We start from the raw sequence: 222,016 nt of genomic DNA on the forward strand, positions 1-222,016 counted from the left end.
GTGTTTTCTTCTGGGCTACTCATTTATCCAGAGAAAAAGTCTTCCACTCTCCTTCCCAAAAGACGTGAACTTTATAAACTTGGTTGTGCCATCCTGGGCGAAGAGTGAGAGAATAGAGCTGGTGTATCTCGCCATTCAGCATATAGACTTCTACTTAATCCTCGTGTTTTTACTGTGGTGTTCCGTGATCAAAGTCATTCTGTGCACCTTCTTTACCCCAAGTCTTTTGCCCCACTTGAGGAGAGGCAGTCACTCTGGCTGTGCAGGGCTGGGGAAGGTCATGGTAGGGCAGGATGAGCAGCCTTTCTGTTTTCATCTTAAGTTTCAGCCCCACCTTCAGAGGTACCTAAAATCCTCAATTTCTGGGCCTTTCTGGGGTTCTATAGAGCAGCTCAGCTTGCTCCTGGGCTTCCCCTCTTGCAGCCTTAGTTTTCAGTTTTCTTAGTTGTACTAAGTACATTAACATTCATTCTTCTGCTTTTCAGTTTCCAAAATTTTGTTTCTGATGCTGTCGTCTCTTTTCTTTTTGTTTGCTTATGCAAAAAAAAAAAAAAAAAAAAAAAATCCCTTTACTATTATGTCAGTGAAGTGTAGGAGTGAAAGGAAGTGAAAGTGTTCAACTTACCATCTCTGAACAGAGGTCATTTCTATTCTCTTAAACCCATGCAGTCTGGTTACTGCTGCGACTGTTCTCCCAAGCTCGCCCTTTCTGAGGACACAAATGACTCCCTAACCAATAGAGTCAAAGGCCTCTCATGACTCCTCATCTAGGGGAACTTACTGTAACATTTGACCCCTTTGACTACCCCTTGTCGAAACTCTTCACTCTGCTCTTCTGTGGCACTGCTCTCTCTCATTTTCCTCTGACTCAGATTGCTCTTTCCCAGTACACTTAACTGGCTTTTATTTTTCTACATTATCTTAAATATACTTATCCCAATAACAGAAAATAATTATATAACCTGTATTATGTGCTAGGCACTGTACTTAATAAGCATTTTGTATGTAATAAATTTATCCCCTCAACAACTCTAGAAGCAAAATGCTATTAAACAACTCTTTTTATAGATGCAGAAACTGAGGCACAAAAAGCTTAAGTAACTTGTCCAAAGTCCCATTTCCCCTCTGAGCATATTGCCTCTGCAAAGTGCTACATCTTTGGTCTTCCCTCCTATCTGTTTACGCTTTCTTGGCTTTTCTCATCTGCCTCCAGGGCTTTATCTATCACATATACACAGACAACTCTGAACTGTATATCTCTTGTCCCACCTTTAAGCTCCAAACTCAATTCCCAAGTATTTATTGGAAACATCTATTTGCGTGTCTCACCAGCACTTCAAGTTCAAAATAGCCAAGACCCAACCATGTCACTTTCACCATTCTCTTCTCAGAACAATTCAACCTGCTCTCTGGTATGTGCATCAGTTAATGGCATCAGCGTTCACCACATCAGATAAGCTGGAACATTCAGACTCCATTCTGACGGCTCCCTCTCTCTCACTCCCTATGCGAAATTTGCTGCCAAAACTGTTTTTCTCAGAAGTGGCCTCTGAATTCATTTCCTCATCATCCTCCCACTGTCCTTGTTAGGTCCTTACCCTCTATTTATAACAGCTTCCTACTAAGTGGTCTCAGCTCTGATCGTCCACACTACCATCACAGTTGCTTTTCTAAATGCCTAAGATCTGTTCATTCTGCTCATTTAGGATTGACTGGCAATCTCCATGGGAGGGAAGTGGTTCCTTACATTATAAAAGAATAACAGGATCCCTTAAAGAGACATCTTTTGTATACATTTACAGAACAATAAAGCCATACTAGGAGAAACTAAAGGATGTAATATTCCAAACCATTGATGATTAAGTACCAATCAGACACTAAGACAAAGCAATTCTGAAATTACGGTGATAAAAATTCATTTCATTTATTTTTTCAACAATTATTTATTGAGTACCGACTATGAACCAGCAGGCATTCTTCTAGGAACTGATGTGAAAGCTTTGAAAAACACAAATAAAGTCCCTGACACCGTGGAGTTTATATTCCTGTAAATAAGATAAACAGTAAAGAAATAAACAAGTAAATACTTAAGAAAATAGCAGAAGGCAATGAGCACAATGCTGAGCATTAACACAGGCTGACACGGCCTTGAGTTGTGCCTCTGGGTTGCCAGGGTTGGCCTCTCTGAGCAGGTAGCACTGGATACTAGTGACCGTGGCAGGCGTGTGGCTCCCTGGCCCAACATCGGGAAGGCCTGAGAAGAATGCCACCCTGAGAGGCAATAAGCCTAGTGAGGGGAGACCTGAACAGGCACGCTGGGACCTATCCAGGGAACTCACTCAGTGGCCCAAGGCAAGTCTCCCTCCCTCTCTGGGCCACTGAGGTTTTCTCCACCCCTAGCACACCATTCCTTTGCCTTCCTGGGTCCTGCTTCCCTGAAAAAGTCTGTCATGGCTGCTTCTTTTCCTCCAATTTAGGACTTCAACTGCAAGGCCTGGGGTAGAGGCCTGGCTGGGCCTCTGTTCTGTCTGTCATGGAGGTTTGTTTGGCTAGTGGTGGAGAGAGCATCAGGCAGCCAGAGCATAGCATGGTAGAAGTCTGGAAGCAACTATCCACAAACACATGATTGGTGGGGCCCTGCAGTCTACCAGGCTTGAGGATCAGTGGAGCCCCAGAGGAGCCACTCTACCATTCAATAAGACCACCTCCTCCTGAGGGAAATTTGTAGTAATCTCTGCCCAGTGGTAAGATTACACATCTGTAAAGAAACACGTTAGCAATGGGGCTGGCCTGGTGGATGTGGCACACCAGTTAAGTTCGCACATTCACTTCGGCAGCCCTTGGTTTGCTGGTTCGGATCCCAGGTGAGGACCTACACCTCACTTATCAAGCCGTGCTGTGGCAGGCGTCCCACATATAAAGTAGAGGAAGATGGGCATGGATGTTAGCTCAAGGCCAGTCTTCCTCAGCGAAAAGAGGAGGATTGGCGGCAGATGTTAGCTCAGGGCTAATCTTCCTCAGAAAAAAGAAACATGTTAGCAGAACCTAATATTCAAGATGAATTTTTAAAAAACAGGATGGGGAAAACAACAAAAGTGGCTCTCTTTATTTTTATATACCTATATCTATATTTTTGTTTTATGTCTCATATATACATCAATTCACAGTGAATAAAAATTTCAGAAGGAATTTTGCTTCATATAAAATAAATCAAGGTTGTCAGCTTTGAAAATCCACTCATAGATAACCCTTCTCTTGAGTCATTTCTCCAGCTATTTTGGAAACAGATTGAAGACAGATTCTCCGGCAAGTTTTATGTTATATAGACTCTCTCTTCTTAAAGTTTCTAAACCAACCTTTCAAGTTCAAAATTTTGGGTCTCCTACATTTGTGCTCTCTCGTTATGTCATTTTCACAAATCTCAAAAAGATCCAGTTCTTCACATGAATTGCAGAGGTAATTAGGGGTCCTCTGGGCTGTGGTTTTCTCTCCCAACTGTTCATTACTCAGATGCAGCGTCAAGAGAGCATGTTGCTCCACATCGCCTTACAGACCAGGCCATGAGGAGAAAAGAACAGTGATGGCTGTCTCCTTTATGCTGCCAAGGAGATTGAACTGAATTGTGCCTGCAGAAAAAAGGATTTTAAATTGATAAGAAATACAAGGGCGTCTTAATCTCACAATGCTGGTTGGCAAACAGGAGGTATCCCTATGTTTTTAAAGCAAGTTCACAGCTTTGAATTTATTTGTTCCTCCCAAATAAGTAGTAAGCAGAGATTGTATCCTCGTTTTATAGGCCAGGGGAAACCCCTAAGAAGAAAAGTGAGTTGTCCAGGGTCTTATGGCGAGTCTGTAGCAGAACCGGATGAGAAATTGTAGACCCGCGGCTCCATACCAGTACTTGAAAAGTAGTTCAAACAAAAAAATGTTGAAGAGATGGAAGAAGGAAGGAAGAAATGAAAGGGGGGAAGGGAAGAGGAACAGTCAATGAGTATTTGTTATTCCATGGTGCTTACTTGTTTGTTTGTTTGTTTATTGACTGGCCCTCCTACTAGAATGTAAGTTCCATAAAGACTGACATTTTATCTCTCTCTTTTGCTGCTGTGCATTGTATATTAGTATCTAGCCTAGACCTCACACATAGAGACGCTCAATAAATGTTGATGAATGAGTGAATGCATAAATTAAATGTCACTCATACTCATCTTGAATTATGTCAAATGGAGTGGACCATTTGCAAGCAGCTAGATCATAAATCAGAGTGTTCTTTTGATTTTTTATTTCAGTTTAAATTACGGAGGCGCTGAGCTATCAAGCCATGAAAAGACATGGAGGAAATGTAAGCACATATTATTAAGTGAAAAAAAGCCAATCTGAAAAGGCCACATACTAAATGATTCCAACTATATGGTATTCCGCAAAGGGCAAACTATGGTGACAGTCAAAAGATCACTGGTTGCCAGGGGCTAGGGGGATGAGAGGAATGGATAGGCAGAGCACAGAGGATTTTTAGGGCAGTGAAACTATTTTATATGATATTATAAAGATGGATATGTGTCATTATACATTTGTGCAAACCCATAGCATGTACACCAAAAGTGAATCCCAAGATAAACTGCGGACTTTGGATGATAATGATGTAACAATGTAGGTTCATCAATTGTAAAAAATGTGCCACTTACAGGGGATGTTGATAATAGGGAAGGCTATGCATGGAGGGTAGAGGATGTATGGGAAATCTCAGTACCTTCTACTCAATTTTGCTGAGAATCTAAAACTGCCCTAAAAAATAAAGTTTATTAAAAAGTTTTAAAAATGAAAAGTTTACAAAGGCACCATTTGTTTCCTCTGTGTATGGTTTGTATTGCTGAAGAGAGTAACTTTATTCTCTCTTCATCCCATTGTTTCAGCTGCACTGAAGGATGCTAATCCAGTATTTCTGGGGTCTCCTGGGACACCCTAAATTTTTGCCTACAGATTTTACATCAGATCATCTTAATTATGCTCTACCATTTTGAGAAAAATCTGCCCAGTGGGTTTTGCATCTTGAAGTAAGAGGAAATTTTATTTACATAAATTATAAATATTGTGGTCCCTGCAAATTTGTTAATGTCAACATAGCAAAATCACATTAATCCTTATTACCTGGAAAAGGCCAAATTCGATGAGTGAGGCATCTAAATTAGAAAGTGTTTAAAAGTAAATTCAACCTAATTCCTTTAAAAATTCCTTGGATTACAAGAATGGGGAAACCAAGCATTATTCAGGAGATGGCCTTTACTGAAGGGAAGGAATGGGTCAAGACCAGCTCTCATAAATGCGAAATAAACAAACTTGAGAAGTGCTTAGGGGATCTTAACATGTTTATTCAGAGCCCTTAAGTATTGTTTCGACTCAACCAGCTTAGTAAACTTTGTCTTCACAGGTAATTTTGTGCCCAGTCCCTCCTAATTCTAATATATCCCATTCTTTGTGTTTCTTTTTAATCTCTTTTCTGTGGCAGGAGAGGAGTTGATAATTGAACAGTGAAGCAAAGAGATAAACTGCCAAAGTGACTGGTATATATTCCCTCAGTTCAGCAAAGGATTCCCAACCACTGGAGCACTGTCTCTATCACTAAATTAGAACTGCCGAAAACTGAGGAATTTTGAAAGGTTATATGCTAATTACTTTCCTGGTATCCTGCTTATTCAAAATAAAAGTGTCTACTTTAAGTAACAGAAGAGAATAATTGAAGCTTGTTATTTAAATACACTAAAAAATAATTGTGTGCCCATCCCTCAACTCTAGGACTTTGCACTTGCTATTCTGTCCATCTAGAATGTTCTTTTTGTCCTCAGATAGCTCACACGTTCACTTCATTCAGGTCTTAGATCAAATGTCATCTCCTCGGAGAGGCCAGCTCTGACTCCTATCAAAAATGCACACATCCTTGCTACACTCTCTCTCCTTATACCTACTTAATTTTTCTTTATAGCACTTAAATTATCACTCTACACATGATTTGTTTCTAACTTGTTTGTCTTCTCCCACCAGAGTAGAAACTCTAGAAGTGAATTGTTCCGTTGGTGGCCCAGAAGAGCCCCTCGGACAGTCGTCACTCAAATATCTGTTGAGTGAATGAATTAAAAGCACAAAAAATTAGTGATATTTCTTTCTCCTTATGTACCAATTGACATCTTTATTAGAAAAGGAATCTTCTCTGATTGAAAAAAAGACAAAAACAGTTCTCATGAAAGGCCAAAAAGAAAGCACCAAAATCTTTAAACCTCTAAAGTAAAATCTAGAGCTTTCATAAAAGTGTTTATGGACATCCTCAAACTACACCTAATATTGACATTGCATCACCCTGAGAAGAGGGGATATCTGCTAAATTATCACTGAATTATTAAATTCAATTAATTCAGTGAAAGAAATCAGTCCCCCTTTGTTGTTTGCCCTTTCGTAGAGAAAACAACTGGTTGCTTAGTTATATTTTTCACCATTGACCAGGCTTCAGGTAAGACAGCACTGAATCTCTTAAATGAAAAACCCAGTGACTCAAAGCTGGCTTTCTTCCTGGGCTTTTCCATTTCCCCTCACATCTTATCTTTCCATGCTTCACTATTGTATGACAATAAGGAAGCTTTATTTGTATGTTAATCCAGTACACAAATACCCAGTATTGCATACATGCTAATGTTAAGGGTATAAAATTCCTGGCCTTAACATGCTCACTGTCTAATAGAGATGACTAAGAAATAAACAAATATGTACCATCCAGTGAAGGAAGTCATCGAATCAACATGTGGTTCTGCGTGCCCAGCTGAGAGTGGCTCTGTGCCAGGCTTCCGAGAGTGTTCCCTCTTGCAGAGACTGCTAGACAGAGAACTTTGTACCTGAGCCTGAGCTGTCTGAAACTTGGCCTTGAAATCATCGAAACTTCAGTATGAGTGGAAATAGAGCTGGAAAAACTCATTTCAAAACTGCAAGCGGTTTTTTGTAGAACTTGACACGATATATATTTGAGTCAGATTTTTCTTGTGTTCTTAAAAAATCATCAAAATGAGCCCTTCAGTTATGCAAATAAAAAGCTAAAAATCTGAATCAGGAAAGGTCACTTTTGAGAAACTATGTAGAGAGTGAAACTTCTATTGCCGCAAAGTCAAAATAAACAAACAAGGATAACCTACTTAGTATCTCCAACTGAGTATCCCTGACATCTCAGACTCAATACAGCTACCCAAAAAAACCCCTGTGCTTCACAGCCACTCCCCACTCCCTCCCATCTTCCAGTTCTCAATAAATAGTGTCACTAGTCACCCAGGGGCCTCTTGATTGGCCCTTTCCTTTATCAGCAGATCCGATCCCTCAGCAAGTTCTTCCAATTCTATCACCAAAATACATCTTGAATCTGCCCGCTTCTCTTTTTCCACTGTCTCCCCCGCGTGCAAGCTCTTATCACCTCTCACTGAATCTCTGCAGTGATTCAACTTCTTCAACTTCCACTCCCGCTCATCTTCATTCCGTTCTCCACTCAGGAACCAGAAGGAGACTTTCTTTTCCTCTTTAACTTGGTAATTGCATTTTTTAAAAATTACTAAACAATTTTTTAAAGCAGTTTTAGGTTGACAGCAAAACTGAGTGGGAGGTACAAGGAGTTCCCATATGCCCCCTATACCTGCACATGTGCAACCTCCCCCTCCATCAACATCTCCCACCAGAATGGTACATTTGTTACGGTGATGAACCAACATTGGCACATCATAATTATCCAAAGCCCATAGTTTACATTAAGTTTCACTCTTGGAATAGTACGTTCTATGGTTTTGACAAACGTAATTTGACAAATATAATGGCGGGTATCCACCATTATAGTATCATATAGAATAGTTTCACTGCCCTAAAAATCCTCTGTGCTCCACCTTTGCATCCCTCCCTCCCTGCTAACCGCTAACAACACCAATCTTTTGAGTGTCTCCATAGTTTTGCCTTTTCTAGGTTGTCATATAGTTGGAATCACACAGTATATAACCTTTTCAGATTGGCTTCTTTCACTTAGTAATATGCAATTCAGGTTCCTCCATGTCTTTTAACAGCTTGACAACTCATTTATGTTTAGCACTGAATAATCTTCTGTTGGCTGGATAAACCATAGTTTATTTATCCAGTCACGTACTGAAAGATGTCCTGGTTGCTTCCAAGTTTTGACAAGTATGAATAAAGCTGCTGTAAACATCCATGTGCAGACTTTTGTGTGGACATAACAATTCATTTTGGTAGATACCAATGAGCACAATTGCTGGATCACATGATAAGAGTATGTTTAGTTTTGTAAGAAACTGTCAAACTGTCTTCCAAAGTGTCATTTTGCATTGCCACCAGCAATGAATGACAGTTCCCATTGTTCCACAACCTCACCAGCGTTTGTTGATTCATTGTCAGTGTTTTGGATTTGGGTCACTCTAATAAGTGTACGGTGGTATCTCACTATTGTTTTAATTTATAATTTCATAATGATACATGATGTTGAATATCTTTTCATATGCTTACTTGCCACCTATATGTCCTCTTTGGTGAGGTGTCTGTTCAGGTCTCTGTCCCATTTTTTAATCGAGTTGTTCATTTTCTTATTTTTGAGTTTTAAGAGGTCTTTGTATATTTTGGATAACCGTCTTATATCGGATATGTCTTTTGCAAATATTTTCTCCGAATCTGTGGCTTGTCTTCTCATTCTTGCAGCCATGTCAAGAAGTTTTTAATTTTAATGAACTCTAGCTTATCAATGGTTTCTCTCACAGATTGTGCCTTTGATATTTTATCTAAAAAGTCATTACCATACCCAAGGTCACCTAGATTTTCTCTATGTTATTTTGAAGGAGTTTTATAGTTTTGTGTTTAACATTGGGGACTATGATCCATTTTGAGTTAATTGTTGTGAAGGGTGTAAGGTCTGTGTCTAGATTCACATTTTTGTGCATGGATGTCCAGTTGTTCCAGCACCTTTTGTTGAAAAGACTCTCTTTGCTCCATTGCATTGCCTTTGCTCCTTTGTCAAATATCAGTTGACTATATTTATGTAGGCCTATTTCTGGGCTCTCTATTCTGTTCCATTGATCTATTTTTCTATTCTTTTGCCAATACTACACTGTCTTGATTACTACAGCTTTATAGTAAGTCTTAAAGTCAGGTAGTGTCAATCCTCAAACTGAAAGAGATTTTTAAAAACATAATTTGTGTTTTAAAACCAAATCCTTTAAAGACTTCTTCTCATTCAAAATATTTAACAAGACCTCCAAGGCCCTCTGCCCACCTCTCCATTTCTGTCGTCTTCTCCTCCCTCTCGTCACTTTTCATTCTCCAGTCACTGGGGACTGCCTTTGCCTCTCTGAATGTACCATGCTCCTGCACACCTCGAGGCCTTCACACAAGCTGTGTTTATTGCAAGGAATATTCTTGCCAACCCTGCCTCCACCCCCACCACCTTCCCTGCACCAGACTAACTCCTTTCTTATCCTTTAGGTACCAGCTTAAACAGCACTGTTACAGGAAGCCTTCCCCGACCCTCCTGACTGGGTCAAGCCCCCACATGCTTGCATTTCACTTGTATCATTTCTCTCTTTTTTAAGCACATATTAAGTCACAATTGATTCTTTGTGTAGTTATTTTGCATAATGGGTACCCCCATTAGATTATAAACGCTCTGAGGCCAGGGACTTTGTCATTCTGTTTACGGTGGTCTCCCTGGCAAAATGACTGGCCGATGGCAAGGTGTCAATAAGTACTAATTGAGCAAGTGAGTGAATGAAACCTCTAGTCCATATCTACATAATCACATATACATTGAAACAGTATAAATGTGTTCCAAATGAAATCCGTCAGCTTCAATACAAGAATTCATTCACAAAAATATAAGTCATATATAAAAAGCCGTTTTTATATATTTGGCTTGTAACATAAAAAAACATTTTATAGGGCTGGCCTGGTGGCACAGTGGTTAAGTTCGAGTGCTCCACTTTGGCAGCCTGGGATTCTCAGGTTCAGATCTGGGGCACAGACCTAGCACTGCTCATCAAGCCATGCTGTGGCGGCATCCCACATGAAATAGCAGAAGATTGGCACAGATGTTAGCTCAGCGACAATCTTCCTCACACACACACACAAAAACACATTTTATTCTGGCTTTCTTGCTTGTAAAATGACTATAGCTATAACAAAACACAAGTAATATTTCTTTCTTTCTCTCTGATATAGATACTTTTTGCAGAGAAGAAAATTCTTCCCAATTATAATGCTATCATTAGACTTCTTGGGCCTCCTAGAAAAAAATTCATGAAGAGCCCACCAGCCAACCCTTTGTTAATTATATAGGACACAAGTCTCCTTTGCTACTCAGGTGATATTTTTTCCCATGGAGACACAAAAGGAAACGAGTTGGTGGAGAATGATTTTCCTTGTTCTGGCTCTACTTTACTCTCTAATGCTTTTTGTGTTTTTCTTAGACATGTGAATGTATAATCCTCAGTAAGTTAACTGATCTTTGGAATGTGGGCACCACCAACTCTTGTTTTTAATAAAGATTAAACTTAAGTAGGTATTATATTAAATGCAGTTTTAGAGGAAATCTTTAAAGTTTTATTAAATACTGTAAATAGCTTTTTAACTATGAACTTGAGAAGGTAGAGGCTGAGCTGGCACCCACTCTTGGAATTGTTCTCGGGATAGAGGGTGGGACTAGGTTCCGATGGAGGCTCAAATCTTGTGGGAACGCTACAAATTGCTTAGAATATGGTCTTATGGTACATATTCTTTTCAAAAGTTGTCTTTAGCTGAGCTCGTAGACACAGAGAGTAGGATGGAGGTCACCAGGGGCTGGTGGGTGGTGGAACTGGGGAGATGTTATTTAAGGATATACTTGCAACCTGAAGATGAGTAAGTTCTGGCAATCTCACCCACAGCATAGTTATTATAGTCAACAATACCGTGTTATAAACTTCAAAGTTGCTAAGAGACTAGATCTCAAATGCTCTCACCACAAAAAAGAAATGATAATTATGTGATGTGATAGTGTTAGCTAACAAACACTACAGTAGTAATCATATGGCAATATATATATGCATCAAACCAACACATTGTACACTTTAAACTCACACGATGCTATGTGTCAATTATATCTTAATTTTTTAAGAAAGCTATCTTTAATAAGGAAATATTATACAAACGTTTCAGTTTAGCAACATTCTAAATATGTTTCTATCACTGGGAGGAGTAGAGAGAGATTAACTTTTATTAAAATATTTCATTCATTCATTCATTCATCCTTTCGCCAAAAATTTATTTAAAATCAAAAATGTACCAGAAGCAGTTCAAGGTCCTTGGGATCCACAGCGAATAAAACAGAGACTGATCCCTGCCCCGTGGAGATTAAACTGTAGGAGGGGAGATATCCAATTAACCATCAGTGTAATAATAAGTAAATTATGTAGTATTAGTCAACTCAAAATACTTATTGAGTGTATAGAAACCCAGCAGTAAACAAGAGCAGTCTACTTTCTAGCAAGGGGAGATTGACAATAAACATAATAAATAAGCAAATTATATAGTATAATAGAAATAGTTAAAGCTAATAAATCTAAATCCAAAACAGAGGAAATGGTTCAAATATATTTTCCTTCCTTCCAAAAGTTTCAAAATTCTACATGCTCTGAAAGCAAAAACTGCTCACTTTGTATAGAAATTTTCCACAAAGAGTGTGTCCAGTCATAAGATCTCTTTTATTAATAGTAGGCATATTCATTCAGTCATTTATTGATTTATTCCAAAAATAGACCTCAAGGGCCTATTTGGTGCAGAAGGTGGCAGAAAACAATACAGACACAACCCCTACCCTCATGGACAAATATTTTATATTCATCCAAGAATTTCATGGAGAAGACGTGGATCTGAAAAAGCATGTGCCTGCATAGCACATTTACTCGTAAGTTAATAACTATGCTTTTAAAGAATTTTTTTGACTTCGTTTTGTCAACCAAAAGCCTCCTGACATCCAAACCATTGTTTGTAACTGGAGGGTTGGAGGAAAAGTGACAGCCTTTGCTCCTGCCAAAATTATTTCCTCTTCGCTGCAACAAGAAAACCTTTGCTGCTCCTTATCCAAGACGTCGTAACTGAGTCACTGCGGATGGTGCGAGGGAGAGCTGTTCCTGACTGCACACTGGTCAGGGCAGTCCGGACGAAGAAACTGGAGCTTCTACAAGAATTTTTAAGAACCACCTCTGTGACCTCCTTTCAACTCTGGGTACATGTAATATTCCTAATGTTCCAATGTCCAAATTGTAGAAATTATTTTAAGAAAGAAAATGTACCGCATCCAATACCTTAATATGTAGTAAAATTCTTCAAAGATTTTTGTGGTAGAATCTGTTTTTTTTTTTTTGCTGGCCTAGAGTCTCTTTCCCCTTCTCCCAGTCCTAGCAGCCCACGTTTCCTTTGGTAAACCACCCCTCTCCATTCCACATGCCAGAACTGCCAGTCATGTGACCCAACTCCATTGGCCAAGTAGTGTGCCTGGGACCTGAGCCAGGCCAGGCTGATTCTCCTGGGAGTTGAATCTTGAGCAGGGTGACTCAAGGTCAGAAAACATTTGTAGCCAAGACTTTTTGATGACAGAGCCCTGAAGAAATAGTCCATTAGTTCCTGCCATCTGGATTCCCAAGTTTAACTTAGCTACCCGATATATCTTTCCAGTAAAATCCCTTTTTACTTAAATACGTCTGAATTGGTTTCTGTTGCTTGTGACCAAAGAATCCTAACATACCCACCCATATAAATAGATTGGAAAGTGTAATTTCAAAAATTATTTGACCTTTTTAAATATATTTGTTGAAATGGCAAAAATTTTCATTTTGTTTTTCCTTAAGAGTCACCTAGAAGTTTACTCCTCGGGGCTCAAAAGCACAGTTTAAATATAAATGCAGTAAGCATAACTTTTCTTAATGTATTGAGAAAAAATTGTATTCTTATTAAAAAAACATTTTTAAAAAGGCTTTATAAACAGGCTGATCTTTTTATATAAAACTGCTAATGTTCAAATACATTTTCCAGTGAATATAAACTCCTACCTCCAAAATGACACTTATAACAGAAATACAATGAGTCACTGTAACAGCTGCACGTGGGAGCGACTGCCATTGTCTCCTCACAAAAAAATGCCACATAGGTGTATATGTGTGTATAGATAGATACACACACACACACACACACAGATACGTTTATATCTGTACAAAAACAGTATCTACTTATTCTACATTTAGGCACTCATTCCTTGAGGATGGAGAGTTTAATTAGGATTGGAAATTCATTCTGATAACTGTTCATCTTTCTGGCCATTTCTTAATTTATAAAGAGGAAGCAAACCAGATCCAGGTGCACCTTAATAATCTTGATCGCTGGCTTCTTATTCTTTAATTTCTGGGCTGGTACAATGTTTAAATTTTTTTTCCTTCCTCTACCCAAAGCCCCCCAGTACATAGTTGTGTGTTCTAGTTGTGGGTCCTTCTAGTTGTGGCATGTGGGACACCACCTCAGCATGGCCTGACAAGCGGTGCCATGTCCATGCCCAGGATCTGAACCGGCCAAACCCTGGGCAGCTGATGTGGAGCACGCGAACTTAACTGCTCTGCTACGGGGCTGGCCCCTGGTCTGGTACCATGTTTAGATAAACCAAGAAAGCTTTGCAAACTTCAGAATATAGTATAGATAATGAAAATATGGCCAAATAATAATAAATAATACTAATTTGGTCACCTATATTTTTATAGATAACGCTTTATAGTTTTCAAACCCTTTTGCATACTGCGCTCATCAGTTTCCAAGCAAGAAATAGAATTTACTCAGAAGGTTCAATGGAGAGACTTTAATGAAGCTACTATTTATGGAGGTTGTAGACAGGTTAAAGAGCAAACAAAGGATGCTGAGGGAGCCCGAGACAAGCAAGGGTAGGAAGCCATTACTTCCCCTCGAGCCTATGAACTAAGAAGTAGAAACAGTGTTACCAGAGCCCCATAAAAAGTTAGTGCCAAGGAAGAGGGATCACGCAGATGCTGCCAAAGATGTGGTACGAAAGCGGTGAGAGGAGGGAGAATTATCTTGCTCTTTCTTTCTTCCCACCTTCTGATCTACTGCTAAAGCCAACCAGAAGCCAGATGGCAAGGGAGTCCTGGCAATGCAGTTAGTAGAAGGCAGCAAATCCTTAGGGCACAGAAAAGAGCACAGGAGGGGGGCAAATGCATCTGGGGGCAAACTCGGAGAATAACCAGCCACATACATTAACTCAGAATAGAACAGGCTCAGAGAGATTAGATGCCTGATTAGATTTACACAGCTCATAATCCCCGATCTGAGACTTAAATACAAGTTTGCAGACCCTCCAAAGCCAGTGCTTTTTCCAGTATGCTTTAGTTAATGGTTTCGTTGCTGATGACTGATGAGTTTTGTGTTGCTTGGGTCAAATATATATTTTGTTTCAAACTGAGCTACCTGGATGAGGTCCTTTGTTACATGTCTACCGTGGGAATTGGCCCACAAGGCAGATTGTCAATGAACCTGGTGAACACAGTGTTGATGACTATCCAGTCCTGGTGAGGTCAATAGAGAGACACTAGGAGCCACGGGAGCAATAGAGAGGAACAAGGCAGCAACCAGAAGGACCCTGATGGCTGTCAGAGAGCAGCACTGTAGTGTGGGTAACAGCCTGGCCATAGGAGTCAGCGTGACTGAGTTTGAATCTTCGCTCTCTCTTACTATCTGGGGTATTGGCTAATTAATTTGTCTATATTTACTCACTATTGGGGGTAAAAATACTCTATGAGGCAGCTCATAGAATTGATACGAGGACTAAAATAATGCTTGTAAAGTGCTTAGTATGATGCTTGACATAGTAGTTGTAATTAACAATATCTACCATTTATTGGGCTCTTCACATGCTATTGCTATCCATTAAACAGACATAAGGTAGGTCGTAATATCCCTCACCTTACAGGTATGGAATTGAGGCTTAGAGAATGATTTGCCTAAGACCACATAGCTAATACCAGCATCGAGATCTGAATTTAAAAGCACATGCTTCTACTCCATTATACAGTTCTAGACAAGAGGGGATTCCAGTAGTTTTCCTGGTGGGGACTCAAACCAGAAAATTTTTAAATGTGCCTTAACACATGTCTTGAACTTTCCAGATTGGTGCAAGGTAGGGGACAGGAGCTATGCACTCTTTTCTGGGTATTGCTCTCATCAGTTTGCTGTGTCCATTGTTGACATTTCAGGGGTAGCACCAACAATGTTACTGTTTGAAATAAAGCCCAGTATACCCCTGAGGAACATGCCTTTCGCCAGGGGATAATTGGTTTGGAATCCCGATGTCATTATTTATCATCACGTGGAGCTGATTTGCAAGGAATACGGCTTTGATGCTTGAGGATTGGCTTTGTGCCAAGCAGTCATTGTTGGGGATTCTAGCTGTTTGATGTTCAGATGCAATCTGCTGAGGAGCTGACTAGGCCTATTAATAGGACTTCAAATACAGTGTCACAAGCTTAACTATGAGGGCCTGGAAAGAGAGCCCTGAATAACAATTCTGAGAGAGCCAGGAGGTGTCATTGGACAGGACGGTGTGACCTTGACACTATGATAAGAACTCTTGAAGGCATCGGAAACATGCCGGCAGTTCCTCTCCACACTCACTCTCACCCACATTCACTATTTTGGGCACTGACATTGTATGGCACATCACAATTAGGAGGCTGTCTTTCCCACAGGATAGAGCTCCTTAGAGGCAGGGATTATGTCATTAATTCAAAAAGCATTCATTGAGTGTCTCTTGCCACTGCCAGGCATTGTATGAGGAGCCAGGAGCCTTATTCATCTTTGTACCCAGCACCTCATACGGAGGCTAGCACATGGCAGGCATTCAGTGAGTGTTATGGGTAAAATATTACTCGCTGAGGAGGCTAACCACAAACATTGTGGTCACTTGAATGTGCTATTTTCTCAAAATTCCCTGTAACGCCCAAGACTTTTGAATTAGGAAAATCAACTTGTGGCTAATATGACAGAACTATTTAACACATTTCTATTTATCTTGTGGTTAAAGGCTAAAGCATTCCAATTGATCAAATATTTTGGTTGTTTAAGAGTTAAGTCCATATTTGGTAATATCAACGAAAAAAATAAACTCAATACTTAGATAAAATACGAATCGTTCCTTGATGATTAAAAGGCAATGTGTACCTCACAGCTATCATTAAGGAACCATTTATCATGGGATAGGCTCTAGCAATACCTGGGGTTAAGAGCTTGGACGAATAAAGGCTCTCCTTCTTACTAGTATTTATTTTTTATACTCAATTAATGATACATAATTATGATAAGACCCCTAGGCTACTGTCAATCATTTAAAAAATCATTAAAAAAAAAGAACCCATGAAGGTTGTTTGTGAAAGCAACAGGAATTAACTCTGACTAAATTAAACATAAAAGAAATTCATTTGAAAGATAATGAGCAGCTCTTAAAAGGGAAGGTTGGAAGCCCCGGTTCAGAAACAAATGGCAGGATCTAACAGAGGTTAGGCAGCAGAAAATGCAGCTGAGGACATGCCACAGGACTGGACTCTGGCTGCCACTGCCCTGCTGTGAAGAATGCCTGAATGGTCTCTGCGACACGGAGCTGGAGTCCACGTGGGCTGAGCCGAGGTCACAGGACCACAGCCCCGAGGCCGGAGCATGGGGTGGGGGTGGGGAGGGAGAGAGGCTCTAGCCTCTTCAGCTTCTGTAGCAAAAATTTGGGCTGTGCCTCTTGTAAGCCTTATCCATTAAAGGAGTCAAAAAAGGCAATCTCCATTGCATAGGCTGGGTAATTTTAAAACAAACCCAAACTATATTGTTTAATATAATACTTATGATAAAAAACAAATGTGCAAAAATATAGTGCAATAATAGGTTGAATAATGCCCACCCAAAAGATATCCACATTCTAATCCTTGAAACCTCTGAATGTGATGCTTATATGGCAAAAAGGACTTGGCACATGCAATTAAGTTAAAGATCTTGAGCTGAGGAGATTAACCTGGATTACCTCAGTAGGTCCAATGCAGTCACCAGGGTCCTTATAAGAGAGAGCAGAGGGATCAAGGTCAGTACAAGGATATAAGATGGTGGAAGCAGGAGGTTGGAGAATGTGAGTAAGAGGTCATGAGCCGAGGAATGCAGGCCACCTTTCCGTCAAAGCAGGAAAAGGCAGAAAATATATTCTCCCTTGGAACCCACGGAAGGAGCCAACCATGCTGACACCTTGATGTTAGCCCCATAAGACCCAATTTTGGACTTCTGACTTACGAAAGTGTAAGAGAATAAATTGCATTGTTTCAAGCAAGTAAGTTTGTGGTGACTGATTATAGCAGCCAAAGAAAATCAATCTAAAGAGTCAAGGAGAAATCCTAGCTATTTAAACTTTCTAGTAAAAAACAGAGTTCCAGGTAAATAAGAGATTCCAGACAATGGAAAATAGAATACAAAGACACTTCATATTCATTAATTGCAGCTCTTCAGTGTTGTTAATGCAACTGTGGCTTACTTTATTCTATCAGCCAAGTTCTTTGACAAGGGGATCAACATGGTGGTATTTTGGACATAACTCAAGAGGCCATATGCTCCTATGACCTCGGAATTTGCCTACCAAGCGTAGAAGAAAGAAGTGATATCTATTAGATAATACAATGTGAGGACAAATATTAGAGAAAAATACTATGTACTATGCTTAATTGTCACCTGCTCTGATGAACGTTTTAACATCATTGAACTTTTACAGTAGTTAAGCTTATAGAATGCAGTAGTTTGAGCATGTAGGAGAAACAAAGCAAGAAAAATAAATACTCAAACTGCATATACTTTTAAATAACTTAAGACATAGAAATTAATGCTGAAACTGATCATTAAAAGCATTATAGTCTTTTTTTAAGCAAGTTTTCCAATATTTGAAGTTTAAAACAGGTTCTATTAAATAAGCTATTTTATAGGAAGAAGACGACTTCTCATTCTATAATAAAATTTCTTCCCTTTTCGGGGCTGGCCCCGTGGCCGAGTGGTTAAGTTCGCGCGCTCCGCTGCAGGTGGCCCAGTGTTTCGTCGGTTCGAATCCTGGGCGCGGACATGGCACTGCTCGTCAGACCACGCTGAGGCAGCGTCCCACATGCCACAACTAGAGGAACCCACAACGAAGAATACACAACTATGTACCGGGGGGCTTTGGGGAGAAAAAGGAAAAAATAAAATATCTTTAAAAAAAAAAAAAAATGTCTTCCCTTTTCTCCCTTGCAATCATTAAAAATGGTTTCTGTTCATAAGAATTCCTAGTCATCATATGCTATCCAGCCTCCCAACCTCTCAAATCGAAACCTGTAATTCTGATTTTTATCCAGTGTGATATCAAAGCCCTGTGTCAAAATGAGTTGGTTCAGGGCCAGTCTGGTGGTGTAGTGGTTAAATTTGCATGCTCTGCTTCAGCAGCCCTAAGTTCATGGGTTCGGATCCCAGTTGCAGACCTACACACCACTCATCAAACAATGCTGTGGTGGTATCCCACATACAAAATAGAGGAGGATTGGCTACAGATGTTAGCTCAGGGCCAGTCTGCCCCATCAAAAAAAAAAAAAAAAAATCAGTTGGGTCACGAAAGGTAAAATACATCTCTGGATGTGAGTTTCCTCCCCTCATTTGTCCATGTGCTCTGGTTATGCATAAGGCTGTCCAAACAGCCTTTTACCACCTGTGGCAGCTGAGTTAAGAGTAAACACTTTCATACTTAAAACAATCCTCTCATTGCAGTGAAGTGACTATAAAGGGTTTAGATCTTTAAAAGTAATTTGAAAACTAAATGCAATGAATTACAATATTCTCTTACATAGAGATAAACGGAAGATAGGCATAGCAATGATAGAGATGTAGCACATAAAATGAAAACAATATTTAGCACTTTTTTTTAATGCTGCTGACTCTGGGTCTTATTCATTCTGGCAACGGTTTTTTCTGTTTTACTGAGAAAGATTCACAGAGCTAACATCAGTTGTTAATCTTCCTCTCTCTCTTTTCTTTTTCCCTCCCCAAAGCCCCAGTACCTAGTTGTACATTCTAATTGTAAGTCCTAGTTCTTCTATGTGAGCTACCACCACAGCATGGCTACTGACAGATGAATGGTGTGGTTCTGTGCCCAGGGAACCGAACCCAGGACACTGAAGCAGGGTGCACTGAACTTTAACCCCTAGGCCATCAAGGCCAGCTCAATATTTAGCACTTTTGAGAGAAAGAGAACAAGTTGATAGAAAACATTCTTTATTTTGCATTAAGGAATTTGTTCTGGTGTAAAAACCAATCCTGATTTTGCATTATCCTTTTCACAATGAGTAGGTAAGATGGATCAGCTTTGTGTTGCTGTTCATTGAGTTAGCAATTCCATATCCTCTTCTTTCAGAGACGAATTGGACATCTGAATCAAAGAAAAAAAATGTTGAGTTATATTTGATAGACTAAGTCACATAAAACTCACTGAGTTATACAGTGGCTTTAAAGAGTCAAAGCCTAGTGTTATTCTCTCAAAATCGTAACATTTTAAAAAGCACCTAATCACATCATTGATAAAAGTTACAGCTTATAAAGAATAAAACAATTATTCTCATTTCTCTGAGCAAGACTTCACTCACATAATGTTTTGACTTTTAGGGAACCTTGGAAGCAGTCGTTTAGCTTTCATGGAATTATTATACGTTGGTATATTTAATGCAATGTAAATTATGGAGTGAAATCAACAATTTGCATTTCCATGTGATTCAACAGATCTGAATTTTCTGGAATTAGAAGGAATCTCAGAGTATGTTGATTCTTGCTCCCCAGGTTTGAGGCTAACTTTTGTTACAGAAACAATTAACTAAGGGCAAGTAGTATATATTAGGAGTATCAAACCCATTGTAGAGGTGAGGCCTGGAACTGAGTCTTACTATGAACAGCCTGTGTATCTGGTGCACCCAGAAGTAGGCCTGGGTGCAAAGAGCATCTGCACTTCAGCATTACCTGCCAACATCTTGGACTTCCAGCCTCCAGAACTGTGAGAGAATATGTTTCTGTTGTTTAAGCCACCCAGTCTATGGTGTTTTGTTCTAGTGGCCCTAGCAAACTTATACACTGGGGGACATTTGAGCATGACCAAGGAGTTGCTATCAGTAAATATGTTGAGACATCAAGTTAAATTGGGATTGTTCTGGACAAATCAGGATTAATTGTCAAACTAATGCTAAGCTCTAGGATAGCTTGCCTCAAGAAGAGGATGGGAGAAAAGAAGTGGAAAGCATTCTAGGCTAAAGGAGCTCTTGAGCATCAAACAGCCTGGGTACATTTAAGAAACATCATAAAGAGATTTGTGTTTTCTGAAGCCCACTTGATAGCATATGGCAGAGGGATTGTTGAGTATGGAGGGAGACTGAAGCAGGAGACTATTTCAAAAGTGTTGGCCTCAATTAAAGGACTTACAGGATGGGTGATGGGAGGAGACAAATGCAAGGAATACGAAGAAAATAGAACCAATAGGACCCAGTAACAGACTATATGCAGGGGACAAGGAAGAGGTCAATAAAACAAATTTTGGGCTTGGGTTACTTAGTCAATGGAGATGCCATTTACTGAGATAGGCACTAAGGAAAAAGATCAAGTTTGGAGAGGAACTTATAGTTTCTTTCTGAAATAGTTAATGGTGGCCCTGGGTGTATAATTTTTAGATCCTGATTCTAGACTATGGAATATAACAAAGTTGAGTTGACTAAAATTATTATTTTGAAATATTTTTTAAAAATAGAATAAATTTCCAACTTCTCCTTGAAAAGGTCAGTTAGTTTAAATAATCAGTAAAAAACCTACCAACCATGATTTTATATTATTCAAAATTACTTCTAGACAGCAATGATAACTCTTATATTTACATCTTATATTATCGCTTATTTGAAACCATGAGAACACTTCCCCTTACTGGACACTCAGGCTGTCTATATTCAGGGCAATGTTTGACTGTATCAAGTTTTGGCTGTTTCAGGTGGCAAGAAGATTTGGTCAGTCAACCTTGAAACCAGTTGTTCACTTGCTTCTTGGATGATCGGTCATTGAGATCTTCCTTTTTCATGACTCACCAGCTTTTCAGTAACTTTATCAACAGGAGTCATTCATTGATTCTTTCAGTAAATAGATGTAATAAGCCTGCCTGCTACCCGGAAGGCACTGATAGGTCTGGGGGACAAAGAATTAGAGTTATGACTATTGTCTGCAAGTTGCTCAATTTCTCATGAGGGAACCAACAAAAAAATTGATGATTTCAGATAGTGTGGCGATTGCCTTAATAGAATGATGCACAAGGAGCTCTAGCAAATTCTTAGACAAGAAGTAGTTTCCTTCTCACTACCCCAGGCCTACCACATATTCATATTTTAAAGGACAGGCTTATAAATCCTCCTATTTCTTGATGGGAAGACAATGATAATGTCTGAAGTTGACTAATTAAGAAGTGACAATATAGACATATTATTTAAAGATATGGAGATAACCACTAGAAAAACTGAAAATGGAAAGTTTGAAGTGATTCCCTGGGAAAGGAACTGGCAGTGGGGAGGGGTGGAGCAGGGGACTGTTACTTTTTATTATTCACCTTTCTATTTTATCTTTCTACCAAAGGCATACATTTGATAAAAATAAGAAAAATAAAAAGCCAATTTAGCTCTTTCCCTTCCATCTTTTCTTCCTCCCATGGCTTCCACAACTGTCCTTCAAATGTTGGAATGGAGAACACATGGACTCAGGAGTCCCCTGGTTGATTGTCTACAGTTCTATTCATTTGCACACCTATTTGTTGCCTGCTTACTCTGTGCCAGGCATGGAGAATATGGCGGTGGGCAAGAGAGACATGGCCTTTACTCTCACGGAGCTTACATTGGTGGGAAGAATGAATATAAACAAGTAGTTGTTTAATTTTGGTCTCTTCTCCCTCTCTACTTGGTCAGCTGAGCAGTACAAGCACCGCCACCAAGCAGTCATCCCAAGTGTGTGAGCAGCCAGGGAGGCCTGAGCCCAGGAATGCAGCACCTACCACCTCACTGGAGGAGAAACCAGGAGGATCCAGTCACAAGCACTGAATTACTTAACTGGAATATGCACAGTTAACCATTTCCTGTCTCAGTGAATGGGATCGTGGATGGTAGAGTGGAGTGTTGAAGGGTACAAACTCTAGAGCCAGACTTCCTGGGTCAGAATTCCAGTTCTTTCACTTGTTAGCTGGAACTATGACCCTAGGAAAGTTACTGGACCTTAATGGAGCTATAATTCCTCATAGTTGTTTGAATTCAATTACCTGAAGCATGTGGAAGAGTGGCTGTCTGAGTAAATGCCCAATAAATGTAAAGTTATTATTAGGTATATCTATATATTTAAAATGGTTAAAAAGGGGGCTGGCCCCATGGCCTAGTGGTTTTTGTGTGGTGACCCACATACAAAATAGAGGAAGACTGGCATAGATGTTAGCTCACAGTGAATCTTCCTCAGCCAAAAAAAAAAAAAAAAAGATTAACAAGAATGATACTAATTATGAATATTTCATATACATGTGTAAATTGGTTTTTAAATTTAGAATTCAGCATTCTCATCCCAGAGCATATGTTGATTCGCCATATATGAATGTAACTATTTATTTGTATAAGGACATGAATGCACAGAAACAGATCTGGAAAGATACACTTGACATGGCTGACAGTAATTTCTTCCATGGAGAGCTAGATTGGAGATGGTCAAGAAGGCATTTTACCAAACGTTTCAGTTCTTCTTCATGATGAAAACGTATTCACAAATTAAAAGTAATTTTTAAAAGGTAGAAAAAATGTCCTATTAAAAGAAATGCTGACAGTCAGTTGGAGATGTAAAAAGAAGTATATTTACATTCAGACAACATTTCCACATTTATTGATTGAAAACTCAGTTTGCACTAGTCGCTGCACTAGGTACTTTAGTGTGTATGAAAAGTAAATTCCCAGTTACCAATCCCTCGCAAAGGCCCCTTTCCCTCAGTTGTAGCTGGTATGACATGAATTTGAGCTGGACTTTGTGGGATGGGGGGTTTCAACTGGAGTGTGGAGTGTCTAGTCATGGCAGGCGGTGGAAGCAAAAGCATGCAGGTAGGAGAGTGTGAGAAATGTCCAGGAAACAACAAATAGTTGAGTGTGGACAGAGCACAGGGTGCTGGAAAGAGAGTGGTGAGAGAGAAATTGGAGAGAGAGATTGGATTCAGTGTACTCAAATACTGAGGGAGGGCATTTGGTTTTATTTCTTTAAATGAATGGGAATTACTGAAGGATTTGGAGTAGAAGAGTAACACGTCTTACGAATATTTTGGCAGCAGTATATAGGATGAATTCAAGTGAGTGAGCTTCCTTAGGGAATTTTAAGTGGTCTATGTAAAAGGGGATGAGTGCTTGACCTGGTGCATAATAGGGAAAATAGGAAAAAGAGCTAGATGGGAAATAACATATGAGAGCTAAGACAGAACTTAATTGGCTGAAAAAGTCCAAACATTGGGAAAAAATATAAAGAGGAGGGATTTATAGGCTACTTCAAAGTTTTTAGGAGTACATTTTTAATAAAAAACAAATAGATGTAGAGTTACCCAATGATGCCATTCACAAAAACAGGGAAGCCACCAGAAAGGCAACGTTAGGAAAGATGACAAGTTTTTTTCAGGACACATTGAGACTGAATTGCTAGATGGGCATCTGAGGAGAAACAAACATCAGTCATTTGAAGATCCGTCTTCAAGAGACGTGTGCACAGAGGAGACAGTCAAAGATGCAGGTGTGGGTAAGACAGCCCAGTCCAGGTGTAGAAGAGAAGGGTGGTGACTGAGACTTGAGGAATGGTTTACTTTGAGGATGTTGGAATATTAGAAAAGCTAGTGAGAGACAGAGAAGGTCACCCAGAGAAGCAAAAGGAGAACCAGAGTCACGCCTTGAATGGATCCAAGGAAGAAGAGAATTTGAAGAAAAGGAGAGGTCAACAGTATTCAATGTAGCAAAAGAGCTAAGGAAAATAAGGACTGGTAGTTATTCCTTCTCTGTCACCAGAAATGCCTTAGTAAAAGGCAGTTAGAATATCAGGTGAGCCTGAAGGGCACTTGACACAAGTCCCCACATGTTTTAAAGGTGGGTGGAAAAGTCAAGTAAGGAGAAAATATGAAGATACAGCTGGAATAGAATTCAGAGTAAAGATAGAAAAATGTCCGGAACGAAATGAAAACAGAGTCATGGTTGCATGAAAAGCTGAATACCCAGAGCTGAGACATTTTTCTTTGACCCACTTCCCAGAAGGTCTTCTTAAGGAGTGTATATTGAAACCTCTCTACCTCAAACTGAGAGTCACATAAACCAATGAATGTGGCAGGGGTAGGGAGGGAAGGGTAGCTTTAAAAAACGTAGATTACATCCTCTTTCTGCTCAGCCAGTTTTGATAGTCCTTGCTGCCCACACCATACTTTCTAAACTTCTTATCTCGGCAATGCAGAGCCTCAATAAATTGAGTCCCTCTCAATATGACTTTTCACTGGTTCTCAAAATAAATACAAGCTGGTCTCCTCACTGTCTCCCTAAATTTCTTTTAATTCCTACATCTGCACCTTTGCCGGAACTATTTTCTTTGCCTAGAATCCTCCTCCTCGCTCTGTTTCTTCAGTTTACTAAACTCTTAATGCTTAAGTCAAGCGCCATTGTCTCTGTAAAGTTTTCCTTTACAATCTAATTCCTGTAGCATTTATTTTGGGGTTATTCCCTTGGCACTTAGATGTTATCTGCTATTGTTTGGTATTATACCTTCTTTAGATTATAAGCTTCTTGAGAAGGAAACAAAATTTTATTTGAAAAGAACCTAGCATAACATCGTGTTTCAAATTGAGCTAATTTTAAATTGAAGTATCTAAGTGTAGAGTTTGATGAGCATTGAAAATCATATATACCTCTGTAACTACTCACCATACCACTCAAGCTAGAGAGCATTTCCAGCACAGTATCTTACACAGAGTGAGCGCTCAGTAGACACCCAGCTCGGCCCAGGGAGACAGGCAGGACCAAGGGGGTGAATCCTAAGTTTGCAGACTGTCTAAAGGGTTTGGATCACCTGAGGTCAGATGAAATGAGAAGTCAAATACTGAAGTCGGGGGTGGCGGGGACAAGGGGGCAGTATTTTGTAAGTCCGAGCAGGGCTTGTGCAATCTTCAAGGTCACATTAGACAGGAAAGGTTCAGTGACCAATAGGCAGCTGTGGAGGCTGGGGCGGCGGGTGGCAATGCCAAAATCAGCTTTACTTCTCCAGCTGGGAGAATTTGCCCCCTTAGAGGGTTCAAGGTTGCAGTATGTGGTGCTCCTGCCCGAGGTCTGAGGTGATGAGATTTCTGGAAGTTTCTTATTAAGAGCATTTGCTTACTGACTGACTGACTGACTGACTGACTGACTGCTGATAAAAGTGAGATCTTGGCTGACTTAGGTATTTTGCTGTGTTATGTTAGTAAAACACCCCAGTCAATTCTCCACATGGTAATTGCATTTGACTAAAAAGATGTGAAAAGGCTGATGGACTGATCCCAGCAGAATACTTCTCTAACAGGATGCTATGTTGCTGTTTCTTTATATTTAAAGAGCTGTCATTGGTTAGGTCTCAAATAGCTCAGTGTGCCCATTGGATGTCTCTACCTGGTTGTCTATGTAATGTCTTGAACTTAACGTGTTCTAAGCAGAATTCTTGTTCCCTTCTGCCCTGCCCAGCCTTCTCATGTTACTAAATGTCACACAGTTCTTCACACCAAAATTCTAAGGAGTTCAAGGAGTCTCCTTCGATTCTTGTCCTTTCTTTGGTATTCAACATCAAATCCATCAAGATCTGCCAGCTGTGCCTTCAACATGTCTCCTGATTTTTGTGTAGCACAGAGATTAAGCAGACAAGATCTGGAGCCAGATTGCCTGGGTTTGAATCCTGGCTCTAATACTTACGCAGTGTGATCTTAGACAAGAACTTCAGTCTCCTCACATGCACAATGGAGAGGACAATAGCCCTGACCTCAGAGGGTTCTTTGTAGGAAGAATGTTAATGCATATAGTACTTAGAACTAAGCCTGGATGTAGTTGGTCCTCAACTAAGTTTAGCTAGTACTACCTCTCAATCTACCATCTTAATCCAATCCCATCTTCTTTCACCTGGATTACTGAAACCCTTAACCTCTACTCAGTTTCCCTGCTTTTATTTTTGCTGTCGATGGTCTACACAGCTACCAAAGTGAACTTTTAAAAATATAAATCAGATCAAGTCATTCACCTGCACAAACTCCTCCAATAGCTTCCGAATCAGAAAAGAAATCCAAAGTTCTCACCATGGCCAACAAGGCCCACGCTGGTCGGGCTTCTGCTGATAACGCATCATCCACAGCTCTCTCTTTGCACTGCTTCACTTCACTGTTTCTCAGACTACTGTTTCTCAGACATGCCAGTCACTCCCAGTGCAAACCTTTGCACTTGCTGTCCCCCTTTCCAGAAATGCTGTTCAGCCAGCTCTTTGCATGAAAACGTGCTCATTCCATTCAGCTCTTACAACTTCCTAAAGAAGTCTGCCCAAATCACCCTATCTCACTCTCTTGCTCATTTTATTCTTCTTCACAGTTCTCATCAGTACCTGAAAATACACTGTAACTTAAATTGTTTGCTTGTTTATTATCTGTTTCCTTCACTACAATGTCAGCTTTCATAGTCTATCTGCTTCATCATTATGTCCCTGTGACTAAAACAGTAAATGAACGTCATAGGAACTCAATAAATACTTGTTGAATGAATGAAGGGGTTAATTTTCATATCTTCTCATACTATTCACCCATCTACCCTCTCCTCCAAATTAAACATTACAGAATCATCTAGCCCAACAACTCTCATTTCGTAGGGGAAGAAACCTATCAGCCAGGCTGAAGGTTGTCTTGGGACCACCTCCTACTCCTGGTCCAGCACTCTTCCATCTACTGTGCTGCCAGTCACCTTCTTGCATCCACACTCTGTAGTGACTTGGTGCTACTGACAATGCACGGTAACGTGAGCACAGGTAACTAGAGGTATTATTCAAAGGTTCTTCTCTTCTAACTTCTGTCTCTCTGGGGTCTCTCCATCCCCACTCTCCTTCTCCCTCTGTCTTTTCTTCAGCTAATCCTCAGGGTTCCATTCTTGACCTGCCCTTCCCACTGGCCCCCTGGGTAGTCTCGTCCACTGCCGTGACTTTAACTACCATCTACCTGCTGATGAATCTGTACCTCCAGCCCAGATTCCTCTCCTCGTCTCCAACTCACACTTCTAACTGCTTACTAGATATCTCTGTCTAGATGTACCTGGGCATCACACACTCAGTATTTCCAAAGCAGATTTTATCCTCCATCAAAATAGCTCTTCCTCCAGTAGCTTCCTATACAGTGAATAGTAACATGTTACTCAAACTGGAAACCTCCTCACTCTGTTTGCTTCAAAGAATCTTAAAGACATGTTGATTCTCCTTCCCAAATAATTATTGTATCTATTTTTCTCTTTTCCACTGCTACTACTTTAGTTATACCTATCATCATCTCTCATATGGATGACTTTAACAATCATCTAATTAAGTATTTTTCAAAATGTGGGTTGTGACCTTTAGTGAGGCATCAAATCAATTTAGTGGGCCATAATAAGCTTTTTTAAAAAAAATCTTAAACTTATTTCTTTATACAATCCAGAAATTAACAGGATCAAAAGTAGCAGCAACACAGAGACATTTACTGGCAGCCTTTCCTTTTTTGCAAAGGTCAAAGTACTCAAAACATTTTCAATGACCACAAAAACACATCTAACAAAGAAAGCCAATCCTCTGCCCCCATACACTTAACCTGAGTGGAGAAACGTTTTACATGAACAGCGCTCGGTGGACAGCATTATCAAATACAGTGGCAATTTAGTTTTAATATGATTTTTGTACACATCAGGATTGTGAAAGACATTTAGTTTTTTTCTCTGCAATGCTCCTCTCTGGCATCCATATCTATCATGTTTCCTGCCCCAAAGGGGTTAGCTCCTTGGAATAAATCTTTTGCCCCTTTCTACACATTACCTGTAGCAACCCTCCTGGATCTGAAATAGCAATCAGATACTCTTGCTTCAGGCTGGTCTGTCTAGTGTTATTTCCCAGTTCCATGGTCTGGTCAGGAACTAAGTTTTCTGCTCATTGTGAAATTTCCCCAGTGTCCGTGGGTCCAGTAATCGTCCTCCCTCAAGTTTTTCTTCTTCCTGAAGCAACCTCTGAGTTTGGACAGGAGTCATTCCAAGCCTCTCCACCAGCCGCTCTCCCAGGCTTCATCTTCCAGTCCTGGAAGGCAACGTTCACAGTGGTGGTGCCGTTCGTGGCTGAACAGGTACAGACTGTCTAGTAAAGGATGACAAAGAGTCTCCAAGGTCTTGACTGGGCTTAAGACAAACAGCCAATCACGATCTTCCTTAAGCAGTCTGGCCCTTTGCTATTACTCTCATGGCCTCATTGCCTTATTTAGCTGTTTCCTTGGTTGTTGCAGGCAAGTTCTAGGAGGGCAGGAACTGTGTTTCTTTCACTGTACCTCTAGGGTTTTCCTCTGTCTACTCCTCCGTACTGTTTGCATTTCTCACCGTCTGCTTTTGTTACCGGCTTTGGGGCCTTGGAGGAAGTGCTCTTTCACTTGTCTTAGTTTCTTCCTGTCCCTAATAGGTTCAGGCAAATAAGCGTCCCCGGGAAAGTTCTGATTCCTGAGGCACTGGTTCCTCCTGCAGTCTCCAGATCTGCCGGGCCTTCAAGTTCTAGGTGCACTGGGTGGACCCAGGCCTGTGGCCACATGCAGGACAGTCCTCAGCTCTCCATGGTCTGAGGAGGCCACCAGGGTGAGGATCACAACCAGATGAGGAGACTGAGGCCATGGAGAGAGAGGAGAGTGCCTGCCCCATGCAGGGGGACCTTGCTGCCAGGTGACCCCTGGCACCCAAACAACACCGCCTCAGGCCCTGCTGCCTGGCATGCTAAAACCAGAATTTTTAAAAACATGAAATCAGGTGGCCCGGTGGCACAGCGGTTAAGTGCGCACATTCTGCTTTGACAGCCTGGGGTTTGCCGGTTCCCATCCGGGGTGCGGACATGGCACCGCTTGGCAAGCCATGCTGTGGTAGGCGTCCCCCATATAAAGTAGAGGAGGATGGGTATGGACGTTAGCTCAGGCCCAGTCCTCCTCAACAAAAAGAGGAGGATTGGCAGGAGATGTTAGCTCAGGGCTAATCTTCCTCAAAAAAAAACCCTAAAAACAAAACAAAACATGAAATCGAGTGGAATGGTGTAGAAAATATCTGAGTGTGGCACATGCAGTAAAGTTAAACTGTTTAGTATGGTTGTATATTTTCAGAGTTTACGGTGTAATAGCGTGGGTCAAGGTCAAAAAATTTGAAAGATACTAACCTAATTTGTTACCCTGCCTTCATTTTTGTCCCCCTCATACTCATTTTCTACCTTGGAAATGACCTTTCTAAAAAGTGAGGGCATGGAGGGGATGTCTAAGCACTGTAGACCAAGTCAGACAAAGCTGAGTTTGGAACCTGTCTCTGGCATTTAATGGCACTCTGATTGTAGGAGAGTTACTTCAACACAAACTCTGATCTCCTCATCTCTAAAGTGGAAATAACAACATCATGATTTCGGGTCTGTGAGCCAACTCCACTCCAGCCACTTTAAATCATTCACCTCTAAGAATCCCAAGGTATATATTATTATAGTCATTTTATTAAGGAAACTGAAGCTCAGAGAAGTAAAAAACTTGCTCCAGGTCACGTTGCTAGTACATTCCTAAGCAAGGAGTTCATTTCAAGATCCCCCATGCTCTTTCTATTGATGGTGAATTTCTACCCATATAAAGTCTGAGGTTTGTCATCTCATGGCAAGTTATACTCACTTCTCACACATTCACATAACTCAATCAGTTGAGTATTTATTAAGCATCAGTTAAGTACGTAGCACTGAGTTGGGGACTATATGGGAAAGAGAAGAGTGAAATGTGGTCTGTTCTCATAGAATGTACATTTAACTTGGGGAGAAAACACTGATAGACACACAGCAAGAGTAAGGTTACTGGTGGTGCTGAGTATCTGAAGCACGTTATTTAAAAATTGCAACAGATGTTATTCTATTACAAATTTAAACAACAGTTAATGAAAGAAATCAATTTAAATTTTATATAATACCTAAAGGATCTAGTGTATGGATCTAATTTATAGATTAGGAATCTGCATGGATGCGAATATTTATGTTACCTCATTTTTTTAATTTAGCAGAAGATGTTCCATTTCAGAGACTATGAATATTGGAATAACATAGTCTCTTTTGCATTTTAAAAATAAACCACATCTATTTGTGCTTTACCTAATTATCAGCATTTTGTTCAAACAAATTGGTGTGCTTTCCAGTTAAAAACTGATAGGGAAGAACAGTTTTTAAAAAATCCTTCTTTAAAGGGTTCACAGGAAGCTCCCTACTTAGTCATTCACCAGAACAAGCCTCGCCCTTCCACATGTGTGTACGCTTTCTGCTTTCCCTATTTATTGTTTTAAATTGATTTTCCATTCCTCTGGTGAGCACCATGTTCCAAGCATTTCCAAGGGAAATTCAGTTTATATACGCACTACCGACTTACTGGTTTTTGTATCAGGAGTTATTGAATACAAATAAGGTATGTGGCAGGACAGCAAGGATTCAGTTGGAGAACTGAAGAGCTGAGCCTGTGGACTGCATAACCCTAAAAGAGTACTGTCGCCGTGCTGCAGCCCAGCTCTGTTGTGTGGAAGAGAGAGAAAGAAGCAACAACATACTCTAGGACCTCTGCAGTGGCTGACATGAAAGAGAGTTACACAGGATTTCTCTTTGAAGTATTAAAAAAAAAAAGACTGACATGAGCTATATCATTACCTTGGTTTAACTGATACCTAAAAATTATCCTCTGTTGTTATCCTTTCTTGAAACTAAGCTCTATTGTGTTTCAGTTAAAACCTTTGAGAAAACTCTGAGGGGAAGTCTCAGGAAGAATTAAGTTTTCAATTTTCTTTCTTCTAATTTCTGTGCTTACAAATAAAATTAGTATTAAAGTCTCTAGAACAAAATCAGTACTACGCATATCCTGTTTAAGTAAGCCAAATGACATACATGTTTATCCAGAAACCAAAAGTTCCTTTCACTTTTACTATTTTTATACACTGGAGTTTCAAAAGATCCCAGGATATTTCTCAAATAGATGGGAATTTGCCATGTGGGTGCCTACACTCAGAGGTACACCGTAAATGGGGTTCTCTGGTTAACGAACTGAAGGGTTAGGTTACATTTTTTTTAAATTCTTTGAAAAATTATCAGATCTAAGATAAAGTATACAGAAAGGATCTTTAAAAATATTATCACAAGTATGAAGACTAGACAAAACATTTGACAAGAAAAAGACAACTCGAGCTATAACACATACACAACTCCAAGCTGCTACATTATTCCCAGCCAGCACCAGATAACAGGATTCCATTCTTGTGATGTGTGGGAGTTAAAACATATAAAAGAAAATAACAGCTTATGGTTAGTGAAAGCACAATGTGAAATTTACACATCTTATCATACTTGACAAGAAGATAATATGGATCAGGTTTAATCCACTGTGACCTTATTGTAAGGTATGTGGTACTTGGCTCTGTTGGACTGTGAGGTGAAACCCATCCTCTCCTAGGCTGTTAAAAGTTAAATGTGCAAAATAACGGACCAGAAACTAAGAAATAGAAAATAGTCACCATCCCTGCTCCAAAACAATATAAAAAGCCCTAGGCTATGTGGAATAGAAGAAAAGATTAAAATAGAAATGCACATACATTAAAAAAAAACATATCAAGGAATTTTACAAAAGTTACAATCTGATTAAGCACATGTTATCGTGAAGGAAGTGTCAAAGTGAGGTGACATGATCTCGGAGAAGATGCAATCACAGAGCAGAAAGTTTGTTTCACTCACTTGAAAAGTATACACTGAGTGCCTCCGACGTATATATCATGTTGCTGTACGTGAAACAATTTTTTAAAAAGATAAAAGATGTGAATTTGTGACCTATTCTAGGGTTTGTATTTTACATGCACAATCAAATAGTTTTGAGGTGTGGATATAATGATATTTTTAAAGCTATTTTTAGTTTTAATCCTTCTTTCACGTATAAGGCTATTCAAATGGTAATGTGAAGAAATCGCTCAACTACTCTGGGCTAAAAGCAATTTATGGAAGAAAAAAGTGGAGTGTTGGTTGTAAATGGATGTGTAAATGAGAGTATGTGCATGCACATACATGTGTATATGTCGAGGGGGACAGCCTCCTGTTTAACCGAGCATATTAGAGAAATTCAGCAGATCGCCTCTGGCATTCTTGCTTCAGCACTCCACAACAGTCACTCTTCAGCTTTCAGTTTTCTAGATTATTAGGCCACATACTTTGGTGAGAGGAGAGTCCCTTAGCAAACATCTTGCGTGTGTTCCCTTAAATATAGGCTTGTTAGTAAACTTCAGGGATCACTTGCTTTCTGTTTGTAATTTCAAAGGAAAATGGCATTGGTTACTGGAAAAGTTTCGGTCTGAGGCACAATGAATAATTTATACTTCAAAAGTTCAGCATCACTTTCGCTGCTAATTTTTACAACGCATGTGGTATCATGTAATTAAATACAAGGTTTTTTAATGTGTAAGAAGTTTGATCGCATATAAAATACGATTTAATAGAATGTTTTACATCTAGTTTTCCAAATAATTATGCTGAGTGAAAAAAGCCAGACAGAAAAGAGTACAAGCCATAGATTACATATATACACAATTCTAGACAATGCAAAGTAATCTATAGAGACCCAAAGTGGACCAGTGATAGCCTAGTGGAGAGGGCAGGTGGGGGGAGGGGCAAGGACTACAAAGGACGTAAAGAAACTGTTGGGGTGCTGGAATTATTTGTTGTCTTGATGGTGCTGATGGTTTAACAGATGTATGCATAAGTTAAGACATCAAAATTGTGTACTTTAATACATGCAGTTTATTGTATGTCAATTATACCTCAATAAAGCTTTAAAAAAAATCCAATCTTGACTGTCAAGTTATTCCTGTCCAAATGAGCTCTGGTAATATAACTACTATGTATTACATATATCTGGGGATTAAGGTGAAAAATAAAAATAAGAAAACCAAACCACAGACATATGATTGGCAGGAGGACAGGTCTTTCGTTCGATGCTTCCTCTGGAGGTCATGTCTCTAGTGACTCAGCACTTTAAGTTTTCCCAGCAACACTGAAGAGTCTCCATCACACAGAACACGTGACTTTTCAAGTCCTCACGTTAACACTATTTCCTATGGTCTCTCAAGAAGCTAATGTTAGATAATCTCTCTCAGGTTTGCAGGAGCCTAAACCATGGAGTAGATTTAGTAGCCTTTATTGATAAGGGGAAGAGGAAAGCAGAGCAATGATTCAAGGACAGGAAAGACAGTTTGGTACCTTTATTTACCATTAATATCTAAAAGAAGGAAAAAGGTTTTCGAAAGGTGCGAGTTTGGTGTTCAAAACAGCCCTGCCAGTGATTTTATACTCCAGCTAAAGTGATATTTCAAAACTGAGAACTGATCGTGTCATTCCTGCTTTAAATCCTACGGTGGCTTCCTGCTAGCCACTGCCTTTAGGAAAAGTCTGGAGCATGTTTTACCAGGGGCTTCAGGATTTGACCCTTGTCTACCTTTTCAGCCTCAGCTCATCTTTCTCTGTCCCCCACTCAATCTACAGCCATTCTGAGCACCTTATCTCATCTAAGCTTTTCGTGTTGTAATGCAGGTTGGGTTCTCCAGGAAGCAGACTCAGGCAAAGTTTAGTGTTCAGGATGTTTATTAGGGAGTGCTCTTGAGATCAACATCCATGGAAGGGAGGGGGCGGAAGCAGGATTGGGAAGATGGAGAAATCTAGCTGTGAGGCAAGCCTGCCAGCCTCAGCCATCTGTGCGGGGTGCTGTGAAGCTGAAATGGCCCATCAGAGTTCACCTGCATAGAGCGGGAAGGACGTGACCATGGGCGAGGTGCCTCTTGCAGCTGAAGCAGTGCACGAAGGGGCTGCCAGCACTGCCAGTGCCTAAGGCATAGATTTCTTCCTTAAAGGGCGATCTGGATGGAGCACTTGTCTGTCTGCCTCATCTTGGTACTTACCTTGCGTGAAACTCTCTTCTCATCCCTCAGATCTCAGTGTAATTCTGAAGAGAGGGTTTCCTAAATTCTCAAACACGGTTGGTTCCCCTACCAGGTCAAATTTCCCACATTTTTTTAGTACCATCCTTCTCATAATCCTTGTACTTAATTTGCGATTAGTTGCTTATTTCTGTTTTCTTCCTTACAGTGATAACTCTATGAGGACGGAGAATGCTTCTGTAGTATTCACCTCTGATCCTCAATGCCTACCACAGTGTTGGCACATAGAAGGTCCTCAATAAGTGTTAACTGAATAAATGAATTCATCCGAGATTTAAACAGCACTGTGAGGAGCAAAGGCGCTTGCTTTGGCATATGCAAGACTTGAGGCAGCATGATGTCAAGCCAAAGACTCCATTTCAGTCTCTATAGTCAGACTGCCCAGTCCATCCATCCTAGCTCCATCACATCCTAACTGTGTGACCTTGGATAAGTTAATTAATCTCTCTAAGCCTCAAATTCTTTATCTATAATACTAATAATATAATATAATAATAATATAGCAATAACAGTATCTTCCCCATAAAGCTCCTGGGAGGGGTCAATGAAATAATGTATGTAAAGGGTGTATCATAGCCTGGAAGATAGGAAAGCATCAGTAAAAGTTAGCTATAATTGGTATTATTATTTGGCTGTTAGCCATAAGTTCTTAATGTACCTTAAAAAAAGAGAAAAATATGGGCCAGCCCTGGTGGCTTAGTAGTTAAGTTTGGTGTGCTCCACTTTGGTGGCCTGGAATCAGTTTCTGGACATGCACCTGCACCCATCGTCTGTCAGTGGCCATGCTGTGGCAGTGGCTCACATTAAAAAAAGGGAAGGATTGGCAGTGGATGTTAGCTCAGGGCAAATATTACTCAACAAAGAAAAAAGAGAGAGAGAAAAATATTAGGAAAAGACTTTTTTTATATTTCCCATTAAAAACATATCAAAATAGTAATCTTAGAAAAATTAGAACTTTGTTGGATTTCCGTACATTTTAGAGTTGAAGATTATTTTTTTGTTTGTTTGTATTATACATAGGAGATGGAGAATAGCATTATCTTCTCATTATTTAGGGTTTTTTGAAGTTTTAAATAAGTCCTGTTCTTGCCCTCTCAACTCACAAAACCTAGGAATTTATAACTCAGTGATACTGATCTACTTGTAGCTTACTAGTATTGGGGGGAGGGGTGTGTTTGTGATACATGCTTTTGATTAATTGAAATATAACACTCATATAAAGAAAAGTGCCTAAAATACGTCTGAAATGCGTTTTCTTAACTTAGGAGATTTTTATTTCAGTATGAATTGACTCACGGGCTCAAAACATACCTTCTGAACAAAGCCATCCCTTAGTTCTTCCAAGGTACCGCAGTTTGTACCCTTTTTACCATGAAACCATTTACACACCTGGACTATTGTTCTAATTCCCCCACATGTCATCTCCCCATCACACTGTGAGCTTCTTGAAAGAAGATCTTCATCTTTTGTATCTGGCACATTCAGACGCTCAATAAGTATTTCTTGAATTGATTTGAACTAGAAGAAAAACACCAGATCTCTTTAGAAAGACACAAACGATGAATGGGTTTAGGTAATCCCTGATGTGTTCAAAAAACACAACAGAATTTAATAAACTAGGAGTCAGATATTTTCTTTTTAATTGAAATATAGCACTCACATAAAGAAAAGTGCCTCAAATATCATTGTGCTACACAATGAGTTATCACAAAATGAACACTTGAGCACCAACCAGGTGAAGAAATAGAACATTGCCAACAGCCCCTCTAGTCCCCCCTCCAGTATGCATCTTTCGAGAGTATTTTCTTTTATACCAGAAACCTTACCTGAGCCGTTAGAGTTTAATTTTTCTTCTGAAAAGAGATTATTGTTCCACCCAGCTTTCCTTATGGGCTACCACGGCAACGGCATGTCAGTCACTTACCGCCATCCTTTCATTGACATGTATTTTCAAATTCTCTCATCTTTTTAAATAAATACACACATTTAGCAGCTCACTTCTGTGCCTTTATGACTCATTTCCAGGGGGCTCCACTTCCCCCTTGGTCTCCTTTTACTGTGTGTGCTGTCCCCACGTTCTTTCTAATTGAAACACTTCACCTGGCGCTCTGAATCACCTGACCTCTCTTCTTTTTTTAGCTCCTCCACTGCTCCAGGCTTTAAAAAATCTCCAACGGGAATTGAAACTTCGAGGAGTACTTAAAATAAGATCCAAATGTGAATTCTTTATTTAATTCAGACTGAAAGATTAAGAGAACAGAATATATTCAGATAGGTCAATGACACAGTAGAAAAGATGATAAATTTAGAGAAAATGACTTACTTTTCTGGGTACTAGGCGAAAGAGCACGAAGAAACTGAAACCACTGCCAGCCTCAAAAGGGTTAATAGTAAGAGTTGTACTCAGGATACACGTGTCACAGTGATATAAACAGCAGAAAGTTTTAAAAGGTACAATTAACTGAAAATGCTATTCATTAGTCAGTCTGGAAGTAAGAAAATTAATAATCAAAAGAACAGACTACTTCTCTGGAAATGTCTCATTTCATTACATGTCACCGTAGGCTAGCTTTTTCTTTTTTATTATTCTTAACGGTTCCTTCCATTTCTTGTCAACCTTATGTCATTTAAAGAACTGGTATTTGCTGAGACTTGTGATTACAAGATCTTGCATGCAATGAATTGAAGTGCATCTCTTAAATCTTAATGAGATGCCTCTAAGTATATTCTGAGCTTAAAAAGAAAAACCGCACTGGTATATATGTTTGAACTATTCTACATAAGAGACAAAAGACAGATCTGGGAAATTCAGTGCTGAGAATCCATGGTGACTACAATCAATAAGAATAAATTCTGGGATCTGACAGCACTCACGTAATTTAACAATAGTTCAGTCAAGTGTCCACAACAAAGTATTCTTCCTATTTGGAGAAGATGTGGAAGGTGAAGCTGTTATAAAACCCCACCTAGAATATAGGTAAATCTTTGCATCAATTCATATAAGTAAGTGTCTCCCTGATAGATTTTGAGAAACTTAAAAAAGAAAAAGTGTCTTATTGATCCACAGCACAGAATGGTGCCTAAAGCGTAGGTGTTTCAAGCCTCCTAAACTAAAAATCTCAGTCAGTCTCAGTTTCTCTCTCTCACTGGCTACTTCAAACAGCCACAGAATTTTCACCTCGGAAGGGAAATGTCTTTGAAATCTTCCCAATTATATGCTAAAGTCTATGCCCTCAAGGTTGGCTACATTGGCTGGTGGTCCCTATGCTTCTCTTCTCTATCTATTCCAATCTGTCTTCCTCACTGCCCTCAGAGAGACCTTTCCACATAGCAAGGAGAAAGTGTCAACTATATCCTAAGTACCATGTCAAGTATTTATAATGCATTCTCCTTTAATACTCACGTTACACAGCAGAGTTGAATTACTAAGGGTATTTCTACATGAGTGAATTAAGGGAGATTAAGCAATATATTCAGGAAACATGGCTGTTATATACTGGAGTTTGAATTTAAACGTACCTCTTTCTGACACTAGCTATCTTCACTCTCTTGCTGGTCATGTTATATTCTTGCTTAAAAAATCACTACCAAAATGTTTTTACTACTGGCTCCCACTTACTTACAGAATAAAATATAAACACTTTGACTTCATATACAAAGAAAAAGAAATCCTCCCCAATATAACTCCACTCACTCTTTAAGCCTCCTATACCTCTAACCCTATGATGTACTGTAAGTTCCAGCAGGTCTGGACTTCTCAGGATTCCTCAGACTTCCAGCCTGTTCCACCACTGTGCATGTGATAGTTTCTGTCTGGAATGATCTTTCTCATCTTTGCCTAGCACATTCCTATTCAAGACTCAACTCATGCAAAAGTCAATTGCTCAGAGAAGCTTTCCTTGACTTTTCCAGGCAGCTGGTTGCTCCATCCTATTGATCACGTGAATATAATAACACACTCCACATTACATTACAAACCACTTGAGAGACCTTATTTGTGTCTCTGACTCTCTCACTGTGAGTCTTCAAAGCTAGAGGCTGTGCGTTTATTCAAATTGATATGTGTCTTATTCAGTTCAGTCTGCTATAACAAAAATACCGTAAACAAGTGGCTTAAACAACCAGAAACTGATTTCTCATGCTTCTGAAGGCTGGGACGTCTGAGATCAAGGTGCAGGCCAATTTGGTCTCTGGTGACAGCCCTCTTCCTGGTGTACAGATGGGTGCCTTCTTGCTGTATCCTCACATGGCTGAGAGAAGATCATCTCTCTCCTGTCTCTTCTCATAAAGGCACTAATCCCATTCATGAGGGCCCCACTCTCATGACCTAATTACCTCTGAAAGGCTCCACCTCCAAATATCATCACAACAATGATTAGACTTCAACATACGAATTTGAGGACATAACACTCAGTACATGGCAGTATCTCTATCACGGTTTAAAATTTTTCTGAAGAAGGATGGAAGGATTAAATTGCTGCACTAGAAAAACAAACTTTTCCTGCCTTTTTTTCTTTTAATCTCCAGAAAGGAGCTTAGAAACAAGTTTGTTGATGAAACCTATCTGCCAACTTAGTTTTCAAAATGTGTTGCTTCAATAGGCATTTAGTAAAATTATTAAGAAGATACAATTAGCAAAGAATGAAACTACTAAATCTAAATAAACAGTGCAACAATAACAAAGGCTAACACTTATTGCTCAATTACTATAGAATTGTTCTATTTGCTTTCATGAGCTAACTCATTTAATCCTCACAACAATCATATTAAGTAGTTATTATGAAGCTGGGTACCTGACTGTTACTGTATATTTTCAATAAGAACATGATTACTCTTTGACTTTGTTCCCAACACAGACACAGATGAAAAGAAGTTAATCTTGTTAATTTGCCATTTTCTTGTTTAACTTGAGGGGTGACTCAAGGGTCACAAGGATTTATGAGCTTGTTTCGCAGAAAAAAAGAATGCTTTCAAGGAAGTTGTGGTCACCAGAAAACCAGCCCCCAGTTGTAGTTAGTGCTTAGAAGTCTGACTGCCCAGGAGCTTATCTGGAGTGAAAGAAAAGTGGATTTCCTCTTTGTTTCTCTCAAACTGCTCTTCCCAAGCCCCTTAGCTCCATAGAACTCCCTGTTTTCTTCTTTTGTGAACACAGATTTGAGAGAACCTATCCTCCCGCCTTCTCATTTTGGCCAATTCTAATAAACCTTTCTCCATCTCCAAGCACTGATGTCTCAGTGGCTCATTGCACATTGGACACACAAACTTGAGACTAAAAGGTTTGGTATCAATCACTACTGTGAGTTTCCCTTTGAAATTCAGGAAACTGAAGCACAGAAAGCTTTCCCTGTGAATACACAGAGCTGGTGAGTGGCACAACTAGGATTTGAATCCACGCAGTCTAGTTCCAGAGCCATGTTCTTAACCTCCATACTGTATGAATTCTTTTTCCCAAATGCTTCCAGAATCATCACCCCAACAGAAGTTTTATAAAATAAAATTGTTACTACTATAAAATTCCGTAGAAATTAAGCTTAAGAGACAAAGAACCAAATAGGAAATACACAGTTCTAGATTGAATTTTTATTTAAAAAAGTAAAACAACAGCAAGCTTTGTTTCATGGTGAATAAAATGGAATAGCATTAGGAAAACTGCCTCAGGAAGTCAGAACACAATATAAATCAGTCAAACTTTCCACACCTTTCTGGTTGCAGGAAATCTTAAAATATCAGTCCATTCTGCCTGTGTGTGCAGTAAAGGCAAAGTTCCTGAGGCATTCAAAATATTTTATAAGGTAGAGATTATATGTTTTATCAAATTAAACTAACAACTTATATGTTAACCTTATTTATAAATGTCATTCCTAAGAAGGAGAGTAAATTATAATAGACAGAGAAAGTCTTCCCAAAATTGAATCAAAGAGGAAACTACAAGAAAAGAAAATTAACTAAAGTAAAGGGAATAAAAGGAAACAAGATCTGTCCTCACCACTCAGTACTAAAAAGTTTCAAGCTTGTTGAGTGATAATTAGCTGCAGAATCTGACTGCATAATAGATTTGCCAGTGTGCTGCTGGAAGTGTAGTGGGCAGCAGACTTTAAGGGCCAAAGGACTACGAGACAGACTGGAAAAAAACAGAGGCAGCCTTGAGAATATAAGGTAGAGGACACCTTGGCCAAAAATATTCTGGAACTTAGTTCTTGAACTAAGTGAGAAAGTCAGAGATGTTCTGGATTAATTATCTGATAGCCAGATAGTTTGGAATGACTTGCTTGATTAGACATCTCAAAAGTCAGTGCAGGCATCAGGTCCTCAACCTCCTGAGAAACATTGCTGAAAAAATTCAGAGTCTTTGATTAGACCTCTGGGATTTAATCTTATTTTGTGTCTTAATTACTAAGGTCTTATCTTCACATCTTACTTTATACTTCAATGTTCATTATAATTATTCTTAAATTTTTTTCATAGGGATATATTTATCTCTATATATGTTTGTGTTTATTTATAAATATCCCCCAAGTAAATTGTTGTAGCTTGTTTCCAAGATGGCTACCATCAATGTCTTCCTTCCCTGTATCTACTCCCTTGAATCTTGGCTGGTGTGTGACAACTTTGCCAAATAGAATACAGTGAAAGTGATGCTGCATAACTTCCAGCACCAGCTCCCAGAGTTCGAAGTCTCTGTTTGAGACTCTTGGAATGCTTGCTCCTTAAGTTTTCAGGCTGTGAAACCCAAGCTAGACTTGTAGAGTGGCCACATGGAGAGAAGAAAGAGACAGAAGTGCCCCATCAGCCCCCAGCTGTTCTAGATATCCCAGCCCAGGAGCAGGACATGTGAGTAAAGAAGCTTCCAGATGACTCCAACCTTAGCAGTCACCTGACTGCAACCGTTTGATGGACCCCCCCCCCCACAACTGAGAAGAGTCCAGCTCTGTTAACATCTAGAAAAGTGAAACATAATCATAAATTATCATTTTAAGCTACTAAGTTTTGGGATGGTTTGTTGACACAGTAATAAATTACTAGAACATGCAATTAACATTTAAAGACAGATCTAATAATTCTTTATTCGTTCACAATACTTACTATAAAATTCAGCACCATCCTGTCATTCTGAAATGTAACTAATTCTACCTATCTATCCTATATTTAACTGAAAAGTACCACATTATTATGATGCGGGCCTGCTTATTTCATTAGGTCCCAAGATAAGTTGTTATACTTTGTTGACATTTTTAAGGGCAATAAAATAATGCAATAGAAGTGATATGTACATGAATATAATAAAGAATTTTATATTAATGAAAAATGGTTATACATTCTTTTTAAAAAATAGACTTTATTTTTAGAGCAATTTTAGATTCATAGCAAAACTGAGCAGAAAGTACAGAAGGTTCCCATATACCTCACACCCTCACTCATGCACAGAACTCTCCCACTATCAACATCCCGCACTACAGTGGTACATTTGTTACAATGGGTGAACCTAAATTGACATGTCATTATTATCCAGAATCCATAATTTACATTACAATCACTCCTGGTGTCGTATATTCTATGAGTTTTGACAAATGTATAATGACATGTATCCACCATCATGGTATCACACAGAATAGTTTCCTTGCTCTAAAAATCCCCTGTGCTCCACCTATTTTTTACTGTCTCCATAGTTTTGCCTTTATTAGAATGTCATATAGTTGGAAGCATAGTGTATGTAGTCTTTTCAAGTTGCCTTCTTTCACTTACTTACAATATGCATTTATGGTGCTTCCATGTCTCCTCGTGACTTGATTACATATTCTTTTTGAAAGAATACTCTGTCATATTTCCTTATCCCTTATTCCTTAATCCTTTTAAATTTAGTTTCTGTTCACAATCCTCTATGGAAACCCATGCTTTTAAAGGTCACGGAAGACTTCCTAGTCACAAAATCCAGAGTCTTTTCTGCAGCATTGAATATTACTGCCCACTGTCTCCTTAAAGTTTTGCCCATGGCTTCTCTTTGATCTTTCTTTTCTCATTCCTTTCATATCACTTTCCTACACAGTCCTCAAGGGTAGGTATTCCCCAAAAGCTTGTCTTTGGCCTTCTCTATACTCTCCAGTACCAACTCAGCACCTCTTTCTCTCACACCCATATTATCTCCTATCTAAAATATCTAAGAATAATCTTTGATAATCTCTCTTGCTTCTTGCTTCTTACATTCAGTTACCAAAACCAGGCAACTCTCCTTCCCTGTGACATCTTGCAGTTGTTCCTTCCTTCCATTTCTTCTGTTTCTTCCCTAGTTGAGGATCTCATTAACTCTTGTTAGATGATGGCAACAGAGTCAGAGCCAATATAACTGCCTTAAGCCTATTTCCTTCTAGGCCATTTAGTTCAGTCCTGCTAGATTCATTTTTCTGGACTGCCTTGCTGATTAATACCTACTTCAATGTCATTTGAAATATACTTACGTATTTATTATTTCAATAGTAAAATGCTGAAATAAAAAATGACTGTGAAAACTTGTTTGTATATATAATTACTAATAACTTGTAAATAGATAAAAATAGTTTAATAAATTGACACCTGATGAAAATGTGCGAGATGAAATAAAAGGACATCAAATTCCATAAACTGAATATCAAGAGAGAATGAATTAGATGACACAAAGGAGAATATTGTGTCTCTTTTGAACCAACAAATATTTACAAAATTTTGAATTATAATGCAAGGTAGCATAATAGATGTAATATTCTAACTCTAATCTTTATAACAGTATTTGTGTACTGGCATTCTAACTTTAATAAAATTCTTGTTGTTTTATCAATTTAAGCTATGAGTGTTTTATGAAAAAGTCCTGTTTGGTATTTTTCATATCTTGAGAGGATGTTTTAGAAAATAAAATTTTACTCCCTCAAAATTTCCTCCAAAGACAGAGAAAGCTACAAGCGTATGCACAATAAACATGTTATCTTTGAGCCAAAATCAAAAACATACAAAGAAAAGTTGAAAGAATTAGAGAAGTATCAAGTATTCAGAATACATTTACAAGTTTTTAAAGAAGTCTATTACTAATTTGAGTTTGAGTACATGGAGGCCACAAGTTTAAACAAGAATCCTGCCAACAATTTGTCCTTTCTTTAGCTGATGAAGAACATTAGAGACTTTTCCCAAGGCTAAGTCCTAGGTACAAAGTTCCTTCTAGAAAACGTATCAGTGAAAACTGTTTTCTTAATTGTATATTGTCTTACATAGAAAGGTCAATGTTAGTATTAAATGTGTTCCTTTAGCTTCTTGTGCCTCAGACATTCTGGAATGAAGAACCAACTAGCAATAATTTTTAACGGACGACACGGTGGGTCGAGGATGAATTCAATTATACTCCTGCTTTACTTGCTTGCTGACAGATTTCTTGGCTCAGTCAACTAATAACAGTGAATTTGACTGAAAGAATACTAATAGAATGGAAAATCAATAAAGAAAACTATTAAGCGGTTGTCATCAACACTGAAACAAACGTGATTGTCTGTCGTCAACTTGGCATCACTGCTTTCCTTTTTATGATCTGTGCATCTCAGAGGAGAAACTGAGAGCTATAGTTCCCAGAACCCCATTTCCTAGATGGTTCCAGATTAGACCCTGCCAGCAACAGGCACTTCTGTGACATCAGAAAGGGGAGGAGCAGAAGCTGTTCTCCCAGGGCAGTGACAGATAGATGTGTGAGCCGACAGGAGACATGAGCTTCACAGTGCTTCTGGATGAGTTCCAGCAGGTTACCTTCTTTGGTCCTCTAGACAATTGAGATGGCTAGTGGTGGCTGCTTGAAATTATTTGTTTGGTGCTGCGAGCTTATACAGTCGGTAGGAGCTTCCTAGAGTTTCTTGAGAGAAACAGAGGCTTCCAAGAAAGTTCTCAGAGCCAATCACCTTGGCAATGCAAACTGAGATTATTGGCAACAGCTTCCCTGATCTTTAATCTCCCAAACCTTCTAATGACTGTGGAAGCCTCTAATTCCCATATTAAAATCCTTCATACTTAGTCTACATAAAGTAGTTTCTTTTTTTCTGTGTGAACTTTGTTTAATACAAATATGAAGTTTACTATGCATTGCCCATATTGTTTGGGCAGGGTTTTCAAAAATTACTAGAGTTGTAATATAGTAATAGAATTATTAGCCCAAACTAACAAAGGATATTACATAAGAGAGATGTTCAAGCATGGTAGAATAGGAACTCTAATGATTAAAAAGAATGTTTGAACAAAAGAAAGCCTGAAAAACTTTTCATGTAAAAATATTATCATAGCAGGCCTTACAAAACTGAATACTGGCTGCTTTCAGAGAAAGTAACTCATTTGATAGAATCTTCTGAATAATCAAAGTGATATGCCTCTAGAACACAAATGTTTCATAGGTACTGTGTGCTAAATATTCTCCATCATTCTATTACAGATGTAAACTTTTAACTTTCTTGATCTGTTTTGTGAAGTGCTTTCTAGAAAGATTCTAACAATCCTTACTCTTACTGGCATTGTTTGAGAATGTCCATTTCATTCTATCCTTGCCTACATTATGATAATTTTTTCAAGTTTTTAACTAGTAAGATTTCAAATTACTTTTTTTAAGGAAGATTTTTAAAAAGTTGTTCCTTTGGCTTTGAGTATCTGGCATTAACAATATTGGTCTTATCTGGGTAAGAAAACACAAATCTAAAAACCAGGAAACATGATATTATTCTTGGTTCTGTCACGGATTTTTCAATCTCGCCAAATATTTATGTTTTCAGTTAAAAAAAGGACTGTTAGGGACTGGCCCCATGGCCTAGTGGTTAAGTTCAGTGCACTCTGCTTTGGCAGCTCAGGCTTGCAGGTTCGAATCCTGGGCGTAGACATACACCACTCATTGGTGGCCATGCTGTGGCAGTGACCCACATACAAAAGAGAGGAAGATTGGCACAGATGTTGGCTCAGGGACAATCTTCCTCAGTGAAAAAAAAAACGGACTGTTAGCCCCGGATCTTCTTTCTCAAAGTAGCAACACTTTAACAACAAGAACAGAGAGAAGCTGATAAATTTAAATATGCTCAATTGACAGTGAATATTCCTTTGTTTATTCCTTGGTTCTGCATTTGTTTTGACCCACTAGAGGCTACGTAGGTTTACAGAATTACTGACTAGAGACTTCACCCTCTGGTGGGGCGTGCAGACTAGCAAGCAGGTGACAGCACAGCTCTGCATGTCTTCATCCAAAGCACTTGGGCTACAAATGTTTCAGAACCAACACTATTTGTAGGTTTCTAGAAAGGTAAAACAATACGTGTTACATTTAATATGTAACACCCGTGATAGAACCTGGAGCGGCATCTTATAAACAAATACAGCAACATTTCTGTAGTAAAAGATAACATTATAAATAGCCTCATGTCAGTTCAGATCAGGCTTTGCTGCCAAATAAGTTTTGGCACCAATCGTAAAATAAACTTTTGGTTTTCAGAGGTTTTTGGATTTTGGAATTGCAGATAATGGACGGTGGGCTTGAAAAATAGTGTCACATATTCTAGGATGAAGGTAAGAACAGAGTACTCTGTGAATGTATAGGTATGGGACCCAACCCAGACGGGCAGGGAGCAGAGGGTTGGTAGAGAGAAAATAGAAGTTGGCTCATAGGTACCAATGACATTTTAAAAATGTATTCTGTTATTGTTCCAGGGAGCTGTGAGAGGGGTTGAGGAAGAGATTATTGCCTGATGATGAACTTTGAGAGACTGCTTTTGAGTTTTCTTACTTTATTGCTGTGTTACAAACTGTCAGATACTACTCGTTGTGTTACAAAGTTAACAATGAAAATGTTATTGTCTGGTCTATTCAATTCACCTACTAATAGAATAAAAATTATTGCAGACAACACATTAAACAGCAGTGTCTTCATTAAACACTCAACTATTTCTTGGAAAAATAGTTGGAAAAAACGTTGGAAAAAAACACTTCTCTCTCTCTATGCTATATAGACAAGGAATGAGACAGCAACTTACACATAAACTTGGGCAGGAGTACAAATACAAAGACGCTTTATGAGGATTGCAAACTTGATGGTAAAGGGCAGGAGGGGCATGAAGGACAAACACCAAAACTCAAGAGAGATGGATGGAATAAATGGCCCAGGCCAGTCAAGAGCTTATGCTGAAGATGCCCCGTGGAACGGAAGTGTATGGAAGGGATATTAATGTGGGTCCAGGATATTTCAATGTGCGAAATATTTGTGTGCGAAGAGTTACTTCTAAAGTTTGGTTTGTTTAGTATTTTTAACATTCTTTTTTCCCAATCTTACTTGCACAAACTATTCGCACTATATTTCAAGGTGGGCTTTACCAAAAAAATGCACCTGGTCAAGTTATACATTAATCAGTCAAAAGTACCCATTGAGAATCTATTGAACAAGTGATCAACACATAAGAGAAATCTTGAGAGTAGTCATTAGAAAATACAATCAAGGGAATTTAAACCAATATGGTTTTACTATATTGTCTTATCATCTTATTGGATGTGAAAAATATTTTTAAAAAATCCTAGAAAGCTATAAAACAGTTTAGTAGATACACGTTTAAAATATTTAAAGGCTTTAGGGAATTCACTGGTCTCCACATTGTCATGTATTTACAAATACAAAGTACAAAACATCAGCTATTCATTTTTCCTAGCTGAGACAAAGTTAGGACACTGAATATTAAAACTTCAAAAATGGTTATTTGAATTATATTATTATTATTATTAATTGTTTTCTTTTTTTTTAGTGAGGAAGATTGGCCCTAAGCTAACATTTGTTGCCAATCTTCCTTTTTTTCTTTTTCCTTCCCAAAGCCCCAGTACATAGTTGTAGATCCTAGTTGTAGGTAATTCTAGTTCTTCTAGGTGAGATGCCACCACAGCATGGCTTGATGAGCAGTACTAGGTACATGCCCAGGATTTGAACTGGCAAATCCTGGCTGCTAAAGTGGAGTGTGTGAACTTAACAACTTGGCCACGGGGCAGCCCCTGAATTGTATTATGACTATGCAAACCAGAAGAGCTTGGCTAAACATGAAAAATGCAAAGTCTGTTTCATTTCTTTTTTTTTTTTAAAGATCGGCACCTGAGCTAACATCTGTTGCCAATCTTCTTTCTTTTTTTTTCCTTCTTCTCTCCAAAGCCCCCAGGACATGGTTGTATACTCTAGTTGTAGGTCCCTCTGGCTCCACTATGTGGGACACTGCCTCAGCATGGCCTGATGAGAGGTGTGTAGGTTGGCACCCAGGATCCGAACTGGCAAAGCCCCGGGCTGCTGAAGCGGAGCACATGAGCTTAAGTACTCGGCCATGGGGCCAGCCCCTGTTTCATTTCTTGTTCCTTAACTCAAACACTAACCTGAGGGCAAGGACAGAAAGGCGGCAGCTGATGTCCTTCCCCATTTCCTTTGCATACACCCTAAAAGAAGGTGGACCCTAATTCTATTAGTCTCTTCATTGCTTCCCATCTCTAGATAAAATATTCTCCTAATTGGGAATTTATTTCAATGACAATTTTTTAAAAAATCTATTCCGTATAGAACCTAATTTTCCTGAGGTAAAGTTGACATAAACCCTTGATTGTGAGTACATGGGGGGTAAGGAGCAATTAAATTCCTCCTATGTATAAACATGGGATTGCTCTCCCCCAAATAACCTTATATTTGAAGACTGTTACAGCTCTGCAAGATAGGTTTTAAAGATTAGGAAAATAAGGCTCAGAGGTGGAAAAATTTAGTCCACATAGGAGACCAGTTTGCAGAAGGCCCAGTCAGAGCCAGAATCCAAGATTCTGGACTCCCTGCGCAGTATGCTTTCATACCATATACGGTGAGAAACCCATTTTCTTGAATGCATTCATTCATTCCCTCATGCCTTCATTCAGACAAATATTTATTGAGTAGCAATTTAGCATTTATTTAGTAGTATCTACTAAACATCAGGCACTGGCCCAGGGGATACAGCAGTGAACAAATCAGACAACATGACATTTCTATGTGGTTAAGTATAAAAAAATCTTAGTAACGATAACAATAACTTTTTATTGAACACCTCTTATATTATAGGTCCCATACTATGTACTTTATACATTAAAAACAGAATTATTCTTTCCAACAAACATAGTTTACAAATGATGGTTAAAGAAGTTAAATAACTTTCCTAAGGTCCCAAGTGTGGTGAGGGGCAGAGTCAGAGACCTTCATCCCTAAAAACTTGGCTACATTTAAATATTACATAGCCACATTACATAGCCAATTAAATATTAAGCAGCCACAGAAGAGTGATACTTTCCTGAAGTTAAAAACTAGCTTGGAAGAAAGAGTACAGGAAGGTGAATAAAGGTCCCCTCTCCTTGTACAAAAGTCCCCTTTCCTTGTATGAAGATCCCCTCTCCTGATTGGTCAAGGTGTTCTTGATCTCTGGCAGGCATAATGAGCAGGACTGAACAGGGTCGTTCTTCCTTTCAGCTGTCGGCCAACTTCCAGCAGGTCGTCATCCATGAAGCCCTTTCCACTAAAAAATGGCTTGATGAATCCATTTTAGCAACACTTCTAGATTCAAATAACAACTTCCATTGGAAAGAAATTCAGCCCTACGAGCATTAATGAGAAAGGAGAACTGACGTATGTCTGTAAACCCACTAAACCAAATACAAAGAAAGACAGCAGTCTTTTTTCTTATCATGTCCTCTATTCCATTTCCATGAAAAGCAGTGGTACCTATCGCTCAGCAGAGGAGAGTTTGCGGTAAACTAGGAGGGACAAATCTCATAATGCCTGTAGGCCCACTCCCTTCCCACACTCTCTGTTTAACTTTGACTGGTGTTTTAACTTACTCTGAGACTCAGCTATTGAACACTCTGGCTTGGGCAGAAAGGGATAAGACAAAGGTGACATCAAACAGAATTGTGATGAAACTCCATATGGCTATCAGGGTAAACAGCTGAGTATCATAATTGTCTCTGTTCTGAAAACTTGAGCCTTATTATTCTGTTACTGCTTGGTCTAATACTTAAGGAAGAAAAGTATTAAAGTATCAAATGGACATTCATTAGGAACTACCGAAGAAACTTACATGTCCTGGCTTCATATTTTTTTGTGTGTGGTGTGATGGAAAAAAGCCCACTGCAATTCAATATGATATCATATATAAAGACAACAAAACTAGGACAGCCAAAGTCATAGTTTTGCAGTCTTACTCATTAAATAATGTATGTGAAATCATTTGGGAGTTCTAAAGAGTTTATAAACATGAGCTAGTGCTGTGAGAGAAACAAAATCAAGGGATATCCTAGCTGTAGCATAGAATCCACAAACCAGCCACTTACAGTTTTATGGAAATAAAGACCTGCAACAAAAATATTTGCACTTATACAGCATTTCTCGTTCTTTTTTTTTTTTTTTTTAAACTATACATGTTCAAGGAAAGAAATTCAAATACTATAATAGCATAAACTCTACAAAGTATCTTTGACCCCCAGGCTCTCAATTCTTTTTCTCAAAGGCAACCAGAGTTTCTAGTTTCTTATATAGCCTTCCATGTTTATTTCATGAATATATCTATTCACATTTATTACCTATATCTTTGGAATAAAAATAATTGTTCTCATCTGATAGTTTTCCTTTACTATTTCACATTTTGTAGATTTTGGTATAGCAATCATACCCCATTCTGAAAAATAAATAACATTATTTTTTTCTCTAAAAATATTCAAGCAGAATATGAAGCTTCAATTTGAGGCACAGAAGTACATTGCATTATATTTACCATTTCATTCTTCACCGGGTGCCCTTAATGTGTTTCCCTGACTTACCTGGATGCTCCAGTGTGTACGGATCGGGGCAGGAGTGCTGTCTTTCTTGTTTGCCCGCTGGAGAACCTTTGGACGACTCAGGACCTCCCCTCGGGCTAATGGCCTTTGAAAATGTATTTATTTTTTTAATGATAATCTAGTAGCTTTTGAGGTCTTTGGAAAGGATGAAATGCAACCTTTGGAAAGGAGGAGGAGGAAGAGGAATCTTTGAAAAATAAAGATTTGCCGTATTTGTAAGTTATTGATTTTATAATTTAATGTAAGAAAGGGCAAAATGCAACTGCTATGATTGGTTAAAATAACAGATTACATTTACACTTAGCTGAGGTATTTCAGGGAAATGTGCACAGAGCCCTCTGACACGGGACTTCCTCTTACTCCAATGTCTCCAGTAGCCCCCCTAAAACAAGATGCCCATTGACCTCATTTGTTTCTGAAATAGCTATTTTTTTAGAAAATGAAATTGTTTGTCACTGAAAACTTTTTACTGCATAGCTACATAATGAAAACTTAACCATCAATGTACATAAAACATATACACACAGTGAGTTCAACTTAAGAGTATTTCCCAAATATTCATAGAAGTTGTTTGGGATCAGGCAGACAAAAGAATAACTAATTGAATTTTTCCCTTTTCACCTAATTGTTTTTGGTTGTGGAAAGACATAGGCAAACATGGCTGAATACCAATCATTCATTCTCTACAGCTACACTTAAGAATTCACCCTGCACAGAGCGTGCTACAAGAAAGAAGCTCATATTGACATTAGAAATAATGCTTCTGGTGATAACGTTTTAACTGGAGAAAAGAATTTCTAGGATCCTGTAGAGCTATTTGGAGAAAAAGAGGAACTGAAACATGGAATGAAATGGAGTTGGTCAGATCCATAGGACATAGGATGAAAAAAGATCATGGACTCAAACAAATATAAAACAAAAACATGAAACTACTTACAATAAATGAAAGAGAAAAAAAGACACGGTCATACCTGAATTAAGATCTCTACTTCTTGATGCTCATATAAATCAAATCTCACACGGAAATATGCTAGAGAGCTAAATAGCTGATTGGCTTCTGCTTTGCTCTAAACCAAAGACAGTGGACAGTAGTAGGGAAAAAGTTCATAATTACCGTTTCCTTTCTTTTATATAATACAGCTCATTGCTTTTCACTTCTTAGGAGGAAAAAAAGCATCGGATTTGTGAGGGTTTTTTCCTCTCACCTCATCCCTGGACCCAGCTTAAGCTTTAATCCTCATCCCTTCAGAGAGCACAGTATTTGAATTCATTTCAAAGCACTGGATTGGTGCTGATGCGAATAGGACCAAAATAAAAAAAAAAAGAGATTAGTTATGCTCAGAAATGTCCATTGTAAGTACTGCAAGAACACTGAACCAACCAGCCAGCGTATATTGAAGTTGCCTACAGCTGTTTACAGGAAATTGTACAAAGCAAAGTACTGGAACATAGGGCATACGTCATAGATTTGAGAACGGAGCACAAAATTTCTGTGTGAAATAAATCAAGGATCTTCCAAAGAAATTCAGACATTCAAATATATATGCTTCACACACATACAAACTTAGCAAATAAAGAGAATTCCTTAAAACTTAATTTGAAAATAATATAAAAGTCTACTGTGCCAATTACAGGGCTCTACCCCTCTAAAAGATGATAATATGCTACGTGCTATGCTCATGACAGCAAAGAAAATTGTTCCAAAGATCTGACTGCTAAACACTTAAAAAAAAAAAGTTCTTAAAATAATTACATCAGCATATGGACTCTGGAAAATTTTCTTCTATCGTAATAAGGTCAGATGGACATTTCCTGTTTCACATTTCTAGTACACACTGTCTTTTAGACAATAATAGTGTGAAACAATAGTTTGGCGTGAGTTCAGTGCATACTAAGAAATGCCCTGGCCCTTGAAGGCTGCAATGAGTCAGCCTCAAATGGCAAAGATCTGAATGACGACAAGAAAGGCAGACAGTGTCTGGGGAGCGGTGGCCTTAGAGAATAAGATTCAAGAAGCCGACACATCCCTGACTTCAATCTTTGATGTTTCTTGACAGGTGAAGAGCGCTTATTTTAATGTGTACATTTACACAGACAGCATTTAGACTTGCATCTGAAAAACTTGGCTTCTTTAAAAAACTGTTTACAAGGCAAAACTGCCATGCAGTAAAAGAATGAGTTGGCAGTTCCCCTTAAATTGTTGACCAGGACTGGCCATTGCTTCCACTACCTAACCTCTGGCTCCTGCTCTGAACAGTCAGTCCAGGTGCTTCTCTGTCCCTCACTGAACTTTGCAACCCACTGGGAACCCTTATCCTATCTCTGGGCCTCATCATTACATTGAACACCATGAGACAGAGCCACCCAGTTCTGGGCCCCTCATAAACTTGGTAGGTATTCCGTCCATCTCCTCTGACACCAAACTGGGACCCTCAACAAGTGCTGGCATCAAAACAGCCTGTGCCAACCTGAGAATAATTGGGCTGGTCATTTCCAATGACATCTCTCATCTCTAATTTCCTGCCACTCAGTTAAGGAAAGGAGATGGAAAGAGTATTCTGAAACAAGGCAGAGGAAGCAGAGGGGTTAACAATGGAGCCATCATGCAGTCAGGAGGAGCAGAGTCTGAGATGAGAAGTTACAAAGCAGAATGAACGACAACAGGGGAAAAGGGTAAGCAACTGGGAGGAGGGTTGCCTTTCATCGGGTGCCAGAGAATCACAGGGAAGAGAGAGCTGGAAGTCAGGCTTGTCCAACCCTTCTCTCTCACTCCCCACATACAACTGATCATCAAGTCCCCCCATTTTTTACTCTAAGAGATAAAAACACTTGCTGTTTTTTCCCCCAAAATAATATTTTTATTTACTCAAAAATTTCATAAATAATGCACGTATTTTTAAAATTTTGAAGCAACATAGAAAGATACAGAGAAAAAGTAAAATTCATTTCCAATTCTACCAACCAGAAAAAAGTACTGTTTTAGAGGTTGGCCCCATGGCATAGTGGTTAAGTTCGTGTGCTCTGCTTTGACCACCTGGGGTTCATGGGTTTGGATCCCAGGTGTGGACCTACACACTGCTCATCAAGCCATGCTGTGGCAGTATCCCACATACAGAATAGAGGAAGATTGGCACAGATGTTAGCTCAGGACCAATCTTCCTCAAGCAAAAAGAGGAAGATTGGCAACAGATATTAGTTCAGGGCCAATCTTCCTCACCAAAAAAAAAAAAAAAAAAAAAAAACCCAAAACATTGCTTTTAATATTTTGTTGAAAAGCCTCATAGGTACCTCTCTATATACACATGCACATTCCTACACACACTTACAGCCAGTTTTGCAGAAAGTGAGGCATGTTATGCAAGGCTTTTGGTAACCTTCTATTTTCACTTAATAACCTATTTTCACTATCTCAATAAATATAGATATACACAATCATTTTTAATGGTTGCATAATATTCCATTGAAGAGATATGTCATAATTTAACAAATCTTTGATTGAAGGAAATAAGTATTCTTTTCAATTTTGACTGTAACTGACAAGCACTGATACTAATACTTTGTACATATATATGTGCTATTATGAGATCTTCTTTACTAATTTGATAATGAAAAATAGCTATCATGTTTTTATTTCTATTTTTTTATCGTTGGTGAAGTTTTAACATTTTTTAGGCCATTTATATTCTTTGGTGAATTGCTGCATCCATTTTTATATTCGGATGCTTTTTTCTTATTGATTCATAAGACTTCTTTGTAAATTAGGGATATCAACCCTCCTATCTTTCACATTATTCACATATCACAATTTTTTTCCAGTATGTCCCTTGCTTTTCAAACTTAATTTTATGATGTTTTTGCTGAAGCATTTGATTTTTACATAGTCAAATTTATCAATAATTTCTTTTTTGTTTTAGCCCTACTGATTTAATCTCCTAACATTCTGACCAGCACTACCCTAAACCAGATCCTTTATCATCTTTCACTCAAATAACTGTAACAATCTGAAATAGTCTCTCCTCTAGCCTCCAGTCTCTGCCTCCTGTAACCTACACTCCACACAGCTGCCAGAGGTGTTTTTTTTTTTTTTTTTCCAGAGGAAGACTGGCCCTGAGCTAACATCCATGCCCATCTTCCTCCACTTTATACATGGGATGCCTACCACAGCACAGCTTGCCAAGTGGTGCTGTGTCTGCACCCAGGATCCGAACTGGTGAAGCCCGGGCCGCCAAAGCGGATGGTGTGCACCTAACCACTGCATCACGGGGCCGGTCCGGTGTTCTTTTTAAAATGAAAATCTGGTATGAGTTTTCATACAGCTCTTCCAGGAGTCAATAAAATAACAACGGCAAATATTCCTGGAGCATTATTTATTTGTGAAGATTTACAAAGAAAGCAAGCATATTAGATTCACTTTAAGAAAAACACAAATATAATATGGAGGAGAAAACAAATTTCAAATGAATTTTTAAGATAAACTAGAAAGTTTCAAAGAAATATCAGTATTTAGATGGCAATGTTTAAAAGGCAATGGACATGGAGGATAAAGCTTAAGCTCCTGAACATGTGCGGCAAGGAGTGCCTTCCATTCACCAAAATCCATTGCCTTTTCCTCCTGATCACATAGATTTCCCAGCCTCCCCTGAAGTTAGATGTGACTGTGCGATCGCATTCTGGCTGATGGAATGTAGGAGAAGTTACGGTGATCATATGATTTATTGACTAAATCGGGATACTGGCGGGCCCAGGTCTCTCTCCCTCTTCTCTTCTCTAGTCTGTCAGCAGCTGCAGAAGAAGCTAGAAGAAGACTCAGTACCCTGGGTAGAGTCAGGGGATGAAAGTCTTGGGCTAAACTGTTCTGGGAGTGAGAACATCACTTCTAACATTTCAAACCATTGTTGGTGACAGCCATTCTTATCCTGCCTAGTATAACGCGGAGCAAGGCTTTCCACGGTGTGGCCTCTCCCTAGCTCTCCAGGCTGGGCTTTCATCACTCAAGCTGAATCTAAACTTTAGCAAACTGAACTGCTTGCTCATGCATTTTAAAATACCTGTTTATGCGTCGATCTCTCCCAATAGTCAGGGAGCTCCTTGATGGCAAAAACTTAGTCGTAACTATCTTTGTAGTACTCACTACCCGGCACACAATAAATTTCATGAATATCTGTTGAATGAAGAAATATTTAGTCAAGGAAGAAGTAAATCTTTCAACATTGGCTATTTCATGCCCAGAACTGAAACTATCAGAACCATGCATCACATGGAAGATCTTATATCTGCAGAGACATATAGTGAAATTCAAGATTTTGGAAAAATGAGCTACACATTTTTGTAGCCCTCAAATGTAAACGTAAAAATATTCTTCCTCCTAGCCTTCACTGCTCCTTTATCTTCACCTCCTCCCCGCCCCACATACAAACACACACACATTCGCTCATTTCCTGGGGGAATATTTGACTTAACTAACAATAGTAGAATAAGTTCGAAGGAAAAAAAAGAATTAAGATTTTAAATTCAGATCCCAGTGCTAGCCGATAATCCCTCCATGAGGTGCTTTGGTTTACCAGGGGGATTTACCTCTCCTGTTTCCCAAGATGATTAAGAGTTGATGTATAATTGAAGATGAGGTACACTAGAGCATGTTATCAACTCAGGAAAGGGGCTTTGCCTGCATGATGAAATTAGCATTAATGGTAGTTAAGCTGCACACAGAGCACAACGTCCTCTTTATTCTAGGAAATTGAGGGGCTTTCCCCACCTAGATTATGAAATATTGATTAATTCATGTATGCTCAGACGTCCATCTAAAAATGAAATCATCCAATCTGTCATTCCATTCCTCTCATCAGCATACAGAAACATAATGGCAGTCCTGAGCAGAGCAAAAGGAGTGATGAGGGGGTGGAAATGAAGAAAGAGGGTGAGAGCAGAGAAAGAAAAGCACAGCAAACAAAATGTGTCAAACTATGCCCACAGAGAGACACACAACACCCACACACACACACACACACACAACACCCTCTCTACTAATTAATGCAGCTTTGCTTTCACGCCAAATGTTAGGGAAACATTAATTAGAGAGAAATCTCGTCAATCCATTTCCCAGTTCATTAATTATGCATCAATGCCAAGTTTTTGTTGGCCCGACATAAGACAATCCTGTTGCAATAAAGATCTGACGCTGCACATTACACAACAGTTACGGGACTTTCCTCACTCTTTGGGATGGTATTCGGGAGCTACTCAATTCATATGTTGTATATGTTTCTGTCCTCTAATAAGTATTCTGTGATTACAAAATGTCCTTTAAGCTGACCACAATTGTTTCTTAGCTAATACTTCACCCATCTCTGTCACAGACACATTAGGAATTCTCTTCAGCTAGAAAAAAAGCAATACAACACTGTGAATGTACTCAATGACACTGAATGATACACTTAAAAATAGACAGAATGGTAAATATGATGTGATGTATATTTTGCCACAATAAAAAAGTATTTTAAAAAGCAAAGGAGACTATACATGGATTTTTGAAAAAGTTAAGTTATAGATGGACTATAAATGTAAAAAAAAAAAAAATGGAAGCTTCCAAGTACTGAAGAAGTCTCAAAAGGCTTCAGAATGTATTTTCTTTTGTACAGAGAAAATATTATGTGATGAACTTCAGAGCCCAGACAAGCTCAAATGTGCTGTTTGCAAAGAGATTTGGGGGAAGCAAGGATGTTTGAATGGCCTCATCAACAAATATTAACTGAGCATCCATAAGATTCTTAGCACTATACTAGTTAGTTTGGAGCTATCTATATTTAATTTAGATTGTATTTAATCTAATCCCCTAACATTATTTCCTATATTCCTAGCTCATTTCCTTATCAATGACTGGATGTCACTGCTGCCCCTGACCTACATACAAGTAAAGGTTAGATTTATTAGATTGAGAATAGTGAGCAGATAAAAGTTATGGGCTGCCTCCACTGATGGCTAGGTCCACTTTTTCCACAGTGAATAAGTCTCACTTTTGTGGAGTTCTTCAGATCAATAAAGTGCCTCATGCTTAATAAATACCACAGTGTCACACACTCAGTGAGTATGCAGTAAATGTCAACTGACTCAGTAACCTTTCTCCAACTTTTGAGTCAAGATATCCAGCATTAAATGTCATCACATCCTCTCTTCAAGGTGCACACTGATTGACCCTGGAGTTTGGAAAGGAATTTTCTACTCAGTATCACACAGCTGAATTTACTGCAATAGTTGTTGGGTAGCATCAACCTTAGGCAAGATTCTGGCCAATAAATTAAAACGACTTTTGAAATAAGATAGAAAAAGATAAAATTGAGGCTCTTTTAAGAATTACTTGGTTCTTTGTCTAAGTTTTCACCTTGGAAATATTGCTGATTGATAACTTATTTAAATAAAAATAAACCATTAATACCCAAAGAAAGTTGCACACAAATGATTGTGAAATCCCTTTAGTCACTTTTCCTTAAGCTTCCTTATTTTAAAGTCTTAATTTTATCTAGAGTCTTTACTGAACAGGCTGATTGACTCAAATTCTCTTCTTCATTGTCTCTCTGATTGGGTACATGTTTATCCAATGCACTTTCTCCAGTGAGGGGGTTGTCTGCAATCAGTTCATCCTGCAGAGACCAAGGAAGAAGATAAGAGTGCTCTTGCCCAACACTGTATGATGTGGTTGAGAGGGAAAGCATCAAAGGTTATCTAAAGGAGAGACTGTTGGGAGAAGTATCCCTCAGTAGCCAAATGCTCATCAAAGCAAGGGGGGCCTAAGGTGGCTAATTAGATCCTTTCTGGGAAACCAAGTGGTCAGAGAACAAGATGCAGCAGCAGGTCCAAATGGGTGGGCTGCATTTTTGTATGTTTCTTAGCATCATGCTCTGTAAGCAGACCCGATTTATCCGATGAAGAGACCAAAAGGGTTGGGACAGATGATGTTCAAATACCCTCAACCTGGAGCAACTAATATTTGTGTAGCATTTTTAAGTTTCCCAAGAAGCTTTCCATGTATCATCTCAACTGAGCATTGAATCAATCCTGTGAGGCAGATGTTAATATTATCCACATTTTACAGATGAAAATAGCACAGAAGAATGTGATTCCACTGTAGAAACAGCATCTGGGGCTTGGCCTCCACTCATTGAGTCACCTAGAAGCCACTATGGCTTTGTCTAGGAGCAAGATTGCCTTGCCAGTTGGAGGAGCCAGACGGTGGGTATATTGCCTGCTGACCACCTGCTGACTGGCTAGCTAGAGATGCAGCAGTAATAGGAAATGCACTCAGGCTGAGAGGACGATGGGATCTGGGAGGTCTTGGTGAACATTTTGAGATCTCAGTTTCTCACTTAAGTGGTCCTAGAAGCAAGGCAGTGGAAAGTAGTGGCCGTCTGGAGTCGTGTTAAGTTGTCCACTGATCGATCTCCAAATTACCTTTTGTTGAAAGATTACTGAGTGATTTGGGGCATATGACTCAAAAGCAATCGAAAGAGTTTAAGGAAACGTTCATTAAAGAAACAAAAAAGCCCTCCTTCCAGAGCTATCTACTTAATGTATATGAATAAGGCTTCTTAGGATATGCATTTATAATATAAAAAGTAGAGATTTTATTGACGCTGAATCTGTCTCATTCCAGCAACAAGCAATAACTATTCATCAACAGACACACGAACTAATTGTAAAACAAAAGCCCCCAAACACAAGAAAAAAACAGAAGTAGAATTTAAAAAAAAAATTTAAAGCTTAATTCACCTTACGTTCATCTCACTGAGATTTTCTTTTAATAAAAGTATACTTATTTTAGGTCAAATAGTATAACTTTTATTTTGTTTTATTTTTGCTCAAGTATATGTTATAGCAATTGTAATGGCAACTCATTCCAGAAGAAGGTTGGGTCTCACAATGACAGGATATTTTTTTAATTTTAAATTTTAATTTATATAAATATTTTTGTTGAGGTGAAACATGATAGCATCATCAATAAAAGATGTTCAAGTATAAATATATACTACATTAAAATAAAATTCCTTGGGTGAAGTGGAATAGAAACATGAGTTTAAGGGAAAAAATGACATAAATATCTATAAGGAAAGATTAATGACTTACTTTTTAAATGGATGGTGGGGGTATTAAATTGCTATGGTATTTAGATCGATTAGTTACTATTTAAAAAGTGAAATAGCAGTTTTATTTTTAAGAATATTTACAATATGAAGGAAATTATATCCTCTGCGACTATTTACACTTACAATAAAAATTTTCAACTCTAACAATGTACAAGAGGAATGCATAATTTTTCAAAATTCTATTAGGCTGGATGTGAACAGGAAAATTTAAAGACCACTATGCTGTGAAAACACATCACTTTGTCTAATATTTGCATAAGAAATGCAGATATTTCTAATCTCTGCTGTAGAAGGCAGAAGACCATACCCTGAGCATACAAAACTGTAGCAATTCATTTCTAAAGCAAACATAACCAATGAAATATTCCTGTTTCAGCCAATAGCTCCTATAGCTGTGTGCCTGATTCTTCTGCAACTACATCTTCAAACTTACTGGCCAATTCCTCATGCATATCAGGCAAGAGATAAGAATGGGGGAAGCTGATGTAAAATAATCACACAATTTTGTGTGATTTGTAGTGATAAGCCACTATGTATGATAAATGATAATTTTCTTACATAATAGAGGAACACCCATATACATTGATCACATAATCCTTGATTCCCAACATAACTCACCTGGCTGACATGTGGGATTATCTCAGTTTTCCAGGAGTTGCTCCTAATGACTAATCAGGAAGTTACTTACCCTCATGGAACAGCATATACCTAAATAAAAAAGACTAGCATTGTACACAGGAATAACAACATGTCAAGCAGGAAATGACAATCTCTCTGCGTGTTTTAATTTATCTTTGGGACAAAGTGACAATAAACCATCAAAGTTAAAATGGAACTGAATTTTAGTGAAAATTCAGGGGGAAAAGTATTTAAAACAATTTTGCTAGGGCTAGTAGAACATGGAGTTCTGTTACAAAAGTGTTTGGAAAAATCTTTACAATCTAAACACATTGAAACTCCCTAGTGTAAAACACTCTAAGCTAAATTATGGGAAAAGCCAATGTCGTATCAGCACCGAACAATTGCCCAGCATCAGAATGAAAAGAAGGAAATGTTGTTCTGAATAGCTTGCCAAGGCTAAAGAAAAGTAGAACAGTTGCTGAAGACGGATTGGTTGTGAGTAACAGACTAAAAGGATGCATTCTAATTTGAGTTCGCCACTTAAATTTTGAAATAGCTCATTATCTTCAAACTTGCAGTTAATATAGCTGCATTAGAGAAAAACAGAGAGAAGGAAAGAGAAAGAGAGGGAGGGAGGGAAAAGGTAACTGTGAGAAATGCATTTTTATTTTTAAGTTTCACTCAATCAATACATCTTATAACCCATTATAGGTATATGAGTGCTATGTTTTCCCTTTTTAACTCTTGATGTGAGATAAAGATTAGGTTAAGTGATTAGGTTAACATTAAGTGTAAAAACTGTAAATCTGGATACCCCAATAAGTGATTAGCAATGTATCTCTCATGTAGTCTTTAGTAATCCATTTTAATCTTTGCTTTTAACAACTGAGTATGCAATGGAAGAGCTTCAATATCCAATGGAATAATTTTTAAGCAAAATTACTTGACAATTTAATGTCAAGCAGTGATCCCAACCTTTTTGGGTTTTTTAATAGTTTTTAAGCTTATTATAAGGGAACCTTTTTTAAAAACACAAAGTTAAAGGGAAAACTGTACTAAATCTCCATGTATCTATCATCCAGTTTTAACAATTACCAACTCATAACCAACCTTATTTCATCTATACCCCACCTACTCATTCCACCCCAGATTATTTTGAAGCAAATCCAAGATATGAGAGGATCTGTCTTTGTTTTTAATATGAAACATTTGAAGGCCCTCCCCTATCATATTGTAGTGGTGCATTTTCAATAATACTTGATTGAGAAAATCTACATATACACATGAATTACTGCCCACCCCACCCCCACTTCCTTGCTATGACTCTGTGCCACCCTCCCCACGCCCGGGCTCTGCAACCCACGGCTGGGAAACTCCTGGCATAATGAAAGTAGCTGGTAATATCACTTAGAAATGTGTTTATTTATGAGCACCTTTACGTATACTCACAACACAAATACTGCTTATACTGCTTTATTTCCCAGGAATATACTTGTCACTACAGGTTTACAAGCAGATTGGAAAAGAGTTATTAGAATTCTTAACGGAACTTTTCCCCTCTTTATTCACCAAACTGAGCATTTCTCTGCTAAAATAGAACAAAGAGCTAACACAGGCCATTGCTTTCTAAAAGTTGTTACCCCCTAACAGCTGTTTGGGGGCCTTTATGACGTTGACATTACCTATGGAAAAAAGTCTAGATCCTTGTGGGCTGGAAATCTTTGCACAATACAGCCTGAGAGCTGGTACGCTTATTGGCAGTCTCCCCAAGGAGCTAAGGAACAAATGAGCAATGACTGTGTTCACACACTTGGAAATGACAATTCCACACTGGAAGTCTTGGTACACCCTGTAGGTTTCCTTTATATAAAAGACGAATATTCATTGCTATTAAGCCAGAACTTCTCTTTCATACGAAATTCACTTTTGTAGGTGCAAAGAAAAAGGAAAAAAACTTCTCTTTTCTCCATATGAGAGGGATAATTTCTTCAGTTTCCTTGGTAAGAGGCACTGAAAAAAATCTGCTGATTTCTGCTCAGTGCACGCATGGAGAACTGATTAATGCTAATGGGATTCACATATTTTAAAATGATTATAAATCTTTTTTGTAAATATCATTCAGAAAGTTTGTGATTGGAATTTATGGGTATGTATTTAATTCAGGTCAACTTTAAATGCCTAAACTTTTATGTTTAAATGAACAAAATTATCTCGATTAAATCATATTTGACACTGATTGTAGCTATATAAAGAGAAAAATTACACTAGTGTTACATTTACATTTTATTAGAGAACGGCAATCATTTCCAATTGAATTATTTTCCTAGTTTCATGGAATATCTTGTTTTGTAATTATAAACTTCTGAAAAAATACATCATCACTTAAAGATTTCAATTTTGGCTTTATTTTTCTAAACATGTCCATTGTGGAGCTGAGCAAATAGAACACATAAGATAACAAAGTCTTGCTTACATAGTAAAATGCTTTTCTAAAACATGGTTCAAACACGAAATGAGACAATCTAATTTTCAACCAGGGAAATGACTATCTGCTTAATATGTACCGTGTTAATTAGATTATGCCCAAATCCTAGTAGTTTGCATAATTGTATTTAATTTGCCAGAGGGGTCAAATTATAGCATTGGACCTCTACTAAGAGGTAATGCTGTTTAGTTAGCAAAAGCATATCATATTCTAAAGAAATTGAAATGCATTTGTAATTTTAGAATAAAATGTGGTCTTCTTTTCAGAGGCCCAATATGAATAGAAAAATCCCCAGAAATGCACCTGGTTAAATGTTTATAATCATGGAATATGGTTAAACATTAGTTAGAAGCTCATTTATTTCATCCCCTTCCAGTTTAGTGTCAATTCTTTAAATATATTTTCTGGTCGTTTAGCTAACCTGTCATTAAAATTTCAAACACAACTTTTGTCCACTACGTCTTTCTTATTATACTTCCCTCTCCTGGGATTAATAGGTTTTCTCTATATTAAATAAATTCTTTCACTCATCACCTCCACCTCTCAGAAAGAGAGTACTCTGTTACCAAATTTACTATGTTAAAAAAAGAAAGCAACTGAAGAAGAAATTTTGGAATTTATTTATAATGAAGAAAAGAGGATCACCAAAGTTGTATAACAAACGCTGTACAGGAATCTCAAGACTTTTTGGTAAAATAACATTCTTGCAGATTTCATGGGATGTTACTTTACTCTTGGACAAAAAGTGCCCAAGCCAACTTCGTGGGATTTGGTCTTCAGTAACTTAGCCTGCTCTGAGCCAGCTGGTATTCTACCAGCCACCCTGAAAATCATGTCAGTTATAAAGAGACAGATCTACCCTGAAATTGTGGATTATAATCTGAGTTTGGCCCAGTTCTGGGTTACCTCTTGGCGGATGTAACCCCTGTCCAAGTCAGTGATATATTCAAACATAGATTTTCACCGGAATCACTCAAGGTACATTTGACAAAATACAAATTTCCAGAAAACCAACCCAGATTTACTGAATTTGAATCTGAGAGGTGGGGGTTGAGACAGAGGTGGGATGAGGCACAAGCCAGGAATCAGAATTTATTTTCGTTTCCCAGAGGATTTTTTAAAAAAAGCTTTATTAAGATATAGTTTGCATAGCATACAATCTACCCACTTAAAGAACAGAATGCAATGGTTTTTAGTGTATTCACAGATATGTGAATCACTGTCTATCTTAGATCTCTTTTACCACCTCAAAGGAAACCCCTACTCTTTAGCTACTATGCTCCCATCCCCACCTTCAGCTCTAAGAAACCAGATCAGACTGTACCGATTTCCCTCTTCTGGACTTTCATATGAATGGGATCATACAATAGTGATCCCTTGCGACTGGCTTCTTTCCCTTAACGTAATGTTTTCAAGGTCCATCCAAGTTGTAGCATGTATTACTACTTCATTCCTCTTTGTGGCCAAATGATATTCCACTGTGTGGATATACCACATTTTGTTTATCCATTGGTCTTGTTGATGGACATTTGGGTCCCCAGAATATGTAATCATTAGCCGTATTTGGTAATTGTTGATAGAAGAGGACCAAGTGTTGATCTCAGGGCAGTTCCATGCTCTCCTCGCAAAGCAGCCCATGGTTCTACACTGCAGGGAGAGAAGAGAAGCTTGGCTGGGAAGGCAGCACTTGGGTTGGAAGTCTGGCTCTGCACTTAGTCATTTGGCCTGGGCAGTGTCTTCAGCTCTCTCGGACTCATTTCCTTATTTGAAAAATAGGAACAATGATTTCTGCTTCATAGAATTTTTGTGAGGATACATAAGACAACCTGAGTAAAGTGCCTAAAATTACCTGGCACACAGATATTTTATACATGACAGCTATTTTTCCTATTCTTTTTTTCCTTATTGAATTAAACCAAAACAACCATTTATATACAGATCATATATATATATATATATGTATACACAGATTCTATATATATTTATATACAGATTCTATAATATATATATTATATATACAGAGAGAGAAGCTGGATAGATTATTTCCACCTACAGAATAAATTATTATAAATAAATAAGCCTTTCCAATTTATAAGAAAGTAAAATGACAGACTAGAAAGTACAATTTCTTCACTTTTTTAAACTAAAGTCAAAGTAACAAGTAAAGATCCACTTTTTCACTTGGAAAAAAAGTACTTCCTTCTATTTAAGAGTACAAATCAGATTTTTCTTGTATCATTTCATTTTCAAAGTCTACATATTCCGTACACTCTGTGAATCTTCTGATAGTTCTACCCATGTAAGTGTATGTACGTATATATGTACACACACACACCCGCATGAACACACATATAATTATAGTTAACACTTACTCAACCCTTGATATTTGCCAGGAAATGTACTTTATGTGTATTGATATACTTAAACCTTCTAACGACCTTACATGGTCAGCTAAGGAAATTGAAGCATAGCGTACTCGAGAACCTTGCTCTGGATCATATGGCAAGTGAGTAGCAGAGCCCAAGCTCTTAACCATGACACCTGTAATAGTTTTTTCCTCCATGTGTTTGTATATAAGACAATGGAAAAGATATCGTTCATGAACTATAGAATGATGTTTCTACAGCTCGGAGGAGCCTTTAGCGGTTACTAGTGAAATCCTCTTAACTGATAGATGAAAAGACAGAAAGCAAGGCATGAAGGGATAGTCCAACATGTTTAGTTGCAGTCTCCTGTCTTCCAATCTAGTCTCTTTCCACTCACTACACTGCCTAGGCATCAAAGTTTCACTTCTTTTTTAGAGGACATGCAATATAAGAATGTCAAGCATGTTTAAGCTACTTATGCTGCTGTGTCTGCTGTATCCTTACCTCATTCTCCTGGTGGAAAATTGCTACCCATTCTTAAGGCCCAGCTCAAATGTAGCCTCTTCCATGGCAATTCCTTTACTCTCATAAAGTTCCACCCTGGCTCCTTCCTTCTTGCTCCCAAAGTATGCTGCACACCCTACACTTACACACTTTGAACAGAGTTTAAATGTCAAAGCAGAGAAAAGCAGCACTGTGAAGTGCACTGGTTTTCAGATTGAGCTCTGTGGTGCCCCTTCACCAGACCCAGGACTCAAGAAGGAAGGGGCTCTAGGCTTCACACTCTGATTAATCAGAGCAGTTCTGCTTTTATCTATTTGGTTTATTTTCATTTCAATAATAAGTTTCTTGACAGTAAAGAAAATTCTTGAAAACCACTGGTATAATTGAAAAACCATGAGCTTTGGAGACAGACAGGCCTGAGTCTGAACCCCAGTTGTACTACTGCTATCCCTTCTGTGTTTCCTTGGTTCAAATACTTAACCACTCTGGACTTCAGTTTCCACATGTTTCAAACAAGGAGAAGGCTGTCTACTCGGCAGTGCTGTGTAAGGGGTAAAGTGTGTGTAACAGAATAGTGCCTGACATACAAAGGCTCGATGAATTACTTCCCCCGACTATTTATTATAATTATTTCTTTATTTCCAGACTGATCTGTAAGGTCTTCAAATCCTTTCTGCCTAACATAGGGCCTAGCTCAAAATAGGTACTCAATGCGTGTGTACTGAATGGAAGCAAATGGAATGGGATGCTAAAATGAAATAGGATCAATATTGAGGTTAGAGATAGATTATAAAGAGCTTTGAATGCTATGCCAAAATTTTAACTGAAAATTTTGAATGATAGAGGTGTGATAATGTTTATTTTTTAGCATAACAGATAATTCTAGCGCAGTGATTCTTAACAGAAGGTGCTGGTTAGTTTGACTTAGTTAAAAATGTGGAATCTGAGTTCAAACCATGACTCTGACTTATTAGCTATGTGACTATAGCAGGTCACTTAGCCTCATTTTCCTCACCTGTAAAATTGGCTCAATAATAACACTTGTCTCAAGGATTAAATAAGTTAACATACATGAAGTACTTAGAAAATGTCTGGCACATAGTAAGCAGCATGTGAGTGTTATAACAACAAAAGAAGAAGGTTTGTTATCATTATAATTACATGCCCCGTTAAAGTATGTAAACAGGAGATTGCAGAATCACATGGGGTATGCAATGCAGGGTTCAGAATCATCTGGGATTCTTTTGTAAACTTAACAGAAGTACCATTAGGAGGCATTCTTACTTTTAGAAGTGTACTGGATTCCTCAAGTATGTTAGGACAAATAAAAAGCTGAGAATCTCCACTGTTCTGATAGCATGGAGGATGGATTATAGCGGAGAGAGGCTCCAGGAACGTAAATCAATAGTCCAGACCTAAGTGAAAAACGACCACCAGGTCGTGCTGAGATGCTGAGATAGAAATATCTGGATTAAATCAGATCCTCATTGGAGCCCATCTAAAAGTAACTTTGACCCCTTGAGAGGCCTAGAACTAGGCTGTTCCATTAGTAGGCTACTCCAAGGTTTGGAGTAAATTCTCCAGTGAGGTCATATACTTTTGGAGATTTGCTCCAGTTCAGCTTAAACATCTAGGGCAGTTTGTAGGATCCAGATGTCAGACAATGAAGTCAGGAAGCAAGGAGGCTCTTGATGCTGGCTGGCATAATGCCTCAATTAGGAAAAACCACTCGACCTTCTAACAACAGAAAATATCCTAACAACAGAAAATATTGCCAGGGGGCTTGCTTCACCATGGAGGCTTTCTTCAATTGGCTTTCGTTATCCACCGTGAACTAAGCCTTTTCAAGAGCTATAAACCGCCTACAGGGGAAATGTCTGGGAGGAGATTTTGCTGAAAAAAACCATGTGTAAAGCACAGTTCTCTTCTAGAGTATTATTCTGTGTCCCTCCCTCCTTGTGCTTCCTCATGTGTGGAGGGCAGAATAATGACCCCTCAAAGATGACCACGTGCTAATCTCTGGAGCTTGTAAATACATCATCTTACATGGCAAAAGGGAATTTGCAGATGAGATTAGGGTTATGGACCTTGAGTTTGGGAGATTATCCATCCAGATTACCTTGGATAACCCAGGTACCCAATCTTATCACATGAATCTTTAATAGCAGAGAATTTCTTCCAGCTCAGGTCAGAGAGAGATGCAACAAAGACTCCATCCACCATTGCTGGCTTTTAAGATGGAGGAAGGAGGCCATTAGCCAAGGAAGACAGTGACCTCTAGAAGCCAGTAATGGCCTTCAGTTTATAGCCAGGAAGAAAATGGGGACCTCAGTCCTTCAGCCATATGGAACTGAATTCTGTCAACCCCTGAATGAGCAAGGAAGTGGATTCTTCCATAGAACCAACAGAAAGGAATGCAGCCCTGCGAACGCTGTGATTTTAGCTTGGTGAAACCCATATGGGACTTCTTGCTTACAGAACTATAAGATAAGAAATTTGCATTGTGTTAAGCCACCAAATTTGTGCTAATTATTTATAGCAGCAATAGAAAAACTAACATTTTGCATTACTAAATTTTGGAATAAAAATGATTTCCAATAGACTGTGGAAAACACAAAACAATGCAATTTAAAACTACTTATTTTAAATTAAATATTAATCTCTCATTACTACTGTGTATGACTCTGCTTCATTTTAATTAGCTTATGAGACTATGGGGAGCTTTTAACTGTCATGAAATAGGTTCCTCTTGTTTCATGAAAGACATTCATAGAAGGCAAGCATATGCTTTTTCCCTCTTAGGTTAACTGAAATTAACCAAACAAATATCCAAATGTTAGAGGAATAGGATTAACCAAAAAAATTAATCAGGACAAAGATTATGATATGAAATAGCTACAACATGCATAAGCTTGGGCAATAACACTAATAACTCGATGACCTTGTTCAAAATGGTGACATAACTGGAAAAATCAAAGACATACAAGGGCACTGAAAAAAGTGAGGAAAATGAAAATTTTTAGTACATATGAAGAAATTAATTTTAAAAGCCATGCTTGGGAACTTCATGGGATTGTACTTTTTTTATTTCAAATGTTGCCAGTTCCTATTGATCTTCCTCACTAGTATCTCACATACCTGTGGATTACACCTTGTACAAAGAACTCTGAGATCCTATCCATATTTGGCTGATAAAGAATAATAAATATGATTTTAACTAAATGGACTATCATTCTAAGATTAGACTTAGATTTTCTTCCACAAAGGATTTCCTTGAAATAACATTTATTGCAACAAAATTTGAACTATAATATTCATTCAGTTGCATAACACCCAGCATTTGATTACAATTCCCTTATCTAATACAGTTGACGTTCCATATAGAATTCCGCCTGTTTTTTTAATAAATATTCTATCATGGGCTAGATCTCTGCTTAAGCTTATTATCTGATCATAGTTTTCGTTATAATTTGTCTGTGTAAGTCTCCACAGGACTGCTACCCCAGCTTTTCTTTGCTTGTTTTCAGATGAAAATGAACAGTGCAGAACCTCAGATAAATTGTATATTTGGATAAGGTCATCTTCCCTGCCTCCAGCCTGCTCTGTCCCCTTCCAAGGGCCCAGTGCTTTTTTTGGCCTCTAACTCTCCTCCTCCATCAAAATAGGATGGAGTTTGGTGTCATCATTTATAGCTAAAACTGATTCAGATATTTGTATTTTTAAACTCCTTATCTCTAATTATGGAATGAAAGGATTTACCAACTGTTAAAGTGATTTTTTTTTTCTTTGACGCAAAACAGAGTTAGTGGATGGGGAATACTAGGCTAGGTGCTAAGCTTAAAGGTAAAAAGATTTTAGTAATATTAGGGTGCTGTGTGTGTTGGGGGAGGGGGAAGTTGTGGTGAGAGAGGTTTGTGTGAAGAAAAATGATCAGAAACAATACCAGGTTATGTAAGAATCCTCTCCTGATCCCATGTCTTCTCTTCTCTCCAGGCCTAATGTCTCTCCTTTCATTCTCTGGCTCAAGAGTCTCCAATTTTGGAGCCCTGGAGTCCATTCATCTTGACCCACTCCCCTCACTGCATTTTTCATAAAATTGTTCGAAGTATAGTGACTAAGAGCATGGACTTTAGGATTTGAATTCTGACTCTTCTACTAGTAGGCTGCATGACATTAAGTTATTTAACGTTGCTCCATTTTGGCTTATGCACACGTAAAATAAGGAAAATCATAATACATGTAAATCTCATAGAACAATGACTGGCACTTAGCAAGTAGTCAATAAATATTAACCATTCCTGGTATTATTCAAGGTCCAATTAAATTAATCTTTTCTTCCTCTTCTGGAAGAAACTCTACTAGAGAGCTTACCAGAATATGAGTCATAGTTCTATTCATATTTATTTTAGCTTGAATTCCCCAAAAAACAGCCTGAGGCATGGATTAAGCGATTAAGCTTTGTATGGGAGGTGCAATTCCAGGGCAGTGAGAGTGAGAGAAAAGGAAGGTGAATGTGGGAAGGATGAGATGTAGCACAAGGTTACCATGCTGGCCACTGCTTCATAATAAGCCATGGAGAGACTGAGACCATCTCTTGCAAGGTTCATCTGCTCAGCCACACTGGGAAACTGCCTGAGAATGGATGGGAGGGAGTGAGGAGAGAGAACTGATCTCTTTGGCTCCCTCTGGTCTCCTAGTTTCCATTGGCTCAGATTGACCTGACAGGGAGTTAATTCTCCTGTACTTCTGGATGTAATATCTGACTCATCAGGAAGCCTAGTAGCATACCCTGAGGTGAGGTGTTTCATCCGAGCCCATAAATGTCAGAGGCACCGAGAGACTCTGGGCATATGGCTGGTTACCTGGCTACACAGTCATAACCAAAGTGGAGGGCCAGTATTCTTAGACAAGCAATTAGTTGGCTCTAAGCAGCAGAATCCATGTGAAGCATACAGTAGGTATACCATAGAAGCTTTTGAGGAGTAGCCAATGGCCTGGAATGCAAGGCAGGCAAGGGTTATGGAAGCTGAGGGGATGTATAAGCTTGTCTTATATATTTTTCTGTTTTATAAAGATTATAAGTTCTTTTAGGGCAGCATTATGTATTTTCACCTTTGTATCCTCTAAACTATAATACTACATGCTGTATCTTAAGTGGGTTTGAGCTGAAGGTGTACTCTGATTTCAAAGACAGCTAGCAGGGAAGGGCAAAAGTAAGACTGGGCAAGACAGGGGAACCACTCAGAAGTTCAAATGGGAGTTAACCAAGGAGCATGTTGAACTGGAACCTGATGCAAGACACAGCCAAGGGGCCTAATCTTCCTGTGACATGGCAACAACAGAGATAGTAAAAATCAGGTTTGAGCATCCTGGCTCCATTGGAAGCAAAAGTGATACATAATATCCCAGCCAGCAGTTGATAGGAGACAAGATCCAGTTCCCAGGAACAGAGCACAGAGTGCTAAAGATCCAGCCAATTGGATTGGGGCTCAAAATAGAGTTTCAGTTCCAGGCAGGGAACTGGAATAAAAAAAAAAAAGGGAAACCAAGGCCAAAGTCTTCATAGCTGGGCTGTATGAACATGGCACGGATTTTACAGTTGGATAAAACTATTAATGACTTTTGTATTAATACTAATAATTGGTAGCCAATATTTATTAGGCACACTATTTCTCTAAATTGTGTTACTTCATTTTCCCAACGCTCTTAGATAGATGCTCTTACTATTTCCATTTTACAGATGAGGAAATCAAGAGTCAAGAAAGCTAAATAACTTGCCCATGATCACAAAACTAATGAATAAAGGGACTAGGATCTAACCCCAGAGGAGTCTATTCCAGAGCATACACCTTCAACCACCATTGGAAGCGTTAAATGAAATAAATCTTACAAAGTCCTTAGCAGAGCTCCAGTCGTGTAGAAAACACTCACTGGATATGATGGGTTATCATTGTCATTATTAGTATTGTCATAGATGCAGTACTAGGAACTGTAGCAGTTGTGGTCACAGTAGCAGCAACAGCGGGTACGTGGAACTTAGAGTCAGGTAATAAGCCCTATTGACTGTCTTGTTTCATAAGAAAGGACTGATGAGGTGGGAACTGTTCCAAGGCATATGGGCTGAGAGGTGTGAGGGAGAAGTCCAGACATAGGGACCTATAACAAAGAGCCTTGCCCTTTTAACAGATGTAATTGAGAGGTAACATGGAATAGGAGTTAAAAGCGTGGACTTTAGAATTACAAAGGCCTGTGTTCTGTTATTTATTAGCAGAGAGACCTTGGGGAAGTTACTCAACAGATGTGAGCTTCAAATAACTCGCAAGTGTACCTAGCAGAGTGCCCGGCATATAGTAATCGTTCAATAAATGCTTGCAGAATTAACTCGCTGATTCCACACTTCTGCACTCAAAAAACAAAACAAAACAAAACAAAACCAAAAACAAATAACTGTTCCCAGTACACACCTGCTATTTAAACTTCTAAATGCAAGGCAAATTCATCCACTGAGTGTAGCTACTTTTTCTACTAATGTAATTTGTCATCCATATCCACCTAATGTTTCAGTAGCCTCCTCATTTGTGCTCAAAAGCTACAGTACAACCGAAGAAAAATGTGCGATGTGCTATTCCTGTCATCCCGGTTCTATGTTGCTACAGCAGGTATTCCTATGTTATTTATTTACCTGAAGCTATTTTGATTTGACAAGGAGGAGGAAAATTTGAAGACAGTGCCTATTTTTTCCCTGAAAAGCAGGTCAGTCTTAAAGAAAATAGCTCTCATTTCAACTATGGTGCAATTATGTATGAAAATAAATATGCATTAAAAGGAGCAGGTCGTCTCTTTCTTGGCGATCTTTCACTGTAAATTTGAATTCTATTTCCTGGGGCTCAAAGAAAATAATGCTTTAATTCATGAGAAAGAGAGTTAGAGAGACAGAGACAGAGAGACTCAGAGAGAGGAAAAGAAAGAACATTACTGCCACCTCTTGCTCACTTCTCTAGAACTGAGAAAATGTCAAGGAAACCTGGCATTTGCTTGCCAAAGGTTCACACAGACAGTCTGATTTTTGTTTTTACTTCCACGACCTTTAATGGCTCTTGGTGCAGTCAAGCCAACTTTGCATATATATCGACACTATGGAAACCACACAGACAAGCAGTTTTGGGTTTGTGTGCTGTATTTACTTTGGCACTTAACAATGATACACATATTTTCCTGTTAGAGCTCCCAAAGGCTTTGTTCTGATCTTGACTTGCTTTTCTCTTTTGTTCAGCTTTCTGATTGCTTCATAATTTCTCCAAAAATGCATGTATTTTTAAACCTTTTTTCTAGCCTAACTATGGTTCTATTTTGTTTTGGAGTGCATTGTATGAATGTTTGCTTTAACAGAAGTAGGAGGGGTCCTGTTCCAGCGGGGAAACACACTGTCCTGCTGGGCTGCTGGAGGGATACAGAGGAGAGAGGCAGGGTTCTCTGCAGTCACTGGAGGGACAGACACTGCAGGGCAGTCACCCTCACATCTACAGACGTTTTCTATTTCTTTTCACCCAGGAGTTTCAGAGTGCCCTTTGACATCTCTGATTGTCGCTTAGACTCAGTCCTTCATACCGTTCTGGCAAGAGATCACTCGCTTCAGTTAGTTCACACCCCCTTGTATCACTGAGGACAAAGTATATCTTCCTGGAACTCTAGAGAAAAATGTCTCAAGAATGAAAATTTTGAAAAATCTGATAAATATACTCTACTTTTTTAACTGGTTGCCAGAGACTGAATGTTTGTGTCCCCCCAAATCCACATATTGAAGCCTAAAGACCCAATGTGGTGGTATTTGCAGGTGGAGCCTTTGGGAGGTAATTAGGTCAAGGGGAAGAAGCCCTCCTGAATGGGATTAGTCCCCTAATAAGAAGAGAAAGGAGTGAGATGATCTTTCTTTCAGCCATGTGAGGATACAGCAAGGCAGCTGTCTACAAGCCCGCAAGTGAGCCCTCACCAGACACCAAATCTGCTGACACCTTGATCTTGGATGTCTCAGCCTCTAGAACTGTCAGAAATAAATGCTTATTGTTTAAGTGACCCAGTCTATGATATTTTTATTCTGGCAGCTTTAGTTAAACAAGACAGTGGTAAAATATGTATAATGAAATTTACTATTTTAACCATTTTTAAATGTACAGTTCAGTCACATGAAGTACATTCACATTACTGGGCAACTATCATCACTGTCCATCTCCAGAACTTTTTCATCATCCCATATTGAAACTCTGTACCTGTTAAATAATAATTTCTTATTATCCCCTCCTCCCAGCTGCTGGCAATCACCATTCTACTTTCTGTCTCTGTAAATTGGACACTGTAGATACCTCACATAAGTAGAATCATGCAATATTTGTCCTTTTGTGTCTGGCTTATTTCACTTAGCATGATGTCTTCAAGGTTTACCCATGTTGTACCATGTGTCAGAATTTAATTCTTTTTAAGGCTCAACAATATTCCGTTGTATATATATACACCACATTTTGAATATCCATTCATTTGTCAATGGACATTTAGGTTGTTTCCACTTTTTTGCTATTGTGAATAGTGTTGCTACAAACATGGGTGTACAAATATTTGTTCTAGTTTCTGCTTTCAATTCTTTTGGATATATGCCTAGAAATGGAATTGCTGGGTCACATGGTAATTCTATGTTTAAGTTTTTGAGGAACTGTCATAATATTTTTCAAAGCAGTTGTACCATTTTACATTCCCACCAATAGTGCACATGGGTTATAATTTTTTTTCAGTTTTGCCAACACATGTTTTTCTGTTTTTTTTTTAAATAATAGCCATATTAGTGGATGTGAAGTGGTATTTCATCATTATATTCTATTTTTTGTGTGCACGTATGAGGAAGATTGGCTCTGAGCTGACATCTGTTGCCAATCTTCTTCTTTCTGCTTGAGGAAGACTGAGCTAACATCTGTGCCAATCTTCCTCTCTCTATTTTTTTTTTTCATGTGGGACGCTGCCATCGTGTGGCTTAACAAGTGGTGCTAGGTCTGTGCCCGGGATCCAAACCTGCAAATCCCAGGCCACTGAAGCACAGCACACAAACCCAACCACTATGCTACCAGGCTGGCCCCACTTATTCTAATTTTTAATAAAATAAAGTCTCTGGCCTAAATTTCTAGATGTTTTTACAAAAGATTTGGAACTTACCACTGACAGTTTTATAGCAAAGAATATTTTTATAGGATTATTAATATAGTGTCATCTTACTTGAGTGACTGAATATTTAAAGAACTATTAGTCAAATAGCTAAAGAGTCAGGCAGGATAGATGAATAAGGGAAAGAGGCTCAAAGAGATTCTTTAGTAAAATGCACAGGACTTCGTGCCTAACTGGATTAGGTATATAGAAAAGGGAAGAACATAGAATCTTTTCCAGTGTCTGACATGAGCAATTGATAGATGGTAGTGCTATTTAGCAAGATGTAGCAAACAGGGGTGAGAGGGACTGCTCTGGGGAAAGGAAATTATAATAAAATGTGCTGCACATCCAAGAGGACATGGTCAGTACGCAACTGAGTCTAGTAAACAGGAGAAAGCTGGGAGAGATTTTGGAGTTTTCAGCTTATGGTGATGCCATCAGTCTGGAGACCTCGTCAATGTGTAGGCTGGGAAGGGACTGCAAAGAACAGATCAGTGGCACATACCAGTAGCTGAGGGTGGGCAGAGGAAAAGTAACAAGAAATGATTATAGTATTAGGAGAAATCGTTCCACGGAAACCAAGCAAAGAAAGATTCTGGCCTAAAGTGTCAAAGCTGCAGACAGACTGGACAAGTAAATAACAAAAACTGCCTGCTGGATTTAGCACCTACGTGGCCACAGGTAACATTCATAGAGCAGTTTTAGTAGAGAGGTGGGGACAGGCACTTGGAAGGGTGGGAAGAAAGTGGACAAAATGAATAGAGCACAATCTTTCAAGAAGCTTGAAAGTGAGTAGAAGAAATTCAGAGTGGCAGCTTGAGCAATGCACTTTTTTTGTTTTTAAGCTGCGAAAGAATTGCGCCTGTTTATAGGCAAAAGAAACAGCTAAAGGAGAGGAAGAGGCTAAAGGCACAGGAAAGAAAAATGACAGCTAATGATCCCAGGTCCTGGAGGAGGTGGGAGGGAATGAGATACAGAGCACAGGTGGCTGGATTAGGATAGGGCTTGAAACCTCTCCTTTTGGAACAGGGAAAAGAGGCAAGCATATGCATATCTACAGCATATGCAGATAACGTTTGTGGAAGTGGGGGAGGGGCAGGAAGTTAAGAGCATTCATGCTTGATACGGCCTTTGTGAAATAGGAAGTAAAGTCATTTACTAAAAAAGGTGATATTCTAGAAAATTGACATGGTAGAATAGTGCAATAAACATTGAATGAGATAAGAGGCAAAAGTAGAAAAAGAAAACTCACATAATAGTCAAGGCATGAAGTTATATGGGACTTCAGTGGAGTAATGGCAATGGAGTTGAAAAAGAGAGGTGGACATTATGCTTTTTTCCTCATATTCTTCTGAAAGTTAGAAGCATTACTTTTCTTCTGATGAACAACTCTCAATAGGCAATGCCTCTGCCATGGGAATTGCCACATGACACCAGTATTTAAAAGATATTTAAAAACATAGGCGGCAAGCAACTTGACGTCAGTGTTGGCAAAGATTTTTTGGATCTGACTCCAAAAGCAAAAGCAAAAAATAAACAAGTGGGACTAAATCAAACCAAAAATCTTCTGCACAGCAAAGAAAGCCATCAACAAAATGAAAAGGCAACCTACTGAATGAGAGAAAATATTTGCAAATCGTATATCTGTTAAGGGGTTAATATACAAAATATATAAAGAACTCATGCAATCAATAGCAAAGAAACAAACAATCTGGTTTAAAAAATGGGCAGAAGATCTGAATAGACATTTTTACAAAGAAGACATACAGATGACCAAAAGGTACATGAAAAAGATGTTCAACATCACTAATGATCAGGGAAATGTAAATCAAAACCACACTGAGATATCACCTCATACATATTAGAATGGCTATTATCAAAAAGACAAGAAATAACAAGAGTTGGCGAGGATGTGTAGAAAAGGGAACACTTATGCACTGTTGGTGAGAATGTAAATTGGTGCAGCCCCTATGAAAAACAGTATGGAGGTTCCTCAAAAAACAAAAAATAGAATCCCTATGGGGCCGGCCCGGTGCCGCAGTGGTTAAGTTCGCACCTTGCGCTTCTCAGCGGCCCGGGGTTCGCTGGTTCGGATCCCGGGTGCGGACATGGCACCGCTTGGCGCGCCATGCTGTGGTAGGCATCCCACATATAAAGTAGAGGAAGATGGGCACGGATGTTAGCTCAGGGCCAGGCTTCCTCAGCAAAAAGAGGAGGACTGGCAGTAGTTAGCTGAGGGCTAATCTTCCTCAAAAAAAAAAAAAAAAAAGAATTCCCATATAATCCAACAATTCCACTTCTGGATATTTAGCCAAAGAAAATGAAAATACTAACTGAAAAAGATATATGCACCCCCATGTTCACTGAAGCATTATTTACAATAGCCAAAAACATGAAAATAACCTAGATGTCCATTAATGGATGAATGGATAAAGAAAATGTGTATATATATAATATGTATATATATATATATATATATATATATATATACAATAGAACGTTTTTCAGCCATAAAAAAGCAGAAAATCTTGCCATTTGCAACAACAAGGACGGGCCTTGAGGGCTTTATGCTAAGTGAAATAAATCAGACAAAGAAAAATACCGTACAATCTCACTTATACATGGAATCTAAAAACAAAACAAAACAAAAACTGAGCTCAGAGAGACAGAGAATAGATTGATAGTTGTCAGAGGTGGGGGGTGGGAGGTGAGCAAAATGGGTGAAGGGGTCAAAAAGTACAAACTTCTAGTTATAAAATGAATAAGTCATGGGAATGTAACATACAGCATGGTAACTATAGTTAATACTACTGTATTGCATACTTGAAAAATGCTGAGAGAAGATCTTAAAAGTCCTCATCACAAGATAAAAGTTTGTAACTATGTATGGTGACAGATGTTAACTAGGCTTATTGTGGTGATCATTTCACAATATATACAAATATTGAATCGTGTTGTACTCTGAAACTAATAGAATGTTATGTGTCAATTATACCTCAATAAAAACAAAAATTAAAAAAAGAACAAATGCAACTGGCCAATAAACCTAAGAAAAAATGCTCAATATCATTAAAAATGTAAACAAAAGTAAAAATAAAAACATCTAGAGATAGAACAAAGTATCCTTGGAGCAACAGGACTCTCTAAAGACAAATCGTTAGATTGCAGAGATGAATATCAATATTAACTTGCCCTAGCTATTTCAGTGTTTGAGCTATCCATCTTAGTGCCTTCATACATGCATGTGCACACACAGACACACCAGCATACACACATTCTTATGTGTACATATGCACAGAGAGTAGAACAACTGATTTAGGAGGAACAGGGGTAAAGACACAAAGACGCCTGACCAAAAATCCTATGTAAACCAGAAATGAGGATATACATATATATATATATATATATGTGACGTTTTGAGTATCTATTCATCCATCAAATGACATTTAGCATTTAGGCCGTTTCCATCTTTTGGCTATTGTGAGCAGTGCTGCTATGAACATAGGTGTACAAATATTTGTTCTGCTTTCAATTCTTTTGGATACATAGAATTGGAATTGCTGAATCATATAATTTTATGTTTAATTTTTTGATGAACCACCATACTGTTTTCTATAGCAGTGGCACCATATTATATTCCCACTAGCATTGCACAGGGTTTCGTTTCTTCACCTCTTTGTCAACACTTGTTATTTTGTTTGTTTGTTTTAATAACAGCCATCCTAATGGGTGTGAAGTGGTATCTCATGGTTCTGATTTGCATTTCCCTAATAATTAGTGATGTTGAGCATCTTTTCATGTGTTCATTGACCATTTATACATTTTCTCTGGGGAAATGTCTATTCAAGTCCTTTGGCCATAAATTGACCTGTTTTGTTTTTGTTGGTAGTGAATTGTAAGAGTCCTTTATATGTTCTGGATTTTGATCCCTTATCAGATATATGATTTGCAAATATTTTCTCTTATCCTGTGGTTTGCCTTTTCACTCTCTTGATAGTGTCCCTTGAGGAGCAAAAATTATAAATAGTTCACTTTTAACTCAAATTGATACAAAGTGATGTACTAAAAAGAGAAGTTTTCTCAAGTAATTTGAAATAAAACCTCTAGTCACCATATATTTATTGAATATCTTCATGATACTGAATTAAAGAACATTTGCAATTAAAAGACACTGAACCTTTTTCTAAAAATTTCCATAAGCATAGAACAATAAATTTGTTCATTCATTCATTCATGCGTTCAACAAATATTTATTGGGCCAATATTTTGCCAGGTCTTCTTTCTTGTAAGCCATTAGCAGAAGACAGTGAGGGAATCACCCTAATGATCTCCTTAGTAGGACACAGTTATTCTTCAGTCAACATGATCCAAATCATCTGTCCCAGACTACTGATGCCTCCAGGCTTTGGATTCCTGGATCTTCTTATTCTAACAATAGTGTATGATAGGCTGAAGAGAACAGTGGCCAAGAATCAAAAGAACCCAACTGGTTTCCATCATGGATAACTCTTGTACAGGAACTTTCGATGTTGCCCCTTCTTTCCAGAAATATTGATGCTCAACTAGCACAGAAAACCATAGGGAGAAAGTTAGGCTATATTTTTCCCCCTTGCAAATGTCTGACTTACCTATATGATAATCTGTTTTATCCTGCACAGGGGCATCACACTGAGCATGAACCATGCTCCTTCTTGCCACAATATCAAAAAGTTCACAAAAATCTGGATATCTAGCTTCTCTTGAAAAAGTAGAAGATCTGTTAACCTTGGGCCCATGTTCTCACGTGTCAAGAAATGGCTGGAGCCAAGGAATAGTTGTCCTCTGTAGATGGGGTGTTCACCACAGTCTCTGCTACTTCCTATTGCTATATTCCTATATATATATATATATATATATTTTTTTTTTAACTTGATGTCCATTTGTCTATTCACTCACATTGAGTATCTACTCTGGGGAAGTCATTGTGCTAAGTTTTAGGTATTATCAAATATTCTCACTGGACAATTTGCTCCAGACTTGTTGGGAATGGGACAAAGCACAAAACAGACCCAGCTGACACTGGTTAGGAAAACTAAACTGGCTGGAGGTTCAGTCTTCCTTAACGGAGTGAGAAGTAGTTCAAAGAGAAGCCGAAATATTAGGCTGTCTCTGGCTGAGCACTGATCTCTAAGTTGGGGTAGGAATATCAAGAGGCAGAAAGATACAATGTTATGATTCCTATGAAATTCTCCCATTTGGAAAAGTTTTCCCAGATAGGTGGATATACAGGTCCAGTTTCCAGAGAGAGAGGGCTGGAAAGTAAACATATTAAGACTTTAAACAAATAGAAGTTGTTGTTGGTGGTGGTGGGTAATAGATTCACAGATAGGTCTGAAACCACTGCTGCTTGCTCCGTTGGTAAAGATTTAGCCAAGGAACTGAGCAGAGCTGAGCCTGCAAACTGAAGGCTCTCGGTTCTTACACCTGAGCAAGGTAAAGGACGGGCACAATTGATACAGTAGACTTGTGTATGAACTACTAGATGTCCTACAGGACAGAGTTCCTCTTCACCTGGGGGAGGCAAGAGGTTTTTCAGAGGGGACATTTTAACCATATCTTCAAGGCTTAAGTTAGAGTTTCACAGACGAGGATGAGGAAGGAAGTACAGTCATCCATCAAACATGTATTAAGCACCAACTAAGAGCAAAATGCTGGGCATATAAAGATGAGTAAATTTGGACCTTGCTTTCAAGTAGCACAGTCTAGTGGGGAGAAAAATATTTGGAAATAATTAGAATAAACTGAAATAAGTGCAATAATGCAAGTATTAATATGAAGTAAATCGGCAACATAAAAGCAAGAGCAATGAATTCATCTAGAAGGAATGAGGGGAGGTTCACATAGGAGTGGGGTTTAAGTTGGGTCTTGATGGATGTGGAGGAGTTCATCAGGCAGATGTGAGGCCATTCCATGCTGAAGATAGTGTGTGACAGAGCACTGAACCTTGAAAGTGCCTTTCAGAGAGTTTCAAACAATTCATCATTGCTGAAGTATAAGGTAAGAAGTAGGAAGCAAAGGAGACGAAGCTGCAGAAGGATGGGAGCTGAAGAACCTCAGCAGGTTGTAAGAATGCCAAGTAGTCTGCTGTGGCTGGCATGTAAGGTAAATGGGAAAGAATGGCTGTTGCTGAGGTTGTAAAAATAGTATAGAACAGATTGTTAAGGCCAATATATTTTATGGAGCTGTGGTTTTTAACCTTTTGAGAGGGAACAGTCCTCTTTGAGAATAGACTATTTTTGATGACTCACTCCCAGAAATTCATGGAAGATCACAAGTATCCTGAAGCCCATATATTGCTCTCCCAAAGGTTGTCCTATCTCAGTTAGGAATCCTTCTTTTAAAGCAGTGCTTCCAAATCTAAGCAGAGGCCCAAATAAAAAATGTTAATATTTGAATAGTACTCTGGAGTCACCTGAAGAAGCTGCTTGAGGTTAGAGGCAAAGAAGTAGGATACTGACTACTTCCTTCCACCCAGGTACCCCAAAGGCTGTAGTGATCAATATCTTGTCATACTGGTAACCCATTCTAGTGAGGTATGAACCACTGAAGGTTCTAAGCAGAAGAGTGAGATTCTCAGTGCTGCATTTAAAAAGATAATTCTAGCAGCAACATAGAGATTAGACAGGGCAATCAGGTCAGTTAGAAGTTTTTCTAGAATAGTATAGGGAAATGGCTATAAAGACTTGTCTTGTGACACTGGAGGTAAAGACAGAAGAGAGGACTCAAAGACAGAACCAAAAGACGTGGTGCCAGCGATAGCTTCAGAATTTCCATACAGCAAGAGCCTGAGGGTATCCACTGGGTTAGAACAAGGAGCAGAGGATTTGGAGGACCACCACATATCTTTATGTAGACTGTTCACTGCCCAAGGGAGGTCTTATTGGTGTGTGCAAAATAACTGACAAAATAATTTACCTGAAGCTCATGTTGCTTTAAAAACTCAAACGTAAGCATGATAAAAATCAGTTAAGTCTTGTACTCAGAAGCTTCAGAAGATTTTAGCCCAGTCCAATGAAAGGTAAAAAGCCATAGTATTGTTTAAAATGTTGTTACAAACTTACTAAAAAGTCTGATAAATAGATTTCCATTTTAGATATTGATGTCTTCTGTCTTTATAAACACTGGCTTCTGAATATAAGGGGTTTTTTTTTCTCCCTTCATCATCATTTTTTAGCTTTATCTGATCAAAAGGGTGGGGTTCGTGATCCACAATAACCACTAAACCACCTGAGAAGCAGCAGCACGGTGTGTGAAAGTCATTTAAATATGCAGTAGTGAGTATAAATCAAGTAGGTTATGTTCAGTGTTCTTGTACTTGATGCTGTGAACATTAATAATCTAAAAAGATGTCTATCAAGTTCTTCTCTTGCATTATTATTTTTACTTGTCACCATGGAGGTAGCATAGGTGTGATTTTTTTTTTCTAAACAAAACTGTTGAGGGGATTTCCTACCTCTTTCCTCCTTTCCTCTCTAAAACAGAGGTTTAGAGATTTCTTTTTTCCATAAATGATTACATGGGTACTTTGAACTTTAAACCATTTTTTTTCCTACTGAAATCAAAATACGGTAGATTTCCTTGAACTCTGGCAGTTGAGAACGCAGGGGACCCTCCAAGGAGCAGACTGCAGCTTCAGAAGGGAAGGGCTGATCACACTGCTCTATGACCTTGCACTTTGCTGTTACCTGTTACAGACAGCTGCTAGACATTTCGTGTACAATTCATTTGAAGACTGCGAAAGACCCATTGAAGTCAGATGCATGGGTAGGTGAAGCTTAACAGTCAACAAAAAGAATGAGTTTGATCTATTGCATATCTCACTAGGAGTGAAAAAAACAAGGCAGGAAAATAGAGTGGTTTCAGGGAGATTCCCACCCCACTTTACTGCAGGAAGGAAGCCCAACTTCAGAGACCCAGAAAGGAAAGCAGCACTGGGCGGATTGTCCTGCACAAAGTGCCACCAGGCACAGAGAGTAAGCGAATTTGCATAGCAGCACTTCCTCCTCTTTTAAAAGCTGTCGTGAAGGGGTGCTTCTATGCCAGATTAATTGTGGCTGCCTTACATGTGATGCAAAAATCAGAGAACAGAAGGGTCCCCAAACAGAAAGAAGTATGACATTGTCCCAATGTCCAAAACAGTCGTGATAATATTTCTTAGAAGACGGTGTCCTGTCAAAAAAGGGTTCTGAAAAATCTGTAGCATTTAAAATCTAATATTGATCCAATTATCACCTCTACCCCTGGATTTTCCAAATTTGCCAATATTATGCCATGGTTGAAAACAGATTTTTATTAAAGAATCTGAGCTCTTAGTCCTAAAATAATTTCATCCAGGCCTCGAAATGGAATTAATTTCCATCAGAAACCTTGGTATTGGTGATACAATAGATTTCCCATACAAATTTCCTCAGAAGCAGTGAGATATTAGACCTACATTCATAAACACAGAGTATAGAACTAGTAATGGTACAAACTGCCAATGTATCATAACCAAATCACAATTTCATTGCAATGGAAACTCAAACATGGTTTCCCTCCTATTTTCTGGTCCTACTTACAGCATGACTTGAAAATAGATGAAACATCATAACCAGTAATACAAATAAAGATCTTGTTTAATAAGGAAAAAAAAGAAGCGATAAGTTGTATATCTTTAAATTCTTCATATTAGAATTTATGTACTAAAACATTGAAGACTATATTTGAAATGCAATTTTTTTACTATAAAAATAAATACCTAGAGTTATAGTATGTGATGTATGCAATTTGAATGGTATTTTTTCCTGACTAATCAAGAATTATCTGTTGAACATTTCACTCAGAAAATCAGTATATTTTCCTTTTGTTTTGAAATGACAAGTATGATCCTAGGTTAACCTTGGTTAAAATGATCATGTTAGGTAATTCCACAGCATAAAACCATGAAGAGAGGTAAAAGATGACCAGGAGGGAATCTGAAATATTAGAGTGGGATAACTCTGATATTTAAAATCTGCAAATAAATCCAAAACTTTCATTTCAACTAACTGTGTCAATCTTCTTTCTCAATACAGATAAACTCAGAGTTGAAAACCAATAGAAATGAATATATATATGTTAAGCTTTGGTAGAAACTTTAAAAAACTAGAAACATATGTGTTTTTTACCAGTATATTTGGGAAATAAGTTGCTCTGATTGAATGAATTTTCTAATTTAATGAGAATAAGAAAACTTTTTTCTTTGATCTGTGTAGCAGAAAACCTAGCTAAAATATACGAGTTTAGTATCTTTCCTTAGTAGGAAGAATATGACATCCATAAGTAAATTATTTTGGATCTTAGAATGCTAAGGGCTTTACCTTTCCCCTTATTAATTCATTTGACAAATATTTACTGAACATCTACTGTGTACCAGGTAGTGTTCTGGGCAAAAGCTCTATTTGATGGTCATTATACATGCTACAGAACAAGTAGAGACAGCAGGGTTCAATGTGTTCCAAGTTATATCTTGGAAATTTCACTTAAAAATTCCTATCAACTTGTTTTTGGTAATATGGCTATTTTGCCTAAAAGTTTACAATGTTTTTTCTCTACTTGCTCTTAAAGTAAAATCTGCTTAATTGAAGTTTCTGGTTAATCACACTTTCACTGCAGTGCAAGATAATTCTGTAGAGTAAATACTACAATGTTATGGCAACCAGAGATAGCTTACCTGTGCATGACTGGCAGAAACCCACCAAGTAACCAGCAGACTTTCTTCACTATCTACATGAAAAGACCATCTTCTAATAGAAAGGATAGGCAGTGTGACACAGAAACAGCACAGCCTCAGGAGTCAGACCAACCTGACTATTTGACTATGTGGTAAGTTCCTTGCTTAAGCCTTCATTCCTGTACCTGAAAAATGGAATAATCATGTCCAACCTAATGTTATTCTGAAGATTTGAGAAGATAATTCTTTCAACAAATATTCACCAAGTGCTTTATCCTGAGAGCAATGGAGAATCGCTATAGGGTCTTAAACAGAAGAAGTAACATAATTAGATTTGAACTTTGGAAATATCTCTCCGGCTGCAGTAGGGAGAATGACTGAGGGCGAGGTAAGATTGGAAGGAGTGGACACGTGTAGCCTTCATCGAAGAAGAGGCAGTGAGGATGAAGAGAAGTAAATGGATTTGAGTATTATTCAGAAATTATGAAAGTAGAATCAACAAGAGAGGTGACAGGATGCATGGATGGTAAGTCTCTAACGTATAAAGGCACGACCAGGTCTCCTACTTGGGTATCTCAGTGGACGGCCGCACCATTAACTGGGAGAGAGAACATTGGAAGAGCAGCAGGTTTTGTAAGAGAGATGGCAACTGCTGTTCTAGATAGGTGGAGTCTGAGGTGCCTGTGGGACACCCAAGTAGTGATACACAATATGTGGTGAGAAATACCGATCTGCAGATAATGCAGGGGAAAGTGACACAGAGTAGAAGCTCAATAAGCAGTGGCTGTTACCGTACAGAACTCCTAGTTGGTTGAGCATATCTCTGCTTCCCCTGGTCTGGAAACATCCATAGCTCAGGGACCATGAGCTATTCATTATAGTGCAGGATAAGCAATTCATCATTTGGAACTGTCTCACAACTACTAGCACTACCTGAAGGACTTAGCCAGATTCTGTCCCAGTCTCTTAGTTTCCCCAGTGCTGTTCAAGAAGAGTCACTCTGTTGTTTCATTTTCAATGATCTGTATATTAGTTTTCTACCATGGTTTCTTAGAACTTCAAACTTTTGAATCTGTCTTTCAAGACATGCTCAAAGTATATATGTACTCTCCCTCATTTCAGTTTCCCATATAGCTGTTAAGTGTAACATGGTGGAGTCACATGGACATACTTTATAACTGGAAAGGGGCGTTCAATCTAGAGAAAACACAAGCAGTCCTGAGACAGAACATCCTTGGGGCATTCAGGACCAATGTGGAGTGAGGGGACAGTGGTATGAGATGACGCAGGGGAGACAAGCAGGAGTCAGATCATGCAGGGAATGTGTAAATTTCCAGAAGTAAGAACATTACTTGTTTAGGAAATTGAAATTTCAGTAATTCAGAGAGTAAAGAGGTGAAGCTGCAGATGTGTTTGTTGGGGAAAGAGGTTCAGATCATGAAGGGCCTTATAAGCCACACAAGGAAGTGCGGACTTTATCCTGACAGCCATGGGAAATTATTGAAGAGTTTTACACAAGGGAGATCTGCAGTTTCAAAAGGTCACGTTAGTGTCACATGGAGAATGGCCTGGATGAGGCAAGAGTGGTGGCAGCCAGGAGGCTGTTACGAATTCCAGGTGAGATAGAATGGCGGCCTAATCTATGCGGGGGAAACAGGGGAAAGAAAGACGTGGACACATTCAGGAAATACTGAATAGGAATATTTGCAGACGGGTGAATATCTGAATGTGGGGAGTCAAGAAGAAGAGTGAAGCATGACTGCCAACCAAGTTTCTAGTGTGGTTAAGAAATGGCGGCACCATTCTACTCTACCCCCTTTTCTAGTACACAGCTTTTCTCTACCTGAAGTTGCCATTGCTCTATTTGCCTCTCCAGGGGTGACCATAAATATACTTCTTTGTTACTGGTTGGTTGATAATAAGTTAATCACAAAGAAAATGCAGAACTGCTCTTGTTACTTCTTCCACTAATGGGAGAAGCTTTACTCTAATAAGTCAGTGAAAGGTTGAGGCCTGGAAGCAAGTGAGTGAACAGCAGCTACTCCATGCTACAGAGAAACTGCTCTGGACCTCCTTGATAACGACGGTCCCTTAGTTGTCTCATTTTTAGGAGAATAGCATCAAAGGGGACCAAACCTTATTCAATTTAAGTTCCCTACTCCTCCTGCCAAAGTATAATATTTATGTTTACAATTTCTTTAAAATGATCATAAAGTACACCCTTTTCATCATATAACTGTAAAATTCTGCAAATTAAGTTACCACGTAGAGAGAAATAGCTGTAGTCATCAATTCTAAGATTTGGTTTATTGAAACTCTAAGCTTTTCTAATTCCTCACACACTGACCACTAGCTTGAGCCACAACTTTCTGTTCAACTGGTATTTTAAAAACTATTGTGGTTTACCACACCACCTTGAAGGGTTTTTTTCTATCATTATACTAAAGCTTATCACCTGATATGGTCAGAACCACCTTTTTTTTAATCTAAAATACTTTTAAATTCAGTTACCCTGAAGCTCTTGCTTTTAGTTTGTTAGTAATTCTGCCTCAGACAGGATGTACTTCATCTGAAAAGAAAAAGACAGTAAAGGAACTTCCAAGCGTTTATTTTCCTGAAACCATTTTAAGAAGCAATAAAGATTCATTGTTTTTTTCCTAACAACTCAGAATAGTTTTTAGTAAATGTTACAAAGAAAACGTTCATAATTTTAAGAAAACACAGTATTTTAGGCTATATTTACTAATACTTGGTGGTATTTGAAAATTTTTAGTAAGGAAGGAAAATACTATAGGAGAATTTTATGTGAACTAAGAAATAGGAATAAGTTGATTATACTAAGCTGTAGATTTTCCTTTTTTTCATTTAAAAAATGTTTATGTACAGTGTTAAGCATCTGATGGGTGCTTAATCAACACGTTTTTTCTGACTAAAGGTCCTACACTTTCCAGTGCCTTGCTCTTAGAAGGCAGCACATTTTTGCTTAATTTTTGCATTGCACCTTGAACTTACACATGTTGCTTTTGTTTATAAACACAATCAAGGCCTTCCTTTAGTCAATCAACACCATAATCAAGAGTCTTCCTTGGACAAAAGCATTTTAAGGAACACAAAATAAGTGTTTTTAAGGAGACATCCTAGTTGGATCACAGCCTTTTGTTTGTCTATTCAGTTGTGGGAGAAAAACAATGGAAAACTCATTTCAGTCCAATGTGTTGCATATTTTATTTATTATTCTTTTTAGGAAAGATGATGTTAGTGATGTTGAGACCAGAAAAAGAAAGTTTTTCTTCTGTGAATGTCATGTGTCCCATTTTTTATTAAGCAGTTTTTATGATGAAAATAGTATGTGTTCCATTCTCCCATTTCACTGATAGAGACAGTCAATACATAACAGGTTAGCTTGGTCATTATTACCGTTTTTTGTACTTTAAACATTTTCTCTTTGTGACAGTATTTTGATTTTTTGTTTTTTAAAGATTTTATTTTTTCCTTTTTCTCCCCAAAGCCCCCCGGTACATAGTTGTGTATTCTTTGTTGTGGGTTCTTCTAGTTGTGGTATGTGGGACGCTGCCTCAGCGTGGTCTGATGAGCAGTGCCATGTCCGCGCCCAGGATTCGAACCAACGAAACACTGGGCCGCCTGCAGCAGAGCGCACGAACTTAACCACTCGGCCACGGGGCCAGCCCCAGTATTTTGATTTTTTTTTCATTTTGAATGTAAAGCAAAAACCCTGACACACTTTACATCCACTGACAGCAAATATTTTGCTTTCAGACTCTTTTTACGTTTTATCTCTGCTGAGTTACATTGGAATAGAAAATTTTATGTTTGCTAAGTGTAACACGTAGTTATCCCAAATTTTAAATATCAAAAAATTAAATTTCTTTCTTTGTTTGGAAAAGAAATCCTTCTAAGTGTACAGTAGCTAGGACTAGGTTTAAATATATTGCGATTTATATCTTCCACATCACTTGACATTGTCTCCGAAGGATCTGACATTAGAAAATTCCATGTGCCCTTAGCATATTTGTTATAAAGATATAACTGATAGTCAAGATGATTTTCCCTGCTTTAGCATTTATCATTAGGGTATATGTTAAAATGCATTATATTAATAATTACTCTTTTTAATAGAGTATTTTCTTTATAACCTCTGATTTCACCAGGTGATCTTTCCTAACATTCTGCAAATAACAAGGAGACTCTAAGGGTTTCACATATTATCTTATTTATTCTCTGAAGTAGAGGAGCAAGTACACTTAATCTCATCCTATAGCTGTAGAAAAGAGCTGTAACTTCCCCCAAATCATATAACTAACCCTTACAGATCTGGAACCCAAACCTCAGTCTTCTGACTTTCTCTCCTTGCAGAATAACCAAAGTAGCTTGTACACAACTTGTCTTTCTATTTTCTGAACCTTCTTAGATGACTTCTCACTTCCTAAACTCTTGGGGGTTTTTTCTCAGTAATGCTACTAGTTCAATAATATGCTGATAAAGGTACGCAGTTGAGCTAATCATCTGACTTTTGATGAATCATCAAAGCAAGCCAGTGGAAAAATATAAAAAATAAATTTTAATCCTCAACTAAAATCTGCCTGGTCAACCATGCAAGTAAGTGATTTATCACATTTATTTGGGATCACTGATTTAAATCTTCATGACAGTTAGCATCATAAATCCTTTTGATAAAACAACATTACATTTCAGAGTTCTTTACCACAAATTTGAAATTGAAACATGTAAAAAGAGGTTTCCAGAATCAAATGAGCAGTATGGGCATCAAAACAAATTGCAGGATGTTGGTTGAATTTAGTTTGGGCATAATTTTACAAATATAAACTATTTGAGGGACTCTAAGTTCCTTGTAATCAAGTGAATTATCTTTCAAAACCTAAACATTATAATAAAAAAATAGCACTGTTATTCTCTTATAAGTAGAAGTTTTTTCATTAGGAATTAATTGTTTTATTATCCCAGGAGATATATCTGGAACAGTGTCTAGTACACAGTAAGGGCTCAATAATAATTGTTGAATGAATAAATACATGAGTCTCAAGTTCAGGAGAGAAGTCTGGAATGCAGAAATAGATTTGAAGATCACAACTAAAAAGGAGAGAGCTGAATTCATGCCAGAGGTATGAAAGAAGAGCGTGTGGAGTGAGAAGTTCTCAAGAACTCACGCATAGGTAAGAAGTATTAGGTTGGACAGAAGGAATAAAATGATTATTATATCATTCATCTATAATTGGAGTTCAATAGGGTAATCAGTACAAAAGAAATATATAAAAGTCAATAGCTGTCAGACACAAAAAATAATTCAGAAAATGTAAAGGAAATTGCGTCATAGATAATAGCATACATATATAAATAAATAGAAATATATTTCACAAAAATATACAAGACTTACATGAAAAAATTATAAATCTCCACTGAAAGACATAAAAGAAGATTTGAATAATAGAGAGTTAATCCCCAACTAGATGAGAAACTTTGCAATCAAAATTCTAACAGTTCACTAAACATCTATCAGAATGGCCAAAATCCAAAACACTGACAACACCAAATGTAGTCAGGATGTGAAGCAATAGGAGCTCTCATTCACTGCTGGTGGGAATGTAAGATGACACTTTGGAAGACGGTTGCAGTTTCTTACAAAACTAAACATATTCTTACCGTACAATCCAGCAATCGTACTCCTTGGTATATACCCAAAGGAAGAGAAAACTTAGGTCCACACAAAAGCCTGCACACAGATGGTTATGGCAGCTTTATTCATAATTGTTAAAACTTGGAAGCAGCCAAGATGTCCTTCAGTAAGTGTATGGAGAAACTGTGGTACATCTAGGCAACAGAATATTATTCAGCACTAAAGCTATTAAGCCATGAAAAGACATGGAGGAACCTTAAATGCATATCACCAAGTGAAAGAAGCCAATCTGAAAAGGCTACATACTGTATTATTTCAACAACATGACATTGTGGAAAAGGTAAAAAAATAGAAACAGTAAAAAGATCAGTGGTTGTCAGGGATTAGGGGAAGGGAGTGATGAACAGGCAGAGCACGAAGGATTTTTAGGGCAGTGAAACTATTTCATAAGATACTATAATGATGTGTATGTGTTATTATACATTTGTCAAAAACCATAGAATGTACAAGAGTGAACTCTAATGTAAACTATGGACCTAGGTGATGATGTGTCAGTGGTGGTTTATCCATCGTAACAAATGTACCACTCTGGTGGCAGATGGCGAGAAGGTTGTGTGTGTGGGAGGGTCATGGAGTACATGGCACTTCTCTACTTTTTGCTCAATTTTGCTGTGAAGCTAAAACTGCTCTAAAAAATAAAGTATATTAAAAAATTCTAACACCTTTAACAAAGAACTTGAGTAAAGACTATAATGTTTATCTTATATAATAAACGTACAAGAATTTCCAGGAAAATTCTGTAAAGGGAGAGTTCTAGAAGTGAAGAATCGAGGAGAGAACTGGCCCTACAAAATATCAAAGCATAAAGTAAAGCTACATTACATAAAACAGTATGGTACTGGTATAGGGGAGGCAGATGAAACTCTGGGTCAGAACAGAAAGTCCAGAAAAAGACTCAAATTTACATAAGAATACAGAACATGATGAAAAGAGGCATTCGAAATCAAAATAGATTAATCACTTAGATACTGTGGTGACTGGCTAGCCAGTTGGGAAAAAAACCCTGAAGCTGATTCCTACCTAATTTCTTAAACCAACTCTAAATGGAGCAAAGATCTTTTTTATACATTATGATAAAATCCACGTAAAACAAAATTTACCATTTTAAAGTACACAATTCGTATGTTATATAACCATTGCCACCATCTAGTTCCAGAATGTCTTTATCACCCCAAAAGGAAACTCTGTACCTATTAAGCAGTTACTCCCCTCCCTCTAGCCACTGGCAATCACTAATCTGCTTTCTGTCTCTATGGATTTGCCTATTCTGGACATTTCATATAAACGCAATCATATAATATATGACCTTTTGTGTCCAGTTTCTTTCACTTAGCAAAAAATTTTCAAGTTTCATCCCATATTGTGCTGTGTATTGTGTTACAGCATGTATCAGTACTTCATTCCTTTTTATGGCTGAATAATATTCTATTGTATGAATATACCAAATTTTATGTATTCATCAGTTGATGTACCAAAGATTTTAAAAAATGAACTCTTAAGAGACGAAGAAAACATACTTGAATATTTTTATATTTAATCAAGGGGTAAGGAAGGCCTTTGAAGCATGAAATATAATTCTATGAAATAAACTATGTAAATGAGGGAATTCTATATAAAGAGGGAAGAAAGTTGCATTCTTTAAAAATGTCGGGGCTGGCCCCGAGGCCGAGTGGTTAAGTTTGCGTGCTCCGCTGCAGGCAGCCCAGTGTTTCGTTGGTTCGAATCCTTAGCACAGACATGGTACTGCCCATCAAACCACGCTGAGGCAGCGTCCCACATGCCACAACTAGAAGGACCCACAACGAAGAATATACAACTATGTACTGGGGTACTTTGCGGAGAAAAAGGAAAAAAATAAAAAATCTTAAAAATGTCAATGTCATAAAAGACAAAGAAAAGCTATAGAAAAGTTCCAGATTAAAGGAGGCTAAAGAAACGTGACAATTAAATACAATGTCTGACCCTAGACTGGATTCTGTAGTACAGAGGGAAAGGTGCTATTAAAAAATTATTACTGGACCAGTTGACAAAATTGGAATACAAGTGGTGGATTAAAGTATCAAGGTTAACTTTACTGTAGTGGATAACCGTATTCTGTTCCTGCAAGAGCATATACTTATTCTTCAGAAAATACACATTCAATAATATGAGGGTAAAAGCCATGAGGTAACTTACCAACAAAATTTCTGTTTATAATAGAGAGAGAGAAAATTACAAAGAGCATGGGGTAAAGTGTTAACAACAGATAAGTCTGGGTAAAGAGGATATGAACGTTCTTTGTATTATGTTTTATTCTTGCAACTTTTCTGTAAATTTGAAATTATTTTCAAAATAAAAAGTTTTTTTTACAAGAGGATAGAGTAGAGATATAAACATCAACCTGGTGAAATATCCGGAACATATTTTGGATGGGGAAAGAAGGGCAGGATTCAGAAATAATATAATATGTTATGATCTTACTTGGGTTAAAAATATTTATGTATGCACAGATATAGTTTGAAAAGATATATAAAAAGGAATTCTCCCTGAGGAGTGGGACTACAGATGAACAGGAAAGGGTACTTGGACTTCCTGCTTCACATACCGCTATACTTTACACCGCATAAACTACATTTATAAACTGGCAGATAACTAAAATGACCTTGGGAATGTTGTTATCTACATAATCATGACAATCTTACATGAGATAGATAGGTACTAGATACAGAAACAAATTACAAAGCACTAAAAGGTTGATTACACAGGCGAAGCCACACATAAAAATTCAGATTATAAACCTAGGTTTTTCCATTCTTCACTTCACAATAACAAAAAAGATAAAAGTCTAAGGAACACAGCCCAGTGATGATGATGATGATGATACTGATGATACCAGTGATTGCCACTTAGTGATGACCTCTTAAATGCCAAGTGTTGTGCCAGATGGTTTATATATTTTATCTAATCCTCACAACAATCCTTTAAGCCTTTAAATGAGGGAGCTGGAGTTAAGAGAATATAAGTCCCTTGCCCAAAGTTGCAGTGTTAGTAAGTGGCAGAACCAGAATTAAAGTTGAGGATAGTCAGACTCTAAAGTTCATGTTCTTTTCCCTACAACAGCTAAATTGCCTCTCAATAAAATAGAAATAGAAGGAAACTTCAATAAAATACATATCTTGAAAGAAAATTTAATTTCTAATAGTAAAAAATGTGGTGTATCTGGATGAATAATATTTAATTTTATTTATAATAAGCATGGAAAACTCATCTTTATCACACAATTCTGCCTTAGCTCTCGCTGTTTCTACTTAAGCTTCACAGTAGCTCTTTCTAGTAATCTGTCCTCAAGACCAATGTATCAAGTAAAGATCTAAACGCAACATAAGTCACGTTTGCATCAGTAAAGGCCTCTCAACTGGAAAAAAAGAATTATCCTCCCCTGCAAGCATGTGAGATTAAATATTTACTCTCCTCATTCCTCCGTAACAGCTAATCCAAGCTTCATTACTGTCAAGCTTCTGAGTATTTACATAAATGATAGGTTTGTTATCACTTACAACTGAATTCAGCAGATTACATGCAAAATGTGCAAAGACGTGATTAAAAAATCTTTGATCTTATAATCAAAAGAGTAAGCAATATTAATTCATTTTGGCAAGTGCGATACATACACTTTATTGTAATACTATTTTGCCTTTGAGATTACCACACTACAATAATTATTATTCATTAATGAAGGTTTGTTGCTATGTAATTTCACTGTGGTTCTAGGCAATAACACCGTTTCTAGAGAATTAGTTAAATTTGGTGTGAAGTTATTTTATTAAATAGTCATATACTTTGTAAAACATAAATTTTACCATCACAGTATTTGATTGTATAAACTCATAGACAGAAATATCATGGAGAACTATGTAAATAGGAAGAGTGAATAATCTTTAGATGGAATAGTGAATGAACTTCATATTCAAAAGCCCACTATATTTCTGGTAATATTCATATTGTGAAGCTAAAAAAGAAAAAAACCTCCTAAATCTTATCGCTGCCCCACTCTAATAATGGAATAGATGTAAACATAAATAACTATAACACAAAGAAGGATACACATTAATGTTGCAATGAAAAAATAAGTGGTGTGCTAATTATTCCTGGAAGGATCCTAGAAAGACTTCATGGAAAAGATATCATTTGAATTAATCTTTGACAAATGGGCAGGACCAGATAGTAGTAGAAAAAAGGAGGGATGGAGCAGGATGTAAAAGGCATAGAGTCCTGAATGCCAGTCTAAATGGTGAATCTTGATTCTACAATAAATAGAAAGCTACAGGTTTTTAAGCAAAAAAGTAATACGATCAGAGCTATGAAAAGTACTCTGAGGGTACTATGAAGGGAACATAAGATTAGGAGAAAATTATGGGCCACAAAACCGGTGGTGAATCACTTGCTTGTCTGTCTGTCCCCACAGTAAGTTGTCATGGGCTCCTCCAGGCCAGACCCTATGTTTTCCACAACTTTATAATCCCCAAGCCACACATATTTAACAAGTGCCGCTGAATGGATGGATGAAAGGGAATGAGCTCTTACTATGGTGGTGGGGATGAAAAGAAATGAGAGACACTATAATTGATGAGGTAGCATCGTAAAGAGATGTGAACTGTTTGGATGTCGATGGTGAAGGAGACAAAGGAATAAAATCATTACTTAATTTACCCCGATAAAAATTTATTGAGTACTTACTATGTGCCAGAAGTGTGGTAGATGTTAAATATACAAATGTGAGTTAAAATCTGGGTCTTGCTATTAAAGAACTAGGGGTGACAGTTAAGTAAATAGATAAATAATAATATAGATAAATAAAATAATATGCAATAATATTGCATATATATATGCAATTATGTGCATACAAAGTTCACAAATAGTAAAGAAAGAAAGAATTTATTTTGTCTGGGGAGAGCAAAGGAAGACTCCATTGAAGAAAAGCTGGTTGAGTAGGGCTTAGAAGAATAAATAGACGTTTTCAGGGTTAGGAGGTGCAGGAGGTCATCTCACACAGAGGAATTAACATTTGTTAGTATATAGAGGTCTCAAAAAACTTTTCTAGTCTGTGTGCGTGTGTGTGTAAGTATTTTTGGTATAAGTAGTTTGGCATTACAAAAGCATAAATTGCAAGAGGGAACTGGGAACTAATGGGAAATGAGATTGGAGAGCTGAGTAGGGGATAAAGTCCTTGCATTGCAAGCTAAGGAGCAGGAATTTTATTCTGTGAGTGAATGGTAGGCAGTGAAAGCTTTTAAGCTGCATAGCAGCAGGTAGATCTACCTTTAGAAAAGGGCAGATGAGAAGCATGTTGATGAAAGCTTGGCCAATGGAAGGGTCAGAGCAGACGAGGAGGGGAGTGAGGAGAGGATGGTAATAGTAAAGAGACTATTACAAGTCAGATGAAAGAACAAAATCCTACTTTAAGACAGTGATTATAGACAAAGAAGAGATAGAACAAAACTCAAGAGATGTTTAGGTGATACAATTGAACAAATTCCGTGACATGGGATGTGAAATAGCTGATATCCAGCTTTTCAGCTTGAATCACTAGGTTGAGAGTGGTGCCACCAAATGAACATTCAGTTTGGGAAATGCAGAGCCTGAAGCATCTGAGCTACACTCACAGGAACGTTTCTAACAGGCAGTGAAATTTATGTCTACGACTTAGCGGAAATGTTAGCACTAGTATTCAAGTTACACATGTGAGAGGATGGGGACACTATTAACCACAATATGGAATACAGTTTAGACATATGCAACAATTTAGAACGAAAATTATAACTTTGGGCTTTTGTTTGTTGAGTTAGATCAGCTGATGGGATAACCATGTGGAGATGTCCATAAGGAGTTCAGAAGTATGGAATACTATGCAGCCTTTTAAGGGATTGGATGGCTCCACATGCAATGAGTAGGAAAGAAATTCATGATTTGTTATCAAGAAAAAATACAAGTTATAGAACAATATTTAATATGATCCAACTTTTGTAACAAAATATAAATGTAAATACACATATGCATGAATATATTTTATAAACATATATGTAAATACAAACACAGACACATACACATACATATACAGAAAAAATATATGGGAGGAAGGGAAGACAGCTAATCTTTCACTGGATAGTCCACTGTATTCTTTGTACTGTTACCATGGACATTCATTACTTCTGTTTTTTTTAAGTTCTTTTAGGGTTAAAAAAGAAAGCTGTGGGAAAAAATAAGATTGTCAAGTGAGAATATGGAGAAAGGAAAGAAGAGCAAAAGACAGGAACCTAAGAAATGCTCTAAGCACAAATATAATTTAAGAATCAGGGAGTGAAAAAAGGCGTGAAAGATAGCTGAGGGTTACCAGTCCAGAGAAGAGTGCTTAGCTAGTGTTGACGACTTGAAAAACAGTAACTGCTATTTCATCGAACATATTTAAATTTCTTTTTAAAAGGAATTAATGCTGTATACATTTTCGTATTTGAGTTGAAAATCAAGTATAATTTTGTTTACACTTACATTTGGTTACAAAGAATCACATTTGGGGTCTTTACAACTAATTTTTAATTCCAAAATTTGTCATTTTTCAGACAAAAACAGGAACCGGAAACAAGTGGCTGGGCAGGCTCTCTGTGGTGTGACGCACACTGCTGGCCCAGACAGCTAGAGATGTTGTCTTGGTTCTCATGAAATGCAGTCTTCTAACGTTGGATCAAACACCTTAATTGTTCAAAGTGACAGCAAGTGTTAGAACAAACCACAACAACTAAATCCGTTGGCAGTAATATAACTCCACCCAAAGGTCGATTCTAAAACACTACTTGAGAACGCTGCTATTGCAGGTACCGTAGACCTCTTTGGTATAGGAGTTTGACAATTTCCCTGCAAGTTGTTCACATCTTGACTACACACACATAGGCACACACACATGAGCACAATGAAAACAGCCATTTAAACAACTATTTGGTTATTCATTTGGGAATTATGCAAGACAAATTTTAGTCCCTAGACAATTTCCTTCCTTACAATCCATCAGAAACCTATCAACATTGTCACGTGGTTAGAAAATACATGTTAATTTTAATTTTTAAATGTTGATAACCTAAAAAAGGGCAAACCTATATGGATACGTCCCAGGGGAGATGGTAGATCAGGAAAGCAAAACATTTGTTCTAAATCTAACCATACATGATTTTAAGATTATCTGTGAAGCTAAATTTAGATTATTTACCATTTAGAATTATACAGAGTGCTGGTAGAATGTTAACTATATTTAACACAAAGTCATTCTATCAAATTTCCTTCCCCAAATAAAATGATCCTACTGTACAACCGTGAATTATAAGACTTAATAGAAAGTACAAGCTGTAGCCACAGCTCTTTTGGTGTGCATTTAACTATAAGACAATGTCCCCCTAAAATAAAAACTGTCTAAAATTCCCGGTGCACATCTTCTGTGGTAGTCTCACATATGGTTGGAGTTTGCAGCGTATAATTGTATCAAGAAATAAGGTCGGAAAAGATAGAGTAGGGCAGGTTATGAAAAGACTTGCATAAAACATTTAACGTTTTTGGCTTTTGTCAGGCACTAGATGTCATCTTTAAGCCTGTACCACCCTCTCCTCTGTTACTATTGAACCTGTGCATATTTCTTTCTTTCTTGGACAGGAAGATTGGCCCTGAGCTAACATCTGTGCCAATCTTCCTCTACTTTGTATGTGGGATGCCACTACAGCATGGTGACCAGCAGTACGTAGGTCTGCGCCCAGGGTCTGAACCCGCGAACCCTGGGCTGCTGAAGCAGAGCACGCAAACTCAATTACTACGCCACCAGGCGAACCCCTGAACCTGTGCGTATTTCTACTGACACATTTATTTTATTATTTTATAATTATCATTCATGGAACTATAGCTCCTTCCCAGATTATGAGCAACCTGAAGAGTAGGGAAAATGTCCTTGTTCTAAAATCTTTATATCCCAGAGCCTAGCATAGTGATTGAGTTCAGTAAGTGCCCAAAGGAATAAATGAATGCAAGAATGCATGCATGTGTGCATACATGTGGTATGTGTACACAAGGCTATGAAAAGTGGCTTTAAACACAGAGATATGTGCAGATAAAATTGTCAGGGTTGTATTCTGGACTGTCTCCTATGATTCTATTTTTCATTTTTTTTCTTAAAATTAGGCCAGTATTCATTTTGGTGTTGCTTTGAATAGCCCTCTCTAACTTTAGGCCTGACCCCAAAAGCAATGTGAACCATGAGGGCCAACACTGAGGCAAGGTCCAGGGGTCAAAGGCTAAAGTAGGGAAGTAGTCACTTGGAATAGCAGAGGAAGACAGAATAAACTCTGTAAGGATGAACACTGAGATTCACAAGTGAATGGACCAAAACCATTATTAGGTCTTTGAGGCAAGTCCTAGAGCTGAAGGCAGTTTGGATTCTAGGTATATGCAATAAGGTAAAAAAAATTGTGGCGATCAAGAGAAGAGGGCCTAGAACTTCAGATGTGATGAGGGCTACTTTCCTGAAGTTCCTCCCCTTTGGGTACAGCCACGTGGCTGGGGTAACAGGTGTGACAGGTCAGGATGCATAGGCACTCTCTCAGCTTGGTCTGGAGTTTCCTATGGTCTCATCTTCATCTATGGGTTTCATTCAGTGAAGCACGTTCCATTCGTTTATTAAACAAACATGTTTTGTTACCTACGGTAGACCAGGCAATAAATGAATGCAGTAGGGGAGAAAACACAACTGTGAATGAGCCCCAGTCCCTGCATTCAAGGAGCTCCCAGTCCAAAAGGAAAAACAGACATGAACAAATAAAGAGAGTAGGTAAACAGTGAGGGAAGTATGTACAAGTGCTATGGGAGCTCAAAGGACATGCCTGAGTCTACCTGGGGATGGTGATGGTTGGGATGGGAAGGTCTTGAGGAAAAATTCAATGAAACAGAGTCTGGAAGGCTGGAGTATAAGTTTAGCAGGCAAACTAGGAGGACAAGAGTGATTGAAGCAGGTAGAAAGATTAACCAATTAAAAATCAGCATATTAAAACTTGAGGTACATGAAAAGCAGGATATATTCAGAATTCAGGTAAGATGGGAAGAAGCTGTAGGATATATGACTGGAATTGCGTCAATGACCTAAACTTGATAGCCTACGGGACTTAAACTAAGCAAAACTAGAAGATAAATTAGATGGTGAGAAATACAGATGTCATGAATTTGAACCCAGACACTAGGGAGAATGGAAAGAAAGGCATACGTTTGAAAAGCAATTTGAAGGAAGAATTGACAGAGTTTGGTGATATGACTTCAAGTGTGAAACATAGGATAGTCATATATGAATCTTGGGTCTCTGGACTGGGTGGCTAGATTGGCTAGTGGTGCCTTTATCATGATTGGGAAAGAAGGAAAAGTAGCAGGTCTGGAAGAGATGAGTTTGTTTTTGGACATGTTGAGCTTGAGCTCAAATTCAGTACGTCCAAAATTAAACTCATGGACATGGAAAACAATATGAAGAGGACAACAGGTAGTTGAAAATATGGTTGGATCATGACCTGAATGAAATGTCCTTCTCTATTTCTGCCAAAATTGTGGAGCGTTCTTGGCTTTTGATTCTGACAAACCGGTGTCATTCATGACTTATTTACAAACGTTGATCGTATATTTTGCCCTTCAATGAGAACATGCACTTTCTTTTCTTGTTTAATGCCTAAGTCAAAATAAGAGTGTTTGGCTAAAGGAAGACTAATAATGTTCTGATCTCTATGTTTGCATAAAATCTATGCCTTTAACAAAATTCTAAAATCCAAAAAAAAAGAAAATGTGGAAACATACATTTCTACTTTTCCCTATATGACTGCAAAAGACATTCTTCTTTTTGGCTTCCCAGCATTCACATTGCCATCTTCCTTCTGGGGAATTAACAGTGTGTAGTGAAACATGAGAATTAAGACTTGGGCAGTCTAGCACATGAACTAGGTTAATCAGATGCTTTCTCAGGGGGTTTTGTATTTCATGAGCCATGCAAGGACAGGGGCACAGCGGCAGTATTGCGGTGGCGACCTGCTCAGGCCATACAGTGACAAAGCAGTAACTGTGGGACTGCTTCTGGCTTTCTGACACTAGTGACCTTTGGTTCCTGCCTATTTTTAAGGCTTCCATGCTCCAGGCTCCTTGATGGTTCTGTGAGCCTGACCTCCTCTCAATAAATTCCCTTTGCTTCAATTAGCCAATTAGTTTCTGCCACTTTTGATAAGAAACCTGGCTGAGCATTAAAATAAATTAAGTCATTCAACCAAAAAGAAAATACTAGATATTTATTTCCTAACTAAATCCCTGATTGAAATAAAGTAATGATTACTACTAAAGCCTTTGAATGTAGCCCAGAATCAGAAAAGATCTCAACAGTGAGTTCTTTTGAAAAAAGGACTCTGTTTTAGCTTATCTTTAATTCACAGCTAGACAGATTCCTTCCTGTCTGTCTGGTTATATGATCCTTATAGTAAGCATAGTTGAGCATAGGTAGGAGTTTTTTGTAAAACCTAAGTTGACTGAGGAGTAATTTCAGTAGGTTTTTTTTCATTTAGTTTTAAATTGTAAAAGACATTTTTCTGCAGTTAAGTATCTAAATAGGAAAGGGATATTATTCTTATTAATTTGGTAACATTTCTTGAGTGGTTATTGCGTGCAAAGCAAGGTGTTAGATGTTGAAAGTGTTTTCTCTTCCATCATTTTGCATTTTACAGCATTTAGCATATCGATGCTTGTAATAATAAGTTCCTGTCCTTATGGAGTTTACCTTCTAGTGAGAGATACATGGGGAAAAAAAGATTAAGACAAAACAGTAAGTCATAGTATGCACTATGAAGCACACTATGCAGCTGAGATGGTGACGCATCATGAGACTTACCTTAGATACAGTGGCCACAGAAGGCCTCCCAAGGATGAGGCTAATATGCTAAGACCTAGAGGATGAGAGGAGGCTGCTATACAGTGTGGAGAAGCTCATGCTGGTTTCATTATCACCCGTTGTTGGACTTTGGGCAATTTATTTAACCTTCTGTGTCTTTGTTTCCTCATCTGTAAAATGTAGAACACAATAGTACCTATTCCATACTACTGTTATGAGAATTAAATGTGTGCATATGTGGGGGGCTAGTTAGAACAGTGCCTGGCACACATCAAGAGCGAAATAAGTCCTAGTTATTCCTACTATTTGAAAAAGAGGAACAAGCATTTGCAAAAGCCCAAGGCAGGAAATTAATTAAACTGAAATAAGATTAGTGTGGCTAAAGGAGAGTGAGTAAAGAGGTGAGTGGCACAAGATGAGGCTGGAAACACACAGGGTCAGATCATGAAGAATTTAAGCAGGAGACTGACGTTATTGGACATATGTTGCACGATTATCACTTCACCTGCTAGGTGGAGAATGAATTGGAAGGGAGCAAGAGTAGAAGCCTAGTGACCAGCCAGGAGGGTGTTGTACAGTGGTCAGGGTGGGAGATGATGGTGGCTCAGACAGAGGTGGAAGGAGAGGAGAGCCGGAGAAGAGAGTGCTCTCAAGATATTTTTTGGAGATAGATTTAGTAGTATTTTTGAAATGACTGAGTTTGGGGAGAAGAGAAAACAGGGGGAAGATCAAGGCAGATTCAAATCTAGACCAACTAGTCAAAATATGGTAATCACTTACTGATACAAACTATTGATCAATGGAACAGATAAACAGCGCTAGGCTGCCACATACAGTTGTGAGGGATGTTCACTGCAGAAGAGTGCCTAGCTGACAAGCCACGTGAGAGCTGAAATCTTGCAGACACTTAGCTCACAAAGTCCTGTCCCCAGGTATGGAGCTACCTGCACTCGCAAGGAGTGACTTTTTCTGATTTCCACAAAGGAAGTACAGAGGCTAGAAGCAGTCTCACCCTTTAATTCTGGCTTGGGTAACTAGGTAAGTGGTCTTGCCACTGACAAAAATGGCAGCACTAGGATGGAGGTGAGACAAGTTTTAGAAGGAAAGAAATCAAGAGTTTGGGCCCTATTAAGTTTGAGATGACTCCCAGATACTAAGTTGAGATTTCAGATTGGTAGTTGGTTGCCTAATACTGATCTTCTATTTATCAGCCTTGTTATTTCCAATAATTTATCTGTAGATGCTTTTGAAATTTTGCTCAACACAATCATTATTCACAAATAATGGCAACTTTATTAACTCCTCTCCAATCTGTATACTTTTTTTCTTTCCTTACTGCACTTACTCAGGCTTCCAGAACAAGGCTGAATAAAAAGGGTGATGGTGATCATCCTTGCCGTATTCCAGGTCTTAAAGATAAAGCTTTGAGTGTATCTCCATTAAGTATAATGGCTAATTGTTTCTTTATAGAGACCCTCATCAGATTTGTGAATTTCCTTTCTCTACTAGTTAGCAAAGTTTTTTTTTTTTAAACCATAAAAGGATGTTAAATTTTTTCAAATGCTTTTTCTGCATCTGAGATAATCATGTTTTATTCCATAATTTTCCTTTCTTTCTCATAATTTTCATTTCTCATAATATCCTTGGATTTTGATGACAGGGTTTTGCTGGCCTCATGAAACAAGTTGTTCACTTTCTATTCTTTGGAACAGTTTGTATTAGAATAGGTTCATCTCTTCCTTAAATTTTTGATAGACGTCACTGATGAAGTTATCTGGACCTGGACTTTTCATTGTGGAAAGGATTTTGAATATGGATTCATTTTCTGTAATAGTTATAAGGCTATTTAGATTTTTCTGGGTTTTTTTTCTCTTTCATTACTTTTAGTAAATTATGTTTCCTTAGGAATTTGTCCATTCCATCTAAATTTTTGAATTTGACAAAGTTGTTCACATTAACAATAATGATGATGAAATATTCTTATTATCTCCTTAAAATTTGCATTTGTGGGGCCGGTCCCATGGCGCAGCGGTTAAGTGCGCATGTTCAGCTTGGGCGGCTGGGGTTTGCCAATTCGGATCCCGGGTGCAGACACAGCGCTGCTTGGCAAGCCATGCTGTGGTAGGCGCCCCACATATAAAGTAGAGGAAGATGGGCACGGATGTTAGCTCAGGGCCAGTCTTCCTCAGCAAAAAGAGGAGGATTGGCAGATGTTAGCTCAGGCTAATCTTCCTCAAAAAAAAAAAAAATTGAATTTGTTATTTGTGTCTTCTCTCTTTTCTTCTTGGTCAGTCTAGTGAGAGGTTTATCCCAAAGAACTAACTTTGGGAAGTGACTGCTAATGGTACAAGGTTTCTTTTTGGGGCGATGAAAATGTTCTGAAATTAAATATTGGTGATGGTTGTGCAACTCGGTGAATATACCACTGAATAGTACATGTTAAAAGAATGAATTTTATGTATTTGAATTATATATAATAAAGTTATTTTAAATATATATACTAACAAAATAACACATATATAAACAAAATAACATGACCTGTATAACCAGTATAACTATCAGTGAAGTTTATAATTTTTGCCTACATCAGGGCTTCCAGTAATATTGTTTGTCTTAGTTTTTGTACACTGTAATGTTCTTTACATCACATAGTTGTTGACAAATCAGCCACATTAATGATATTACTAAGAAGGTAAGAATCATCAACATATGACTTCTTTAAAACGTTCATATTTTGAATAACTAATAGTGTCCAGAGAATACTGGTGCATGTTCTACCCATAGAGACCAAACCAGTCTGGAAAGTAGGTCACAGAACACAATCCAATTCAAACTTGGCACTAGATGATGCAATGTTTTTTCTTCACATAATCACGATGTTCTAATCATTCCGTGAGTCTGACCTTTAAGTCAGTGGGTAGTCTATTATTACTTGGTAGCTGCTGAATCCAGAGTCAACATTTTGGAAGCTAAAGAATGCCCATCTTCTTTCAAAATCTTTTGGCTTACTAAAAGCTGAGCCTAGCTAAAAACTCCTGCCAACATTTAGATATTTCATGCATATGAACTAAACAAAAAACAGAGAATTAAAATTAGCAGAGGAGGAAAAAAACAGAGAAAAAATTTCTTTTCTAACATGTTAAACATATTAAAAACACATTAAATATATTAAGACAATTAAAAAGAAATTACCATGAGCCATATTATAGTCTCAAATTATAGACCAGATTTTCCTATTTCTCAAAATATGTTAGTCTTTCTATAGATAGTGGACCAAAAAAATTTAATCAAATTAGAAAACATAAATTTTAAAAATTCAAATGACAGAATATCTGTTCTGTCTACAGGCTAACAATAAAATATGTTCCCTGCTTCTCAAAGACACATAACCCAGACGTTTAAAGGGAAAAGGAAAAAAAATTGTCTATGGTTCTAATTTTAATACCTTTTGCAAAAGTGTGTGTTTGGCCTTTTTTGTATTTTGTAAGAATACAGTCAAGCATAGTTGCTCTAACAGAAGCAATTATTCATTTATACTAGCAATTTATAAAGTGTTCAAGTTAGTTTTTAATAAGTTGTCAGTTTTTCTAGGATCTTTATCACTTTTCTACCATACCCAAAATTTCTTTCTTACCAAAAAAAAAAAAAAAAAAATCTAAAAAATAAAATACCAAGGGACAATTAAAGGTATATATAAGAACATTTTTTAAAAAAATTTTTTTAAAACGATTGGCACCTGAGCTAACATCTGTTGCCAATCTTCTTCTTTTATTTTTCCTTTTCTTCTCCCCAAAGCCCCCCAGTACATAGTCGTATATTCTAGTTGTACGTCCTTCTGGTTCTGCTATGTGGGATGCCGCCTCAGCATGGCTTGATGAGTGGTGCTAGGTCTGCGCCCAGGATCCCAACTGGTGAACCCCTGGGCCGCCAAAGCAGAGCACAGGAACTCAAAACCATTCAGCCACGGGCTGGCCCCTATAAGAACCTTTAAGAAAGGTGATTGAAGTCTTGACTCTTAATGCTAAACTAATATAATTGCCCCTTTACTGAGGAATACATAGCTTCTATATAGCGATTTATTTGGTACAATAATAAGTTGCCTCTGGAAAACTAGGACACAACTCTAAAATGGTCTCCAAGGACTACAGAGATCTTAGCAATTTAACACCTTCTGTCTAAGAGAATGAGAAGAATTAAGTGCAAATGACTTAATATGCAGGTGCATATCGAGGCATGGAAACCAAATGACAAATGCAATTTTAGACTGATCAATCCACGTTCTTTAAATAACCTGTGCTGTGAGAGGTTAAAATACTGTGAGAAAATGGAAGTGTGAAAAATGGTTTACTAAATATTCTTTCTTGAACCTCAAGGCATCCAAGCATTCATGCATTCAATGACGCATAAAAAGCTTCAAAATCATACCCAAGAGAAAACCTGGTGACTCATAACCAAGAAGGGATTTATGTATCTATTTTATAAAAACATTCCTTCAAAATAGTATGAAAACATGAACAAATCAATAGAATAATGGGTTTTGGGTATGAACAGGCAATTCACCGAAGAAGTACAAATACCTAATAAACATGAAAGGATGCTGAACTTCACCAACTAAAAATATAAGTTAAAATAAACATGATATTTTTTCAGATCAGATTAGAAAAATTAAAAAGACTGATATCAACAACCGTGGGATAGGTACAGGGTGTGGGGAAATGAGCTCTCTATTATATTGTTGGTGGCAGTATAAATTTGTACAAACTTTTGAAGGATAATGTAGTTTTTCCTATTAAAAACTGAAAAGTACATATCCTATTACCTAGTAATCTCACTTCGAGGAATCCATCCTGTGGGCACAGTTCCATGAGAATGTAAAAATAAAGTAGAGGACGGTCATTACAGCATTGTTAGTCACAGCAAAAATTTACTAACAACTTAAAAATCTACTGATAAGTGAACAGTTAAATGAATGAAAGTATAGACAGAAAAACCACTGCAGCCATTAAAAAGGGAGCATTGATAGACAGTTCCAATGCACTGGCAACGTTCTTTTTCTTAACCTGAGTAGTGGATGAATGGATGTTCATTATGCATTTATTTATTTATATATAATGTACATGTTTTTACATGCTTTCAGATTTTCACCAAAAAAATGAAAAAAAAAGAATGAGGATAAATCTATATGAATTAATATAGTAAGATGCATGTGATATATTAAGGAAAAACATAACAGACCACAGACCATTATGAATGGTATAATTCCAATTTTATGGGAAAAAAGTACTGTGTGAGCATATATATATATGGACATGTTTGTATGCTTAGATAGTATATAAAAAACCAACGGGGATATGCAGCAAACGTCTGGAAAATGGCATTGTAAGGATGCTTATGGGAGGAATGGAGTGGCATTGGAGAGATTTCATGCCTTTTCTAAACTATATTTTTGATGGTATATATATATTTACCTTTGTGTGTGTTTCAATTGACAAAAAAAAAAAAAAGCTTGCCAAGGATGTTGAACAAGCAAAACAAATTTAAAGAGACTGAATTTGAACACGTTCCAATAAATATTTATCCAGTAACAGAAACTGAATTATACAGTTAATCAACAATAATCATGTATTTGTTGAGCAAATAATAAAGGACTGTCCTGTGTACGCGGTAAGGGATAGTTTATAGAAAAGTTTAAGACACTGTGGTTATACTTACGTTTATGACATTGTAGTTAGAGAAATAAAATTATTTTACCAACTATAGCTGATCCATTTTTTATATAAAATTTGTGGTAATAATCTGTATTCAACTGGAAATCATAATACATTGAAATTTTTTCCCAAATAGTAATAAAAGCAGACACTTATTCAGTGCTAATTAAGTTCTAAGCACAATTCTAAGTGTTTTATATGTATTAATGCATTTAATTATTACAACCAATTATTATAATCATGTCTATTTTACATATGTGGAGAATGAGATACAGAGAGGTTAAGTAACTTGACAAAGGTCACACAGCTTGCAAGTAGTGAGGCCAGGATTCAAACCCAGGCACTTTGATTCTGATATTTCCATCATTGTATACTGTCAAAGAATTTCAAGTAAAACCTAACATTCACTATTAAATGATGTGTTGTAATATTAAAGTATGTTTTGTGTCTACCTCCAAAGGCACATGAAAACATTTTTGAAAAATCCAGAACTTTGTAAAATATAAAATATTATGATTGCAAAACTTTTGTTATTGCCTCCCTCCCCATAACTCAAAGATTTTTTTACAGTGAATTACACCAAACAGTATACTTATCAAGACAAAGTTCTTTTTTCACGGAAATAGCATATAATAGCATATAATTTTGAGAAAATGGTCAGAATTAACTGTTTCTTATTTACTTACACAGACTAACATGAGTTGCCCTGGCAATTATGTTCATACATTCCAATACCAAGGAACTATAGGGCAAGTTAAATTATGATTTATTTATTAAGATTTATTCTGTGTTAACAGATAAAACTTTGAGAGAAAATGAGACTACGTAGTCCTTTTTTTCCAGCAAATTAAAATTCAGTTTAGAAGATGCAACACATTTAAAAAAATTCTAAAGAATAATAACAACATTGCACATAAGGAAAGATTAGAATGAGATATCTAAGAGATATATCACAGTTCAGAGAAGGCAGAAACTATTAGAATATGAAATAATTGCAGGAATTTTTATGCCTAATGTGGAACTGAAATTGAATCTGCAAGGGAGTGAAAGAATCAAGGAATTATAAGAGGGTACTTTACTTTTTGTTTTTAATAAATAAAATAAAAATAATTATGACATTATTTTATCTTTCTTAGGATTGCTGAAAAATCACTATAATTATGGAAATACATTTTGAAAAAGTATCTTATAATAGTCAGTAAAAAGGATACTGGTCTTTTTAAAGTAATCATGTGATAAGGTTTAAAAACACTGTTCTTCCTTTTCTTTAATCCAAGCCAATTAAATGATGAGACTCCCTTACTTTGCAATCTTTCACTCAGTAATTACTAGTAATTAATTATTGCTTCTCTGACTTTAGTTCGACAAGCCCACACAAATTACTAGTTATCAAACATACATGCTACTAATAAGGAATGTAGAGGCCATCGATTGGGCAACAGTTATCTAGTAACACTCAGGACTTCTTACTTTCACTTCACAGCTTCACCCTACTCAGATTATCATGGCAGGGAAATAGGAAAGTGAAAACACTAAGAATTGGACTCTCAAATGAATACTGGGATATAGAAAAACAGCAGGGGTCTACAGTGAATTTCATGTCCCATTTCCTTAAAATGAAATGTTTATACCAAGAAAAGTCATTTAAGTAAAATATTTCATGCTGCAGTACGGGAAAATGAAGTTGCATAAGAATTGACTATTAAGGAAAGTTCAAGTTAGAGACAACTTTAATGATGGAAATGCAAGGAAGTGGTTTCAGAATATTTCCTTTAGAAAAAATAGTCGAGAAACTAATTTTATTATCCTTAATAAGCTCCCAGGGCCTTATCTATGCCTACCCAGAAATCCTCTATAAACACTTAAATTTACAGAGATTCTTAAAAGAACTCCCACCCTTCCCCCTACATGGGAGGAAAAGAGTGGGTGTATGTCATACTGTGGGGAGGAGAGGGTAGCACAGGGCAGTAGGTAAATATAAGTGCCAATAAACTGAGAACTTGCCCCAAAATAAATGCCTGGCAGAAATCCAAACTTTCAGTCATCAACATTCAGTCCCTATTCCACACAAGCAAAAGGGAACAAAATACACAATAAGAAAAGCAGACAAATTAAAAGAGAAACTATCAGAGAGCCCCAAAATGGTTTCTTTTTAAAGTGGGTTAGAGAAGAGGTCAAGGTCAGGATACGTTTACATATAGAGTATCCTTTTGATGATCTAAGGCTACAGCAAAAGCAATACAGAGCAGCAACCTAAACAATTACAGAGGAAGTGGAGGAAAATATTGTTTTCTAAAGTTGTCCATATTTGGGTTCCTCAGGAAACTGAATAATACTGAAATTTGAGTGCAGTGGGACATGAACCCAAATGTAAATTGCACACTAAAAATTTCAGCTTGAACTAGTGAGGACACTCAAATCAGCTCTTGGGTTTTTTCTGCATGTGGCTTTTTCAATTAGGCTTACATTGTTTCAGTCAATGAATGGACTGCCTGAGATTTTGAGGTTTGGAAATGATACATCATTATCCATCTGGTGGGTCAAGAGTATAGGTAACAATTAATACCACTGTTTCCTTGGACCCAGAGAGCACCCTAATTCAGATATATTCTTTCTCTACCCTTTCTTCCAATATCTCCTCCTTCCCAGAGCGAGAGAGAAACATTACTTTACTTAATAAACAATAGAATCTTCTTTGGTTTTCATGTTCTTCTCTCAATCGTGCAAACGTGGGCGTGAAAAGGACATCCTGTAGTCTACAATGGAGATGGAAAAAACTGTCCGACTTGGTTAATAAAATGTAAAATAATATACCCTGTGATGAGGTGTACGACAATTGGTGAGCAATGTGATAAAAAGCATAAAGAACTGGAACCCAGGAAACTAGTCCACTGTCTAGTTTTGCTACCTCGTGCAGATGACACTTTCTGGGTCTCGGTTTTGTCCTTTATTAACCCACTTTAAGAGTGGTTGTGAGAACTAGATGAGATTAATATCTCGAAACAAATACAGAACTGGACAAAAGCAGGCTATTTTTGACTTTGTGTTCCATCTTTTTACTTGTCAGCATGTAAATGCAGTCTCTTATGAAGAGCATTGGACGTAGAATCTGAATTGAAACTTCTCCGGCCTTATTTTCTTTACCTGTAAAAAGGGAGTAACGCCTCATATGGTTTCTTTGGTAAAATGCTATTGGTAGGAGCTAGTTATTTGTGGCAAGTAACCAAGATTACAGAACTTTCTTAGAAATTTCAGATTCAATATCTGTATTAGCTAAGATTAGGTTGGCAGCAAATGACGGAAACAGTTTAATAAAGATGAAAGTTTATTTTTCTCAAAAAAATGTCCAGGAAGTGGTTCATGGCTGCCACAGTGCCCCACATTGCCAGGAACCCAGGAGCTATTCATCTGGTTTTTTTTGGTGAGGAAGATTGTCCCTGAGCTAACATCTGTGCCAATCTTCCTCTATTTTGCATGTGGGATGCCACCACAGCATGGTTTGATGAGTGGTATGTAGGTCTGTGACCCAGACCTGAACCCGTGAACCCTGTGCTGCAGAAGTGGAGTGTGCAAACTTAACCACTATGCCACCAAGTGGACCCCTGCGATCTATTCACGTTAATGTTTTGTCGTGCAAGTCTTCGGTTTCACAGAAAGGGTCAGAGGACAAGAGTGAAGGGGCACACACCTGAGGAATGTTCATGAAACCTGCCACAAGACACTTCCACTTGCATACTATTGGCCATGCCTGGTTGCAAGCTAGAAATCCAGCATCCATTGCCAATCGTCACAACTCTGAGATCTTACCACCATGGAAACATCTACCGTGGGATAACTAGTAGTCTCTACTATTTATCCTTTAATTTAATGTAATTATTTTGGTTTAGAAACTTATTCTTCTTGAATGGGTAGAAAGAGAATGGACTAAGAAATATGTCAGAAAAGTGAAATAAAGCTGCTTTGTGAATGCTTATCATCTCTTTAATTTTGAAAATTAGTAAGCTCCATAACTTAAAAGATTTAAAATACGATTATTTTTCTCACTATGTAGTTATTATCCCTAAACTCTTGAATATCTAAAATGCTTATTTCTCTGTCATCACATTGACCTAAAAATGCTAAACAAAACTGAAAATAATGTATCATAAATAACAAGAATTTGAAAATTCCTATAGCATATAAAAGAACCACAAAGGTAAGGCAGTATGAATATGCGGCAATTGCATAGGCTTTGTAAAGAAAGTCTTGGGATTGAAATCCATCATTCACTCATTCATTCATTCATTTATTCATAGCATCTATTGCTGTTATGTGTATATGTTTCAGGCAGTGTATGTTCGGTGTGGAATTTGCAATCTATTTAGGGAAACAGGAACAAGACCTACAAATTTACAAGTAAAAATTTAAACTATAAATGTGATGAGTAATTCCAAAGTGGAGTATAGGGTACTACGAACACCTAAAAGTAAGACCTAGCAATTAAGAATAAGGAGAATTTATATTTTCTGGTTGAAAGATGTTCTACACTTAGATACACTACTAAGTGAAAAAAAAAAAAGGAAATTGCAAAATAGTATGTGCAGTATGATTCACTTTCACTTAAAAGGCTGCACCCAAAAATTGTAACAAATTATTACATGTAAATAAATCCATAGAAAAACTTGTAGAAATATACTCTGAACTATCAACAGAAGTTATCTCTGGCATTTTTGTTAAATACTTTTATAGTAATTTAATTGTTTGCAATGAGCATGTATTACTTTTGTGGTCAGAAACAAAAATGCACTTAAAAACCAAAATTTACAGGGCTGGCCCCCTGGCATAGTTGTTAAATTCAGCACATTCCACTTCAGCAGCTCAGGTTTGCGGGCTTGGATCCCAGGCATGGACCTATACCACTTGTCAGCCACTTTGGGGCAGCGACTCACATATAAAGTAGAGAAACACTGGCACAGATGTGAGCTCAAGGCTAATCTTCCTCAAGTAAAAAACGAAGAAGATTGGCAACAGATGTTAGCTTAGGGCTAATGTTCCTCAGCAAAAAACCAAAAAACCAAAAAATTTAGGAATGTAAAACTGACTGCAACATCAGTCTGGCACCTGGACATCAACATGCATCCAGTAAATGCTGAGTGAAAGCTTTTATTACACTGGTAGAAAAAAGTATTAACCAAAAAAAAAAAAAAAGATATATATAACAAATATTCTTCAATAAAACAGAGAATGTTTTAAAAATACATTAACTAGTTTATTTCTTTTATAGTACACAAATTCAAGATTTGGTATCCATCATTAAAGACAACTATACTTTTCCATTTACAAAACAGGGAGAATAAATCCTGATTCCCTTTAGTTTTCAGGAATACTGAAGGAATTAAAGTAAAGATGATTTTGGCTCTCTCAAGATAAAAATACACACATTGAGTATTTATTATGAACAACACACTGTGCTTAATGCTTTTGGGAAAATCTCAATAATCGTTTATTAACTTAACAAATATATCCTGGGTCCCTACTCTGCTGGGCTCTGTGCAGTGCTCCAGGAATTCCAAAATGAAAAGGACGTAGACTCTGCTTTCAAAATACTGGTGATTTAGTGATAGAGACAGATACATAAATAACTTCCTAAATGTCCTACTAGATAAATCAAATAACCATAGGTAATTTTCAGATCCAGACATAACTCTAACATGCTAGCACATACACATTCTTCTCTGGAGTGTCAGAGAGTTACCCCCTTTACAATCAGGGAAACTGAGGGCCAAGAGTTTGAATGGCTTCCCCTGTGCAAAAACACGAGATACAGAAAAATAAATTTGAGCTGAGGGGACAAGAAAAAGGGAAAAGACAAATTTTTTCCCAAATATCTACCATTCTTACAAAGTTTGTGGCTCTTCTAAAAAAAGTCATTTTCTAGACTTTATGTAATGATCCTGAATTTTGAAAGGGTTTAGCTGCTGACAATGTAAACTATTATAGAAAAGTCCTCACATCTCAAAAAAGTTCTGTTTTTTGCTTTTTGTCAGTTTTTCTAGTAGTGACTGTGGGAACAGAAGCCTCAGATCCATAGTGATAAGATGGAGTGGTTATTTTTCTTTCTTGTCAGTCAGCATGGGCATTTATATTGAGACCTCACTCATAAGCATTTTCATTATCAGTGTAAGGAAACTCCTTTGTAATGGTGTCTGGTGATAGAACTAGCCCTCACTGAGACATTCACTCATTCATCCAGCCAACACTTTTCTATCACCAAATAATATATATATATAATATGCCAAATAATTGCTGGGCACTGAACAGAAAGAAATGAGGAAGGCATAGTCCAGGCCCTTGAATTCACACAGAAGCTTATTGTATAGGCAACAGATTTCCTATAACCTGGCATTCTGTGGTTAATAGAATTGAACGTATATCATTAACCATAGAGTCTTCATTTCTTCATTCATTTAGTAAATATATACTGAGCTCCTTCTAAGGACCAAGAACTGTGCTACACATTAAACAGTGTGTAAAATCAGACCCGGCCTCCATTCTAAAAGAGTACCTAGTCTAGTGGGGACAGAGTGAGGCAGAAATTGTTAGTTTCCTGAATAATTTCCATTCTCCTTTCTTTCTAAAAGCAGCCTGCTTCTTGTCTTGGGAGCACTATGTCCAGGCCCAGATAATGGATCATGATTAGTCTAAGGCCATGATTCTCAAACTGTGTGCCCTGTATCCAAGGGTGCCAAAGTAAACTCACTGGGGGGCCATGGCATATTTTAATTTTCAAGGGAAACACAGTGGGGCTCAACATCCGTTGGACAGCATGCAAACTACTAGTTTAGGGTACATTCGATGTCTACATTCCTTTAGACCACACTGTATCATTGCAAAGCTGGATTTTCAGTGATTGCTGTGATTAACAAACCAACAAACCAACATGGATGGCATGAAAAGCACACAGAACCAGAAATGGAATTGTCCAATCTGATTTCAAGTAGAGTGCACAACAGGTGTACACATCCTGCTAGTAATACGTGGTTATGTAAAAATGAGACAGGTATTACTTTCTTTCAGTTTATGTGTGTAATTTTTTCAAATGCCTACTAAGTTGTAAATGGATGTCTTATGTATTTCTTTTGGCACCATAAAAACTTAGTGAGACCGCAAGGGAGCTGTGAACCAAGAAAACGATCTGGAAACTTTGGTCAGAGCCAATCATGTCAATCCTGTCTCCTGCTTCCCCAGCTTTCCTGCACCTAGACCATATGACCCAATTCTGGCCTAAGCAGAAATCTGCTGAGGGGTGAAGGGGGAAGTTAGGTATTGAGAGAGCATTTGCTTTCCTGATAAAAGGGGACAAATGGCAAAGACTGTTAGTTATCCTTCAAAAGTCTAATTCCTTTAGTAATAAAATCCTACAAGTTTCAGCTACAGACCACAGATTTCAGCTTCCTTTCTAGCTACCTGTGACCAACTGACTAAGCCCTGGCCAAAAGCACATGAGCAGAAGCGATACCTGCAAATTCTGGATCATACTCTGAAAAGGAATGGGCTTGCCTTCTACATCTTTCCCCTTTCTTGCTGAAGCCCAGAGAATTTAAATGATTAGCCTCAAATATACATAGATAATATCAATAAAACTGAGATAAGAATATTAGCCTCCTTATTTCTAATCTACTGCTCTTTCTATGTGCTACACTCATTGAGGTCTTGGAAATCTCTGCTATAATTCTATGTCCTATATTTGATCTGTTAATATGATAAAGTCTCCTTGATATGATGCCATAATATTTATTCAAAATAACAGGATAAATTCACATTATTACAATGCATAGACCACAGCATTTGGTTAATAAGCAATATTTAGTTAGTGGGTCAACTGAGTTTCTTAACCTACATAGCAAAGGACCAGACCTTAACTGGTGGTAGGTTCCCTCTCCAAGGTGCAGGTTACGTGAGACTTGGACAGTTACTGTGACTACAAATAGCAGAGAGGCAGAGCTTTAGCGATAGCTTTGTGAAAGAGGGTTTTTCTTAATCAGGGGTGAGAATACGAAAAAGGGATTGTCTTTTATGCTGCAGGATGCAGGGAGTTCTAGTTCTACTTTTTGTAAAGTAGCTGAAATAAATATGACATACAAAGACAAAGACAAATGGACACTTAAGGACAGACATGAATCACAAGATTATAAAATAGCAAAAGAACTCATAAAAAGATTAGCAAGGACAGAGACATCACATCTGAGACAGTTGACTTTGTAACTAAGCTGTTGGGAGTTTTATAAGAAAACATATACAGGGATTTCAAAACACAAAATTTTACTTCTTTAAAAACATATAACAACATTTCTTCTACCATCTGCCATGTTCAGATTCACACCACATCACAAAATTATTTAATTCTCTAAAATATAAAAAAGAATGGTTGAATCTCTAAACTGATGATAATGCCTGAAGACGTCTACAAAGCATACCTATATACTCTACTCCAAGCCGTCCACAGGACTTCACATAGGACCGTATAGTGTTTGCAAAGCCATAGGCACTGAGCTACAATTCTGTGGTGATCCAAAGATCCTCACTGTCTTTGGTGTCTTCTCCAAGAGCCATTTACACCCATATCTCTTGGCTGTGCCAGTATGATGAGCACCACATTCTTTCCGTGCATATCCGAAAGCTTCATTGGAGTAACCACCTTCAGGAAGCACCTGGGAGGGCAAAAAAGGAAGATGATGATCACTAACATTTATAAGGGTTACATTTTTAATATTATTTCCCATTAATTTTGAGTGTCTAATGTCATGTGGATGACTTCTTCACGTAAATAAAACTTCCTTTTATCTATGAGGTTGAAAATGAATGTATGGTGAGTTTATCTAACATCTAACTGAAAAAACAGGGACATCCTGCCTTTATCTGTGTAGGGTAAACATACAAAGAAAATACACATCAGACTCAATGAAGTCAATGGAGGAGAAATGCAAAAGCGTGTTAAAAAGAGACACTTTAGGTGAAAAGTATCTCATTTCATTTGTTTAGGTTATAATAGTCCTAGAGACTCATTTCTGAAATTGGCTTGCTTAGTGTATGTGCATTCGTTCTCATAAACTGAAGCAATCCCACTGGGATAAACAGGTGTTCTGAGTGGAGAAATGAAGAAAAGTTCAAGTAGGCTAAACATCAAGGTTACTAAGAAGCTAGAAATCAAATTTACTGAATCCTACCACTACATTTCTGCCCCTTTTTTAGTCCCCATTCTCTTTCCAATCCTGTGAATGGACCGAAACATACTACCACTTCCTACATTTTGAAAGAGAGGGGACTCCAGAAAATAGCCTCATTTATTAATTCACAAACTCTTTTGTAGCACATAGTTTGCTTTTGATTCTGGTGCCTTTCTTTATGCTTACTAAAGTGTCATGCACCCTGTGGCATTCAGTATTTGCCCAATGACATATGAGATGAGTTCAGAAATAAGATGGGGAAAAAATACTTCCATTAAATGATCAAAGAAAGAAATACGTATAGCAGCAAAAATTTTTTACTTGTAAATATTGAACCATATTATTTATAATTATTAATCTATAACAATTTAGTATCAAGAATAAGACAATTATATACATAAATAATGTAAAATACAACAGAATATAGGAAGTGTGAACATATTACCAGGTTTAATGAGGAATGAGATATGGGACTCCCTGATCAAAAGGTTCTCCCCGTCAACTATCACCATCCTTTTTCTTCAAACTCATTAGAGTCTCCAGGCATTGTTTCCTCCACTCTCTTCCTGTTTTTCTCTATCTTCTCTCCTTACTTCAGTTCTAATTTATTTTAGAGCCCATGGATCATCAATCCCTCTTTTGTTAATATCTCATTTTTCCCTGCCCCATTATTCATGTTACATCCCAGCTGGCTGCTCATACTGACCTTCTCTCAGTTCTTTAAATGTGCCATGCTCATTCCCACCTCAGGGCCCTAGCATATGTTGTTCCCTCTGCCTGGAACACTCTCTTTCACGTCCCCAAATTCTTTTAATTCTCTCCTCCTACTTCACCTAGCTAGTTCCTCTTCATTCTCCAGATCTCTGTCTATACCTCACATCAGGGAAGCCGTACCTGTCTCCTAGGCTAAGTTATACCCTTCAAAAAAGGCTGCGCAGACTCGAAAAACCCATATCATGTGAAATTAGTTATTAAGTTTTATTTTGTTTGTTAGATTATAACCTCCATTAGGATAGGTACCAATTCTGTCCTAGTCTTTGCTAAATCCCCAGCACTATATCATTTGATACATGTTAGGCATTTGATAAATATTTGTTCCATGAATGAATAAATGAAAGGAGAGAGAGACCTCACACATCCAGCTGGGATGATCAAGGAAGAATTTATGGAAAAAGGGGCTTGTGAGATTAGCTTTGAAAAATGGACACAATAGTAAGAAGCAGTGGAAATTGTTGGTGCTGAGGCTTGGAGACAAGAGAGCTATCAGGTGCTCAGGGAAGCGTGGACAGTTCACTTTGGCTGTAGAGTATGGACCATATAGAAGAGTAGGGAAAGATTAGGCTGGAAAGGAAGACCAGCATAACGTGATAGGGGAAGGCCTGTGTTGGAAATCAATACTTAATCTTGTAGCTGGCGGAGGGATAATGAAGGAATATGTACACGGGCTAAGTGAATGGGGAAAGAGAATGCATGCAGGAGACCTGTTCATGAACGCAGCCCAGGCAAGAGACAATCAAAAGCTGGACTGCTGACTACGGGAAACAAATGGAAAAGAAAAGGCAGTGACAACAAGAATTGTATGTTTAAAGTGGATTCTGTGGAGAGAGACTAAAATATTTAACTAAAATATTTAAGGGGACACAAGGAAAAGAGATAACCCATGTGCCTCTTGAGGTTTCTGTGAGAATAACTGGAAAAATGGTGAAGCCAGGAAAGATAGGATAACTTGGCTTTAGGAATGGTGAGGGGAGGGAAATGATGGGTTTATTTTGTAAGATTGTTGAGGTAGATTTTTAAAAAATTCATCTAGAATATAGTATTCTTGGGGTGAACACTACAGAGCAGCAGCTGAAGATTAATGCAGAACTTCTGCTGTAATGAGATTTTATATTTACATTTCTGGTAATTTCCTTAGTTTGTTCACACACCTTTGTACCAGGGAGTGCTTCAAGCCATAGAGTAAACATAGTGTGTCTTTTTGGAGAAATAATTGTACAGAAAATTTGAGACAATAACCACCAATCAACTTAATCCCCTCTCCCAACTTAAAAATATTTTTATGTTAAAACAAACAGAAATGTATTCCGGAAGAGAATGCAAGATTCACATGCACTTTTCGATGACACTCTCAAATGCAAAGAAATGTCATGCTTGGCAAACTGCTTTAGGGTCTACTTTCCTTGCCCCAATCTCCTCACTCCTCAGTTTGAGTCTATTTTACTAAGTAAATTGTCTTAATAGCTCGTCCACATCCATGCAGCTAATAAGTGGTATAGCAAGAATTTTAAACCAGATTTCTCTAGAGTCTGTACTCTTAACTACCACATTATATACTATTTAATAATTTAATGGTCTTTGAGTTTTAGTTTATATTATATTTAGTATCACTCACCAAGTAAATGATAACATAAGGATAAACACTGGCAGCTGGTATTTTCCAATAACGAATTAGCAGGGACTCCAACAATGCAATCAGAGCAAGTGATTTTTCACAGTGCTTTGGAGAGAGCGAAGATGGGATGGATCATCAAAAGGGTTAGTGTGGTGTTAAGACTCAATCCATCCTCCAAAATTTTAGAACACAGAGCTGACATCATTTTCCTGTTCAAATACTTGAAAGCACAGTTTAGGAAGTGCTTTACAATCTGCTTCCAAACTATCCTTCAGCAAGTAATCCCCATACAACCAGCCCCAAATACACTAGACTTTCAACTAATTAGCTAGTTAACAGAACTAAAAGTCTTCCTTAAAAAGTAACCTTAAGGTTAAGACTTCAAGAGTAAATAAGTATTGATCAGATGAAAGGGGCAAACAGCGTGGGAAGGGAGAGAGTCCCAGGCAGGAACATGCAGAAACTACGTTACGTGGGAAGAAAGAGCCATGCCAGCTGAAGAAAGTTCAGTGAGGGAAGGATGGTGGGAGATGAGGCTGAAAAGGCAAGTAGGAAGAAGCCAGAAGCCAGAAAGAGGAGTTTGTAAATCATGTGGGATGTGGGCTTCCCCTCTGAGGGCAATGGGAAGTCAACGAAAGGTTCTGAGCAAGAAGTGATATGCTCAGGTCAGACTGCACTTACAGTTCACTCTGGATACCACTTGGAAATGGTACTAACACGCATCATACCACCACTCCTACTTCCAGATGTACACCCTCAACTGACTTCTGCAGGTAAATGTGGAAACTGATGAATGGATTTACCTAACAAAATTGCAGTTTTGAACTCTCATCAGATTTTAAAAAACAGTAATTTAAAACACAAAGGCTTTCCTCTTAAAGCCTCAGGGTGCATGTTAGTGTATTTTTATAAACTTTAGTAACCGTAATAAACAAATTACTTTGGAGCACTCCATTTTTAAAATGTTGCTTAAAGCATGAAGTGTGATATTACAGCATTGCCAAAACACTTTATAATCTTTTTAAAAACTGCTTATTTAAATACACAAATATGATCAATGAATACAGAATTATATAATCACCAAGAGAAGTTACCAAGTTTTCATAATGGTCTCTTGGCTTTTCCTCTGCTGATATTGGCGCCAAAGAAATTAGGTTATAACTATTGTTTCTTTTTGTGGCTGAAGAGACATTTCCAAGTACAGAATGAATGGAGTTCATTCAGAGGCTTTGCAAATGGGCTGTGGCCCCTTTTTATGCATAATGGGCCCCAACAAGGATATTTAGAACAAAACAACTTACTTTTAACCCACTGACATGGTCCTCACTTTTTAAAGGAGCCCCACACATTGGATTTACCTGTTCTTTTATCACAATTTCTATAGAAGAATATTAAGGATGCCAGAATTATTCCACTCAGGGAAGGCAGCTGAAATTTTTTAATAACAGGGTAAATCATATGTTGCTTAAAACCTAAATTACAGAGGACATAGGAATTTCCAATAGACTAAGCTTGACACGATGACATGAAATAATAACATTTGAGAAAAAAATAAAGAGGAAGAGAGTTTGGTGGGGAGAGCAAGTCCCCTGTGAAAGGAAAAAGATGAAAAAGCCATGCATCTTTGAATAAACCTAATTTTTTTGTTATTACTGTTGTTCTTAAATACATTAGGACTTCATGCACTTTTTTTAAACTGATTTTTTAAAGGCAAGACACAACATAACAGTTGGGAGAAAAAGAGGTTGTAACCCACTTCCTCCACGCCCTCTTGATACTTACCATCCCTCCTTTGTGTGGTCTTTGGCTTATGCAGTATCCTGTCTCATTATGACTGGATATGAAGAGTCAAATAACTGTCATCAACGATATGGTATCAAACTGAAGCTCCCATATTTTTATTAAATGTAACCATTTTGTCAACTCATTCTTTTTTTTTTTTTTTCCTGTTTAAACCACAGATCAACCTCCTGAAGGTGCCAAGTTCACAGATGGCAAAGTAACAGAGAAGTAAACTGTAATTTAAGGCTATGGGTTCAGAACAGCACAGTCAAAAGATTTTAATATGAGAGGAAAGGAATTTCAAATGATTTGACCCATGAGTTCAATGTTTAAAGGTTTACTAGTATTTTTTCCCACCTTAGCAAGGAAACTAATTTATTCCTAGATTGGCCCAAGGGCAGATCTCTCCTTCTCAAAGTAATTTGCAGGTTGGACTACAAAGGACACACAGAAACCCAGTGAAAAGAGAGAAAAGAGACAGAAAAAAGACAGGTTCTTGGCATCTGCTTGCACTTCAGCCTGCATTTCTGCCCACATCGGACTCGGGCCAAACTGAGTACAGCATCCAGTGGCTGGCTGAAGAACCTGCGACCTCCGTACTTCACTCACCAAGGGGGATAAGTAAGACTCCTTCACACTGGGTACTTTTGAAGCATTTGACAGAAACTCTTCTTAATGGAGGTATTAAAGGTTAAAGAACAATTCTGAGACTGAGGGGTAAAAGAAAGAAAACTGTCTAAGTCAAGTGAAACCATCTCTGACAGAAGTTCCACTAAAAGAGAAGACAGCTCCTATTTTCCCACAAGCTCTTCAAGGGCTAAAGGCTGCAGAGAGATAATTGCCAATTAATCCCTTCATGTTTTCATTAAGTAAATACTTACTAAACTTGCAACATATCCAGAGTTGTATTTTATTATATAAATATTGTATAATGATTGTGCATTTATGCCGAGCATTTTATTATATAATAATACCATATAATTACAGTAAAAGTAATGGTAGTATCTATCTCACTGGGTTGTGGAGAGGATAAAATGAGATAAGTACAAAGTTCTCATAAGCCATATTCCTGATGCATTGTCATTGCTTAGTAAATGGTCACTATTATTATTGCTGTTATGGATGCTGTGCATGTAAAGCTTTATTTCTTGGTCCAGCTAGAAACATCTTCTAATGGAGATACCAAAGGCTAAACAGTAACTCTGAGATTTTAGTAGGATCTGGAAAATAAAAATAAAAATTTAAATTTTTGATCCAGAGGTATTTATAAGATTTTAAACCACCTCAAGACTTAGATTTCTTGTAGGCTCCTTAATTCCTGAAGTTTGTAAAGAAACTTGCACTTTCAACAACTTAGGCTTTGACTCTGAATTTGGAAATTTGAATCCTGGCTCCATGACTTAATCTCTCTATACCTTAGTTCTCTCGTGTATAAAATGGAACTAATAATTCTACCTACCCCTCAGGGTTGTTGTGAGGATTAAATAAGACAACACGTGTAAATGCTTAAAACAGTGCTTGGTACTTATTAAGTGCCAAACACATCTTTAAATCACTACCATCATCATTATCACCAAATGGCAGAATAGGCAAATAGGACTTAAGTCTCATTGCCTGAGATTACCTTTGATTTTCTGTACTCTTTGGTACCTAAGATAATTTTAATTTCAGTTATTTTGTGGTTGAATATCCCAAAGCATGAGGCAATTACTAATCTTGCTCTTTATGAACTGAAGAATATCTTAGAACATAGTGGTTGCAAAGAAAATAATCACACATTGGTAGGCTGAAGAAGAGAAGGAGGAGAACCCAGTAGGAAACGACGCCACCTTGTTCATTGCTTAGGGACTGCATGGCCAGTCTTGTCTCTCATCTTTCCTTCTCTGTCAGGGCTCTCTCAGTTTCCGTGGCTGCCTCATTGTGGCCCCAGTCTTAGTCTACGTGACTTTTAAACCAATGCATTCATTCATTTGTGTGGGGTTTTTTGGTCTCTAAATTCACATTCTTGAGAGAGAATATTGGTGGCTTAGTCAGTCCTTGGATAGATTCCTGTAGCAATACTTGGATTTGTTTTGTTTGTCCACTGCCTCTCTCCTTGCATCCTCTTAACTCCAATTCCTGGTTAAAAAAAGAAGAAGAACCAGTTTGCTAATCATAGGATTGGACTCTTGAATCAAGTTGGCCTAAACAGATTCTTAAGAATGTGCATCTTGAGTGGAGGTGCCTAGGACAGAGGATTTATGAGCTCTCAATGCTGGAGTCCTCAGAATTGTCTTGGTTTCTAACCTCCCTGAGCTTGCTTGTTCTATGATACCTTCAATCCCATGAGCTACTCCAGTAGTTCTCCTGTTTAAAGACGGCCTCTGTTTCTTAAGCACTTTTCTGTTTCTCTTACAACCAAAAGACCCTCAGTGGCTGAATTCCTTCTGGGGAATTTAATCAGCTATGGCCAACTAGGGGCAAGCCAAATTAAACTGGAGGAGACGCCATATATGGTAGGTAATTTGATATATCTATTAAAGGGAAAAATGGGTTATAAGGAAAGAGTGAGATTTGTGTCTATATCTACTATAGTCCTAGCAGGATACAACAAACCTCATTTAATTAAATTCAATTTAAGTCAATAGACATTACAATTCAGCATTCACTATACATTCATTTGTTGCATAATAACGTTTTAGTCAACGATTGACCACATATATGATGATGGTCCCATAAGATTAGTACCTTATAGCCTAGGTGTATAGTAGGGTATACCATCTAGGTTTGTGTAAGTATTCTCTATGATGTTCGACAATGACAAAATCGCCTAACGACCCATTTCTCAGAACGCATCCTCGTCGCTAAACTGATGCATGACTGTATAAGCATTCAGGGGATATTTAGATAGGTAAAGCTAAATCTTTGCTCTCAAGTAATGCTCAGTCTAGGGGGAAGAACACATGTACACATATAAGTGTTATGTAAGGCAGGGTATACTGACTACTATGATAAGATGAATAAGAACACAGAGAAAAGAACAATTAATTTGGACTATGGGATTAACCAAACAGATCAGCCTGCTGAGAGATTCAAACACCATGGTGCAAGCTACAGATATGAAGGAGAGGAGAATCCGTTTTTAGGAGATATGGCCCTTTGAGATCTCAAGTAACATACAAAAGGAAAAAGACTCCCCAGGCTTGTATGCGCCTGGGAGATTTCACTGCTTTCTCACTCTTAACCTCACGTAAGTACAGGGCTAAGTGAAGCGCTATAGTGGCAGAACTCCTTTCTCACCGACAAAGTTCTTCTCTCCTCCCTAACCCTAGACCTGGGCCGGAAGGGAGCATCCCTATCCAGGGCCTTATTTCTTCTCCAAGGCTGCTCTCCACGCCTGAGTTACCTCAACAAGGAGGAAATCTGGATTGATGGCCCCTGATCTTTGAAGTGGAGAGAAGTCAGTCATTTTTCTCAGATCTTGAATCTGGTAACTCAGCAAAAATTCTAGCCACAAACATATCCCTGAACCAGACTGAGTATTCATTGCATCAAGGATGAGCCCTGGATACCAGTGTAAGCCCTGCCTCCTCACCGTCTACACTGGCCCTGCAGGACTGAGATTCTGCTCTGGATGTAGCCCTTTTCACCTGAGAACTGATTTTCCTAATTCTTAACAGTCTTCTCTCTGGTTATGATTCTGGAGTCTGGACCATGTATTCTAAACCCTAGTCCAGTGAGCAATTCTTTTAAAACCTGAACTGATGTCCTCCTTATTCTGGAGTGGGGGTTGAAAAACTTTTTCTGTAAAGGGCCAGATGGTAAATATTCTAGGCTTTGAGGGCCAGAGGGTCTCTGTCACAAGTACTCAATCTGCTATTGTAGCACTAGAGCAGCCATAGACAGCACTGAAACCAATGGGCGGGGCTGTGTTCTAATAAAACTTTGACAAAGAGAGGCAGTGATTTGGCCCGAGTGTAGTTTGCAGAAATCTCTGCTCTTGAGCATCCTTACCCATGCATTCACGATTCCTCAATACCATGATCCACCTGTTTGAGAGACAGCTTACCTCAATCTTTCTCAATCCCCGCTTTATTTGCAAAGGTCTAGGATAACTGACCCCACAGTTAGAACATTCAAGATGCCCATGCACCTTACCTCAGTTCCTGGCATACTCGGGCCCACAACGAACACTTACGTGTACCCTGTCTTTTCTAGAGTCAAAGTGAAAAGAGAGAAACCAGAAGTAGTGGTTTCTGCATTAGGTGTTAGCAGCTAAAAACAATAACAACGACAACCAAAAATAACTTAGAAAGCCTAAAAAAAGGTAACTGGCTTTTGAGGTATGAGACAATAATGTGTTATATTCTACAGGGAGCAGAGATACATTGTTCAAAAGTAAAGAAAACTGGTTAAGTTAGTCCCTAGAAAGTGACAAGAAAACTGAGGCTCATAAAAGTTAAATGAGAGTTCCACAAAGATATGTTATGGAATTCCTGCTCATTATGCCCACCCTGAAGCAAGGGAAGGGGATGTATTACAATATCCCAAATTGGAAATTCGAATATATTTTCTGAGTAAAGTTATTAGATACGGTGATTTTTTAATATAGTGGGTTTAAAAGGATTTTGTAAGTGGCCTAAAAATGCATATAATAGTAATAACTGACATTTAGTTAAATGCCAATGTAGTGAACATTTTTCTGACTTTGCCATCCAACATCCATTCTCCCTTCTTCTGATAACACTACCTACATTTTATTTGGGGTAACCATGCTTGCTATACCTTGGGTCCTTATGCTTCGGATAGAGCTAAAATCATCCCTGATTCCACAGAGTATGTGATCTAGGTTTGGACCGTCAAAACATCGAACATTCTTTTCTTCTCTTCTCTTTGTTTCTTCCTTCCCTCCCTTCCTCTCTCCCTCCCTTCCTCCTTTCCTACCTTCTTCCTTCCCTCTCTCCTTCCATCCTTTTTCCTTTATGCCTGCAACTGAGAGTGCTAATATAACCTATTTTATGTTAGCCAGTGTACACATTTTCTTTAACCCAAAAAAACAATCCTTTGGGTGGATATAATTATTCTAATTTTCAGTTCAGTGAACTGAGGAATTACATAGTATGCCCACGGTCATGCACCCACTATGCCTCAAAGCTACAATTCAACCTCAGGCTAGTCTGACTCCCAAGCAGATGGTCCTCACTGTACTCCCTGCTCTCAGGGACTAGGGCTCCTAAGGGACCAAGCCTTGAGGTTTCAACAGATCACATCTGCTTATAATTTAGGGGCCATATCTATATTAGAGACACGATGTGATGAAAACACATTTACTCTGGCCTATGATGTGAAAATAAATGATTTACTTTTGAAAATGCAGTTGATTCCTTGACCAAGCTATAGGTGCCTTTTAGAATATTAGTGAAATGATTGTTATACACAAGTCATTTACAAAATGTATCTCTTTTTTTTTTCATATATATGTTTTTTCTTCTTCTCCCCAAAGCCTCCCAGTACATAGTTGCATATTCTGGTTGTAGGTCCTTCTGCTTTGCTATGTGGGACCCTGCCTCAGCATGGCTTGATGAGTGGTGCTAGGTCCGTGCCCAGGATACGAACCTGCGAAACCTTGGGCCACCAAAGCAGAGTGGACAAACTTAACCACTCGGCCATGGGCCAGCCCCAAAATGCATTTCTTTAAAGAAAACAGCATTTTTCACTTATAGCCTATATTTAGGTTGTACAACATGATTTTTTAAGGTGTATAATGTGATGACTTCATATACCATACATTGTGAAATGATTACCACAATCAAGTTAATTAACACATCCATTACCTCACATAGTTACCATTTTTGTGTGTGGTAAGAATATTTATGATCTACTCTCCTAGCAAATTTCAATTATACAATATGGAATCATTGACTATAATCACCATGCTGTACAACTGATCCCCAGAACTTACTCATCTTATAAATGAAAGTTTGTATCCTTTGACCAACATCTCCTTATTTTCCCTAGCCCCAGGCAACCACCATTCTACTCTCTGGTTCTATGAGTTCAGCTTTTTTAGATTCCATATATGTGTGAGATCATACAGTATTTGTCTTTCTGTGTCTGGCTTATTTCACTTGGCATAATGTCTTCTAGATTTATCCATGTTGTCATAAATGGCAGGATTTCCTTCTTTTTTTATGGCTGAATAATACATATAATATGTAACATATGTTATGTACACGTAATATATACGTATTAGATATAATTTTCTTTATCCATTCATTCATCAATGGACACTTAGGTGGTTTCCATATCTCGGCTATTGTGAATAATGCTGCGATGAACATGGAAGTGCAGATATCTCTTCAAGAGACTGAATTCAGTTCCTTTGGATATATGCCCAGAAGTAGAATTGCTGGATCATATTGTAGTTCTATTTTTACTTTTTTGAGGAACCTCAAATACTATTTTTCATAATGGCTGCTTCAATTTACATTCCTACCAACAGTGCATAAGGGTTCTCTTTTCTCCACATCCTCACCAACACTTATCTCTTATCCTTTTGATAATAACTATCCTAACACCTGTGAGGTGATACCTCATTGTGGTTTTGATTTCCTTGATGATTAGTGATGTTGAGTGCCCTTTCATATATCTGTAGGCATTTGTATGTTTTCTCTGGAAAAATGTCTATTCTGGTCATTTGCCCATTTTTAAATCAGGTTATTTTTGTTTTCGCTATTGATTTGTATGAGTTCCTTGAATGTTTTGGATATTAAACCTTTATCATATTTTTGGTTTGCAAATATTTTTCCCCATTTTGTAGGTTGCTTTTTAATTTTGTTGATGGTTTCTTTTGCTGTGCTCTGTAGTTTGATATAGTCCCACTTCTTTATTTTTGCCTTTGCTGCCTGTGCTTTTTGTCTCATCTCCAAAAAATCATTGCCCAAACTAATGCCAAGAAGTTTTTCCCTATGTTTCCCCCTAGGAGTTTTATGGTTTCAGGCCTTACATTTAAGTCTTTAATTCATATGGAGTTGACTTTTGTGTAAGGTGTAAGATCACGGTCCAATTACATTACATACATATATATTATACACATATATAATATATGTATAACCACGCTAGATTTATAAAATAAAAATCTTCATAGAAAAGCCTTCAGTGAGAAAGGAAATACTAAAACAACTATATATCATTGAAGTTTCTTACTAGTAACACATAGAAAACCATAAAACGCAGATTTTAATATACCTTTATGAATTAGGAGTTGCATCACTTAGGCATATACAAAGGGCCAGATAAATGCCAGGGAGATGCTATACTACTAAAGAGTAATACTTTTATCCCTGTTTAACTATTTCAACTACATTGTTCCAATATCTTATCAGTTCAAATGTAATATTAAATGCTATGTTGTATGTTGCTCTATACTTGATTTTAAATGAATCATAATGCTTAGTTATAGGACTTGGGATTATTTGTCACTTTTTAAGTTTTTTATATACTTGACAGTGAGCCAAACATTCAATTTAGCTTCAGTTACACAATTATAAGATCTTTTTCATCACACAGTTATTCTTTTAAAATTGAATGTGCATGTACAAATGTCCAGAGTGTAGACAGCTGTCCAAACAATAAGAACTCTATGTATCAGGACAGGTGCTGTTATTATCCCCCAAATCCAAAACACAAGTGTTGGGTTATAAAGATTTGGAGGAAAAAGACTTAATAAAAATAAAAAATTAATAACTAAGTATTCCACTAGTAAAACAAAGCAATGAATTTCAATTTATTCCATGCACAACAATCAAAGAATATTCAATGAAAAGTTTAAAGAAAATTATAGTGGCTATCCACTGCTTTGGAGGTATCACGATACCACACAATAATACCAGATTTGGGATATTTATTACAGCTACCTAACAAGCGCAAGGCACTGCTTCAAAGTGCTACTAAGAATCACCTGGCACATTTACAAAACCTAAAGAACCAACTTAATTTACAAATTCATAGACTATAAGTTACTACAGGGCAAGGATTATCTTACTCATCGTGGTTTTGCCAGTACTTTGCACAAATTAGGCACTGAATACATGGAGGATGGCTGACCGAAGACCTACACCTACTGAAAAAAAAGCTACACCATGGTCAATCTGCACTGTCCCATAGGTTTAAAATCAATGGCCAGGTGATCAAAAGCAGTAGTTCTCAATTAGAGATGATATTACCCACCAGGGGACATTTGGCAATGTTTGAAATTATTTTTGGCTGTCATAACTGTGGAGGTGCTGTCATCTAGAAGGTAGAGGACAGGGATGCTGTCAAACATCCTATAATGCACAGGACAGCTCCTCACAACAAAGAATCATCTGGCCCAAAATGTCAATAGTGCTAAGGTCAAGAAACTCTGATCTAAAAGTTAATTGAATATTCATGATAGCATCGGACAGTCAGCCACAGCAGAACCCACTAAACTCCACCTTGTTTAAATAAAACGTTTCACTATACAATTCAGTATTCATTTTCTGAAAAAGAAAAGCTGCTGAAATGGAAATGTGAAAGTAGACTGAAAAGCCTTCCATTTTTTCTCAGCTAATAGACAATTTTCATATATCCTGGTGTTTATGACCACATGTGATATTTGGGAACCGTGGATGAACATAAGTTACAATAGTATGCTAACACACAAGGCATTTTATTTCTCCTAGAAAATACATTGACTTTTGTTAGTGAGGCATTTAAAGAGGTCAAATATGTAAGGGCTAGATTTGTACTCGATACTGGCATATGAATACTGAAATAGGAAAGGTAAATGTGATAATGATAATGGAGAGAGTTAACATCTTTTGAAAGCTTTCAATCTGCCAGGTACTAAACTAAGCACTTTACATGTGTTTTCATTTAACTGGCAAGATCTATCAATTTCAGAGAGAACATTATTTGCTCATTTATATAAAAAAAATCATAATTTCTTTTTTACAGGTCTCTCTCCTCCTCTAGACTGAGATCTTCTGAAGGACAGGGTCGCTTGTCTTATTCATCATTGTATCCTCAAGGACCTGGCACTTCATCACAAAATAGGACATTCCTTAGAGGTTTGTTGCATGAATAAGGGTATCACTGCTCAATGAAACAGAAATCTAGGGACACTATCTAAAACCCTCCAAATTCTGAGGAGAAGTGAGGTTGTCACAAGTCCAGTCTATGAGCTCCTCCATGAGCAGGATCTCCCATTTATCTTTGTACTCATAGTTACTAGTGAGGAATATTTTGAATTGAATTTATCTTGAGACTGTAACTATTTTCAAAAGTTTTTCCAAGACAGGGAAATGTGATCTACTCCTGTACATGCATCTTGATGCAGCAAATACGGTTACTTCTTTTTTTCACTTGCTGTTATTTACAGCTCTTGTGTGTTTCCTGCCCTTTACATGTTCAGTTCTGATAATAACAATGGCACTCAGACAAGGTCAAAGGGAGGAAATAGTTCATTTGGGCAATTTCTTCATTCAGCTATATATTTGTCAGTGTGAGATGCAGAGTGGTTATATAAGTAAAAACAAATATTCTTTTCTAAGTCTAACACAGAGATCTACAGCCACCCAACTAAATTGTTGCCTTATCTAGGGAGCCATCCTGTGGCCCTGCAGTGGATACTGTGGAAAAAGGAAGAAAACAAGGAGAACCAACTTAAATATGCTGAGGCAGAAACTATATGTCTATTTTGGGCGTATCATTCAGATACCACCTTCAATCAACCCTCCTGATTCATATTTTATCAACAAAGACAAGAACTACATCTCTTCTGTTTCTTAGCCACTCAAAAATGTTCTCACTAAACCTCAAAAATCAAGCATATTGGCAAACAGCAACTATAAAGTATTTGCTTGCTGTTCTTTTGATTTAGAAAAGATGTTTTCTTCTTTCTCTTCATGAACTAATATTTATGAAATACTCTCATATACGTGCTTGTCTATCATATACCACTCTGAGAAAGTCAAATAGAGAAGTTTCTGCCTTCTGAGTTTCTGTGTATTGTAGGAAATAAAGGAAAGTAGAAAATAAGGTCATATTCCTTCCCTCTAAAATGTCATAATCAAAAATAATATATAAATTATTATGGTAATGAGGCAATATTGACAACAGTATAGATCAGACCAAACTGAATGGAGAATATATGCTCTCAGGGTATGGAGTGGGTGAGTAAACATAAAATACAACCCCTTCCAACTGCTTTCAACACAAATGATTTCTGTATTTATTGATTTTAAGAGAAGTAAAAAGCTCTCTTGGATAATCTGATCCCTTGGAGTGAGTCCCCAACAGCAGAGCCCTGCTCAGTCTACTACCCAGTGAGTGGAAAGACCCCAAAGCAGGCTGCGAGAGAGCGGCGACACATGCAGAGCACTTGCAACCCTTCTTGTTTTCTTATTTTTCCTGTTTTCATTGGCAGAATTTTTTCCCTGCCCAAAGCAGGGCTGTAAATGAAAGCAGCTGCCCAAAGTGGAGGCAGTTCAAAGACCAGAGAAGAAAGAGAAAGGAGGTGGGGGTCAAATGAGGAAAACAACTGAGGACAACAAGAAGACTCTTGGCAACTCTGCCTTGTACCAGTCTTAAACAGATGGACTGGTGGCGGCCATGGCAAAGTGATGCACCCATAGGCTTTCAAGTGACAACAACTGAGTATTATATTTTTACACAGACGTGCAAACTTTTAACACTCCCAGGGCAAGAAATATTTCTAAATATTTTCCTCTGAACTTTGGTGGTCACTTTTTTCGTTCCTGTCCTATGTCCATTCATGTTTCTGAACCATGCTACAGATGAAAATCTATTTGAAATTACTGTATGAATTTCTTCTTTTGGTCTCATTACTTAAAGGTCATTAAGAAAATATAGGTATGGTTATTTTGGAATGTGACTTCAATAGGTACATTTAGAGAAATTAGTGCATATCTAGCACTTATTTTTTAACTATAAGGCTTAGTACTTCGTTAGATATTAAAATTTAATCTTGAAAATATTATAAAAGGATTCTAGTTAAAATATTGCAACTAATTACTTACTTAAAAGAAATAAAATAAATACAATTTATGGGACATTTCAGAATACATTTTAAAGACAGAGTTAAAGAATATATAAATACCCTACTGTATTTTTAGGATTTTTAGAACTCTTTTATGCAAATTATTTAATATACTTATAATTCAATGCTAATAGTATATGAATTCTAGAATGTTGGAATTCCAAAACAGATTGGAAAACTCAATGGAGTGCAAAGATTCTGGGAGGCAACTTGTTTGAATATATTTGCAAGTTCAAGTATCTACATTTTTAGCAGAAAAACTTTTCTATTGCCCCAGCTTCTTTAAAAAATATATTTACAAGCAAGAATGACTGTGAAATAGGACCTGCAAATGTTTTATCTACGTAGAAATTTCAGGAACGTAACTGTAGAACAGTAAACACTTTTTACAGACTGACTGCCAAATCTAGAAGCCTTTTCTTTCAGTCAACACTTTCCCACCATCGTGAGAACCATTTCTCATTAACAACCAAATTGTTTTCAGAAGCTGTGCTATAAGGGTTTCCCCAGAAACCATTTGGTAAAAGACTGTGGCTTTCTTCCATAGAAATCTCAAGCAGTGAAAAGGCAGATCTTCTGGAATAAATCAAACCCAATTTCTAGGGTTCACTAAACCCTTTCTCCTGAAAATAATGTTTTGTGACTTGATCTTAGCAGTTAATAGTACACGTAGGAGAGCTGGTGTGAACCAGTTTTAAATGAATTTTATTCCATTTCTTTTGTCATTCAGTTGAAATTGCTTCCAGAGCTTGTTATACCTTGATGAAGGTTTAACTGCATAGCTAATGGACAAAATAGCGTATTTTACTGTATTGCAAAATCTGTAACTTTTTTCCCACTAAGTTTGCCCAGGTGAATGAATCTTTGTATTGTTAGAATAATATTATCTGTTCTGATTTCAGAACTGTTCTTGCTTATAAATACACCCTTTTAAAAAGAAGTTGGCCAACAAAGGAGTTTTTTTGTACTAAAAATATAGATATTTCAACCAGCTAATGTATACAAATATATACCAGTAATGTTTTAGGAAGTTTCTAGATGCAAACAAATTCATAAGAAATACACTGAAAAGAAGCATATGTATCAATAATTATGTCTCAAGTGTGGACTTTGCAGAGTACTTTAAATTGAAATCTAAAATTATTACTGGGATGGAATTACACTTTTCCACATCTCCATACCTTTTGCATACATTGTTCTCTTTGACAGCAATGTGCATATGCCTCCCAAACAAATCTTATTCCTCCTTAAGACTCTGCTCAACATCTTCTCATTCATTCATTTATTCATTCACTCATTCATTAGTACATTTTTACTGAACACCTACTATTTGCTAAATTCTGTGCTAGATGCTGAGGTGAACAAGACAATGTTCTTTCCTCACGGAGCTGATGGTTGAATGTGAATCGTTCCTCTTTCCCTGACTTCCTCAGACAGAGATAAACACTTCCTTCTTAGTAGTACCATCATTTATCCATTTAACAAGCATCTAACAAACACATACTAATTACTAGCATTTCCCATATCATATTGCAATTATTTATTTGTGAAACTGCTTCACCTATTTGACTGTGAGCTCTTTGAGGAAAGAGACGTTGTATATCTCTGTATTCCCAGTACCTAGCACAATTCCTACAAGACAGAAGGTACAAAGTAATTGATTGTTTAATAAATAATTGACGTAAACTAAAATATTCTAGCTAATAGAACAGGCTTTCTGCTATTTGAAAGCTATCAATAACATACCATAGGTTTACAACAGTATTGGCCTTGCTTTGCTAACTTCAGCCGAACATTTTTGAGATGTGAAAGATGGAAACCTTAGAACTGGTCAAGCTGTTCTAAGAAGTTTGGCAACTAGACTCTCTGCCATATTCCCAGGCAAGTCTTTCCTAGGATTGAATGAATAAGCTCATAGGATGATCCATCTAAGTTCAAAAATAATTCAGAGTAGAAATTAGTCTCCTTAATTTGGTCACACAAGACTTGTGGCAATTTGGTTTGGAGGTATTTGCATTAAAAATGCAACCCTCTGCTTCCAAAGGCATCTCTCTGGGAGTAAATGCCCCAAACCCCTTCTTTAACCTGTGAGGCGCTATGAGATCTGCCACCCTACGCTCATCTCTGACCTCATCTCCTGCAGCTCTCCCACTTCTCCCCCTGCTCCTACTAGACTAATCTCTTTGCTGTTCCTTGAATATCCCAGCAATTCTGCCTCAAGACATTGGCACTTGCTGCTCTCCCTGCCTGTACAGCTCTTCCTTAGATAGCTTCGAGGCTCACTCTCTTCTGCCTTCAGTTCTCTGCTCAGGTGCCACCTTTTCAGTGAGGCCTTCTTTGACACCAAATCTCAAACAAGCCTGTCTCCTCCACTCCCAATCACTCCCTAACCTGCCACCCTGCTTTACCCTCCTTTAAATTCTTCACAGTTCTTATCATCATCTGACATACTACGCGTTTACTTTCTTTTCTCTTGGTCTCCCCTACTAGAATATAAACTCTACAAGGCTAGGTATTTTGACCATATCCTTAGGGATTAGAAGTGTGCCTTACATATAGAAGATACCCTATAAATATTTGCTGAGTGAATGGATTTGATTAATCTATTAAATAACTGCGTCTTCAGGATTAACTGTCTATATTGTACTATGCTAATGACTGTGAACTACGAATATGGTAATGAAAACTCCTTTAATTTGGTGGATTCAGAACTTACTATTTTGATTATCTGATGTGCACCCTGAAACTAACTCAGAAGCCTAAATCTGATTAGTATAACAGTACTGCCACATTTTTTGTCCCCCTAAATCTTCTCACCTCAAAAATCACTACACTAGAAAAGGAAGTTTTGTGAACACCAACAAATTTTGAAGCATTTCTTAACTGTCTACATGAAAATGAGGATGGAGGTAGGGTCCTGATTCCTCCCACGAGGTGGTTTTATCTAGTTGGGGACCTCAACGTGAAAGTACCACTTCCTCTGTACAGAAATTCTTGTGAGAAACTTTCAAGCATAGCTAATTATTTCTAAGTGGAAACAAAAAGCTTTAAATTAGGAAACTCATTTCATTGACTATTAAGGGATCTTTTTATAAAACCATTTATGGAAATAAATCAATGGTTGTAATATATTTAGTCAAAATCATCAAATGCAAGAAAAGATCAATTATCATAAGATTTTCAGGAAAAAGAATAACAAAAACTTCTAAGACATTTAAGATTCATTAAAAAAGTCAATTGCCCACAAGTTCTAAATAAAGCATCTAGTCACTTTCTTGCCTTATTTCTGATAATTATCCAATACATCTCAAAATTCCCTGTAAAATACTGATGTATTAAGGTAGAAATAACCAATTATCTGATTTGTGTTTACAGCAGATATTATCTTATACTAGTCCTCATAAAGATGTAATAAAAAGCACTAAGGGTTACTTAAATTTATGACAAAAAGTAAAATTGAGACTATTCTATTAATTAATTCTTCCAGTTATTAAGCTACTCCTTACCTGTTACATCCAGTTGCTACCTTAGTTCTACTCATTTTTCCAAAAATTTTTCATAGCTTTAACTCCACCATAAAGAAACATACACATCCATGTATGTACACACATGCATGTACACGCAGGTGTGCATGTATACACAGACACACACAGAAAAGAAATCTTGGTCAAAACCTACTTTTCAACTTTATCTATGACATCATGTGACCTTTTACTCAAGCCATTTGGCTGTCTTTCCTGGTTTCTGATTTTTTTAAGTGGCACAGTGTTTTAATTTGCAACTAGTATTACTTTTAACTTGAAATTGGTTTGGCATTCTCATTCAGTACTCACTAATACATCTCATGAGCTCAGCTCTCATATATCTTACATATTTTAACCCTCAAAACTTTGAGAAGACTATTAAACTTGGATTGGGTTAAGCTGAAGACATGTTGAGACTTCAGCAACACGGGTTAGGGGTATAGGGGTGAGGTCTGACAAGGCTGCTGGTAGGATGACCAGTTCATCCTGCTTTGGCTGGGATTTTCCCACTTTAGTACTGAAATTCCCATGTCCGAGTATCTCCTCAGTCCTAGGCAAGGCAAGACAGTTGATGACCGCATGGGTGACAGGCTGAAGGAAACTGAACTGATAGGAGCCTGATTGCTTAGGGTAGTCTAGTGAGCTTCTTCCACAGGAATGGTAAGTGCAGATGTGGCTCTGAGAAGAGTCAGGGCCAATGGAATGGAATTCAGGTGGTGAGGCAGGAGGGGCAATGCCTGTAGACAGACAGGAAGAACTGGAGTCGAGTAATCTGGACTTGGGTTAACGTGGCTTTATGGATATTTATGGAGCGCAGGATACAAAGCCTGTGGTAGGACAGCTATGCTAGGCTCCATTAACTTGGTAATAAGATGCTAGTGAAATGCTCTCTGACCTGCTGGGAATGAGTTTGCTGGTGGAGAGCTTCCAGTTATATCTGTGAAATACAATGGAAGACAGACATGAATGAAATTAAGACTCAAATGGGCTCAGGGTTACATAGCTAGGAAGAGGCACAGATAAATTTTAAACCTAGATCTTTCTGACCCCAGGTCTGTTGCTCAGGCATTTAAATAAAACTTAAAATATAAATTCTATTCATAGAAATCCATGCTATGCATGACTGTATAGAGAACTCCTACAACTCAATAACAACAACAAAATAACTTGATTAAAAAATGGGCAAGGAACTTGAATAGCCATTTCTCCAAAGAAGCTATGCAAATGACCAGCAAGCATCTGAACAGATACTCAACATCACTAATGAAGAGGGACATGCAACCCAAAACCACAATGAGCTATCACCTCACACCCATTAGGATAGCTGCTATCAAAAAAACCCAACAAACCAACCAGAAAATAACAAGTGTTGACAAAGATATGGAGAAATTGGAAGTCTTGTGTACTGTTGATGGAATTGTAAAATGGTACAACTACTATGGAAAACAGTGCGGATATTCCTCAAAAAATTAAAAATGGAATTACTATATGATCCAGCAATCTCATTCTGGGTATATATCCAAAAGAATTGAAAACAGGATCTCAAAGAGATATCTGCACTCCATGTTCATTGAAGCATTATTCACAATAGCCAAAGGTGGAAGCAACCTAAATGTCCATCAATAGATGAGTGGATAAAGAGAATGTGATCTACACATACAATAGGATAATATTCAGCCTTAAAAAAGAAGGAAAGTCTCTCATATGCTACAACATAGATGAACCTGAAGGACATTACGCTAAGTGAAATAAGGCAATCACAAAAAGACAAATACTGCATGATTCCACTTATATTAGGTATCTAAAGTAATCAAAGTCATAGAAGCCGAAAGTAGAATGATGGTTACCAGGGGCTGGGGGAGGGGGAAACAGGGAGTTGTTCAATGGGTACAAAGTTTTAGTCATACAAGATGAAAAAGTTCCTGAGACCTGTTGTACAGCAATAGGCACAGAGTTAATACTGCAATGCACACTTAAAAATAAGAGGGTAAATTCATGTTATGTGTTTCTTACCATAATAAAAAGAAATAAATAAAAAGAAATCCATTCTGTTATCATAGTTGTGTCCATGTCATTTCCCGTTTCCCAGACTGTTAAATTCAGTGAGGGTAAAGACTATTCCTTATTTATCTTTACATCCTTTAATTAGCAAAATACTCAGAAGAGAATGAACTTTTGATAAATGTTGTTGAATTAGATAAAATTCAAAGAGACTTGCACACTCCTACCTTGTTACCTTTACTCTTATTGGTGTTTTCACTTGTCCCATGGAATGCCCTTATTCAAATTCTATTCAGCCTTCAAAGCCCAGCTAAGTCCTAGAATCTTTACTTGAGGTCATAGAGATCTCTCCCTTTTCTGAACTCCACCTCAGCATTTTATCTTTTTATGTATTTAATTCTTATTTCTCAAAGGTAGCACTAGCTCCTCTGCATACTTCACTATTATGCTTACAGTGTCAATCAACACAGGTTACTTGAAATCCAGAAGCAAAAACCTGTCAGATTTATGTTCTTTTAATCAACAGTTCAAAACAGGAATGAACATTCAAAACAGGAAAAGAATTACAAACTTCCTAACAGCAGCCAGACATTACTATAGTCTGGGTGTTGATATTTAGTGTACAAAAGAATTCCTTTTGTCCTATGAGGAACTTAGCTCCACCACATCTGAAATATGGAGACAGTTAGCATATTGATAAGGTTTTTTTAAAAAGAAGAAAGTATTTCCTTATGAAAAGTCATTCTCAGCATTTTCTAAAAGAGAAAAGTATTAATATACACTTGATTTTGATGCTATTAAAAATAGGATACTTGCTATAAAAACTAATAAGAACCCAATGACTTTTGGGGCTATACTGCAGCAAATCTAGTTGTGAAAATCAAGCTTACAGCCTATTATTTCTAAGTGATGGACTGGGGGAAACAGATGAGACAACCAACACAGAAGAACTACACCACTTACTAGACATAAAAGTAAAAAAAATGAATACCTTCAACTTTAGAATCCTGAGTTTTGCTTACTTGTTTTTGTTTTGTAATCATTAAGTTCTGTATTGCAAAAAGGCTAGATTTTTTTTTTTCTCAACCCAAATCTTGAGTAAATCCATCTTTTTCTACAGGACTGGGGAAACTTAGTATGTAACTTATTTTTGTCAGCATCAGATAGCTATGAAGTAAGAGTCACACCAAAAACGTTTACTGATTCCCATTTTCAATGCCTAAAAAAAAACAAAGTTTGTTTTCCAGCTGAAGATTATAGTTCTGAATGCATAATCCCAAAACTTCATAGTCTGTATGTGACATAGAATGATCACGTATTTTAAAAACTGGTGGTAAAATCAGAGACAGAATTACTGTAAAGCTAATGAAGCACAAGCTACAAGGCTCTTTTGCACAGTCCCCTTCTAAGGCACTGAGAAGGACTCTAGCAATGAATTTAATAATCATACGCTTTTTTACAATTTGTAAAAGTGAGATATATTCACTAAAGTTAGTTAAGACCAGTGTCTCTTTTCATTATGACTTCTTCATCACCTTCCCTCACGTTAGGTGTGTCAGAGTGGCTGGCCACAACACAGGCATCTTAGGATCCAGCTAAGAGGAGGTTGAGTTAGGGATATATTTACCTTAGGATTTAGTAGGAACTAGCCAAGCAAGTTCAAGAGTGACTTCTAGCAATTCTCCTACCACCTCGTATACTAACTCATTCATAATCATGATACAAAGATGGAGGTCCAGAGGTCATGGTATGAATGTGTCTTAAGATGCCTAGTACTGGAATTACGTAGCTAAATCAAGAATAAATTTGAGAGAGGTCTTCTCAAATTTGACAACAATTTTAAAAATTGAGAAGATATTATTAATAACAAGTTTAATAATGAGTTGTAAACTAAAACAAAAGCTTTTTTTCTATCAATAAAAAAAATATATAGGACTCTAATTCCACCTATGAAAGATTACCTGTCAAGGTATTGCCCTCCCATTGTAAACTGGAAAACCAGACAAAATATATAAAACATGGTTTTCAGATAGCACACAAAAAGACAGTGCAGAATTGTGATCTCTGAAGAGAGGATCATGAATTAATAGTGGGGCTAAATTAGTTCCAAAATAAAGGCTCCAATAACAGGCTTAAAGGCAAGCCTTGAAAGGATAAAACAACGTACTTAACTGCACAACAGAACACATCAAACAGTCTTTAATGAAATGCAACAAAATCCAGTACCCAACAAGAAAATCCAGTGCCCAACAGTAAAATTCACAAGGTCTAGCATCCAGCCAAAAGTTATCAGGCATGCAAAGAAGTGATAAATTATAACCCATAATCAGTAGAAAAATTAATTAATTAGAAACATATCCAGAAACTCAGCCCCAGACTGGGAGAAAATATTTACAAAAGACATATCAGATGGAGGACTGTTATCCAAAATACACAAAGAACTCTTAAAACTCAACAATAAGAACACAAATAACCCAATTTAAAAATGGACCAAAGACCTTAACAGAAACCTTGCCAAACAAGACATACAGATGGCAAATATGCATGTGAAAAGATGCTCCACAAGATACGTCATCAGGGAAATGCAAATTAAAACAACCTTGAGATATCACTACACATCTACTAGATTCGCTGAAATCCAGAATATTGACGACACCAAATGCTGGCAAGAAAGTGCAGCAACATGAAGTCTCCTTCATTGCTGGTACGAATGCAAAATGATACAGCCACTTTGGAAGACAGTTTGGAGGTTTCTTAGAAAACTAAACATGATCCAGCAATTGTGCCCCTTGATATTTACACAGTAAGATGAAAACTTACAAAAACCTGCACACGGATGTTTATTGAAGCTTTATTCATAATTGCAAAAACTTGGAAGCAATCAAGATGTCCTTCAGTAGGTGAATGGATAAGTAAACTGCGGTACATCGAGACAATGGAATATATCATTCACCACTAAAAGAAATGAGCTATCAAGCCATGAAAAGACATGGAGGACACTTAAACGCTTTCTTTTAAAAGCAATTTGAAAAGGCTATAATACTACATGATTCCAACTATATGACATTTTGGAAAAAGCAAACTATGGAGACAATAAAAATAGCAATGGTTGCCAGGGGTTAATGGTTAGGGAGGAATTAACAGGCAGAGCATGGAGGATTTTTAGGGCAGTGAAACTACTCTAAATGGTGATACATGTCATTATACATTTATCCAAACCTATAGAATGTACACCAAGAGTGAACCCTAATGTAAACTATGGACTCTGAGTGAAAATGATGTGTCGATGCAGGTTCATCGATTGTAACAAATGTACCACTCTGGTGGGAAATGGCAATAATGGGGAGGCTATGCATGCGTGGAGACAGGAGGTATATAAGAAATCTCTCTGTGTTCCACTCAGTTTTGCTGTGAATCTAAATACCAGCAAAAACATCTTTCAAAACACAGACTGTTTAAATGAACAAAAGCTGAGAAAATTCATCACAAGTAGATGTACAAAAATAAATGTAAAAGAAGTTCCTCAGTCAGAGGAAAATGACAGCAGGTAGAAATACGGACCTACACCAAAGAACAATGAGCACCAGAAATGGTAAACATGTGGACAAATACAAAAGTACATTTTTCTCATTTTTAATCTCTTTAAAGGATAATTATTTGTTTGTTTCTATTTATTATAATAATATAATAAGGTTTATAAAATATGTAGAACTAAAATGTGTGACAATAAGAGTACAAAGGATAGGGAGGATTATTTCTATATTATTTGAATGCAGATTGTGATAAGTTAAAGATATGTACTGAAAAACCTAAAGCAACAACTAAAACCAGCCAATTACTGGAGATCAAATAACTTTTTAAAGGACAGGAAAGCAGAGAAAAAGGGGGAAAATCAAGATGGTATAAACACAAAACAAATAATAAGATGGTAGACAAAGTAAAATAGTATCAATAATTACATTAAATATCATAGTCTAAACACTATAATCTAAAACATAAATGTCACATTGAAAAAAAAAAAAAGGAGGATCCAACTATATGCCCTCTATAAGAAATCCACCTTAAATATAGAGATAGGTTAAAAAGTAAAAGGATGGAAATATATATATCCTGTAAATACCACTCAAAACAAATAGCTATGTTAATATCAATTAAAGCAGACTTCAGGACAAGGAAAACACCAGAGATAAAGAGGTACATTTCACAATTATAAAGGAGTCCATTACACAAGAAGATATACAATTTTAATGTATATGAATCTCAGAGCTTAAAAATACATGAGGCTAAAACTGTCAGAACTGAAAGAAAAAATATACAAATCCTCAGTTATAGTTGTATATTCTAAGAATCCTCCCTAATAAGTGAAAACAAAAACACAACATTAAGCATATAAAAAGACTTAACACTATCGACAAACTTGACCTAATTGACGTAAAAACACTCTACCCCCCAACAGAAAAATATCCATTCTTTTCAAGTTTCAATGGAACATTCACCAAGAACAACCACATTCTGGGCCAGAAAACAAGTTTCAATGAATTAAAAAAAAAATGAAATAAAATAGAGTATTTTCTCTAACCACAATCCAATCTATTAATTAAACCAGAAATTAATAACAGAAGATACCTGGGGGGAAAAAATCTCTAAATATTTGAAAAATAAACAAAACACTTCTACATAATCATGGGTAATAGAAGAAATCATGAAAAAAATTAAAAATATTTTGAATTGAATGAAAATAAAATATCAAACCTTTTAGGATATTGCTAAAGCAGTACTTAGAGGGAAATTTATAGTATTAAATGTTATTTCTTCTTAAATAAAAAGAAAGCTCTAAAATTAAAGACCTATATATACACATCTGAAGAAATCAAGAAAAGAAAAACAAATGAAATCCAAAATAAGCTAAGCAGAAAGAAGGACATAATAAAAACAATAGTTTAAATTAAAAAAAAGATAAAACCAATAAAAGCAAATGCTTTGAGAAGATCAATCAAATTAATAAATTTCAAGATGGAATCAACTAGGAAAGAAAAAGACACAAATGACCAATATTAGAAAGAAAAAAGGAGATGGAATTACAGACCTTACAGACATTTCTGGATTTTTCTATCTCATTATTCTAGTCACTATGGTTCAAGGCCATGTAATTCTTTTGATTTTTCTCTCACTCACAGCAATCAGTTAATCACCAAGTCCAATCTTTGCAATGTTTTTCTCATCTGCTTAACTTTTTCCCCTATCAAAATCACTTCATCACTTGGATTTCATGTTGTATTACCTCCCAAGGAGGGACCACTCTCCTCTAATTCATCTCCTTGCTTCCAGACTCTCCTTCCTAAAATCCCTACATGCATTAACTAATTTATTTAGCGAAAAAGTATTATGTGGCACCTTCCAAGTACCAAATAATGAACTTGTTATTCAGGATACATGGTTCCTGCTATCAAAGATCTCACTCTAGTGAAGGAGATTGACATTTACACAGATAAGTACAATGCAGTATTATAACTACACTACGGATATGCATAAAGTTTAATAAGACAAACAGAAGAAGAAGTAATGAACTCTGTCTGGGAGAGGAAGGCATGCAAGGCTTCAGAGAAGTCATGATGTTTAAGCTGCATCTTAAAGAACAAGTAATTCTCAGGCAAAGGGAATAGCACAGATAAAGACAAAAACATATGAAAAGCTTGGCTATGCTAAGTGAAACAAGCCAGACAAAGAAAGACAAACATAGCAAGTATCACTTATATGTGGAATCTAAAAAAAAGTCACCCTCGTAGAAACAGAGGGTAGAAAAGTGGTTGCCAGGGGCTGGGGGATGGGATAAATAGGGAGAGGTTGGTAAAAGAGCACACATTTTTAGCTATGAGACAAATGAGGTCTTGGGATCTAATGTAAAACATGGTGACTATAGTTGATAACATCGCATTGTATAAGTGAAATTTGCTAAGGGAGTAGAATTTAAATGATCTCACCAAAAAAAAAAAAAAGATAAATATGTTAGGTAATGGATATGTTAACTAACTAGATGTGGGGAATCCTTTCACAATATTTATGTATGTCAAATTGCTACAATGTACATTTCAAATATCTTACAATTTTATATGTCTATTATAACTCAATAAGGCTGAAATTTAAAAAAGGATTACTAAATAATTAACATGTAAAATGCATGTTACCTTTTTAGAACAGAGCCTGGCATATAGGATTCACTATATAATAATTAATAATTATTATTGTTGTTGTTGGCTCTGGGTAACACAGTGAACTATTCAAAGCCATCATTTCTTAATCTGAAAAATGGCACAAATAGATGGCCTCTATGGTCCCTTACTAGTCTAAATGTCAATGTTTATGATCCTTAATATTATAAAATATAAACTATTATCTCAAGAAACCTACTCTATTCTGTTAAATTTCTATTTAAGTCTATTATTATTTAATAAAGCCCAAGAACAGGGTATAATAGTGTAAAAATATTCTCTCTAGTTGAGAAATAGTGTCATATTAAATTGTTGTAAGTAAAAATAAGTTGAGCAAATCTGTAAAATAAAAGCTAGAAAGGAAGTTTTTATAAATAAATGTAAAATATATATACATTTAGTCTCCATAGATGTTTGTTTATTCATTGATTTGCATAAAGAAATAAAACTAAATCAGGATCCACAGAAGCAAAGCCATTTCATTATCAGGAAACCTTGCTTATTTAAGCTCTTCTTTTCCTCCTCCCTCTTAAGAAGATTCCCACAAAAGGTGATGTCACACTGAATCTAACTATGCAAAGGAAAAACCTGAAATAGTACTTTAACACTGTCAAAGCTTTGAACTACATGTCATCATAGACATACACACCTTGCTGTTGGCTAGAATCCAACCATGTAAGTACTTAAAAGAATTTAAAATAATCATTTTTTAGTATGCCTACTCCCACTACAGCAGGAAACTATAGGTTCCAAGCCCTAAAAAGATAATCTCTGGATGAAAACTATAAAACACAATTTGAATTCAAGCACGTTGGTTACATTCAATTTTAATTATAGGCGATTCTTTTAGAATTTGCTTTGAAAATAAAGAATCTCTTTGAGAAATATGTCACTGACATCTACAATGTGAACTCAGACAAAACAACAAACAATGTAAAAGAATGGATACCATTTTAAAGAATGTATGATTAATAACAGTCATTTGTTTCTCAAGCTGCTACTGGAACTGCAAAATACAGTCCGTCCTCTTATCTCAGAGGAACAGTTGTCCTGTCTCCTTTCCAACTCGCCTCCCACCACTGGACTTAATAACCTTTCCTTCTGTCACCCACACTTTTGCCTAAAAACTATGCTTAAGTTTTATAGCTATATCTGTATCTGTGTCTATATCCCTATTTTTGAATCTATCTCTATCTCTATATAATGTATCAGCAATCTCTCTTCTCAATGCAGCTGTTGCCTCAAACTACAATCTTATTTTTCTTTTACTAACGTATTTCCAGGAAAAAAAAGTAGTTTCCAGTTTAAGCACTCACTCATTCTTAGTCACCACATCTCTGAAGTAACTAAAGTCCTTTGTATTGGGTTGAATAATGTTCCCTCCCAGATTCATGCCAACCCTGAACCTGTGAATGTGACTTTATTTGGAAATGGGGCCTTTGCAGGTGTAATCAAGTTCAGATGAGATCATACTAGATTAGAGTGGGTCCTAAATCCAATGATTGACGTCCTAATAAGAGGAAGGAAATTTGGACATAGAGACACAGACACTCAGAGGGAAAATGGCCATGTGAAGAAGGAGCCAGCAATTAGAGTGATGCAGCTACAAACCCATGAATGCCAAGGACTGCCAGTAACACCAGAAACTAGAAGGGGCAAGGAAGGATTCTTCCCTAGAGCCTTCGGAGGGAGCGTGGCTCCGCTGACACCTTGATTTCAGGTTTCTGTCCTCCAAAGCTGTGAGAGAATAACTTTCTGTCGTGTTAAGCCACTCAGTTTGTGGTAATTTGTTACTAGGAAACGAATAGATCCTGCTAATCACAAAATCCAACAGTCCCTTATTATTCCTCATTTTCCTTGGTTTAAGAAAAACTTAACCGTACCTTTTATCCTAAAATTCCTTCATTGGATTTGGAGACTGCACTAACATCTTCATGAGCTCTTTTCCCTCCTTTTTGACTTTATGGTGGGCTTCCTGCAAAACTCTTTGCCCTTTTTTTCATTCTTTCTCACATGGGATGACTCTTATTCTTGTGATTTCAATTACTGCTTCTACGTAGATAACTTCCAAACCTAAATCTTCAAATCTGACCTATCTTTTGAGCTTTAAATACTACGCTTTCAACAACAGTAATTTTTAAATTCTGTATTTTAGTTTATTTTTATTTATACAGACAATTTTCTAATAAGAGTTACATAGCCACTTATATGTGCTAAGCACTTTACATACATTATCTTGCACACATTCACAATAACCTTATGAAGCCGTTACTATTATTGTGCCCCAATTTAAAAATGAGAAAGCTGTGTGAGGCACTGAGTGGTTAAATAACTTGTCCAAGGTCCCACAGTCATTAAGTCGTAGAGCTGGGATACAAACATGCACGATTTCACTCAGCACAGTGAGTCTTGAGTATTTGGGCAACTCAGATCTCTTTGAGAATTTGGTGAAAACTGTGGTCATTCTCCACAGAAAAATATGCAAAAGTTTTCCATAAAATTTTAGAGAGTTCATGCATCTCTTAGAATTCCATTTGTGCATCCCAAGTTAAGAAGATGTGTATTGGAAAAAGCTGAATCACTACAAATACATTAGCAATAAGGAAAAAATAACTGGACTCAACCGTCTAATTTGATTCTCTAGTAAAATATATTGTCTGCTCCAGGTAGCAAATTAGTAGACCTTTATCATAAAGAAGATGGTGAACATCACACTCATTCATTCAACACTAATGTAATGAGTGATTCTCAATCTAGAAGGGAATACATAGCATATAAACAAATAATTACAATACAATGAAACAGTTATGAAAAGAACAATAATCTTTATGGATCTGTGGAAAATAATATAAAAGGCCAGTGGTGAACAAGGAGATCAGGTGGAAAAAGTCATTTAATTAGGTTAAAAAAATTCATGCAAGAGATGATTAGAGAGATTCTAACCTAAGGCATTGAAATCAGTGATGAGAAAGGAACAGATTCAGTGGTTACTAAGGAGGAAAACACTGTCCAAGTTTAGGGGCTGATTCAGTGTAAAAGATGAGAGAGAGAGAGGAGACAAGAACAACTCTAAGATTTCTGAATAGGATGCATATGTGTAGAGATGCCATTAATTGAGGCAGAAAATAAGGAGAGAAGGGTGTTGAGGTGGGGAGAAAAAAAATTCCATTTGGACATGTTGGGTTTAAAATTGGATTGGGGCATCAACGTGCAGCTATCTACTCATAGGAAACATGATTAAGAATTCAGATAAAAGACTGGGTTAGTATTCTGGAGTCAAAGATATATTATGGACATAGTTGAAGAAATGAAATGGATGGATTATATAAAGTGTGATGAATAAAATAACAAAGGGATCTGTAATCAGTCAGAGTCCTCCAGAGAAACAGAACCGATAGGAGATGTGTGTGTGTGTGGGTGTGTGTGTGTTTGTGTATTTTAAGGAGATTTATTCCAAGGACTGGCTCACATGATTGTGGGGGCTTGGCATTTTGAAACCTGAAGGGCAGGCAAGTCTGAAATTTTTAGGGTTGTCTGGCCAGCAGGCTGGAAACTCAGGAACTCAGGCAGAGGTTGATGCTGCTGTCTTGAGGTAGAATTTCTTTTTCTCCAGGAAACCTCAGTTTTTGCTCTAAGGCCTTCTATCATTGAATGAGGCCCACACACATTATCTCCTTGAAGGCAACTGATTGTAGATGTTAACCACATCTGCAAAATACTTTCACAGCAGCACTACATTAGTGTCTGATTAAATAACTGGATACTATCACTTAGCCACGCTCACACAAACAACTAACCATCACAGGAGTACAGACAGTACTCAACAGTCAATGGGAAAACAAAAGTCTGCAAATACCAACAAGTAGTGAGAGAGGTAGAGAACTTGAAAAAAGGGACCACAGAAGCCAAAAAAGAAAAGATCATCAAGATGATCAAAAGTTTCAAGCACTAAGCAGGGATCACGTGAGAGAAGAGCAAAAATCTATTCACGGAATTTGACATTAAGTAGTTAATTGTGACCCCAGTAAGATCTGTTTTGGTGGCATTTAGGGAAGGGGGCAAGATTGCAGTGAATTGAAAAGTGAAAGGGAGTTGAGGAAGTAAAGGCCTGATGGCAATATATTAGTAGGAACAATAACTGAAACGTTACAAAAAACATTTTCCCTTTCTTCAGATGGGGCCTCCTCGATTCCAAATTATTTGGGTCTTCCCCAAAATTTTTGGGTTCTACCACTCCCTGAGGGACCACCCCAGCAACAGATGCTGTCACAGCTGTTGAGATGCCAAACATTATGGAAATTAGCTTCATGTCACAGATGACCAATTAGAGACTACAATGGAAATGCTGGCAATACTTTTAGGAGACATAAGAGAATCCTTAGAAAAGTTTTCAATGTATCTGTAGAAAGAAATGCAAAAGTATTCATGAATAAGTATTACTTTAAAAAACCATTGGTAATCTATATACTTTCCTGGAATCAGAAAAGATTCAGACGTCTGTTATACGCCCAGTTTTGTTAAGCAGTCATACTTAAAGTTTGGCTGACTAAAGATGAGCATACTTAATAAAAAGGGCATTTATGAGAAATGGGTGCATAGAATTATTATGATAGTTAAACCGAAATTGATTTTTATTGATACGTCTTAGTTTGTCTCTAATGAAATCAAGGAGAAGCATTATTTGGCATGAAAATGCCATCTAAAATATTTGGATTTCAGGGCTGGCCCCGTGGCCGAGTGGTTAAGTTCACGTGCTCCGCTGCAGGCGGCCCAGAGTTTCGTTGGTTCGAATCCTGGGCGTGGACATGGCACGGCTCATCAAACCATGCTGAGGCAGCGTCCCACATGCCACACCTAGAAGCAGCCACCACGAAGAATATATACAACTATGTACTGGGGGGCTTTGGGGAGAAAAAGGAAAAAATAAAATCTTTAAAATACTTGGATTTCACAACCGGTAGGAATTTGCTTGATATATAATCTTAATACTTGTTTGATACAAGAATAATCTTATCTGCGTTTCTTAAATAAAAACATATACACAAATTATTTGGGCCTCCCCAAGGCTAAAACTTCTTTACAAAGGACTTCTCTCAGCATTCAGGAGAAAGGCCATTGGATCTATGAATTAAAACTAAAATGTTATAAAATATTTCTTTTTTAACACTGGTTCTGGGGTAGAGGACATATGCTTAAATTATAGGCTAATCATGATACATATGGTTTTATTGTTGATGAAGATTTTGCCTAATTCAATAAATATTTCTGCAGACCCAATAGGTGCAAATACTTTGGTAAATGAGCTGCCCCTTCTTATTTCTATTTCCCATTTAAAAGCAAAAGATAAAAGACTAAATAAAATAAAATCACTGAAGGAAGAAAGTGAAATATTTTTTAAAGGCAACAGTGAAAACAAATACTATCCAGAAGCACAACCAAGGGCAAGGCAAGCACCCCCTGTAAAAAACATGACACTTTATCACGTGGAAAGTTGGAGGAATACCGCAGGAAGGGCTTCTTAATCATAGCTGAAAGCGTCTGAAGTTTTCACCATCAGAGAGGCTAAGACTGGGCCTCCAAAAAAGGTATATGCAATGTGTTTTTACTGCCGGCCCGCCCACTGGCAGGCAGCATCGACTGTTCTTCCTCCCATCATCATCATCTTCAGCAGCAGCAGAGCAGCAGCAGCAGGCTCCCCCAGCTCTCAAAGGTCAGTCTCAGCCTCAAACTCTTGGTTATTGTCAGTTCCTCCACACTAAATAGATGTGTTTAGATGAAAGTTTTGAGGATAATTATTTTTACCAAGCAGAACTGATCACTTTTGAATCTTTTCTAGCTGTAGTGAGTCAAAAATTACTGAATGTGTATCATGTGCAAAATAGCATGCTAACTATGGTGGAAAGAGGGGATAGTGGCCAGCAGAGTGGAAAAATAAAATATAATCCTTCCCCTTAAGATTATTAATTTGTTTCGTTCCTTTGGCTCGAATTCAACCAGGCCTAAAATGTGCTTGGCATGGAGATTAAAAAATGACACTAATCAAGTCTTCTGCCTTTCAAGGACTCACATCTAACTCAACATCGGTTTGTTGAGATCAACAAGGATTTAGATGTCAGCATATTAAAGTTGAAGGACCCAGAGATAGGCAGGATAACATAGCAGTTTAAAGTTTTGGAATCAAATGCAGTCAGGGTCCAACCCCAGGCCTAAACACTCTGCATTTTAGTTTCCTCATTAATAAGATATAATAGGCAATATTACATATATTTCATAAGGTTGCTGTGCCAATTAAATGAGAAAACTTATTTCAGAACACTGAGTATGATTCCTAGCATATGGCAGATTATTAAAACATCTAGTCTAACTCTTTCATTTAGTAGATGAAAACACTGAGACTCCAAAAGAATGTCTAAGGTTAGTGATGAGACAAATTAGGGCTAAAACCCAGAGTGATTTAACTGGGAGAACCAGGCTTCACTGTGACAGTTAGGGATTCAAGAAAATGTGCTAAGGCAGTTTTCATGTATTTTACAATAGCCCAAGTATTCAAAAATTTTAAGCAGATGATATTACTTATACTAAAATAACAATAAGCCATTATTTTCTTTAATGCCTTTTCAAGACTGGCACAAATATCAATTTTCTGCTTTAGTGCCAGTAACTGTCATAACTCTTTCCTTTGCTTTTCACTAGAATATAGGTTTTTTTTTAAAAAAGGTAAACTTTTTGGGAAAATAAACCTATTTCATTATGCTGACAACTGCCTTTGAGTTTACTTTCTCTTTTGCCCTTTCTCTGCTTTTCTCCTTTGCTATTCTTTACCACAACATAGAGACACAGTTCTTTTGAAGAATGTATCACACTAACCTACCTTCATCTTCCCCTTGGCTCTTCTCTATTTTCAGTATTGATGATTCACGTTGGTAGAATTGTAACTAAACTACTGAACAGTGGGCCAGCATTTGACTTTCATAGCACCCAAAGGAAACAGATGAGCTACAGAGATCCCTTGGAGGCCTGGGTCAGGCAGTGGAAGGGAAATCTGAAGGGGCAGCCACGAAGTCAAGACGCTTAGGCCTCACTGGCGTGATCAATCCACCAGACTTTATTGTGTTCCAGCCTGTAAATCTTAACTATGCTGCTTTTCCCTCCCTTCCTCACTAATCTCTGAGACAGTGGGTATTGTGGAAAGAACTTAAGTTTTGGAGTCAGCTGAACTAAGTTTAAATCTGGGTTCTACCACTTACCAGCTTCGTGTCTTTGATTAAGTTACTAAACCTTCCTAAACTTTAGTACACTTATCTGTAAAATGGACCTTATACCTATTTACCCGGATTATGGTAAAGGTTAACCGAATAATGAATAAAAACATACAACCTGTAGCAAGCTCTTAGCAAGACTCCTCCTGTGATCCTGATTTTGACTTGATGCTGATCTCCTGTATTCTTTATTTTTTATTACTCATTTAAAGATAGGCATTTAATTTAATGATGAAGGCATATTGGAGGGAACATTATTGAGTTATTGACAGGTTATTTTTAGACAAGTGGCTTTCTGTTTGGAAAAGAAACAATTTTAGATCCTATCATGTAACCCAAAATCAAACGTCATTTTGAAAAATAATGTACTATGTATAATGGTATACAGAAGTATTAGTAACTAAAACGTTAAGCAAGAGATTTGCTTTGCGTTAGTTTTGGGAATGCTTTCATTGTAAGTGATGTGTGTGATTTTTTTGTTGTATTTAGTATATTTACACATAGTGAAATACACAGATTTTAAGTGTAAAATTAGATAGGCTTTGACAAATGTATACATCCAAGTAACCAAAAACCAATTAAGATATCGCCCCAAAAGTTCCCTAGAGCACTTTTCCAGTCAAGTGCCACCCCCAAAAGCAACCACCTATGATAGACCCCAGAGACTAGTTTTGCCTGTTTTTAAATTTCACATAAATGGGATCAAGTAGTATTTTTCCCTCTGTCTGGCTTCTTCTGATCAGCATGTTTCTGATATTCATCCATCTTGCTGTGTGAACCAGTAGTTCATTTTGAATTGCTTATAGTATAGTATTCCATTTAAGACTTTATCACAGCGTTTTTTTTAATCCATTCTCCTTTTGATGGGCATTTGGGTTGTTCCCAATTTCTGGCCATTACGCATAAAACTGCTACAAAAACATGTACAAGTCTTTTTGTGGGCATATGTATTCATTTCTCTTGGATAAATAACAGAAATCAAATGGGTTAGGTCATAGGATAGATGCGTGTTTAACTGCCAAACAGGTCTCCAAAGTGCTTTTATCATTTTACGCTCTATTAGCAATGTATGAGAATTCAGGGGCTCTACATCCTCACCAACATTTGATGGTGTTAATTTTTAAAATTTTAGCCATTCTAACAGGTGTAAAGTGGTGTCTCATGTTAATATTAATTTGCATTTCTCTAATGAGTAATTATGCTGAGTACCTTTTCCTGTGCTTACTAACCATTAATAAATCTTCTCTGATGAAGGATGATTCAACTTACTTTTTAAAATTGGGTTGCCTTCTTATTTTTGAGTGTGAAATATATATATATTTGTCCTGGTTCCTGACACAGAGCTCCTAAAACCCTTGCAAATAGGGGTGCTAGGAGGATCTTTTGTTCTAATATTTAATCTTTGACTCGAGTTCCTGACACAGAGCTCCTAAGAACTTGGTAATTTCCTGAGTGATAGGAGCATCTGACACAGAGCTCCTAAATCCCTTGGAATTTCCCCAGTGACAGGAACATCTTTTGTTCTAATGAGGTGACTTGGTGGGCTCCTGGTTAGGGGCTGGTCACCAAAGATGAAGCCATGATTAGAAGCTTGGAACTTTCAGCCCCACCTCCCATTCTTTGTGAATGTAATCACTAATCATGCCCATGTAATGGAGCCTCCACAAAAACCCAAAAGGAAGGAATTCAGAGAAGGGAGAGAGGCTGGAAATGGAGTTAATACTGAACCATGCCTATGTGATGATGCCTCCATAAAAATCCCAATAGTACGAGCTTCAGGGAGCTTCCCAGTTGGTGAACACATCTACGTCCTGGGAGGGTGGCCCACCCCAATTCCACAGGGATAGATCTTGTGCTTGGGACTCTTCCGGACCTCGCCCTATATATCTTTTCATCTGGCTATCCTTTATCATATCCTTTATTGTACAAAAAACTGGCAAACATATGTGTTTCTCTGAGTTCTGTGAGTTGTTCTAGCAAATGATAGAAACCAAGGAAGAGGTGCGTGGGAACCCTCAATTTGTAGCCAAGTCAGACAGAAGTTGTAGGTAACCTGGTGTGGTATTCTGCTTTATAATAAGAAATGTATATTTGGTCTTTGTCCACTGTTCCTGGCACATAACTCCTAAAACTTTATAGTTTCCTGTATAAGATCCAGAGAGACATCTTTTTTGTTATAATGTCTGGCCTTTTGTCATTGGTTGCTGAAATAGCTGCAGAGCCATAAAGGTGAAAGGAGTGTCTTGTTATTCACAAGCCCCTTTCAAGCACATCAGAGTTTGTTAGTGAGATGACTTTTGGAAATCTCCTAAGGATGGGGGCTGGTTGCTAGGGGAAGCAACCATGATGAAAGGGTTGGAACTTTCAATCCCACCCTAGACCTCTGCAGAGGGGAGAAGGGCTGGAAGGTTGGATCAATGACCAATGCCCAGTGACTTAATCAATCATGCCTATGTAATGGACCCTCCATATAAACCCAAAAGGAGGGGATTCAGAGAGCTTCTGGAGATGGTGGGAGAGTGGTAAGCCCAGAGAGCTTGGAAGCATTGTGGCCCTTTCCACATATCTTGCTATACATTTCTTCCATCTGGCTGTTGCTGAGTTATATCCTTTTATAATAAACCAGTAATCTAGTAAGTTCTATGAGCTGCTCTAGCAAGTTACCCGAACCCAAAGAGGGGGTGGAGGGAACCTCCGACCCAGAGCCAGTTGGTCAAAAGCACAAGTAACAACCTGGACTTGTGACTGGCCTCTGAAGTGGGGGCAGTCTTACGGGACTGAGTCCTTAACTCGTGGGATCTGACACTATCTCCAAGTAGATAGTGTCAGCACTGAGTTAAATTTGTGGGACACCCAGTCAGTGTCTGCTGAGAATTGGAGAACTGCTTGGTTTTGGAAAAAACACACATCATAGCTGGGGACCTACTACTTGTGATTTGTGTGCGAAGTTGGGGGAAGTCTTGTGAGAATGAGCCCTTAACCTGTGGCGTCTGTGCTAACTCAGGTTAGTGTCAGAATTGAAGTGAATTGAGTGAATTGACACTCAGCTGGAGTCAGAGAATTAATTGCTGTAGGAAAAAAACCCCACACACCCAGGTGTTAGAGATAGTATGGTAGTAGTGTAAGAGTAAAAGAGAAATGGAGTTTTCCCTCTAAGAAGGATTTAATTATTTATTCAGATACAAGTCTTTTGTCAGATATATGTATTTTGAATATTTTCTCTAAATCTGTGGCTTGACTTTTCACTTAATAATATCTTTTGATGAGCAGATTATAATTTTGATGAAGTTTCATTTTATCAATCTTTTTTCTTTAGGGTTAGTGCTTTTTTGTACCTTTAATAAGAAATTACTTTCTGATTTGTTCTTTAGTTTTAAAAATTAACAGTTAATGAATAATAATATATTTCAATTTTAAAGATATAAAAGTTCAGTAAAATATTATACATCATAGTTTACACTGTTTCATTAATTTTCAAACACAACTATAAACTCAAAGTGGTCACATAAAATGACAGAATTGAAGTAATTTAAGTTCTATTTCTTTGCCTTTAAATCACTGTACTATCATTTATTTTGAATCTATTATTTTAAAAAAAGGACTCTGTATGTAGTATCACATGGGTTAGAGATATGAGCTGCACCTGAAGAAAATTCAAATGATTTCTAACCGTTATAAATCCCAAACCAAGGGTTGGCAAACTTTTCTGTAAGGGTCCAGATAGTAAATACTTCAGGCTTTGCAAGCTGTGCATGGTCTCTATAGCAACTTAACTTAGCCGCCCCAGTGTGAAAGCCACCACAGACAATATGTAAACAAAAGAACACGACTGTGTGCCAATAAAGCTTTATTTACGGGCACTGAAATTTGAATTTCATATATGATTTTCATGTCACAAAATATTGTTCTTCTTTTGATTTCAATCATTTACAAATCTAAAAACCATTCTTCACTCACAGGCTGCACAAAAACAGGCGGCAGGCAGATTTGGCCTGAGGTCTATAGTTTGCTGCCCCCTGGCCAAGGGAAAGTTCAGTTTTATTAATATTCCTTGTCTCGCTTTGTGGGACAGGTTTACATCTAGTTCACCCTTACACTGAATACAGCCCTTTGAGTTCAGATCGCTTTACAAGAGAGGTGGCTCATTTCACCGCCCAACTTTGGTAGGCTGGAGAGTTTGTCTCCAGCACTCAGGAGCCTGAATTGTGCAAATGGAGCTCAGGGTCCAAACGCTTTTGAACAAATTCCTAGGGCAAAGGAAGCCTAAGTGCTACTTTCTCTAAGTTTCTGTCTTCATTTTGCTTTTGGCCTCTGAATTTTGAAAAATTTCTTGTCAGCTCAGTTATACATTTTATCCATCATCTATTGCCATTTTCAGTAGGAGGGTTATTCAGAGTATTTTGCCATTCTGTAGAAACAGAGATCTTCTAATCAGAAGAAATTTTTATACACACTACCCAAAAGCTATGTGTCATTTTTACCCTCTTTCCTTAACTTATAATTTTTCAAAGTTTTTGAGGTTAAAGTCCTAGGGAGATTTTTAAGTTTCTTCCTAGGAGTTATCCTTCACTCAGGCTATCTCTTAAGAAGAAAAAGTATCAATATTGGTAAAATAGATTTAATACCTCTTGGCTACTTAAGTACCTATAAGTGTAGGCAGAAACCTTAATCAAGACTTAATTACTCTTTACAAACAAAATGTAAATCTATTATAAATGGTAAACAGAATTTTAAATTAAATCAATAAGAAGTACCAAATAGAGGAAACAACATTTTTAAAGAAGAGATCATTTTGTCTATTCAATCTTATTTGTTTGATGTAGGACTCAACAGGATTTCACAGGCCATCAGCTTTATAAGAATGATCATTCAAGTTTTATTCTATTTATATGCTCTTAACTGTCCACACTAGCACAATTTCTGAAACATATTCTCTAAACAAAGCTGTTGTAATCTAATTAAGAAGTATTTCCTAATTCTGATAATTTTCCTTGTATGGACAGCCTTTAACAGACTTTACCAAGTGGAAATTTCTGCAGTTTTTAAGCATCACTCAGACTTTTAATGTGTACATAAATTCCAAATTCCTTGGGCCCCCCCCCCTTTTTTGGTGAAAACATTTATTTTCTTAGCAAATTTTAATTATACAATAGTGTTATCAACTATAGTCACCATGCTATATATTAGATCTTCAGACTTTATTCATTTTATAGCTGAAAGTTTGTATCCTTTTACCAACCTCTCCCTATTTCTCTCACCCTCTAGTCCCTGGCAACAACTTTTCTACTCTGTTCCAATGAGTTTGATGCTTTCTTTCTTTAAGATGTAACATGTAATTTGTAGATGTAATCATGTAACATGTAATCATGTAAGATGTAACATGTAAGTATTTATCTTTGTCTGGTTTATTTCACTTAGCATAATGCCCTCAAGTTTCATCCATGTTGTTGTAAATAGCAGGATTTCCTTATTTTTCATGGCTGAGTAATATTCCATTGTACACATATGTCTCATTTTGTTTATCCATTCATCTGTTGATGGACACTTAGATTGTTTCCAATCCTGGCTACTATGAATGATGCTGCAAGGAACACAGGAGTGCAAATATCTCCTTGATATTGTTTTCATTTCCTTTGGACCATGGCCGTTTCTTGATATGATTAAAACTAACAACATAATTTAGGTTTTGCACATGTTTCAGTTTTGGTGGCCAGGCTTGCTTTTCTTTTAGATGGTCTAAGGCTGTTGTAAAAGAATGTGGCTGTCCGTTGTCCCTGATTCCTGTGAGGTAGCCTCTAAATCCTTGGAATTTCTCCAGTGACAGGAGTGTCTTTGTTATTCATGGTTGGGTCCCAGAGAGTTCACCCTAAAGAGATGACTCATGATGGGGGCTGGACATGCCAGAAAGATCAATCATGTGATTAGAAGGTTGGGATTTTGAGCCACATGATATCAGCCCAACCTCCAGGGAAGGGGAAATGGAGATTAAGTGCAACCTCATGGCCAGTGATTCAGTCAATCATGCCTACATAATGAAACCTCAATATAAACCCTGGACACTGAAGTTCAGATAAGCCTCCCTCGTTAGTGATACTCTGTGAACTGCTACACACCAATGTTCATATCAGTGTGTTCTAACTCCATGGGGAGAGGACATAAATTTCACATTTGGGGCACTCCCAGATTTCACCCTGTGTGTTTCTGCTTTTGGCTGGTTCTGATTTGTGTTTGTGTCTTTTTTGCTATAACAAAACTATAATCTAAGAACAGTGCTTTCCTGCGTTCTGTGAGTTGTTCTAGTAAATAATCAAACTGAGGGGGTCATGAGAAACTTCCAAATTTGTAATCAGCTGGTCCAAAGTGAGAGTAGCCCTGGGAATTCCCAAGCTTGCAGCTGTGTCTGAAATGAGGGCAGTCTTGTGGAAGACTGTGCCCTTAACTTATCATGTTTGTCCTAACTCTGGGTAATTAGTGTCAGAATTGCATTGCAAAGGCTTTACAATATTTACTGCCACATGTACTCCTGAGCTACCTTCTCTTATCACTAAGTTCTTTGGTTCATATATGAATTTTGACCTTTTTTTTTTTTGGATCAAAGCATTTTATTGAGGGGCTTTGGAGGAGGGTCATAGGGCTGCGAGCACAATGAGATCTGACGTCCTCGGCCCAGCTGGGATCTCCCCAGCTTCAGAGTCACTTAAATGAGCTGTGACTATTTTTAAAGAATAAACCTATTTTGCATCATATAAAATTTTTTAGAAAGCAATGTAATTGTAGATAGTAGTGATTATTTCTGAAGTAAATGAGATATCAGACATATTTTTATCCCATAAACTTTTATTAAGTTTATTTCATAGGTACATCCTAGTTGGCAGGATACAAAGACAAACATAATTCCTACTGTCAGGGGGTTTACAGCCTAGGAGAGACTCAGACAAACCCATTACAGTAGAATTAATCAGTGCTATTAAGAAAAATATGAAATAGGAAGTATGACAATGCCAAACGAGTGGACGAGAAAGAAAAGCAGAGGCTTCAAAGAAGTGACATCAGGACTGAAGTATGAGAGTTGAGCAGGGAACAGCCGAAAGGAAGGTGTAAGAAGGGGAAAAGAGTGTAGCACAGAAGGTGGAGAGTGGAGAATTCCCTGGGACCTGATACAAAGTTGGACTGCACATAGGAGAAGTAAGAGTTGCTGTTAGATAGAAACACTGAGGCTAGAATGTAAAATGCCTTATCTACACTACGCCAAGAAGTTTGGATTTTATCTTGAATGTAGTGGAGAAGCACTGAAGGATTTCAAGCAGGGGAATAAAACAATAAGAAATATATTTCAGAAAAAAATTTTTGGAACACTGTTACAAACAGATTAAATATCAGATGAGATTGGAATCAGTTTTAGGAAGTAGGAAGTAATTCTGGAGTAAGGCCTTGGAATTAGGATAAAAAGAATGAATTAAATCAAGAGATACTAAGAAAGTAAAATTGGATTAGATTATACTGAGTTTGAGGGCATAAACACTTGGCGAGGCATGAGGGTGTGGTCTGGATGGTGCTTCTCTTCACTAAAGGGAATTCAGGAAGAAAAGTATCATGGTGGGAAGAGTAGAGTTCAAGTTTTACACATACTGAGATGCTGTGGGAGAACTAAGCATAGCAGACGCATAGTTGAACATATGGGATGGCAGCTCAGGAAAGAAATTACAAGTAAAAATATAGATATGTTTGTATAGAAAATACAGAAAGTCATAACCTTAAAAGTGATTTTGGAGACATGAGAGTGAATAAGATCATTAAGGAGGAGTTTGTCGAGTAAGGAAAGAATAACACCAAGAAAGGAATCCTGAGAACACCAATATTTGAGAAGTAGACAGAATTAGAAGATAGATAAATTCAAGAGAAATGGTATCAGAAAAACCAAGGAAGGATTGATCAACAGAGTCAAAAGCTGCACAGCTCCAGTAGCAGAATGTCCCCTGGTTTGATAACACAGGTCATTAGAGACCATGGCAAGAATAGTTTCATCGTAGTAGGGATGGAAAGTCAGATAAAATGGATTAAGACAAAAGCAGAGATGAAGAATTTGAGACAACCTCTGACTTTTTTCAAAACGTTTGTGTGTGAAAGGAAGGAAAAGTATTGAGAAATAGCTAGTGGGGTCAACAATTAGAGGAAGGTTGCTCTGATTATTTTTAAGATGGGTACACCTTACTGTATGCTGAAGGGAAAAAGCCATCAGGGAGGGAGTAGTTGAAATTATGGAAGAGGATAATAGATGAAGCTAGGTCTCTGTGATTGGGGAGAAGAGATTTGGAGAAGGGGTAGAGGGATACACGTTCAACAAACAAGATGCGGAATACTGTATTCTGAGTGAAAAACAACAACAATGGTAGGGGAGCCACTACAAAGAGAAACTTAAGTTACAATTCAGAGAGAAACTACAGACAGGGAAGTCACTGACAATGGAAAGCCTATTGAGCCTGCTAATCTTTGAAAATGACACAAAACAAGCAACAATTTATGTACATTCTCTACAGAAAAACATCATGCAAAATATTAGGCCCAAAGAATAAGAAGTGTTTCCAAGCCATGTTTCCTTTTCCTGAGGAAGCCAGGAATTAACTATTCCAATGGATACATAAGTAAAGATTCTGTTTCTGCTGAGCATGCGAAGGCATGGCCATACTGCAGAGGTGTATTTGTACTTTAAACAAGTAATCACTATTCATTTTTTCTCTCAAAACAGTTTTATAAAAATAGCCCACAAAAACTGACTGAATTCGTCCTATAACTAAAATTTTACAATAGAACTTTGGCAGTTTTCATGAAAAAAAAAAAACCAAACAAATAAATAAAGCCACTCTGAAATGATGGTGTCACGTGGCTGGCTAGAATCCTCAGAAGGTGAGCAACTCATTTCGGGGCACGCCAACCCCACAGGGTGACCTGAATCAAATTTAGGCCTCTAGAAATTACAAATTACTTCATGTGACGGACCTTCAAAGTTGCTTGCAAATTAGGAAATCAAACTCAGGATACCAAGTATCTATTTATTTCATTCATTTAATAAAGAAACATTATTTCTTTCAACAAAGAAATTTTATATGCCAAGTCTTGTTTCAGTTACAAAAATCAGAATAACTGCCTCTACCTTCACTGGTAGACCTGAAAGCAAAGAATTACTCTAAGAGGGTCTGCACTGCTAGGTGTAGGACTAGGAACATAGAAAAGTCACTGCTTTATGTTCGAGAGCGTAAGAAAGGTTTTTTGGAGCCAAGCCTATAAAGTGACTTGTGGAAATGAATAGAAGTCTACCTGGAGGATGGATCTGGGGGTTCTCCAGGGAGTGAGAACAACATGTGCAAAATGGTGACGGTCAGAAAAGCTTGACTTCTTTTTAGAGAAAACACTACTGCAGTGTAAAGGACGGGTTAGGGTAAGAATCGAGATAAGGAGGCAAATCAGGAGGCTACTCCACAGGCGAGGTGAGAAATGACAAAAGACAGAATTAAAGTTTGAGCAGTGGGGAGTACTGGAAAGATTCAAGAGCTCTTTAGGAGACAAAGCTGAAAAGACATGGAGAGCAATTGGGGGTAAGAGAAAGCACTCAGGGTGACTCCAGAATCTCCGTTTTGGGGTAACTAGATGCATCCCTGTGTGACTAACTAAAGTGGAAATCACAGATGGAGAAGCATGTGTTATTTTAATGTCCCCGTAGTTCCAGCCCACAAACTAACTTGAACAAATTTCTTCCAATGGGGTCCATGTAATAGCTGGAACCTTTTCATATCATGATTAGTAAAACTGCAGTTATTCCGCAGTATCAGAAAAGAATGAGATCTTAATAATAAATATCAAAATATAAAATATAGACTTCAATAAAGAGATGAGCCTCAGAGGCCTGAGAGCTGGTCAAACATATCCACACATAAGGAGATAAGGCTGAACTTTTCCAGGCAGTAAGGAAAAGCAACTGGACTGTAGCTTAATAAGTGCTTTTAATGCACAGAAAGAATATATCACTATGAAAAGGTCAGCCCAGAAAACAGGGTGCAGAAAGGGAACTTACGGATATGGGGCTCACAAGAATTCCATTAACTTGTAAGCTGTGTGGAAGATTGGTATTTCCTTACATCTTCCCAGAATCTAGGTAATTATACCCACTTACCCCTATGGATTTTATGCTCATCATAAACCTTCAAATTGGTATGTGAAAGAAGGAATGTCTTAATTAGGAATATACATTCCCCACTTCTCCCCAAAATTAATAAAGTTGACAAAACGACAGCCAGATTTTTGTATATCAGAAACAGGTAGATGTGGTTAGTATTACCACATTGCTAAGAAACTGGTATTCTGGGTAACCTGGAAAGTCTACTTAACATGTTTGCAAGGCTGAAGTCTATCTGCTATGCTGTCCCCATCTGCAGCAAGTTGGGCTCCCTGGACAACATCCCACCAGACTCTCCCCAGACCACTGCATAAATAAACTCTGGTTATCTGGTGACCGGTCAAGCATCCAGAAAGAGCTTCCATGTGTCACCTGGATATTATAAAAAGAAGAGAATTAGACCAAGCTATTAGAGCAGTATCCAGTTTAATTAACCTCTTTTTCCCTCTGTTCTCCTGATGTACGGCTTGTACCTCTATTACAGCATGCATCACTGTATTATCATGTTATCTCTATGGAACACAGCTATTTATGCTGTTTTCCCACTTGAATATAATCTCTAGAGGGTACAGATAATAACTTATGTCCCTAAGAGTACAGAACACATAGCCTACACGTGACAGGCACTCAATATTTGTTGTATTGAACCAGGCACAATTAAGGACAATTAGGTATTATCAGGCTTCAAATTAGTTGTGAAAAAAATTAAGATAAATTTCTGCATGTGATGAACATTCATAAATGTACAAGAATCTGTCAAAAATGTGATCCTCCAGAAATGAGTAAGTTTAGCTCAGGGGACTTTTTGGGAGAGGGGTGTAAAAGTATTTCAAATGACTTGCAGAAATGAATAATAATCTCAACTTTTCTATGCCTATTTATGCCTGCATCCAGTTGGTTACAAGAGGCAAGAAAAATCCCACAGATCATTCTAGTTTTGTTGAATTTCACCATAAAATGGGGTTTATGTTTATAATAATGAAATGTTATGACAGCCCCAGAAAGACTAAATGAGAGCTTTTCTAGGATCCATTTCTTTGTGGTTTTAAACACTATTTAGCTGTATAGAGAGTACTGTCAACTTAGATCTGAATTTAGCTTTATTTTCTTGACATTTGACACGAACTTCTAAAAGTAAGAAACAGGTTCCAGTTTGGATCAACTCCAGGTTTTAATCAGTCCCTGCTCTCCCCTCCCCCGCTCAATTATGATCATGTTCACCCACATTGATTTATACAGTCAACACATCGCAACTTACTTTGCTATTGAGTAGACTCAAGACTGATTATCACCTCATGCATAAACCACTACAATAGTTTACATCAAATAACTTTCCCATTTCTAGCCTCTCCCTTCTCAGTTCCATTAAGCCTATCTTTACTTGACTGCTCTTGCTAGGCAGCACTTTCACCAAGACATTCTACAAATATTCACTGAACATCTATTATGAGCAAAGCACTGATACAGGTGTCACAGAGAATATAAAGAGAAATAAAACACTGCCCTTGCCATTAAAATCCAACTAACTAGAGAGATAACATACAATAGTAACAAAATATTAAAGGAAATCAAAAGAGGAATAAAGGAAAAAAATTGCAGCTTAGGTGAGGTGGGATGGCACCACAGATGAGGGGCTTCTAAACTAGAACTTAAAGGATAAGACTCCTTTAAGATAAAGTAGAGAATGAGAATTCCAGATGGGAAGCAAGAACCTGAGCCACGGGTGGCTGTAAAATTTGAGACAAATTAATCAGAAGCAAGATACAAAGCAGACGAGATCAAATAAAGACGACCACAAACACTGGCAAGAATCTCAGCACAGGCTATCCAGTGAAGACCACTCTTTAACTGCTATTGCAGCACGCAACGATATGGCATGTATCATTAATTTAAACCAAAAACAGACAAAAAAATCAAGTGACACAAGATCCAGGGTATTTATCCAAGCAGCAACATAGCAGGTGATTAACAATAGTTTAAGAAATAGACAACTGGTCACTGGGCCACCATACACAGTTGGGCAGCTTGTATGTAGTTTATGTAAGTGACACTTCCTGAAGTTGTGCAGTGCACAACCTGTTCAAAAGTACTCAGTGACCCTGACAGTTTCAGAGAGGTGAGTACTTAGCTTTGTGGGGGTCCAGCTTTGCAAAAGGGAGCTCACTCATGGGGAGAAGGGGATGAGGGCAAGAAATTTCAGTCAGAAGACTGAAAGCAGTTGTATGGTTCAATCTCTTGAAATAACAAGGCAGAGATGCAGGCCCTGATGAACCAGGTATAAGCAAGAAACTCTGTTATGGAGTTACTGAACTCTATTACCAAATTCTATTACTCTAAACACAGGGAGGTCAGACAGGAGCCCAGATAACGGAAAAGTGAATAACTAATGTTGAGTGATGCAAGTATCATGATTAGTACAATTCTGGGTGTGACTTCTATGTAGGAATTCTTACAGCTTCTTTAAGAAAAGGATTCATGCCAGGGTCTCACACCACGATGCCACTAACACCACAACTTACTGATGGAGTTTAATTGGCCACAGAACAAAATTATTAGGAACTAAAACATGTCACCATCATTATTTAAGAAAAAAAATGTTTAAATCCTTATTTTTTAAGTTACTAATACCACTTTTGCTTTCTTTCATTACAAATAACATTTCAGCTACATTATAATTTTTAAAAACCTTGAGCTTTCATCTGGAAATCTGTATGTTTTCTGAGTACAAATATTCTAATTGCAAATTCACTTTTTTGGAGGGATGAGAGAGAATGGTCCTACAGTGCAATTTTACTTAGACACACGGAAATTATATAAAACCAACTGTAAAAACAGAAAAAAATCTTTGTTTGGTAGTAATATCAGCTAATGTTAATTGTGTACAATCATGCACTGCTTAAGGATGGGGATACATCCTGAGAAATGTGTCATTAGGCAATTTTGTCATTGTGTGAACATTATCGAGTGTATTTACACAAACAGAGGTGGTGCAGCCAACTATACACCTAGACTATATGGTATAGCTTATTGCTCCTAGGCTACAAACCTGTACAGCATGTTACTGGACTGAATACTGTAGGCAACTGTAACACAATGGTATTGTGTATCTAAAAGGTACAGTAAAAATATGGTATAAAAGACAAAAAAACGGTACACCTGCATAGGGCTCTTATTGATGAATGGAGCCTGTAGGACTGGAAGTTGCTCTGGGTGAGTCAGTGAGCAAGTGGCGAGTACATGTGAAGACACTGAACATTACTGTACACTACCATAGACTTACAAACACTGTACACTTAGGCTACACTAAATATATAAAAAAACTTTTTCTTCAATAAATTAACCTTAGCTTACTGTAACTTTATCACTTTTTAATTTTTTAAACTTTTTGACTCTTTTGTAACAACATAATAACACAGCTTAAAACACAAACACATTGTACAGCTATACAAAAATATTTTTTCTTTATATCCTTACTCTAAAAGCTTTTTTCTATTTTTAAAATTTTTAACTTTTTTTTTACTTTTTAAACTTTCTAGTTAAAAACTAAGACACAAACACACACATTAGCCTAGGCCTACACAGGGTAAGGATCCTCAATATCACTGTCTTCCTCCTTCACATCTTGTCCCACTGGAAGGTCCTCAGGGGCAATAATGCATGGAGCCATTGTCTCCTATGATAACAATGCTTCTTCTGGAATACCTCCTGAAGCACCGGCCTGAGGCTCTTCTTGAGGAGGTCTCACTCTTTTCAGAAATATGTCCATGGTGGTTTGCTCAGTTTGTTTTTTTCCATCACACATTTGCTTGTAGGCAGATAGTGCACCATGAACATTTGTGTCTAATAACGAAAATCTTTTGGCGTTAGGGGTCTATGTTTTCAAACTTTTTAAGGAGCTTGTTGAAGTTTGCAAAAGCTTCTGCTAAATGCTTCACTATGAATTTTCTTGGGGGTTCTTCTTTTTCTTCTCCTGCAGTTTCCTTTTCTCTTGCCACTTCTTTAGCTATGCATTCCTGTTGCAGTTTCAACAACTCCTCCTTAGACAATTCCTCAGGAACCACCTCTAGGAGCTCCTCAATGTCATCTTCATCCACACCCAGGTAAAGTTGTTTGCCATCTCAACCAGTCTTGCTTTTTGCAACCTCCTCATCATTGCAAATCCTTTGAAGTCATGGATGAACCTCTTGAGTGTCTTCTTCCAAACGCCATTCATACCCTCCTTGGTGACATCACCCCAAGCCCAAGCAATGTTCTTGATGCAGTCATAGATGTTGCAGTCCTTCCAGAATTGCACCAGTGTCTTCTCAGTGTCTTCCTTAGTTGCAGCAATAGCCTGGGCAAAGGTCCTCCTCAGGCAGTAGGCCTTAAAAGCTGCTTTCACTCGTTGATCCATTAGTTGGATCAATGAGGTAGTGTTTGGAGGGAAAAAACACCACTTTGATATTGGGATGAAGATCACCAATAAAAAGAGGATGCCCAGTAACGTTATCAACAATAAGCAACATCTTGAAAGGCATATTATTCTCCAAACAGTACTTCTCCATTTTGCTGGCATAGCAATTCAGGAAGGCATCTTGGAAGAGGAGCTGGGTCATCTATGACTTCTTATTGTTCCTGTAGTACACTGGCAGTGTGTGTTTACTGACACGCTTGAAGGTCCTGGGGTTCTCACTGCACCAGATCACAAAGGGTTCCAATTTGTAGCCTACAACGTTGCTCCCAAGCAAGACTGTTACCCTGTCCTTAACAGCCTTGAAATTCGGCATTGACTTGGCCTCCTTATGGATGAAAGTCCTTTCAAGCATCCATTTCCACAATAGGCAGGTTTCACCCATATTGAACATTTGCTCTGGCAACTAACTTTCCTCTACAATCATCTTATCTAGAGTTTCCAAAAATTGTTCAGCTGCCCCCACATCAGCACTCACAGATTCACCGCTTATTTTCACATTATGTAATGAGTAACAACTCGTGAATCGTTTAAGTCCCCCAGACCCAGCAGTAAATCCAACATCATAGTCAGGTCCAGCCTTTTTTTTCCACGTGGCAAAGAAACTTTTTGCTTTGGAGGTGATCATCATGGTGCTGAGAGAGATATGCTTCTGTCTCTGGTCTTCAAACCAGGTCATTAGAAGTTTCTCCATGTCTGATACAGGCCCTTCTCAAATTTTTGTTAGTCGTGTTGCCTTCAATGAAGCAGATCCTTTAACAGCCTCTGTCAGTTTGCTCTTGTTCTTCAAGATTGCAGCTATGGTGGACTGGGACATTACTGACCTGCAACCAATAACCACAACTGCTTTTCTACCTTTGTAGTCCTCAATCACTTTTAATTTTGTTTCCAGGTCAATCACTTGACATGGCCTCTTACTGGCAACATCAGCAGTGGATTTTGTACACTTAGGGGCCATGATGAATAAAACAACATGAGATTAAAGCAAGCACAAGAGAAAACAGTGCAATCAAGAGATGCTACGAACACGAAATGTATAAAGCTGCTGTTGGCATAACACAGCATACTGTTTTACAGTAAAATTTTTTTTAAATAAATAGAAAGCGTACACTCTAAAATAACAATAAAAAGTATAGTATAGGAAATACATAAACCAGTAACATAGCCATTTATTATCATTATCAAATATTATGTAATGTACATAAGTGTATATACTATACTTTTATACGACTGGCAGTGTGGTACGTTTGTTTACATTAGCATCACCACAAATGTGAGTAATGCATTGTGCTGCAACATTATGACGGCTACAACATCACTAGGCAGTAGGAATTTTTCAGCTCCATCATAATCTTATGGGACCAGCACTGCATATGCTCTCTGTCACTGACCAGAATGTTGTTATGCAGCGCATGACTGTACCGCATTGCAGGCCTTCTGATATATATACTCTACTTATATTATCACATTTAATCCTCAAAAACCTCTATAAAGGTAGTAATATTTAAAACGGCGGCTAACATTTATTGAACAATTATTAAGTACAAGACACCATTCAAAGCAATTTATATGTAGTATTATCTCATTTAAGCCACATGACAGTTCTATGAGGTAAGATAACAACCTTTATTATCTGCCTTTTACATGTAACATAACTGAAGATTCAGAAACTCTCCTAAGGTCATGATGCTAGTAAGAGGAGCCAGAATTCAAGTCCTGTAGTCTGACTCCACCGCCCGGGCTCTTAATCACAGCTTTTTACAGCTTCTGCAAGTGCCAGGAGCAAAGATATGATTAAAAAAGATTCTGTTTGAGTTGAGACCCCCATAAGCCATTATTTTCAGAAAATCTGATGAGCTCAGATAGTGAGGTTTTCAAAAATGCTGAAAAGAAGTGATGCTACTCAAAGTTACAACAGAAAATATTACAGTAAAACAAACAAAAAACTAAATAAAATAAAGTAAAAAGGAAGGAAATAAGGTTAGGGTGAATCATATCCTAAGTCTGCCTAGGATATAGAAAATGCAAACCATACCCACTCCAGGAAAATTAAGTTTATGGAAATTCTGCAACTTGAGATAGTCAGGGTTTTAATTTTGGTTGAAAAGTTTCTAGATTTATCATGGTGAAAAAAAATCAGTCTGTAAGTATCATAAGTGACGATATTACTAAATCTGAATAGCTCAAGTTCTACACAGTTTATTAGTGTACATATTTAATAACAACTCAGAGAGTGTTTACAAAATTTATATTCTGGTTACATTAATTTCCAGGCTTAAGGAATTGTTGTACTGCTCACTGTTTCATATCAAAATCTGTTAAAGGAAGGAAGGTAGGGAACAAGGAGGAAGACAAAGATACTTATTACTGAGATTTCGAGCCCCAGAAACAAAGCAAAGGCCCACAGGTGCAAAGTCTAGGTTGATTCCCAGTCTAGTATTCTTTCCATTCTTTTCTACTTCTTCCCCAGAAGAAAGTTTCTGAATGCTACAGCATGTCTTAGAAATCATCTAGCTAAAAGCATCTATTTTACTGATAGCAAACATGGTCCAAATTCACATAGTGACTGGGAACAGAGTCAGAATAATTGGGCATCCTAACCATGGGTATTCTCTCGGGCATAACTATGTTCTTTAGGTACACACAGTCATCGGTGCGTACACCTTAAGGCTCATTTAAAGAAAGCACCCTAATTTGCAAATAGGTTTACTCACTTAAAAGTACAGATTCAGCACTTAAACACTGTGATGGGGGAAATAAATACTTTTGCCTTAAAAATAAATTTACTGTACACCCTAAACTTACACAAAGTTATGTGCCAACTATATCTCAATACAGCTGGAAAAAAATATTGTTTGGACAAGTAGAGGAAAAAGATTAGAAAATTAAAGTTCAAAATGTTAGTGTTTGTTATCTTTAAAAAAATTCAATTTACTTAAAAGTGTTTTTAATTACTACTGACTTTAAAAACATTTTCATCCAATACAAAAAGTGATATTGTTTTATTAATATTAAAGAATAAAGAAGTAAAAAATTAAAGAATAACTCAAGAAAAAAATAAATTACATATGAGGTGATTAACATCATTAATCATCAGGGAACTGCAAATTAAAACCACAATGAGATATCACTACACATCCACTAAAATTCAAAGGACTCACAATACCAAGTATTGGCAAGGATATGGAAGAACTGGAATTCTCATCCATTACTGGCAGGAATGTAAATTGTACAAACTTTGCAAAACTGTTTGGCACTATCTACTAAAGTAAAAACACATATATCCTATATCCTAGCAATTCCAATTCCTGGGCATAGATAACAACAGAAACGAGTTTGCTTGTATCCAACAAAAGACAGATACAATGATGTTCACAGAAGATTCATTCATATTGGCCCCAAACTGAAACAACTTAAATTTCCATCAACAATAGAAAAGATAAATAAAGTGATACAATCATACAACAGAATACTATGCAGCAAGGGAAAACAATGAACTACTGCTACACAAAACAACATGGATGACTCTCACAGAAACAGAGTTGAGCCAAGGAAGCCAACATGAAAGAGTATATATTACATGATTCCATTGGTAAGAACAGGCAAACTAATTTATGGTACTAGAGGTCAAATAATGGTCACCTTGGGGAGGAGAAGGTATTTATTGAGACTGGACAAAAGGGAGACTTCTGGGAAACTGGAAATGTTCCATAACTTGATCTCAGTGATGGGTATATGGTTGTACACTTATGTAAAAATTCATCAAATTGTGCACATAAGATTTCACAAACTTTGCTGTACACAACCTATACCCCATCTCCAAGGCACTCTTTTGTTCAACTTTCTGTGAGATTCATCCATATTGTTTTGCTTAGCAGTAGTTCATTCTTTTTCATTGCTGAATAGTATCGTATGAATGTACCACAATTATTCTTTTTATTGTTGTTGGGCATCTAAAAAAGTTTTTAAAAAATTTAATTTGATTTTTAGATCCCAAATGAACATTTCCTCTGCTCACTTGTAGATTTTGTTCACTAAAGTTCTGAGAAACGAAGTCCATTAATATATTAGCCATCCTCTACTTTAAGCATTAACAAATTGCCAGGCAACATTTACTTGGTGCCAACTGAGTCTACAGTGCTACACTCAATGACGGAATGATAGAAATACAGACAGTTTTTCTCAGAAAGAATACCTCAGAGTATAATAATAACATTTGCTTAAAATGACCCTTTGTGAATCAATAATATTATATCTAGAAGATCAGTCCATAATTAATGAACTATATAATGATTTCATAGAACTTTTGTGAAGGGGGAAAAGAAAGAACCTATTTAGGTGGGATGAATGAGGTTGATTGTCACATTATAATCTGTTGGATGCTGTACATAACTATAAAATGAATTTCAAAGTCTATATCTATAACTGCCAATGTTTATTAAGTCTCACTAAGCCAAGCCCTTTATATGTATTCATTCATTTATCCTCACAATAATCCTATGAGGGATGGTACTATTATCTCTATTATTATTTCACAGAGGAGACAACTCAGGTTTAGAAAGGGAATGCACTACTGAGGGGAAACACGTGAACTTAAACCAAGGTCTGAATGATACCAACATCTGAGCTCTAAACCATTATGAAAAATTCTCTCTGAACAGTTCCTCCTTTATAAACAAAAGATATATAATTTATCTTACGTAGATATGCATTCCTTCATTCAACATATACCTATTGAACACATGTGCCAACCACTGTTCTAGGTGTTTGTTTCACATTAATAAAGCAAACGGACCAAAAAAAATTGCTGTCCTTGTGCTGCTCATATTCTAGGAGGACATGGACACCAAACATAAGTAAGTAAATTATACAGTTATGTTAGAAGGTGAACAGTGCTATGGGGGGAAAGAGCAGGTGAAGTGATTGGAAGTGTGAGTTAGAGTCTTACACAGGTTAGGCCTCACTGAGGAGGTGAATTTTGAGCAAACACTTCAAGGAATTGGGACTAGAGCCATACAGATATCTGTAGGAGGTGGGGGTGGGGAGAAAAGCAGAAACTGAGGTCAGAGAAGTAGAGGAGAGGTGTAGTGATGGGGTGAGGGGGTGGGGACTAATCTAGAGCCTGGCAGACCACTTTAAAGAACCTCGGCTTTTGAGTGAAAAGGAAATCACCTCCCTTCTCCCACCAAATCTTGGCTAATTGAGATATGGCTAAGTGAGATATGTTTCCCTAAATAAAACTTAAAAAGACACTATGCAGTTTTTTAAGCATAGAAAGAATGAAATTATGTATCTTTGATTCTATCTTTTTAGCAAAAGACTTTGTAGGAATTAATTGCCAAGTATAAAAATGGGTTAGAAACAAAGAAAAAAATTATACACACACACACACACACACACGCACGGAAACATCCTGGGGAGCTACTTACTTTACAAAAACATAGGGCTCTAAGTGACTTTCTTACAATCAGTCCACATGGTTACTCTCTCAATCTATTAAGCTAGGGGTACTGACTACAATAAAAATTCCCATATTTTTCACAAAAAATAACACTACTCATGGAGGGTTTTTAAAAAAATTATTATTACGCAATTGCATGGTCACATAGTGTAAAATGTGTAGATTAGTAAATAAGGTCACTGAATAAAGAAAAAGTGACCTTTTTCCCTAAGATAATGTACAGTAAAATAATTTCAAACCTTGTCTTAATCTTAGTAAATATAACTCCTTCTCCTAAAGCAATGCTATCTTTAGTTAGAACTTATTTGTGAATTGTTAGAAAATAATAACTATCAATCAACTTAGGGTCTCTAAGCTCTACGAATATTAATCAAGATTTCCTCTAACAAAGAGACAATGTCTGGAACATGTAGGTTAAAAGGCCAGCTGCAGAGTAAAATAATATTCTCTATTCACAATAAGGTCAGCTGGAGTTTACCCAGTAACCCTGATATCTTTTTTTCAATAGACAAACAACGAGCTCAAATAGGAAAACTGAAGGATAATTTCTTTTAGATGTAAGGTAATTACAATTTGCTCATAATGTAAGGCAGTGCCTCAATTACGTTATCACTTTAAAATAAAACTATTATATGATGCATTTATGACAATGAAATGCAAAAGTCATCGCTATTAACCTCTTACATCTACTGCGTGAAGTTCTCAGATTAGATTTAAGGAAAAATTTCTGACAGTAAAGGTACTAAAAATGAGTTACTAACAAAGGTTATAAAGACATCTGAAAGATCTTTCAGGAAAAGCATTAATGTTCACCCTCATGGATGATCTGGTATTGTCCTACATATTAAAGCAGAACAGAAAGCAGAAAACTCTTCAAGCCTCATCTATCCTTGTTATTCTTTCAACTAAAAAGGCTTTTACTTCTTCCTTTTGTTTTGTGCTAGAATCATGGATCTCTATAACCATTCCCCCTTTCTGCTGCTAAATATGAGATTTCAAATTTGCTATGACAGTGTAAATATGTATTCTATCTGCTTTCATTATCATAAGATAATGCTACAGTGTTGATTAAATACTAATTTGAAACTGTTTTAAAGCAAAATTCTCAAAGCCCCCCCTAAATTTGGTGAAGAAATGATATCACTTAATCAGCTATATGCTTAGGTATGTTTTGCTAATTTGTTACCCATATGAGGGGTATATCTTTCACGAAAATGCAATCATATGCAGACTTATGTCTGCAACTCCCTTGGAAATGCATCAGAAAAATAACATGAGTTGAAGGCTGATGGATGGCTAAATATGTGATACGGTAAACACAGCAAAATGTTAATATTGTAGAATCTAGGAGATGGCTATATGTAAACACTTACTGTAAAACTGTCTCAACTTTTCTCTACATTTGAAATGGTTAATACATTGTTGGGGAAAACGCAATCATATTTGAAAACTCTTTTAAACGGCAAGGGAGAAACATCCAAATCACGAAGAATAATTCTACAAAAAAAAGACTAAGCAAGACTTTGAGCTTATATCTGTTGAGGTGGGGAAGAAAAAAGATTGCCATAATATCTTTACTTTATCAACCTCAAGAAAAGTCCCCAAAATTTACACTCCTATTGAGAAATGAAGGCAGCTAAAAAGGTTTGCTTGTTAAGAATTCTATAGTGAAAATAAGTTCCTTTGACTGAATTTTGAAGAGGAAAAACTGCAACTACTTTTCTCTCTAAAAATATGTTATTTCTTTACCCAGAATAACTTCATTTTCAACAAAGATTTCCTGAAAGGAGATAAAGTACACCTTCCTTTGGATTATTCTTTTTGCCACTGTCCTTTCACTGTGAATCTACCTGAAATTACTAAGAAAATCTGCAAACAAAAAATGACCAGTACAATGGAAAATTTACCTACTTTATAATGTGCATATAAAGTACATGTGATATGTGTCATAAGGCTTTCAGCATAAATGACTTTCCAAAGTATCACGAGCAAGGAATGTTTATGCTTGATATTCCACCAATGACTTTTTGGTAGTCATTGAAAGTATACCACTCCTTGCATTTCATAAAGATAGAAAAATACATCATAACTCAAAGAAATTGCTCAGCTAATAGCGGATACACAATGATCTATTTAACAAACATTTATTGAATACCTACTATGTGCCAGACACCATGCTAAGCCTTAGGGATGAGTAAGATATGAATAAAATACAGTCCTGACTTCATGAAATCTATGGTTTGGTAAAGAAAACATACAAATGGACAATTATAAAATATTTAAATTGACCAATAAGTATATGCATAGAGTATTATTGTAGTAAAAAGGAGGTACCTAACCTAGGCCAAGGATCTCTGGGAAGGCTTCCTGAGTTTAGTCTTAAAGAATGAATAGCCGTGATTTAGGCAGGAGAGAATGAGAGAAAGTATTCCAGGCTGAGGTGGAAGCCCAACTAAAGGCAGAGAGGCACAAAGCAGGATGTTGTGGGCACAGAACAAACAGTATCACCTAAGAAAAACCTCATGGTATGGAGTGGAGAAAGATGAGGCTAGAGAGGTAGGCAGTAGTCACGTCATGGATGATCTTGTGGTATGATCTTGTGGGATATGTTAAGGAGGAGCTGGACTTCCTCTTGGCCTCAAAAGGATTTTAAGAAGGGGAGAGACATTTTCAGATGGTATCTTAGCTAGAACTCCCTGGCCACTGAGAGAAAGATGAATGTGAGGAAGACATGGTGACCAGCTGCAGGAGTGACATGAGGACCTGAACCAAGATCATGATGGTACGTATGGTTTTTATTGAGAAAGACAGGCAGATTGTCAGGTTAAATGTGGGGTGACTTCCATGTGACTGGCTTGCATGAGTCTATAGATGACAATGCCTTCCAAACAAAGAAGATAATACAGAAGGAAAAGCCAAGTTGAAAAGGAAAATGACGGATTCAGCTTTGGACGTATTGAATTTGATATGCCTCTGGGTTATCTAGGTGATTTCCAGCAGAAAGTTAAATATAGGATGCTGAGGGGGAGGTCTGAACGGGAGGTTGAAATTTGAGTCAGCAAAATATTGAGAGAGAACTGAAATTATAAGAGTGAATATTCAAGGTTTTGTATTTGTTTTTAATTTGGGCCATTTTAGGTGTGTAGTAGTATCTCGTTGCAGTTTTTATTTCCCTAATGTCTAATGATGTTTGGCATCTTTTCAAATGCTTATTTGCCATTTATGTATCTCCTTTGGGGATGTGTCTGTTCAAACTTTTTGCCCATGTTTTTTAAATTACTGTGTTTCGAGAGTTCTTCATATATTCTTGTTACAAGTCTTTTATCAGATATATGTTTTGCAAATATTTTCTTTCAGCATGTGACTTCACAGTGCTTCCTGGAGGGCATAAATTTTTATTTTGTTAAAGTCTGTGGGGGACCAGAATTGGCCACCTCAGAATGTCTCTCTCTGCCTTATTATTTTTTAATTTTGTGAGGAAGGTTGGCCCTGAGCTAACATCTGTGCCAATCTTCCTCTATTTTGTATGTAGGATGCCACCACAGCATGGCTTGATGAGCTGGCCATGTCTAGGTCCGCACCTGGGATTCGAAGCTGTGAACTCCAGGCTGCCAAGGCAGAGCATGGGAATCTAACCACTATGCCACCAGGTTGACTCCTCGCCTTATTTTTAAGAACAAAGGCTCTGAAAGAAACTTTGACCTCCCCCACTGTCTAAAAGAAATTTAAAATAAAAGGCCTGTCCCCAGTACAGGCCATCACCATAGATAATTCTGGGTATTGATAGACTGTGAGGGTCCTTGCTAAGCCCATTCTCATCTACCAAACACTCGCTTTTCCATTTCCATGTGAATTGCCTTCCTCCCCTTTGAAGCTCCAAACCACTAGCCCCAACACCTTCCTTCGTCTTTCTGAAGATATTTAAGCTGGCAGCTTGGCCATTCTACAAAGTTACCCAATTTTCCTGGGTTTCTCCCATCTATACACGTTATAAAGCTTTGTTTGATTTTCTCGTGTTATTCTGTCTCATGTCAATTTAACTGGTAGCCCAGCCAGAAGGACCTAGAATGGGTAGAGGAATTCTCTTCCTCCTCTACAAGTCCAATTTATTAATTTTTCTCTTTTCTGCATCATGCTTTTGGTGTTGCACCTAAGAAATCTTTGCCTAAAGAAGGTCACAAATACTTTCTCCTATGTTTTCTTCTGGAAGTTTTATTGTTTTAGGATTTCCATTTGACTCAGGAACCAGCCTAAGGAGACAAGGCCATCTGCAAGTCTCTGGGCCTAACAAGATAAGGCCCTAACAAGATTGGCCCTAACCAAGTGGCAGGCTAGGAGAATCAGCTAGAAGCCACCAAGATCCACATTCCACAGCTTCTGGACTTGCCTGGACTTATGCATGCACCCTAGCACCCAGGAGTCCCCTGAAGTTGACCCAAGCCCCCCATTAGCATAGTAAAAATCACACCCAGGGGTGGAGAGCTAGCATGCTAATGATACAAGCATCACATGTAGTAGCATGTTATATGACAACGCAGGCACGAGCACAACTCCACATCTACATGCCATGACAAAGCACTCCTCCCCAGCCTTTGCCTAATAAGAACGCCACAACCCTGCTCCCTAACGAGCTGGTCACATGCCCCTTTCCTTTCTGCACTGGCTCCCTTGTGTCTCTCCTGCACACAAGCTAATAAACTTTTACTCTTCTACTCTCATTTGTTGTCTCTCTTGATTTCCATCCTAGGGGACAGTAAGAACCCAATGTACTGGTAACACATTTACATCTATGATCCACTTTGAGTTAATTTCTGTTTATGGTGTGAGGAATGGATATGATGAGAGTGGATAGAATCAATCATAAACAGCGTTTAGTATAAGAAGTGCAAAGAGTGACGGAACCTGGGAAGAAAACTTAAGGCCAAGGCTTAAGGAAGCTGAGTTGGGCAAAAAAGACACGAGGCACTGTCGGAAAAGCACCAGGAACATTCTGAATAATCAACACTGTCTAAGATACGCAATGAAAAATGTCTTTTTAACTTGTTTGAGGTCATTAGTGACGTTACAAACAGCATTTTCAGTCAAAACAAACCATTTTGACGTTGGGACTACATCCAACCAACCACTTTACAAGAATTCCCCCTGTGGTAGTAACTGGGGCGAGGTCTGAAATCCCTGAGCATCCTTAAAGGTCACTTCTCTAGGCACAGGAGGGTCTGGCCTTCCCGACACTGAAGATGACGGAGGCAGATTCCAGTTACGTCCCTTGGGGCACTCCAAAATGAGGTTTTGGAGACAAACCCGAGGAATCACTGCCCCGCTGGGAAATCAAAACCACAATCATTGCCGGCTTTGCCAAACTGACACCTCACAGGGGAGGCAGCTGGTTACAACTGAATGAAAAGGCGAGGATGGAAATCTGTGCACTTGGGTAACCCGGGGGCAAAGCAGAGAAGTCCCTCCCAGCCGCCACCCCCTCGTGTGTCTGGAGGAAGAGAGGCGCAGGGCAGAGGGCTCCGCGGCCCAACCTCGTGTCTGGCTCCTCCCGGGTGAAGAGCTCCTGCACTTACCCAGTCCCAGGATGGAGATGTTTAAGCCACTGGCTAAGGGCATCGTGGGCCCGACTCGTCCTTCCCCAAAGGGCACGCGAGGGGCACTAGACGTACTTCCCCGGGCCAAGTGACCTTTCGCCTCCCCACCCTAGCAGCCTGCGGGGTACCACAAGTTGAGCCGGAACCGGGTCTCCCCCGCGCAGGAGCTGGCTTGCCCATCCCCACCAGCTAGTCGTAAAGTGCAGTAAAGGCGCCGGCGTTTTGCGGCACCGTAGGTGAGGTCGGCGGCGTGGATCCTCGCTCGGCTCAACTCTGCCGGTTCGGCAGCTGCTTCTGCGGAGAGGCGGCGGTTAAGAGTTTGGGGAGGAAAGGTGCCCAACTAAGTTTCTCTCAGCGGGTAATTGTCTGCTGTTAGGTAACAAGAGAGGTCGCAGGGTAGGGTTGTTTAAAAATACTTCTTCCAATCTTATTTAATAAGAAACGTGAAGTAGGATTCTCGAATCTTGTGACGTGCCATCCCTCCTCGTGCTGTTTGGGTTTTCATCTTCACTAGATTTTAGGCGTCCTCGGTGTAGCTGACATTTGGTTTTCTTGTTCACTTCGTCCTGCAGCCTCCCTTCCCCTGGATTTTGAAATGCTTTACCTGATCGGCTTGGGCCTGGGAGATGCCAAGGACATCACAGTCAAGGGCCTGGAAATTGTAAGACGCTGCAAACGAGTGTATCTGGAAGCCTATACCTCGATCCTGACTGTAGGGAAGGAAGTCCTGGTAGGTGCTTAAGGTTCTCCAGCCTTCTGGGAAGAAAGCTGTCTAACAGCTGATTTTCATTTCACTAAGCTGAACCGAATTTTCAGGTCTACTTGTTTAAGCCCTTTGTTTAAAACACACCCCCTGCTCATTAAGGATCAGAGGAGTACAAGAATGGAAATCATACATCAGCCAAGTGACTTGGAAAATGAAAGGGTGCTTCGTCTTACTTTACAAGTCTAATTTTGTGGCTTTCTCCGGTCAATAGGAAATTTTACACTCCTGGGGATAGTTATCAAAATCTCTTATTTTGTAAGATAGCCAAGAAATCCTTTCTGAGTTGAATGCTAATGAGGTGGGGACCCACAGCCTTAATGAGTTGGTTATATATTAAGAAACTAAGCTGAAAGCGTCCCCCTTTGAAGTGTTTCCATAGGGAATGCTAATCGCCTTTCTGTCTGTATCATATGCAGAGAGATCTTACCTTTTAAATAGACATCTCCCAGTAAGGCTTATAGCCGTACACTTGTTTATATTGAGTGAATCTGGGACTTAGTAACCATAGGATTTGTTAGTGTATCATACATTTAGCTGACTCATTAAAATTGTGGAGGAGGGGTCAAATTAAGGGCTCAGTAAATTTTAGAGGAGGGATCAAATTCAGGTTCATTGTCACACTCCAAGTAGAATGTACGTTAAGATGAAAAGATTGATGGGCATGTTGTAGGAGGAGGGAAAGGATTTTAGAATTGTCTGGTTTATTAAGTCTCCCACACAAAAAGGTGACCTAGAGAATTTCAGATCTTCTGACCTATCAGATTTGCAACCCAGAGAGTTCTGAAGGTCTCAAAGTTACTTTAAAACCTTAAAGAAGAAGTTAAGGATTGCTGCTTTAGTCGGCCATGCACTGAAATAAAAGTTGTGTCTAATGGCCAGCTTTGATGTGGCTCCAGTTTATTAAGATGGAAACAGAATATCGAAACTCAAGATGGTAGAAAGATTCCTCTCTAATTAGTGGTCAGGGACAACTAGAATGAACTTAAAATCTTCTAAAAAAATATAGACAAATAACCCATCGCTTTTATAGAATTACGTGTCAGAGCATGGCATAGAGGAAAGTTTGGACCTGGTTTTTAAGTCTTTGCTCTTTTGCATATTAACATATGACTTTGGACAAGTCCTTTAAATTTAGTTTCTTACTGTGTAAAATGAGGAGAAAAATGCCTACCTTACAGGTTCTTTTCATAGAGCCTGGCACAGAAGTGTTCAGAGATAGTAGTTGTTAATAGACATGTTTCCAAACTTCTCTAAACCTCAGTTTCTTCATTTGTTATGTGGAGATAATAACCAATTGGAGTGTCATGAAGGGTTTTATTAAGATGATATATTTGAATGTGCTTTGTAAATTTAAGGGCTAGCTAAATGTTAATTTTGGTTGCTGTAATTTTCGGTGTTAATTTTTTCCCAAAAACGTACTTGTAGAGTTTTACTTACAGAGAAGATCTGGGGCTGGGCCCAACGTCACCCACAGGTAAATTGTGTGTACTTTGTTAAGGTGCTAGACTATCTGTTCCTCCACAGTAATGAGCACTAATAGAACTTACTATGCCATGTTTTAAATGCTTTACATGGACTATTAGGACTATTACTCGATAATTACTGTTCACATTTTACGGGCACAGAGGAACTTGCCCAAGGTCATACAGATAGCAAGTGATAGAGCCACAATATGAGCCAAGGCTGTCCTGAGTTGAGATCAGCCACCCTTGACCTTTGTACCATACTGTGTCTCTGTATTCTTACGGATAGATAATTGCGATAATTGCATCACAAAGTATGACTTCAGAGAACAACTACAGAGAAGTTGGGATTCAACCAGAATGGTCAATCCCAGATCCCTCCCTGTCACAAAATTCCATTGGTCTGTTGTCCATGACCACCTCCAGGCCCTCAGTTCATGTTCTTCCCTGAGCACCTTGCCGTACAACATCAGCCACCTTAAATGAATCATTTCTGGAATAAAGGTATAAATAAATAAATTTATGCCTTATATTGTCCGGTAAAATCTCAGAGCCACTTTCTCTTCAACCACTTCCTTTCTTCTTTTCATTTCTACCTTTTTCTTTTTTAAACAAGTTATTATTTTTTTTGTTGTTGAGGAAGGTTAGCCCTGAGCTAACATCTGCTGCCAGTCCTCCTCTTTTTGCTGAGGAAGACTGGCCCTGAGCTAACATCCACACCCATCTTCCTCTGCTTTATATGTGGGACGCCTGCTACAGCATGGCTTGATATGTGGTGTGTAGGTCTGCACATGGGATCTGAACCAGCAAACTCTGGGCTGCCAAAGCTGAGCATGCAAACTTAACCACTATACCACTGGGGCAGGCCTAAACAAATTAATTTTTTAAAATTCTTGATGTGCTTGCACTTAGGTGTACAATCTGGTCTCCATAACGAAATAATTATTACTGTGAAAAAAAAAATTGGAAAATTCTTTTTTCTATAGTGAACATAACACTTTTTTAATCAGTAATCACACAGTATAATATTTTGTAAAAGGCACACATGGATTTTGCTGAAGAAATCTGAAATTTATCTGTTCTTACATGGAAAGCTATTATTTTCAAATTGCCAAACAGGTAGTAGTATTTGTATGTTCTCTATTGTTCAGAGGTTAATTAAACTGGAGACAGTGAATCCAGGAAAGAGTTTTAGTTTTGGTATATACAAGATGAATTTCTTTAGGCACTTTCTTGGATAAATTATTTTATATGCATATTTGATAGAATGCACCTGTGTGCATTGTCCAACGAGTTATACACTATGATCTTTGCTCTCAAGTCGTTTGTGAGTCGTCTACATATACCCAGGAAAACCTAAATAATAATGGAAGATTTAAATAACAATTCATGACAGCAGCGGAAAGGAGAAGCTAAACTTATGTTGCTGGAAAGAACTTAGATGATCTTACTTGAGCCAACAGTCTTGCTTTCACCAACTAAGTGGTATAAGCTGTCTCAAATGTTAAATAATCACTAGTTTTTAATTGTAATGGAATACATGTAAGAGAGAAGATCATTTCAGTCTGTGGTGGTCAGGGAAGACTATGGAATAGATGGAATTTGAGCTGTGTTTTAAAATAACACATCCCAATCATTTTGTTTCTTTTGTTTGAATCATGGTCCAAATAGAAAATGGTAATGTTTGTACAGCTCTGCAGGGTAATTAGAGGAAGCTGCTCATGGCCAAAGGGGACCTGGGGCTCCAGCTACCCTGCAGAAAGCACAGGAGATCACTAATCTCTGCCTGTGTATCCCCATTTGTAGTACATGTCAAGGTTTGGAATCAACCGAGGTTCTGTGACCTTGAGCAGTCACTTTGCTTTTCTATGCTCTTTTTCTTATATGTAAAACAGGGATAAAAATAGTACCTATCTCATAGATTGTGGTAAAGATTAAATGAATTCATATGCATAAATTCTTAGAATGGTGTCTGACCACAGAGTAAGCCTATTTTAAGTGTATTATTACAAGTCTTGTTATTATAGATAAGATTTGATAAGGGAAAGAAAAAGAGTTATTATAGATAAGATTGAGTAAGGGAGAGAGAAAGGGCATTCTTTACTGATGAAAAATAATCGTGAGCAAAAGCATGGAGGAGAAAAAGCACAAGTATTTGCTGCATTTATTCTTGGGCATCACTGAAATAACTTTCATTTTCTCCCAGTGTATCTCTTCCTTCCTTTGTCTTCCTAACCTGCTTTACCTGGATGGCGTCTCGCTCTGTTTCCTTGTCCTCATCGAACTGCTGTGGATTGAGTGGAGGGACAGAAGAGGACAGTAAAGGACTTCACACTGAAAAAAAGGAGGCCGTCCTCTATGACCTTTATTAACTTCCTATTTGTCCTCACCCTGAGTCTGAATCTGCCCTCCCTTCAGTCTTAGAAAATGATTTGTAAGATGAGATTCTCTTCCTGTTCAAGACTAACTCCATCTACGTGGGTTTTTTTCAAACCTCTTTCTCTCCCTTCCTCTCAACCCTTACTCCCATCAGTTATTCTTTTTTCTTTGTGTTCCATCTATTTTAACATCATTCTCCCCTTAGCCTGAAACTATACTCAAATACTATCCATTCTGAAAACTCTTATCTTTTAAACCTCGTCCTCATAGTTATTATTCTCTTTCTATCTCTTCTTTTTCCCAAGCTGTTTGAAAAAGCAGTATACTCTTATTGTTCCCCACTTCCATTCCTGTCTCACACTCCTGTGGGCTGACTTCCTTGTCTCTGAAATATTTCTCTCTTTGTTGAACAATTATTTAGCAGTCGAGAAGCCCAAAGGGCAGTTTTGAGGTTTTTTTTTTTTGAGGAAGATTAGCCCTGAGCTAACATGTGCCGCCGATCCTCCTCTTTTCGCTGAGGAAGACTGGCCCTGAGCTAACATCCCTGCCCATCTTTTTCTATTTTATATGTGGGATGCCTACCACAGCATGGGTTGCCAAGTGGTGCCATGTCCACGCCTGGGATCCGAACCAGTGAACCCCAGGCCATCGAAGCGGAATGTGCGAACTTAACCTCTGTGCCACCAGGCCGGCCCAAGTTTTGAATTCTTAACCTGTTTTATTTCTTTTGACATAGTTTGCCTCCTCCTTGAAATTGGCTTTCAAGGCATGACTGTCTCTTGGTTTTATTCCTACTTTTCCATTTTTCTCAGTCCACTTTGTAAGCACATTTCTCCATTCCTTCTTTGAATGTTAGTAGGTTTGGTTTTTTTTAAAGATTTTGTTCTCTCATTTGTTTCCATATACTTCTTTGAGCCTCTACTCTTACTTTTTGACTAGGTAATACATTAAATTGTTTGAAATTAAAAAGATACTAAGAGGCATACACTTGGAGATTTCTGTCCCAGTTCCGCTTCCTGGAGGCAAATCAAGGCAATCATTACTAATGTCTTGTGTATCCTTCTAGAAATACCCAAAGGTAATTTTAACTTTTAGTTCTTACCCCGTCCCCTATATACAAAATCTGCCAACTTAAAGCCAAGAATGAATTTTGAGTTTTACCTTCATTTTCATGAATGGAGATTAGGGCTGAGATTGTATAAGGCTAATCAATCATTGGATGCTATATAATGTAAATTTAAAATCGTTTGTTAGATCGTACTACTTGTTTTTTTATTTTTCTCTCCTGATCTGGACTAGGTTTGATGCTCCTATAGCACATATAACGCAGTGGTTAACTCCCCACTAGACGTGATGCTCCACAGGGCAGGGGCCATGTATGTCTCATTCACCACTGTTTCCCACCGTCAAGCTTAGAGCTTGGCATGGAGACTGTGCACAAGAAATATTTCTCAAGTGAGTGAGTGAATGAATAATTAAATGAGTGGGTAAATTTAAAATAATATAATGCCAGTCTCTTACTGGTTTTGCTCTCTCTTCCCTTTTTAAACAGCATTTTTCAGGAGGATCAGCTATTTGATTATATTGGGGTGTTTGTGTGTGTTTGTTTCTCTTAAAAGGAGCTTTTTTTATAAACATTCTGTTGTCTCAATTCTATAATAAAATGTTTCTTAAGGTAAGTGATAAATATGGAGTGATACATGATAGAAGTCTTGAGAAGAGAGTGGGGTTTTGTCTTGTCGTTAAATCACTTATCAAATATCATTTAGGATTATTGCTAGCATTAAGCTGGTAGCATGTGTCTTGCTTATCTTTAAGAAATGTGAAAAGTCCGGAAAAAACTATTATTTCCTTCGGTTTTCAGTAATCATATGTGTTTCTCTTATATAAGTGAATATAAATGTTCTGCAACTATTAAGTTTTCTGGATTCATAAAATTAAAGGAAGGTATATAAAAATAATGATTAAGAAAAAATACATGGTAAAAGTGAAAATAAAGAGAACATTTTTCGTCTATAAAAATGCCATTGTCATTTGACTTGTGATATAATCCTTATGACTCAAACAAACTTAGTATGTAAGAAATAGTATTGTCTATCGGTGCATCCACTTGTACTGTATTTGAATTACATATTGCTTTGTCGGAAATCAGTTATGAGATTCATGATTTTGTATAATAGCTTGTAACTACTACCACGTGGCCGCTGGCACACTACTAACTCACTCTTACACGCCGTGCTCCGGTTAAGGTCAGCCTCCTAGGTTTGTTCTCTAGAGTTGAACTTCAGGAGATTAATTCACAAAGCAGTTGTATAGCGACTTCCTATATATTTAGAATCCTTTTCTTTTCCCTGCAACTTTGTCTTTTTTAGCAGGAACTAGGAAATACAGTTTTATATTAGTCTTTCCTGCAATTATATAGGAATGTTGGCTGGTTCTGTAAACAACTAAATCTTAATTTTCTATTATTTCTCATTGACGTTACCTTTTATTTTAGCCAGGGTCCCTTAGATTTTCCTATGGATAATTTAGTGAAACTTAAACTACCATGTATGTTTGTAATTATTGTTTAATGTATTCTGTATTACTATGTTTCTGCAGTAAGGCTCATGCATACTTGTTCTCTCTTCATCCTACAATGTTCTGCCTGGTTTATTAGACCCAAATTTAGAGGTAAATTTAAAATGCAAAAAGCCTCAGATGTTAGAAGGTCTGCCTCCTCTTGGGATATTAAGATAGCCCCAAAGACAGAGTTTAATTGCAACATGATATAGAGTGTTAGCTTATTGATGAATTGTATTCAATGATCTGTGTTTGGATAGTTGCCAAGAGTTGCACCAGCCCCAGACAAAGGTTGTTTTGTGTGTATGTTTTGAAATGATCACCTACTGTTTCATTTTATATTGGACTTAAATCTATAGGAAGAGTTTTATGGAAGAAAATTGATTCTTGCTGATAGAGAAGAAGTGGAACAAGAAGCAGATACTATCTTAAAGGATGCTGATATCAGTGATGTCGCATTCCTTGTGGTTGGGGATCCATTTGGGTAAGTCAAAGCAGACATTTTGAATTTCAATTTATTTACTCTTTTGTTTAATAAGAATTATTCTATTACATTTAAAACCTTTTACCTGCCAGGTCCTGATAAGAGACTCTGTTTCCCTAGATTCTGTCTAAAATTTCGTACTTTAAACTTTCATTATCTTTCCATTAATGAAGAAAATCTGCTTAGTAAGGATGTCATCATATGTATCACTTACATTGGTTATCAAGTGTCAACTCTAAAAGTTTGTATCATTTCTGCTGTTCTTTTAGAAGGTCACTTAGGGCATCAAATGACTTAACTAGTACATCATTATTAAAATAAGTATGTTGGATTATCAAGAGCGGTACCTGCCATTTGGTTTGCAGGTAATTGCAAGCATCTTCTGCTTGCTTTGTCCTAGGCTTTTTTTCTTCTTTTTTAATCATCTAATATTTAGCAATACTGCTGTCACTTTACTTGCCTCAAATTTATCATTTATCAAGCCTCAGATTTCAATTTCTTATATCCATTGGGAGCTCTGTTCTTCCCCATTAATAAAAAGATGGGTTTCTACTTGTCTAGTCAAGCATCATCAATCTCTAATGTCAAGCTAAACAGAAGAATTCTTTGTCTCCAGCTGGTGACCCAAGATTTATGTCACAGATTTAAGGAACATAAGGACAATTAAATCACTATGAGCCCACCACCAAGGATATTTTTCAAAAGAATGGAGTTATATGTGCATGTGTCTGTCAAAAAGAAAGTAATTTGTATCAGTATGAGGTGCCAGAGATTGTGTATCATTATTATACTTGGTTGCAAACGACATTGGATAATCATACATTTTAAAATATTTAAATAGTTTGTTTTAGCCTCTGACATTGTTTTCTGTAAAAGTATGATTTCCTCCAAATTATCAGTACCTGTCTTCCTTTTTTAGCCACAAAATAGTAAAATAAAATGAGGGTAATGAAAAATCCTGTATATAAAATGTCTTGGAACTCCTGTAGTGTCTTCTCATTATCACACTGATTTCTGCCCAAATCCCGTGTTTTATATATGCCTTCTGAACTCACCAAGCTTCTCAACTTGATGGTACCACAATTCTAATGGTCACCTCAACGAATAATCTCAGAGTCACTTTTGACTTTCATGGCATCCAGTCACTGACAAAGTTTGGTAAACCAGTGTACTCAAAGTGAGGTTTGTGAACTGGTGCCAGCCCACAAATCTTCTAGTCGAGGAGGAGATGATTACAGAAATTGAGAGTAAGCGTTTAGAAACTTTTATAGTAATTTTAAAAAGTAATTTTATCTCTGGTGAATCTAGTAATAAAAACTTGGAGCTTATATTTTGTATTATTTTATATTTTATTTTTCTAATAGTTAATTTTTATTGCATTTTGAAAAACTATTTTTCCATGACAATTTAGAACTTAAAAAAATACTGGCCTGTCTCCACAGTTAGTTTGATAAGCACTGCTGTTGACTTATTTTACCCAGTTTTTTATGTCATTTCATTCCTTTCCACTCTGGCTACCTCTATTCTACCTAATCCAAACTCTTATTATCGTACACCCTGGCTTAACATAGTGGCCTTTTGCCTGGTCTGGTTATAGACTCTTAATTCATTACCTAGGCTGTGGTCGAATTCCAATTTGTAAAACCACATTGGAAGTCTTACCTGGGCTCAAAATGAGAACATGATTAGTTCCATCTTTGGCTAGACATGAAAAATACCGTCCAGCCTGCCCTCCTACTGATGTTCTGCCATTCTTGTACTGAAACCCACACTCATGCCAACCAGTTTGCGCTTCCCCAGTCATGCTCTTCTCACCATCACACATTTGTTCAAACTATTTTCTTCATCTGTAATGCCCTTTGCCCTGTTTCTGACTGTCAGAAGCCTACCCATCTTTCAAAGCCCAACTCAAACATCACATTCTCTATGCTGTAGTCCCTAATTACCCCTACCCAAAGTTATATCTCTTCCTAACTGCTGACATATCATATTAGTTTTCATGTATTACCTCACAATGTATTTCTTATATGTATATCTACTCTTTAGATTTGCAGGCTGTCCTTCACATTTTTATCTCCTGCCTTTCCTTCACAATAGTTAGTATATAGTACTAACTAGTATATAGTGGACAACAATTAAATATTAATTGAAAGTGTTGTTAAATAGTTTGCCTGAGGTCACAACAAAGGAAGACCAGGCATATCTCAGACTGACATTTATCCATTCGGTACCTTTTGAACATATCTCATGACAGGCACTCCTACGTGCTGGAGATATATATATATTAGATGATGATAAAACAGGTTTATGGTTTAGTAGGGAAGGCCTACAGCAATTGAAGAAAAAATAATAAATTTTAAATTTTGACAGGCCTTAAAGGAAAAAAAATAGGGACTAACAGGGATAGACTTATTTATACAGAGTCATATGGCAAACCCGTTTTGTGGAGGTGATATTCAAGCAAGTATCTGAAAACTAAAAGGAATAGCAGGAAGGAAGAACATTCTAAACAGAGGGAACCATAAGACTATTCAAGGAATGGAAAGGCCCCAGCAGCAAGAGCGTAGTGAGTGAGACAGAGGGACGTGAGGAGGAGCTAAAGAGGTGGGCAGGAGCCAGGCCTGGTAAGGCCTTGGAGGGAGGAGGGATTTTGTTTAAAGTGCAGTGGTAAACCTTTGGAGGATTTTAAGTTGGAAAGAGTCACAATCTTACTGACATTTTTTTTCAAAAATTTTTTATTTTCCCTTTTTTTCCCCAAAGCCCCCTGGTACATAGTTGTGTATTTTTTTTAGTTGTGGGTCCTTCTAGTTGTGGCATGTGGAACGCCACCTCAGCGTGGCCTGATGAGCGGTGCCATGTCCGAGTCTAGGATCCAAACCAGTGAAACCCCGGGCTGCCGCAGTGGAGCACACAAACTCACCCATTCAGCCACAGGGCCGGCCCCTGATTGACATTCTTAAAAGATCACTCTAAATGCTTGGGTGAATGGACTTTAGGGAGACCAGGGTGGCTCTGGTGGAAGAGAGAAAAAGACAAACTTAAAAATATTTAGAAAGAAGAATGCCAGGATGCATATAGTAGATGAGAAAAAGGAAAGAAGTCTTCCAGGATTCTGTCTTTAGTAACTGAGTAGTTGATGGTGCCTCTCCTTGAAATGATGAAAATCAGTAGGAAAAAGGACTGGAAGAGGGGCTGGCCCCATGGCCGAGTGGTCAAGTTCTGTGTGCTCTGCTTAGGTGGCCCTGGGTTCTCAGGTTTGGATCCCAGGCATGGACCTACTCCACTCCTCAGCCATGCTGTGGAGGCATCCCCCATACAAAGTAGAGGAAGATGGACACAGACGTTAGCTAAGCGACAATTTTCCTCAAGCAAAAAAAAGAGGAAGGTTGGCAACAGATGTTAGCTCAGGGCAAATCTTCCTCACCAAAAAAAAAGGACTGAGGGAAACAAGAATTGGTGTTGATTCTGGAAATGTTATAAGTTTGAGGTGTCATGTAGGCAATTTGATATCTACTAGTGGAGCTCAAGGGAGGGGTTATCCTGAATCTATGGCTTTTGAAGTCATCAATATATAGATGATATTTAAAGCCACAAGAATGGGTGGAGTTACTTCACGAAAGAACAAGAACAAGAGAAGAGGACCTAGAATCAATCCCTAGGAAACTTTGGCATTTCATGGTCTATCAAGAGCCAGAGAAGGAGAAAAACCAAGAAAGTGTGTTGTCACAGAAGCCGAAAAAAGAGAATGTTTCAAAAAGGAAAGAGTGGGGGCTGGCCCCGTGGCCGAGTGGTTAAGTTCACACGCTCTGCTGCAGGCAGCCCAGTGTTTCGTTGGTTCGAATCCTGGGCGCGGACATGACACTGCTCATCAAGCCACGCTGAGGCAGCGTCCCACATGCCACAACTAGAAGGACCCACAACGAAGAAAATACAACTATGTACCAGGGGGGCTTTGGGGAGAAAAAGGAAAAAAATAAAATCTTTAAAAAAAAAAAAGGAAAGAGTGGTCAGCTTTGATAACTGCTGAAAGATTGAGTAGGAAATGAGGATAGAAAAGTGTGTGTAAATTTAAAGGCACGGTGTTTGGAGCTAATCAGTTGTGACTTTATGGAGGAGTTGGTACTTGGGCTGGGACTGTGTGGGGTTCAGTAAGTGGAGATTGTGGGGTGGTCCTGGGGGTGCGATTGGGAGGTAGATGGGAGAATTCACTGTAAATGAAAAAGACTGAGACCCAAAGAAAGAGCCTTTATGCTTCTCAGAATCCTTAAGGGACTTTTCATGGCCTTTAATCTTTTAATAGTCTATCTGCTTTTTCCTTTGGCTACTCATCTTTTTGACTACGCTACAGCCAAGTTGTACACGTAGGCCATTTCATAAGTGGTTTGCAATGTTCGTCCTCTATGTCTTTGCTTATGCTCTTTCCTTAAAACAGACTGTTCCTCCCACTTTCTATTTAATAAAATGGTAGATTCTTGAAGACCCAGTTCAGGTGCCACCTCTTAATGAATTCTCCCTTACTTTATTCAAGAGTAAGTACTTTTTTTTTTTTAACTCCTAGACAATTAAGTTTCCCTATGTCAGTGAGTAATCATGTATAACTTTGTATTCAGATTTATGTAATATTTACTATACTATAGTTATTTTTCATTTTCACACTGAATCACTGTTGGGATATAGTAGTTGAAGACAAGATGGTAGGCAATGTGTAAATTTTCATTGAAGAATTAGAATTTGAGAGAACTAATTGAGATAAACCAGTAAGGCAGTACAGAAGGCAACAAGACACTGAAATTCTTCCTTATATATGACCCCCAAAAATGTCCTTTCTTTAATTTTAATCCTCTTTCTACTCACTTGAATAAAAAATTTAAAAAGAAGGGAAAATTGTTCGGTCAATCTCACATTCTTTTTTCTAGTATTTTTAAAATTGTGGCGAACTATATATAACATAAAATGTACCATTTTAACCATTTTTAAGTGTATGGTGCAGTGGCATTAAGTACTTTCATATTGTCGTGCACCCATCACCACCATCTCCAGCAATCTTAGATGCTTGAAGAAGGCAATTGAAATCAGTTCAGTCAGTTAATGTAGTTCTCATCTTTGCCTTTTTATCCAGGTTATTGAAGGGAATATAGAAGTTAATCACATAAAGAATGTAAATGACTAAAAAAAATACTACATCAGTAGATCTGAGTCAGTCATGTGAGAGATGAGTCTTAAGTTTTTTATCCCCATAAAGAGCAGTTGAACAGGGTCATCATTAAACAAATTCTTTCTAAAGATGGTTCTGTTTTTATTCCAGTCTGTATTTTAATATACTCTGGAACTACAGATATTTTGTAATAAATGAACACATAATTTTTTATCCTTATGTTGTGTGCCCTTTCCTTTATGACAAACACACATACAAAAATGTACCTTTATTCACCTGTCTTCTGTGTGCCCAACTTGGGTCATTTGATTGCTTCTATTCCATGTAATTAATGCATTCCAAGAGTGCTTGTCATCTAGTGACTATTGGATAAACATCAGCATTAGTATCATTAGTCCATTTTTTTCTCCAATATAAATAAAGCTGCCGTGTACAGATTAATGTATATGATCCTTTTCCCTCCTCTCACTTTACTCATCCCCACATTTTGGATTGTTTTCTAATGGTAGATTCTCCGAAACAGGTTTATAATACCAAAAAACTCAAAAGTTTTGGACATGGACATTTTCAAGCATATAATGTCAATTTACTTTTCAAAAGGATTTTACCAATTTATAATGAGAATATCAGTTTAACCATTTCATTGTAAATAGTTAATTTTCAGATCATTAGCCATACCTGTGTCAAATGTGGTGGTACTATATCTGCAAACTAATGTTATTATAAAATAAAATTTTGAATAAACATACCAAGTCTTATACATTCAAATAGGTCACCATTATGTACTTTATTTTTTTGACTCCATTGATCAAAACATTCTTGAATCTCCTCTTTTGAAATTGCCTTCAGAGCAATTCCAAGTAACAGCTATGTTATTAAGAAAAGTTTGTAAGGTTTTATGGGCACGTGGCTCAATCCAAAATCGTGTGTGTGTGTGTATGTATACGTGATTTTGGATAGAACCGCGTGCCTAGAAATAGTAATACATTTGTTTTTACACACACATACTTTCCTAGTCACGATAATGAAGCATTTTCATGAGCTACAAACTGGAAGGAATGTTCAGTATAAGGGCATAAGCCCGTGTTTCAAATTATCTTTTTCTTTTCCATGAAGCAATATAATCTAGGTAATCGTGATAATAAAATACCAATTTTATCACAGTTTTTCCTAGTAGAAACCCGAGGAGCTTATTTAATCACATTTATGGCAGTTTCACAAAATGAAATCACTTTGCCAGGTCATAAAATCTTCATAGTACACCAACCACATCTGGTCATTTTAAATGAACTTGTATCAAAGAGACATATAATTTTAAACCAGGTTTTTTTTCCTGCTCATCTATTTAAATAACTCACCAAGTAACTAATTCAGTTTTCTTTAATCTTAGTGTTAAGTAGTGAGATTCTTTTGAAGGTGATATTAAAAACATTTTTTACAACTGGCATTCATATTATTTTTTAAAAGCTTACTCTAAATCAAATTAATGATTGTTTTTCATATTAGTTTTTATTTTATGTGTGTGATTAAAAGCAGGTTTCCCTGGTGGGCATTTGTTCATCTGTTTCTGACTGCCTCATGGGGTGAAAGCCCTTGATCTTCCTACTTGGTATGCATTGACCAGTTGTCAGCTTCTGCTTGTTTGTATGTAGCTCCTCAAACATGCTAATGTTGCATTCCCCAGTAGGGCCTGGAGTTCTCATGAAGGGGGGAAAAGGCCTTTAATAATGCAGTTCTAAACTGATGTGGGCTTACATTTCACAATATCCATGTTTATATTTACATATATTCTTTCTCTACCCAAATCTGTTTAATTACAATCATTAGATTTATGTCAAAAAAGGAAAGGCAACAGGCAGAATATGCATATATATACACATACTAATTATACACAGTCACCAGACTGAAAACAGTTATAAATGACTGCTAGACTAATGTAAAATCCAACTAGGATTATATCCGATAGAACACTAACATAAAGACAGAGATTGACAGGCTATGAAAATGTTCTGTGTATTCTGCCTTGTTGTATTTCAAAATACAAAAACAAAGCCTTCAAAATAGAGCAGAAATCAAGGAGTGGGTCTAGTGGTGCCATAATTTAGAACTCTGGAGCAGTAATTTTAAGAGGTTTTTTCTTTTTGGTAGGGGAAGATTCACCCTAAGCTAATATCTGTTGCCAATCTTCCTCCTTTTTTCTTCCCTTTCCCCCCTCAAAGCCCCAGATCATAGTTGTTTATAGTTCTAAGTTCTTCAGGGTGGTTCTTTGTGAGCCACTGCCACAGCATGGCTGCTGATAGACAAGTGGTGTGGTTCTGTGCCCAGGTACCAAACCCAGGCCACCAAAGCAGAATGCACAGAACTTTAACCACTAGGCCATCAGGGCTGGCTCAAGAATTTTTTAAAGGGACCCTAAGATCAAAAAGTTTGAGAATTGCTATTCAAGAGCATGGTCTCTGAGCTTATACAGTATTCCACAGGTGGCTTTTGCAGGTATTAATAAGATGAAAAGAGCAAGTAAAACTTCTCTTTGTTTCTGTAGCTGCCAAGGCTGCTTTAAGAATATTACAGGTGCAGTTTAGTGTTGTGAGGGCATGTGTAGACTTACACTTTTCTTGCCGGAAAGCCCACGTGAAAGCCTTATGCAGGCGTGCAGCAGTATTTGAGGAAAAGCCATCCCCTTGACCCTTTGATGGACTTCAGCTCATGAAATCTTATAGCTTTACTGTCTTACAAAGTCATTGTTGTTACTTTAATCCAACCTGATCTTTTCTTACTACAGGGCTACAACACACAGCGATCTTATTCTGAGAGCAACAAAACTGGGAATCCCTTATCGGGTTATTCACAATGCTTCCATAATGAATGCTGTAGGCTGCTGTGGTTTACAGGTAATACTATGCAGGATGTTTTTTTAAATGGTGCTTAGCAAAAATTTTTTGTTTTTCTACAAATTGCAAGTAGATTTTATTATATTTCATGAATTATAAGACATTATTATTTTATACTACATCACTGTGTACTGTTTTATAATACTAAATTTTTTTTATACTAAGTTTTCTTGTAACTTAGATTTTTTCCCACTAGTTGGAATAGGCTATTGATATTTAGCTAGAGAAAGATTTTAATCTTATATCCAACTTGTGCATACAAAAAAGGAAATATAACATAATTAAATTGGTTAAATATTCCTGAAACCTTTTTTCATTCTTCCAAATAGCTTATTCTGCATTGCTGAGGCCCACGTTTTTCCACTCGGTATTGTTTTCTGTGGCATCAAGAGCCTTGTGATGCAGCATTTCTTAAAATAATTTATAATAGGGCCAAAAGTCACTGATACGAGGCTTTTAAGGCAGCTTTGCAGTTTTTGATGTGTCAAGTCAGTTGTTTTAATCCAAGACTCTTGGTTCTGAGGGGTTAAAATAGTGCTTCATAACCGTTTCCAAGATTTTCTTCCAAACTGCTGGCATTCATTTTCCAAGTTTGATATTTGTGTTCTGGTGTTCACACATATATAATCCATGACAACTATGATTGCTTATGGCCAACTGTGGTTTTAAGACCTCATTGATTCTTAAGGCACGTTCATATCAGATATATTGTAACAGGAAAAAAAATGTGTATCTTAGAATCTATGAAATAAGATACTCTCTAATATATTTTCCTAGACTGCATAATTTAAAATAGCTATTTACATTATCATTGTATGCATGGCACGCTTAAATTTTAAAATAAGTGTATAGATATATTTCATAATGCAAAAAGTTTGGCAAAGTCCGCTTCCTTATAATAGCTGGTGTTTTTTTTTTTTTACTATTTGGATTCTCATTTATGGAAAAAATGATAACCTATACCAGTGGTTCTCAAACTTTAGTATTCATCAGAATCACCTGGAGAGCTTGTCAAAGAAATTGCCTGGCATTCCCCTTAGATTTTCTGATACTGTAGATCTAGGGTGGGGATCTGAGAATTTGCATTTCCAACATTCTCAGGTGATGCTGATTCTGGTATAGGTACCACACTTGGAGAACCACCAACCTAGACAGATAAAAAATTTCTTACAAAGTTAACGAACAGTACTATCTTTTTTTTTAGCATAGCAGCATTGGAAAACAAATATGCTTGCTAAATGTAGAATGTTAACAAGTTACCTCGTCATGCTCTCTTGATCAGTTTTTAAAAGGGGGAGTGGGCACCACTTTAGACAGGCATTCTGTCAAAGAGCTTTCCCGTGAGTTCAAAAAGAGCCTTTGAGTTATTGAACAGAAGTGCTGTTTGGGTGCTGTGACAGACTTGAACAGTTTATGCTTTCCAACATCTTTACCTTCGGTTAAAGAGTAGTAGCATGAAATTCCCAACCTAGAAATGGGTGCAAATTTTTTTAAACTGTCTGTTTATCAGCCCCTTTTCAGCTATTTTATTGTTTTTGTTTTATTCTAAAGCAGCATAGGGAATTCAGAATCAGCCATTGAGTTTTTTTCATGAACTTTTTAGTTTATTAACTGAGAGAAGACTCTTGATTATCAATAAAAATGAAAGTAAGTAGTTGCGTAGAGTAACACTTCTGCACACACATACACACACACACAGCCAGTGATAGGCCTTCTCTTAAAGGCTATAAAATACAATTCCTTACCACAAACCCGATATTCTTTTAACGAAAATTTTCCTTGTTAAATGAAAAGTATATTAGAGGCTGCCAAGTTACACACTGTTAAGAGGAATAGTGATCCATTTATTCAACAAATACTGTTTACCTACTTATTGTTGGTGTCCTCAGTGCCTTTGAATACAGTGATAACCTGACCAAAAAGGTCCGTGTTCTCAAAGAGTGTGCATTCTAGTAGGAGGGAGAGGCAATAAGAAGTAAAAAAATAAATTTCAGGTAGTGGTAAGTATAAGAAATTCAAGTAGACTGATAAGTTAGAGAGAGTCACTACTCTAGTTGGGTGGTCAGGAGAGGTCTCTAAGGTGGTAACATTTAAGATTCGATATGAATCAAGAAGGGATTAGCATATTCCAGTCAGAGGGAGCAGTTCATACAAAGACCCTAAAAGTGGAAATGAGCATGGTTTGTTAAAGGAACCAAAGACAGGCTTTTTGGAGAGTAGCAGGCAAGGGGAAGGGTGATCTGAGGTCAGACAGGTGAGTAGGGCTGGCTCACTAGACTCCTAATCCAACGTCAGGAGTTTGGATTTTATTCTAAGTGATATGGACTGCCTTTAGAGGGGTTTAAGCAGTGCAAATACTTGATCTGATAAATGTTTTTAAAAGATATCTCTAGCTAGTGTGTGGAGATTGAATTATTACCAGGCAAGATGGGAAGTCAGGAAATCAATTAGGAGGCTGTTTTAGTCCTTAGAGGAGATATGACAGGAGCTTGGACTGCATGGAGGGGTGGAGTGTAAGAGAAGATCAAAAGAAGTAGACTTATAGGTGTAGTGTCTATTGAGAGAATTGAGATTTAGGGAGATGTAAAGAGCCATTTCTGCCTTGCTGATAGTCCTAGGAGAGGCAGTAGACTGTATATGCTACTAGATTCTTTCCCACCATCTTCACTAGCACAGTTATTGTGGTCCTTACCCCCATGGACTTGTCTATGGGGGCTGGACCCTTCTATCCCCATTGCTCAGTTGGTTTCTTATTTTGGTTGGTTATATTAACTTGTCATTTCTAGAGCACTTGCCTCCTGTCCTAGGAACCCTCTGTCAGTCTTCCTATGCTTTCAGGACCATTATTAATCTAGAATTGATTATGTAGAAAAGTATGATTAGGTTTATCTTTCTCCCAGACCATTGAAGGCATGGATGCTGCCCTGAATTTTCATCTTTTGTCTTGTGAAGAATAGGTAGTCTTCAAATAAATATTTAGCACATGTATATATATATATTTCTTTTAAAGATTGGCGCCTGAGCTAACATCTGTTGCCAATCTCTTTTTTTTCCTCCTTCTTCTCCCCAAAGCCCCCCAGTACATAGTTGTATATTCTAGTTGTAGGTCCTTCTAGTTCTGCTATGTGGGACACTGCCTCAGCATGGCCTGATGAGCAGTGCCATGTCCGCACCCAGGATACGAACCAGTGAAACCCTGGGCCGCCAAAGCAGAGCGTGCAAACTTAACCAATTCGCCACAGGGCTGTCACCAAGCATATGTATATCAAGTGAAAGAAGTGAGTCACAGAAGACACATGTTTTATGATTCCATTTGTATGAAATGTCCAGTAAAAGCAAATCTATAGAGACAGAAAATACTTAGTGGCTGGCTGGGGCTAGGGGTAAGAAGAAGGATTAGCTCTAAATGGACATAAGGGATCTGATTGGAGTGATAAAAATTTTCTAAAACTGGATGTGGTGATGGTTGCACAACTTGGTAAATTTACTAAAAATCATTGAAGGTACACTTGAAATGGGTGAATATTTATATAAATTATACCTCAATTAAGTGTTTTAAAAAATGAATTACACAAAGTTTGCTAGATGAACAAGAAGATGAAAGACAGAGGGAAATGTACAGCTAAAGAAGAGAGTCACGGAAGCACTTTGGGGAATCTGCAATGTATTACAGAAACACACACACAAATGAATGCATATGTACATACCACAGAAACCTTGGCTCTCTAGGGATTAGTTAACATAAGACTTAATGTATATGTGGGGTAAAAATTGACTATAAATTTGGTGGAATTGGTAAAGGAAAAATATAGTGGAAAAGATTTAAAGTTTTACTGCAGATTGAAAGGTCTTGGTTTTACTTTTTGCTCAGGCAGTAACTAAGGAGTCATCTCGCTTCTCTGGATCTTGGGTTTCTTAACTACAAGGGGATGAAGTAGGGACAGGAGGAATGTTAGACAAGAGCAATGGTTTTCAAACTGCCCCGTGTTTTATGAAGATGCTTTAGAGATTCTGCAGATAACGAAGTAATTGACGCCAAACAACAAAGAGTAAATCCCCAAGACAGCCAATCATTATTAACTCTGTTGATGTTTTATTTAAGAATTCATTTGGAAAAGAGATTTGGCAGTGAAAAAATGAAGAATACTAAACTCGATAAGCTCTAATATCCTTTAGATTTGGAATCTAAAAAGCTGGCCTGTTTTCAATTGTAGGGAAAGGTTACCTTGACCAAGATGTATTAGATACACAAATTTTCATTGAGTAAATGTTAAGAGTTTTCAGAATTAAAACAGTAGTTATAAAAATATATACTTAAAAATCATGTTATTTGAAATTCCTAAGTAACAGATATTTGTAACACTTAAATATTACTTGTATTTTGAGGATTTTTCTCAAAGAAGAGTCCATTTTTTTGTTTAGGGCCAAGCAAGTTGGTTGTATTTAGACATTCCTGATAATGAAAAACCAGAGATTTTTCTCAAAACACAAAAAAAATTAGAAACAAAGTCCTTCTTTTCTTGAATTTTTCAAGTTAAGTGTTTAGCACATTAATCATATAGAATCAGAATTGCTTTCATTGACCGTTGCTTCTGCTTTAGAAGACCCATTTTTAAAAATAATTCTTTTCCTTGATAATAAAGGACATACATACTCATAGAAAATTAGGAAAATACAGTAAGTATAAAGACAAAAATAAAAGGATTCATAGTCCCACCACCTGGAGGTAAGCACAGTTACCATTCTGGTCTATTTTCTTTCAGTCTTTTTATTCAACACTTACTGTGTATACATTCTCCTGATTCAGACAGGCCAAATAAAAGAAGAAAGTACAAATCCTAAAACACTTTCTTTATGTGATATTTATCGTTTATTGCTAATCATTTATGTGGTGGAATATATTCATTCTTTGGTAAGAATTTGGTGACTAAAATGGTTTAGAGACATTTTGAAGGACAATAAATGAGACAATTCACTGACACCAAGTAGCAATGATTTTTGCGTTATCAATTGTGGCTGACTTCAGGGAAAAGATTGTATAATTTTCTCATCATTATGAAATACTTCCACTTTCTCTGGCTGTTGCATAAGCAGCCTTGATTATTGCCATATGTTCCTCTGTTTATATAATACATTTCTACTTTGAAAAAAATGCATATTACTTTCAAAAAGTAACAACTCATTTCCTTCCTTTATTTTCATAAAACAACACTCATTGTAATAATCAGCATTGTTGACCTTGTACTAGTTCTCACTGTTAATTTTCAGAAGCATTAAATTGGTTTCAGTGTTGTCTAGGGACTAATGTAGAAATGATAAAGCCCAACATAGTACGAAGAAAACTTAAACTAGGTAGTAAGGATATCAGAGCTCTACACTGCCTTAGAAGAACTCATCTGATAAGTTCTTGATTCTTTTAGTCACTTTGGAATTGTGTTTGACCACATGCTAAATCATGGGCATATTAAATTTTTTTTTTTTCCTTTTGAGGACGATTAGCCCTGAGCTAACTGCTGCCAATTCTCCTCTTACCTGAGGAAGACTGGCCCTCAGCTAACATCCATGCCCATCTTCCTCTACTTTATGTGTGGGATGCCTGCCACAGCATGGCGTGCCAAGCAGTGCCATGTCCACACCCGGGATCCAAACCAGTGAACCCCAGGCTGCTGAAGCAGAACATGCGAACTTAACCACTGTGCCACCAGTCTGGCCCTTATAGTTTTCTTTTTAAATTGTATATCTGATTGTGCCACTCTTCTACTCAATCCTGGTAAATCCCATCCTATGCAGAATGTTCAGTTACTTGTATATGTTTATGTGTTAGCCATATTATAAAGTCCTTGATTTACTCATCTTCACATCTTCTGTGGTACTTTATTTCACTGCCATGCGTATTATCAATGTACAACAAATATTAGCTGACTTAAATTGTTTATTTACTTATTCTCCCCCACCCCAAGATGGATCTTGTCTTTGAAATTATATGCCTTAAATTGTAATTCTTTCATTTAATTCATATGTGGGTTCTCTCATTTGTGTGTTAGAATATAAATCTTGTAGCTCTTCTGTCTACATTGTCATTCAACTTTATATACCTAATGTGTGGTCATATCCATAATCTTTCTCAGTGTCAGCAAAAATCAGTGTTACATCAGTATTAAGGAAAATGCATGTGAGGATTAAAAACACAACAACAACTCCAAGACTGGCGTTATGTATAGAAGAGAAAACTAGTATCTTGATTATGTGGTTTTGTGGTGCGGTTTTTGGCTCAGCTATCTTTTACCTCACAGATTTAACTGTTCCCATTTAGGCTATGCGTGTGTCAGAGAGACATGTGGGGCTTAATAGAGTTCTTAGCAAGTTAGATTTTCTAATTTTTCCATATGCAGAGAAGATATTTTTTAACTTAAAAATCATAAAATATTTTTCTTTGACTATAAAATAACAGAAGCATTAAAGCCTAATTATAAAGTGTAATTTACAAAGCATCTATGCTTTTGAAAGGAAAGAAATATTGGTAGCAATGAAATGAGCTAGAAGACTAATAAGGTCATTCAGGCAGGTGATGTTGAGGGCTAAAACTAAGGTAGTGGGAAAAACAATGAATAGTCAGTTTCTGGGTAAATTATAGAGCTGAAATTGATAGGAATTGGCACATGGTAAGATGTCAAGAATTAGAGATACTTGTTAGAAGCAAGTCAGGCGGTATCTATTTCTAGATAATTGCTTAATGCCATCCTAAATATTGCCCAAGATTTCCTACTTCTCTTACTTTGTTCATGCCGTCTCATTCTTCCGCCATGTTCAACTTCCCCAGTCTAAATCTTCTCCATCCTTCAAGGTCCAGCTTATGTCTTCTCTCTTCAGAAGTTACCTTCAGGTGCTCTCTATGTGGGAGAAGTGCTGAACTCTTATAATATAGTCTATATCTCATTTTTCATTTACTACCTAATATTTGTCTTTCTTGTGCATCTTCTCACTCCAACTAGACAATGCCCTATATATAATTAAATGGGTAGTTTTAAGTTGAGATTTTGTTTGTCTTCCATAGATCAAAACTTGATCCAATATCAAGTTAAACTGTTTTCTGTATAACTTATTTTAGATCAAAACAAAAATAGGCCTGTATTTGCCTACTATTTTTAGAAAACAGCCCTTTTTGTAGTTGTTAAATTTAGATTTGCATCAATAATGTTTTGGGGAAAAATGATCACAGCACAAAGGCTTGTATTTGTAAGACGGTAAGTGCTTAGGCTGCTGCAACCTCAGTTCTCGTCACTGTATGATTTTGCTGCAGTGTATTTTTATAGTTTACTGTAAGTCCTTCAATTGTGAAACACAAAGTACTGGTCCTTCTGTTCTTTGAGGTACTGACATCTAAATGGTGAAACCATTTGCATAATGTTCCAGAAGTCATTGAAGAAGTTTACACCGCAACCATGTGAATGGTGACAGTCTGTAAATCAGGGTCCTGGAAAGCAGTGCTTATGTGAGGTTTTCTTTAATCCCCCAAATTAAATTCACAGATGCTTTTACACAGTGTTTATATGTGACTAGCATCTCAATTCTCTTTTAAATGATCTTTCCCTTTCTTTTTAAATGAAGAATTTACCTCCATGACTATATTTCTATGATTCTTAAAATATTGAAGACCCATTTAAAGTATTTATATATGATTGCATATATGATTTTCTTTAATAGTTTTCCCTTAAAGTTTTTTATAGAGTAATACTAATATTTCAGAATCTGATCAGAGATGCCAAAAATGCTTTTTAGAATATAAACAGTTGAACTTGTTAGAATTAAATCATAAGCATAGTTTAGAATATTTGGTAGTATTTTCGAGCTCACTCCAGTAAAGAAAGCAGTTGGGTTGTGACAGGACACAGCATTTTAGAACATCTTCATATCATCATTATAAACATCATTGTTATTATATCATCAAATCCTTAACATTTATTGAGGCTTTACTATGTGCAAGGCACTAGGCACTCTACACACTTTGTCATTTAATCCTTGAAGAACCACATTATTAGGTTTATGGTCATTATACCCAGTTTGCAGGGGAGTTCCTCCTCAAAGTCAGGAAAGTCACTTGATGTGTTTATTATCACCCAGTGACTAAGAACCAGGGCTGTGACCCCGGGCTTTCGCCTGTTCTGTGAGGTGTCAGTGAGACTGCATACTCCAGGAGGGCCCGAGCTCTGTTTTGCTTCTCACTTTATACCTGTGTGTAGCATAATGCCTGGCACATACTGGGTGATTTATAATAAATATTTGGTAGATAAATTTGCCTCTCATAGAACAATAACAGTAACAAGGCTAGGTCAATTTCTTGTAACTTGGGTGAGTGTATTCCAGGAATCCCACCTTGGACCTCTAAATGTATTTTTCACAGAGAAACCTTGTTACATGTGGCTGGAAGATTTATGACTCTGGATTCTTGGAGTTATATGGGTCTTTATACACTCATCTGTGAATTCGACTGCCGCTGGGTCGCATGGATTCTATGGGGGAAATGCCGTTTTTTTTTAGGAATATTAGCCCTGAGCTAACATCTACTGCCAATCCTCCTCTTTTTGCTGAGGAAGACTGGCCCTGAGCTAACATCCGTGGCCATCTTCCTCTACTTTATATGTGGGACGCCTGCCCACAGCATGGCTTGCCAAGCGGTGCCGTGTTCGCACCCAGGATCCGAACCAGCGAACCCCGGGCCACCAGAGCGGAACGTGTGAACTTAACTGCTGTGCCACCAGGCTGGCCCTGGAAATACCTTTATAGACAGTTTTCAAATGACTTGGGGAATAGAGCCCATTGGTAGGTAAGTTGGAGGTCATGGCCATATAAGGAGCGTGATGAACCTCCCTTTGGAAATTCAAAGTCACCATTAGGAGTATTGGTTATAGTTTTTAGGACCTCAATCTATAAAAATCAAGAAAAGTTGGGCTTCTCTAGGGATGTAGGGATGGAGGACGCTGAATGCCCAGCTTCTGTTTCCTTCCTATCTGCCTCCCCTTTTACTTGTTGCAGCAGCTTCTGAAAACTGATCTGGGAAGCCTTAGGATGATAATCCCTTCGCCAGACCAGTTTCTTCATTTTTCAAATGAAGAACTTTAGGCTTAGGAAAGTTAGATGATTTCCTGAAGTCACAAAGCTATTTCAATCACACAGTTAATTTGTGGCAGAGGACTAGATGTGATTTCCAGCATCTGTTGCTTTCCAGCTCTATTAAAAATTCTTTCAAGCAGTGTTTAACTTGAATAATTATGTCTTTACATAGCAACTTCAGTGTTATGTTTTACTGTATATTATGTCTTTGAAAATAAATGTCCTTTGTATACTGCCTAGATAAGAACTAATGCTAGCCTATCGCTTCACAGTTTGAATAACTTTTTACATGTTATTTGATCCTTACAGCCCTCTAGGTAGGAAGGACAGTATGTTATCACTATTGCCATTTTAGAGAGAGAGACTTAGAAAGAGTAATGTCACACGACTAACATGTTGCAGAACCGGAATTCAAAAGTAGATTTTCTCCGCATAAAGTTTGGAATTGGACTCACAGAAGTGAACTTTGCAGCCAGCCTGGAAGCAAGCTGGAAGCAAGCAAGCTTCTTGGTTGTATGATGGTCAAATGGGATGGGTGGGCCAACTGGGGGGAAAGGAGGAGGTTTGGGAAGAGGCCGCCCTCATAACTGAACTCTACAGTGAGGGAACAAATAGTGGGTAAAGTAAGGGAGTAGGTTTTGAGAAATGGCTGGAGTGAGTATAGCATGTGTATTTACTGAGATGGTGTGGTGGAAAGGAGCACTTCCTCAGAGCACTTTGAGTTTCTTTTTCATTAGTAACTAGCTTTGTGACCTTAGGCAAGTCAGTTGATCTTCTGAGCTTTGGTGGTCTCATCTGTAAAGTGAGAAGAATAATTAACCTTGTGAACCCTGCTCTGACTACTCAGAAGTCTTTTGGCTTCCTTCTGGGTTCTTTGTATTTCAGTATTTTTAGCAGCTACATAGCTGAATCATGAACTGGTTGTATATGTTCCTGTACTGACTGCAGAAATACTAGAAGCTTCCTATTGAAGGCATCAGAAAGACACCAGCTGCTGTGGACCAAAGAGAAAGTTTTATGACCTTTTTTGTGACAAATTTGATCCCCAACCCATCTCAAGTCTGGTTCTCGCTTTTTATTTTGGTGGTTATCTATGAAATAGTAGTGAACTGTTCCATCATTAATTAATGTTTTTATTTTTTCTAGTTGTATAAGTTTGGAGAGACAGTTTCTATTGTTTTTTGGACAGACACTTGGAGACCAGAAAGCTTCTTTGACAAAGTGAAGAAGAACAGACAAAATGGCATGCACACCTTATGCTTACTAGGTAAGGGCTCTGGAGTTTCCTTATAGTCACAATATGGAGTTGTCATATTAGTCTCATTTTATATTTTGTGTTAAGGTGAAACCATTCTGTGGATAACTAACTAGAGGTAAGAAAGGACGGTCTACCCCCTTCCTCATACTCTCAGGAGACATGCATTTTCTGCTCCAAATACCACATGGCTCTTCCTGCATACATGCCATAGTTCATGCTGCTCCGCTCTTATGCCCTAATAGATCCTCTCCAGCATCCCATAGGTTGCACTTTTATCCATCAAGACCCTGTTCTTGCCATTTTACTGCAATTAAACAGACTTGTATTGAGCATTTATTCTTACCAAGCATCATTGTGTATCTCCTAGAGATATTCTTTGAATCCTGCAATATTGATGCCATCAGAATTACAGATCTGAAATAGATCTTATTGAAGCATGTTTTACAGTTGAAGTTCACAGAGATATTGGATCAAATTCCCACTGTCACCCAGTGGCACTGGTGGCAGAATTGGTAGAATGCAGATAGCCTGTTATTCCCAGCTCTTGTCACTGTATCTTGCTGCCCAGATCCTCTTTACTACCTAATGTGGGAAGAGGCTGGGAGCACCATCACTGTATACTAAGAGATGGTATTGATAGAGCTTCGGAAGGACATGCAGTGCATTTTCCAGGAGAGGCACTGGAATTGTACCGATTCACTTTCGCTATCAGTTCCTATTCTAACAATCTATGTTGTAAGAATACTGGTATCGATGCTTTATCCTGTGACTGATGAACAGAGATAAGTGGCATTTTCAATAACTGAAATAATACTTATACTTGGAATCAGAAGACAAAATCTGAGTGCTACTACTTACTAGCTAGAGAATATTGTGAACATTCTTTACCTTTGTCTTCATTTTTATCTAATAGGAATAATCCCTCCTTGCCTCATGAAGTTGTTTAGAGTAGTACTTCTCAAACTATATGTAGTAAAGGACCAGGTTTTGTTATTTTTTGTATATATATTTATTTTTTAATTTCTTATCTTTTGTGTCAATGTCAAATTACTATAAATGTTTGTAAACACTTATTCTCCTGTAGTTACTTCATCATTTACTGGTAACAAAATGCTCACATACTCGCATCAGTCCTCAGATCACACATTGAATTGCACTGTTTTAGTGATTACCGTGTGTGAAGCCATCCAGCAAAATGTCTGCCACATAGCAGAGGATCAGGGCAGAGAATGAATCCATGATTTTGGCCTCTATACTAAGGACAGCTATTCAGAACATGAGAAAAGATTCCTATGTGCCAAAAACGTTAGTTTTTTTTGTGTAATATAGCCAATTCTGTTGTTTAATAATGTTATATAATTTGTGCATTATCAGAACCCCAATTAATATGTCTCTTTTAGTAGAAAAAAATTATAGAAAAGTTTTACTACTACTTGGCATTTCCAATGGGGTAGAAATGGAAATTAATATTGAGAGCAGGGGTGAGCAAACTAGTTCTCATGGGTCAAATCCAGCCTACTTCCTGTTTTGTAAATAAAGTTTAATTGGACACATGCCACTTCATTTATGTATCATCTGTGGCTGCTTTCATGCTACAATGGCAGCGATAAGTAGTTGTGACAGAGACTTTATGGCCCTCAGATCCTAAAATATTTACATCTAGCCCTTTACAGAAGAAATTTGCTGACTCCTGATCTAAAGTGGAACTGTACCTAATCTAATGTGGTCCCCCTGTGATTCTCTTTCCCATTACCTTGTATTATTTCTTTTCAGTCTTACCACCTATCTGCATTATTTTATTAACTTGTTGGTCTTCTCTGCTTCATAAGAACAGGGACTTTGTCTTGCTCATTGCTCTCTTCCTAATGTTCTAGAAGTTTGTCACAGTGTAGCTGTTCAATAAAATTTATGGAACTTCATTGGTTGAAGGTTTTTTTCTCAGACTTGGTCTTATTACCCATTGGCACAGAAAATCTTCAGCTCCTGCTAGTTCATTCAGTTCCAGCCAGAATATGTTCCTTTTTTTCCATCCACATTGACACCTAATTAATTCTAGATCTAGATCAAGCCGTGAGTGCTCCTCTAACATTTTTTTGGCTTATGCTTTTATCCCACAATTAACTGGTATGACATATTTTCTTAGTTTATTGTCAATGAATTTGGAACTCCATTCTTAATTAATTAATTCGCGTTATAGTTTTCTCCTTGGATTTTCCATGTGGAAAGAGACTGGTCCTACTTTTTTGTAGTTCTTACTGACAAGCCCACTGTCAGGCACTTGTTAGTTCCTGTGGATTACGCCATTAGATAGATCCATCATCTTATCCCAAACTTAGATCCAGTTAAGGCCAGTAGTATGTAAAGGTCAAAGTAAAATGATGAGGGAAGGATGGCTGTTAAAAGGACTTTTGTTAAAGAAATAAGTAGAAGTATATGCAACTGAGGGATAAAAAATAGGGATTCATTGGAACTCGGATACTAGAGTGAGTGAGTGGGGTGGGGGTAGGGATGGGGTGGAAGAGTTGTCTTACAACAGAACTGAGAGATTTTAAGACAGAACAGGGAGAAAACTTAAGAGGCAGGCTACCCGATAACTTCTCCTTATATTCATAAAAAATGGGAGGATGGGGGGAAAGTAGCATTTATCTTTTAGGAAGCTTTGGAAAGGCAATTAGAAAATCAGTTTACAGGTATTTATTGAGTATTTACTGTATGCCCAATGTTGAGTTAGGTTGTTTTGAAATACTAAGGAAGTATTAGATATGGGTGTTGCCCTCAGGATTTTGAAATCCAGTTGGAACTAACATGCTGTGGACATGAAATTGTAAAGCACAATTAAGTTCTATTGTATGAAAAGGCAGGAAGGACAAACCAGAACTTTGGCTCTTGAACTCTCTAAGAGCTGCCTCTTTTCTTGGCTTTCCTGGGAAAAGAGAAACAAGGTTAAACAATATATCTTCCTTGCTCCATTAACAAAAGCAGGAACAAGGTGTGAAGTATAAGATACCATGATTCCAAATCCTCAAACCATAGATCTCATCATTTAATCATCTGGAATTCTCATCATTTAAATTAGTATGTATTTATTGAATGCCTGCTATGGTCCAACCCGTGTAGGGATTAGTGAGAATATACCATGGTAAGAAACCACAGAGAATTTTAAATTTACTTGGAAAGACAAGACTGATATATATGATGTAATTAGAGATTAATAAAATGTAGTATTAATTGTATATTTCAGAGAACAAAGGGCATTTGAGGGAAAGTCAGCAAAGCTTTTATGAAGGAATTGGGACTTACTCTACTTAATTAATACTAAAGTAGATAGTTTAAGATAAGCTGGTTGGTTGGGTAGTAGTAGAGCCATGTGGAAAATTTGTTCAGTAGACATTTATTGAATATCTACTGGGTACTTTGCATTATGGTGCTGGTACTAAGATGAATAGGATATGTTTATATTCTAGCAAGTAGAAGTAGAGAGGAATAATTACAGCCTGTGTGAAGACAAGGGAAAAGTATTAAGACTGGTCTGGCTTGAGATTAATTCACTAATGCAGCCTTATGTTTGATTGAAAAACATCTGCCTGTGAAAAATTCTCCCAACCCTCTTCATTTTACAGATTCTGTAGAGCATATCATTAAAAAAGTTAGAAAATTAGAAATAGTACATTTAAAACCTTACTAATATAAGCATTTCAGAAGCTTAAGGTGAATGAATTAATAAATTCATTGAATTTTTTAAAATCTTACAAATATCATATAAAGGAAATCTAAGTTGACTTATACTATTAGTTGTATTGCAGGCCACATTTTCAAAAACAGTTACGCATTTTTTCCTGTATGTGGCTTCCAAGTGGAAATAATAATCAATATTTTGAATCTGAAAAATATGTTCACCATGGGTTCCAAGAACATTTAGAAACACATATAAGGGATTAATCTTTGTTATATTTTCCAAGCAAACTCTTTGGTATCCTTTATAGAAAAACTTTCACGATCCCTTAGGAAAGCTGTAGAAGTCTATCAAAAAGACCCCTTAGTTACACTGTATTTATTTTTGCAAAAACAAACTTTGGCTGAACTGTTTGTTTTCAGTATGTAGAACAGGAAGCAGCTGTTGCTCGTGCTGTTGTGTACTGAGTTCCTGTGAGGATGGAGAGCAGTTCGACTTTTTACCTTTTACCAGAGTGTTCAGCTGAGGATCAGTGATTAAAAAGTGTAAAGAATCAAATATTTGTGACGCTTGGATCATCAGGCTTCATGAGAACAGAGGTTATGTGCATTTTGACCCCTGTAGTAGCCCTGTACCTCGCAGTCAGTGCTAGGGGAAGCCGTTAAAAGCATTGAATGTTTGGTATTAAAGTGTCTATTCATAGTTATTAGAGTATGTCTTACCATTCCAAAGAAAGCAAAAGTCTCTTTTCAAAATGTGGGTAGAATTTTCTTCTGTTTATGATACATGCATTAAAGCTTACATTCTAGTGCCTGGACTATAGGTAGGAATAGGAACGTAAGATTTTTCAGTTGGGTCTGTGTGGTTACCACCTAGCAGAAGTGAACGCAAAGATTTTGATTAGCTGTTAGGTAATATACATACCAATATTTATCTGACTCTTTCCTGTGTCTTCTTTTCCAAGAAGAAATTAGATCCTTTCATGATGGTCTCAGGGCCAGCCTCATGTTTGTTTTCTGACTAATGACCTTTACGCAACCACAAGCTTCCATTCTTCTCTGTATTTCCATAAGAAGAGTGGCTAGAAACAAGAGCGAGGGAAGACTCACAAACTCTCAAATGAGCATTTTGGAGACTTGAGAAGAATGTTTCCCTAAAGTTTAGGTGATTCAACTGAAGTTTACACAAAGACTTTGGGATAAAGTAGTTAATTAAACTAAAAGAGAACTATTTTTTGCTTCCTCCAGACATCAAAGTAAAGGAGCAGTCTTTGGAAAATCTAATCAAGTAAGTTCTTATTCTCAGAATGCTTACGTCTATTTTAATTCCATGAACAATAAATTCTGCTTAAATGACATGAGTTCTAAAGATTGTTGAACATCAGCTTTCGTTAACAGTTAAAAAAAATACTTTTAATCTTAGGAAATGCTAAGCAGTGTGATAGAATAGAAAGAGCAATAGATTTCATAGATTCAACGCTGAGAACAGTGTTTGGCCCCCCAGTCGGCACTCAGTAAATATGTGTGGGATGGATTAATGAGTTGGGAGTCAGGAACGTGGGTTTGAGTCCTGAGTGTGCCTCTGGTTATGTGCTCTAGGGCAAGTTACTTCCACTGTTGAGTCTTATTTTCCTCATCTGTATAATGAGCCTAATAGTCCTTTTTTGCTTATCGAGGCAGTGTCCAATACAGTAGCAGCTACCCACATCTGACTAATGAGCACTTGAAATATGGCTGCTATAACTGAGGAACTGAATTTCTTATTTAATTTTAATTTCCTTAAAACTAATACTAAACTTAGTTATTGGAAAACTTTTAAGTGTAGTTAGAACAACTTCAATATGTAAATCTACTTTTACAATCATGAATTTTATGAAATCTAAATACAGATCAAGTATTTCCAGTGAAAATTGAACATTTGAATTAAGATGTGCTATAAGTATAAAATACATAGCAAATTTTAAAAACAGTACAAAACAATCTCTTTAATAATTTCATAGCAGTAAATGTTGAAATATAATATTTTGGATATATTTGCTTAAATATATTATTAAAATTAATTTTGTCTCTTTTACTTTTATTAATTTGGCTACTAGAAAATTTAAAATCATGTTTTTGGCTTGTATTTTACTTCTACTGGACAGTGCTGACTTAGAGAATTATTTTGAAAGTCAGGAAAATAATCTATATGAAGTGATTTATACCTGCAAAAGTGAGATTTTTATTATGATCACTGGGCAAACATGGTAGGCTTTTGAGGCATACAGAAGTAAACATGTCTTACCCTCTAAGATTTTCAGATATTTATTGCTTTAATTTACTTTTCTTAGAGGAGGAAGTGAAAAGAGGAATATGTGGTTTAAACATGGTAATAAAAAGAACATTATAGAACCTCATGAAGCTAGGATATAGAACAAATCGCTACTTATTTGAATTATTTTTGCTTAAGGTATCACTTTGAATAAAAGTGACTTTGATTTAGACATTTAGCTTTAAGTTATTGCACTTCTATTTCTGCCAACACTTCAGTGAGATCAGAGGGTAGTTGAAGTAGAACAATGAAAAAAGCTTAAGAAACCTAAGATCAGCAATCACTGTATCCATGCTTTAGGGCATACTTACAGTGGGTAACGTGAAAGCTTCAGACAGAATGTAGACTGTCTGTCATGCTTGAGTTTACCTGGGGAGTAATTGCATTAAAACGTATTATGTAATTTCACGGCTAAGAACAATGGCATCTAGTTTTATACTTACAGGGGAAGGAAGATCTATGAACCTCCTCGGTATATGAGTGTAAACCAAGCAGCCCAGCAACTTCTGGAGATTGTTCAGAATCAGAGAATACGAGGAGAAGAACCAGGTACTCAAGACCCTAAAGGCCTCTCATATTCCCCTCCTGCTGCATTGACCTGTGTATATGATATGGCATCTGACACACACACGTATGCCACCACCACTGAAGCCAGAGTCAGTGTTTTTGAATTGTACTTTTTTTGTCATTTTTTTCCAAGCTTAACTTAAATCTCATAGCCTGAAAGTTGTACTGAAAGAAAAATCATGGAGTTCTTTCTAGTAAAATTAATAAAATTACAGAAAGTGAAGATTTTTCACAAATTAACTATAAATCAGATTTGATATAAATGTGTTAATATATAAATATTTTAGTAAGATACAGAACTTCCATTTTAGCCCACATTTATGGTGAGATTTGTCCAATAAAAATATATTGATTCTGCTTTTTCTCATTCTCCACACTGAGACCAGAGATAATTTTCTTCAGGATAAAGACAAGAGAATTTATCCTTATATACTTAATATCTAGACACAGTGCATACTATGTAATAAAATGTTTATTGTCAGCAAATCTTTTTTGAAAGTTCCTTAATGAACCAATCATTATATTGTCATAAGTTGCTGACTGCCTTTGAGCACTTATCTCTTGATAGAAATTTTACATAAAGAGATTCTTGGGCCAGCCTGGTGGCGTAGTAGTTAAGTTTGCATGGTCTGCTTTGGTGGCCTGGGGTTTGTGGGTTCAGATCCCGGGTGCAGACCTATACCGCTCGTCAGGCCATGCTGTGGTGGCATCCCATATACAAAAAATAGAGGAAGACTGGCACAGATGTTAGCCCAGTGACAATCTTCCTCAGGCAAAAGGAGGAGGATTGCGACAGATGTTAACTCAGGACCAGTCTTCCTCAGGAAAAAAAAGAGAGAGAGAGAGACTCTTGAGTGACCACAGCTTATTTTATTCTCAATAGGCCTTGTTAAAGTCATGAAACAAATAATCTCTAAGGGTGTTCTATATCTGTAACTTTGAACAGAGTTCATTGCATGCCGGCTTCTCCTCTTATAAATCATTTACCCCATTTTGATTATTCTTCAGTCAGGACAACTTTCCCAACTAAACAATAAAACCGTGATAGGGTCACCAGAATGAGTAATACTAAAGTTCACTAATGTTGGTTATTTTGAACTTAAAAGCATAAGTAATGTCAAATATGCATTTTTTGTTAAGGGCTCTGTAGTTTACTAAATACTTCCATATCTATTATCATAGCCCTTCGAACCATGAGTGAAGAGAGAGAGTATTCCATTTTAAAAAATGAAAAAACTGGTTTGTCACATAGCTAATTAGGTAGCCAAGCAGAAACTCAAATCTGTGTATTTATCTCACAACCCCATGGTTTTTCCAGTATATCATGGTCAATGTGAACATATCTCAAGCAGTTTATTAAGAATATAAGCATATGATAAACTTTGTTTCTTCAGAATCTATTTAAAGACAAATGCTATGCAATCGTAAAGAGTATGGATTGGATACAGGTAATTGTTTATCAAATCCTCAAAACTTAAACTAAGGTAAGCCTTTGGAATTCTGAAAGGGTAAATTTGGGAAGTACTACGTTATATGTCAGATCATACAAATAGTTTAGAAAAGCCTTAGATAAATCAACAGATAATTGATCCATAATGAGTGACTAAGCAGATTTAAGATATTTGGGGCTTCTTTGAATGTACTAATGTTGGCTTGAATGTTGGGCAGGATAATGTATTTGCTGAATTGAACGGCAGTATCTTTTTTTCTTTTTTTTAAATAGCAGTTACCGAGGAGACACTCTGTGTTGGCTTAGCCAGGGTTGGAGCTGAGGACCAAAAAATCGCAGCAGGCACTTTGCAGCAAATGTGTACTGTGGACTTGGGAGGACCATTACATTCCTTGATTATCACAGGAGGCAGCATGCATCCACTGGAGATGGAGATGCTAAGTCTGTTTTCCATACCAGAAAATAGCTCAGATTCCCAAAGCACTGATGGACTCTGAACATAGACATTTTCAACTGTTGGATGTTAATTTCAGTCGTATGTGCACGTACACATATTTGTATAACAAATTGAACAGATCTTTTGGTTTACCTAATAAGTATAAAACAAATGACTAAGAAGAAAGATGTTGACTCAACAATGCTTGGTTTCCTGTGGCAATGAGTTCTTTCCCTATGATATCATCAGTTGTTGCTGATATTTTAGCAGTTTTTCAGGATGTACTCACTTGGAGCCGACCAAGCTGGAAAACTTGTAAATAGACATTCATAAACAGAGTCATTTAAGAGCCATTTTTACTTATGAAACCAGTCTATACAAGGTGGAACTTTCTTCTTTCTTAAAAAGCCTGCTGTCCTGACTGCAGCTGTGAGTTGCCCTGACAGCGGTTAATATTAGTGCATCTAAGCAGAGGTGGAAGAATGAGTCCTGCTTACTGAAAGCTCAGCTGAGTACATGCCACAAAATGACATCCTTCTGAATTGCCTTGTCTTGTTTAGCTGACATCCTAATTATGTGGTTCATATTCTGCTGTATTTTGGAGGTTATATAATTGTTGAATTATAAATACTCAGCCAGCCATGTACAGTTGCTGTTTGGTTTTAAATAGCAGCTTTCACATCCAAGCTGACAAATGGAAAACTTGCTGACTACAAAATAAAATTTTAGTCAACATTCGTCATATCACTTAACTCAGTTAATATGCCACTCTGTATATGCAAGTAGTCACATTCTTCTCATTGGTTGTAAATAACACTCCATTTATTATATTTCATGACCATAAAGGTGTTTTTTGTTTCTTTTTTTAAGATTGACACCTGAGCTAACAACTGTTGCCAATCTTCTTTTTCTTTTTCTGCTTTCTCTCCTCATAACTCTGTTTCAGTTGCAGTCCTTCTAGCTGTGGCATGTGGGACGCCGCCTTAACATGGCCCGATGAGCGGTGCCACGTCCAAACCAGTGAAACCCTGGGCCACCGAAGCAAAGCGTGCAAACTTAACCACTCGGCCATGGGGCCAGCCTCATGACCATGAAGTTTTATCCTTTTTTTAAGTTCATAACAGAAATAGCTCTGCTCTGTTCTAGTTTAGTGGGTCTAACTCATTATTTCCATGGCCTAATCAATTTATCTGACCTCTTTGCTTAGTATATTTGTTGGAAGTTGAGCAAATACTTCCCTACTTCCTGGGAGTATCAGTTGGCAAGAGATTGTTCTGACTTATTTCATTTGAGATAAAAGATATTTTAATATATATGAAACGTTCCATTTTCAAGCTATTGGACACAAAAGAGGAGAGAGGCAAAGACATTTAAGTACCAGTTCTGTATTATTTTCCTCTTAAGGGTTAAACCAAACATTTAAGAATTATGAAATGAGGGGCTGGCCCCGTGGCCGAGTGGTTAAGTTCGCGCGCTCCGCTGCAGGCGGCCCAGTGTTTCGTTAGTTCGAATCCTGGGCGCGGACATGGCACTGCTCATCAAACCACGCTGAGGCAGCGTCCCACATGCCACAACTAGAAGGACCCACAACGAAGAATACACAACTATGTACCGGGGGGCTTTGGGGAGAAAAAGGAAAAAATAAAATCTTAAAAAAAAAAAAAAAAAAAAAGAATTATGAAATGAACAACTTCTGGTTTCGTAATGGTGGAATAGCGTGTAATGTACAAACCCCCCCAATTATAAACTGCACAAAACATAATAAATATCTGTCTAAAAGCACTGGGAGGTGACCAAAAGCAGGCTGAGGACTATTCTTATATGGCTTTTCCCTTCAGGGCATTCCCAGTCAGTCTGGTGAGGGACGGCTAGAACCTGAGAGAAAGTTGCAGTCTTACTGGCTCGAGGTATTAGAGGAATTGGGGGCCGCTAGAGGAGCTGTAAAACGAAGGAGGAAATCCTAGAAATGAAGGTGGCAGTGAGGGAGGAGACTTCCAATCTGCATATAATCTCTTAAATCTTTGGCTAACTCCTGAACTGTGCATGTGCACAGAAGACTCCAGTGTTCCTGGCGGAAAGCCAGAGCTGAGGCAGGACAGCTGAGCAGAGATTGTCGCTCTGTATTACAAGAGAAGAAAGAGATTTGAGTTTGAATTCTGACAAGTTAGAAGGCTTGAAAAGCACCTTCGGCTTTCCATCAAATCCCTAGAAAGGCCATGGATTAGTAGTAAAGACTGCCCAGGACTAAGGATTTTTGGTAAAACTAAGGACAAAATCTTTAATGTAAAATCAAGATGATTAGCCAGTAATTTAACTGCCTTCTAGAGCAAAGCTTATTAACACTTTCAGGGCATGATAACAAAACAGGTCTCTTTAACATGTCAACAATGACTAGAATATAATAAAATATTATGAGGCATGCAAAGAAACAGGTAAATATGACTTATGGTGAAAAAACACCCAGCACCACGCAATAGAGAGAGATGCTAACATAACCCAGAAATTGGAATTAACAGACAAGGATTTTGAAGCAGCTATTAGAACTATGTTCAAGGATGAAAAGGAAAGGTGGTTGGAACAAATGAATGTAGATGGGTATTCTCAGCAGAGAAATGGAAACAAACCAAAAAATCAAAATGGTTGGACTTAACAGCAGAGCGCAGATGACAGATGAATAGAAATTTTCCTGTCTGAGGAATAAAGAAAAAAAGACCAAAGGGAAGAAAATAAGCACAGAACCCCAATGCCATGTGGGACAATAATTAGCATATATGGAATTGGATCCCCAGAAGAAAAAGAAAATAGGGCAGAAACAAAATATGAGTAGGGGCCAGCTCCATGGCCAAGTGGTTAGGTTCACGTGCTCCGCTTTGGTCGCCCAGGATTTTGCCAGTTCAGATCCCCGGGGCCAAAATGGCACCACTCCTCAGGCCATGCTGAGGTGGTATCCCACATAGCACAACCAGAGGCACTCACAGCTAAGATATACAACTATGTACTGGGGGCTTTGGGGAGAAGAAGAAGGAAAAAAAAGAAGATTGGCAACAGATGTTAGCTCAGGTGCCAATCTTTAAAAAAAAAAAAAATTTTCCCAAATTTGGTGAAACTATCAACACACAGATCCAATAAGTTTGGTGAACCACAAGCATAATAAATACATAGAAAACCACACCTCACATATCATAGTTAAAACTGATGAAAACCAAAGATGTTAGAAAACCTTAAAAAGCCCCCAAGAGCGGTGATGGAGAAGCCAGAACATAGAGGGGAGCTATAAATATTGAGTGCTTCTCATCGTAAACAATGTAGGTCAGAAGACAATGGAAAGACATCTTTAAACTGAAATGAAAAAGCAAAACAAAATCTGATCAATCCAGAATTGTATATCCAGTAAAAATATCCTTCAATAATGAAGGCAAAGTAAAGCAATCTTCATAAAAACAGATTTGTCACCAGCAGACCTGCACTACAAGGAAAGCTGAGGGAAGTTTTTTAGGCTGAAGGTAAATGACATCAGATAGAAGGAATGAAATAGTAACTGTGAATATAAAAGACTCAATTTTTTCTTCATGTTTTTAAAAGGCAACTGACAGGGCTGGCCCCGTGGCTGAGTGGTTAAGTTTGCGCGTTCCGCTGCAGGCGGCCCAGTGTTTCGTTGGTTCGGGTCCTGGGCGCGGACATGGCACTGCTCATGAAACCACGCTGAGGCAGCATCCCACATGCCACAACTAGAAGGACCCGCAACCAAGAATGTGCAACTATGTACTGGGTGGCTTTGGGGAGAAAAAGGAAAAAATAAAATCTTTAGGAAAAAAAAGGCAACTGACAGTTTTACGTGGTATTCTGGCATATATTTAAATGTAAAATATATGCCAGCAATAGCCCAAGTTGCAGGGGTTAAAGGGAATTATACAGCTGCAGAGTTCTTACATTGTATTTGAAGTAGTAGAATACTGTCAGTAGACTGACAAATTAAGGATAGGTATTGTAATCCCTTGGCAACCACTGTCAAAAAAGGCAGAAGTAAAAATTTAGAGGAATTAAAATTGAGTACTGAAAGATATATGATTAACAAAAGAAGGCAGGAAAGGAGGAAATGTAGGTCAAAAAACAAAGGACAAGTAGAAAACAAATAGCAAAAAGGTAGACCTAAATCCAACCAAACCAATAATTACTTAAATGTAAACCAACTAAATACTCCAATTACTAGACTTTTAAAAGACCCAACATATGTTGTCTGTAATAGTTTAACTTTAAATATAAAGACACAGGATGAAAGGAAAAGAATAGGGCAAAAAATAGACCATACAAATGGTAAGCATAAGAAAACAAGTGGCTATATTAATCTAAGACAAAATAGACTTCAAAAGAAGGAATATTCTGGAGATAAAAAAGAAGGACTTTTCAGGGGCTGGCCCCGTGGCCGAGTGGTTAAGTTTGCACGCTCTGCTGCAGGCGGCCCAATGTTTCGTTGGTTCGAATCCTGGGCGCGGACATGGCACTGCTCATCAAACCACACTGAGGCAGCGTCCCACATGCCACAACTAGAAGGACCCACAACGAAGAATATACAACTATATACCGGGGGGCTTTGGGGAGAAAAAGGAAAATAAATAAATAAATAAATAAATAAAGGACTTTTCATAAAGAAAAAAGGGCAAGTTCATCAAGAAGACATCAACCCTAAATGTGCAAGCATTGAATACCAGCTTCAAAATTCATGAGGCAAAAATTGGCAGAACTAGAGATATAGAAAAATCCACAAAGTTGTGGATTTTAACAACTGATAGAACTGGACAAACCATCAGTAAAAATACTGAAAACACCACCAACCATTTGGGTCAAATTGATATTGATAGATCACTACACCCAGCAGAGGTAGAATAGACATTACTATCAAGAACTTACAAAACATTCACCAAAGTAGACCACATGCTTGGCCATTGACCATAATGGAATTAAATTAAAAATCACTAACAAAAAATTGTCTAGAAAAGTCCCAAATATTTGGAAATAAAAGAATGCATTTATTTTTAACTGAATAAAAACAAAAACATAAAATGTACAAATTTGTGGGATGCAGATAAAGCAGTGCTTAGAAATTTATAGCTTTAGAAATCTATTAGAAAAGAAAGTTTTAAAATTGATCTGTTTCCATCTTAGAAAGCTAGAAAAAGAAGAGCATATTAAACACTAAGTAGAAGGAAGGAAATACAGAACCTAAGAGGAGAAATCTGTGAAATAGAAAATAAACAAACAGTAAAGTAAAGCCAATAGAATCAAAAATTTTAAAGGCTGACAACAGTAAAAGTTGCGAGAATATGGAGTAACCGAAACTCTCATGTTATTTGTAGGAATAAAAATTGGCACCACTACTTTGGAAAAGAATTTGCAGTTTCTTACAAATTAAACATACAACTACCCCATGAACTAGCAAAACCAGTCCTAGGTATTTACCCAAAAGAAAGAAAAACATACAAAAAAAATTGTACATGAATGTTCATAACTTTATATATTCATTCATTTATTCATTCCCCAAGTTGGAACCAAGCCATATGTCCATCAACAGGAGAATAGATTTAAAAATTGTGGTATATTTTACAATGGAATATTACTTAGCAACAAAAGAGAATGAACTATTGCCTCATACAACAACATGAGTGAATTTCAAAAATATTATGTTGTGAAAGAAGCCAGACACGAAAGAGTGCTGTACAATTCCATTTATACGAAGTTTAGCAACAGACAAAATTAATCAAAGGAAAACAGTGGTTGCCTATGGACAGAGTGAAGATTAACTGGAAGGGTACAGATGGGAACCTGGGGTAATGGAAATGTTCTGTGTCTTAATTGGGGTGTTAGTTTTATGGATATAAACATTTAGGAAAATTCAATTTTATAGATTTAGGATCTGTACATTTTTCTGTATTGAGATTGCAAGATAAAATAGGATACTCAGTTAAATTGAATTTCAGATAAACAATTTTTTTTTTAGTACAAGTATTTCCCATTCAATATTTGGGATACATTTGGATTGAAATTTAGTTGGGTTCCTTTGCTTTTATTTGGTAAATCTGGCCACCCTATTCTGTATGTAATGTAACTTCAATTTAAGTGAAATTGTAAAATGAAAAATGTATATTCATCAGTAGAAAAGATGAACAATATTGTTTTGGGTCTACTATCATGAAATCCCAGTGTTTGGCAGTTAAGGTAGAAACACCTAAACACTACATATGTTCGTTTGTTTAGTAGTTTTTAACTCTTTAATACTATTTTTTTAATGCTCTTTTAAACTGTCATACAGTATAACCACTCTCATAATATAGACACAGAACAGTTCCATCACCCAAAAAAACTCCCTCCCACTATCCCTTTATTTTCACCCTTCTACCCAGCCATAACCCCTGGCAACCACTGATCTGATCTTTCTCTATCGTTTTGTCTTTTTGAGAATGTCATATAAACGAGACTGGCTTCTTTCGGCATAATGCTTTTAAGATTCATCCAAGTTATTGTGTGTATCAAAAGTTCATTTCTTTTTATGGGTAAGTAGTGTTCTTTTGTATAGATTTACTACAGTTTGCCTATTCACACACTATTTTAGAGATATTTGGGTTGTTTCCACTTTTTAGCAATTATGTATCGGATTGTTGAAACATTCACATATAAGTTTCTGTGTGAACATACATTTTTATTTCTCTAGAGTAGATACCCAGGAATGGAATTGCTGGATCATATGGGAAATGTACATTTAATTTTATAAGCAACTGCCAAAATGATTTCCAGAGTGGCTGTGTCATTTTGCATTCCCACAAGCATCGTAAAAGAGTTCCCATTGCTCTCTCTCTTTGCCAGCACTTCCTATTGGCAGTATTTTTTAATTTAGTTATTCTGACAGGTGTGTTGTGGTATTGAGATACCATAGTTTTAATTTGCATTTTCCCAATGGCTAATGATGTTGAACATTTTTTCATGTGCTTATTTACCATTTTTACTATCCTATTTTATGAAACATCTATTCATGTCTTTTGCCTACTTTTAATTTGGATTGTTTTCTTATAGTTAAGTTTTAGCTGTTCTTTATATATTCTGGACACAAGTTCTTTGTCAGATATATGATTTGCAAATATTTTCTCCCAATCTGTAGCTTCTCTTTTCATTCCCATGACCATGTCTTTGGCAAAGCGAAAGTTTTTCATTTTGATAAAATCCAGTTTGTCAGTTTTTTCTCATATGTATCATGTTTCTCATGTCTAAGAACCCATCACTAAACTGAAGGAAATGTAGATTTTTTCTTGTTTTCTTCTAAAATTTTTATAGTTTCGCAGTTTACATTTAGATCTGTGATCATTTTGAGTTAATTTTTGTAGGAAATGTGTGTTTAGGTGAAGGTTCATTTTTTTGGATATAGATGTTCAGTTGCTCCACACCATTTGTTAAAAAGACTATCTCCATTGAATTGTTTCTCCACTAGTGTCAAAAATCTGTTGGCCATGTTTGTGTGGATCTATTTCTGGACTCTTTTTGCTTCTCTGTTCTGTTTCTTTTCCTTCTATGATACCACGTTATCTTGATTACTTTAGCTTTATGGTAAATCTTAAAAACAGGTAGTGTGATTCCTCTAATTTTATTATGCTTTTTTCAAAACTGTTTCTATCTATTCTAGTTCCTTTGCCTTTCCATGTAAATATTAGAATGAGCTTGTTGACATCTATAATAAAGCCTGCAAGATTTTGATTCTAAGTGTTCAATTATGATGTGTCTGGGTGTCGATATTTTGGGGTCTGTCCTTTCTTGGTTTGCTCAACTTCTTGAACCTGTAGGTTTATGTCACCAAATGTGGGAAGTTTTCAGCCATTGTTTCTTCAAGTTTTTTCCTACACATTATGCTTCAGCACTGTTTGCAGAGTGTCCTCTCTTTCTGGGGCTCTGATAACATAAATGTTAAGATATTTCTTATTTGTCCCATAGGTCCCTGAGCTCTGTTCATTTTTTTTTTTTCTGTTTTCTCTGTTATTCAGAGTAGATAATTTTTACTGATCTACCTGCAAGTTCATTGACTCTTTCCTCTGTCTTCTCCATTCTGATGTTAAGTTCATTCTGCATGTTTTTAAAATTTGGTTACTGTTCAAAAATTTCTATTTGGCTCTTTTTTTGGATCTTCTATTTTCTGTTCTAACATTTGTTGCAAGATTATTTTTGAGTGCTTGTTTGAGCATTTTTATAATAGCTGCTTTAAGGTCTTTGTCCAATAATTCCAACACTGATGTCATCTCAGCCTTGGCATCTGTTAATTGTTTTTCTTTGAAATTTTTGTGGCACTTTGCCAAGTAATTTTGGATTGTAGCCTGGACATTTTGAATGTCATGAGATTCTGGTCTTGTTTAACTTCTACGCAGAATGGCAGTCTTTTTATTTTAACAGGCTATCAACCTAGTTAGGTTCAGGATGCAATTACCAGTCCACCTTTTGTGGGCAATGGTTCCGATGTCAGTTCAGTTTTCAAGGACTGCAGTTCTCTTTGGATCTATCTCAGGTTTCTGCCACCCAGTATGGGACCTAGTGGATTGGAACGTTTAGTTCTGAAGGTTTTTTGTATGCTAAGTAGGATCAGGTCCAAGCATTAGTGATTTGGGAGTGATCCTTGGGTTCATAAACAACTTTATGAGGTTGCTTTCCTGAGCTCCTCTCTCTCCATGATCTCCTTACTACTTCCTGGTTCCCTAGACTCCCCTTTTCAGTCCTCTTGCCAGAAACTTGAAGTTCTGATTATCTTACTCTGTTGCTCTGTATTTCATACCTTCATGATTGGGCCTACATCCTGACCCACGTGGAGAGAGGACAGAGAGAAAAAAAGCAATGGGAGTTTGCTCTACCCTTTTGAAATCATAGCTCTACCAAAAAGAAAAATTCCTCTCTCTCGGTTGTAGCTGTTATGGGCTTCTATAGCTGCTGGCCATCACTCATCACAGGATTACCTGAGGGAAGTCTTTGCTCCAACTAACATAACATCAAGTGTAGTACGTTTGTCCTGTTTTGAAGTTCTGTAGCAATCACTATGACCCGTGTACAAATTGTTGCTCAAGGGGAATTAGTATGATGCACATACAGGACAGATAACTCCTATGAAGTTGAACTACAGTCTGATCTAACTTAATGCCTTGGGTAGGAAAAACAGTGATGGCTAATCAGATAGACCTTATTTTACTTATAATTTTAGAAGTGGTTACAATATTTTCAAAAGTCTAAGGTAAATGGCAGGGTTCTAATTGCTGTGAAATTACCTATGTTTAGGTGTGAATCTAAATCTTGTTTACTTATACAGTGTCACCCTTGTAAAATACTATTATGTGCCTACATTCAGGAAATACTTTGGGGAAGCTTTTGTTTTTGTATTATTGTTTTTAATACTTTGGCTCTAGCAATGGCTATCTTACAAAAAGAGTACAGTTCACTTTAACAATCCATACACAACCATTTTTCAAGGAGGAGTTTTAACTTCATATTAAAAGCAAAATTCATCCGTTTTTTTTCAATAAATTTTCAGTGCCTAAATCGTGCCAGTCTTGATGCATTTGAGTATTACCTTACTGTTGCCATTATTACTCCTCTTGCTTATAGAAATTTATCAGATAAAGTTGTACTGTCCATTTACATGTTGGTAGCACGTGCTAAGCCTGAACTTCATGGTAGGTTTGTAAGCCTGGCAGTAGAATTGGATGAGCTGACAGATTGTTTGAATGAGCTAGAATCCTATTAAAGTGCTGTTTGTTTTTTTGTACATAATGACAAGTACTGAATTGCTGTCATCCTCTCTACAGCTATTAGACCTGCTTGCTCTTCCCTGTCTTGGCTGTTTCTCTGGTCTAGAATAATGAAAAGTTTGCTTATTGCCATATCACGTGTAATGAAATTGAATAAGAGGGAAGGAACAGCATTATGAGTTTCTAAAGTTGTTCAGAGGAATTTGTATTTGATGAGCATTTAGGGAGCTACTCAAGATTCCTGAGCTGGAGGACTGAACGTGGAAACTGGGAGGCTTAGTCTGTCAGTATAGCACAGGGTGGCTTCTGGGGGAAGGAAGCAAAAACTCAAAGGAAGATTGGGTTCTGAAATATTGTAGTAAATAATTTGCCTAACCCTGTGTGTAGACAGAAGAGGCTGTGTCACAGGGGTATTGCTAGGCCACCGTAGACTTGGATTAGGGCAGAGGCTAATTCCAGAGAACATGGGAAAGGCAGGGAGTCCCTGGCAGGTGCTCTAGACCTGGGAGGTCAAAGTGCAGTCTGCAGAAGGGCCAGCACAGGGTAATCAGGAAACCAGGGTAGGGGAAATGTTTTTAAAAGGCCTGGGCAAAAGTCCCATTCAGCAGAAATTCCTCGTACTTCCTGCCTAAGGCCAGAATTGTTTTTGTGGTGGGGAGTGGGGGTGGGTGGGCCTGAAATGGAAGTGGCTAGAACTGGGCATGGAATAGATGGGAAGCCAGACAGTTCCTCACAGTGACTCTGCATGCAGTCATCAATGAAGTACTGAAATGGGACAGTAGGAATGGAAAAAGTGAATTTAAAAGATCCCAAAGAAATGAAGACAATGACTTTGTGATAGGGGTTTTGGCAAAGGCAATGTTTAGCTTTCTAAGGATTCTGTAAGGAATTCTGACAGAAATTTGTAGTTGAGAAGAGATTTGAGTGGGAAAGATAAATGTATTTTTTTCTCTTTGTTGAAATTAAGATGCTGCCAGTTCTGCCACGGATGTGACAAGAAGTAAGCCACTGATGGCCTTTGAATAACTACAAAATAGGAAGGAGTGAAGCCATGTGACTAGGAGCTAGGGAAATGGTTAGAAAGGAAGTGGGAGGAACACATATAGACCACATATAAGATATTTGACAACAGACATACTGAGGATAAAGCCCTTATTATGTGGCAGAGATTGTTCATAAAGAAGAGGCTGCTATGATAAGAATATGTTTGAGAAGGTGAGATGAGTGGGATCTAGGGTTTTGAGGAGAAGTTATTTTAAAAAAGATTTGCTACTGATTACAGGGAAAAAAAGTTGGAAGAAGAATGGAGGCTCATGTCAGATGCTTTTGGTCTTCATTTCCTCTAAGCTCTGATCATCCATAGAGAATGAGGTTTTGGGGTTAATGGAAATATCTGGAAATAAATGCTTTGAGACATGTTTGTGAAGTAAAATAATGAATAAGAGCCACAATGAAGATTTTCACAATGTTAAGACATTTCTAGTCTCCTAGCATCTCCTCTCCCAATGAGTTTTGCTATTTCCTGGCCCTGAGATCATTCTTCTTTCCTTTTCATCGCTTAAGTTGTCTAGAATCTATTCCACTAACTATTAGGTTCACAGTGTTCTTTTCAGTTCATCAAACTGATAGACACAATTCAGGCAAAGATTTTTTAAACAGAAATTTTATTGGAAGAATTTTGATACAACTGTTTATTATTCTTTTTAAATACATCTGAGATTAAACAAAATATATACATGAAAGTTTTCAAGTAGAAAAAATGAAATATGCATTATGGACTTGTTGTATTGTACTTAGGAAAATCGTAATTGCTCACTTTAGCACATTCAAACCAAATTACAACATAGTGTTTGAAATTTGACATTCCAACCTAGCCTTGTACTCAAACATTTGTTTAATGTTTTGATGCCATAATCTTCACTAAAGAAAACCCAAATTCAAACTTGGCCATATGTTTAGAAATCATTAAAGACAGGGAGGTAAAGTGTTTGTAGGGATGTTTAGAATAAAATAAGAAGGGAT

At 37.4% G+C, this 222,016-nt stretch overlaps 1 protein-coding gene and 2 long non-coding RNA genes across 8 annotated transcripts; 1 reads left to right on the top strand and 2 right to left on the bottom strand.

Moving 5' to 3' along the window:
* Positions 1–48,433: 48,433 nt before the first annotated feature.
* Positions 48,434–51,607, bottom strand: LOC139079114 (uncharacterized). 2 transcript variants are annotated; one of them, XR_011532427.1, is made up of 3 exons: positions 51,215–51,607; positions 50,226–50,401; positions 48,434–49,004 (listed from the first exon to the last, which is right to left on the bottom strand). It is a non-coding gene; the product is annotated as an uncharacterized lncRNA (long non-coding RNA). The 2 variants fall into 2 exon arrangements; XR_011532426.1 differs by lacking the exon at positions 51,215–51,607 and having other exon boundaries at positions 50,226–50,583.
* A 10,776-nt stretch (positions 51,608–62,383) lies between these two features.
* LOC103550055 (uncharacterized) lies at positions 62,384–175,840 on the bottom strand. The gene is made up of 3 exons (XR_544672.2): positions 175,702–175,840; positions 115,071–115,304; positions 62,384–64,246 (listed from the first exon to the last, which is right to left on the bottom strand). It is a non-coding gene; the product is annotated as an uncharacterized lncRNA (long non-coding RNA).
* On the top strand, positions 148,261–211,072 carry DPH5 (diphthamide biosynthesis 5). 5 transcript variants are annotated; one of them, XM_008518787.2, is made up of 8 exons: positions 148,261–148,500; positions 176,295–176,452; positions 183,252–183,376; positions 191,314–191,422; positions 201,680–201,800; positions 206,712–206,751; positions 208,220–208,323; positions 210,065–211,072. In XM_008518787.2, exons 1-8 carry the CDS (start codon positions 148,380–148,382, stop codon positions 210,286–210,288), a joined length of 1,002 nt encoding a protein of 333 aa, XP_008517009.2. In that variant the 5' UTR covers positions 148,261–148,379; the 3' UTR covers positions 210,289–211,072. The 5 variants fall into 5 exon arrangements, with proteins under 5 accessions (XP_008517009.2, XP_070448268.1, XP_008517007.1 ...); XM_070592167.1 differs by lacking the exon at positions 148,261–148,500 and adding an exon at positions 175,344–175,958; XM_008518785.2 differs by lacking the exon at positions 148,261–148,500 and adding an exon at positions 175,553–176,054.
* Positions 211,073–222,016: the final 10,944 nt, after the last annotated feature.

Source organism: Equus przewalskii, chromosome 24, assembly GCF_037783145.1.
Source record: "Equus przewalskii isolate Varuska chromosome 24, EquPr2, whole genome shotgun sequence".
NCBI lineage: Eukaryota > Metazoa > Chordata > Mammalia > Perissodactyla > Equidae > Equus > Equus przewalskii.

Coding starts and splice junctions, on each gene's coding strand:
- DPH5 (XM_008518787.2), top strand. CDS start 148,380: ATGCAATGTGTTTTTACTGCCGGCCCGCCCACTGGCAGGCAGCATCGA. Junction 183,377..191,313: donor GTGGTTGGGGATCCATTTGG/GTAAGTCAAAGC, acceptor TTCTTACTACAG/GGCTACAACACACAGCGATC. Junction 201,801..206,711: donor GCACACCTTATGCTTACTAG/GTAAGGGCTCTG, acceptor TGCTTCCTCCAG/ACATCAAAGTAAAGGAGCAG.